At 51.0% G+C, this 221,950-nt stretch overlaps 10 protein-coding genes, 1 non-coding gene and 2 pseudogenes across 43 annotated transcripts; 7 read left to right on the top strand and 6 right to left on the bottom strand.

The window, feature by feature from the left end:
- Nucleotides 1-6,901: 6,901 nt before the first annotated feature.
- LOC101150585 (cytochrome P450 2G1-like) lies at nucleotides 6,902-19,559 on the bottom strand (annotated as a pseudogene).
- A 6,552-nt stretch (nucleotides 19,560-26,111) lies between these two features.
- LOC101146638 (cytochrome P450 2A6) lies at nucleotides 26,112-37,797 on the top strand. Its single transcript, XM_019015583.4, has 9 exons — nucleotides 26,112-26,312; nucleotides 26,579-26,741; nucleotides 27,781-27,930; nucleotides 28,165-28,325; nucleotides 29,489-29,665; nucleotides 30,445-30,586; nucleotides 31,061-31,248; nucleotides 31,771-31,912; nucleotides 32,565-37,797. Exons 1-9 carry the CDS (start codon nucleotides 26,133-26,135, stop codon nucleotides 32,744-32,746), a joined length of 1,485 nt encoding a protein of 494 aa, XP_018871128.2. The 5' UTR covers nucleotides 26,112-26,132; the 3' UTR covers nucleotides 32,747-37,797.
- An 11,906-nt stretch (nucleotides 37,798-49,703) lies between these two features.
- Nucleotides 49,704-55,549, top strand: LOC134757673 (cytochrome P450 2F5-like). The gene is made up of 6 exons (XM_063701191.1): nucleotides 49,704-49,722; nucleotides 49,838-49,998; nucleotides 50,289-50,513; nucleotides 51,677-51,818; nucleotides 54,535-54,722; nucleotides 55,310-55,549. The coding sequence occupies exons 1-6, from the start codon at nucleotides 49,704-49,706 to the stop codon at nucleotides 55,547-55,549; spliced, it is 975 nt and encodes a 324-aa protein (XP_063557261.1).
- A 9,861-nt stretch (nucleotides 55,550-65,410) lies between these two features.
- On the top strand, nucleotides 65,411-68,812 carry LOC101150224 (cytochrome P450 2F2-like; annotated as a pseudogene). Its single transcript, XR_008674077.1, has 4 exons — nucleotides 65,411-66,570; nucleotides 66,788-66,949; nucleotides 67,985-68,488; nucleotides 68,678-68,812. The product of XR_008674077.1 is annotated as a cytochrome P450 2F2-like (transcript).
- On the bottom strand, nucleotides 68,475-77,500 carry EGLN2 (egl-9 family hypoxia inducible factor 2). Of its 4 annotated transcripts, none has more exons than XM_031004531.3 (6): nucleotides 77,388-77,500; nucleotides 75,237-76,313; nucleotides 70,242-70,361; nucleotides 69,642-69,778; nucleotides 69,365-69,432; nucleotides 68,475-69,100 (listed from the first exon to the last, which is right to left on the bottom strand). In XM_031004531.3, exons 2-6 carry the CDS (start codon nucleotides 76,077-76,079, stop codon nucleotides 69,045-69,047), a joined length of 1,224 nt encoding a protein of 407 aa, XP_030860391.1. In that variant the 5' UTR covers nucleotides 76,080-76,313; nucleotides 77,388-77,500; the 3' UTR covers nucleotides 68,475-69,044. The 4 variants fall into 4 exon arrangements, with proteins under 4 accessions (XP_030860391.1, XP_030860393.1, XP_030860392.1 ...); XM_031004533.2 differs by lacking the exon at nucleotides 77,388-77,500 and adding an exon at nucleotides 77,012-77,192; XM_031004532.2 differs by lacking the exon at nucleotides 77,388-77,500 and adding an exon at nucleotides 76,944-77,181.
- A 2,189-nt stretch (nucleotides 77,501-79,689) lies between these two features.
- On the bottom strand, nucleotides 79,690-98,542 carry RAB4B (RAB4B, member RAS oncogene family). 4 transcript variants are annotated; one of them, XM_031004535.3, is made up of 8 exons: nucleotides 98,357-98,542; nucleotides 96,650-96,730; nucleotides 96,250-96,364; nucleotides 92,839-92,901; nucleotides 92,604-92,758; nucleotides 89,874-89,969; nucleotides 89,656-89,786; nucleotides 79,690-80,071 (listed from the first exon to the last, which is right to left on the bottom strand). In XM_031004535.3, exons 1-7 carry the CDS (start codon nucleotides 98,370-98,372, stop codon nucleotides 89,671-89,673), a joined length of 642 nt encoding a protein of 213 aa, XP_030860395.1. In that variant the 5' UTR covers nucleotides 98,373-98,542; the 3' UTR covers nucleotides 79,690-80,071; nucleotides 89,656-89,670. The 4 variants fall into 4 exon arrangements, with proteins under 4 accessions (XP_030860395.1, XP_030860396.1, XP_030860394.1 ...); XM_031004536.3 differs by lacking the exon at nucleotides 92,839-92,901 and having other exon boundaries at nucleotides 98,357-98,532; XM_031004534.3 differs by lacking the exon at nucleotides 98,357-98,542 and having other exon boundaries at nucleotides 96,650-97,687.
- A 642-nt stretch (nucleotides 98,543-99,184) lies between these two features.
- On the bottom strand, nucleotides 99,185-106,016 carry MIA (MIA SH3 domain containing). Of its 3 annotated transcripts, none has more exons than XM_019015581.4 (5): nucleotides 101,531-101,989; nucleotides 101,073-101,205; nucleotides 100,857-100,990; nucleotides 99,669-99,779; nucleotides 99,185-99,351 (listed from the first exon to the last, which is right to left on the bottom strand). In XM_019015581.4, exons 2-5 carry the CDS (start codon nucleotides 101,200-101,202, stop codon nucleotides 99,328-99,330), a joined length of 399 nt encoding a protein of 132 aa, XP_018871126.2. In that variant the 5' UTR covers nucleotides 101,203-101,205; nucleotides 101,531-101,989; the 3' UTR covers nucleotides 99,185-99,327. The 3 variants fall into 3 exon arrangements, with proteins under 3 accessions (XP_018871126.2, XP_055225467.1, XP_055225466.1); XM_055369492.2 differs by lacking the exon at nucleotides 101,531-101,989 and adding an exon at nucleotides 104,805-106,016 and having other exon boundaries at nucleotides 99,254-99,351; XM_055369491.2 differs by lacking the exon at nucleotides 101,531-101,989 and having other exon boundaries at nucleotides 99,254-99,351; nucleotides 101,073-101,513.
- Nucleotides 106,017-111,315: 5,299 nt separating this feature from the next.
- SNRPA (small nuclear ribonucleoprotein polypeptide A) lies at nucleotides 111,316-125,000 on the bottom strand. The gene is made up of 6 exons (XM_055369485.2): nucleotides 124,861-125,000; nucleotides 119,173-119,345; nucleotides 117,074-117,253; nucleotides 113,631-113,804; nucleotides 113,030-113,118; nucleotides 111,316-111,697 (listed from the first exon to the last, which is right to left on the bottom strand). Exons 1-6 carry the CDS (start codon nucleotides 124,931-124,933, stop codon nucleotides 111,538-111,540), a joined length of 849 nt encoding a protein of 282 aa, XP_055225460.1. The 5' UTR covers nucleotides 124,934-125,000; the 3' UTR covers nucleotides 111,316-111,537.
- Nucleotides 125,001-125,509: 509 nt separating this feature from the next.
- ACTMAP (actin maturation protease) lies at nucleotides 125,510-135,504 on the top strand. Of its 16 annotated transcripts, none has more exons than XM_063701355.1 (9): nucleotides 125,510-126,055; nucleotides 126,733-126,859; nucleotides 131,167-131,235; nucleotides 131,675-131,799; nucleotides 132,162-132,291; nucleotides 132,383-132,453; nucleotides 133,585-133,840; nucleotides 134,166-134,282; nucleotides 134,926-135,504. In XM_063701355.1, the coding sequence occupies exons 4-9, from the start codon at nucleotides 131,697-131,699 to the stop codon at nucleotides 135,143-135,145; spliced, it is 897 nt and encodes a 298-aa protein (XP_063557425.1). In that variant the 5' UTR covers nucleotides 125,510-126,055; nucleotides 126,733-126,859; nucleotides 131,167-131,235; nucleotides 131,675-131,696; the 3' UTR covers nucleotides 135,146-135,504. The 16 variants fall into 16 exon arrangements, 15 of the variants coding, with proteins under 15 accessions (XP_063557425.1, XP_063557420.1, XP_055225455.1 ...); XM_063701350.1 differs by having other exon boundaries at nucleotides 125,510-126,859; nucleotides 134,926-134,999; nucleotides 135,300-135,504; XR_010131971.1 differs by having other exon boundaries at nucleotides 125,510-126,859; nucleotides 133,585-133,778; nucleotides 134,926-134,999.
- Nucleotides 135,505-158,268, bottom strand: LOC129528533 (inositol-trisphosphate 3-kinase C). Its single transcript, XM_063701357.1, has 6 exons — nucleotides 158,135-158,268; nucleotides 147,031-147,244; nucleotides 143,046-143,250; nucleotides 139,320-139,421; nucleotides 138,637-138,708; nucleotides 135,505-137,005 (listed from the first exon to the last, which is right to left on the bottom strand). The coding sequence occupies exons 2-6, from the start codon at nucleotides 147,165-147,167 to the stop codon at nucleotides 136,802-136,804; spliced, it is 720 nt and encodes a 239-aa protein (XP_063557427.1). The 5' UTR covers nucleotides 147,168-147,244; nucleotides 158,135-158,268; the 3' UTR covers nucleotides 135,505-136,801.
- Nucleotides 158,269-158,767: 499 nt separating this feature from the next.
- On the top strand, nucleotides 158,768-184,847 carry COQ8B (coenzyme Q8B). Of its 9 annotated transcripts, XM_055369474.2 has the most exons (16): nucleotides 159,545-159,563; nucleotides 159,722-159,836; nucleotides 161,807-161,911; nucleotides 162,045-162,164; nucleotides 162,309-162,375; nucleotides 166,276-166,353; nucleotides 170,945-171,067; nucleotides 171,210-171,295; nucleotides 172,536-172,676; nucleotides 172,769-172,850; nucleotides 173,678-173,771; nucleotides 175,916-176,057; nucleotides 176,196-176,303; nucleotides 180,320-180,385; nucleotides 183,340-183,426; nucleotides 184,004-184,847. In XM_055369474.2, the coding sequence occupies exons 3-16, from the start codon at nucleotides 161,810-161,812 to the stop codon at nucleotides 184,340-184,342; spliced, it is 1,635 nt and encodes a 544-aa protein (XP_055225449.1). In that variant the 5' UTR covers nucleotides 159,545-159,563; nucleotides 159,722-159,836; nucleotides 161,807-161,809; the 3' UTR covers nucleotides 184,343-184,847. The 9 variants fall into 9 exon arrangements, with proteins under 9 accessions (XP_055225442.2, XP_055225448.1, XP_055225449.1 ...); XM_055369467.2 differs by lacking the exon at nucleotides 159,722-159,836 and having other exon boundaries at nucleotides 158,768-159,563; XM_055369473.2 differs by having other exon boundaries at nucleotides 159,533-159,836.
- Nucleotides 168,248-168,356, top strand: LOC115932947 (U6 spliceosomal RNA). The gene has a single exon (XR_004069036.1). It is a non-coding gene; the product is annotated as a U6 spliceosomal RNA (small nuclear RNA).
- Nucleotides 184,848-185,691: 844 nt separating the features above from the next.
- Nucleotides 185,692-211,286, top strand: NUMBL (NUMB like endocytic adaptor protein). The gene is made up of 10 exons (XM_019016081.4): nucleotides 185,692-185,937; nucleotides 189,421-189,505; nucleotides 191,891-192,030; nucleotides 193,466-193,540; nucleotides 193,632-193,706; nucleotides 195,376-195,516; nucleotides 198,997-199,186; nucleotides 204,335-204,640; nucleotides 207,964-208,086; nucleotides 209,830-211,286. Exons 1-10 carry the CDS (start codon nucleotides 185,914-185,916, stop codon nucleotides 210,507-210,509), a joined length of 1,839 nt encoding a protein of 612 aa, XP_018871626.3. The 5' UTR covers nucleotides 185,692-185,913; the 3' UTR covers nucleotides 210,510-211,286.
- The last annotated feature ends 10,664 nt before the right edge of the window (nucleotides 211,287-221,950 follow it).

Here is a 221,950-nt window from a genome sequence, read left to right as displayed (position 1 = left end):
TAAACTATGCTACAAAGAGTAGTAATAATAGCATCTCTTATTTCTTGAACAAGTACCTCCGTGTCAGCTCTGTTCAAAAACCGTTGCATGCTCACCTCACTTAATGCCCACAAACCTCTGCAAAGGGGAACAGCATTCATGCCCATTTTACACATGACAAAGCTGAGGCTCAGAAAGTTGTCTGTATCTGAGGTGTCACAGAATATAAGTGCCCAGCAAATCTTTGAACACAACCCTCTGGGCAGATTCTTAAAAAGCACCCCTTCCTCAAGTCAAACAGCTTAGTATAGCATCACACAGCCTGAACAGCCCTGTCCTGGGGTTTTCTCCAGAGACCTGGCCGGCGGTTGTCCTGGCTTCACTGCACACTTGCCCACTCTCACCTACTCAGCATACTTTGTGCACCAGGGTGTAGCCTGCACCCCCTACCAGGTAAGGCCACTGTCGTCCATTGAGAGTCAGTTCAGGGACACAATGAGACCGCTTAATGAAGAAATTGACAGAGAGAAACATTCTGAGAGAATGCTGGGAGAACTCTGGATCAGGACACACCATATGCATGTGTGTGATCATGTACAGTTGTGCATGTGAGCATATAACTGCATACTCTCCCCATGTATGCATGAAAAACATTCCACTATGGGTTTCTGAAGGCTGGGTTCTCTTGATGGATCTAGGGTCTGTTGTAAGACCCAGCTAAGAGTTTCACAATTACCTGCCCTCTCTCAAGTAAGTTAGTGTGTGTCCCCCTTAGAAGCTCCCTTACAGCTTTCACGAAAATTAACTCCAAGTTTATTGTAGACCTAAATAAAAAATGAGTATAAAACTTCTAGAAGATAACATAGGAGAAAATCTAGATGACCTTGTGTTTGCTGGTGACTTCTTAGACACAACACCAAAAGCACAATCCATGAAAGAAACAATTGATAAATTCTACATCATTAAAATTAAAAATTGCTCTGCAAAAGAATTGTCAAGAGAACGACAATACAAGCTACAGATGGAGAGAACATATTTACAGGGCACATACCTGATAAAGGACTTACATTCAAAATACACAAAGAACTGTTAAAACTCAACAATAGAAAGCAAACAACCCAATGAAAAGTGGGCAAAAGATCTGAACAGACACCTCACCAAAGAAAATATACACATAGCAAATAAGCATACGGAAAGATGCTCCACATCATATGTCACTAAAAATTTCAAATTAAAACAATAATGATATACCACTACCCACCTATTAGAATGGCTAAAATCCAAAACTGATCACCAAATGCTGGCAAGGAGGTGGCCCAACAGGAACTGTCATTCATTGATGGTGAGAATGCAAAATGGCGCAGCTAATTTGGAAGACAGATTTGCAGTTTCTTGCAAAGTTAAACAGATTCTTACCATGTGATACAGCCATCAGGCTCTTTGGTATTAACCCAAATGAGCTTTATATCCACACACAAAAACTTATATCCACACAAAATCTTACACAGAAATGTTTACAGCAGCTTTATTCATAATTGCAAGACTTGGAAGCAACCAAGATGTCCTTTAACAGGTGAATGAGGAAACAAAATGTGGTACATCCATACAATATTATTTAGCAATAAAAATAAATGAGCTATCAATCTATGAAAAGACTTGGAGGAACCTTAAATGTATATGGCTCAGTAAAAGAAGCCAGCCTGAAAAGGCTTCATACTGTGTGATTCCAACTATATAATATTCTGGAAAAAGTGAGACTGTGAAGACAGTACAAAGATCAGTAGTTGCCAGGAGTTTAGGGAGGAGGGATGAATAAGTGGAGAATATGGGATTTTTTCTTTCTTTCTTTCTTTCTTTTTTTTTTTTCTTTCGAGACGGAGTCTCACTCTGTCATCCAGGCTGGAGTGCAGTTGCAGATATCGGCTCAATGCAAGCTCCGCCTCACCTCCCAGGTTCACGCCATTCTCTCCTGCCTCAGCCTCCTGAGTAGCTGGGTCTACAGGCGCCCACCACCATGCCTGGCTAATTTTTTGTATTTTTTAGTAGAGATGGGGTTTCACTGTGTTAGCCAGGATGCTCTTGATCTCCTGACCTTGTGATCCGCCCCCCTCAGCCTCCCAAAGTGCTGGGATTACAGGTGTGAGCTGCTGTGCCCAGCCCATTTCTGTTGTTTTTTTAAGCCACTCAGTTTGTGGTACTTTGTTATAGGTACCTAGGTTCCTAGGCAGCCCTAGGAAGCTAATAAATCCATCCCTGGATAAACTGATAAATAAAAGGTGATATATCCATACAATGCAATTTCGTTCAGCCACAAAGGGGAATGAAGTAGAACTTCACGCTACAACTAGCATGAACCTTTAAAAAAGCATTAGTGAAAGAACCCAGTCAGAAAAGACCACATAATATATGACTCAATTTATATGCAAGTCAGGAATAGAGAATCTAGGCCAGGCATGGTGGCTCATGCCTGTAATCCCAACAGTTTGGGAGGCCAAGGCCGGAGGATCATTTGAGGTCAGGAGTTCAAAACCAGCCTGGCCAACATGGTGAAACCCCATCTTTACTAAAAATACAAAAATTAGCCTGGCATCGTGGTGGGCGCCTGTAATCCAAGCTGCTCAGGAAGCTGAGGCAAGAGAATCTCTTGAACCTGGGAGGCAGAGGTTGCAGTGAGCAGAGATTGCGCCATTGCGCTCCAGCCTAGGCAACAGAGCGAGGCTCCATCTCAAAAAAAAAAAAAAAAAGTGAATCTACAAAGAAAAGTAGATTCGTGGTTGCTTAGGGCAGGGAATTGACTGTGGGGGGAAAGGGGTAAGACCTAGAAGGTATGAGGTTTCTTTCTGAGGTGATGAAAATGTTCTAAAATTGACCATGCAGTATTGATTAATACACCCAAACCCATTTAATTGTACACTTTATGATCTGTAAGTTATATCAATAAAGCCTTTTTTAAAAAGAAAAGAAACAAATATAAAGAAAAAAAGCTCACAGTAAAGAAAATGTCCTCTCTGACTTATAGGTCTTGATTAGTTCTAGGAAGAAAATTGATTCACCTAGTTTCTGAGAAATGTTTGCTCTAATTAAATGAATTACTTCCAGGGAATAGCAGGAGTACCGATTCCCTCTAACCTGCCTCATACCTCCTGGTGTTACCTAATCCACCTGGGCTTCCTCCATCACAGTCCTCCACATTCTACTCCGTGCTCCCTTCATCAGAGCTATGTTGGGCTATGCTGGGCTGTCACGGTAAAGGACGGAGCACTCTTCCCTGCTGGGCTGTGAGCCCTCTGTGGTGAGTCACTGAGCTTTTCCTGGTCACCATTATGTCATTAGGTCCTTCCGTGGGCCCCTTGGAAGGACCCGATGTGTGTTGAATAATTACAATGTCTTATATTCTCAGAATTTCTAGGAACTTTTTTTTTTTTTTTTTAACGGAATCTCACTCTGTCGCCAGGCTGGAATGCAGTGGTTTGATCTCGGCTCACTGCCACCTCCGCCTCCTGGGTCCAAGTGATTCTCCTGCCTCAGCCTCACGAGTAGCTGGGACTACAGGCACGTGCCACCACACCCAGCTAATTTTAGTATTTTTAGTGGAGATGGGCTTTCACCATGTTGGCCAGATTGGTCTCAATCTCTTGACCTCGTGATCCGCCCACCTCGGCCTCCCAGAGTGCTGGGAATACAGGCGTGAGCCACCGCGCCGGCCTCTAGGAACTTTCTAAGTTATGCGGCCTCTAGGCTCGCATCATAAATAGAAATGAAGGCTATTTTGAGGACCTATAGCTCTCCTGTGCTTTACCTAAAGAGAGACCAACAATTCTCTCTCCTGCTTATTCTTTGTTTTTTTTTTTCCTTAAGACACAGTCTTGCTCTATCACCAGACTGGAGTGCAGTGGCGTGATCTCAGCTCACTGCAACCTCTGCCTCACAGGTTCAAGCAATTCTGCTGCCTCGGCCTCCCCAGTAGCTGGGACTACAGGCACGTGCCACCATGCCCGGCTAAATTTTGTATTTTCTTGGTAGAGACAGGGTTTCATCATGTTAGCCAGGCTGGTCACAGACTCCTGACCTCAGGTGATCCGCCCGCCTCAGCCTCCCAAAGCACTGGGATTACAGGCGTGAGCCACCGCGCCCGGCCTGCTTTATGTATTCTATTTGCACGTAAGATCATTTTAAAAAACGTTTCACAGCTAAAAATGTTTGATGCCCATTGTACTGTGTACTTGTGAGGTGTGTTTGTAGCTCTGAGATGCTGTATTTATAGAAGGGGTGCCAAGGCTTTAATGATGTGGGTTTGTATGTTGGTGTCTGTGGTGGGCATAGGGATGTGCTACTTGAATCTTCATTCATGGAGAACTTTCCAATCAGCTTCAATAAGGGCAGTGAGCTGAGAGTCTCCAGTTGCAGCACCATTAGGACACACCTCAGTGTGGAGCGGAACCCATGCTTTTCCACAGAAACCCCAAATAGTAATTAAGGACTCTGGGATCCAGGGCACAACCCTATCTGTCCAATATAAACCATCCCCAACAGCATTTTTCTCTGGATTATGGGTCTGTTATCTCTGCCTGGTGGTCTTGGCCTGTCCCTGTCCAATCCTCCTTCCTTCCTTCTTTTCTTTCACAAGTGTTGGATTTGCACCCTGTTCTGAAGACTTTTTCTGCTACCAGTATCATCTGCTTCCTTCCTTTTTGGTCTTTCACATGCATTACCCTCCTCCCTCCAATAAAATGATGGACCCCTAACTCCGTCTAAGTCTCAGCTTCCCGGAGGATCTAATTCCCATAATGTATATAATGGCATTTATTGTTTGTTTGTTTGTTTGTTTGTTTTGAGACAGTCTCACTCTGTTGCCCAGGCTGGAGTGCAGTGACACTATCACTGCAACCTCCACCTCCCAAGTTCAAGTGATTCTCATGCCTCAGCCTCCCGAGTAGCTGGGATTACAGGGATGCACCACCATGTCTGGCTAATTGTTTTTCTATTTTTAGTAGAGATGGGGTTTCACTGTGTTGGCCAGGCTGGTCTCGAACTCCTGGCCTCAAGTGATCTGCCCGCCTTGGCCTCCCAAAGTCCTAGGATTACAGGTGTGAGCCACCATGCCTGGCCGCATTTATTGTTTATTATACACACAGTCTCAAAACTCTTTTCTGATTTTCTGAGTACCTCCTATTGTGTGGCTCTTGATCAGAGACAAGGCTTTGCCTCCCACTACAACAGCTGAAGGAGGTATTCATTCTTCCTCACCTCACCTTGAACCCTAAGGTTTTAACATGTGGCTAGATGTCTGGAACTCTTAATCATGAGGATGTGAGACAAAAACACAGACACAATCAGGAAATCATCTATAGTGGCATCAGTGGGTCTAGAGTCCCATGGCAGTACCCAGGAGATGGGTCAGGTGTTCAGTACCCAGGAGATGGGTGGTGTGGCAGCAGGTCCTACCAGATAGCTTTGAACATTACCTTGGCTGTTGGTCCCCTACCACAGCCTCTTTTTCCTACTCATATTCTTACCCTATTTTTCCAGAATTGCTGTTAATTTTGTGAGCTAAACAATCACCTTCCAGTAGCTAACAGCCTTTCTATTTAAAATAACCAAAGTCACTTTATATTGCTTAAAAATAGGAACCCTGGCCAGGCGCAGTGGCTCAAGCCTGTAATCCCAGCACTTTGGGAGTCTGAGATGAGTGGATCACCTGAGGTCAGGAGATAGAGACCAGCCTGGCCAACATGGTGAAATCCAGTTTCTACTAAAAATACAAAAATTAGCCAGGCGTGGTTGTGCGTGCCTGTAATCCCAGCTACTTCAGGGAGCTGAGGCAGGAAAATCACTTGAAGCTAGGAGGCAGAGGTTTCAGTGAGCTGAGATCATGCCACTACACTCCAGCCTGGGTGAGAGAGTGAGACTCTGTCTAAAAAAAAAAAAAAAAAGGAACCCTGACTGTTATGGGTCCCAAGGTTCCCTGGAGGTGACAGGTTGAAGAAGAGGTGATCAAAGATGAGGTCCTATCCTTGGACTCCTGCCTGAACTCCCTCTTTCTCTCACACCCTATATCCAATACCGTAGCAAACCCCACCATCTCAGAGAGTGAAACAGATTTCAAACCTACCATATTCTGCCCAGCTTCACTGCTGCTGCTGGGTCTGAGTCAACATCACCAGTTGCAGTAGCCTGCTAATAGGTCTTGGCTTTTGTATCCATCATAGGATAGCTAGTGTGAGCCCTGTAAAATATGTCTGTACATGTCATCCTCTGCTCACCATCCCTCCAAATACCTCAATCACTCTCAGGGTAAAAGCCAAGACCTCACCTTGGCCCACAGGACCCCACACAGTCTGGCCCCCATCGCCTCCCTGGCCTTGTTTCCTTCACTCCTACTCTGTCTTCCTCCTCCATGCGAGCTACACCTGCTCCCTGTGGATTCCTGGATGCACACAGCCTCCTGCCTTAGGACTCTGCTGGTTTGTTTGTTGCTTTGTTTTTTGAGACAGAGTCTCACACTGTCACCTGGGCTGGAGTGTAATGACACAATCTCAGCTCACTGCAACCTCTGCTTCCCGGGTTCAAGCAATTCTCTGTCTCAGCCTCCCAAGTAGCTGGGATTACAGGCACCTGCAACCACGCCCAGCTAATTTTTGTATTTTTAGTAGAGACATACGTTTCACCATATTGGCCAGGCTGGTCTCAAACTCTTGACCTCAGGCAATCCGACCACCTCGGCCTCCCGAAGTGCCGGGATTACAGGCATGAGCCACCACGCCCGGCCACTGCTGTTGGTTAATCTTTCTGCCAGGAACACTCCCTTCCCAGATATCTTCATAGCTTGTTGCCCCATCACCTTGTGAAACCACCACTAACCATCCATTTAAATTCCAATCACAGAATGCATATCCCACTTACCAGCCTTGCTTTTCTAATGCAGTATGTCATTTGCATATTTATTTCATGTATGCTTTATTGTCCACCTTCCTTACTAGAATGTTAGCTCCCTGAAGGCAGGAGTTTTTGTCTGTTTTGCTTACTGATGGATCCCAAGTCCCTGAAGACTACGCTGGCACTTGTTGGGTATTCAGTAAATATTGGCTGAATAAATGAAAAAGAGGGAACATTTTTGTCAGTTAATGGAGTTTGGAAACGGAATGATAGAAGCTGGGGATAACTGAGCTATCCTCAAAAATGGAGTGGGGAGGCCGAGCACGTTGGCTCACGCCTGTAATCCCAGCACTTTGGGAGGCCAAGGTGGGCAGATCGCTTGAGGTCAGGATTTCAAGACCAGCCTGGGCAACATGGTGAAAACCCATCTCTACTAAAATTACAAAAATTAGCCAGGTGCAGTGGCACGTGCCTGTAATCTCAGCTACTCAGGAGGCTGAGGCATGAAAATCCCTTGAACCCAGGAGGCAGAGGTTGCAGTGAGCCTAGATGTTGCCACTGCACGCCAGCCTGAGCCACAGAGTGAGACTCCATCTCCAAACAAACAAACGGACTGGGGAGTATTTGGAATTGGGAGTGGTGCTGAGAGCAACCAGAAAGGAAGATTAGAAGAAGAGATGATGGCAGAGAAAGGTAATGAGTCAGCAAGATGGGTGAGGATGGGGCATTTTACCCAGGGGAAGTTACTGGAGAGGAGCTGGCAGAAACTATAACTAATAACAAGTCAAGAAAGACATTTCAAGCTGTTGGCTGTGCCCTACATCGCTGTCACACACCATACTCAATAAACTTGCTACGCTCAACAGACTTGAGGTCTTTGTTCACTTTTCGGGGGCTGGTGGGTAAAGATGAGAACCAAGGAGAAAGGATTTTAGACTACGTTTTGGTCAAAATCAGAGCACACCCAAAAAGGGGCAACATGAAGACACAGGGACTACAGTAAGAATCTGATGCAGCCAGAAACCTAAGCAATGGTGACCATGTGACCATGAAACCTGCAGGCAGAGGTGCAAATCTTGCACAGGGTGTTGCTCTTCTACGGGAGAGGAAGACACGCAGCTGTACATTCTCAGGTGACCCTGGCTGACTCTGTAATCATAGTGCCTCCTCTTAGGGATGCTTGAGGATTAGTAAGATGAGGAAGGCGGGTGCTCCTGAACACCAGAGGAGAGCTGCATTCTTCACCGCTTCCTCCTTGCCCCGCAGGAGGTGTAGCTCAGCGGGCCACAAGGCAGAGCTCATAGGTTGGGGGGATGTTGCCAAAGCCTGAGAGCTTGGGGGTGATATTGATGTCTGCAGGCGGCACCAGCGAGTGTAGAGAGAAGTTCTGAAGGGTGGAGGTGAAGTAGAGAAAGAGTTCCATGCGGGCCATGGCCTCACCCAAGCAGATGCGCTTTCCTGCAGGCACAGGGGAGGGCAGAAGGAAGAGTTGCACCTGCACAGGTCATGGGGGTGCCAGGGGTGTCTGGACTGACCACCCCACTGGGCCTCAGCTGCCTCATCCGCACATCAGGGCTCATGACTGTGACTGCTTTATAAAGGGGTGTTACACGGGCTTAGTGGGTATCTATAGTTAGTGCTCAGCTAGGACCTGCTACTTCTCTGATGGCTGGGATTCCATCCCGTTCCAAGAGGGAATGGTTCTATAGGATCCATGAGTTTCAAGGTTGTGTTCATTTCAGTTCCTCAAGGGTTTGTCAAATGCCTATTAGGTGCCAGACGCTGGTGAGGAAAAAAAGTGAAAACTCACCCTTAATAACACTTACTGTTTATAAGCCACTCTTCCAATTGTTTGGAGGGATTAGTCCCTGTTTCACAGATGGGGGCTGAAGTGACTCACCCAAGACCCCACCATTTCTAAATGATGGAGTGGAGTCCAGATTCCCAACCACTGTCCTGACTCCAGGTTCCAAATGACATACACTTTTTGTTGTTTTTTGTTTGTTTGAGACAGGGTCGTACTCTGTCACCCAGGCTGGAGTGCAGTGGCATAATCTCGGCTCACTGCAACCTACACCTCCCGGGTACAAGTGATTTTTGTGCCTCAGCCTCCTGGGTAGCTGGGATTACAGGCGCCCGTCACCACGCCTGGCTAATTTTTGTATTTTTAGTAGAGACAGGGTTTCACCATGTTGGCCAGGCTGGTCTCGAACACCTGGCCTCAAGTGATCCGCCTGCCTCGGCCTCCCAAAGTGCTGGGATTACAGGCGTGAGCCACTGTGCCCCACCAACATACACTTAAAATGTTGCTGCTTAAAGATTTTATGACACGAGTAGGCAAATGAGTGTCTGTTGGGCAAATTTGCCCTGCTGCTTGTGTTCATACAGCCTGCAAACTAGGATGCTTTTGGCATTTTAAAATGGTTGGGGAAAAAAGACTCTTGTGATACATGAAGATAGAACAAAATTCAAATTTCAGTGTCCGTAAACAGTTTTTCAGGCTCACACACATGCTTATTCATTTACATATTGTCTATGGCTCCTTTCATAGATCAATGGCAAAGGTTCAGAGACTATCTCGCTGGAACAATAGAAAATATGTCTTATTTTGTTCTTAACAGCCAGTTGTTTTATGCCCTGTTTAGTGCTATTACCATCCCAACTTTTTTTTCTAATTATCAGAGTCAATCGGCCTAATATTTACTAATTCTGGGATTCTAAAACTTTATGGTTCTATGATATAACCTTCAAATTCACACTGTGACTTGAACTTCAAATACAGACCAGTGGCTGGGGGGTGGATTTAGCACATGCCTGGAGGAAGTCAGACCAGAGACCAGAGAAACCTACCAGAGAAACCTACCAGAGGAAAGGCTTCATTCTTCTTGAAGCGGCCCTGCTCATCCAGAAAGTGCTGGGGATAGAAGGCATCTGGGTAGCGGAAGTTGGGGTCTTTGAGGACAGAGCCAAGTAGAGGAAATACGTCTGCGCCCTGGGGTGAAAATGGGGGCAGTTAGGAGAAATCAGTGTTGGGCTACAGAGGTAGGGAACCAGGGAGAGAGAGGAGTGCAGTGGAAGGGAGGCAATGAGGGTGCAACCCCACCTTGGGCAGAAGGTAACCTCGAAACTGAGTGTCCCGGATGATGTTGTTGGGGACACCCATGGGCACGATGTCTACCAGTCTCTGTATTTCATGGATGACGACATCTGTGCAGGGTCATCCACCCTTGGGAGCCGGTGTGGTCCAATCACCTGGTTAATCTCTTCGTGAATCTTAGCTGGAAGGGGCCAGAAAATATAGCGGAGAAGGGCACAAAACAAAACAAACAAAACAAAAACAGGTGTTTTTGTTAGGGAAGCCAGGGCAAATCATGCATTCCAAGCTCCAGCAGAAAGAGATCTCAAATGCAAGCCATGCATGTTTGCTCCCTTCTTTTTTTTTTTTTTTTTTTTTTTTTTGACAGCCTGTCACCCAGGCTGGAGTGCAATGGCACGATCTCGGCTCACTGCAACCTCCACCTCCCGGGTTCAAGTGATTCTCTTGCCTCAGCCTCCAGAGTAACTGGGATTACAGGCACCTGCCACCGGCCCAGTTAATTTTTGTATTTTTAATAGAAACAGGGTTTCACCATGTTGGTCAAGCTGATCTCAAACTCCTGACCTCGTGATCCACCCACCTCGGCCTCCCAAAGTGCTGGGATTATAGGCGTGAGCCACCATACCAGGCCTGTTTGGTCGCTTCTTTAACTTAACAACTGACACACTGGTGATGCTCAATTACTCATCAGACATCGGGAGACAGGCAGCTTGGAGTCTTGAACGCTGCCAGGACATTTGGTCTTTACTTAAAAGAACCAAAAAGCCATGGTCCCAGCTTGGCTCTCATACATGAGTTTTTTACAGAATGGGAAAGAGGCATGCTAGGTGACTAGGACAGGATTGACACAAATGACACGCGGTTATGTGACTGATTAAGATCATCACTGGTGGAGTTACTCCTCTGCGCTTTAGGGATGAGTGACTTCACCTTCTGAACTTGTTTCATCATCTTCAAAATGAGTGTGCTGTTTGGACAAGGTCATAGAGTTGTAAACATTACATAAAGTCTGGTATGCAAGGCAAGGAACTAGGACAGTGCTTGGCACATAGAAGCATCCAATAAATATTTGATTTTCTTTTCTTTTTCTTTTTCTTTTTTTTTTTTTGTTTTTTTGAGACGGAGTCTTTCTCTGTACCCCAGGCTGGAGTGCAGTGGTGCAATCTTGGCTCACTGCAACCTCTGCCTCCTGGGATCAAACGATTCTCATGCCTCAGTCCCCCAAGTAGCTGGGATTACAGGTGTGCACTACCATACCTGGCTAATTTTTGCATTTTTAGTAGAGAAAGGGTTTCACCATATTGGCCAGGCTGGTCTCGAAGTCCTGGCCTCAAGCGATTTGCCCATCTCTGCCCCCCAAAGTGTTGGGATTACAGGCGTGAGCCACTGCACCCGGCCTGATTATTTAGACCAGTGAAAGACAACTCAGACAATGGAGGTGACACTAGAAACATTTGAGTGGAAGTGTGTTAGCGTCTCTCATCTGCACCAGGAGAAATCCTTTGGCTTGTTTTGAATTGCAATATTAAGGAGAGGGGCCAAAACTGGGAATTTTCCTTAAGCAAGTAGTGAGTTCCTCATTACTAAAGTTACCCAAATGGACCAGATCAGAAGTGACTGGAGACGGATTCTATTTAACTTTGGCAGGGCGGTTGGCTCAATAATGGCCATCAAAGATAACCATCTCCAAGTCTCTAAAACCTAATGCCTGGAAGGCTGTGTATACAAGGGTAACAAAAACACAAGAGAGACTTTGAAAATGCCAGTAAATTAAGAATCTTGAGATGAAGAGATTAGCCTGGGTTGTCAAGATTGGCCTTCAATATAGTATTGTGTGTCTGTATAAAAGAGAGGCGGGAGAATCGGAGTTAGAAAAAAAAGATGTGAGGCTAGGCGCAGTGGCTCATACCTGTAATTCCAGCATTTTGGGAGGCCAAGGCGGGTGGATTACCTGAGGTCAGGAGTTTGAGACCAGCCTGGCCAACATGGTGAAACCCTGTCTCTACTAAAAATACAAAATTAGCTGGGTGTGGTGGCACATGCCTGTAATCCCAGCTACTCAGGAGGCTGAGGCAGGAGAATCGCTTGAACCCAGAAGGCAGAGGTTGCGTGAGCTGAGATCACGCCACTGCACCACAGCGTGGGCAAGAGAGGAAGACTCTGTCTCCAAAATAATGAAAAAGAATAAAAGATGTGATGCCAGAAGCAAATAGAGGCTTGAAGAAGCTACGCTGCTGGCTTTGAAGATGGAGGACAGAGTCGTGAACCCAGGATTACAAGGAGTACAGCTTTAACACCCAGAAAAGGCAGAGAATCAGATGGTCCATTGGTGTCAGCTAGTGAGAGCCTATTTGAACTTCTGAAATTCAGAACAGAAGGATAATACATTTGTGTTGTTTTAGACGACTAAGTTCCTGGTAATTTGTTACAACATCCCCAGGCCACAGACACCAAGTAGAAGATTAGGTTAAATGACCTCCCAAAGTCGGGGATTTTGTGTTTCCACATCCTGAAGTTCTAAAGGGTGAAGAGTCATGAGGATTCAGTATCATTATCCATATAAAATAATTAGCACAATGCCTGGCATACAGTAAGCACTCAAGAAAAGCTAGTTGAGCTTAATCATTATTTTTTATTATTATTACTTAAATGTGTTGATGTTAGAGACTCACATATTTGGAGAAAAGTGGGATAAGGGACACATTATAAAAGCTCCTGAATTCTGTCTAGCTCTACCGATAATTCCATTTAGGCAATTTAAAAAATCCTTCCGGGCTGGGCGCGGTGGCTCACACCTGTAATCTCAGCACTTTGGGAGGCCGAGGCAGGCAGATCATGAGGTCAGGAGTTGGAGACCAGCCTGGCCAACATGGCGAAACCCTGTCTCTACTAAAAATACAACAATTAGCTGGGCGTGGTGGCAGGTGCCTGTAATACCAGCTACTCAGGAGGCTGAGGCAGGAGAATCGCTTGAACCTGGGAGGTGGAGGTTGCTGTGAGCTGAGATCATGCCACTGCACTCCAGCCTGGGTGACAAGAGCAAGACTCTGTCTCAAAACAAAACAAAACAAAATCCTTCCCTTGCCCTCACCTACACCTTCCGTAAAACAAGATCAGTAGATCTGGGAACAATTTCTCTAGAATAATGCACATATTCACAAATACACAATTTTATGAATAATTTCTGGGGTACATGGGCATTTGAAGCTTTTATATAGACCTGTTAATCACCCATAGAGACCAGGCAAGGAGCCTCAGGTGTAGAGAAAATGTGTCTCTATTTCTACCTCTTATCTAATTTTCTCTGTTTGTTTGTTTGTTTGTTTTCAGCCTCTCTGTCTTTTCTCTATAGACCCCAGTGTTTCTAGACCTTATTTTTTGGTGGAACTGAACTCCTTTAAAAACACAATGAAATGAGTATAGAGTTTCACATTTGCAAGATAAAAAAGTTCAAAAGATTTTTTTCACAACATGAAAATACTTAACAATACTGAACTGGACACTTAAAATGGTGAATATGGTAAATTTTATGTTATGTATTTTTTTACCACAATACAGATATACAAATGTAATGAAATTTGAGACTCTCTTCAAGAAGAGTCACAAAGTCACATGTCACCAAAATCTGTGTAGGATATGAGAGCTCACAGACCCACCCTGAGATCCACTGATGAAAGTTTCTAGATAAGTGGTCTCTAAGGGTCTTCCATGTTAATTGTTTTGTTGTTGTTGTTGTTGTTTTAAGAGATAGAGTCTCACTGTGTCTCCCATACTGAAGTGCAGTGGCATGATCATAGCTCACTGCAGCCTTGAACTCCTGGGCTCAAGCAACCTCCAGCCTCAGCCCCACAAGCGGCTGACACTACAGGCACATGCCACCATGCCCAGCTCATGTAAACTCTTTTTTTTTTTTTGAGACGGAGTCTCGCTCTGTCACCCAGGCTGGAGTGCAGTGGTGCAATCTCCGCTCACTGCAAGCTTCACCTCCCAGGTTCACACCATTCTCCTGCCTCAGCCTCCCGAGTAGCTGGGACTACAGGTGCCCGCCACCACACCCGGCTAATTTTTTTGTATTTTTAGTAGAGACAGGGTTTCACCATGTTAGCCAGGATGGTCTTGATCTCCTGACCTCATGATCCGCCCGCCTTGGCCTCCCAAAGTGCTGAGATTACAGGCGTGATCATGTAAACTCTTAATATGGAAGCCGGTCAGAAATCTCAGTGGATTCTTAATATTTTCCCTCTTCTTCCATTCCAGAGCTTTCTCCCACCAAGGCCCTTCTTCTCATGACTGAGAGCTCCATAACCACCCAGTCACCTAGTGGTCCTCCCCCTTGTGGCCCCCATACCTTGGTCTTCCGGAACTCCTCCAGTAGGTAGCTGGCCTCCTCCTGAATTCGCTCCTCAATGCTCCGCTTTCCCATCCCGAAGTCAAGTCCCGAAGGATGGTCAGGGAGAAGCGTCGGAGAATCCTCCATCGTTCTCCATTGGCCAGAGCTACACCTGCCAAGATCTCAGTCTCAGGCTTCTGCCTCCCTCCCCTTGCTGTGTTCAACTCTGTGCTAGACAGTGATGGGGAAAGATTATGAAAGCTCTAGACTCTGCTGTCCAGGAAGCCATCCTCAACCTTCAAGACTCAATCAAGAGAGTAAGGTTCCCTCTCTGCAGGATCCTCAGGAAAGAAAAAAAAAAAAAGTCCAGACTCAGGTGGAGGAAAAGGGAATCAGTGCAGGAATGATAGGGGGAGATCAAAGAGTGTTTCTTACAGGAAGCAGAGGTGGAACTGGATAAATAAAAAAATAACTGAGTGAATAACAGTTGGAGAGTGGATAGAGAGATTGATAGATGTATGAATGATGAAAGCATTAATGAATGGAAGGAATGATGACTAGATGAATAAATAGAAAGTTAATTGACAGATGTATAGATAATAGAGTGAAAGATATTTTTATAGAAAGAATAATGAATGGATTTTCTGATGAATATGGATCAATGGACAGAAGAAAAAAGGTAATAGAAAGATAGATAGATGGACAGATAGATAGATAGATAGATAGATAGATAGATAGATAGATAGACAGAATGTGGTGAGCCTGCTTGGAATTGAAGGATGTGGGCAGTTAGAGATGGATGCATGAGAGAAAGAGGTCTACCTAAGTGAAGGAGGCAGAGACCTATGGGTTAGGTATGTGTATGAGTATAGGAAGATGAGAAATAATGTTAGCTATAAGGGGTACGAGGGTTGGCTATGGGTGCATAAAGAATATCACTAATCCCCCGGGCTCAGTGGCTCACACCTGTAATTCCAGCACTTTGGGAGGCTGAGGCAGGTGGATCACCTGAGGTTGGGAGTTCGAGACCAGCTTGACCAACATAGAGAAACCCCATCTCTACTTAAAATACAAAATTAGCCGGGCGTGGTGGCGCATGCCTGTAATCCCAGCTACTCAGGAGGCTGAGGCAGGAGAATGGCTTGAACCCAGGAGGCAGAGGTTGTGGTGAGCCAAGATCATGCCATTGCACTCCAGCCTGGGTAACAAGAGTGAAACTCTGTCTCAAAAAAAAAAAAAAAATATATATATATATATATATATATATATATATATATATATATATATCACTAATCCATTAAAAATAGGAGCAGAAATAACACAGAAAACAGTTTAGAGTCAGATGGCATAGGCTCAAAATAAAATTATCCTACCACTTACTGTGTGACATTATCTAACCTTTATCTTAGCTTTTTCTCTTTTTTTTGAGACAGAGTTTCACTCTTGTTGCCCAAGCTGGAGTACAATGGTGCAATCTCAGCTCACTATAACCTCCGCCTCCAGGGTTCAAGTGATTCTCCTGCCTCAGCCTCCTGAGCAGCTAGGATTACAGGTGCCCACCACTATGCCCAGCTAATTTTTTTTTTTAATTTTTAGTAGAAACGGGGTTTCACCATGTTGGCCAGGCTGGTATCAAACTCCTGACCTCAGGTGATCTGCCCGCCTCAACCTCCCAAAGTGCTGGGATTACAGGCATGAGCCACCATGCCTGGCCTATCTTAGCTTTTTCATTGACAACATTAGTATAATGCTAACAGCTCTCCTAAGGGAGTCAATGCAGTAAGTCATGTGGACTACTTACCAAAGAACCTGGCATATAGGGAGTGCATTGCAGTCATTTCTGGTTTTATTGTTTTTGTTGTTGTTGCTACCTACCATGACCTTAGAAGTTTTGCTCTATTGAAGCCAGTTCTCCATGGCCACTGAACTCATCCACTTGGTCTATCAAGGCTTCCTTCACTGCTTCATGTCCACATAAAACCACCACTGGCCGGGACCCATGTACACAGTGAACACAGGGCTGTATTTCTCCCTGAGCTTGGAGTGAAGGAAAACACAAGAGGAGGGGCTGACTGGAGTACCAAGTATAGGCCAGTTGAGGATTTTAGAGGATGGCGATTTTAGAGTGATATAAACATGGTACTAAGGAACCAAGGTAAATCTGGGCTTGGAAGGAATACTGGGAAAGAGGCATGGAAGTCTTGGCTTCTGTCATTCTCGGCAAAAGCTCATCCCTTCCCACAAGAGTTACTGTCTGCATCTCTAAAATAATGGACCTGGATTCGATAAATTCCAAGATTCATACTTCTCTCTCTGAAATGTTAAATTTCTAGAATCTTAAGACTTCATGATACCAAGTCTCAAAGTGCTAAGACAAGCTGAGTCAAAGAGTCCTTGTGTTTAAAAATATAATGTACTGTGATTCCAAAGTCCTGAGATCATGAAAATCTTATTTCAATGCACTGAGAATGTGTGTTTCCAACATTTTAGGATTCTGAAATTTCAGAATTCTAAGATTTGCAAAGTCTGTGTTTCTGAGAGTCTATCTTTTAGAAGTCATAAGGTTCTATGTGAATCTGGCTATAGGATTAGTTGCTTTTAGCCCTATTAAAGGAGACAGACAGACTCACCTTCATGAAAGACTGAAACTTAGCATCAGTTCAAACTTGCAGCAGGTTCCCCAGGAAAAGAATTGGTGTAGGACGTGGGGGCAGCTTTTCTGCCTTATCCATTCGTTTCCAGGCAATGAGGATGAGCAGGCAAGACAAGCAGAGTGCCAGAAAGATGGTGACAGCCCCTCCCAGCTCCATGGTGCCAGGTCAACAGGTTCTGTCCTGGGCACCAGATCCTGCCTAAGTAGGTCCTGGGAGATCAGCTTATACCGAAATCTGAACACCCTAGGATTCAAGTTTTCCGGGTTTGACTGTCATCAGGGAAGAGATTGCTTTATATTGGGGGTGGTTATATAACCTATAATCTCCCACCTGAATAAAGGTAAATTGAATTCACACAGGGAAATCCTCTGGGGCCATTCCCCTTTCTTCGTATTTCCAGTCTCCCTGTTCTTCTCTCTCAGCTCAACAGAATTGAACAGAATTTCTTGGTGGGGTGTAAGAGACAAATTATTATCTTTTTAGGCTATTGATTTTAGGATCCAGACAATCTGGGTACAAGTGGCAGCTCTGTCTTTTCTTCACTGGGAAAGTCACTTAACCTCTGGGACTTGTTTCCCCATCTATCAAATAGGGAAACCATGTTGTTTTATTTTATTTTTTTATTGTTTTATTTTTTGAGACAGATTCTCACTCTGTCACCCAGGCTGGAGTGTAGTGGTATAATCTCATTTCAACTTCTGCCCCCAGGGTTCAAGCGATTCTCATGCCTCAGCCTCCCAAGTAGCTAGGACTACAGGCGCACACCACCATGCCCAGCTAATTTTTGTATTTTTGTAGAGATGTGGTTTCACCGTGTTGGTCAGGCTGGCCTCGAACTCCTGGCCTCAAGTGATCCACCACCCCCCCTTAGCCTCCCAAAGTGCTGGAATTACAGGCGTGAGCCACTGCAGCTGGCAGACCATGTTGTTTTAGAAAGTCTTGATAGACAACAAGGAAAACTCTTTGTTCATTACTTAATTAAGGATAACCCTAATTAAACAGTTATTAAATTTTTTTAATTGACATAATAATTGTACATATTTGTGGGGTACAGTGTGATGTTTTTATACATGTATGCGATGTATAACAATCAAATTTGGGTAATTATTATATCCATTACTGAGACATTTATCATTTCTTTGTGGTAAGAACATTCAAAATCCTCTCTTCTAACTATTTTGAGATATGCAATGTATTATTGTTAACTACAGCTACCCTACTGTGTAATGGAACACTAGAATGTTAATAAGGAAAGTAAGCTGAAGATTTAGAAAACAAGAGAAATAAATCAATTGAAAGGGTTTTGTTCAAAAAGTTCTTGTTTTCTACTCAAGATGTTAAATAACAATAATCAAAGATTACTTGTGTTGGTGTATCAGAACTTTGCTGTATCAAATTAAAAAAAGAAAAAAAGAACTTTGCTGTAGTGTGTGTTGGTGTGTGTGTGTGTGTGTGTGTGTGTGTGTTTTAAAAGTCTAAGGTGTAGGGATCACCTCTGAACCCCAGTCTCTGGAGGAGAGCATCTCCTCCAGCGCAATTAGTGTTTGTGTTCCTTAATAATCTAAAAAGTGATTCACTGCCTTTTCCGCACCAAATATTTTCAAAGCCTTATTGGCCTGAAATGAACTTCCTGGATATTATATCCTACCCACATATACTATTTATCAAAATTCAATGTCCTTTTCACACGACTGTATTCTCAGACTTGGAAACTGAATCCCTCAAGGTATCTGTAAGTTTTGGGAATGGGGTTTGGCTGGCTGAGCTGAGGCATCCTGTGTCCAGAAGTGGTGGAAGTTCTACGAAACCTGAGTGACTCACACACAGTGCCACGTTCTGTCTCTTGGATCTGCTGCTAGAATGTCTTTCTTGGAGTAGAGACTCAGCTTAGCCCATCTCCTTTGACTCTCTTAGCTTTCACCCCCCCATCCCATTCTGATCCTCACACCCCAGCATTTAACACCCATTCAGGGTGGTGGCATGTGTGTGGTGATGGTGGTTGGTTGTGAGTCTGGTTTTCCTACTCAGACGGGAAGGGAGAGAGCAAATACTCTTAGAACAGCTCCCTTCACCATTCCACCTCCAGATAGGAAGCCAGGAGTGGAGGAACTTGAACTGAAAAGTAGAAGCAAGCTAAAGAGGAAAAATAATTGCAGAGGACTTGAGGCAGAGAAATTCAGAGCATGGCAGATTATGCCAGGTATTATGTGATGGAGACAGAAATCAAGATTGAGACAAAATAGAGGTGCATAGAAACAGAACCAGAGCGAGATCAAAATAGAGATGAGGACAGGCACAGTGACTCACACCTGTAATCCCAGCACTTTGGGAGGCCAAAGCAGGTGGATCACCTGAGGTCAAGAGTTCGAGATCAGCCTGGCCAACATGGTGAAATGCTGTCTCTACTAAAAATACATGCACACACACAAACACACACACACACACACACACACACACACACACACACACACAAAATTAGCCAGGCATGGTGGCGGGTGCCTGTAATCCCAGCTACTCAGGAGGCTGAGGCAGGAGAATTGCTTGAACCCGGGAGGTGGAGGTTGCAGTGAGCCAAGATCGCACCACTGCACTCCAGCCTGGGCAACAAGAGCGAGACTGTCTCAAAAACAAAACAAAGCAAACAAAACAAAATTGAGATGAGAGAGAGAGAGATTCAGTGAGTCAAAGATAAATGTCAAGGAGGACACAGAGACAAAAGACAATTCAAAGAAACAGAGAGAGGGAGATAGAAGCAGAAAGAATAAAAGACAGGAAAAAAGTTTCAGTGAGACAGAGACTGAGAAAGTGACATACGGCTGAGAAGAGAATCAAGAGGAACCCAAAGAGTGGACGCACCCATGACTCAGAGAGAAATCCAACTAGACAAAAAGTTGGAGATGGAGATGAACAAAGAGAAAGGCAATGAAACAAAGAGATACAGGGACAAGAGAGAAACCCAGGTCTAAGTGGGATAGAGAGAAGGAGATTTGTGCTCCAGAGGGTGTGTGCATGAAATGGAAGCTGGGTCATCTTTTGCCTAGTCACATGCCCCTCTTTCTGGGACTAAGAAATGTGATGCTGCCAGAATATATTTTTTTTTTGAGATGGAGTCTTGCTCTGTTGCCCAGGCTAGAGTGCACTGGTGTGATCTTGGCTCACTGCAACCTCCACCCCCCAGGTTCATACTTTGTTTTGTTTTTATTTTTAATGTTTTTGATTTAAAATCGGGGTTTGGTTTTTTTTTTCTGAGACGGAGTCTCGCTCTGTCGCCTAGGCTGGAATGCAGTGGCACGATCTCTGCTCACTGCAACCTCTGCCTCCCAGGTTCGAGTGGTTCTCCTGCCACAGCCTCCCCAGTAGCTGGGACTACAGGCGCACGCCCGGCTAATTTTTGTATTTTTAGTAGAGACAGGGTTTCACCGTGTTGGCCAGGATGGTCTCGAACTTCTGACATTATGATCCACCCACCTCAGCCTCCCAAAGTGCTGGGATTACAGGCGTGAACCACCGTTCCCGCCCGGCCTTAAAATCTGTTTCAACTGGTATAAGTTATAGCTACTACTCCTTGCTGTTGGTTTTTGTTTGCATGGAATATCTTTTTCCATCTATGTACTTTCAGTCTATATGCGTCTTTACAGGTAAAATGAGTTTCTTATAGGCAGCATATAGTTGCATCATGTTTGTTTGTTTTTGTTTGTCTTCTTTTTGAGACAGAGTCCCTACTAAAAATACAAAAAATTAGCCGGGTGTGGTGGTGGGCGCCTGTAGTCCCAGCTACTTCGGAGGCTGAGGCAGGAGAATGGCATGAACCCGGGAGGTGGAGCTTGCAGTGAGCCGAGATCGTAGCACTCCACTCCAGCCTGGGCAACAGAGCAAGACTCCATCTCAAAAAAAAAAAAAAAAAAAAAAAAGATTGCACCATTGCATTCCAGCCTGGGCAACAGAGCAAGACTCCACCTCAAAAGAAAAAAAAAAAAAAGCTGTTCATCCCTGTCATCTATCCAACTTCTTTCCCATCTCTGAACTCTAAGTCCTGCCATTTTCCTGGTAGGGAGGAACTTCATGGCCATGGATGTGAGTTATCCAAACACTCAGAAAAAAAGAATCTTGACTGTCTTCTCTTCTTTGACTTTCTTCACTCTATTTTCAGCCAACATTCCCACAGCCCCACCCCCCAAATCCTTGTCATCAATCTGAAATGTGAAACACAGACATTTCACTCTCTGGCCACAACAACTAGTACCCCAACTCCCCCACTGCTTCATTGCCAATGGCCTGAGGGGTATGCTGGCCAACTAGCTCTTTGGCTAAGTTTCCAAAAAGTGCAAACACTATAGAAGGTCAAGTCTCCCTCCTATTAAAAGACTTTTTTTTTAACATTTTGAAATCTTTTGTTACATGTTTACATGGAAGTATTTGAAGAAACACAAGAGAGTACAAGCAGTTTTTCTAATGTTTCATAAAGAAAAACATGTGGGGCCTGGCAGTCCAAAGTGGTGGTTAACAGCATGAAACTTACATTCACAGCCAGGCGTGGTAGCTCATGCCTGTAATCCCAGCAATTTGGGAGGCCAAAGTGGGCAGATCACCTGAGGTCAGGAGTTTGAAACCAGCCTGACAAACATGGTGAACCCCGTGTCTACTAAAAATACAAAAATGAGCTGCGTCTAGTGGCTATAATCCCAGCTACTTGGGAGGCTGAGGCTGGAGAATCACTTGAACCCAGGAGGCAGAGGTTGCAGTGAGCCAAGATCACGCCATTGCACTCGAGCCTGGGCAACAAGAGCAAAAGAGTGAAACTCCATCTCAAAAAAAAAAAAAAAAATTACCATCACACAGGACCATACTAAGACTCTACACTCATTAGCTGTGAAATGCAGAAGCAAGTCACTTATGACCGGCTTTGGGGGAACTTATCTAACTCATTTGCAAAATGGAGATGATAAAGCTAACCTCAGTCTTGCAATCAGGAGTTCGATTAAGATTATGCTCATAAAAAGATTCCTGCAGTTCTGGGGGTTTTTTCAAGCAGATAAATGGAGCTGGGATAGGACTGTTTTAGCCCAAACACAGATGAGCACAGGAAAATATCAGATGTTCACATGTATGCAACATGGCCCACAAGTCTGCACGCACACAACAGAATGAACACATGAAAACATCCACATACTGGCCGGGCACAGTGGCTCACACCTGTAATCCCAGCACTTTGGGAGTCCGAGGCGGGCGGATCACGAGGTCAGGAGATCGAGACCATCCTGGCTAACATGGTGAAACCCCATCTCTACTGAAAATACAAAAAATCAGCCAGGCATGGTGGCAGGCGCCTGTAGCCCCAGCCACTCAGGAGGCTGAGGCAGGAGAATGGTGTAAACCTGGGAGGCAGAGGTTCCAGCCGAGACCATGCCACTGCCCCCCAGCCTGGGGACAGAGCAAGACTCTGTCTCAAAAAAAAAAAAACAAAAAAAGAAAAAAACATCCACATACTTATATGTAGTCACCCAATTGTGAATGTATACACACAAACATGAATATGCAGCATTCATCTTGTTTTACACAGAAATGCACATCGTAGACACCGCTAAATCATGTGTGCACACATGCTGTATGCAGAGACAGACACAAAGATCGGCAAGCATTGAGAAACAGTGCCACACCCTGTCAGGCACACACACACATGTGCATGTGTAGACATAAGTTGGAATAGATACCCATTATCAAGCACAAACATACACCCCACAAAGCCTGGTGCACACATAAATTCATGTATCAACATGAACATACTGAAACATACATGCACGTAGACATTAAAAGCATGCACCCAGAATGACACACGCACAGTTGTATAAATGAGGATAAACATGGCAGAGGCATCCAGGAGAACCCACTGGACAAAACGGCACAAAATACAAAGATGCAGGAGCACACAGGGTGGTTGAGGGGAACATTGACTTGCAGGGAAGGAGAAAGAGAAAGATAAACGGGATCCAAGACAAGCATAGACAGACAGATGGGCAAAGTCCTGTGCAGGGCTCCAGGGCCAACCAGAATAACCTGAGAGTCTAATGCTGGCCTGTCCTTCCGCAGATACTGCCTAACTCAGCACCACACTCCAGGAGGCCATGAAGGGTTAATTTGCTATTCACAGCTCCATGGGGTAAAGCTTGGCTGTGCTGAGGAAGGGATAGGGAAAGAGGTTCCCAAAGACTCTGTCCCTTTCCTCCTTCCCAAAGGAAAAGATTTGTGAGCTTTAGACTAGAGAATGTAAAAGCAAGGAATGTGCTTAGGGAACATCTCATCCATCTGCTTCATCCTACAGATTAAAGAGAACAACTACCATTCATTGAGCACTTACTGCCATGTACCTCATCTGCATTAACACATATACTTCTCCCCTAAATAGCCAAAGAGGTAGGAGCTGTTCTTGGCTCCATAAGACTCAGAGAGATGAAGTCAGCTGTTCAAAGCCACACAACAAAGAAAGGATAAGGTTAGGATTCCAATCCAGGCCTTAATCATTGTACCATCCATTCAGAAAGGGAAACTGAGGCCCAGCAAAGGAAAGGGATCTTCCGGGGCTCACCACTAACTCACTCTGAAAGCCTGTTCCCAAGACACTGCCCACTGGGACAAGTCCCTCCCACGTGATTTCAGACACCATTCTCTCACTCCATGCTCCAGGGTAATCAACAAGTCCAAAATTCATTGACCTCTATCAACCTGTCTCTCCCCATCCCCTCCCTGGCCAGGACATGGCAACCTGCTGATCACTCAGTGCACTTCCTAGTGCCAACCCCACTGAGAAACAAACTCCCCAGATTTCTGTCTCCCACCTTTTTAAGAAACAAGAAGGAAAAGGAGGAGCCAGGCCCAGGTGCAGACTGGTGAACAGGATTAGAGCGATTGATATCTACCAAGCTGGTGCTAACCCTCCTTCCCAACTCTTCCCCTCCAAAATCAACAAACAACTTTCCTCTCTCTGCCTTGTTCTCTGACCTTTGTTCCCTCCACACAGGTCTCAGAGCTCAGCATCCTAGAACACTTTGAGCAAGATGTCAGTCCTGGGGGTGCCAACCTCACCGACCTCCACTTGTCCAAAGTTGGTGACCCAGAGGACAGGTGCAACCCTAAATGGTCCAACCACCAGAGCCTGTCCTGCGGCCATCTGGGGCCCCTCTCAGGGTCTGGCTGAGGCTCATCTCAGACCCACATAGGACCAATATTGCACCTGTCTCATGCTCATGTCAGAGCATGACATATAGGGTCTGAGGGACCAACCTCAGACCCTATATGGTGCCACCCTTATGCCCTCCTGAAGCAGGACACTCTTATGCCCTCAATGACACCTGAGACAACACACAGAGCCCTCTTGGCACCAAACATGACTTCAATATTCTCCTGGTGTCAAGTTCAGTGCCAACTTGTTTCCCATCCTCGCATACACCTGGGGGCAGTCCCAAAGCCAACACGATGCCTTTCCCTCCCTGGCCATACCTGATGCTGATATCAGAACCCGCCAATGTCATCAGTGTGTCCACTGCTGATGCCAGTCTCAGCACTCACCTCCTGCTAAGGCTGGCCCACACTTGACTCCCAGGGTGATCTAGGCCAGTCAATGAAGGGGGGCAAGGAGAAAGTTCACATCCCAGCTCCCTCACTTATTCCCTGTGTGACCTCACTCAAGAGGATTTATGGAGTCTAGATCTGCTCATCTTCAAAATGAGGATGATCATGATGAACCAACCTCACTGTTACAAAGATTCAACCAGATCGTACACACCTAGACTTAATCTTCCCATATACGACCGTGCTCACCAAAGGGTAACTGCCCTGTTTACTAAGGAAGAATTTCCCTGAGGGAAGGACAGGAGGGCTACTCATCCCTTCTCCACTCACACCCACCCCAGGATCTGCCTCTGTGCCTAATACTGGAGTTTACCCCAATCTCTTCTGCGATTGTTCCCTCTGCCTGCTAATAGTAGTAGCCCCTGACAAAGCAGGAATCGCCCTTAAAGGAGACTTAACTCACCCTCAAATGTGATCTTCTCTTCCCAAACACTCCCTTTCCACTGGCAGGAAAACCAAATCCAGAAAGTGGAACTAAGGACGCAGAGCAGGAGAGATGGGAGTTCAGGGCCACTCACACATGTCCCCTGCCCACTGTCTGTTTTCTGTCCTCTGTAGATCTTTATATAAAATGAGAAACATAAACAACAATCATAATATTAATAGGGATGATACAATCAATCTAGTGGGTTTCCCTGAGGATCTGGGTTGGAAACCAGTGGACAACCCTTGGGACACTTGAGGTTTTTCCACCATTTGGGGGTTGTTATTACTATTTCTCCAGACCTAGCCAATCCCTCTGCCAACTGCTAACTCCGGGTACTCTTCTCCAGGTGTGGGGAAAGTTCCCGTGAAATATGGCTCTGGTCTTCCTCCCCTTTCCCAATCAGAGATGGGCAGTGGAGGTTCTATGGCACCCATCCTGGCCTCACTCTGAGGTTCCAATGAGGATTCTGGGCATCAAGAGACAGCTCTGGGCAAAAGCAAAATCAAGTCAGCCCCTGGACCCAGTGCTGGGCTGCTGGGCTTTCTGGGATGACCTACTGGGCTTGCTACACACTCCTTCTCCCAGAAACTCCACACCCACAGCCCTGGGTCTTCCTAGCCCCAAGACTTTCAAGTCCATATGCCTGGAATCCCCCCTCCTGAGACCCTTAACCCTGCATCCTCCACAACAGAAGACCCCTAAATGCACAGCCACACTTTGTCTTACCCTAATAAAACCCAGACCTTTGGATTCCTCTCCTCTGGAACCCCCAGATCCACAACTTTGGGGTGCATTCTCACTCTCAGACCCCAAATCCAAAGCCCAAGTGTTCCCCTATGCAAATATTCCAAACTCCTCAGTTCTACAGCTTATCTGTTGCCCCCTCCTAAATCCACAGCCCTGCGGCACCCCTCCTGAAGTACCACAGATTTAGTCTGGAGGCCCCCTCTCTGTTCAGCTGCCCTGGGGTCCCTTTATCCTCCCTTGCTGGCTGTGTCCCAAGCTAGGCAGGATTCATGGTGGGGCATGTAGTTGAGAGGTGAAATGAGGTAATTATGTAATCAGCCAAAGTCCATCCCTCTTTTTCAGGCAGTATAAAGGCAAACCACCCCAGCCGTCACCATCTATCATCCCACTACCACCATGCTGGCCTCAGGGATGCTTCTGGTGGCCTTGCTGGCCTGCCTGACTGTGATGGTCTTGATGTCTGTCTGGCAGCAGAGGAAGAGCAGGGGGAAGCTGCCTCCGGGACCCACCCCATTGCCCTTCATTGGAAACTACCTGCAGCTGAACACAGAGCAGATGTACAATTCTCTCATGAAGGTGTCCCAAGGCAGGGAGATGGGTGGCATGGGGTGGGGGCTGCCTAGTTGGCTGGGGCTTTGTGGCAGGGGGTTGACCAGTGTGGACCAGAGTCTTAGGAAATGGAGTTTTGGAGTTTCAGCATCAGAAAGACAGGATCTTGGGATGTCCAGCTCCCTGGCTGTGAGAACCTGGGGGCGAAACATTCCAGCACATGACATCTCGGTGCTGGGCCCCATTCAGAGTGGGGGCTGCTCCCTCTAACCACTCCCACCCACCTCCATCAGATCAGTGAGCGCTATGGCCCCGTGTTCACCATTCACCTGGGGCCCCGGCGGGTCGTGGTGCTGTGCGGACATGATGCCGTCAGGGAGGCTCTGGTGGACCAGGCTGAGGAGTTCAGCGGGCGAGGCGAGCAGGCCACCTTCGACTGGGTCTTCAAAGGCTACGGTGAGGGGGTGCCCAAGAGGGGGAAGGTGGCCTGGTGGACGCAATGGTCTCAGTGTCCCCAGACTTCTCCCTGACTCTCCTGCCCACTGGAGGCTATGGCAGAGCCCCCTGTCTGGTCTTCTCTCCCCATCTCCCTTCATTGTGGCCTCTCCATGTGCGTCCCTCACCTGTCTCCAGCGTCCCTGTCCTGATTCCTCCCTGCCTCTCTCTGCCCCGTCTCCTTATTCTCTCTCACTGGAGTCTCCTCTTTCCCCTCTCTCTCCATCTCTGAGGACATCCTGGGTTTCTGTTTTCCAGCCCTGGTTCTCTGTCTTCATTTGTCTTTTTGTCCCTCTTAGCTTCTGTGCTTCTCTGTGTTTCTCATCTCTCCGCATCCCTTTCTCACTTCTTCCTCTGTCTTAGGATTTCAGGGTATTCCTACTTCCACATCTTCAGCCTCCATCTCCTGGTAACAGTCTCTCTTCCTTCCAGACCCTCTCTGTTTCTATCTCAATATTTTTCTCTCTTCTCCAGCTCAGCTTAAGAATCTTTCACCATTTTTATTTCCTCCTCCCAGATCTCCCCATATCTCACTTCCCCTCCCTCCATCCTCTTCCTCCATCACTCTCTTTCTCTCCCCACTTCCTTCCCTTCCTCCATGGAGTGTCCCCTTATCCCTCTGTTTCTCTGTGCATCTCTCTGTCTGGCCTTTCTGTTTCTTTTCTGATTGTCTTATTCTTTAAACCTGGTCTCTCTCTCTCTCTCTCTCTTCTCTTCTCTCTCTCTCCTCTCTCTCTCTCTCTCTCCCTCTCCTCTCTCTCTCTCTCTCTCTCTCTCTCTCTCCCTCTCCTCTCTCTCTCTCTCTCTCTCTCTCTCTCTCTCGACCTCGACATCGTGTTTCTCTGACTGAGTTTGCAGCTCTGCTGGGCAATGGCGCTGAATCCATCTCTCTTCCACCCTACTCCCTCTCTGCTCCACCCTTGGGGAGCCCCTTGGAGCTGGTCCGCTCCTGCCCCCGCCGCCCCCTGGCCTGTCTCCACTCCCGCGTTCACCTCCCCAGGCGTGGTGTTCAGCAACGGGGAGCGCGCCAAGCAGCTCCGGCGCTTCTCCATCGCCACCCTGCGGGACTTCGGCGTGGGCAAGCGAGGCATCGAGGAGCGCATCCAGGAGGAGGCAGGCTTCCTCATCGACGCCCTCCGGGGCACTGGCGGTGAGCAGGGGACCCCGAGTGCGGGGGCAGGAGAAGGAAAACGCCCAGGACGAGGAACCCGCGCGCGTTCTGCCTGGGGATGGGGACTAGGTGGGGAAAGGCGCCCGCACTTCCAGCCCTGGAGTCTGGCGATGGGAATTTGGCTCAACAAGGCCCTGCCTCCTGGAATTCTGACTCTCCTCAGACCTCTGAGTTGACTCTCTCCCCAACCCCCTTCTCCCTCCACACCCGCAGGCGCCAATATCGATCCCACCTTCTTCCTGAGCCGCACCGTCTCCAATGTCATCAGCTCCATTGTCTTTGGGGACCGCTTTGACTATGAGGACAAAGAGTTCCTGTCACTGCTGAGCATGATGCTGGGAATCTTCCAGTTCACGTCAACCTCCACGGGGCAGGTAACTGGCTGCAGCCCGGCCCGTGACGCCCCTACCACAACCTGCCAACTGCTCCCCTACCTGGAGACAGGTGCCCCAAACTCCCACCCCCCTCCAGACAGAGTCCCCTCAAAATCAGCCCCCGATATTGGACAACTGGAGAGTTGCACCAGAACCCAGGAGAGATGCCCAATACCCAGTCTCCAAGGACACGTGGATAGCTCAACAGATGCTCCCCAAAACAGAGCCTGCTGGCAGGATGCATACCCTCAGCTCAGCTCTCTCACCTGGGCACGTGTTCCCATCCCCAACTTACCCTAATTTGTAACAGGTGCTCCCTACCCAGTTCTTCTGAATATTTTAACACCTGGACAGGTGACTGCCTCAACCCGCCTCCTGCATACCTGAACACCTGGTGCTGCAAAATCCAGCCCATCATAATCATTTCACATCTACACAAATGTCCCAGATTAGCCCACTGGAATATCTGGCCAAGGGCCCTCTACTTCACCCACTTAAATACCTGAAAACATGGACAGCTGCCCTAACCAACACCTTAAACACATAAATATCTAGACAGATTGTTCCCTGACACACAAATAAGTGTTCCCCAACCCTTTCCAATCACACACCTTACAGAGGTGCTCCCAGTGCATCCCACTTGGATAGGTAAACACCTCAATAGGTATCCCCTTCTCTTCAACATCTTCACCAGCCCCACTTTAATACCTGAACACCTGAACAAAAGCCCCCAATCCAGACCCAGTAAGTATCTGGACAGCTGTCTCCAACCAAACCTACTTGAATGCCTAAATACCTAGACAGGTGCCACTCACCTCATACCAGCCCCACCTGAAGAGCTAAACGCCTGGACAGGTGTCTTCCAACTCAACTTCACTTGAATATCTGAACACCTAGATGTGTGCTCCAATCCAGCCTCGTTTAAATACCTGAAACCTGGATATATGTCTCAGTTCTTCTCACCTAAATTACTAGACCATGGCCCTGGTACCTAACCTTCCTGAAAACTTAGATATAAGTTCCTATCCAACCCCACTGAAATACCTAAACAACAGGACAGATGCCTTTAACTCAGTTCCTTCCTATGAAACAAATCCCATTCCCATCAGCTCCTGCCCCGTGACAGCTGTCCTTCCCTTCCCATCCTCTCTCTGCAACCCCAGCTCTATGAGATGTTCTCTTCGGTGATGAAACACCTGCCAGGACCACAGCAACAGGCCTTTAAGTTGCTGCAAGGGCTGGAGGACTTCATAGCCAAGAAGGTGGAGCACAACCAGCGCACGCTGGATCCCAATTCCCCACGGGACTTCATCGACTCCTTTCTCATCCGCATGCAGGAGGTACACCCCAGCAGCCAGTGCAGGGAGATGCAAAGCCAGGCAGAGGGAAATCAGTCTGTGAGTGGGGCAGGCAGACGACACAGGCCCATTCAAATTAACCCTCGTCATAATAATCCTCACAATTGGCTGGGCGCCGTGGCTAACAGCCTGTAATCCCAGCACTTTGGGAGGCCGAGGCAGGTGGATCACCTTAGGTCAGGAGTTCGAGACCAGCCTGGCCAACATGGTCAAACCCCGTCTCTACTAAAAATCCAAAAATTAGTTGGGCATGGTGGCGCCAAGGGGGGCAGAGGTTGCAATGAGCCAAGATCACAGCATTGCACTCCAGCCTGGGTGACAGAATGAGGCCCTGTGTCAAAAAAAATTAATTAATTGTTTAAAAAGTAAGTGAGCCTGCATGGTCATGCGCATGTGCAGTTCCAGCTACTCAGGAGGCTGAGGGTGGAGGATTGCTTGAGCCCAGGAGTTGGAGTCCAGCCTGTGCAACTTAGCAAGACCAAGTCAGTATAAGAAAAAAAAAAAAAAAAAAAAAAACTGACAGCTAAGTTTATAATTGAAGGACAGATGGTCAGCAAGGTAAAGAAGGTGAGAAGGAAGAGCATTTTGGGCAAAGCCAGCAGCCAGGGCAAGGGCTGGAACCTAGAGCGAGTCTGGTAGATCTAGGGTCCCTCTTTCCACCTTCAGTCTGGACCAAAGAGAGGTACATCCAAAGGAAAAGCCCTAGAAGGGCCCTGAGGGCAAGAGGAGTGAGGTTGGCCTAAAGCCCCCTCTCCCTGCAGGAGGAGAAGAACCCCAACACGGAGTTCTACTTGAAGAACCTGGTGATGACCACGTTGAACCTCTTCATTGGGGGCACCGAGACCGTCAGCACCACCCTGCGCTATGGCTTCCTGCTGCTCATGAAGCACCCAGAGGTGGAGGGTAAGGCTGGAGGGGGACGGAAGTGGAGGGCCCCAGACCCTCAAAACTCCCCTTAGACTGGTGCAATGTCCCCACCTGTCCCAGATCCCAGGACCCTGAGATGTGCCTTGTTGTCCAGAGACAGGGCAACATTCAGCTGGTAGGCATCAGCTGAGTCTCATCAGCTATTAAAATATTGAAAATGTCTGCACTGATTGGTCAGTCACTTCTGTCCCAAGCCCACTGAGTGCCCACTGCCCGTTCCCCCGGGTCATCCCCTAAGTTCCTCCCTGTGCCTCCCCTGTGATTCTGGCACAACCTGGTTAACAGGATCCTACTCCAACAATGCGAATGGCTGATGTCTGTTCTGTTATGAATGGTCTACTTCCGTCTCATAGGCGGAGCCATATCATCCACCCCGTTTTGCCTATTCGGACTATCATTTCCTGCTCTGAGACCCCTAGATACCTAAACACATTCCCCTTCCTCCCCCAGCCAAGGTCCATGAGGAGATTGACAGAGTGATTGGCAAGAACCGGCAGCCCAAGTTTGAGGACCGGGCCAAGATGCCCTACATGGAGGCAGTGATCCACGAGATCCAAAGATTTGGAGATGTGATCCCCATGAGTTTGGCCCGCAGAGTCAAAAAGGACACCAAGTTTCGGGATTTCTTCCTCCCTAAGGTGCTATCCGCCCCCACCCCCCAGACTACGGGGACTTCCAGCCCCTCTCTGTGTCCCCAGCATCCCGCCCACATTAGAAGCTTTCTAGACCCTGTCCCACTCCCTCAATCAGTCAAAAAAGACTTCCCCAACCACCACATCCGTTCCACCTTTCCACTTAGACACTCCTGAGTCCTGCATCTCTCCAGACTCTTTGTGTCAGGAGAATCAAACCCATGTTCCCAAACTTCCTATCTTAAGAAACAGAAGCCCCCTTTCCATTCGGCCTTTTGTCATAGGGACAGAAATCTCAGGTCCCCCAAACACCCTGCCTAGAAGGACATGGACCCCATGTCTCCCAAACTTCCTGTTTCAGAGATGTGAACCTTCTATCCCCCAAAGCTCCTCCTTCACAGGACCCCAAGTCCTCCATGCCTGCCACTTCCCCTCACCTGGGGCACACTAGTTCCCCCTCCAGCCCCTGTGTACTTTCACCAATCCCCCGACCCTCCTCATTACACACAACTTCCTCCTCCCTACCAGGGCACCGAAGTGTTCCCTATGCTGGGCTCTGTGCTGAGAGACCCCAGTTTCTTCTCCAACCCCCAGGACTTCAATCCCCAGCACTTCCTGAATGAGAAGGGGCAGTTTAAGAAGAGTGATGCTTTTGTGCCCTTTTCCATCGGTAAGAGACCACTGTTTGCTGCCAGGCCACGGCTCACACCAGCAGGGGCCTCCCTCACCCTCCTCCCCTCTCTGCGGTGTAGCCTGGTATTTCTCCAGCTTGGAAGTTCCTGTTAGAATCTACCCTTGAGCCACCAGCTGATACTTCCTTAACTACCAAGCACCCAGTACCTGCGCCCAGGAAAAATGAAAGGAAACATCTTTCCCCATAGATGTATTTCTCTAGGGTCACACAGCAGATTCCTCAGATCCCTAAAAAGGAGATGACGGCACAGCAGTCATATTTGCAAGTGTACCTGGCAGGAAAGGACATCTAAACCTCCCATTGCTACACCTGGCATGGATCACCTCATCTATGATGGATGTGTGACATTATGCCTTTTTCAAAACCCATAGAACTGTATAAACAGAGTAAACCCTAGTGTAAACTATGGACTTTGTTAGTAATAATCTATCAATATTGGTTCACCATTGTTATATCTCTTATAGAAAGAAACTGAGGCTCTGGGAGGATCAGAGCCTCCTCTAAAACTCTCTCAGGCCATAATATTCCACCCCTCCTCCCTGGGAGAGCCGCAGCTGGAGGTCGGTAGTGGGGCGAGGCTGCACTGAGAGTGGGTTTCACCTCCACCCCTCCCGCCTCTCCTCCTCAGGAAAGCGGAACTGTTTCGGAGAAGGCCTGGCCAGAATGGAGCTCTTTCTCTTCTTCACCACCGTCATGCAGAACTTCCGCCTCAAGTCCTCCCAGTCACCTAAGGACATTGACGTGTCCCCCAAACACGTGGGCTTTGCCACGATCCCACGAAACTACACCATGAACTTCCTGCCCCGCTGAGCGAGGGCTGTGCCGGTGCAGGTCTGGTGGGCGGGGCCAGGGAAAGGGCAGGGGCAGGGGCGGGGCTTGCGAGAGGCGCGCAGCTAAGACTGTAGGCAGGATGGCGGAAAGGAAGGGGCGTGGTGGCTAGAGGGAAGAGAAGAAACAGAAGGGGCTCAGTTCACCTTGATAAGGTGCTTCCGAGCTGGGATGAGAGGAAGGAAACCCTTACATTATGCTATGAAGAGTAGTAATAATAGCAGCTCTTATTTCCTGAGCTAGTACCCCCGTGTCACCTTTGTTCAAAAACCATTGCACGCTCACCTCACTTAATTGCCACAAACCTCTGCGAAGGGCGTTAATGCCCATTTTACACGTGACAAAACTGAGGCTTACAAAGTTGTCTCTGATGTCTCACAAAACATAAGTGCCCAGAAAATCTTTGAACACAGATCTGTGCCCATAGCCCTCTAGACACATTCTTAAAAACCACCCATTCCTCACGTAAAACAGCTTAGTATAGCATCACATGGCCTGAACATCCCTGTCCTGGGGAGTTTTCCAGAGACCTGGCGGGTGGCTGTCCTGCCTTCACTGCACACATGCCCACACTCTCACCTACTCAACATGCTTTGAATACCCGGGTGTAATCTGTGCTCGCTACCAGATAAGGCCACTGTAGCCCATTCAGAGTCAGTCCAGGGACACAACGAGACATGAATGGACATACAGAGTCAGTCCATTAACAATTTTTTGCAGAGCAGAAGTTTTTAATTTTAATGACATTCTGTCAATATATCCCTTAATGAAGAAGTTGAAGGAAAGAATCACTTACAGAGAATGAGAGAACTCTGGATCAGGACATAGCCATATTCATGTGTGTGATCATGTTCAGACATGCATGTGAGCATATGACTGCATATTCTCCTCCGTGTATGCATGAAACACATTCCACTATGGGTTTCTGAAGGCTGGGCTCTCCTGATGGATCTGGGGTCTGTTGTAAGACCCAGCTGAGAGTTTCACAATCACTGCCCACTCTCAAAGAAGTTAGTGTGTGTCCCCCTTAGAAGCTCCCTTACAGCTTTCACGAAAATTAACTCCAAGTTTATTGTAGACCTAAATGAATAGTGAGTACAAAACTTCTAGAAGATAACGTAGGAGAAAATCTAGATGACCTTAAGTTTGGTGATGGCTTATTAGATACAACACCAAAAGCACAATCCTTGAAAGAAGCAATTGATAAGTCCTGTGTCATTAAAATTAGAAGCTTCTGCTCTGCATAAGAATTGTCAAGAGAATGACAATACAAGCTACAGACTAGGAGAACATATTTGCAGGGGAAATACCTGATAAGGGACTTACATTCAAAATACACAAAGAACTGTTAAAACTCAATAGAAAACAACCCAATTAAAGAATGGGCAAACGATCTGAGCAGACACCTCACCAAAGAAAATATACACATAGCAAATAAGCATAAGGAAAGATGCTGCATATCATATGTCAGTAGCCATTTCAAATTGAAACAATAATGATGTACCACTACTCACCTATTAGAATGGCTAAAATCCAAAGCTGACAACATCAAATGCCGACAAGGAGGTGGCTCAACAGGAACTGTCATTCATTGATGGTGGGAATGCAAAATGGCACAGCTACTTTGGAAGACAAATTGGCAGTTTCTTGCAAAGCTAAACATATTCTTACCATGTGCTGCAGCAATCATGCTCTTTGGTATTAACCCAAATGAGTTGAAAACATATAGCAACACAAAAACTTCTGCACAGATGTTTATAGCAGCTTTATTCATAATTGCCAAATCTTGTAAGCAACCAAGATGTTCTTCAACAAGTGAATGGATAAATGAACTGTGATATGTTCATACAATGAAATATGGCAGGGCTTGATGGCTCATACTGTTAATTATAGCACTATGGGAGGCCGAGGTGGGCAGATCACTTGAGGTCAGGAATTCGAGACCAGCCTGGCCAACATGGTGAAACCCCATCTCTACTAAAAATACAAAAATTAGCCGGGCACGGTGGCATGCGCCTGCAGTTGCAGCTACTTGGGAGGCTGAGATGGGAGAATTGCCTGAATCCATAAGGCAGAGGTTGCAGCGAGCTGAGATGGAGCCACTGCACTCCAGCCTGGGCGACACAGTGAGATTAGAAGAAGCAATATTGTTAAAATGTTCATACTACTCAAAGCAATCTACAGATTCAATGCAATTCCTATCAAAATACCAATGACATTCTTCACAGAAATAGAAAAAACAATTCTAAAATTTAAACAGAACCACAAAAGATCTAGAGTAGCCAAAGCTATCCTAAGCAAAAAGAACAAAATTGGAGGAATCCCATTATCTGACTTCAAATCGTATTATAGAGCTATAGTAACCAAAACAACAAGGTACTAGCATAACAAGTTACGTAGACCGATGGAACATAATAAAGAGCCCAAAAACAACTTCATACATCTACAGTGAATTCAATTTCAACAAAGCTGCCAAGAACATTCATACACTGGGGAAATAACAGTCACTTCAATAAACGATGCCAAGAAAACTGGACATCTATATGCAGAAGAATGAAACTAGACCCCTATTTTTTGACATATGCAAAAATCAAATCAAAATGGATCATAGACTTAAATCTATGACCTCAAACATGAAACTACTAAAGAAAACACTGAGAAAGCTCTCCAGGACGTTGCACTGGGTAAAGATTTCTCGAGTAGTACCCAACAAGCACAGGCAACCAAAGCAAAAATGGACAAATGGGATCACATCAAGTTAAAACGCTTCTGCACAGCAAAGGAAACAATCAACAAAGTGAAGAGACAACCTACAGAGTGGAAGAAAATATGTGCAAGTTTTCCATCTGACAAAGAATAATTGACAAAAAAATATAAGGAGCTCAAACAACTCAATAGGAAAAAAATCTAATAATCCAATTTAAAATTAATAAAAGATTTGAATAGACATTTCTCAAAAGAAGACATACAAATGGCAAACAGGTCTATGAAAAGGTGCTTGTATTAATCCGTTCTCACACTGCTATAAAGAAATACCTGATGGCACGATGGCTCATGCCTGTAACCCCAGCACTGTGGGAGGCCAAAGCGGGCAGATCGCCTGAGGTCAGGAGTTCGAAACCAGCCTGGCCAACATGGTGAAACCCTGTCTCTACTAAAAATACAAAAAAAAGTTAGTCAGGCGTGGTGCTGGGCACCTGTAGTCCCAGCTACTTGGGAGGCTGAGGCATGAGAATTGCTTGAACCTGGGAGGCAGAGGTTGTAGTGAGCCAAGATCACACCACTGCACTCCAGCCTGGGTGACAGAGTGAGACTCTATCTCAAAAAAAAGAAAAGAAATACCTGAGACTTGTATTAATCCGTTCTCACGCTGCTATAAAGAAATACCTGAGACTGGGTAATTTATAAAGAAAAGAGTTTTAATTGGCTTACAGTTTTGTAGGCTGTACAGGAAGCACAGCAGCTTCTGCTTCTGGAGAGGCCTCAAGAAACTGCCAATCATGGCAGAAAGCAAAGAGGGAGTAAGGCATCTTAGATGGCGGGAGCAGGAGCAAGAGAGAGTGAGCGGGGAGGTGCTGTACACTTTTAAACAACCAAATCTCATGAGAACTCACTCACTATCACAAGAACAGCACCAAGAGGACAGTATGAAACCATTCATGAGAAATCCAACACCCTCCAGCAGACCCCACCTCCAACATTGGGAGCTACAATTCAACATGAGATTTGGTGGGGACACAGATCCAAACCATATCAGTGCTCAACATAATTATCATCAGAGAAATGCAAATCAAAACTACAATAAGATGTCATCTCACCCTAGTTCAAATGGCTTTTATCCAAAAGACAGGCAATAACAAATGCTGGCAAGAATGTGGAGAAAAGGGAACTCTCATACATATCTCTTGGTGGAAATCTAAATCAGTACAACCACTATGGAAAACAGTTTGGAGGTTCCCCAAAACACTAAAAATAAAATGACCCTATGATCCAGCAATCCCACTGTATATATCCAAAGAAAAGACATCAGTATATCCAAGATATATCCACACTCCTATGTTTACTGCAGCACTATTCACAGTAGCCAAGATTTGGAAATAACCTGACTGTCCATCAACAGATGAATGGATAAAGAAAATGTGGATAGAATGGATAAAGAAAATTCACAAAAAGGAGTACTATTCAGTCATAAAAATGAATGAGATCCTGCATTTACAACACAGTTGCAACTGGAGGACATTACGTTAAGTGAAACAAGCCAGGCACAGGAAGACAAAGGCCACATGTTCTCACTCCTATGGGACAGCTAAAAAAAATTGAACTCATGGAGGTAGAGGTATAATGATGGTTAGCAGAAGCTAAAAAGGGTAGTGGAGAAGGGAGGATAAAAAGGAGATGGTTAATGGATACAAAAATACAGTTACATGGAAAGAATAAGATCTAGTGTTTGGTAGCACAATAGGATGAATGTAGTTAACAATGATTATAGTATATTTCAAAATAACTGAGAGTGGAATTGGAATGTGCCTAATACAAAGAAATGATAAATGCCTGAAGTTATGGATATCCGAATTTCTTTGATTCGATTATTACACATTGTGTCTATGTGTCAAAACATCACATGTACTCCATAAATAGTACAACTTTCATGAAAGAAAAAGAAAAGATTGGCCAGGTGCGGTGGCTCACACCTGTAATCCCAGCACTCTGGGAGGCCAAGGCAGGCAGGACCGCTTGAGCTCAGGAGTTCAAGACCAGCCTTGGCAAAATGGTGAAACCCTGTCTTTACAAAAAATACAAAAATTGGCTGGGCATGGTGATGTGCACCTGTAGTCCCAGCTACTTGGGAGGCTGAGGTGGGAGGATGGCTTGAGCCTGGGAGGACAAGGCTGCAGTGAGCTGTGATCGTGCCACTGCACTCCAGCCTAAATGACAGAGGGAGACTCTGTCTTAAAAAAAAAAAAAAAGAGAGGGAGAAGGAAGGAAGGAAAATAAAAGGGAGGGAGGGAGGAAAGGAGGAAGGGATGGAGAAAGGAAGGAAAGAAAGAAAGGAAAGAAAGAAAAAGAAAGAAAGAAAGGAAGAAAAGAAAGAAAGAAAGAAAGAAGGAAAGAAAGAGAAAAGAGAAAAGAAAAGAAAGAAAAGAAAAGAAAGAGGGAGGGAGGAAGGAAGGAAGGGAAGGAAGGAAAAAATTCCTCAACATGATACAGCAATATTTAGCGGATTTTACTGTATAGGTCTTACACTAAATGTAAGCCAAATGTAATGCTAGGTATGCCATTTTTTGTGTTATTGCTTATGGCATTTTTATTTTAATTTCCAAATAAAGAAGTATGATCGATTTTTCCATTTTAAAAATCTTTGTCTACCCCAAGTTCACAAAGATTTTCTCCTATGCTTTCTTTTGAAGAATTCATAGTTATAGCTTTTACTTTTAAGTCTGAGTCATTATGAGTTAATTTTTAAATATAGCGTGAAATAAGAGCAAAAGCATATTTTTTCCTTAAGGAAATTCAGTTATTCCAACACTTTCGTTAAAAGACTTTCCTTTCTCCCATTGAATAGCTTTGGCACCTTAATCAAAAATCAGTTGATTATATAAGTGTCTGTTTCTAGACCTTCTTTTCTGTTTCATTGATCAGTATATGCCTACACTACTTCATTGTAAAATAAGGTGAGCCCTCTGAATTTGTTACTTTTTTTTTTTTTTTTTTTTTTTTGAGATGGAGTCTTGCTCTGTCGCCCAGGCTGGAGTGCAGTGGCACAATCTCCGCTCACTGCAAGCTCCGTCTCCCGGGTTCACGCCATTCTCCTGCCTCAGCCTCCCGAGTAGCTGGGACTACAGGCGCCCGCCATCACACCCAGCTAATTTTTTGTATTTTTAGTAGAGACGGGGTTTCACCATGTTAGCCAGGATGGTCTTGATCTCCTGACCTCATGATCCGCCCGCCTCGGCCTCCCTAAGTGCTGGGATTACCGGCGTCAGCCACCGCGCCCGGCCTGTTACTCTTTTATAATTACTTTGACTAATAGTTGTAAAAGATATACGTCCTAGAATTTTTTTTTTTTTTTTTTTTTTTTTTTTTTTTTTTTTTTGAGACAGAGTCTCACTCTGTCGCCCAGGCTGGAGTGCAGTGGCACAAACTCGGCTCACTGTAACCTCTGCCTCCCGGATTCAAGTGATTCTCCTGCCTCAGCCTCCCAAGTAGCTGGGATTACAGGTGCCCAACACCATGCCCAGCTAATTTTTGTACTTTTAGTAGAAACAGGGTTTTGCCATGTTGGCCAGGCTGGTCTCAAGCTCCTGACCTAAGGTGAACCGCCCGCCTCGGCCTCCCAAAGTGCTGGGATTACAGGCGTGAGATACCTTGCCCAGCCACAGCTTAGAATTTAAAAATCATGTTACTAATTTATACCAAAACAAAAACAGCCTGCTGAAATTTTTATTGGGATTACAAGTAATCTGTTGATCAATTTCAGAAGAACTGACATCTTAACAATATTAAGTCTTCTAATTCATGGCCATGATAAATCTCTTCATTTAGATACTTAATTTCTCTCATCAATGATTTGTAGTTATGCTATTGCACAACTTTTGTTAATTTTAAGTATTTTATGTTTCCAATGGTATTATAACAAAAGGCTTTCAATATATCTTAAAATCTTAAATCCTGGCTGTCTGCAGTGGCTCACACCTGTAATCCTGACACTTTGAGAGGCCAAGGTGGGTAGATTGCTTGAGCTCAGAAGTTCGAGACTAGCCTGGGCAACTTGGCAAAATATAAAAATACAAAAAGATAGCTGGGTGTGGTCGTGCGCACCTATGGTCCCAGCTCCTCAGGAGGATGAGGTGGGAGGATGAGGTGGGAGGATGAGGTGGGAGGATGAGGTGGGAGGATTGCTTCAGCCTGGGAGGCAGAGGCTGCAGTGAGCCGAGATCATGCCACCGCACTCCAGCCTGAGTGACAGAGAGAGACCATGTCTCAAAAAAAAAAATAAAAAATAACAAAATCTTAAATCCAGAGCCATACAGAATTTTGTAATAAGAGATACTTCTGTATTCACATTTAAGAACTACATTCCCCAGTGGCTGCAAATTTCTATTCTAAGAAGCTATCATTTCTTTTGATACCTATTGATCACGACGGGGAATGAAAATGGGTCCAGTGTGGTCTTGTCAATCCAGGAATTTTTCAGAGGAAGCGTTTAATATTGGTTGAATGCCCAAGAATCCAGCTTACATGGGAGGAACAAAGGGAGTGTGGGTTAATCATCATAATCCCAAAACTAGCACAGAAAGTGGGTATGGCCTCAGACATCACCCAAGGTGCTGAAAGGAATCGCCTCCCAGCCACAACACACCTGCTCTTTCCTCTCCAAACCACTAATGCCCATCCCAACTCCAGATTATGGAAAGGGTCAACTCCCACTTTTAAAAATCCTGTTTAAAAGATACTTCTGGCTGGGTGTGGTGGCTCACGCCTGTAATCCTAGCACTTTGGGAAGCCAAAGTGGGCGGATCACTTGAGGTCAGGAGTTCAAAACCAGCCTGGCCAACATGGTGAAACTTCATCTCTACTAAAAATACAAAAAATTAGCCAGGCATGGTGGTGCACATCTGTAATCCCACCTACTGGGGAGGCTGAGGCAGGAGAATCGCTTGAACCCAGGAGGCAGGGGTTGCAGTTAGCTGAGATGGAGCCACTGCACTCCAGCCTGGGTGACACAGCGAGACTGTCTCAAAATAAAATAAAATGTACTTCTGAGTGTGTTGTGAGTGTGTATCTGTGTCTGTGGGGAGGTGTGTGTGCATGTCTGTGTGTTTCTGGGATCCTTCTAATCTCATTAGTAGTAGCTTTTGTCTCCTTGGGATTTTATGTATCTGATAATATCAGCGATGAATAAAAGTTTTATTTCCTCCTTTTCAATTTGTACTGCATTTCTCTTTTGTACTTTACAGCAATGGCTATATTGTTTAATTTGAGTGGTGAGAGCTGACATCACTGTTTGTTGGGTATGGAGAACCAGTCAGCCAAGAAAATACCTGTTAAGTACAATACTTTACATAATTAAGAATACAAAGTATTGTTTTCATTTATTTAGCATCTTTTTGGTATGTTTGTCATTGAGGGAGTGGTAAGTGGGTATGAGAGCTAGTATAGAGGATTAAATGTGTAGGAAGTTATGACTGTTTTTATCCACTCATATATATATATGGGAGAGAAAAGGCTATATTTTATTATAGAGTAATGCATTTCTTATTTTCCATTGTTTGTTTTGCATAGAAAATTTCTAAAACTTAAAATAATACTCTCCATAAACCAATATTCTTCTGCGCTTTTTTTTTTTTTTTAATTGAGACAGAGTCTGCTGTGTTGCCCAGGCTGGAGTGCAGTGGTATGATCACGGCTCCCTGCAGCCTTGAACTCCTAGGCTCAAGTGATCCTCCCACCTCAGCCTTCTGAGTGGCTGACTATAGGCACATGCCACCACATCCAGCATCCAGCTAACTTTTTTTTTTTTTTGAGATGGAATTTCACTTTCGTCACCCAGGCTGGAGCGCAATGGCCGGATCATGGCTCACTGCAACCTCTGCCTCCCAGGTTCAAGTGATTCTCCTGCCTCAGCCTCCCAAGTCCTGAGATTACTGGTGCCCCACCACCATGCCCAGCTAATTTTTGTATTTTAGTAGAGACAGGGTTTCACTATGTTACCCAGGCTGGTCTCAAACCCCTGACCTCAGGCAATCCACCACCCGCCTCGGCCCCCCAAAGTACTGGGATTACAGGTGTGAGCCACCACGCCTGGCCTAATGTTGTTGGTTGTTTTGTTTTGTTTTGTTTTGGTAGAGACAAGGTCTCACTATTTCCCCAGGCTAGTCTCAAACTCCTGGCCTCAGCCGCCCGAATAGCTGGGGTTACAGGCATATGCCACCACACTCAGCTAATTTTTTTGTATTTTTAGTAAAAAAAGGGGTTTCACTGTGTTGGCCACGCTGGTCTCCAACCCCTGACCTCTGGTGATCCACCCCCGTCGGCCTCCCAAAGTGCTGGGAACCAGTGCGCCTGGCCTAAAATCTTAAAAATAATAAAACAAATGTTTAAATCCTATCTGTGACATTAATTGAAATCTGACCAGAGCCAAATAACAACAAAGTAATAATACTAATAACTAGCAACCCTCATGAGTACTTACGTAGCAGGTTTTGGAGTTCCAGCCTAGTTTTGCCAAAACTCCTTATTTAATCCTAGGCCCCTGTCTCAGCCTCTCGAGTAGCTGGGACTAGAGGTGCACACAACCACACCTGGCTAATTTTTGTATTTTTCAGTAGAGACAGGGTTTCACCACGTTTGACAGGCTGGTCTTGAACTCCTGACCTCAGGTGATCCACCAACCTCAGCCTCCCAAAGTGCTGGGATTACAGGCCTGGGCCATCATTCCCAGCCCAATTTTTTTTTTTTTTTTTTTGAGACAAGGTCTTGCTCTGTCACTCAGGCTGGAAGGCAGTGGTGTGATCATAGCTCACCATAGCCAGGACCTCTTGGGCTCAAGCAATCCTTCCACCTCAGCCTCCCGAGTAGCTGGGACCACAGGCACGTGCCACAATGCCTGGCTAATTTTTTAATCTTTTGCAGAGACAGGGTCTCACTATGTTGCCCAGGTTGGTCTCAGACTCCTGGGCTCAAGCAATTCTCCTGCCTTTGCAGTGAGATAATTTAGGAATCAGAGAGACTGAGGGGTTGAGGAGGATTTATTATTATTATTTAGGTGCACCGGCCCAGTCAGATCAACATCCAAAAAGACTGAGCCCCAGACAAAGAGTCCAGCTACCTTTTAAGCATTTTGTGGGGCGGGAGGAGATGTGTGCAAGGGGAAGCATACAACAGAAGCGAGAAACAAAGACACTTATTCAGTTGAGACATGCATTACATCATTTCTTACTTTTCAAGGAACAGCATATTTTACGACTTATCTGTCTAGTGACCTTGCAGCTGCACAGCTAGAGAAACAGTGTTCACAATGCCTGGCAAAGGGAGAGATAAGGCTCCCTAGCCACAGAAAAACAGGCAGTTAATTTTAAAGGACTCCAGCTCTTTCTCTTCCTAAAGGGGAATTGGGTTTTCTTACGTAAGAAACTGAGTTTTTGCTTACAAAAAGAGCTCCAAAGGGAAAGAGCTGCTTACAGTGGCCTCAAATCATTGGCTGAATACAGAGCTGCACAGGCTGAGGGAAAGACTCCACAAAGCTGAGGAGAAAACAGCTACTGAGAAAAGAACGACTACCGGCTGAGCAGCTGAGGGATGAACTTTTTTTTTTGAGACAGAGTCTCACTCTGTCACCCAGGCTGAGGTGCAGCCACGTGATCTCAGCTCACTGCAACCACTGCCTCCCAGGTTCAAGCGATTCTCCTGCCTCAGCTTCCCAAGAGCCTGGGACTACAGGTGCCCACCAACACAGCCAGCTAATTTTTGGCATTTTGAGATCACGCCACTGCACTCGAGCCTGGGTGACAGAGTGAGACTCCATCTCAAAAAAAAAGTAAATAAATAAAAATAAAGCTGAAGATTTCCTCATTACCAAGGTACCAAGGTAAGGTCCCAGAATCCTCCAATAGCCATGTTACATCTTCCTCCACAGCCTAGAATCTCCATGTTCATCCCAAACTTCCTCCCTCAGGACCTCCCAACAATACACATTTCCAAAGCCTCCTACAGTAGAGGCCGCCAAACTCCCATGTACACAAAATACCTATGTCCTGACCTCAAAACCCTTTCCTAATGGACCCAAATGGCCATGTTCCCCTACACAGTCTCCCTCAAGACAGAATTAGTGTGCAGGTGTCAGCCCCTTGTGATAGACAAGCAGAGGAAGAGCAGCAGTGGATCTAAGAACAGGTGAATGTCCACCACATGTCCTAATTGTGTGGGCTTGGCCTCCAGGATATCATCTTCTTCCTGCACCCTTGACTTTCAAGGAAGGAATAAATATGGAGGATCAAGGGGAGAGCCATAAGGAGGACAAGGAAGATCTTAGGGACCTAGAAATAGAAACAGCAGCTTCCAGGCGTCGAGCTTCCCTGTGCCTGATGCTGCGCTAAGGAGAACTTTTCATGGAGTGTGCGATGCAGTCTTCACAAATCCGTGATAAAGGTTCTATGATCGTCCACATTTTACATGTGAGCAAACAGAGTCAGAATCATTAAGATTCAACCACTGAAAGTACCTAGCACAGATGTAGTAGTCAGATCTGTTTGACTCTAGAGGCTATGCTTTTTTTTTTTTTTTTTTTTTGAGACAGTCTCACTCTGTCACCCAGGCTGGAATGCAGTGGCACAATCTCGGCTCACTGAAACCTCTGCCTCCCAGGTTCAAGTGACTCTCCTGCCTCAACCTCCCAAGTAGCTAGGATTATAGGCACCTACCACCACACCTGGCTAACTTTTGTATTTTTTAGTAGAGATGGGGGGGTTTCACCATGTTGACCAGGCTGGTCTTGAACTTGTGACCTCAAGCGATCCACCCACCTTGGCCTCCCAATGTGCTGGGATTACAGGCGTGAGCCACCACGCCCAGCTGAGGCTATGCTCTTAACTACACTTACTCCCCTTCCTGCCCTTTCCCCTCAATCTGCAGACAGGGTACTAAGAGCAACTGGGAAAAAATTCAAACTCCAGGGCATTGCGTGTTTCATAATAAATCGCAGATCTCAAGTTTCAAACATTTTACGATATGTGTTGGCAGCTTAGATGTCATTTGTTGACTCTTCTACCAAGGACGGGTGGGGGAAGGTAATAAGAAGCCCTAAAGCTGTGTCTGGTTTTGTAACAAGCACGTGAGTCCATAAAACCAAATGCCTGCATGAGATGTAATTGTCCACGTGCTCTCCCCCTTGGAAAGAGTCTGAAACTTTTGACTCAGTGATTCCTCAACATAAGGAATTCAGCAGATGTTAAAACCACAGTCTCTAATTCAAAATTTGAGCTATTAAGATCACTGGGTGTGAAATCATGGCCTCCTGTTTTGTTGGTTGTTTGGGGTGGGTTTTTTTGTCTTTTTGAGACAGTGTCTTGCTCTGTCACCCAGGCTGGAATGCAGTGTCACAATCATAATTCACTGCAGCCTTAACCCCCTGGCTCAGGCAATCCTCCCACCTCAGCCTCCCAAGCAGCTGGGACCACAGGTGCATTCTCCCACACCCTAGTAGTAGAACTTTTTTAAATGTTTTTGTATAGATGGTGTCTCGCTATAGGGCCCAGGCTGGTATCCACTACCACCTCAGCCTCCCAGAGCAATCCTTACTCTCAGTCACGGTTCTTGGAACTATAAATTGGTACAGCTTCAGAGGAGAGTAATGTGAATGCTTTTCTCTAAATTACAAAAGAACATACTCTCAGATTCAGTTAACTCCACTTCTAGTAATGTCTCCTATGATGTACATGAAAGTGTGCAAAATCACCTAGATTCATCAAAGAACTGTTTACATAATGAAAAACAGGAAACCAAAATGTGCACCAAGATATTGGTTAAACAAATTATGATGCATTCATTTGATAGACTTGGTCCATCAGAACCCCAGCAGAAAAATATGAGTGCTTAATGGAGGGACTTTTTTTTTTTTTGACTCGGAGTCTCGCTGTTTCGCCCAGGCTGGCGTGCAATTGCGCGATCTCAGCTCACTGCAAACTTCGCCTCCCGGGTTCAGGCCATTCTCCTGCCTCAGCCTCCCGAGTAGCTGGAACTACAGGCACCCGCCACCACGCCCGGCTAATTTTTTGTGTTTTTAGTAGAGACGGGGTTTCACCATGTTAGCCAGGAAGGTCTCGATCTCCTGACCTCGTCATCCGCCCGCCTCGGCCTCCAAAAGTGCTGGGATTACAGGTGTGAGCCGCCACACCTGGCCAATGGTGGGACTTTTTACAAAGTGGAGGGCAGTGTGAAAGAACCCTACAAGACGTTGAAGCACTCTATGGCTTACAATAAGGAGACGCCATCATCATCCCTAGGTGGAAAGGTGCAGTGAGAGCGAGTAGTTTCCGAAACCGAGACTGATTGTATAGGGGTAAAAGAGAGCCCCCAGCAGGAGGGCATGGTTTCTGGCAGAGGAATACAACCACTGCTATCACACAGCCAAGAAAAATAATCTGACATTGCTCCTCTCTCAAACTTCCATTGGCCAAACCCAAAAATTTTTTTAATGTATGGGTGAAGGGAGCATGGGTGGTACAGTTTATAGAGGCCACCCTTCTAAAAGACAGGTCATGGTGGAGAGTGGAGATGGTAGGGCAAATAGAATACCCAGCACAATGGCCAGGAGCTCACGCCTGTAATCCCAACACTTTGGGAGGCTGAGGTGGGCAGATCATGAGACCAGGAATTCAAGACCAGCTTGGCCAACGTGGCAAGACCCTGTCTCTACTAAAAATACAAAAAATAGCCAGGCGTGGTGGCACACACCTGTAATCTCAGCTACTCAGGAGGCTGAGGCCCGAGAATCACTTGAGCCCGGGAGGCAGAGGTCGCAGTGAGCCAAGATTGCCCTACTGCACTCCAGCCTGAAAGACAGAATGAGATGGTCTTAAAAGAAAAAGAAAAAAAATTCCAACCCAACCTGACAGATACAGTGGATATAGTAAGTTACTATTTGTGTATTTGTGTATGGAATACCCTGGAAACTGGTAACATTAGTATCAACTTGGGAAGGGAAACTGGTTGAAGAAATTTCACTTTCCATCATTTTGTATCTTTTGAATTTTGGATAGTGTCAACATATTACCTGATCAAGGAGAAAAGAAATTTAAAAATCAGGTGTAAAGGGAGTGTACCTCTGCTTCCAAATTTAAGCCAAGAGCCACTGTGAAAAGTAGTTTGGTGATTTCTAAAAAAACTTAAAATAGAACTACCATCCGACCCAGCAATCTCATTATTGAATATATACACAAAAGAATATCAATCGTTCTACCATGAAGACACGTGCACACCTTTGTTCACAGCAGCACTGTTCACAATAGCACAGATGTGGAATCAACCTAAATGCCCATCAGTGGTAGACTGGATAAAGAAAATGTGGGCTGGGCGTGGTGACTCACGCCTGTAATCCCAGCACTTTGGGAGGCCAAGGTGGGTGGATTACGTGAGGTCGGTAGTTCGAGACCAAGCCTGTCCAACATGGTGAAACCCCGTCTCTACTAAAAATACAAAAAAAAATCGCCAGGCATAGTAGCGGGCACCTGTATTCCCAGCTACTTGGGAGGCTCAGGCAGGAGAATTCACTTGAACCCAGGAGGCAGAAGTTGCAGTGAGACGAGATCACACCACTGCATTCCAGCCTGGGCAACAGAGCAAGACTCGAAAGAAAGAAAGAAAAAGAAAAAGAAAGAGAGAAAGAGAGAAAGAGAGAGAGAGAGAAGGAAGGAAGGAAGGAGAAAGACAGAAAATGTGGTATATATACACCATGGAATACTATACAGCCATAAAAGGAACAAGATAATGTCTTTTGCAGCAACATAGATGGAGCTGGAGGCCACTATCCTAAGTGAACTAATGCAGGGACAGAAAACCAGACACCACAGGTTCTCACTTATAGGTGGGAGCTGAACATTGACTGCACACTGACACAAAAAAGGGAACAACAAACAGCAGGGCCTACTTGAGGGTAAGATGGGAGGAGGGTGAGGACCGAAAAACTACGTGTCGGGTGCTATGCTTATTACCTGGGTGATGAAATAATGTGTACACCAAACCCTCACCATTGCTGAAGAGACTGGCGGCTAAATAGAGCAGTGGGTGAAATGGTCCCTGAGTGACATGTTAGGTCTTTGTACATAATTTAAAATAATGTGGCAATATTAATTTTAAAAAAAGAGGAGTGCAGGAAGAGTCAGAGAGAGACAATGTGAGGATGGAAGCAGAGACTGGAGTGATGTGCTTTGAAGATGGATGAAGGGGCTTCGCACAAAGGAATAAAGGGGCGACCAGAAGCTGAAAAGGCGAGGAAATGGATCCTCTTATCAAGGCTCCAGGAGGTACCAGCCCTGCTGACACCTTGACTTTATCCCAGTGAAGCTGATTTTGGAATTCTGGGCCCCAGAAGTAAAATAATAGTTTGGGGTCTGTTTATTTACTTGTTTGTTTGTTTGTTTGTTTGAAATGAAGCTTCACTCTTGTTGCCCAGGCTGGAGTGCAGTGGTATGGTCTTGGCTCACTGCAGCCTTGCCCTCCTGAGCTCAACTGATTCTCCCACCTTAGCTTCTCAAGTAGCTGGGATTACAGGCATGTGCCACCACATTCAACTCATTCTTTTAACTTTTTATAGAGAGGGAGTCTTGCTATGTTGCCCAGGCTAGTCTCAAACTCCTGTGCTCAAGCAATCCTCCTTCCTCAGCCTCCCAATATATTCTGGGATTACAGGTGTGACCCACCACACCCAGCCTACATTATCTTTTCTTACTCAGTCCCTCCTGCCTCCCTCTAAAAACGATCCCTGTGATTACATTAGGCCCAGCCAGACAGTCTAGAGTAAACTTCTCATCTCAAAATCCTCAACTTAATCCCACCTGCAAAGTCCTTTTTACCATGTAAGGTAACAAATTCACAGGTTGTAAGGATAAGGACCTGGACATCTTTTGGGGGGCATTACAACCTGCCACAACACCATGATCTGTAACAGCCTTGCAATGGGTCAGGCCCTTCACTGACTCCCAGTCACACACTCACTGACTTCTTATAGTAGCCCCATGATGAGAGGAGTGCCACCAGGCCCATTTTACAGATGAGAAGACTGAGGCTCGGAAAAAGGAAGTCAGTTTGCCCAAGTCACACCAAGACTAAGAGACCAACGAGGATTCAAACCGCGTCCATCTAACTCCAGATCTGGTTTTCTGGGCTGTGCTATTGTGTCCTGGGTGCTGTGTTGAAATATGTTGTTTTGGCTGGGCATGGTGGCTCACGCCTATAATCCTAGCACTTTGGGAGGCCAAGGTGGTGGATCACTTGAGCTCAGGAATTCGAAACCGGCCTGGGCGACATGGTGAAACCCTGTCTCTACAAAAAATACAAAAACTAGACCAGGCGCGGTGGCTCATGCCTGTAATCTTAGCACTTTGGGAAGCCAAGGTGGGCACATCACTTGAGGTCAGGAGTTCGAGACCAGTCTGGACAACATGGTGAAACCCCATCTCTACTAAAAATACAAAAAAATTAGCCGGGTGTGATCTCAGCTCATTGGGAGGCTGAGGCAGGAGAATCTCTTGAACCTGGGAGGCAGATGTTGCAGTGAACCGAGATCGTGCCACCGCACTCCAGCATGGGCGACGGAGCGAGATTTCATCTCGATAAAAGGAAAGAAAGAAATGTGTTGTTCAGTATTTACTATGGTCTGTTCAGCTGTTGGACGGCCAGATGCTACGTGTTGTGTTGAGATATTTCTGGGTGAGATTGTAGAGTTGTCAGGCACTGCATGTGGTTTTGCGTTGTGTCATCTGCTGGCTGCCAACGTTGTTGCATTGCTGCATAGCACGTCCTTTGTTCTGCTGCCTTGACTGTATGTGTTGTGATGTCACATCGTGTGTTCTGTGCTGTCTGCTGGGTTGCTGTGTACTAGCGTGTGTTGTGTGGCAGGATTATGTAGCAGTATGCTGGCATTATGTGTTGGTGTGTGGTTACCGTGTCTTGGGATGTTTCCGGGCTGGCTGTTGGGTCACTGCGTGTCATGTGTTGGCATGTACTGTGATCGTATTTGCTGGGTGTTCTGTTGCCCTGTGTTGTTGTGTTCCGTGATGCCTGATGATTGCCTTGTGCTATGTCGCGTGCTGTGTGTGTGTTGCCAACCTGTTCTGTGGTTGGGCGTTGTTGCTGTCGATGTGCTGCAGGAAGCTGTGGGTTCGGTGCTGTCTGTGGCATTGACAGATACTTCTGGGGTGTTGTTAAGCAGCATGTTGTGACCATGTCCCTGTGTTTGCACCGTAAGACACGTTGCCATGGTTGAGTCGGATGTTGTGCAAATTAATGGTGTTGCTGCATGAGGTCTGGTGTGCTGCACACAGCGTCTTCCCGACCCATTCCATTCTTCACCCTCAGGCGAGCCCTTTGACCCCACGTTTGTACTGAGTCGCTCACGGTCCAACATTATCTGTTCCGTGCTCTTCGGCAGCCGCTTCGACTACGATGATGAGCGTCTGCTCACCATTATCCGCCTTATCAATGACAACTTCCAAATCATGAGCAGCCCCTGGGGCGAGGTCAGCCAACTGAGTCCAGCAGGGACAGGCTGTCGGGTCCACAGGATCTAGGAATGCAGAGGAAACAGTGGGCGGGGAAAGGGCTGCGAAAGGCCCGCCCAGGGCCCGCCCCCTCCCATCTGACCCCACCCAGAGTTACACGGCCACGCCCACTCCCCTCCACTGAGCATTTATGGCCGCCACTGCCTCCTTCCCACTCCCCCTCAGCCCCAACCCCCACCCCGGACCTGGCTGCCCTTGGAGACCCTGTCCCTGCCTACCTAATCCACACTGACCCCATTCGCCCCTGAACACCCTTCGTCCTCCTCCAAAACCCTCCCACTCTGTCTGGTCCCCAGTTGTACGACATCTTCCCGAGCCTCCTGAACTGGGTGCCTGGGCCACACCAACGCATCTTCCAGAACTTCAAGTGCCTGAGAGACCTCATCGCCCACACCGTCCACGACCACCAGGCCTCGCTAGACCCCAGATCTCCCCGGGACTTCATCGACTGCTTCCTCACCAAGATGGCAGAGGTAATCCCTACCTGGAAATCCCACCTCTAGTCTGACCTGAAATTCTCCTGCTGCCCCTGCCTCAAACCCACAGGGACCCCAGATGGGGCAGGGTTGAGGGACCTTCTCCCTGGAGAAGCTGAAGCATCTGGCCCAGCTGGGCTGGAGCCAGGAGCCACTCGCAGCCACCGCCAACTTACAGCTTATTAAGAAGTCATCAAAGGAGGTGGGGCAGGGCAGAGGGGGCAGTTGCTCAGGCTTGTTATCCCAGCACTTTGGGAGGCCGAGGCAGGAGGATCGCTTGAGTCCAGGAGTTCGAGGCCAGCCTGGACAATATAGTAAGACCCAGTCTCTACAACACATACATACACACACACACATACACACATACATACAGACATACATACACACATACACACATGCATACATACACACACACATACATACACACACATACACACATACACACATACACACATACATACACACATACACACATACACACACATACATACACACATACATACATACACACATACAGACATGCATACACACATACACACAGACATACAGACATACATACATACATACACACATACATACACATACAGACATACATACACACATATACACATATACACACACACACATACACATACATACATACACACATACACACATACATACATACACACATACACACATACATACATACACACATACACACATACAGACATACACACATACACACATACATACATACACACATACACACATACATACAGACATACATACATACACACATACATACATACACATACACACATACATACATACACACACACATACATACAGACATACATACATACACACATACATACATACACACATACAGACATACATACGCACATACATACACACACATACATACATACACACATACATACATACATAAAATGTATTTTTTAAAAAAACAAGAAGTCATTCAAGCTCTATCCAAGAAGTTAATTGTAGGCCCTGCAGCTGAGATTTTCCCTGCCCTGCCCTTCTGCGTTCCCCAGCTCTCCCAGGGAAAGAAAGTTAAACCCAGCTGGGACTGAATGGGCCCCCAGCAGCAGTTGTACTGGTCTAGAGTGAAGGGGCCTCCATCCCTGGCTCACATCCCCACCCCTCTACCATGGCAGAAGAAGGAGGACCCGCTGAGCCACTTCCACATGGATACCCTGCTGATGACCACACATAACCTGCTCTTTGGCGGCACCGAGACGGTGGGCACCATGCTGCGTTACGCCTTCCTGGCACTCATGAAGTACCCGAAAGTTCAAGGTGAGGCCCACCCACACAGCAGCGTGGAGGTGCCCATGTGTTCCAGCCTCACCCCAGAGCAGGGAGCCACGACCCCGCCTCCAGTCCTGCCTCCCAGGTCTGATATAGCCTCCTGCTGGCACCAGGATTCCACAGCCAAACCACAAACCCACACGGAGGCCAATCCCACCACGTGGCCCACGAGGTCCACGCAGCCTGCCTGAATCCCGACCCAGATCCCACCTGCTTAATTGTTGTTTTTTTTGTTTTTGTTTTGTTTTTTGGAGACGGAGTCTCGCTCTGTCACCCAGGCTGGAGTGCAGCGGCATGATCTCGGTTGGCTCACTGCAACTTCTGCCCCCTGAGTCCAAGGCATTTCTCCCGCCTCAGCCTCCCAAGTAGCTGGGATTACAGGTGCACACCACCACATCCAGCTAATTTTTGTATTTTTAGTAGAGACAGGGTTTCACCAAGTTGGCCAGGCTGGTCTCGAACTCCTGGCCTCAAGTGATCCACCCACCTCGGCCTCCCAAAGTGCTGGGATTACAGGCGTGAGCCACTGCATCCAGCTCTGCTTAGTTTTTTGTTTGTTTTTGAGACAGAGTCACTCTGTCGCCCAGGTGTACAGAGGCACAATCACAGCTCACTGCAGCCCCGACCTCGGGCTCAAGCGATCTTCCCACCTCAGCCTTATCAATAGCTGAGAGTACAGATGTGCACCACCACACTCAATACACTCAGCTAATTTTTTATTTTTTGTACAGACAGAGCCTTGCTGTGTTGCCCTGGCTGGTCTCCAACTCCTGGGATCAAGCAATCCTCTCACCTCAGCCTCCCAAAGTGCTGGGGTTACAGGTGTGAGCCAACGCTCCCGCCTCCACCTGCTTAGTCTTGCTTTGTGCCCACCGTGTCCACCACCGCATGCTGGCTTCAGAGCCCAGCTAACAGTCCTCCCAGAACTCTGCCCCAGAGCCCCAGCCACCCACTTGCCAGGGAACCCTACCTTTCCCACACAGCCTGGCCCACACACGGAGCTCTGTCTGCTACTCCACCTCCCCAAGCTCCACCTCTGGGTATAACCCCTGCTCTGCCTCTGATCTCCAGCCCTCCCACACAGTCCACCCACTCGATCCACCGTCCAGCAAGTAGGGTCCCGAAACTGCTCCTGAAAGCCCATCAGGTCCTGGATTCCAGGCCTCCCTGAAGCCCCACCCACACAACCCAACGGCCAGGCCCTTGCGCAAGCCAACCTTTCGCCCTCACTGACCCACTTCCTCCCAGGCCCTGGCTAACTCTTTTTTTTTTTTTTCCTTTTTTTTTTTTTGAGATGGAGTCTCGCTCTGTCACCCAGGCTGGAGTGCAGTGGCCCAATCCCGGCTCACTGCAACCTCCGCCTCCCAGGTTCAAGCAATTCTCCTGCCTTAGCCTCCGGAGTAGCTGGGACCATAGGTGTGCGCCACCGCGCCCAGCTAATTTTTCTATTTTGTTTTAGAGACGGAGTTTCGCCATGTTGCCCAGGCTGGTCTCTGAAGGGGGCCAGCCCCTTCACACCTGTGGGTATTTCTCATCAGGTGGGACAAGAGACTGAGAAAAGAAATAAGGCACAGAGACAAAGTATAGAGAAAGAACAGTGGGCCCAGGGGACCAGTGCTCAGCATACGGAGGAACTGCACCAGCCCCAGTCTCTGAGTTCCCTCAGTATTTATTGATTACTATTTTCACTATCTCGGCTAGGGGAATGCGGCAGGAGAACAGGGTGATAGTGGGGAGAAGGTCAGCAGGAAAATATGTGAGCAAAGGAATCCGGGTTACAAATAAGTCCAAGGGAAGGTACTGTGCCCAGATGTGTAGGTAGGCCAGATTTATGCTTCTCTCCACCCAAATATCTCAGTGTAGCAAAGAGTAACAAAGCAGCATTGCCACCAGCATATCTCACCTCCAGCCACAGGGTGGTTTTCTCCTATCTCAGAACAGAAGGAATGTATGATCGGGTTTTACACTGAGACATTCCATTACCAGGGACATGCAAGGGATGGAGGCCTTCCTCTTATCTCAACCGCAAGCGGCCTTCCTCTTTTACTAATCCTCCTCAGCACACGCCATTTACGGGTGTGAGGCTGGGGGATGGTCAGGTCTTTCCCTTCCCACAAGGCCATATCTCAGGCTGCCTCAGTTGGAGGAAACCTTGGACAATACCCAGGCTTTCTTGGGCAGAGGTCCCTGCAGCTTTCCGCAGTGCATTGTGCCCGAGAATGGAGAATGGCGATGACATTTACCAAGCATACTGCCTGTAAACATATTGTTAACAAGGCACAACCTGCACAGCCCTAGATCCCTTAAACCTTGATTCCATACAGCACATGTTTCTGAGCACAGGGTTGGGGCTAAAGTTACAGATTAACAGCATCTCAAGGCAAAGTAATTTTCTTAGTACAGATCAAAATGGAGTTTCGTATGTCTTCCTTTTCTACATAGACACAGTAACAGTCTGATCTCTCTTTCTCTTCCCTACAGTCTCAAACTCCTGGGCTCAAGTGATCCATCCGCCTCATCCTCCCAAGTGCTGGGATTATAGGCATGAGCCACCGCGCCCGGCCAGCTCTAGCTAATTCTCACGTACGCCCCAGCAGCGGCGCCCAGCGCTGGGAGGCTTTGACTAGACCCCTCCCCACATACGGACACACCTCTTCCCAGCCTGGTTTGATACCCTCCACCCCGCTTCCCCCTTCCCCTCCAGCCCACGTGCAGGAGGAGATCGACCTTGTGGTGGGACACGTGCGGCTGCCAGCGCTGGAGGACCGCGCGGCCATGCCTTACACAGACGCGGTGATCCACGAGGTGCAGCGCTTTGCAGACATCATCCCCATGAGCTTGCCGCACCGCATCACTAGGGACACGGCCTTTCACGGCTTCCTGATACCCAAGGTGCGCTAGGCCTGGCAAACGATATCAGGCAACCTAAGAGGAGGCATCGCAGGCTCTTGCAGCTCGCAAGCAGTATCCCAGGCACTAGCAATCAACACCCCAGGCCTTAGCAACTGGCATCCCAAGCCCTAGCTACAGACATCTCAGACCCTTAAATCCAGAAGCTCAGGCCTTTGCCAGGACCCCATCTCATATCATACTGGACTAGACCCCTTCACCATGACAAATCCCCTTCCTAGAACCCCTCCCTGGAAGCCCTGGGGTCTGGAACTTCATCTGGAGGATCCCCTGGGCCTAAACGCTATTCTCAGGGACCCCTCCTTTTTCCCAGAAACCGCACATCTGCTCCCACAAAGGGTGGGGGTTTCCCACATCCCTGTCAAAGTCCCCAATAATACAGCATATAGCACTCATCACTTGGAACCCTAGACACCCACACATATTTCCTTGGCCCCCGATTGAGTCCTATACCCACCTATACCCACCCCTTATCAAGTCCCCAGGACACCCAGCCCAATACAATGGAAAGGAGTTTGGGAGCCTCCCAGCCCTCCTACACTGCTAAGTCCACCTCCTCACCCACACAGGGCACCGATATCATCACCCTCCTTAACACCGTCCACTACGACCCCAGCCAGTTCCTGACGCCCCAGGAGTTCAACCCCGAGCATTTTTTGGATGCCAATCAGTCCTTCAAGAAGAGTCCAGCCTTCATCCCCTTCTTAGCTGCTGAGGGCAGGAATCAGAGTCTTTCTGGCCCAATTTCTACCTACATTCCTCATCCTAATTCCACTTGCCAAATCCTCTCACTCCTTCCTTCCACCTAGTCTCAGTTTTGGATGTACAGAGACATTCATTCCTCCTCTCAACTTTGCTCCTATAGGCAAGTAGTGACTAAAATCCTCGTGAAGCAAGGTGGGGAGGTTGATTAATAATTTAACTTGGGACTGGGCCTGGTGGCTCACACCTGTAATCCCAGCACTTTGGGAGGCTGAGGGGGGTGGATCACCTGAGGTGAGGAGTTCGAGACCAGCCTGACCAATATGGTGAAACCCTGTCTCTACTTAAAATACAAAAATTAGCCGGGTGTGGTGGTGGGCGCCCATAGTCCCAGCTACTCCTGAGGAGAAACAAGAAAATCACTTGAACCCGGGAGCCGGAGGTTGCAGTGAGCCGAGATTGCACCATTGTACTCCAGCCTCAGCAACAAAGCGAGACTCTGTCTCAAAAAAAATAATGATAATAATTTAACAGCCAGGGGCGGTTACTCACGCCTGTAATCCCAGCACTTTGGGAGACCTAGGCGGGCAGGTCACCTGAGGTCAGGAGTCCAAGATTAGCCTGACCAACATGGTGAAACCCTGTCTCTACTAAAAATACAAAATTAGCCAGGAATGCACGCCTGTAATCCCAGCACTTTGGGAGGCCAAGGTGGGCAGATCAGAAGATCAGGAGATCGAGACTATCCTAGCTAACACAGTGAAACACCATCTCTACTAAAAATACAAAAAAATTAGCCGGGCGTGGTGGCGGGCTCCTGTAGTCCCAGCTACTCGGGAGGCTGAGGCAGGAGAACGGTGTGAACCTGGGAGGCGGACCTTGCAGTGAGCAGAGACCGCGCCACTGCACTGCAGCCTGGGTGACAGAGTGAGACTCCATCTCAAAAAAAAAAAAAAAAAGAAAAAAAATTAGCCAGGAAATGGTGGCACATGCCCGTAATCCCAGCTACTCTGGAGGCTGAGGCAGGAGAATCACTTGAATCCAGGAGATGGAGCTTGCAGTGGGCCGAGATCGCGCCATTGCACTCCAGCCTGGGCAACAAGAGCAAAACTCCGTCTCAAAAAAATAAATAAATAATAATTATAATAATTATTATTTAACTTGGGCCAGGTGCATCGGCTCATGCCTGTAATCCCAGCACTCTGGGAGGCTGAGGTGGGAGGATCGCTTGAGGCCAGGAGTTCAAGACCAGCCTGGACAACATGGCAAGACCCTTTCTCTACTGAAAATTTTTAAATTACCTGGATGTGGTGTGGTGTGCATCTGCGGTCCCAGCTACTTGGGAGGCTGAGGTGGGATGATCACTTGAGCTCAGGAGTTTGAGGTTACAGTGAGTATGATCATGCCACTGCACCCCAGTCTGGGCGACAGAGCGAGATCCTTTCTCTAAAATAAAAAATACTGACTAGCCAAAAATAAAAAATATATAAAATGTTTAAAAGAAAAAAAAAATAATTGAACTTGGGAGTGGTCATTGTCTACCTCTCCACTGGGTGGCGCAGTTGAGGTGGTTCTAGGGGTGGGTTTTTTTGTTTTGTTTTATTTTGTTTTTTGGCTTTCCTCTTTACCCTGCTGAAAAATACTTCCCTCTTTACTCAGTAGCAGGAAAAGAAAAAAAAACTGGCATAATAATAGGTAACTTACCATATTGCCTACTGTGCGTCAAGTGCTGCCTCTACAAGAGCCCAGCTAAGAGCTTATGTTTTCCGCTGGGAATGTGCAGCCCAGATTCCAGCAGGGTGTGCATCCCATCTGTCATCCCCTAGCTGTGTTGCCTTGGGTATGTTACTTCACTTCTCTGTACCTCAATGTCCACATCTATAAAATGGAGATAATACTAAGGCCTGCCTCTTGGAGTTGTTAGAATTAATTGTGATGTAATGCTTAGAGTAGTGCATGGCCCACGGTAAGCTACTTACAGCCTCACTGCTTTCCCTGTGTTTACCATTCACAGCAGCCTCATGAGGCACTATTACTATCCCTCCTTTTATTTTTCTTTCTGAGACAGGGTCTTGCTCTCACCCAGGCTGGAGGGCAGTGGCACGATCATGGCTCACTGCAGCCTTGATCTCTTGGGCTCAAGTGATCCCCTCGCCTCAGCCTCCCAAGCAGCTGGGACTGCAGGCATGTGCCACCTTGCACATTTTTTAAAAATTTTTTTATAGAGATGGGATCTTGCTGTGTTGCCCAGGCTGCTCTCAAACTCCTGGGCTCAAGAGATCCTCTTGCCTCGGCCTCCGAAAGTGCTGGGATTACAGGCCTAAGCCAGCACGCCCAGCCTTCATATCCCCATTTTAAATACCAGAAAGTGTGGTTTGTCCAGGATCACAAAACTGGTAGTGACAGCACCGGGATTCGAATCCAAGCAACCCAGGTCATTCCGCTCCACAGTTGAAAGCATCTTTCCCAGATCTTTACATGGGTGAATCTGTGACGTCCCCAGCTGCTGTCTTCCTTTCCTCTTATGTTTTCCTCTGGGAATGTGGGGTTGCAGCCTCTAACCTCATCTTATCTCACCGCTGCTCCCCATCCTGCCACCCCTGCAGGGCGCCGTCTGTGCCTGGGAGAGTCGCTGGCGCGCATGGAGCTCTTTCTGTACCTCACCGCCATCCTGCAGAGCTTTTCGCTGCAGCCGCTGGGTGCGCCCAAGGACATCGACCTGACCCCGCTCAGCTCAGGTCTCGGCAATTTGCCGCGGCCTTTCCAGCTGTGCCTGCGCCGGCGCTAACGCCCCGGCCCTTCCAGATTCGCCTGTGAGCGATGAGGCCCGCCCATGTGGGTTGCTACGTCCCCTTCTTGGTCCACGGTCTGCCCCCATCCCTCTGGCAGTCACGCTGTCTTCCCTGCATGCTGTGCCTGCCGCGTGCCCTTCCCCCATCCCTCCAATCTGTACCCCGTCTGCAGGGCAGAGGCAGATGTGGCATGTCTTTTTGTACCCACAGAGCTTGTTCTATGGCACGCCCTTTTCTGGGCTTTTTGTATCATTTCTTAGTACATTTGTAATAGATTCAAACCAGTCTTGGCTGAATTAAAAGGAGGATGAGAGTCATTTAGGATGGGGAGAAGGGAGCTGGCTGCAGAGATGGAGACACTGGCTAGTTCTGCCCTCACCTTTAGGGTGGCTAGGGTGGGAGAAATTGTATCCTGGAGACAGGCTTGAAGGCAAAGGCTTTGAGGACCTGAAGCCAGTGAGGCAGAGAAACCAAGACACAGAAAAAGATAGCAGGACCAGGCGAAGTGGCTCACACCTGTAATCCCAGCACTTTGGGAGGCCGAGGCGGGAGGATCGCTTGAACCCAGGAGTTTAAGACCAGCCTGGGCAACAGAGTGAGACCTGACTCTACAAAAAGTCAAAAAGTGGGGCAGGAGGATTTCTTGAGCCTGGGAGGTCGAGGCTGCAATGGACTATCATTGTGCCACTGCATTCCCGCCTGGGAGATGGGAGTGAGACCCAAAAAAAAAAAAAAAAAAGTAAGAAAGAAAAAGAAGACAGCAGAGAGATATCAGAGAGAATATGCAAGAGATGCAGGGCACTGCAGAGAGATGGGGAAAGCAGGGCAAAGTGAGGCTAAGATGGAACAAGCACTGACACTAAATGACACTCCCTATTTGCACACTGTTCTGAATGCCTCATTTAAGTCTCCCTACTTTGCTCTGGTTTGTTTTGGGGGCTTTTGTTTCTTTTTTTCTTTCCTCTTTTTTTTTTTTCTTTTTGAAACACAGTCTCGCTCTGTCACCCAGGCTGGAGTGCAGTGGCGCGATCTTGGCTCACTGCAACCTCCGCCTCCCTGGTTCAAGTGATTCTCCTGCCTCAGCCTCCTGAGTAGCTGGGACTACAGGCGTGCGCCACCACACCCGGCTAATTTTTTGTATTTTTAGTAGAAACAAGAATTTCACCCTGTTAGCCAGGATGGTCTCAATCTCCTGACCTTGTGATCCGCCCACCTCAGCCTCCCAAAGTGCTGGAATTAGAGGCGTGAGCCACCGGCGAACACACCTACCCTATTTGTTTCTTTTATAGCCAGGGTCTCCCTCTTGTTGCCCAGGCTGGAGTGCAATGGCACAATTCAAGGCTCACTGCAACCTTGAACTTCTGGGTTCAACTGATCCTCCTGCTTCTGCTTCAGACCACCAAATACCTGGGACTACAGTCACCGTGCCTGGCTAACTTTTCTTTTTTTAATCTTTAGTAGAGACAGGGTCTTGCAGTGTTGCCTAGGCTGGTCTTGAACTCCTGACCTGAAGCGATCCTCCCACCTCATCCCCCCAAAGCACTGGGATTACAGACATGAGCCACCACACCTGGCCACAAAGCAGTATTACCACATTTTTACAGATGAGCAAACTGAGGCTCAGAGAGGTGAAGTGAGTTGCCCAAGATCACACAGAAATAGGCAGAGCTGGGATCTAAATTCAGACTCTGAGGCTACAGACACTGCACTTCTTTTTCTTCTTCTTCCTCTTCTTTTTTTTTTTTTTTTTTTTTTCCTTTTTTTAGAGACAAGCTCTCACTCTGTCTCTCAGGCTGGGATGCAATGGCATAATCACATCTCACTGCAGTTTCAGCCTCCCAGGCTCAAGCGATCCTCCCACCTTAGCCTCCTGAGTAGCTGGGACTACAGGGTGCACCACAACCACACCTGGCTAATTTACTTTTATTTTTATTTTTTGAGACAGAGTCTTGCTCTGTCACCCAGGCTGGAGTGCAGTGGCTCAATCTCAGCTCACTGCAACCTCCACCTCCTGGGTTCAAGCAATTTTTGTGCCTCAGCCTCCCGAGCAGCTGGGATTACAGGCGCCCGCTACCATACCCAGCTAATTTTTTTTTTTTAGTAGAGACAGGGTTTCACCATGTTGGCCAGGCTGGTCTTGAACTCTTGGCCTCAGGTGATCTGCCTACCTCAGCTTCCCAAAGTGCTGGGATTACAGGCATAAGCCACTGCACTCAGCCGCTAATTTTTTTATTTTTATTTTTTGTAGAGGCAGTCTCACTATGTTGCCCAGGCTGGTCTCGAACTCCTGACCTCAAGTGATCCTCCAGCCTCAGCCTCCCAAAGTTCTGGACAACCTGTGCACACTACCATGCCCTACTCAGACACTGCACTTCTAACTACTACCTTTTAATTCACAAGTCAGAGACCCAGAAAGAAAGAGGCAGACACCCTTAAATACAGAGAAGAGCAGAGAAACACAGACACTAAGAAATGGGAGGCAGGGGGAATCGAGAGAGAGAATGGAAAGAAACAGAGAAATGACCAGAGAAAGACAGATGAGCAATGACAATGGGAGTTCTGAGGACTGAGGCTCTCTCCCTCAATCCCCAGCCCCTTTTCTTTTTCTTTCTTTTTTTTTCTTTTTTTTTTTTTTTTTTTGGAGGGTTAGGGGGACAGAGTCTCACTCTGTTGCCCAGGCTGGAGTGCAGTGGCATGATCTCAGCTCACTGCAACCTCCACCTCCAGGGCTCAAGTGATTCTCGTGCCTCAGCCTCCCTAGAGTAGCTGGGATTACAGGCATGCACCACCATGCCTGGCTAATTTTTGTATTTTTAGTAGAGATGGGGTTTCACCATGTTGGCCAGGCTTGTCTTGAACTACTGGCCTCAAGTGATCTGCCCACCTCAGCCTCCCAAAGTGCTGGGATTACAGGCATGAACCACTGCACTCGGCCCTCCCACCCTCTCACTGAAATTCTCTGAAATTCTCCCCTTTGGGATGAGGATGACAACCCCAGGCATGTACCCTCCCAACCTGGGACCCGACCTAATACCCTAACATCCTGCTGACAGTGGCTGTTCTCGCTGGGCAGGCATCCCAAAGCACATCAAGCCAGATTCAGGCAGAGTGGAACTGGCCCCTCAGCCATCAGTGGAGGTGGCCTGGGAGGCTCTACCATGAACGAGGTCTCCCCAGAGTGATGCAGAAACTGGGACATGCTCTGCTGAGCATGGGGCTTACTGGAGTGAGGCTTATAGGCAGTCCCCACATGGGGATTAAGGTGTCAGCTCTTTAATCCCCACACTGTTCCCATCACAGGCTGACCAGAGTCTGCCCCAGGACCCAGCCAGGGACACAGAGGTCAGGGGAGAGAGGGAGAGACAGAGAGACTCAGAGGTCCTGAGAAAGACAGGCAGAGAGAGATGATGGAGAAAAACACGTGAAGACACTGAGAAGAGATGGAGAGGAAAAGGAAGAGACAGATACGCAGGGATGGCAAAGAGATCCTGGAAAACAGAGACCGGGAGGAGAAAGACAGCCACTGAGAAAAGGGAAAGACAGCGATGTCCAGAGAGAGGAAAGACAAAGAGACCCTAAAGCAAAGATAAATAAAGAGAACAGAAATGAAGAGAGATAGAGAGACCTGAGAGAAAAAGAAAAAGGGAGGAAAAGAAAGAGAGAAACAGAGAAATCCAGTCTAATTACAAAGAGAGAGAAACACCAAGGCAGGAGGATCACTTGAGCCCAGGAGTTCGAGACCAGCCTGGGCGACATAGTGAGACCTGGTCTCTATAAATATTTTTAAAATTAGCTAGGCATGGTGGCACGCACCTCTAGTCCCAGCTACTTGGGAGGCTCAGGTGGGAGGATCACTTGAGCCCAGGCAGTCATGGCTGCAATGAGCTGTGATGGTGCCACTGCACTCCAGCCTGGGCAACAGAACAAGACTGACGGAAGGGAAGGGAAGAGAAGAAGAAAGGGAAAAGAGGGGAGGGGAGGGAAGAAAGAGGCTGGGCACGGTGGCTTATGCCTGTGATCCTAGCACTTTAGGAGGCTGAGGCAGAAGGACTGCTTGAGACCAAGAGTTGAAGACCAACCTGGCCAACCTAACAAGACCCTGTCTCTATAAAAAAAAAAAAAAAAAAACAAAGAGAAGTAGGGAGGAAGAAAAATTGGGTATTCATTCAACAAACATTTACTAAGTGCCTACTGCTGTGCTGAGCACTACTTTAAGTGCTGGGATACAGAAGTGAACAAGACAAAATCCCTGCTCTGGAAGAGCTGACATTCCAGAGGACAGCCCACCCGAGCAAAACGGAGGAAGAGTCGGAAGCTGGGGAGAAACCAGAAGCCATAATAAACAGGATCCATTAAAGCCTGTCAGAGAGGGTGGGTAGGGCTGGGGGAGGATGCGGCTTACTGTGCCCCACCACACTCCCGCTGTCAGTGGAGTCAGCAGCTCTGAGCAGGGGTCCTGCCCCACAACCCCTGTCAGTCACCAGGTTCCAGAAAGGCTGACAGGTAGGAAGACCCAGGATAGGGGAGGACAGAATATGGAGGTACAAGGGGGTAAACATGCGGAAAGGCACGCTGAAGAAATGAGAGGCACAGAAGTGCCAGGCTGAGACAAAGGGAAGCACAGACTGGGGGAGATACAGGGAGGGGAAGACACAGACATACTGAAAAGAGAGACAGAAAACAGACACAAACAGAGGCAGAGACTGAGAAAAAAGAGAGATGGGAAGAGACGGAAAGAGGAGAGAGAGAGATGAACACAGAAACACAGAGACTGGGAGTGAGGGAGGATGGGCGCGCTGGTTCACAACTATACTCCCAGCACTTTGGGAGACCAAGGCAGAAAGATTGCTTGAGCCCAGGAGTTGGAGACCAGCCTGGGCAACACAGTGACATCCTGTCTCCTTAAAAAATACAAAAATTGGCCGGACGTGGTGGTGTGGGACTATGGTCCCACCTACTTGGGAGGCCGAGGTGGGAGGCTTGTTTGATCCCAGGAGGTTGAGGCTGCAGTGAGCCATGATTGTACCACTGCACTCCAGCCTGGGGGACAGAAGCCAGACTCTGTCTCCAAAAAAAAAAAAAAGAAAAAAGGAAGGAAGGGAGGGAGGGAGGGAGGGACAGAGGGAGGGAGGGAGGGAGCAAGCAAGACTGAGAGATGAAACAAAGATACACAAGACCCTCCCAGAGACAATGCCAGTCCTAGGCTCTGCACAGTCGTCCCCCCCGCCCACCATCTCCCCAGGTCTGGGCCCTGTGCCAGGCACTTGGAGGAAGGCTGGATATGGCCAAGCAGGGACAGGCAGGAGGGTGGACCACATTCCTGAACAGTCTGTTTCAAATACAGCCCCAACCTCACTGCTGCCACCACCGCAGCCCTGGCCCATCCAGGCCAGAGTCTGCCCCCTCTAGCCCATGCCCTAGGATGGGGGTTGGGGGGGATAGATGAGAGAATGAGGGATAAGTTTGTCTGTCATCATGGCCTGGCCTCAGACAGGGACTTGGGGGACTGGATACCAGGGGGTTCAGCAGCATGGGCACAGAACATTTGGGGGCATCTGGGAGCCAGTGCCTTGGGGATAGAGATGGTAGATTCAGGGCAGGACATAATATGGAGGTACAAGGGGGTCAACATGCAGAAAGGCACCCTGAAGAAATAGAGGCACAGAAGTGCCAGGCTGATGGACACCCAGAAGCCAGGGAAATTGAAGGCAGATCTGGGGAACAAGCATAGTACACAGGGTCCTAAGAGTAATGGAAGTGACAAGGGCTCAGGTGTGAGCTCCTAGGAATCACAGGCACAGAGCACAGGAGTGCCAGGGGTGTCTTTAGAAGTGTATTTGAGCCAGGCGCAGTGGCCTGTAGTCTCAGCACCTCGGGAGGCCGAGGCAGGTGGATCACCTGAGGTCAGGAGCTTGAGATCTGCCTGGCCAACACGGTGAAACTCCGTCTCTACTAAAAATACAAAAATTAGCCAGGCCTAGTGGTGCATGCCTGTAATCCCAGCTACTCGGGAGGCTGAAACAGGAGAATCTTGAACCTGGGAGGTGGAGGTTGCAGTGAGCCGAGATCCCACTGCTGCACTCCAGCCTGGGCAACAAGAGCGAAACTCTAAGAAGAAGGAAAAAAAAAAACAAAAAAACCCAGAAGTGGTGTATTTGAGAGTCGGTGTGTATTTAGGAATCAGAGGTACAGGGTACAGCGTTCAGGGGACCCAGAGGTGTCCCGGAGATTGAGGAATACACACCTACAGGCTAAGTAAATTGGACTCAAAGGTGCTAGGGGCTCAGGAGGGTGCACCTGTTGTCCAGGTGTGTTGCCATGAAAATGCTGGTGCACGAAAGTTGCTAAGTAAGACAGGCTGAGGCAGACACACAAAAAAAGCCAGGAGGAGCCAGGGCACAGTTCCACTAGGGCTGGGGGCGGGCTGGAGACGTCGGGTTGGGGAATCCATGGAATGAGCAGCCCTGAGATGCCCACTCCTCCCACATCGGGTCTCTGCCCCTGCTCCACCCAAGACCCCTTGGAAATCAAATAGAGGTGCAGGCGTGGAGAATTGCAGCCATGATGATCGCGGGTATCGCTGCGCTGCTGTTGTGGCTTCTGGTGCTGGTGCTGGCCGTGGTGGGGGTAAGGTGGGTGCCGCGCTCAGATGCGGGGGTCCCTACCTCCCTGGCCCAGGCCGCTCCCATTGCTGGGGAACTTGCAGCTGCAGTCCGGAGGCCTGGACCGCGCGCTCCATTCCCGACAGGAATGGGGGAACGGAATTCTGGATTCGTGGAGGTGGGGCTGGGGACTAGAACTCCTCCTGAATGAAGACAGCTGAGGGCTTGTACTCTATGATCTTGAGGAAGGACCGGAAGGATGAGTGCTCCGGCCTGCTGAGTACTAGGAGAGGAGAATAGGGAGTGGAGAGCCTGGGGCCGGGACACTGGGTCGTAAGGAAGGAGCCCAGAGCAGGAAATCAGGTTGTGGAAAGAGGGGAGCAGGGGTTCTCTGTTCTCCTGGTTCAGGGTGGGCAGGCTGAGTACTGAGGGCCCAGGGGACGACTCTGAGGGTGCCGGAGGCTGGGAAGCTTGACTTCTAGGTCCCAAGGGAAGAAGGAAGTGGGGGCCTGGACTCCCGCATCTCAGGGAGGAAGGAGCTGGGGATCTGAATTCCTGGGCCTGAGGAATGAGGGTCTGAGACGAGGACTCCCGGGTCTGAAGGAAGAGGGAGCTGGGGGCAATGGCTCCGATGAGGAACCCTATGGGCACCCGCTGAGCACCGGCTACCCGTAGCTCTCCGGCCGCTGGGGCCGGGTGTTCACAGTGCGGCTGGGCCCGCGCCCTGCGGTGGTGCTGTGCGGCTACGCAGCGCTGCGGGACGCGTTAGTGCTGCAGGCGGATGCGGTCTCCGGCCGCGGGTCCATGGCAGTCTTCGAACGCTTCACACGCGGAAACAGTGAGGCCCCGGCGCTGGACTTGCCGGCCCGGACGCTCCAGGCTGGGCGGGTAAATAAATGGTAGAGGTGGGCAAATGGGGGCGGGGCCTAATAGAGACTCCAGCTAATGAGGTGCAAACGGCCGAGAGAGGGCGGGGCGGCGCTAAAGCGTAAGGTTAGAATGGAGGTTCATCCTGCAGCCAACAGGAGAGAAGAGCCTAAAAGTCAAAGCCCGAGAGCCAGCCTAGGTCAGGGATCGAGCCCAGCAAAGGCGGGGCCAATGTGTGGATAGGGCACTTGGAGGTCTGGTAAAGAAGCAAAGCGAACAAAGCCGGCCGCAGGAGTCGGAGGCCCCTAAAAGGATGTAGCCAGTGACCCGGCGCTTCCTGGATAGGGCGTGGCCGGCTCCCGGGCCCGCCTCCTTTCCCGTCCCCACCACAGGAATCTTGTTTTCTAACCGGCCGTGCTGGGTGGACACTGCGCAATTTTGCACTTGGAGCGCTTAAGAAGTTCGGGTTGGGTACGCGGACCGTCGAGGCGCGCGTCCTGGAGGAGGCGGCTTGTCTGCTAGACGAATTTCAAGCCACCATTGCTTCGGCCTGGCCGGGAGAGCGGAAGGGCCTGGTGTGGGAGAGTCCCTTGCACTGCCAAGACGGGGCCACGGGAAGGTATTTAGGTGGAAGAAAGCCAGTAAGCCCATGGGGCTGGCTGGGGGCAGGACCACGCGTTATGACCACCGTCCTGTTCCTACCCCCAGGAGCCCCGTTTGACCCCGTGCGGCTACTGGATAATGCTGTATCCAATGTTATCTGTTCTTGTCTTCGGGAACCGCTATCGCTACGGGGACCCGGAGTTCCTGAGGCTCCTGAACCTCTTCAGTGACAACTTCTGCATCATTAGTTCCAGATGGGGCGAGGTGAGAGGGCCGGCCACAATCTTCACTTGGTGCGTCCAGCCTTATGCCAAATCCCGAGTACACAGACCTACCTACAATGGATCATTAGAATGGGACAGATTCCTGGAAGAGTTCTAGAACATCCAGTATCAAAGTCCTAGTCCAATCTCCCTGTAGGGAAACTAAGGCCTAGTGGCCTTGTGCAGGGCCCATGTTGAGACAGACCCTGTCTCTCCAGATGTACATTTGCCCGTCTCTCACGGACTGGCTCCCGGGCCCGCACCACCGAATCTTCCGAAACTTTTCGGAGCTGCGGGTCATCTCTGAGCAAATCCAACGACACTGGCAGATGCGGCAGCCAGCGGAGCCCCGCGATTTCATTGATTGCTTGACCAGATGGGTAAGGCGTGGGTCCCAGCTCTCTCAACTCTATCCATGCCGCCCACCAACAGGTGACTGGCACGCGGCAGCACATCTCCTATGCCCACAGTAACAGCAGGACCCGGAAAGCCATTTCCAGGAGTAGACGTCAGTAATGACGACGCATTTTTTTTTTTTGGCGTCACCGAAACCACGAGCACCACCCTGTGCTATGGGCTCCTCATTCTGCTTAAGTACCCAGAGGTGGCAGGTGTGCAACCCGGAGAGACCCAGAATTGGAGGCTGCAGTTTGGGGATGGCTGGAGGGTCCTGGAAGTGCGCAGCTCACAGCCTCCCCCGGCCTGAGCCAAGGTGCAGGAGCTGGATCCTGTGGTAGGGTGGAGGCCCGCCCCAAGCCTGGACTATCGCGTGTGCCTGCCCTACACCAACGCAGTGCTGCTCGAGATCCAGTGCTTCATCAGCGTGGTGCCCCTGGGGCTGCCGCGCACCCTCACCCTCGACACCCACCTGCACAGCCACTGTCTGCCCAAAGGTGCCTACTGAGTCTGGGGATCCCATGCGCGACCCGGGTGCATGAGATCAGCCAGAATCAGCAGGTGTGTGCTGTGCAGACCAAAACACGATCAGTTACCCCTGGAGCAGGAAGGCAGCTCTGCCTTCCCTTAGGCTTTTTGTTGTTGTTGTTTGAGACGGAGTCTGGCTCTGTCACTCAGGCTAGAATGCAGTGGCATGATCTTGGCTCACTGCAACCTCCACCTCCTGGGTTCAAGCGATTCTCCTGCCTCAGCCTCTTGAGTACCTGGTATTACAGGCACCCACCACCACGCCTGGCTAATTTTTGTATTTTTAGTAGAGACAGGCTTCGCCATGTTGGCCAGGCTGGTCTCGAACTTCTGACCTCAAGTGATCTGTCCTCGGCCTCCCAGAGTGCTGGAATTACAGGCGTGAGCTACTTGCCCGGCCTATTCCCTTGGGCTTTTAAAAAGCGTCTTGGATGGAGGTGGTGCAGGTGCTCACCAAGCCCGCAGGTAACCCAAGTTGCATGTATCCCCAGGGCACTTTTGTGATTCCCCTGCTTGTGACTGCGCACCGGGACCCCACTCAATTCAAGGACCCAGACTGCTTCAACCCTACCAACTTCCTGGACAAGGGCAAGTTCCAGGGCAATGATGTTTTCATGCCCTTTGCCTCAGGCGCAGGCAGAGGAGGAAGGGGACCAGCCTGGACTGGCTCTGGGGTGCCTGGTGCTCACTATGCACCTGTGTACCCGGCAAAGCGGATGTGCCTGGGCATAGGCCTGGCCCACTCGGGTATCTTCCTATTCCTTACGGCCACTTTACAGAGGTTCTGCCTGCTCCGTGTGGTACACCCTGGCACCATCAACCTCACCTGCAGTGCACTGTCCTGGGCAGTGTCCCCCCAGACTTCCAGCTCCAGCCAGTGGCCTGCTGAGGTCAGGCTCCACTATGGTGGGCTCACTGGCCCTCAAACCTCCATACCCTCCTCGGTCAATAAAGGCCCTAAATTGCAGATGGAGTCAGATGTGTGCAGCTCTGAGGTAAACTTTTATTTCTTGGCTGACAGGACTTCTACACCCATGCTCCTCCTGGCACCTTTTACTCTGCCCAAGCAGTGGCAGCCCAGTCCAAAAGGTGCCTGCCATGGCCAAAGGGGTTGGGGAGTCACTTCACATTCCAGGCTGGAGGAGTGAGAGGACTTGGGGGTACTCCTCCCACCCCATTGCCAGCAAGAGGCCATGACTCACCTCAACCCCAAGTCCTGCATCCTGGTGGGAAGTGACAATGCCTCCTCCCAGCTCTCCACACCTAATGGGGTCATGACCAGACAGGGTAGGACCCAGGCCCCCAGCTTCAGTTGGTAACGGTGGCCTCCAAGGCTGCCCCCTGTCCAGGTGACAACCCCAGCCCCCATCATGGGGCAGCAAAGGTCTCTTCTCCTCCTTGGTCCTCAGCAACAGACAGAGCCCTCCACGCCAGGCAGGACAGAGGCAAAGTCAGAAGCAGCAGCGGTGGCAGGGAAGGAGCAGCCAGCACAGGCCCAGGGCTCTCCTGAAGTCATTTAAGCTGTCTGCCATGCGGCTCTGGGACTGGCCACTAGGTGGGCGTAGGCGGCTGTGATACAGGTACTTGGACACCTTTCTGTCCTGATGCTGGGGGTGAGAAGGGACAGGAGACAGTGAGTCATCAGGAGAAGGACAAAGAAGCCAAGGGAAACCTGGGGAGATGGGGAGAGGACCAGGAAGAAATGGGGCTCCTGTTGGGGTACCAGGAGAGTGGGCTGTCTAAGGAAGGTGGGCAGAGATGAAGAAAAATGAGTGGTGGGATTTAACAAGAGGCTGATGAGGGGGATGGGGTGGCATCAGGCCCAAGAGGGCCCACAGAATAGGAAGGACTGAAGGGAGGGAAGCAGGTACCTAGCTGATACTTGTCTTTGGCTGCTGCCCGCTCCTTGGCATCAAAATACCAGACAGTGATGGCGTACCTGGGGACCAGGGTGGTTGGACATTAGTTTTCTGCAATTCCAGCTACCATATCCACACACACTAGGCGGCCATCCTTTCGAGCCACCCGGTTCTGCTCCCACCTAGGCCCCCTCTCAATACTTCGTCGCTCCCTAGTCACTCTGAGGCTCTGACAGGACATTGTCACAGGGGGAGCACCTGGGTGCGTCTCCAGAAGTACAGGTCATACCTGGTGGCATAGGCTGGCTTCACCTCGTGGGGGTTCCGCCGGTCAGACCAGAAAATGAGCAACCGGTCAAAGAGTGGCTCGATGTTGGCTACCACGGGCCGGCCCTCAGGGAAGATCTGCAGCAGGCCGCCATGCACCTGGGGGCAGGCCAAAGGATGAGGCTAGCTGGTACGGCCAGGAGCCGCTGCCTCCCATGGTGCCCCGGGAGCCCACTAGGGGGCGCAGCGTCTGCCTGCATCACTCCCTCCCACCCCTCGGGCTCTCAAAATGAATGACAACCCAGAGACTGCATCACCATGGAGATGGGCAGGAAGCTACTAAAGACAGGAAAAGGGGGAAAGTGTTCATTACAAGGGCGGGTGGGGCTGGGCAGATAGCACCATTCCCGGAAAGAGGGGAGTTCCCACCACACAGTCCGCTAGAGAGGAGGAGGTGCCATTTCCCAGGAAGAGCCGGCAGATCGCACTGCCCGCTGTGTGTTGAGAAGAGAAACAGGAGAATGCCAGAATCTGGGCTGAGAGTGGAAAATGGAGTGGACGCATGCCAACCCCGCCCCAGCCCTAGCCCCAGCGCCACCCTCACCCTCACCCTCACCCCTACCTTAACGTCCCAGTTCTGATTCAGGTAATAGATACAGGTGATGCAGCGCCCATCGCCGTGGGGATTGTCAACGTGCCTTACGTACCCGAGCCCGTTGCCTGGGTAACACGCCACCATGGCCTGGCAGGGATGGAGGGAGGTAGGTTTACTGGGGCTAGGCAGGCACATCTTAGAGAAGCAGCCATGAATTACCTATTTTCCCACCCCTTCTTGCCCCATCTTCCCCTTGACTCCTTGGGTCAAGGGTTCCAAGCTCCTGCCCCAAAAGACTTTCTTTTTCAGCCAAAATCCCATCCCCAAGTCCATCAGAAACCTCAGCTCCTGGGCCTCAAGAGCCCACTCCCTCCCAACACACATACCTGGGGCCCGGCACCCAGCTAGGGCTCAATTAGTAAGAGAGTTTGATTTGTTTCAAGATACCCCAAACCCCACCTCAGCCATTTCAGTAGAATAATACCAATTTAAACATTTTCAGGTGTGCAAGGAGGTGGCCTCACAGCCCTAGACCAGGAATTCTTACCCTTGGCTGTGGAGTGGAGCCCCCTGGGGAGCTCTGAGGTTCTGAAGTACCTGGCCTAAGGAACGGCCTGAAACTGGTAAAGCTTCCCAGGTAATTCTACCATGCAGCAATGTTAAGAACTGCTGCCCTGGACTACAAAGAATCCCCACTAAATTATCTGTCCCATAGACATCCGAACAGGAGCCAAAACCTACAGTCTGAATAGAAAGACCTAATTCCAACTCCAAGGATAATTTGCTGGGTAACCCTAGCCAGTTCCAACACCTGAATGGGCCTCAACTGCCTGATGTGTACAGCAGGGGTAATAAACACTGCTGTTTACAGCGGTAGTAATTAATCTCTCTGAGAACATAACTTGGGAGGTTCTGGACCCCCAACCCCCGGAGATCTAACAGGACTCATTGCAGGGCTTGGTTTCTCTGTCTACAGGGTTCTTTCCTCTGCCTGACAGTTGCCACTCCCCTGACCCAGCCCTACCATGCTGTAGCCAGGGCCCCGGGATGTTTGTCATCAGGGAGCTGGCAGAAACGTGGCTGAGAGGTAAACGAAATGGCCCAGCCACTTCTGCAGACACAATTCCCTGGTTCAAGTCTCAGTGCTGCCACATGAGCTGTGGCATCAGGCAGGTGACTTCCTGGTCTCAGGTTCCTCATCCATGGATCCAATGGAGCTCACAGCTATTTCACAGGTTGTTGTGGAACAAGTGAACAAGATAACAAGTGTCTGGGAAGACAGCCAGCACAGTGCCTGCCACATGGAGAACTGGAGCACAGGCTGAAATGCCATTAAAATTTAAAAATTTTAAAAGGTCCCTGTCCCACCCTCTGCCCAAAGTCACTGCAGTGGCAAGATGAGGTAGCAGACAAAAAGGGGAGGACTGGCACAAGGACCCTTCAACTTCTCCCCAGCCTGGACCATCTGTCTTGACCTCTCTGCCCTGGTACAACTCTGCTGGCGTCCATTCCCCACAAATGCTCAGCTACACCTATGGGCCCGGCCCAGCAAGACAGTCCCAAGATAAACATTCACGATCAAACATCAGTGGCCACTGCCACAACAGGATGCTTGCCAAGCACGCACACCACGGCAGGCTGGGCTGCTTCAATCCTCACCCTCCCCAGGACGCCTCCCAACACATTATCCCAGGGCTCACCCTCTGTGGTGGATGTTAAGCTGCTCTGCATTAACCATGTGCACCTCATCCACCAGACCTTGCCGTGGAAAGAGAGGGCTGCCACCGTCTACTGCCACCTAGCAGTGGGAAGCTGACAACCTTCTCTCTGGCAGCACCAGAGTACAATTAGTGAGAAGGCCCCCAGGGAAAACCCTAACCGCTACACTTCAAGGTTCAGGAAGGGGCACCTTCTTTGCACTGCTCACTCCCTATGGAAGGGTTGGCACTCTGAGCAACCACCTCACTGGGAGAAGAATTTGGCCATGGCCCAGGAGGCTTAGAAACAGTGAGTTACTGACTAGAGATGGGCAAGGCCTCCCCAATTAGGAATCCAATCAGAGATTACACTGATGATGCACGTGGATGGGTGGCAGGGAAGGGGTCCAGTGCTGCACCCTCTTCCCACAATTCATCCCCACACAGCAGCCAGAGCCCCTCGTCTCCAGGTCTTCACTCCATCCCAAGAAAATACAAATTCCCAACCACAGCCTCAAAGGCCCCCAACCTCATGTGCCTCTCCCATCACTCTGCTCCACGCCTCAACAGGCTGAGCTCATCGCCACCACAAGGCCTCAGCACTGGCCTGGGACACTTTTCCTTCTGACCCTCTTTGTTATTCAGGATTCAGAGACCAAGGGTCACCTTGAGTACTCCGGCTGATTGTCCGTTCCACTCCTAGCAACATGGCATCAACACAGGCACCTGTTTACCTAGTACTGACCTGGAAGGCAGCCACAGGGAAGCCCCTGGGGCCAGGTTGGTCTCCCCAGTGCCCAGTGCAGTACCTGCAGACTGAGTGCACTGCTCTGGGCCTCCTCTGCACCCCAGCCCTGCTATGTTCCCTCCTGCTCTGTACATTCTCACACAGCACCTCCCACCAAGCACACGGGACTCACACAGAAACAGGAACCTGCTCTTTAGGGCCCCACCCTTCCCCCACATATACACACCTTGGGGGTGAAAGCATCCTCTGGCCCCAAGGAAAGTATCTACTTCCTGCCCTCACAGGGGAAGGCCTCAGGAAACTTGCTCTCCACCCCTCCCACCTAGGGGAGGGACAGGTGGGACCAGGGCCAGGAGACCAAAGACTTAAAGGCTATTGGTGACAATCTGCCTGCCAAGAGCCCCACCCCCACTACACACACACCCCAGTCAGAAGCCTGTGACTGTCCCACCTCCAAGCTGCTCTTCAAGGAGCAAACCAAGCAAGCTGGACTCTCCCTGGGGTCCCCTCTGGTAGCCCTTGCTGCCAGTGGGAGTCAACTCTCTCCCACTTACAGGTCAACCGAGCACCTGTCCCCAACCAGGGAGTTGGGGGAAGGAAGGATGACACAGGAGCTCCACTCAGAACGACTAAGAAGCGCGTTCCCACTGGCTCTAGCCACACTGGTGATCCATGTCCCCACGGCAACTGCTGCAGCCCACCTGAGCACCCCACACCCTTACTCTGGAGTACAGGAGAGAGTCCAGATGGGGCCCGTCTAAAAGCGGGAAAGCCTGGAGTTGCTGTCTCACTGGGGAGGGGAGGGCTCCTCCCCTATGTTCTCAGTCCAGCCTGGCCTGTCCTTACTTCCCTAGGACAATCAAGGTCACCTAGGGCTAAAAAAGTCCAAACACTCCCCTTCCCCAATCCTCGCTGGGGCCCTGTCCCCAACCACATAGAAGGTGGGCACCAGAGGCACCAAAACACAAGAGATCTTCTCCTACTCTCCCCTCCCCAAACTGCCAGACTTGCTGGGGATGTAACCTGGTTTTCGTATTCCGTGGATCAGCAAATTGAGGCTCAGAGCAGTGTCCCATCTGGGCCACTCAGCCCTTCTGGTCTCCCCCTGACGAGGACGACAGCCAACCTGGGGTGAAGATGCTGAGCCAGGGAGGCCACTGATCCCGCCCGCACAGGAGCCAAGCCCAGGGAGGGGCCGGCTCTGGCTCAGCTATCAAGTAACGGGAGGGAGAGGGAAGTAGAACAAGTTCCAGCTGGGGTGGGGAGGAAACAGGCCTTGGCCCCGGGGGAGCCCTGGTCCCTGAGCCAGCTCCAGCCTGAGAGGAAAGCCACACAGAGGCAGAACCCAAGATGGGATCTGCAGGAGGAGGCAGAGGACATCAGGAGCTCAGCCTCACGCCTGCAGGGCACAACACTGCCCGTGCCATCAGCCAGCCAGGCATCACTGTGTTGAGCAGTGGGCACTCCCCACAGGGCTTGTCCAAAGGACACCAAGCCTTGGACTCAAGGCCAGGCCCCCACACCACCCATGAAGACAATGATCCTGTCAGCAGCCCGGAAAGGCCCTGTGGACCACTGTCCTGTGCTGGGCTCCTGACCCCAGGTTCCTGAACAGGCAGCTGGAGGCCATGAGGCCTTGACAACTGCCCGGAAACTCCAAGCAAATGAGCATTTGTCTTAAGAGAGGATCTGTGGCCTCTGACAGATTCTCAAAAAGACCCAGGCTCCAAAATACCATTAAGAACTACTGTTCTAAAGCAAAAAGAAAAAGGGACTAAGAACAAACACATAAAGGCAGAGGGAAGAGACAGACATGGGTAGGGAGGAAGTGACACACAGGACAGGGGGAATGGAGGGCAGGGACTGCGACAGGGAAGGGTGGGAGACATGGGGATGAGCTCCACCTGGGCCAACAGGCAGCCACCCAGTACCACCCCCAGGAGACTGTCCTCGATGCAGATGCCACAGTGGGGACCCAGGGCACAATGCAGTCCAGGGCCAAGCACTCGGCCCAGCGGGCGGCACCCCTTTCCTTCCCTCAGCCCAGGGCTCACTCATCACAGCCACCCTCCCCCTTCTGCTTCTCCTGCCTTGGAGACAGGATGGATGGACTAGAAACACGCGCCAGCAAACAGGGATGGACGACAGAAGCACAGGGAAGGATGTGGACAGGGACAGACAGCAACAGAGAATGGCCAGGTGAACTGTGTGCCTATCTACATCCCCGTGCTTGGTCTGGGGCCACAAACTGACACCAGGAGGCCATGAACCCCACCAAGGTGCACGCTGTGAATGTCAGCAGCTCTCATGAGTTTCTTAAGAGGGTTCCTGGCAAAGTCAAGAACCACTGTGGCTCCAGGACAAACTCCTAGCTTATCAGGTGCACACATTAAGGCCCATAGGGAGGATAAAGACCCCCCCAAGTCCCCACAAGTGAGCATACCCACTCCACTGAACTGCCTAAACCTTCTGTGACCTCCCAGAAGCCTGTCTCCCAACCCACTGTGCTCATAGCACTGAATGCTGCAAACCACAGTGCTGCAAAGCCCCTCCAAAGAGGCCCCCACCTAGCCTTACCTTGGTGCGCCCGTTGATGACATAGCTGCCCAGCCGCCCTGCGCAGTGGCGGATGACGGCGTCCACGTGGGCCATGAGGGCACCAATGCTTCGACAGCCTGGTTCATGGCCTTCCACCCAGGCAATCTGGTCCCCACGGATGCTGCGCGGCGGGATCGCCCTCTGGCTCACTAGCTGCCCGTCTCGCAGGCGCCCACCCCGTTTGAGGGCCTCCACCTCGGCCAGCACGCGACCGCCCAGTGCTGCCCCCAGGAAGCTGTCCTTGACGCAGATGCCGTAGTACCGCATGCAGGGCACGATATAGTCCAGGGCCAGGCGCTCGGGCGCAGAGGGCAGCGCCTCCTCCACCAGCCCAGCACTGGCCTCACCACTGCCACTGCTGCAGCTGCAGCTCATGCCACCCTCCCGCTCTGCCTCCTGGTTCTCTTGCCTGGCCCAGGGCCGTTTGCTGGGTGAAGGGGCATCCCCACCATCCTCGGCCCATTTCCGTTTGGGGGCCTCAGGCCGTGCGCCCTGGGCTGCCAATCGCTGGCACCCCTTGGTGACCAGCGCTGCAGCGCCTTCACTCTGCAGCGGCCGCAGCTCACCACCACCCTGCCCGCCAAAACCGTCCCGAAGAGGGCTGGCAGTGGTAGAGGTGGCTGTGGCTCTGGGGGTCCCACTCCCTGCCGAGGCCTCACTAGGCACTCCTGGACAGTGGTAGGAGGGGAGCAGGGGACAGGGCAGGTAACTCTCCACTCCCATCCTGGCCCGGCCAGGCTCAGGCTCCAAGGGCTCTGACGAAGACCCTGGTAACTGAGGGAGAGCCTGACTTAGGGGCTGCGGCTGGCACGGGCTGTCCATGGCAGCAGTGTCTTCATCCCCCGGGCATGGAGGGCACCGCCCGGGCCCATGGTGCCACCCTCCTCCGCCTCCTCCTCCGCCTCCACTTGATGCAGCTGGGGGCCACCGGGCCTGGCGTGGGGCAGGGTGAGGCAGGGCAGACAGCAAGAGCTCTTCTCGTGCCCTGGGGGTTGCTTGCTGGTCCCCAAGTCCTCTGCCGTCCCTAAGGGCTTGGGAAGGGACCCTTCAGGGTGGCTAGAGAAAGAAAAAAAAAAGGGATGTGAGAGAAACTATAGACAGGCAGGCACGGGAAAGCCGGGATGGTATGGGCAGGAGTGGGGAAGACGACCAGGACAGACTTGACTATAGAGGCCCCCCAAAACCTGAGGCCAAGTCGGGGAGAGGACCCTGAGAATCTGGAGGTGCGGGAGTCCGCTGACAGATAAGAGGCAGTGATAGGGAGAGGCTGGAGGCCAGGGGCTGGGTAGATGACGCTAAGACAGAGGACTGTGGTGCAGGTTGTGGGACGCGGTAACCAAAGACAGAAGAAGGAGGGCTGGAGTAGAAAAGGGTGGTGTGGAGGGGTGGGAAAGGAGGGGGTTTGGAAAATAGGAGGGACCTGCCTCGGCGTTCCAGAAAGACACAGAGAAATGTGGGGGTTCCAGGGAGAGTCAGGGTGGGGGCGGGGGGGTCAAAAGACAGAGGAAACTGGGGAGTCCAAAGACAAAGAGAACGAGGGGCCCAGAGACAGAAAAACAGACCGGAGGGAAGCTGGGAGGGAGGACCCGGGGCGGAGCGGGGCGGTGGGGTCGACCCGAGTCCGACGGGAGGAAGCCGGCCGGGGGCGGACACACGCCCAGACGGAAGGGAGGTCCCGACACTGACCGACGGGAGGGGCCCTCGGGGAGAGGGTCCGCGGCGACAGAGGGAAGGACGGAGGAGGGTGCACGCACCCGGAGACAGGACGAGAGATAAAGGTGCCCCCATCTAGGGCACCCCAACGCCCCCAACCCGGGGCAGGCCCTGAGGCCCCTTCTGAGCGCAGTAGGCGACAGGGGCAGGGCCTAAGGGTCGCTCGGACCCCCTCCCCTCCCCCTCCACTCGGCCTCCACCCGGCGCGCGCTCCCCGCCCCCACCCCAACCCCCCCAACGGCCGGCACCCAACGTAACCGGCGCGCGTCCCCTCCCCCGCGCCGCACCCACATCGCCCTTCCCGGGGTCGCCCCGGCAGGCCCCGGCGCGCGCCCCCACACCCCGCCCGGTTCGCGCCGGCGCCCCGGCTCCGGCCTAGTCTCCTCCCGCTCCCTTCTCGCCCCGCGACCTCCTCACCGAGCTTTTTCCTCCGGCCCCGGCGCCGCCGTTTGTGCCAGCCGCCCTGCGCCGCACAGCGCGCCATACCCCGCCCCCACCGCGCGCGACGCCCCGCCCCGCCTCGCCCGGTGGGCACGTGACCGCGCCCCGCGGAGTGGACGGCGCCTGCGCAGGCCCGAGCCGCGCGGGGCGGGGCGGAGCGGGGCGAGGAAGTTCGGGACAACCCCCCTACCAAGGAGAAAGGAAACAGCAGTCCGTGGCCGACACGAGGGCCATTTGCATCCTCCGCCCCGCCCCCTTTGCGCGGGAGGGGGAACGCAGTGTGAGGGGCCGGGTCTGGGAGGGGGCGTTTCTTGCATTTTGGAATCAAGTGGCGTCGGCGGGGCGGGGCACGCAAATGATGTGATTTACATGGACAGGCCTACCCGCCCCCCGCCCAGCGCGGGGCACCGAGTTCGGCAGCGCGGTGCGCGTGACTTCATTTACATGGTCAGCTCCTCCTCCTTCTCGCCGTCCAGGAACGGGGGTGAGAGACGGAGAAATGGCTACGCAGTTAGTTGAGAAATGTATGTAAATTCGCACGTCAGTAAGTAATTTACATAAGTATCTTTTATAACGGAGGCAAAAAAGTGCGGGATGCCCTTCAGAAAAGGGAACGCGGACTAGAAGGGATGTGCAAATGTGTATTTTCAAGACCCGCTCCGGCCTGCCCCCTCGGGACGATTGTGGGAATCAGAATAAAGAACCAGGGAAAGTCTGGGCAACAGAGTGAGACCTTATCTTTACACAAAATTAAAAAATGAAACAAAAAAAAAATCCACGGAACGCTACGCAGAGAAGACATTTGAATGGCCAGCTGGGAACACTTTAGGAGACTAAGGAGATAAGGTCATTTTGAATGCCCCGCCCGCTCCACCATTGCTCTGGAGAGCTGGGACTCAAGGCTCCCGCCGGGTCGGTGAAGGCCGACGTGGAGATGGGAGGGCGACGAGCAACTGGGAGTGTCCTCAGGGGGCTGCACCAGTCCCCTGCAGGCCACCTGAGGGCGTAGGGCGGTTCGCGTGAGCACAAGGGCATGCATACTGGTATCCACACATGTGTGAGGATTGCACAAAAGCCCGCAGTCCTCAGGGCACACACAGGGTTCATGGCCACACAAGGGTGTTTCTAGTTTAGTTTTGTTTTTGAGATGGGGTCTTACCCTTTTGCCCAGGCTGAAGTGCTGTGGCATGATCATAGTTCACTGCAGGCCCAACCTCCCAACTAAAGTGATCCTCACACCTCAGCCTCCGGAATAGCTGGGACTTCAGGTGTGTACCACGACACGTGGCTAACTTTTTCTGTTTTTTATTTTTGTAGATAGGGTCTCTCTGTGTTGCCCAGGCTATAGTCTCCAACTCCTGGGCTCAAGTGATCCATCTGCCTTGGATTACAGGCATGAGCCACCACGCCTGGCCACACATGGGTGTTTAAAAGGAGCCAAATTCACACCAAAACACACACAGACCTCGGGGTACACATGCACAGGCACACACGCAGTAGTGAGTCACTGCCTCTGACTCTCAGGCATCAGACATGCACACACCGGAGGCCCACCTATAGGTCCAAATTCCCATCCCCTGGCCTTGATGTCCCAAACAATACCAGCCTCACCAATACAATGACCAAGGCCACAGAGCAGTTACGGCTGTCAGCATCACACACAACCAGCACACATTCCTATAGACATCATCCCATATGCAGGTACTGGAAACATGTACACGTCACAAACACAGGGACATCAGCGTGTTTACACACGTGAGCTTAGAACACAGATTGTCACAAACTGTCCACACAGTAACAAACTCCCTCCCTCCGCAACAGGCACCTGAGTCATCATGCTTGGTATACCCCACACCATGTCCAATCAGGAAACAAGGCCCCCAAGGCCAGGCCCGGCGGCTCACACCTGTAATTCCAGCACTTTGGGAGGCCAGCGCCGGCGAATCACCTGAGGTTGGGAGTTCGAGACCAACCTGCCCAACATGGAGAAACTCCATCTCTACTAAAAATACAAAATTAGCCAAGTGTGGTGGCATATGCCTGTAATCCCAGCTACTCGGGAGGCTGAGGCAGGAGAATAGCTTGAACCCGGGAGGTGGAGGTTGTGGTGAGCCAAGATCACGCCATTGCACTCCAGCCTGGGCAACAAGAAGGAAACTCCATCTCAACAACAACAACAAAAAAACAGAACCAAGGCCCCCAAACACCGTGACACATGATTCTTCCATCAGGGACTTCTTCCATCTCCCTGCCATCTCAGAATAATGGAGGCCAAGACACAGGTGTAAACAATGCTTTATGGGGGTAGGGTGGGTGCTGGACAGGCCTCCAGGTAATAAATAACAGGTACTAGCAACAGCAGGGCCAGATGGGGAGTTGGGGACAAATGACCCTGGTCTCAGGCTTTGGGAGCTCTTGGGGTATGGTTAGGGGTTCAGGGGGACAGACATTAGCCAAGACAGAGGAAGCAGCAGCAGGTACGGGATCCCCCTTCCCCCGTGGCTCAGTCTTGCCCCAAAGCCAGGCCCCACCAGGCCAGGGAAGGGGGACAGGTGGCAACGTAGCTTCTCCGGGGCCAGGGCAGGTTAGGACACGGCCTCTCGGAGCCTGGGCCTGGGCCCCAGCTGGAAGGGCAGGGCTGGTCCTGGAGAACAGGTGAGCTGAAAGAGAAGGGTGTGGTGACCTGCAGGGTCCCCAGGGTCTGTCCAGCCGGTCTCTATCTCATTTCCAGGTATTTCCTTCCCCTTCTATCTGCATCGGTCTGTCCATACCTTTCTTCTCCCGGTTTCTACATTGTCTGATTTTCCGCCTCTCCCCTGCAGGTAATTTGGGGCTTGTGCTGAGGGTACCTGCATCTCCCTCTTTGTTTGCCTCAGAGAGCTGTCTGAGTCTGTAAAGCCACATTTCAACATCTAAATATCATGAATCTGGATGGACGCAGTGGCTCACGCCTGTAATCCCAGCACTGTGGGAAGCCAAGGCAGGAGGAATGCTTGAGCCCAGGAGTTTGAGACCAGCTTAGGCAACACCACGAAACCCCGTCTCTACAAAAACATACAAACATTAGCCAGGCGTAGTGGCATGCACCAGTAGTCCCAGCTACCTGGGGGGCTGAGGTGGGAACATCGCTTGAGCCTGAGAGGTGGAGATTGCAGTGAGCCAAGATTGTGCCACTGCACTCCAGCCTAGGCAACAGAGTGAGACTGTCTCAAAAAAATAAATAGGCCGGGCGCAGTGGCTCATGCCTGTAATCCCAGCACTTTGGGAGGCCGAGGCGGGCAGATCACCTGAAGTCGGGAGTTCCAGACCAGCCTGACCAACATGGAGAAACCTCATCTCCACTAAAAATACAAAATTAGCCAGGTGTAGTGGCACATGCCTGTAATCCCAGCTACTCAGTAGGCTGAGGCAGGAGAATCGCTTAAACCCAGGAGGCAGAAGTTACGGTGGGCTGACATCGCACTATTGCACTCCAACCTGGGCAACAAGAGCGAAACTCCATCTCAAAATAAATAAATAAATAAATAAATAAATAAATAAATAAATAAATAAATAAATAAATCGGCCAGGCACGGTGGCTCACGCCTGTAATCCCAGCACTTTGGGAGGCCAAGACAGGCAGATCACAAGGTCAGGAGTTCAAGACCACCCTGGCCAATGGTGAAACCCCGTCTCTACTAAAAATACAAAAATTAGCCAGGCGTGGTGGCAGGTGCCTGTAGTCCCAGCTACTTGGGAGGCTGAGGCAGGACAATCACTTGAACCCAGGAGGCGGAGGTTGCAGTGAGCCAAGATCACACCACTGCACTCCAGCCCAGGCGACAGAGGGACATTCCATCTCAAAAAAATTAAATAAATAAATAAATAAATAAATAAAATGAACCTGCCTTTGTATCTTTCTGTGTCCCTCTATGTTCCTGGATCACCCTGGCTCTAAGTCTCATTTCACTGTTCCCCAAGCTGGGGAGACAACGTTAGGTTAGTGGTTCTCACTTTGGTTGTATATAGCATTACCTAGGAGCTTCCAGAAATCCTGAAACTGGCTGGCTCACATCTTTTTTTTTTTTTGGAGATGGAGCCTCGCTCTATTGCCTGGGCTGGAGTGCAGTGGCGCGATCTAGGCTCACTGCAAGCTCCGCCTCCTGGGTTCACGCCATTCTCCTGCCTCAGCCTCCTGAGTAGCTGGGACTACGGGCACTTGCCACCACGCCTGGCTAATTTTTTTTTTTTTTTTGTATTTTTAGTAGAGACGGGGTTTCACTTGATCTACAGATCAAGCCAGGATGGTCTTCATCTCCTGACCTTGTGATCCGCCCGCCTCAGCCCCCCAAAGTGCTGGGATCACAGGCGTGAGCCACCATGCCCGGCCTGGCACACATCTTTAATCCCAGCACTTTGGGAGGCCAAGGCGTGAGAAATCGTTTGAGGCCAGGAGTTTGAGACCAGCCTGGGCAATACAGTGAGACCTCATCTCTATTTATCTTTTAATTAAGAAAAAGTCCTGAAACCACTTCAGAGTCTCTAGAGTGAGGCCTAGGCATCAGTATCTTTTAAAATTCTCCAGGTCATTCTAATGTGTGTCACTGCCTTGGTGGGGAAATCAGTTTGGTGGGCCTTGACCAATTTTTAAATTCAAACAGAATAGCACAGAACGGCAAATACCAGAGTGCATCATATATAATAAGAATATTCTACTGGTTGGGCGGGCACAGTGGCTCACGCCTATAATCCTAGGACTTTGGGAGGCAAGGGCAAGAGAGGATCACTTGGGCCCAGGAGTTCAAGACCAGCCTGGGCAACATAGACACCGTCTCTACAAAATTAAAACATTATTTAAAAAAAAAAATTTTGTAAATAGGCCAGGCGCAGTGGCTCATGCCTATAATCCCAACACTTTGGGAGGCTGATGCAGGCGGATCACCTGAGGTCAGGAGTTTGAGACCAGCCTGGCCAACATATTGAAACCCCGTCTCTACTAAAAATACAAAGAAATTAGCTGGGCGTGGTGGTGGGCGCCTGTAATCCCAGCTACTAGGGAGGCTGAGGCAAGAGAATCGCTTGAACTTGAGAGGCGGAGATTTCAGTGAGCCGAGATCACGCCATTGCACTCCAGCTTGGGCAACATGAGCGAAACTCCATCTCAAAAAATGATAATAATAATTTAAAAAGATATATTATATTGGTTGGCTGGGCTCGGTGGCTCATGCCTGTAATCTTAGCACTTTGGGAGGCTGAAGTAGAGGATTGCTTGAGGCCAGGAGTTTTTTTGTTTTGTTTTGGTTTGGTTTTGTTTGTTTTTGTTTTTGTGAGACGGAGTCTAGCTCTGTCGCCCAGGCTGGAGTGCAGTGGTGCGATCTCGGCTCACTAAAACCTCCGATTCCAGGGATCAAGCTATTCCTCTGCCTCAGCCCCCTGAGTAGCTGGGATTACAGGAGCACACCACCACGCCTGGCTAATTTTTGTATTTTTAGTAGAGGTGGGGTTTTACCATGTTGGTCACCCTGGTCTCAAACTCCTGACCTCGTGATCTGCCCGCCTCAGCCTCCCAAAGTGGTGGGATTACAGGCGTGAGCCACTGCACCCGGCAAGGCCAGGAGTTTAAGACCAACCCGGCTAACATAGTGAGACCATATCTAAAAAAAAAAAAACAGAAAAAAGAAAAGAAAAGAAAAAAGGAAAAGAGGCCAGGCATGGTGGCTTCCACCTGTAATTCCAGCACTTTGGGAGGCTGAGGTGGGTGGATCACTTGAGCTCAGGAGTTCGAGACCAGCCTGAGCAACATGGTGAAACCCCATCTCTTCAAAAAATAAAAATATAAAAATTAGCTGGGCGTGGTGGTGCACACCAGTAGTCCCAGTTACTTGGGGGGCTGAGGTGGGAGAAACACTTGAGCCCAGGAGGTCAAGGCTGCAGTGAGCTGAGATGGTGCCACTGCACTCCAGCCTGGGTGACAAAGTGAGACCCTTCTCAAAAAAAAAAAGGAAAAGGAGAAGAATATTATATTGGCCAAAAGAGACAGAAAACAAATTGGTGGTTGCTAGGGGTTGGGGGAAATGGAGAGTGACTGCTTAATAAATATGGGTACAAAGGTATAAGGTACAAAGCAGTATAAGTATGGTACCTCTTAGAGTAATGAAAACGTTCTGAGGCTGGGCGCGGTGGCTCACGCCTGTAATCCCAGCACTTTGGGAGACCGAGGTGGGTGGATCACCTGAGGTCAGGAGTTCAAGCCAGCCTGGTCACGGTCAAAGGTCAAATGCCGTTTCCACTAAAAATACGAAAATTAGCAGGGTGTGGTGGTGCATGCCTGTAATTCCAGCTACTCCAGAGGTTGAGGCAGGAGAATTGCTTGAACCCTGGAAGTGGAGCTTGCAATGAGCCAAGATCGCACCACTGCACTCCAGCCTGGGTAACAGAGCGAGACTCTGTCTCCAAAAAAAAGAAAAGAAAAAAAAAGAAAACATTCTGGAACAACACAGAAGTGGTGATTGCACAACCCTGTGAATGTACTGAATGCCACTGAATTGTACACTTTGAAAAGTCACGTAAATGTATGTTATGTGACTTTCATTTTAGTGCCAAGAAACGAAAGAATACTGGTGGTAGGAAAATGTGTGTTTGAGTTTTATATGTGGGTGGGATCTGCTACAGTCAGTCCTTGATTAACACATAAAATATATTTCCTCCTGTAGATTGCAGTCAGCAAAGTGTGAAAAAGCCTTGCCTTGCCTTGTTACATTTCACCTACTGAGGACAAACTCTCTAGGACAGAGTCTCTGCTAAGCCCTGAGGTGAAGAAGACACACCCATTCATTTGAGCTCAGCCCAAAGATGAATAAGAAGAAAACTTTAAAAACAGCCCTCATCGATCAAGTCTTGACCATCAGGCCCCATTCTGAGCACTTTCATGAATTAATGTATTTCTTCTTCTCAACACCTATAGAAGCAGGTGCTATTATTAGCCTCATTTTACAGATGAGCAAACTTAGGCTCAGGCACAGCAGGTGCAAAGTCCTGGAAAGACAAGAGAGCACTGTCCGAAGACATCATCCTTGATTCCTCTCCCTCTTTCAGATTACACATCCATTCCATCAGGAAATCATGTTGGCTCTGCCTTCCAAGTAGATCCAAGGTCTAACCACTTGTTCCCCACCTGTCCCGCCCTGGAGCTGCCAAGGGCTGGGAGGGGATTTAGCATGAAGTACAGAAGGGAGAACTGGCAAGACACACACATCCCCCAGAGAAGGAGGGACGGGACCAAATCCTGCAGGGTTTTGAAAGCCTGTCAAGAAGTCTGGGGCCGGGTGCAGTGGCTCATGCCTATAATTCCAGCACTTTGGATGCTGAGGTGGGTGGATCACTTGAGGCCAGGAGTTTGTGAGCAGCTGGCCAACATGGTGAAACCCTGTCTCTACTAAAAATATAAAAACTTTGCCAGGCGTTGGTGGCCCATGCCCATAGTCCCAGCTACTCAGGAGGCTGGGGCACCAGAACTGCTTGAACCTGGAAGCGGAGGTTGCGGTGAGCCGAAATCGCGCCACTGCACTCCAGCCTGAGTGACAGAGTGAGACTCTATCTCAAAAAAAACAAAAGTTTGGACCAAGCCTGGAGGAACAAGTAGTGCTGCCTGGAGGAAGGAAGGAGGTTGCCAGGGAAAAGACGGTAGGAATGTTCCAAGCAGAGGCCCAGCATGAGCAAGGGCCCAGAGGAATGGGAAGAACTTCAGTGTGGCTGGAGTGGCCTGAGAGGTAGGGAGACCGACAAGTGGCTGAGGCTGGTGAGGCTGGGCTGGCAGGGGCCAGTCCCTGCAGAGGGTCAAACACCAGGCTGAGGAGTTCAGCTGTGTCCTGGGGCCCTGAGAGGCATGGATGGTTTTGAAAAAGGGAGCGACAGGAGCAGATATGTGTGTTAGAAAGACCCAGTGGCTGCATCAAAAGGAGACAGGATTGGCCGGGCACAGTGGCTCAGGCCTGTAATCCCAGCACTTTGGGAGGCCAAGGCAGGTGAATCACCTGAAGTCAGGAGTTCGAGACCAGCCTCACGAGCATGGCAAAACCCTGTCTGTATTAAAAATACAAAAATTGGCCGGGCGCAATGTCTCATGCCTGTAATCCCAGCACTTTGGGAGGCCGAGGCAGGTGGATCACGAGGTCAGGAGATCGAGACCATCCTGGCTAACATGGTGAAACCCCGTCTCTACTAAAAATACAAAAAATTAGCCAGACGTGGTGGCACGCACCTGTAGTCCCAGCTACTCGGGAGGCTGAGGCAGAAGAATCACTTGAACCCAGGAGGCGGAGGTTGCAGTGAGCCGAGACTGGACCACTGCACTCCAGCCTGGGCAACAGAGCGAGACTCCATCTCCAAAAAAAAAAAAAAAATACAAAAATTAGCTGGTTGTGGCGGTACATGCCTGTAATCCCAGCTACTTGGGAGGCTGAGGCAGGAGAATCACTTGAACCCGGGAGGAGGAGGTCGCAGTGAGCCAAGATGGCGCCACTGCACTCTAGCCTGGGTGACAGAGTGACCAGAGTGAGATTCTCTCTAAAATAAAAAAATAAAAAAAAAAAAAGGCTCACGCCTGTAATCCCAGCACTTTGGGAGGCCAAGGTGGGAGGATCACAAGGTCAGGAGATCGAGCCCATTCTGGCTAACACCGTGAAACCCCGTCTCTACTAAAAAAAATACAAAAAATTAGCCGGGCGTGGTGACGGGTGCCTGTAGTCCCAGCTACTCAGGAGGCTGAGGCAGGAGAATGGCGTGAACCCAGGAGGCGGAGCTTGCAGTGAGCCGAGATCGCGCCACTGCACTCCAGCCTGGGTGACAGAGCGAGAGACTCTGTCTCAAAATAAAAAGACAGGAACCAAAAAAAAAAAAAAAGAGAGAGGCCAAGACTGGAAGACAGAGAGTCTAAGGAGGACATGAACCCTATTCCCTTCTCAGCCACTCCTCTTCCCGCCCCCTTGTCCTGTCCTCCACCATCTCCCCTGGACTTTGCAGCAGCTTCCTCTCTGGTGTCCTGGTGACCTCCTCTGTCCCTCACAGCCCCTTCCCTTTATGCAGCCAGAGGAACTCTCTGCACCCCTGAATCTGATCCTGTCCTTCCTCTGTTCAGAAGCCTCCTGTGGCTCCCACACAGGGTATAAGCCAGAGGCCTCCCCAGGGCCCACAGGCCCTACCTGATCTGCTTCCTCCAACCCCTGACCCCATCTCATGCTGTACCCACAAAACACACACAGGTCCTCCATGATGCCCACACTGGCTGCTTCGGTCACCCTCACCGACACCAGGCATACCCCTCGCTAGAAGCATTGCTGTGCTCTCCGGCAGTGCTCTTGCCCCAGATCCCCACAGGCCTCCCTATCTCCCTTCCTTCACTCAAATGTCATCTTCTCAGCGAGGCTTCCCTCATCATCTTGTTTAAATGTACACTCTTGGCCAGGTGCGGTGGCTGATGCCTGTAATCCCAGCACTTTGGGAGGCTGAGGTGGGCGGATCACGAGGTCAAGAGATCGAGACCAACCTGGCCAACATGGTGAAACGTCTCTACTAAAAATACAAAAATTAGCTGGGCATGGTGGCACGCACCTATAGTCCCAGCTACTCGGGAGACTGAGGCAGAAGAATTGCTTGAATCCAGGAGGCAGAGGTTGCAGTGAGCTGAGATCATGCCACTGCACTCTAGCATGGCGACAGAGTGAGACTCTGTCTCAAAAAAAAAAAAAGGGCTGGGCGCGGTGGCTCCCGCCTGTAATCCCAGCACTTTGGGAGGCCGAGGCAGGCAGATCACCTGAGGTAGGGAGTTCCAGACCAGCCTGACCAACACGGAGAAACCCCGTCTCTACTAAAAATACAAAATTAGCTGGGCATGGTGGCACATGCCTGTAATCCCAGCTACTCAGGAGAATGAGGCAGGAGAATTGCTTGAACCCGGGAGGCAGAGGTTGCGGTGAGCCGAGATCGCGCCATTGCACTCCAGCCTCGGCAACAAGAGTGAAACTCCATCTCAGAAAAAAAAAAAGTACATTCTTGGCTGGGCGCAGTGGCTCACGCCTGTAATCTCAACATTTTAGTAGGCTGAGAGTGGGTGGATCACTTGAGGTCAGGAGTTTGAGACCAGCCTGGCCAACATGATGAAACCCTGTCTCGGCCAGGTGCAGTGGCTCACACTGTAATCCCAGCACTTTGAGAGGCCGAGGCGGGCAGATCACAAGGTCAAGAGATCGAGACCAGCCTGGCCAATATGGTGAAACCCCATCTCTACTAAATACATAAAAATTAGCCAGGCGTGATGGCGGGCGCCTGTAGTTCCAGCTACTCAGGAGGCTGAGGCAACTTGAACTCAGGAGGCAGAAGTTGCAGTGAACCAAGATCGTGCCACTGCACTCTAGCCTGGGCAACAGAGCAAGACTCCGTCTCAAAAAAAAAAAAAAGAAAAAAGAAAAAAAGAAACCCTGTCTCTATAAAAATTTAAAAAATTAGCCAGGCATGGTGGTAGTCACCTGTAATCTCAGCTACTCGGGAGGCTGAGGCAGGAGAATCACTTGAACCCAGGAGGCGGAGGTTTCAGTGAGCCGAGATCACGCCACAGCACTCCATCCTGGGTGACAGAGCAATACCCCGTCTCAAAGAAAAAAAAAAGTACACTCCTCCACCCTATCCACCCATCTGTGCCTGTTTTATTTTTCCCCATAGTTCTTACCTCCCTCACTACTACATACTTTACTTTTTTTTTTTTTTTTTTTTTAGAGTCTCGCTCTGTCACCCAGGCTGGAGTGCAGTGACGCATGGTCACAGCTCACTGCAGCCTCGAACACCTGGGCTCAAGCCATCCTCCCACCTCAGCCTCCCAAGTAGCTGGGACTCCAGGTGCACACCACCACGCCTCGCTAATTTTAAAAAACTTTTTGTGGAGATAAGGTCGCTTTGTTGCCCAGCCTGGTCTCAAAGTGATCTTCCCATCTCACCCTGCCAAAGTGCTGGGATTACAGGTGTGAGCCACTATGCCCAGCCGACTTACGTCTCTTGTTTATCACCTGTCTCCCCCAAAGAGAATGTCAGCACCATGAGGATGGGAGTCTGTTGTACTCCCTGCCATATCCCCAGTGCCTTGAGCAGGGCCTGGCACACAGCAGGCGCTCAATAAATCGCTGGAGAACTATGAATGGGAGGGTCAAGGTCTAGGGCAGGAAGCTGGCCTGGGGCTGCAGGTGGATTCCCTGTGGACCGGCAGATGTCTCCTTTTTTTTTTTTTTTTTTGAGACAGAGTCTTGCTCTGTCGCCCAGGCTGGAATGCAGTGGCTCAATCTTGGCTCACTGCACCCTCAGCTTCCTGGGTTCAAGTGATTCTCCTGCCTCAGTCTCCCAAGTAGCTGGGACTATAGGCATGTACCACCATGCCTGGCTAATTTTTGTATTTTTAGTAGAGGAGGGGTTTCACCGCATTGGCCAGGCTGGTCTAGAACTCCTGACCTTATGTATACCCCCCATCACATGCAACCCCTCTGCCTGTGTCCCCTCATCCCACCCTGACCCCTCTGCCTCTGCCTGCCCTATCCCACCCCGATCCCTCTGCCTGTGCCCCGACCCTGGCCCTGACCCCCCTGGGCCTCTCCCCTGCTGGCTCTGACCCCTCTCCCCCAGTGCTTCCCCATCTGGTCCTGACCTTTCTTTCTTTTTTTTTTTTTGAGACAAAGTCTTGCTCTTGTCACCCAGGCTGGAGAGCAATGGTGTGATCTCAGCTCACTGCAACCTCCACCTCCCAGGTTCAAGTGATTTTCCTGCCTCAACTTCCCGAGTAGCTGGGATTACAGGCACCTGCCACCATGCCTGGCTAATTTTTGTATGTTTAGTAGAGAGGGGGCTTCACCACGTTGGCCAGGCTGGTCTCGAACTCCTGACCTCAGGTGATCCGCCCGCCTCGGCCTTCCAAAGTACAGGGATTACAGGCATGAGCCACCGAGCCCGGCCTGGCCCTGACCTTTCTGAGCTGTCACTGTCTGGAAGTGGGTCTGTCTCCCCACCCCCACCCAATGAACTGCCTCCGCCTGCCTCGGACTCCCAAAGTGCTGAGATTACAGGCGTGAGCCACTGCGCCCAGCCAGATGCCTCCTTTAGCTTGTGTGTTTTTGCATCTTTCTCTCACTCTGTTTCTCTTGTCATCACATGTTCAGTGTCTATCTCCCACACCATCTCCCCCATTCCCAAGAGACCACCCTGCCTCCCTGAGCCCCCAGTGTCCCACCTGGCTCCACAGAGCTCAGCAGCCACACGGCTGAGGGGCCACAGCCTGGGCGCTCCGAGGCTGCCGAAGCTGGCGGAGGGACGCATCCCCGTACTGAATGCCAGAGCCCATCCTCTCCGGGTCTAGCTCGCCTGTGGGGAAGGGGAGAGGTCAGCACTGGTTGCCTGGAGACCCCCGGGCCTGCCCTTCGCTCCCACTCGGGCCGGTCGGGGCCTCACCTGAGTCAATCTTGTTGAGGATAGTGCGGGCACACTTGAGGAACGCCTCCTCCACGTTCTCGCCTGTGAGAGCGCTGGTCTCCAGGAACATCAGCTCTGCAGGGGCACACACTCTGAGGTCAGGGCCCCAGTTAGTCCCCACCCTCCACTGAGCTCTCACCCGCTGACTCTCATCCTGTTCCTCCAATGTTCCATCACCCCTTACCCTCACCTCAGGCCTCTGCGCATGCCATTTCCCTGCCACTAATGTCCGCTTCCCGATATGCCCACCCAGCTCTTCCTTCAGAGCTCAGCTCACACAGCTCCTCCTCCAAGAAGTCCTCCCTCACTTCCTGGGCTGAGTCAGGTACCGACTTAGGGCTCCCACAGCTTCTTGTGGCCCCCTATCCTGGCCCTGACCCCTCTGCTTGTGCTTCCTCATCCTGGCCCCAACCCTCTGCCTGGGTCCCCATCCCACCCCTGACCCTTCTGCCTGGGCCTGCGCCATTCCATTCCTGACCCTTCTGCCTGGACCTGCCCCATTCCACCCCTGACCCTTCTGCCTAGGCCTGCCCCATTCCACCCGAGCCCTCTGCCCATGCTCCCCCATCCCATGTAACCGCTCTGCCTGTGCCTCCCAAACTTGGCCTTGACCCCTCTACCTGGGCCCCCCATCCCACCCCAACCCCTCTGCCCATGCCCCCCATCCCATGTAACTCCTCTGCCTGTGTCCCCTCATCCCAACTGACCCCTCTGCCTCTGCCTGCCCTATCCCAGCCCTGACCCCTCTGCCTGTGTTCTCCATCCCACCCCGATCCCTCTGCCTGCCCCCCCAGTACTGGCCCTCACCCCTCTGGGGCTCTCCCCTGCTGGCTCTGACCCGTCTCCTGGTGCTTCGCCATCAAGCCCTGACCTTTCTGAGGTGTCACTGTCTGGAAGTGGGTCTGTCCTTCCACCCTCACCCACTGAACTGTGAGCTCCATGAAGGTTGGGCCTAGGGCTGTCTCCAACACTGTGTCTCTAGCACAATCTAGGACAGGAACAGGCCAACCAGAGTCTACCCATCAGCAGCATGACAAGGCCCCACAGTCAGAAAATCAGAGCTGAATTCACACCCACACCTCTCTGATGGCAAAACCTCCTTTAAACCTGGAGGTTGCAAAACAGGGGAACACAGGCAGATCTCCAGCCACCAGATGTGGGTGGTTTGGCCAACACAATGTTTTCAAATGAGTTTATACTTGCAAACCTTTTTTCTTTGTTTTTTTCTTTGAGACAAAGTCTCTCTCTGTCCCCTAGGCTGGAGTGCAGTGGTGTGATTGCAGATCACTGCAGCCTCGAACTTCTGGGCACAAGTGATCCTCCTGCCTCAACCTCCTGAGTACCCCAGACCACAGGCACATACCACCACACCCAGGGTTTTTTTTTTTTTTTTTTTTTTGTAGAGGCAGGGTCTCACTCTGTTACACAGGCTGGTCTAAAACTCCTGATCTCAAGTGATGCTCCTACCTTGGCCTCCCAAAATGCTGGGATTACAGGTGTGAGCCATTGTGGTTGGCCCTTGCAAACCTTTTGGTGTGGGTTGTCAGTATGCTGCACTCCCCTTAACACCAGTACCTGTTACTCAAGGATCTACCCCATCCCATCTCCTGTATTCAAAAATGTGCCTTTCGCCGGGCGCAGAGTCTCACGCCTGTAATCCCAGTACTTTGGGAGGCCGAGGCAGTCGGATCACAAGGTCAGGAGTTCGAGATCAGCCTGGCCAATATGGTGAAACCCCGTCTCTACTAAAAATATAAAAATCAGCCAGGCATTGTGGTGCGCACCTGTAGTCCCAGCTACTCGAGAGGCTGAGGCAGAAGAATCACTTGAACCGGGGAGGCAGAAGTTGCAGTGAGCCGAGATTGCGCCACTCTACTCCAGCCTGGGCAACAGAACAAGACTCCGTCTCAGAAAAAAAAAAAAAAAATGCCTTTCACCTAGGGCCATCTGGGGTTGCAATCTCTACATTAAACCAATACCCGGGAAGGTGCAGTAGGAGGAAAAAATAAATAAAATAATTAATTTAAAAAACCAATACCCTGTGCGGCCTCCCGACGGTAGGCAAAACTTTAGCGGCCAACATTAATCTAGCACCCCCTCTGTGGCGGGTGCTAAGGACTTTCCACAGACAATCTCCCTTAATCATCACAGCACACTGTGGGGCAGAAACACTGTGATCCCACTTTCCAGATGAAGAAACTGAGAACCAGTGTAATCACATAGCTCACTGACGGCAACACTTAGTTTTGTTGTTGTTTTGTTGTTGTTGTTGTTGTTGTTGTTGTTGCTTTTGGAGACAGTGTCTTGCTCTGTCTCCCAGACTGGAGTACAATGGCGTGATCACAGCTCACTGCAGTCTTAAACTCTCAGGCTCAGGTGATCCTCCTGCCTCAGCCTCCACTGTAGCTGGGACTACAGCCATGAGCCACCACACCCAGCTAATTTTTAAAATTTTTTGTAGAGATAGGATCTCACTATGTTGTCCAGGCTGGTCTCAAACTCCTGGGCTCAAGCAGTCCTCCCACCCTGGCCTCCCAAACTGCTGGGATTACAGGTGTGAGCCACTGCACCCAGCCAACACTCAAATTTGAACCCAGACTTCTGAACCTCCACGTTCCCCTGCTGGGTACAGCCACTGAGAGCCAGTAAACCCATGGTCCCTGTGGACTGTCCACCCCACCACCACCTGGTCCACGACACAGCCCTCACCATTCTCCTGGGCAAAGCGGGAGGCCTCCAGGAAAGTGACCTCCCGCTCAGGGTCCAGGTCCTTCTTGTTGCCACAGAGGATGACCACGATGTTAGGGCTGGCTAGGGTGCGAGCATCCGTCAGCCAGGCAGCCAGTGAGTTGTATGTCTCCCGGCTGTGGAGAAGGGAGAAGGGAGGGAGGCAGTGCGGGAGAGGAACCACCCATGCCCTACCCCACCCACCCCGGGCACCCACCTGGTGATGTCGTACACCAGCAGGGCTCCAGCCGCCCCTCGGTAATAACTCCGCGTCACTGACCTGTGGGGCCAGGGGGACCCAGTCACCCCCAAGGCTGGGGTCTGCCCCGAGAATGCCCCCCTCTACAGAGAGAGACTGGTGGTTCGGAGGCCCCCCCTTCACTGCTGGCCCATCCCCCAAAACCTGGCCTTGGTCGGGTCACCATGCAATTCCTCTCTCTTCTTGTATCCTTGCAGTCCCTCTCTCTTCGCCTCTCTCAGCTTCTATCTCACTTAGCTGGCCAGCTGTCTCTATTTATGAATCTCCGTTTTTGTCTCTCCCTGTGTCCCTATCTTTCCATTCGTCTGTTTTTCTCTCTGTGTCTCTTTCACGTGTGTCTTATTTTTTATTTTTTTGACGGTCTTGCTCTGTAGCCCAGGCTGGAGTGCAGTGGTACGATCTTGGCTCACTGCATCCTCGACCTCCTAGGCTCAGTATCCCAAGGGAGAGATCCTCCCACCTCAGCCTATGGAGTATCTGGGACTACAAGTGTGCACCACCACACCTGGCTAATTTCTTAATATTTTTTGTAAAGATGGGGCTTTGCTAGGTTGCCGAGGCTGGTCTCCAACTCCTGGGCTCAAGTGATTCTCCTGCCTTAACCTATGTGTCTTTTTCCTTTTTCTTTTCTTTTTTTTTTTTTTTGAGTAGAAGTCTCACTCTTGTCTCCCAGGCTGGGGTGCAGTGGCATGATCTCGGCTCACTGCAACCACTGCAACCTCCACCTCCCGGGTTCAAGTGATTCTCCCACCTCAGCCTCTCAAGTAGCCAGGATTACAGATGCACGCCACCACATCAGGCTAATTTTTGTATTTTTAGTAGAGATGGGGTTGGCCATGTTGGCCAGTCTCATCTCGAACCCCTGACCTCAAGTGATCCGCCCACCTTGGCCTCCCAAAGTGTTGGGATTACAGGCGTGAGCCACTGTGCCCGGCCCTACATGTCTTTTATTGATTGATTGATTGACTGATTGATTGAGATGGAGTTTTGCTCTGTCGCCCAGGCTGAAGTGCAGTAGCGTGATCTTGGCTCACTGCAACCTCTGCCCCCCGGATTCAAGTGATTCTCCTGCCTCAGCCTCCCAAGTAGCTGGGATTACAGGCGTGCACCACCACGCCTGGCTAATTTTTGTATTTTTAGTAGAGATGGGGTTTTGCCATGTTGGCCAGTGTGGTATTGAACTCCTGACCTCAAGTGATCTGCCCGCCTAGGCCTCCCAAAGTGCTGGGATTACAGGCGTGAGCCACCGTGCCTGGCCCTATTTAATTCCCTATTTCTCACTGTCTTTTTTATTTGTTTGTTTCATCTCTGTGGCTCTCTCATGCTTACCTTTGCCTTCCCATGCATTTGTGCATTCATTCATTCAACATTTTCTGAGCAAATCTCCCCTTTGCCTGGCCCTGCCCAAGCACTATACAACATCTGCTTATCCTTCTCCTGCTGTGTCAGGTGGAGGCTCCTTCCCAGTGTAGCCAACTCTGCATTCTCTGTCTCACCAGTCTGGGTCCTTCTGGAACTCATGCAATCATTGCACAGCATTTACTAAGCACTCACCGTAAACCTAGCCCATGCTACACACCTGTCTATCCTTCAGCCCCTCTGCCTTTGGGCTCTGTGCACCTCAGGCAGTTAATCCATACGCAAGTATTAACTCAGCAGCTACTAGGTGCTGCCATAGATCACACTTTTCCATGGACTGAATTCCCTCTATTTCTCTCCCTGCTCTCTGTTTCTCCGACTCTCCTAAGGTTTTTTTTTTTTTTTTTTTTTTTGAAACGGAGCCTCGCTCGGTCGCCCAGGCGCGATCTGGCTTACTGCAAGCTCCGCCTTCCGGGTTCATGCCATTCTCTTGCCTCAGCCTCCCAAGTAGCTGGGACTTCCAGCGTCTGCCACCACGCCCAGCTAATTTTTTGTATTTTTAGTAGAGACGGGGTTTCACCGTGTTAGCCAGGATGGTCTCGATCTCCTGACCTCGTGATCCGCCCGCCTCGGCCTCCCGAAGTGCTGGGATTACAGGCATGAGCCACCACGCCCGGCCTCTCCTAAGGTTTCTATGTGTCTATCAACTTTTCTGCTCTGCAGGCATTTCCTGAAGACCTACAGTGTGTTGAGCCCTACGCATTTCTCTCTCTCTCTCCCACAACACGTCCATTTCTCCATCTCTCTTTTGGAAAGATGGGATTTCACAATGTTGCCCAGGCTGGTCTCAAACTCCTGGACTCAAGCAGTTCTCCTGCCTTGGCGTGTGTGTCTTCAGTTCCCTATTTCTCACTGTCTCTCTTTCTGTTCCATCTCTGTGGCTCTCATGCTCACCCTTGCCTTCCCATAAATTCGTGCATTAATTCATTCACCGTCCAACTACACCTGTCTGACTCACCCTGTCTCCCTCTCTGCCTCTGACCTCTGTTTCTCTGTGTCTCCTCACCTCCCTTTACTTATTTATTTATTCATTCATTCATTCATTCATTCATTTATTTATTTATTCATTCAGAGACAGAGTCTCGCTCTGTCACCCCGGCTGGGGTGCAGTGGTGCGATCTTGACTCACTACAACTTCTGCCTCCATTTATTTATTTATTCATTCAGAGACAGAGTCTTGCTCTGTCACCCCGGCTGGGGTGCAGTGGTGCGATCTTGACTCACTACAACTTCTGCCTCCCAGGTTCAAGCAATTCTCCTGCCTCAGCCTCCCGAGTAGCTAGCATCTACCACCACAGCCTGGCTAAATTTTTTTTGATTTTTTTTTTTTTTTTTTTTTTTAGTAGAGACACGGTTTCACCATGTTGGCAGGCTGGTCTTGAACTCCTGACTTCAAGTGATCCACCTGCCTCAGCCTCCCACAGTGCTGGGATTATAGGTGTAAGCCACCGTGCCAGGCCTCCTTACCTCCCTTATCATTCTCTTCAACTCTCTTAGTCTCTGTCTCTCTTGCTCTTTTCCTGAGTGTGCGTCTCTCAAGTTTCCCCTTCTCTTTCTGTTTCAGTGTCTCTCAGTCTCCATCCCTTTCCCCACCCCCAAGCCACTTTTCTCTATCTCTTTTTCTTTCTTTGAGATGGGGTCTCAATATGTTCCCCAGGCTGGTCTCAAACTCCTGGGCTCAGGCAATCTTCCCACCTTGGCCTCCCAAAGCACGGGGACTACCGGCATGAGCCATTGCGCCTGGCCCCTACCTCTTTTTCTTCCACCATCTCTTTCTCTCTCCAGTACTCCCTCTCTCCTTGGCTATATATACCTGCTAACTACGGTGTCTCATCTCTCTCTGTCTGCCTTGTCTGCCCTCTCAGTGTCTCCAAGTGACTCTACACACACATCTCTCTCTTTCCTTCTCACTCTCTCTCCCCATCACCCTTGGGAGCCCAGCCCACCTACCGAAACCGCTCCTGGCCAGCCGTGTCCCAAATCTGTAGCTTCACAGTCTTCCCACCCACGTTGACCACCCGGGATCCAAACTCCACGCCGATTGTGTGGTTGGAGTCCTGTTTGACTGGGAGTAGGAGGAACAGAAGGGGCAGTACAGGGAGAGAGGAGACAGCTCAGAGGATCCCCCATCCTCCAAGGCCCTCTCAGTCTCTACAAACCCATTCTCATTGCTGGAGTGACTTGAGGTCAAGGAGAACCTAGTAAAGGACATACGACAAAGCAAGGACCAAAAAGCCAGCACTGGACTTGTACCTATGGCCAGCCCTGCCCTCCCCACCCGCTGCCCACCAGCCCACACCCTGCGCATAAACACAGCTCAGGGTTCCCAGGACCACTGCGGGAAACTCACACTTATTCTCAATGAACTGATGAAGGAGACATGATTTGCCAGTTCCTGCACTGCCAATCACCAGGAATTTGAAGAGGAAGTCTGACCAGATGGAGCCAAAATCAGGGATACCCACAGGGAGAGAAAGATACAGGGAAAAAAGATGGATTCCAATCCAATCTCTCTCTCTAACCATCACAGTTAGAGGGAGAGAAACAGACATAGGCAGAAACAAACTAATAGGTAACAGTAACAGATAACTCTTATGTAGTACTTGCCATGTGCCAGGCACATTCTATATATTTTTTTTCAACTTTTATTTTAAATTCAGGGGGTACATGTGCAGGGGTTTTTTTGTCGTTGTTTTTGTTTTTTTGAGACAGAGTTTCACTTTTCGTTGCCCAGGCTGGAGTGCAATGGCGCGATCTCGGCTCACCGCAACCTCCACCTCCCAGGTTCAAGCAATTCTCCTGCCTCAGCCTCCTGAGTAGCTGGGATTACAGGCATGCGCCACCACACTCAGCTAATTTTGTATTTTAAGTAGAGATGGGGTTTCTCCATGTTGGTCAGGCTGGTCTCAAACTCCCGACTTCAGGTGATCCGCCCGCCTCAGCCTCCCAAAGTGCTGGGATTACAGGCATGAGCCACCGCGCCCAGCCCACATGTGCAGGTTTGTTACATGGGTCAATTGTGTGTTGTTGTGGGCCAGGAACAGTTCTAAAGGTCTTTACTCACATCAACAGCTCACATCATCCTCAGGAAAACTCTATGAGGGAGGTAGACTAAAAATTATTCCCATTTTCCGGATGAGGAAACAGGCCAGAAAGGTTAACTGACTTGCCCAAAGTGACACAGCTGGGCAGAAGTGAGATTCAAACCTAGGCCAAGGGCTCCAGAGTCCCAGATCTTAGCTATTTCGTCGCTAAAGTCTCTTGAAAGCTATTTAAACAAGGACTACGATATAGCCCTTGTTCCTCTTCACCTCCTACCACCCTCTGACTCATTCACTCCACTATAGCTCCTGACCTTCAGTCTATTCCCTGAAAATGACAAGCTGGTTCTCACCTCAGGATCTTTGCACTCTTCTCCCTTCTCTTCTATATTTGTTGAATGAATGCGGCTCCCTCTGACTCCTAAACCTGCACTTCCCCTGCCTCCAATCACCACCTCCTATGGTGCATCCCTACTGATTTTCCACTTCCCGACTTCTCCTTCCCTCCCTCTGCCCAGAACCCGGCTCCATTCTCATGCGTAAGTCCCACCCTTTGCCACTAAGTCCTGCCCCTAACTCAAGGACAGCCCATCCCCAAACCCATTCCAGAGCTCTCTCCAGCCAGATGAGCCCCAGGGTCCCGAGCTTCCATTCAGTGTTCCCTCTAGCCCATAAGCCCGACTCCTGCCATTCATGCAGTCAGCCCCGCCCCTTCACTAGGCTCCGCCCAGATCCATTAAGGCCCACCTCTTCCCTCAGGGCCTCCCTGAACCCCTCAGGACCAGCTCCCTCAAATCCCGCCCCAGATCTATTTAACCCACGCACCAGACCCTCAGGCTCCACCTAAATCGATTAAGCTCAGCCTCAGACCCACTAAACCCCTCCCAGCATCCACTTAGTTCCTGCCTCCATCACACCAGACCCCGCCCCCTGATCTACAAAGCCCCGCCCATTCCCACAGGCCGCATCCTCCCTGGGCCCAGACCCAGGACCCCAGCTTCGTCCACCACCCTCACCGTAGGTCTCAGCCATGACTCGGTCGCGGCCGCTGAGGGCCGCAATATGGCGCCGCGGCCGCGCCTGCTCCTCGGCTGGCAGCCGCTCCACTCCGGCTACAGCCCCGGCTCCTTCCTACTCCCCGGGCCCGGCACCGCCACTTCCGCCTCCGCCCCCCTCCGGCGCGACCCGCTCCAGCAGCTGGATACCAGGCGACGCTTTCCGAAGGGCGGGATTGGCGGACTCGCGAGCAGGGGGCGGGACAAGAGGCGCGGATTGGTGGCGTGAGAAGGACCAAACCCAAAGGGGCGGGGCCGAGCCCAGCGATTGGCTCAGCAAGTGGGAAGGGACGTGCAGAGCTGCTTAGCTGAGCCGAGGAACGGATTTAGTCTGGAGTACGGGGGGCAGAGTCGAGTCTCCGGATTGGATCGGAGCGGACTTGGGGGAGGGGATACAAATGCAAAGAAGGGGGCACGGGCAGGATTGACAGAAAGAGGCTGGAAGAGGAGCTGATCTTGAGCTGGCGGGAGCGATTACTGTTCTCAAAGGCGAAAAGGAGGAAAACTGGGCAGATAGGCACAGGTTACTTCCCACCTCCCTTTCCAGATAATCTTCCAAGAAAACCTTTGCTGTGCGATTTATATCCTCCGCGTAGTCCGATTGGCTCCCTCCCACTGGTCTAGAGAGGACACTACAATCCCCTAGTTGGGCTGCTTAGGTTTTCCTTTGCTTGTGTCCGAAACCTAAGCTTAGGAGCGCTCCTACTGCACAGGGCTTTCATCAGTGAAACTCTGCCTAGCAACCACTGACGTTACCACAGGCAGCGAGTTAATTGGTTAGATTCAGCAACCTAGAGAAACATTTTATTTGTACAGTCCCCACCCTACCCTACCCCACCCCAAAGACCACAGAGACGAGCCGTTTGCACTGGGCTGATTGTATTTGCATAAAGCCAAGGAGGGGAAACGGCAGGGCCAGCGGTAGGCTGAGCTCACTGGCAGTAGAAATCCCATTTCTGAAAAAGAGAAAGGGGAAACAGTGGAAAGAAAACCAGCGGTCACACCACAAAGGATCTAGTGGTTTTAGCAAAGGCTGCAGCTGCAGGGCCCAGGTCTGGCCACACAAGTGCTATGCAAATTAGCCTAGAGCCCTCTAATCTTTGCACCTCCCAACTGGACCCATTTTACTGGTGAGAAAATTGAGGCAGGGAAAGAATTTCTCCCAGCGCACATACCTAGGCTGCCAGGGAGCCTAGTGTGGGAGCATTTTTGCCCATCCCCACAACCTAAGGGTCCTCCCCCCACATTTCTTGCCAGCCCCCATGACACTCACGTCTGTCTTCACATCGACTTTGCCAGGTTTCAGGGTCTGGTCCTCTCGGACAATGCTACTGGGGAAATAGCCCAGGCGAGCAGCCAGATCTCCATAGTAATCTCCCTGAACCTGGGGAAGAGGAGTTAAAAGCTAGGGTCTGGGAAGATGGCAAGCTTGTGCCTGCTGAAGGCCTTTGCATTCTCCCTTCTCCCTGATCTCCACATAACTGGTTCCATCCTTGTCATATGAATCTCAGCTTAAATGCCACCTGTTCAGAGGCCCTTCCTGAACACCCAAGTAAGTCTCTGTTAATTCTCACAGCAGCACATATTTGCTTTTATTATTATTTTGGAAACAGGGTCTCACTGTGTCGCCCAGGTTGGGGTGCAGTAGCATGATCACGGCTCACTGCAGCCTCAACTTCTGGGATCAAGCAATCCTCCCACCTCAGCCTCCCGAGTAGCCAGGACCACAGACACATGCCATGATGCCCAGTTAATTTTAAATTTTTTTTTTAGAGATGGGGGTCTTGCTATGTTGCCCAGGCTGGTCTTGAACTCCTGGGCTCAAGCTATCCTCCCAACTTGGCCTTACTTGGGATTACAGGTGTGAGCTACTGTGCCTGGCTGCTGCTATTTTTTATGCCTTGCTTTTTGTTCATTTCCCTCCATTAGAATAAAAAGGATCGTTTGTTGTTGTATCTTGGTGTCTAGAACAGAACGTGGGACCATAGCAGGTGCCCTAAAATTGGTAAATAAAGTGAAAATAGGCTGGGGGGCAGTGGCTCACACCTGTAATCCCAGCACTCCGGGAGGCCAAGGCGGGCAGATCATGAGGTCAGGAGTTCAAGACCAGCCTGGTCAATATGGTAAAACCCTCTCTACTAAAAATACAAAAATTAGTCAGGTGTGGTGGTGCATGCCTGTAATCTCAGGTACTTGGGAGGCTGAGGCAGGAGAATCGCTTAAACCCAAGAGGTGGAGGTTACAGTGAGCCGAGATCGCGCCATTGCACTCCAGCCTGGGTGACAGAGCAAGACTGTGTCTCGGAAAAAATTAAAAAATAATAAGCAAATAAAATAAAGTAAGTAACAATATCCCCCCACAATGTCTATTTCAGTTCACCCCCCTCAAATCTTCCCTTCATGGGGATAATGAGTCTACCCCAGCTCTGTACCCTTCCCTCTTTCACTCTCCCAAGACTCACGCTGCCTCCCCAGAAGAGCCGCCCACGGCCCTTCAGCTTGGAGAAGACATACACCACTTGGCCCCGGTGAATGGTCAGGAATCGGCAGTCGGGGGCCATGTAGTCCTGAAGGGCCACAGCCATGGAGATAGGGTCTAGGGAAGGAATAGAAGGGAATGCAGCACCCTCCACACAGGCTAACGCCCAAGCCCCCAATTCTCCCCTCCCCATTCTTACGGCTGCACTCTTGGTCCGCACACAGCTTCCGGTCAGCCAGCTTGGGCATAGGGCCACCCCTGACACCAGGTCCGGAGAAGGCAGACAGCAAGATGATGACACCAAGGCACACCAGGGACCAGGCCATCATGGACTGTGAGCAAGAGAGTGAGCAAGGGGGTGCTGGGGTCTCCAATTTCCTCCCCTCCCTCTCTCCCGTAGTACAAGGAAACTTGTGTTCTTGGTCTTGTCCCCGCCCTAAACCAGTCCCAAACTTCGCCCACACCACCTAGAAGTTGCTATACAACCAGAACCATTTCAAGGATAGGGTAAAGGCTGTAAGCCCAGGGAAATTCCCAGATAAGGTCCAAAGCAGCTCACAACTTTCCCAGTGACAGCCCCCTCCTCAACAATCACGGAGGCCTAGACAAGGTGGTTGAAATATTCAATTCCATCTTCTCTTGAGTCGGCTTAGGTACCTGGGCTCCTCCGCTGTCCCCTCTGGCCACAGAAGCGGAGGAGCCTGTAAAGAAAACCACCTTGGAATTTCCTGTGCTGTGGGGCAGGAGAACAAGGCAGCCCTTTGATTACCAGAAACAGCCCAGCCCTTGAGTACTGACTGAATATTGTATGCTGAACCTTAGGCTAGGCACAGTCCCACCATAATCACTATTCCTCTGCACCAGACGCTTCCCACTGGATGACCTGGGCTAAGCTATTTCTCCTCACAAAGCCTCAGCTTCCTTATATGTAAAATGGGGACAATGAAAAAGCCAATAGTTATAGAGCATTCACCAAGTACATATTTATGTTATGAACTCAAATGGATACTCTGTATCATGTTAGGAGGAGTGATTATAACCCCTCCCTTTTTTTTCTTTTTTGAGACAGGGTCTCACCCTGTTGCCCAGGTGGAGTGCAATGGTGCCATCCCGGCTCACTGCAGCCTCAACCTCCTAGACTCAGGCAATCCTCCTACCTCAGCCTCCTGAGTAACTGGGACTACAGGCACAAGCCACCTATGCCCGATTAATCCATTTTTTTAAATAATTATTTTGAGGTAGAGTCTTGCTCTGTTGCCCAGGTTGGAGTGCAGTGGCATGATCCTGGTTCACTGTAGCCCCTATTTCCTGGGCTCAAGCATTCCTCCCACCTCAGCCTACCGAGTAGCTGGGACCATAGACATGTACCATTATGCCCAGTTAATTTTTTGTATTTTTTGGTAGAGCCGGGGTTTCGTCATGTTGCCCAGCCTCGTCTCAAACTCCTGGGCTCAAGCAATCTGCCCACCATGGCCTTCCAAAGTGCTGGGATTACAGGCATGAGCCACCAAACCCAGCCTAATTTAATTTTTTGAGACAGGATCTTGCTGTTGCTCAGGCTGAAGTACAGTGATGTGATCATAGCTCACTGCATCCTCAAACTCCTGGGATCAAGAAATCCTCCCCTCTCAGCCTCTCGAGTAGAATAGTAGGCAAGTCACCATTCTTGGATGATTTCTTTTATTTTTATTTTTCTAGAGCCAATGTCTTACTGTGCTGCCTGGGCTGGTCTTGAACTCATGTCCCCAAGTGATCCTCCCGCCTTGGCCTCCCAAAGCACTGGGATTACAGGCATGAGCCACCAATGCCTGGCCTATAACCCCTTGTTACATGGAAATGGAAGTGTGGAGTTAAGGAACTTGTCTAAGGCTTACAGAGCCAGGAAGTGGAGAAGTGGAGAGGCTAAGACTTGTATCCAGGCCCACAGCCATTGCTATGCTATCTTTTTTTTTTTTCTTTTTTTTCTTTGAGATGGAGTCTCATATTGCAGTGGTACAATCTCGGCTCACTGCAACCTCCGCCTCCCGGGTTCAAGCAATTCTCCTGCCTCAGCCTCCCGAGTAGCTGGGATTACAGGCATGCGCCACCATGCCCGGCTATTTTTGTATTTTTAGTAGAGACAGGGTTTGTCCATGTTGGCCAGGCTGGTCTCGAACTCCCCATCTCAGGTGATCCACCCGCCTCGGCGTCCCAAAGTGCTGGGATTACAGGCGTGAGTCACCGCACCTGGCCTGAAAGATTTTTTTTTTTTTACAGACAGGGTCTCACTCTGTCGCCCAGACTAGATTGCAGTGCCACAATCACAGCTCACTCAGCCTTGAACGACTGGGCTCAAGCTATCCTCCCACCACAGCCTCCTAAGTAGCTGTGACTATAAGTGTGAGCCACTGCACCTGGCTTTTAAATGCAATTTCTTTTTTTTTTTTTTTTTTTTGAGACATTGTTTCGCTCTTGTCACCCAGGCTGGAATGCAATGGCACGATTTAGCTCACTGTGACCTCCCCCTCCCGGGTTCAAGTGATTCTCCTGCCTCAGCCTCCTGAGTAGCTGGGATTACAGGCATGCGCCACCATGCCCAGCTAATTTTGTATTTTTAGTAGAGATAGGGTTTCACCATGTTGGTCAGGCTGGTGTCAAACTCCTGAACTCAAGTGACCCACCCGCCTTGGCCTCCAAAAGTGTGGGGATTACAGGTGTGAGCCACCGCACCCGGTCCCTCTTTAAAAAATTATTTCTTCATTCAGGCCAGACATGGTGGCTCACTCTTGTAATCCCAGCACTTTGGGAGGCTGAGGCAGGCGGATCACTTGAGGTCAGGAGTTTTGAGACCAGCCTGGCCAACATGGTGAAAATACAAAAATTAGACAGGCATGGTGGCACACACCTGTAGTCCCAGCTACTTGGGAGGCTGAACCAGAATCACTTGAAACTGGGAGGTGGAGGCTGCAGTGAGCCAAGAGCGTGCCACTGCACTCCAGCCTGAACGAGAGAGTGAGACCCTGTCTCAAAAAAAAAAAAAAAAAAAAAAAATCCGCCGGATGCAGTGGCTCACACCTGTAATCCCAGCACTTTGGGAGGCCGAGGCGGGCAGATCACAAGGTCAGGAGTTCAAGACCAGCCTGGCCAATATGGTGAAACCCTGTCTCTACTAAAAAATACAAAAATGAGCCAGGCATGGTGGCGCACGCCTGTAGTCCCAGCTACTCAGGAGGCTGAGGCAGGAGAATTGCTTGAACCTGGGAGGTGGAGGTTGCAATGAGCCAAGATCATTCCACTGCACTCCAGCCTGGGTGACAGAGTGAGACTCTGTCTCAAAAAAAAAAAAATCATTTCTTCATTCATTAAAGATTTCATGAGTACATAAAGTATCCTAGGCCTTGATCAAGACCCTGGAGATTCATCAAGGAATGAAAATTAAAGGGGAGATAATCAATGAACAAAGTTCAGATATATGATAGTGTGTAAAGTATTAAGGATACTCAGAAAGAACACTCAAGAATCAGCTGTGGGAACCGTGCCCCCTGCCCCATATTACTGATGAAGCCACAAAGAAATAGAAGTGACTTCAATTCCCAAAGCACAATGCATGTATCTCCTGCTGCATAATTAGCCTAAGACCAACATTGCCCCAGTGAGGTGGCTCATGCCTGTAATCCCAGCACTTTGGGAGGCTGAGACAGGAGGATTGCTAGAGCCTAAGAATTTGAGACCAGCCTAAGTAACACACGGAGACCCTTGTACCTACGAAAAGAAGAAAAAAAGAGAAAAACTAGCTGTGCATGGTGGTACAAACCTGTAGTCCCAGCCACTCAGGAGGTTGAGGTGGGAGGACCACTTGAACCCAGGAGGTAGAGGCCGCAGTGAGCCATGATCGTGCCACTGCACTCTAGAGCAAGAACCTGTTTAGAAAAAAAAAGACCAAAATTATCACCTTTTCTGTGGGTCAAATGTCTCAGGCTCAAGGTCTGCTATAAGGCTTCAATCAGCCTGTCAGCCAGGGGCACAGTTTCATCTGAAGGCTGAACGGTGGGAGGACTGCTTCCAAACTCATTCAGGCAGCTGTTGGGGAGATTCAGTTGCTTGTGGGAACTGGACTGAGGGCCTCTGTCCTCAGTTTTCTTGACACGTGGACCTCTACAGACAGCTTGAGAGGTGAAGATGCCTGGGCCTCTGGGCCGGTGAGGACTTGGAGAACTTTTCTGTCTAGCTAAAGGATTGTAAATGCACCAATCAGCACTCTGTGACTAGCTAAAGGTTTGTAAACACACCAATCAGTGCTCTGTGTCTACCTAATCAGGTAGGGGACTTGGAGAACTTTTCTGTCTAGCTAAAGGATTGTAAATGCACCAATCAGCGCTCTGTGTCTAGCTAAAGGATTGTAAGCACACCAATCAGCGCTCTGTGTCTAGGTAAAGATTTGTAAACGCACCAATCAGCTCTCTGTAAAAACAGACCAATCAGCACTCTGTAAAACGGACCAATCAGCACTCTGTAAAATGGACCAATCAGCTATCTGTAAAATGGATCAATCAACAGGATGTGGGTGGGACCAAATAAGGAAATAAAAGCAGGCCACCCTAGCCAGCAGCTGCAACTGGCTCAGGGCGCCTTCTTTGTTCTTTTGCTGTTTGCAATAAATTTTGCTGTTGCACACTCTATAGGTCCACATTACCTTTATGAGCTGTAACACTCACTGCGAAGGTCTGCGGCTTCACTCCTGAACTCAGCATAGACTACAAACCCACCAGAAGGAAGAAACTCCAGATACATCTGAACATCTGAAGGAACAAACTCCAGGCACACCATCTTTAAGAACTGTGACACTCACTGCGAGGGTGCATGGCTTCATTCTTGAAGTCAACGAGGCCAAGAACCCACCAGAAGGAACCAATTCCAGACACAAGCTCACAACGTGGCAGCTGGATTTCCCAACAGCAAGACAGAGGCCAGTCTTTGTACCCACCCTTTGTACTCTCCCTCCATATTGCAGCCACAGGAGCAGGGCCACTGAGAAGCACAATTTTTTTTTTTTTTTTTTTTTAAATTTTGAGACAGAATCTCACTCTGTCGCCCAGGCTGGAGTGCAGTGGCGTGATCTCGGCTTACTGCAACCTCCGCCTCCCGGGTTCAAGCAATTCTGCTTCAGCCTCCAAGTAGCTGAGACTACAGGCACGTGCCACCATGCCTGGCTAATTTTTGTGTATTTAGTAGTGACGGGTTTCACCATATTCACCACGCTGGTGTCAATCTCCTGACCTCAAGTGATCTGCCCACCTCAGCATCCCAAAGTGCTGGGATTACAGAGGTGAGCCACTGTGCCCAGCCTCTTTTTTTTCATCTCTCACCTCCAAAGTGTGCTTCAGAGATCCACAGGCTAAGCGTCCTTCTCCAGAGGGTCCACGTTGCTCCCAGGGACCCTCACCTCTAGACTGGCAAGTCCAAGCTTTTTTTAGAAGAGGATGGACACACACAGGCTTGGGGCCAGGGAAGAGTTTGTCAGGGATGAAGACTAGGTCTGTGCCATGTCTACAAACCCAACACCAAGCACCATGAGCTCAGCTCAAATGCACCTTCTCAGAAGGGTTTTCTGGACCACTCATTACTGTTCCCAACCCCATCACCCACTTCACATCAGGATTTTTTTTTTTTTTTTTGGAGTCTTGCTCTGTCACCCAGGCTGGAGTGTGCAGTGCCACTGCACCTCCATCTCACTGCAACCTCCACCTCCAGGTTCAAGTGATTTTCCTGCCTCAGCCTCCCAAGTAGCTGGGATTACAAGCACGTACCACCACGTCTAATTTTGTTGTTGTTGTTGTTGTTGTTTGTTTTTTTGATACAGAGTCTTGCTCTGTCGCCCAGGCTGGATTTTGGAGTGCGGTGGCGCGATCTCGGCTCACAGCAAGCTCCACCTCCCGAATGGCTCACGCCATTCTCCTGCCTCAGCCTCCCAAGTAGCTGGGGCTACAGGCGCCCGCCACCACACCCGGCTAATTTTTTTGTATTTTTAGTAGAGACGGGGTTTCACCGGGTTAGTCAGGATGGTCTCGATCTCCTGACCTCGTGATCCGCCCCACCTCGGTTTCCCAAAGTGCTGGGATTACAGGCATGAGCCACTGCGCCCGGCTGTTGTTGTATTTTTAGTAGAGAGAGTGTTTCACCATGTTGGCCAGGATGGTCTCGTACTCTTGATCTGAAGTGTTCCACCCACCTCAGCTTCCCAAAGCACTGGGATTACAGGTGTGAGCCCCTGTGCCCGGCCCAGCCTAGGTTGTTTTTTGTTTGGAGATGGGGTCTCACTCTGTCACCCAGGCTGGAGTGCAGTGGCACCATCATAGCTCCCTGCAGCCTTGAACTGGGCTCCAGTGAACCCCCTGGGTCAGGCTCCCAACTAGCATGCCACCACTCATGGCTAATTTTTAATTTTTTTTTTTTTTTGTAGAGATGAGGTCTCGCTTTGTTGCCCAGGTTGGTCTCCTTGCCTCAAGCGACCCTCCCACCTCGGCCTCTCAGTATGCTGGCCCCACCACATCAGTTTTGTTTTCATCACAACACAATACTGGAAATTGTCTATTTTATTAATCACTGCATACCTTATCCCTACAAAAGTATGTAGCACACAATAGGTACCCAGCAAATATTTGCTGAACTTATTGAGTGCTTGCTAAGTGACTGAAAGGGAGAGAGTGTGTGCTGGGGGATGGGTAATGAGTACAAACATCATCATGGTATTAATATAGAGGGACTACTCTTTACACAGGAAGTAAACAAAACTCAGACTGGGGACATCAACTGCCCATGGGCTAACAGCTAGGAAGTCCCCAGAAAGCAGAAACCAGGACCAGCTGACCACGGAACCCACATACTTAATAGCCAGTAGGCCTGTGGTTGCCAGTATGGTGGGCGAGATGTTTCCCCTTGCCTGTCAGCAATAAACGTCATTTACTGCAGACAGCAATTCCTCTCGTTCCCATCTTTCCCATCACAAGTGGAGGAGGTCTGCATGGGGTGCCCTGTATCTTCACTGCTTCTAATACTGACATTCCTCGTGAACAGGGAGAGCAGGGCATGAGCAGGATTGGGCTTAGAGCCTTGGCAGGAAAATAAGAATTTAGTATGTTTAGCCAGGCACAATGGCTCACGCCTGTAATCCCAGCACTTTGGGAGGCCGAGGTGGGTGAATCATTTGAGGTCAGGAGTTTGAGACCAGCCTGGCCAACTTGGTGAAACCGTGTCTCTAATAAAAATGCAAAAATTAACCGGGCATGGTGGCGGGTGCCTGTAGTCCCAGCTATTCAGGAGGCTGAGGCAGGAGAATTGCTTGAACCCAGGAGGCGGAGGTTGCAGTGTGCCGAGATCACGCCATCGCACTCCAGTCTGGGTGACAGAGTGAGGCTCTGTCCCAAAAGAGAAAAAAAAAAAAGCCTGGGCACGGTGGCTCACACCTGTAATCCCAGCACTTTTGGAGGCCAAGGCAGGCAGATCACCAGGTCAGGAGTTCGAGACCAGCCTGGCCAATATGGTGAAACCCTGTCTCTACTAAAAATACAAAAATTAGCCAGGTGTGGTGGCATGCACTTGTAATCCCAGCTACTCAGGAGGCTGAGGCAGGAGAATCGGGAGGCAGAGATTGCAGTGAGCAGAAATCGCGCCACTACACTCCAGCCTGGGTGACGAGCAAAACTCCGCCTCAAAAAAAAAAAAAAAAAAAAAAATTAGCAGGCATGGTGACGGGTGCCTGGAGTCCCAGCTACTCAGGAGGCTGAGGCAGGAGAATCGCGTGAACCCAGGAGGCGGAGGTTGCAGTGAGCTGAGATCATGCCACTGCACTCCAGCCTGGGCAACAGAGCAAGACTCCATCTCAAAAAACAAGGAAAAATTTAGTATGTTTTACTGTATTTATGTATGTATGTATTTATTTTGACACTTTATTTATTTTGAGTCTCGCTGTCACCAGGCTGGCTGATTGCAGTGGTGCAGTCCCGGCTCACTGCAACCTCCGCCTCCCATGTTCAAGCGATTCTCATGCCTCAGCCTCCCAAGTAGCTGGGATTACAGGCACGCGCCTCCACACCCAACTAATTTTTGTATTTTTAGTAGAGACAGGGTTTCACCATGTTGGCCAGGATGGTCTCAATCTCCTGACCTCGTCATCTGCCCACCTTGGCTCCCAGAGTGGTGGGATTACAGGCGTGAGCCACCGCACCTGGCCTACTGTATTTAGTGGTAGATCTACTTTTTGCCAAAAGATTGCCTTTTTCCATGTACCTGGTGCGAGAAAGGGTCTTAAGTAATATGCGCATGCGCATACACACACACACACACACACACACACACACACACACATTTTTTTTTTTTTTTTTTTTGAGATGGAGTCTCACTCTTTTTGTCGTCCAGGCTGGAGTGCAGTGGTGCAATCTCGGCTCACTGCAACCTCTGCCTCCCAAGTTCAAGCAATTCTTATGCCTCAGCCTCCCAAGTAGCTGGGACAAGTGGGTACCACCATGCCCAGCTAATTTTTTTTTTGAGATAGATTCTTGCTGTTGCCCAGGCCAGAGTGCAATGGCGTGATCTTGGCTCACTGCAATCTCCACCTCCCGGGTTCAAGCGATTCTCCCTCCTCAGCCTCACGAGTAGCTGGGATTGGCACCCGCCACCTGTGCCTGGTTGATTTTTGTATTTTTGTAGAAACGGGGTTTCACCATGTTGGCCAGGCTGGTCTTAAACTCCTGACCTCAGGTGAGCCACCCACCTCGGCCTCCCAAAGTGCTGGGATTACAGGAATGAACTACACCTGGCCAATTTATTGTATTTTTAATAGAGATGGGGTTTCACCATGTTGCCCAGGCTGGTCTTGAACTCCTGAGCTGAGACAACCTGTCCACCTCGGCCTCCCAAAGTGCTAGGATAATAAGCGTGAGTCACAGCACCGGGCCATGTGCATATTATTTTTGGTCAATTTAAAATTCCCCAGGACACGGGTGTGACAAACTCCTAAGGATGGTCCCCCCAACCAATCTCCCTTCATTTTTGAGACGGAGTCTCGCTGTCACCCAGGCTGGAGTGCAATGGCACGATCTTGACTCACTGCAACCTCCGCCTCCTGAGTTCAGATGATTCTTCTGCCTCAGCCTCCTAAGTAGCTGAGATTACAGGAGCATGCCACCACGCCTGGCTAATTTTGTATTTTTAGTAGAGACGGGGTTTCTCCATGTTGGCCAGACTTGTCTTGAACTCCTGGCCGCTGGTGATGCACCCGCCTCGGCCTCCGAAAGTGCTGGGATTACAGGTGTGAGACACCACGCCTGACTCAATCTTTTTTTTTTTTTTTGAGTCTTGCTCTGTGGCCCAGGCTGGAGTGGAGTGGCTCAATCTTGGCTCACTGTAGCCTCCCCCTCCTAGGATCAAGCAATTCTCCTGTCTCAGCCTCCTGAGTAGTTGGGATTACAGGCACGCACCCCTATGCCCGGCTAATTTTTTTGTATTTTTAATAGAGACGGGGTTTCATCATGTTGGTCAGGCTGGTTTGGAATTCCTGACCTCGCCATCCCACCTCGGCCTCCCAAGGTGCTGGGATTATAGGCGTGAGCCGTCCTGCCCAATCTCCCTTTCTAATCCAGAGCTGCAGCTGGGTTTGTGGCTGTACAGCCAGAAGTCATATATCCTAGACTTCCCTGCAGCTAGACACTGCAGGGGAATTGGGGTCAGGCACCTGCCTGAAGCTCCTGGCTGGCCACTGGCCAGGAAAGTAGATCACCTGTGTGTGAGGCGGCCACACCCCTCATACCAAGCATCAAGTCAGTAGCTTCCCAGGGGTGACCAAATGAGTCCAGGCACTGCCGGAAGCCAGAGTGGCATCCCGCTGAACTCTAGCTAGGAGCTCATTTAGGGGCTGCAAACTCGAACTCAAGAATCTCAAACCCAGACCGCCACTCCTGCCACCCACACTCCCCATGATTTCAGCAGCACCAAGTTTCCTGTATTAAATTCCTTTCTGTTTGAACTACCTACGGTGGTTTCTCTGGGGCCATTGCTACAACAGGCTGCACTTTTGTGAAGAGTAAAAAAAGGTGAAGAAACACCTCTTCCTGAACACTCTTGTCATCTGTTAGAAAGTGGTGGCATAAACATGTAAGCCTACAAAGTGAATGATGTGCCCTTAAAAGGTGCCATTCTTGTGCAGTACCCAACCTGCCTAACTGTACGTGGCAGCCCTGACTTTCCATTTCCTGACCCAGGATTCCATTTCCTGCTGTGAATTGGGACAACATACAAAACTGCCAAAGTAGTCATTGTAACCTGAGTTTGAACAATATTACTACACTATCCTATGTTTCCCCAAGGTTGCAAACCTCAAAATGCCAAGAGGTCCAAAAACCCAGGATGTGCTGCTGAGGTGGAGGGAAAGGAACCATGAAGAGCAAGAAAATCAGACAGACAAATGATTGTGAAAAACCAAACCTCAAAAAACCACTTTAATTCCGGCCTAACAGCGCCAGGTGCAATGTCTGGGGACAGACTCTGGGTACAATGCTGTGTGGCGACCACTCACTCACACACGGCTCCAAGAAGGCCCCCAAGGGGGGACTTACCTTCAGGGGGCTGAGCCAAGGGAGAAAGGGGTGGCCCCAGAACGGGGGAAGGGGCAGGCATGGGGGGAAAAGGTGCTACTTCTTGGCAAAGGAGATCTTCATGGCGTTGTTCTGCGTGATCTTAAAGCCCTGCAGGGCATCGCGGGCTGCCCCTGCCTGTACCTCATTGTCAAACTCCACGAAGGCGATGTCATGCCGCCCGGGGACCAGACGGACCTCCTTGAAGCCAGGGAACCTGAAAGAGAACGACAGACCTCAGGGACTCAGCATTTCCCCCTAACATAACGGCATCAAGTGGACAGAGGCCAGAAATGATGCCAAATAGCCTCCAATGCACAGGGCAGGGTCCCATTACTCAGAATTATCCAGCCCAAAATGCAGATAGTACTAAGTTGAAAAACTCTAATGTAAACATAGCATTTAACGAAAAATTTAAACACAAACACCCATGCAACTGCAACCTAAATCAAGAAACAGTACACCGCAGACCCCTGGGCCCTTCCTAAATCATAACCCACCCGCCACACCAAAAAAATAACCAATACCCTCACTTTTTCCATTTTTATTCTTATATTTTTAGGAGAGAAGGGGTTTCACCAAGTTGCCCACATTGGCCTCGAACTCCTGACCTCAAGTGATCCACCTGCCTCAGCCTCCCAACATACTGGGATTTTAGGCGTGAGCCACTGCACCCGGCCTTACCCTCACTTTTCTGATATGCTGTTTCTCTAATTTCCCTCTTCTCATTCCATACTTCTTTCTCTATTAAGCAGCCATCCTCATGTTTACTAGGTATCCTTTTTTCCATCGGCATTCTCACAAAATATACAGCTTTGTGGACAGGCTGCACATATGGTATTGTTTTTCTGTATTTTTCAGGTTCTCACAATCTTCTCTCAGCACTATTATAAAGTTGCGCTTTCTGTTCTTCTAAGTGCCACGCAGTGCAGCATGGTGAGATGCTGCATGTAGCCATCCCTTCTCCCGGACAGCCTCCAACTCCCCACCACAAACACTGACGAATGCCCCACTCACAGCCCCTGAAACAGAACCACCAGATGAACTCACCCACACCCACGACTTCACTCAACAATGGTGAACAGCCCCTCTACACATCGGCTGCACCGGACTCCACCCTGACGCCAGGCACAAGAGTTTCACACATCCCCATTTCCCACACTTGCTGTTTTTGAGCACGCTGACTTCTGCCAGTCTTAGCCAATGTTCAAGGACATTTCAATGCAGTTTTACACATACCTTGCCTTGCATGCCCCCATTTTAGGGGCTGGGAAAATGAGGCCCAGAGCCTGGACTCCCTCAGCCCTCAAACAAGGCTGAAAAAAGCCGGCAAGCCCTGGCCATGGAGACCTTTCCAGCCTCATCCCCACGTCCCCCACAGGCCGTGGGCCCAGCCACAGCCTCCTCCTTTCACATCTTTGGTCGCTGTCCCTTCTGCAAAGCCTTACTTGGCTCAGAGCTCTGCTGGCAGAGTTCCGAGGCCTGTTTCCATGGAGATGCCTCCTGGCCATCACGCTCCAGGGACCACCCAGCCACAGGCCCCACTTACTGATTGAAAAGCATGGACAGCATGAGCTCGTTGGTCTCCTCTGGCAGGTTGGTGAGGAACAAGATGTGATTCGGTGGATTCTCAGAAAGCTGTGGGGGTGTAGGGGAGTCGGTGAGCACAAGAGCCCTAAGTCCAGTGGGAGACCCATAGTACTGCCCCTTCCTCCATCCCTCACCCTGCTTGAATTCACTCTGGTACTTCCACCCAACATACCACATATTGTTGTCTGTTGCCTGTCTGCCTCCCACCTCTTTGCCCCTACAGACTATAGGCCACAGGACAGCAGAGGTTTCTATCTCAGTCCCTGCTGCAGCCCTACAGTGCAGAACGGGGCCTGGCACATAAGGAGGCGCTCAATAGCTCATGGAGTCAATCTAGGTGCTGGCACCACTCCAGCCTACCCTAACCTTCCGTACCCTCCAACCAGCATGCCAATTCCTCTGCCCAGGGCCCACCCCCACTGCTACTTCCTCATTCAGTACCACCTCCTCAGGGGGCCTGCCCAGACCACCCAACCTACAACAGCCCCCCAACTGGTCCCTTTCTAGTCCTGTATTCTCACTATTTATATAAGACCTGGTGGGTGGGACTAGATACTCACAGGCTGGGCAGGGGGCATCTGTCCTGGCATAAGCTGCTGCGGGGGCATGGCCCCTGGTGGGATCTGGCCAGGTGCAAGGCCTGGCGGGGGGATCATACCAGGGGGCGGCATGTAGGGCGGCTGGCCCGGCAAGTGGTGCATAATGCGGGGCGCCTGAGTCATTGGCGGCATGCCCTGTGGAGAGAGGGAGGAGAGTGCGTGGTTACAGCAGCCCCAGGAGGCAGAGAAAAGGCCATGAGAGGAAACCTAGCGGGTGAGAGATGTAAGGAAAAACACCCAGAAAGAGGCGCAAAAGGCACCCAAAGAGGGCCTGACAGAGCAAAACAAACCCAGGGTCTAGTGGGACATTAAATCAGAAAGAGTTAAATGCTATTTGTGAGGCTGAGGTAGGAGGATCACTTGAGCACAGGAGGTCAAGACTGCATGCAGTGAGCTCTGATTGTGCCACAGCACTCCAGCCTGGGAGGCAGAGCAAGACCCTGTCTCTTAAACAAAATCAAAGGAGGGGAAGAGATGGAAAGGGACAGTCAGGGCAGGTGCAGAAAGAAATGTGTGGTAGGCCGGGCACAGTGGCTCACGCCTATAATCCTAACATTTTGGGAGGCCGAGGCAGGCGGATCGCCTGAGGTTAGGAGTTTGAGACCAGCCTGGGCAACATGGTGAAACCCCGTCCCTACCAAAAATACAAATATTAGCCAGGCGTGGTGGTGGGCACCTGTAATCCCGGCTACTAGAGTGGCTGAGGCAGGAGAATCACTTGAACCTGGCAAGAGAAAGTTGGATTGAGCCGAGATCACACCACTGCACTCCAGCCTGGGCAACAGAGTAAGTCTCTGTCTCAAAAAACAAAAACAAAAACAAAGGAGGGCAGTGATGGAAAGGGACACTCGGGGCAGGTGCAGAACAAAACACATGGCAGCAAGGGGAAGAGGGAAGACAACAGATGGCAGGCAGCACACTCAGGGGCTGGAATCACAATCTGAAGTCAAAAGTGGACAGAAAACTAGGTGCAGTGAAGATGAGAGAGGTTAACAGGAGCCCACAGTAATCCAGACACCATCACCAACTTGGAGAAAGTGTGAGTGGCACCAAATAGAGCATGACCCAGTCAGGGCCATGAGACTCATGAAAGCCAGAGAGACACGGAGGCTCAGAGACCTAAGGAGTGGGCCTGGTTCATCCATCTTTTCTTTTGTACTCGGTGCTTTTTGTATCCTGTTTGGAAAACAGGATGTTTCCACTTTTCATGCCCTCACCAAGGTCATTTAGACATTTTCCTGTTTTCTTCTAGAAACTTTATTGTGTGAGGGCCAGGTGCAGTGGCTCACGCTTGTAATCCCAGCACTTCGGGAGGGTGAGGAGGGCAGATCACTTGAGGTCAGGAGTTCGAGACCAGCCTGGCCAACATGGTGAAACCCCATCTCTACTAAAAATACAAAAATTAGCTGGGTGTGGTGGCACATGGCTGTAGTCCCAGATACTCGGGAGGCAGGGGCAGGAGACTCGCTTGAACCCAGGAAGCACAGGCTGCAGAGAGCTGAGATCACACCACTGCACTCCAGCCTGGACTACAGAGCAAGACTCTGTCTCAAAAAAAAAAGAAAAAGAAAAGAAAAAAGAAACTATATTTTGTGAGTTGTCACATTTGGATCTGCAATTCACTTCAAGTTATATTTTGCATATAGTATGAGGTAGGGCTAATTTTTTCCCCTTGCAGATACCCAACTGCCCCGCATCATGAACTAGGGGAAAAAAAGTCCTTTCCTCAGTGAAGTGCAGCGGTACCTCGATCACACATCAAGTAACTATACAAGTGTGGCTGTGCCTAGACTCTTCATCCTGTCCCCTTGGTCTGTCTTCCTACCCTTCTGCCAACTGTATATCATCCTGGTTCGTTGCTGCAGTTTTTTTTGTTTTTTTTTGTTTTTTTTTTGCACATGGACGTGGTGGCATGTGCTTGTGATCCAGCTACTTGGGAGGCTGAGGCAGAAGATCACTTGAACTTGAGAGGCAGAGGTTGCAGTGAGCCAAGATTGCACCACTGCATTCCAGCCTGGGGAGACAGATTGACTGAGACTCCCTCTCAAAAAAAAAACAAAAGAAAACAAAAAACAAAAAAGAGACAAGGTCTCACTCTGTTACCCAGGCTGGAGTGCAGTGACAAAACCACTGTTCACTGCAGCCTTGACCTCCAGTTCTCAAGCAATCCTCCCACCTCAGCCTCCTGAGCAGCTGGGACTACAGGAATGAGTCACCACGCCCAGTTTTCTATTTTATTTTTTGTAGAGATGAGGTCTTGCTATTTTATAGAGGCTGGTCTTGAACTCCTGACCTAAAGCAATCCTCCTATCTTGGCCTCCCAAAGTGCTGGGATTACAGGCATGAGCCATTGGGCCTGGCCTGGTTGCTGGAGCTTCCCCTGGTCATGCAGGTCCCGGTGCTTTATTCTCCTCGCCTGGCTTGGCCTTGTCTTTCCACACATTTAGAAAGAGCCAATCAGTGTCCAGTGTTTACCGAAATTCCTGGTGGGATTTTGATTGCAATCACGTTGAATCTCCAGTTAATTTGGATGGAACTGACCTCTTGACAATACTGAGTCTTCCTATCCATTGCTGAGTCTCTGATTTCTCCCGGCTACATTCTGTGATTTCAGTGTAGTCGTTCTGCAAACCTTTTGTTGGATTTACCCCTCGGTGCTACTTTTCAATGTGAAGTCTACTGGTCTGTTACTGGCATATAAAAATAAAACTGGGGGCCAGCCATGGTGGCTCATGCATGTAATCCTAGCACTTTGGGAGGCTGAGACAGTGAGTTTGAGACTAGCCTGGGTGATATGGCTAAGCCCCGTCTCTACAAAAAATGCAAAAGTTAGCTGGGTGGAGTGGCACGGACTGGCAGTTCCAGCTGCTAGGGAGGCTGAGGCGTATCACTTGAGCCTGGGAGGCGGAGGTTGTAGTGAGCTGTGATGGCACCACTGCACTCCAACCTGGGTGACAGTGAGACCCTGTCTCAAAACATAATATGAATAAATAAATAAAACTAATTTTTTCCATACTGCCTTTATATCCAGCGTTCTTTCTAAATTTAAGTTCACTTATTAATCCTAACAGTTGCTGAGTAGACACTTGGATTTTCTACATGCACAATGAGTTACAAGACACAGGCGACAAAATCAAGGCCACGGAGAGAGCGAAACCAAGTCACAGCCATGAAGACAGACCTTGAGAAACAGTCACAAGGAGGGAATAGGAGTTTCGAAAGGAGATAGCATCATCTAGGTGCTCAATACCCCCAAAAGAGACAGAAACACATCTCTATAAAGAAATGGAAAGGAGGGGTCTGAAGCTCCAAGGGGAGAACTCTCCCCACCCTGTCCCAAAGCCAGTCCATGTGGCTGAGGAAGGTCTGGCAGTGGGAGGGTTGGTCTCCAGGACCTGGCTTACCGGGACAGGCCCCTGGACGGCCCCCACCACAGGGGCGGCTCCCCCGCCTTGCACAGCCTTCTTGGTGGCCGGGGTCTCCTGGCTCTTGGGCTTCCTCTTCTCCCGCTTGCGGTCCCGCTCCACGAAGGTGCCTTTCATCTTGGCAATGATATCTGAGTCGGTCTTGGCATACTGGATACGCTACCAAACAGAGAGCAGAATGGGTTAAGAGCGTGGATTCAGAGCCCAATTGCCAAGACTCAAAATTGGACCTTTATCAGGGGCCAGGTGCTGCGGCTCATGCCTGTAATCCCAGCCCTTTGGGAGGCTAAAGCGAGCAGATCACTTGAGGCCAGGAGGTGGAGACCAGCTTGGCCAACATGGCAAAACCCCATTTCTTTGTTTCTTTTCTTTTCTTTTTTTTTTTTTTGAGACATTGTCTTGCTCTGTCACCCAGGCTAGAGTGCAGTGATGAGATCTCAGCTGACTGCAACCTCTGCCTCCCGGGTTCAAGCAATTCTGCCTCAGCCTCCCTACTAGCTGGGATTACAGGTGCCCACCACCACGCCCGGCTAATTTTTGTGCTTTTAGTAGAGACAGGGTTTCACCATGTTGGCCAGGCTGGTCTCAAACTCCTGACCTCAGGTGATCCACCCACCTCGGCCTCCGAAAGTGCTGGGATTACAGGCACGAGCCACTGCGCCTGGCCAGGAAACCCCATTTCTACCAAAAATACAAAAATTAGCTGGGCATGGTGGTGCGCACCTGTAGTCCCAGCTGCTCAAGAGGCTGAGGCAGAAGAATCGCTTGAACCCAGGAGGCGAAGGTTGCAGTGAGCTGAGATGGCACCACTGCACTCCAGCCCAGGCAACAGAGCAAAAAACAAAAAACAAAAAACAAACAACAAAAAAAAAATTCAGACCTTATCAGGAGCTTACTGAGAAACACAGAAATATCTTGGCCTTAACTTCCTTGTCTGAAAAATGGGGATTGATACTTCCCACTTCAAAGGACTGTTGTGAGGACTAAATGAGTTAAAGTGCTTGGAACAGTACCTGACACACAATAAGCAAGTGTTCAGTAGAAAGGCTGTTGGTATTTTTAAGGGAAGCTGGAACAGCAATAAACATCAGGCCAAAGGACCGAGGAGACAATGCTAGGAGAGGAGTGCAGTGCAGGGGGATTTCCTGTCACACAAGAATACTTCAGTCTTCCAGGTTCAATCTCATTCACTTAGCTGTTTAAGGAGAACCTGCCAGATGCCAGGCGCCATTCGAGGCTCTGGGAATAAAGCAATGAACAAAATAGACAAAAACTCCTCTTTCATGGTGCTTATTCAGTAGGGGAAGGTATGTTAAAGATTCTTAGTGTGGCACAGTAGCTCACGCCTGTAATCCTAGCACTTTGGGAGGCTGAGGCAGGCAGATCACTCGAGCTCAGGAGTTTGAGACCAGCCTGGGCAACATGGCGAAACCCCGTCTCTACTAAAAATACAAAAGTCAGCCGGGTATGGTGGCACGTGCCTGTAATCCCAGCTACTCAGGAGGCTGAGGCAGGAGAATTACTTGAACCCGGGAGGTGGAGGTTGCAGTGAGCCAAGATTGCACCACTGCACTCCAGCCTGGGCAACAAAGCAAGATTCTGTCTCAAAATTATTTATTTATTTATTTATTTATTTTTTCTGAGACAGAGTCTCACTCTGTTGCCTAGGCTGGAGTGCAGTGGCAGGATCTCGGCTCACTGCAACCTCCGCCTCCCGGGTTCAAGCAATTCTCCTTCCTCAGCCACAGGAGTAGCTGGGACTACAGGTGCATGCTGCCACACCGAGCTAATTTTTGTATTTTAGTAGAGACAGGGTTTCACGGTGTTGCCCAGGCTGGCTGCAAACTCCTGAGCTCAGGTAATCCACCTGCCTCGGCCTCCAAAAGTGCCAGGATTACAGACGTGAACCACCGCGCTCGGCCAAAGAAAAGATTTTTAAATGAGGCAAGGTGCAGTGGGAGCCTGGTCCAGCCTCACCTTGGCGAATAAACCGTAATATCCCCTCCTCTAATCCAGGCCCACCCAGTCTCCTATAACATTTTACACACCCACACAGCCTCCGTACCCACAATGCTCACCATAGGCTTGTCATAGAAAGGGAAACCCTGCATGGAGCGCAGGGCATTGGTGGCGCTGCTGACCTCCTTGAAGATGACAAAGGCCTGGCCCCTCATCTTCAGGCTCCGTGATACCAGGATATCCAGGATCTGGCCAAACTGGGAGAAGATGGCGTACAGGGACTTTTTTAGCTCTGCAGTGGGGGAAAAAAAGACCTTTGAGCTCCCCTTTTTAGAAGAAGCGCAGCCCAGATAGAAGACCATCAGCCAATTGACGGGGTACCCAGAATGCCTCGGGTCCATAATCTCTCAAGACCTAACAATCACAGAAGCAGCCAGGAACCACTCAAGTGGCCAAGTACACTCTTCTGTAAGATGTGCTTACAGAGAGCTGCTATATAATGAACATGTGCACATACATGCAAAGTGCTCAGGACAGCATCCGGCACATAGTAAACACTCGATAAATGAGTGATTCTTTTCATTGCCACCAGCACCCTGACGTGGGCCTGCATGACGTGGCCCTGGCAGATTTCCCCCACCTCATCCCTGCCCACATTCCACCGCCCTCCTGAGTTCCCAACCACACTGGCCCCCAGGTCTGACACACCAATTTTGCCCCAGGGCCTTTGAACTGGCTGCTCTCTTTACCTGGAACATCCCTCCCCTGAGGTTTACATGGTGGCCTCCTTCTAGTCACCCAGTCTCAGAGGAAATGTTGCCACCTCTGACCACCACGTCTAAATTTCTTCCCATGTCATTCTTACTCTACTTCCTTTTCCTTCATGACTATTTCCCATCTCCTGTCATGGTACGTTAACTTGTCTATCTTGCCTGAGGAGCTATAAGCCTGTCCCATTTGTTTACTGCAGTATCCCCAAGCCTAGCACAGACTCCACCACAATTTATTTATTTATTTTTTTTTTTGGTGACAAGGTCTCACTTTGTCACCCAGGCTGGAGTGCAGTGGCATGATCATGGCTCACCGTAGCCTCAACCTCCCGGACTCAAGCGGTCCTCCCACTTCAGCCTATGGAGTAGCTGGGACCACAGGTGTATGCCACCATGCCCAGCTAATTTCTGGATTTTGTGCAGAGACAGGGTCTTGCTATGTTGCCCAGGCTGGTCTTGAACTCCTGAGCTTCAGCAATTAGCCTACCTTGGCCTCCCAAAGTGCTGGGATTACAGGAGTGTGCCACCACACCTGGCTACAAGCATTTGACTACAGATACCATCAAGTGCCTTTTTTCTTTTTTTTTTAAAGACAGGGTCTCCTTCTACTGCTCAGGGTGGAGTTCAGTGGCATGATGGTAGCTTACTACAGGCCTGACCTCCCAGGCTCAAGCAATCTTCCCACCACAGTCTCCCAAAGAGCTGGGACTATAGGCACGCAGCACGACGCACGGCTAATTTTTTATTTTTTGTAGACACAGTCTCCTATGTTGGCCAGGTTGGTCTTGAACTCCTGGGCTCCAGTGATCCTCCTGCCTTGGCTTCCCCAAAGTGCTGGGATTACAGGCATGAGTCATCGCACCCCCATCAAATGCTTTATGGAGGTAACTTCACTTCCTCACAACAACCCCATTAGGTAGCAACTATGACTGTCCCAATTTTACTGGAAACGGGTTCTCAGAGGATTCCTCACTGGCCCAGGGCATCAATCTGGAGGGCACAAGGAAGCGTATGGCAGAGCCCAGTCCACGTATTCCATCTGAACCCGGTACCACCACATCTCACCAACAAAGGGCATCACTTGACAGCAAGTGAGATTCAAGCTCAACAAAGATGGACTCCCTCTTACCACCCAGGTCTGCAAAGGGCACCAATGTCTTATGCAAAGAAGATGGCTGAGATGGCCAAGCATGGTGGCTCACACCTGTAATCCCAGCACTCTGGGAGGCCGAGGTGGGCAGATCCTTTGCACTCAAGAGTTCAAGACCAGTCTGGGCAATAGGGTGAAACCCTGTCTCTACAAAAGATACAAAAATTAGCCAGGCATAGTGGTGCATGCCTTGTGGTCATAGCTACTTGGGAGGCTGAAGTGGGAGGATCACTCTAGCCTGGGAGGCAGAGGTTGCAGTGAGCCATGACCCCACCACTGGACTCCAACCTTCATAAAAACTGGCCAGGCATGGTGGCTCATGCCTATAATTCCAGCACTTTGGGAGGCTGAGGCAGATCACGTGAGGTCAGGAGTTCAAGACCAGCCTGGCCAAGACGGTGAAACCCTGTCTTGACTAAAAATGCCAAAAAAAAAAAAAAAAAAAGAAAGAAAAGAAAAAAAATTAGCTAGGCATGGTGGAGGGCGCTTGTAATCCCAGTTACCGGGGAGGCTGAGGCATGAGAATAGCTTGAACCAGAGAGGCAAAAGTTACAGTGAGCAGAGATTGCGCCACTGCACTCCAGCCTGGGCGACAAATCGAAACTCCGTCTCAAAAAAAAAAAAAAAAAAAAAAATGCTAAGCTGAAGCAGAAGCCACTTGTAAAATAGATACTAGGCTAGGAAAGAAGCAAGAAAATGTGTGTAGGCTGGGTGGGGGCAGGGACAGCAGTCAAGGTTGTTTTTAAGCAATTAGTCAAAAATTCTCGTGGTGGTGACATTTCTGGTTTTCCTCTCCATACTCCATCCCCATGAATCTTGCTCAGACTTCACTCATTCCACGGGACTCTGCGCCTCTCTCTACTCTCCAGCCTCCCCTCTCCCATTCGCATTTACCCTCCACAGCTGGGAGGATATTCCACCAGGGAGACAGCCAGGACAGGGAAGCAGTCTGGCTCCCCAACACCCTCAGGGCAAAGTCCAACACCTCACAGCCACGAGCCACCAGTGCACAGCTCACTGGAAGTTTCCCCATGATTTACAAGCCTCAAAACTACTTGTAATACTCATAATACGCCAGGCTCTTTTGCCCCTAAACATCTGAACAAGCTGGACCAAGTTAAGAACGCTCTTCTCCCTCAGTGTAACATAAATACTGCTTACTCTACCTGGCAGGCTCTCCAAAATGTCTCCTTCTCCAGGAAGCTGAATGGATCTCTCTGTCTTTCTAAGTTCCCAATCCCAGCCCTCAACACTCTGCCTAAGCTTCCTGCCTGATGGCCCTGACTACTCTGGGCTGCCACTGTCCTAAAGAACCAGGTTTCTGGCCAGGTGCGGTGGTTCACACCTGTAATCCCAGCACTTTGGGAGGCCGAGGCCGGTGGATCACAGTTCAGTTCAAGATCAGCATAGCCAAGATGGTGAAACCCCGTCTCTACTAAAAATACAAAAATTAGCCAAGCGTGGTAGCAGGTGCCTGGAATCCCAGCTACTCAGGAGGCTGAGGCAGAGAACCGCTTGAATTCAGGAGGCGGAGGCTGCAGTGAGCTGAGATCGCACCACTGCATTCCAGCCTGGGCAACAGAGCGACACTCCGTCTCATCTCAAAAAAAAAAAAAAAAACGCCGGGCGCCGTGGCTCACGCCTGTAATCCCAGCACTTTTGGAGGCCGAGGTGGGCAGATCACGAGGTCAGGAAATCAAGACCATCCTGGCTAACATGGTAAAACCCCTCCTCTACTAAATATACAAAAAATTAGCCGGGCGTGCTGGTGGGAGCCTGTAGTCCCGAGAATGGCGTGAACCCAGGAGACAAGGCAGAGCTTGCAGTGAGCAGAGATGGTGCCACTGCACTCCAGCCTGGGCGACAGAGGAAGACTCCGTCTCAAAAATAAATAAATAAATAAAATAAGATTTAAAAACAAAAAACCAGGGTTCTATGTCACCAATGTGTTCCCAGCACTGCCCAATAATGGTTGGGCACCACACTCTAAAAACATATGCAAAATTTACACTCCTGATTTTTTTTTTTTTTGAGACAGTCTCTATCACCCAGGCTGGAGTACAGTGGTGCGGTCTCAGCTCACTGCGACCTCTGCTTCCCAGGGTTCAAGTGATTCTCCTGCTCAGCCTCCCGAGTAGCTGGGACTATAGGTGCGCACCACCACATCCAGCTGATTTTTGTATTTTCAGTAGAGACGGGGTTTCACCATCTTGGCCAGGCTGGTCTTGAACTCCTGACCTCAAATGATCTGCCCACCTCAGCCTCTCAATGTGTTGGGATTACAGGCGTGAGCCAGTGCCCAGCTGCTGGTTTTGCTTTCTTCAACAGCAACTTCACTGGTAACCTCAAACTGAATCCCAGCAAGCTCCTTCGGTTCTCCCGATAATTTTCTTGAAGTGATAAGAGCTAACATTTATCCAGCCCTTTACTAGCTGCCAGTTACCATAAAAAAGAAATACTGCAAGGTTTAGCTAATTTAATCTCCCCCAACATCCATGCAAAAAAGGTATTATGATTTTGCTCAGTTTTTAGATCTGGAAAATGAGGTTCTATAAAAGTGATAATTTACTTGAGAACGTGAGAGAGTCTTTCCGATTTCAATAATTGAGTTTTTTTTTTTCCTTTTTTCAGATAGGTTCTTGCTCAGCCCAGGCAGCAGTGCAGTGGTGCAATCATAGCTCACTGCAGCCTCAACCTCTCTAGCTCAAGCGATCCTCCCACCTCAGCCTCCCAAGTAGCTGGGACCACAGACGCACCCCACCCACGCCCAGCCTTTTTTTTTTTTTTTTTTGTAGAGACAAGGTCTGGCTTTGTCGCCTAGGCTGATCTTGAACTCCTGTGTTTCAGTGATCCTCCTGCCTCAGCCTCCCAAAGTGTTGGGCTTACAGGCCTGAGCCACCACGCCCGGCCAAAAATTGGGTTCTTAAGCAGAATTCTATATGGGTGGCCTCAACCACTTTACTTGCTATGTGACCCTGGGCAAGTCACATCACCCCTGTCTGTTTCTTTTTCTTTTCTTTCTTTTTTTTTTTGAGACGGAGTTTCGCTCTTGTTGCCCAGGCTGTAGTTCAATGGCGCACTCTCGGCTCACTGCAACCTCTGTCTCCTGGGTTCAAGCAATTCTCCTGCCTCAGCCTCCCGAGTAGCTGGGATTATAGGCATGCGCCACCATGCCCGGCTAATTTTGTATTTTCAGTAGAGAAACGGTTTCTCCATGTCGGTCAGGCTGGTCTCGAACTCCCGACCTCAGGTGATCCGCCCGCCTCGGCCTCCCAAAGTGCTGGGATTGATTACAGGGGTGAGCCACCGCGCCCGGCCCCAGATTCTTAGTTGACGAATGGGAATAACAATAGCCTTCTTCCTACAAGATTGTTGTGAGAATTAAATGTAATCAAGATTTATACGAAAGCACACAGACCAGCCCATGATACAGAGCGTTAGCCACCATTATGGTACATTTTCATTGTGGGCTGATCACTGAAAAAGCCGGTGACCAAGAAAGCCCCAGTCCTTGCCCTCACGGAGCTCAAAGGCCACTGGGAGGAGAGAGAGCCCCACGACAGCTCAGAGGAATCAGGGCTTGATGGGAGATGGTCTCAGCGTACGGGAAGTCAGCGGCAGCCACGTGAAGGGAGAGGGCAAGGCTTCCTGGAGGAAGGGTCCTGTGACCTCAAACCTTGTAAGAGAGCAGCAGTGACCACGTCAAAGGGCGGAGTGTAAGATGAACTAATGGAGTGTTTTAGACAGGAAGTAGTTTGTGTAAAGGCCAAGGGGTTAACTCGAAGTTTGGCTGGACAAACACTTAAAAAGAGAGGCGGGGGCAGGGGATGGAAAAGGCGCCAGCCCGTGCGGGACAGTCTGGACTCCGGACTATCCCGAAAACTCACCATCCTTCTTGATCTTCTCATTGAGGTTGTTGATATAAATAGTGTGGTTAGGGCGGGTCTCGGGAACTGCCATGGAGTGAAGTGTTGAGGGAAGTCTTAAAGGAGGAAAAACGTGACTTTAGCCCTGGGTTTCTCCAAATCCTTTGTCCCAACGTCGGCTGCTCAAGGATCTTCCTCCGAAAAGGAAGTCAGGTAAGGCTGGAGTAGGGGGAAGCACGGAGGCAAAGCGCGACAACAAAGCGTGCGTAGGACCCGCTTCTCCAGCCCGCGTGCGGAGGGAACTCTCGAGAGATTTACTACGACTTCCAGGATGCTCTACGCCACCCGGTGGGCGGAGCACCCTAAATGGCGATTCCCATTGGCCCAAGCATCCGAAGGGCCGTCCCGGAGAAAAAACCCGGATGTGGGAGCCAGTATAGAAAAAAGGGACAGGTCCTAGGCAGCCTGGCCTCGAGCAGCAAGTTTCCTCAGACGGGCCCAGGAAGGCCCGGACGCCAAGCGTACCGCTCGCCTGCCGCCGATGGTCGTTCGCACCGGAGGTTACCTTCCGACAGGGCCGTAGTTCTCTCAACCGGCGCCTGCTACTTCCCTGAGCCTAAACCACAAAGCTTTCTCTCCTGGCCCCGCCTCTGCGTTTCTGCCAGCCAATCGCCGCGCGGAAACGCAGTAGCTTGACCAATCAGAGCAAGTCTCGTTTCTGGGCTCAGCTGTTGCCAATCAAAACGATATTTGGGTTCCCGCCTAGGTAGAAAAACCCCGCCCCACTCCCTGAAAGCCCACCTCCTTCCGTGGCGCCCGGGTCTACGGACCAATGAGTGAAGGTCACGAGTCTACGCGGCTCGCGCTGCGGTGTCTTCCGGAGGCAATCCTTTTTGAAGTCCCGCCTCTTACCCCCGCCAGAGCTGCGTTTTCTGTCACGTGATCGCAAAGTGGGCGGGAACTGTTGCGTGTAATACCACGTGATATGGGAAAGGCAGTGTGCGGGGGCCGCCATTTTCCGGGAGTGGGAGGTGCACTTTACTTCCTGACTCCTTTCCCTTTTCCACTGGTTATCGCGGCGCCCACCGGCCTCTGATCTCTGAGTCTTCTCCAACCCACAGACGTTTTTTGTTGCTCTGGTTCCAGGACCTTCTCCACAACTAGGCCATTTTCCCTGCCAGGTGTCCTTTTTGACCTCTTGACCTCTGACTCAAAGGTCAGCTCAAAGGTTCCAAACTCGGGCCTGGGATGTGAGGGGGGACTGAACTTAAGTTCTCCGAATCTTTAGCCCTGGGTCCCTAAGTCGCACCCTTAAGGCACCTCACTCTAGATCTGAGCCTTCATATCCCAAACTCACTCATGAGTTTCCACATCCAGCCCCAAAGAATGAGTTAACTCCTACTAACTCTCCACCTAAGACTCCCGAGGTAACCCAACCGGTACCACAGATCCGGTTCCGGATTTAAGGACCCCACCCTGTTAACCGTCAGGTGCCTTATGACTTGAGTCAGCCTCGCAATTCCTGCTCCCATGGTTTCAAATATTAGCCCTGGTCCTTTCACACCCACTGCTCAGTCCCCAGATTCTGGAACTCAGCTCTTAAACCTTTAAAATCTCCATCCCTGAGACCGTTCTCCGTTGGAGGATCCTTCCCTCCCCGCTTTCTGAACCTCTCAACACCTCCTGTAGACCCCAAAATGACTTCTCCATGCTCTCCTCCCCTAAAACCACCAATTTCTCCTCCAAAAACCCCTGTACCCCAAGCCAGCAGCATTCCATCTCCTCCTCTACCCCCAAGTCCCCTGGACTTTTTAGCGTTACCATCCCCTCCCTGGAGTCAGCAGACCCCTGTTCCCCCAGCGCCCCCACTGCCTCCTCCACCCGCTGCCACAGGGCCTGCTCCCCCTCATGTCTTCGGCCTGGAGAAGAGCCAGCTCCTGAAGGAGGCCTTTGAGAAGGCTGGCCCGGTCCCCAAGGGCAGAGAAGATGTGAAGAGGCTTCTGAAACTACACAAGGACCGGTAGGGTCTCCATGCCCTACCCAGCACCCAGGCTCTGCCCTAGACACTTCACAGATCTCTTGGGGGGGGGGGGGGTTCCCGTGTCCTCAAGATCAAACAGCCTACTTAGGTCCCCCACCTAGATCTCTTCCATGGTGGTGTGCCTCCAGCAATGAAGAAAGCTGTCCTCACAAGTGCCCAGTCCAGTCCGGGTGCTTTGGCTCATGCATGTAATCCCAGCACTTTGGGAGGCCGAGGCGGGTGGATCACCTGAGGTCAGGAGTTGGAGACCTGCCTGACCAATATGGTGAAACCGCATCTCTATTAAAAATACAAAAATTAGCGGGGTGTGGTGGCATGCAACTGTAGTCCCAGCTACTCGGGAGGCTGAGGCGGGAGAATCGCTTGCACCCTGGAGGCAGAGGTTGCAGTGAGCCAAAATTGCGCCACTGCACTCCAGCCTGGAAGACAGAGCAAGACTCTGTCTCAAAAAAAAAAAAAAAAAAAAAAGAGCAAATGCCCAGTCTAGTGGGAGAGACAGATCCCTCCACCTTTCCAGACAGTGACAACCCAGAGTGGTCAGGGCTGTCATGACAAAGCCCAGAGGGGTGTCTGACCCAGGCTGGGGAGTCAGGGGGAGCTTCTTGGAGAAGGGGAACCCTGAGTGCTGTTGAGCAAGTCGTGCAAATGCTGTGTGATGAGAGTATACAGCTTGTGCAGGGGCCTGGAGTGAAATGAGGACATGTTCTATTCAAGGAACTGCAAGTAAGTCCTTAACTTGCCGGGGGAAGTGGCAAACATGGGGCTGTGAAAGCGGCAGAGCCAGCCCACGCAGGACAGAGCGGGTCGTGCAAAGGGACTGGGACTTTCCTGAGGGCACGGGGGAGCCCTGGAGAGGCTCTGTGCAGAGAAGGAGGCTTCCTGTGGAAGTGGTACTTAGGAGCCTTGAGGAAACTGGGACATCCAGGGACCCAGGTGGGAGGGGAAAGGAGAGTGCCAGACCTAGGCTGGGGCCCTGAGGCTGAGGTTTAGTGATTGCCTGGCTGAAGAAAAGAGGGAGAAGCGACTTGCCAGGACTCACATTGAAACTCCAAGCTTTCCAGACACTTTTTTTTTTTTAATGGAGTTTCTCTCTTTCATCCAGGCTGGAGTGAACTGGCGCCCACCATCACGCCCAGCTAATTTTTGTAATTTTAGTAGAGACAGGGTTTGTCATGTTGGCCAGGCTGGTCTCGAACTCCCAACCTCAGGTGATCCACCTGCCTCAGCCTCCCAAAGTGGTGGGATTACAGGCGTGAGCCACTGCACCCGGCCTCCGGACACATTTATAACCTTCCCTAAATGCCCCCACTGAGATGAGGTAAATTTAATGCAAAAACAGCCACCTTTTACTGAATGCCTTACCCTATGTCAGGCGCTGTTGTGTTTAAATATTAATTTACTGAATCCTCTCAACAACCCCATGAGGTAGAAACTTTTATTGTCTCATTTTCCTGGTGAGAAAACTGAGGCTCATAGAAGTGAAGCCCCTTAGCTATAATGCCCCTTAGCTATAGTGCAGAAAGAGGAAGAGTCCAATTTGAACTCTGGCGGCAGGGCTCCAAGCTGTTTGTTTGTTTGTTTGTTTTTGGGACAGGGTCTTGCTCTGTTGCCCAGGATGGAATGCAGTAGCTGGATCACAGCTCACTGCAGCCTCAACCTCCCAGGCTCAAGTGATCCTCCCATCTCAGCCTCCAAAATAGCTGGGACCACAGATGTGCGCCATCATGCCCGGCTAATTTTTTGTACATATATATTTTTTTGTAGATATAGGGTCTTGCTGTGTTGCCCAGGCTGGGTCTTGAATTCTTGGGCCCAAGCGATCTTCTTGTCTTGACCTCCCAAAGTGCTGGAATTACAGGTGTTAGCCACCGCACCCAGCCTGGCTCCATGCTTTTTTATTTATTTATTTATTTAGAGATGGAGTTTCGCTCTTATTGCCCAGACTGGAGTGCAGTGGCGTGATCTCAGCTCACTGCAACCTCTGCCTCCCGGGTTCAAGTGATTCTTCTGCCTCGGCCTCCTGAGTAGCTGGGATTACAGGTGCCCACCACCACGCCTGGCTAATTTTTTGTATTTTTAGTAGAGACGGGGTGTCGTCTTGTTGGCCAGGCTGGTCTCGAACTCCTGACCTCCGGTGATCCACCTGCTTCAGCCTCCCAAAGTGCTGGGATTACAGGTGTGAGCTGCCGCACCCAGCCTCCATGCTTTTAATCATACTTATGTGGTATCATCTTTCATCAGGAGGGTACCCTAAACTAGGAACCAGGAGCTCTGAGTCCGCACCCCCACAACACCCAAACCGAACCTTGCCTTCTTACCAGCCTTGGAATAGGAATAAGCATGGGCCGGGCACGGTGGCTTACACCTGTAATCCCAGCACTTTGGGAGGCCAAGGCAGGCAGATCACCTGAGGCCAGGAGTTCGAGACTAGCCTGGCCAACATGGCAAAACCCTGTCTCTACCAAAAATACAAAAATTAGCCGGAAATGGTGGCATACACCTGTAATCCTAGCTACTCGGGAGGCTGAAGCAGGAGAATTGCTTGAACCCAGGAGGTGGAGGTGGCAGTGAGCCAAGATCACGCCACTGTACTCCAGCCCGGGCGACAGAGCAAGACTCCATCTCAAAAAAAAAAAGGAGGCCAGGCATGGTGGCTCACACCTGTAATCCCAGCACTTTTCAGAGGCTGAGGCGGGTGGATCACCTGAGGTCAGCAGTTCGAGACCAGCCTGACCAACATGGAGAAACCCCGTATCTACTAAAAATACAAAAAAGGGCCGGGCGCGGTGGCTCACGCCTGTAATCCCAGCACTTTGGGAGGCTGAGGCGGGCAAATCACGAAGTCAGGAGATCGAGACCATCCTGGCTAACAGGGTGAAACCCCGTTGCTACTAAAAATACAAAAAATTAGCCAGGCATGGTGGCGGGAGCCTGCAGTCCCAGCTATTCGGGAGGCTGAGGCAGGAGAATGGCGTGAACCCAGGAGGCAGAGCTTGCAGTGAGCCAAGATCGGGCCACTGCACTCCAGCTGTCTCAAAAAAAAAACAAAACAAAACAAAACAAAAATTAGCCAGGCATGGTGGCGCATGCCTATAATCCCAGCTACTCAGGAGGCTGAGGCAGGAGAATCGCTTGAACCCAGGAGGCGGAGGTTGTAGTGAGCCGAGATCGCACCATTGCACTTCAGCCGGAGCAACAAGAGGGAAACTCTGTCCCAAAAAAAAAAAAAAAAAAGGAATGAATCCCTCAGGGCCAAACCAGCTGAGTGGCCTCCCCCAGGGTACAAAGATTCACTATCAAGGTGATGTTTTAGGCCTTAAGCATGTTACCTGGTTTTATTCAAAGTTCAGTTAAGGGATTTTCATTGTTGAACAGCCCAAGAAACAGACTTGAAGCGAAAAACAAATCACAGAGTTTGGAGCCTGGGCAACATAGCATGATCTCATCTCTACTAAAAAAAAAAAGAGTCGGGCATGGTGGCTCACGCCTATAATCCCAGCACTTTGGGAGGCCAAGGTGTGTGGATAATCTGAGGTCAGGAATTCGAGACCAGCCTGGCCAACATGGTGAAACCCCGTTTCTACTAAAAATACAAAATTAGCTGGGCGTGGTGGCGCATGCCTGTAATCCCAGCTACTCGGGAGGCTGAGGCAGGAGACCCACTTGAACCCGGGAGGTAGGGGTTGCAGTGAGCTGAGATCGCGCTGTTGCACTCCAGTCTGGGCAAAATGAGCAAAACTCTGTCTCAAAATAAAATAAAATAAAAAGAACTAGCTGGACATGGTGGTACATGCCTATACTCCCAGCTACTCAGGAGGCCGAGGCAGGAGGAATAACTTGACCCTGGGAGGTCGAGGCTGCAGTGAGCTTTGATTGCATCATTGCATTCCATCCTGGGCAACAGAGCAAGAAAAAGAGAGTTGGAGATAGAGATACCACTTTGAGAAATTTCCTCAGATAAACCTGGTTGCAAAGTGCCATCCTTTGCTCCTCACCCTTCAATAACTGAGAGAGCGAGCAGGGAGCAGGCAGGCAGAAGGACCATTCCCACAAACCAGATGAGGAAACTGAAGCTTGGGGAGGGGAAGTCAGTGACTGAACCAGGAGCCACCTTCAGCCTTAGGACAGCCAGGCCCATATTCCCTTCATCGTCCCTGGATACGCCCACTCCCAGCCAGACCCATATTCCCTTCATCGTCCCTGGATACGCCCACTCCCAGCCAGACCTCAGGGTAGGGGGTGCTTCAGAGCTGGCTCCCTGGTGACTGAGCACGGCTCTGCTTCAGGTTCCGAGGTGACCTGCGGTGGATCCTCTTCTGTGCAGACCTGCCGTCCCTCATCCAAGAAGGCCCTCAGTATGTGCCCTGATGCGGGAACCCCAGCCCATCTGCTGCCTTTACTCTGCCCTTGCTGGGCTTCTTAAGGACTGATCTGAAGAAGAGGAGAGGATTGTTCCTGCTGGGAGGAGGAGGGAAGGAAAGGGGGAACTTTCCACTCAGGCTTCTGAGTGCCTGCATAGTAAACATAGTTGGGACATGCGAGGAATGAACGAATGAGCCTGGTCCATCTCTCTCCTTGGTTCCTCCTCCCAGGAAGCTCAGGTGACCTCTCCCCCGCCTTCCACCCCCAGCCCTCCAGCCCTGGGCTCTCCCCTGAAGGGGAGTCAGGTCTCCCTCGCTGGCCTGGGAGAGGGGAGGGGGACTCCTCCAGGGCAGCAAACCTGTTCCCCAACTCCAGCTTCCAGGTAAGGGGGCTGTGACATAGGATTGACGGGCTGGGCCTCTCTGTACCCAGATGCGGGCTGGTGGCCTTGTGGATGGCAGGTACTCTCCTGTCGCCCCCCAGTGGCGTCCCCCTGGAGAGACTCATGCGGGTGGCCACGGAAAGAGGCTACACGGCCCAGGGAGAGATGTTCTCAGGTGAGCTGGGTGACTGCGTGCTCCATCATCTTTTCATGAGGCTGGGACCAGAGAGGCTGGGTGGGATGCTGGCAGCCGTGTGTCAGGGTGTCTCATTCCATTTTTTGGGCCCTTCCCACTGCCCAGTAGAGCAGAGAGGTTACAAGATGGACTTGAGCTGGCTGCCTAGGTTGCAAACCCAGCTCTGCCACCTCTTCGCTGGGGCCATGGACAAGCCACTGACGCTCTTTGTGCCTCATTTTCTGCATTTGTACCAAGGGGTGGAAGGTCATGGTGAGGGTTGGAAGCATCGCCCACTGTGAGCCCTCAGCACAGTGCTGGGCACATGCAGCAAGCCCCCTCTGTGTGCTCTCACCCTGCAGTGGCCGATATGGGCAGGCTGGCCCAGGAGGTGCTGGGCTGCCAGGCCAAGCTGCTCTCTGGTGGCCTGGGCGGTCCCAACAGAGACCTCGTCCTGCAGCACCTGGTCACTGGACATCCCCTGCTCATCCCGTATCCCAGGGCCTGGGAGAGAGGAGGGCAGGGGTGGCAAAGGGTGGGTCCCAGGGCCACATCATCGTTTTTACCTTAATGCCAGCACCAGCTACGACGAGGACTTCAACCATGAGCCGTGTCAGAGGAAGGGCCACAAGGCACACTGGGCGGTGAGTGCAGGTGGGTTCCCCCTCCTTTGTCTGCACCCCTCAACCTGGGTCTCCCCGGCCTCCATTAATCCTCCTGACATTCTCACCCCTTGTGCTGGTGCCTCCCCAGCCAGGCTGGGCACTTAGCATTAGCACCGGGCAGGCTGGGCCCCAGGTGTCTGCCAGTTGGAGCTTCTACAAACAGAAGCTCAGAGCACAGATCTCAGGATCAGACCGTCTGGGCTCCAGGCCTGGCACAGCCTCTTCTAGGCTCTGTGACTCTGGGCAGGTATCATCACCTCTCTGGACAGCTTCTTTCCCCATCTGGAAATCGGGGGTAACAGTACCCACCTCATAAGGCTGCCTTGTAGGCAGAGCACTCAGCACTCTTAGAACAAGGCTTGGCCAGGCGCAGCGGCTCACGCCTGTAATCCCAGCACTTCGGGAGGCCAAGGTGGATGGATCGCTTGAGGTCAGGAGTTTGAGACCAGCCTGGCCAACATGGTGATACCCTGTCTCTACTAAAAATACAAAAATTAGCCGGGCGTGGTGGTGTATGCCTGAAATCCTAGCTACTTGGGAGGCTGAAGCAGGAAAATTGCTTGGACCTGGGAGGCGGAGGTTGCAGTGAGCTGAGATAGTGCCACTGCACTCCAACCTGGGTGCCAGAGCAAGACTCCATCTCAAAAAAAAAAAAAAAATAGAACAGGGCTTGGCGTGTGACATGTCTCTGTAAGTATTACCAGCACCGTTTTCATCATTCCCCCTGCCTGAAAGAAAGGCCAGGTTGGTCCGCGTCAGGAGGTCCGGGGGAGGCTCCGCTCAGCTTCTTCATGGCTATGTGGTCTTGACAGCTCCTCCTGGAGCCTCTTCCCTAAACAGCTGAGGATGACCGGGTGACGGCATTTGCTTCATCTCATGCTGCCTCCCCACCTCCCCTGTGCTCAGGCCAGATGAGGCAAGACTTAAAACACCTACAGCTTTGAAGCCGGGTGCCACGGTGGGTCCAAATCCCAACCCACTGGCCACCACTAACATCACCGTAACCTAGGAATGGCAGCTGCACCCACCCTGGAGGGCCGGGAGAGGGCGGAACTTAGTGAGCCCCAGCACCTGGTCCTGGCTCAGTCACTGCCACTCACCACCTTCTCCTCTCCCCCAGGGGTCCTGCTGGGTGTTCGGGCTGTGCCCAGTCTCGGCTACACTGAGGACCCTGAGCTGCCGGGCCTGTTCCACCCAGTGCTGGGCACGCCCTGCCAACCACCATCCCTGCCAGAGGAGGGCTCCCCGGGAGCTGTCTACCTGCTGTCCAAGCAGGGCAAGAGTTGGCACTATCAGCTGTGGGACTACGACCAGGTCCGGGAGAGCAACCTGCAGCTGACGGACTTCTCGCCCTCACGGGCCACTGATGGCCGGGTGTACGTGGTGCCCGTGGGTGGGGTACGGGCTGGCCTCTGTGGCCAGGCCCTGCTCCTCACACCACAGGACTGCAGCCATTAGCTGGGGCTGCGGTCTCGGGCTGCAGCCTAGCTCGGTCACCATTTGAAGTGTGCCTACACTTCTCCCACTGTGTGATGGCGACAAGATTGAAGCTAGGTCTCAGGGGCCTCCAGTCCTCCTTCATCAGGGCCACCCCCTGCAGTATTGAGCACCAGCTGGTCCCTCTAGGGAGAGATTGACAACAGCCCAGACCCTGCAGCCTGCCTATCCCATCTGAATGTCGCATCGTCTGTTTCTCACTAGGGGCCGCCTCTGTCACCTCACTAGACATCTAAGGAACCTCCTGCCTGGGCCCTCTGCTGCTCACAGGACGGGGACACTGAACTGCATCAGCCTCAGCTCTCCCCTCCTTAGCCCAAGGTCTTCCTCACGCTTGCCACCTACTAGTCATACTGGCCTTTTAGATCCCTGAAGTGTTGTTCAAATCCCCGGATCATTGAGTCCCACCCCCAGCCCTCTGCTGCGGATCACTCCTTAACTTCTCTATTGGGGCTCAGGTATCACTACCTCAGGGAAGAGTCCTGCAGCCCCAGTCAAGACACCCCTCCCCCACCTCATGTCTTCACAGTTTTAAAGCCCATCTGGGAGCAGTTACCTGTGCCAGCCCCTCTACCTGTGTTAGCAGATCTGGCAACCCTGTAAGGGGGGGTGCTAGATGGACCCGATTTGACAGATGGCAAGACTGAGGCCTGGAGAAGTGGAATCGCTGGCCTGAGGTCACATGACTAGCACGTGGCAGGGTCAGGATTCAAGCTAGGTAGTCAGTATCTCAGCCAGGCTGTCTCCTGGCTCCCTGAACATTATGGTGCTGACCACAAACTTTCCTATCCACCCATACAAACTTCTAGTGAGTGTGTGTGATTACTAGCTTCATGAATACCTGACCCCTCCACTCTGAAGGAGGAGGAACAGGCCTGTCTGGATCACTTCTCTGTCCCTAACTGAGCCCGTCTCATTTAGGGAAACTAGAGAGCACTGTTGCTTTTTTTTTTTTTTTTTTTAGATGGAGTCTCGTTCTGTCGTCCAGGCTGGAGTGCGGCGGCGTGATCTCAGCTCACTCCAGCCTCCACTTCCCAGGTTCAAGTGATTCTCCTGCCTCAGCCCCCCACGTAGCTGGGATTACAGGCATGCGCCACCATGCCTGGCTAATTTTTTGTATTTTTAGTGGAGACGGGGCTTTGCCATGTTGGCCAGGCTGGTCTCGAACTCCTGACCTCAAGTAATCCACCCGCCTCGGCCTCCCAAAGTGCTGGGATTACAGGTGTGAGCCACTGAGCCCGGCCACAGTGCAGTATTTTTAACCAGTGATCAGGGTAAAGAGGATGCGTGTCCACCATACCAGCCCTGATCAGCCTGTCTGTGCATCCCCCATCCCAGCCAGGGCTTGGAGCAGCCTTGCTCACCACCGTGTCCCCTGCATTGTAACACATCCAGGCACAAGAATAGCCGCCCAGTGACTGCCAAGTGAGTGAACCAGCCTGCTCGGAGCCTGCCTCTTTCCCAAACTGCTCATTATCCTGTTACCCCACCCAGCCCACGTGTCCAAATACACTCCAGATGCAAAGTAAAAAGCTCTACGACATTGGCTCTGAATGTTCTGTTTATTGGGGTGTTGTCATGGGTAGGAGGCTCAGCAGAGCCATTCTGCCTCCTGCTTCCCAGTACTACCCCGTCCAGCAACTGCCTCTCGTATAAATAAGTATCAAGATGGTCAGTAGAAAAGGAGAGCATCTCCTCAGCCCTGGAAGACAGTGTGGGAGCTTCAGCTTAAGGAAGAGGTAGGTGCCTGTCCGCCAGCCCAGCCTCAAGGGCCAGGAAGACCTGGCTATGGGTGCTGGAGGTTAGCCACACCCCAGGGTTCTACAGTCTTTGGTTTGGATCAGGCTGCAGGCCAGGGTCCTGGCTGGCAGCCCCACCCACCCTGCGCCTCTGACACACACCCAGCGCTTTTCCCTGCAGGGGCCCGGAATTGGATGGGGCCCTCCTGAGTGCAGCAGCTCTGAGTTGCAAGGGGAGGCCCACTTTCCCAGCCTCTGAACCTCCTTTCTGCCACTGCAGTTTGCTGGGAGAAAGGAGAGAGAAGCCTGGCGGTCAGGCAGGAGGTGTAAGTCCTGAGGCCAGATCTGGTGCACAGAGGAGCGAGGTACTGTCACAGTGCTGGCACAGAAGCTGGGATGTGGCTGTGGTTTGGGTCTGCAGGAGGTCAGCAGAGTCCGCTGAGGAACACGGAGGATCCCACAGGGCCACGGCAGGGCAGGATACCGCCCAGCGGTATCAGCCCTCAGGCCGCATCCAGTCCCATGGGGTCATGCCCTCTGAGCCTCTTCTCGCTCAGCACTCAAATGGCTCCCTGGTGAAGACATGGACTACCACTCTCCCCAGATGATCCAGCAGCGCCTGCATCTGTTCACCAACGATGCCTGACCCTCTGAGGCGCCACAGATGAGCCTGACCCAGTCCCCGGCCTCAGCCAGCTGGCAGCCTGGAGGCTGACAGGGAGGCAGGTTAGAAGTGATTTCGTGTGTCCACAGGCACCCTGTCACACCATACCCTGTGACATGTGAACTGAATGCTCTCAGGGCAGCCCCTCAGAAGCCTTCCCGGCAGATCGGGGGACCCCGTTCTGGTTTTTCTGACTCACTGCCTCATCACCTTCCTTCCAGGTCCCCAAAACCCCTGCATCATGATGGGGCCAGGTGCTACCTGGTCTCCCAAGGCCCTTCAGACTTTTCCACGTTGGTCTCGTGTGGCACATGACACAATCTCTCCCGTCCCTGGAGGCCAGCTCCCCCATGGCCAACCTCAGGCCTCCCATGGCATCTCAGGGCTCCTCCAGCCAGACTGGCGCCATCCAATTAACCTGATGGTGGCTGAGCAGCTCAGCTCTGTGCCAGCCCCTGCAGGAGGCAGATCATGTTGTCCAGGCCCCAGAGGTAGCCATCCTCACGGTTGCCCTCAGCCCAGGGCAGCCTGTGGCTGAGCGTCTGGTGGTCGGGCAAGGCCACCGTCTTGCCGAAGTCTATCATCCAGACCTTGGCCAGGCCGGTGTGGTCGTGCACGAAGAGGAGGGAGCTGCCTACCACCTGCCGGGGGAGAGACGGGAGGTTAAGGGAGGAGCAGGCACTGGCCAAGGTCCCTTCCTGACAGGCAGCAGAGCAGGGTGATTGACAGCATGAACCCTGGAGCCTGGCTGCCTGATTGATATCCTGGCTGTGCCACCTCCTGTCTGTGCAGCCTTAGGCAGGTGTCTTAACCTCTCTGTGGTTCTGCGTCCTCATATACAAAGTGAGAGTAATACAGTTAGTCTCCCCAGTCCGTGGTTTCATTTTCTTTGGTTTTAGTTACTCTCAGTCAACTGCGATCCAAAAATATTAAGTGGAAAATTCCAGAAATAAACAATGCGTAAGTTTTAAGTTGCACACTGTTCTAAGTACTGTGATGAAATCTCGTGCCATCCTGCTTCGTCCCACCTGGGATGCGAATCATCCCTTTGTTCAGCGAGTCCATGCTGTATCTGCAACCCACCCACTAGTCACCTAGGAGCCATCTTGGTTATCAGATCGAGAAAATACAGTCTATAGTTCAGTACTATCCACAGTTTCCGGCATCCACTGGGGGTTTGGAGGAGATCACCTGAGGATAAGGGGTCGACTGTAGGATAAGGAGTAGGATCCTGTAGGATAAGACTGTAGGATAAGGAGATCACCTGAGGATAAGGGGTCGACCTCAGAGGCTGCTGGCATATTATATGTAGGAATTAATCTACATTAAGTGCTTAAGACAGTGCTTGGTACATAGCAAATACACAGCAAATGTTCAGTATGAGGCATAATCAAAATGCACTGCAGCCTTGACCTCCTGGACTCAAGCCCTCCTCCTGCCTCAGCCTCCTGAGTAGCTGAGACTACAGGTGTGCACCACCATGCCTAGCTTTGCTTTTTTTTTTGAGACAGAGTCTCACTCTGTTGCCCAGGCTGGAGTGCAGTGACACAATCTCAGCTCACTGCAACCTCTGCCTACTGGGTTCAAGCAATTTCTGGCTAATTTTGTTGTTGTTGTTGAGACAGAGTCTCGCTCTGTCGCCCAGGCTGGAGTGCAGCCAGCGGCACAATCTCGGCTCACTGCAAGCTCCACCTCCCGGGTTCATGCCATTCTCCTGCCTCAGCCTCCCAAGTAGCTGGGACTACAGGCGCCCGCCACCACGCCCGGCTAATTTTTTGTATTTTTTAGTATAGACGGGGTTTCACTGTGTTAGCCAGGATGGTCTCGATCTCCTGACCTCATGATCTGCTCACCTCGGCCTCCCAAAGTGCTGGGATTACAGGCATGAGCCACCGCGCCCAGCCAATTTTTGTATTTTTAATAGAGACGGGTTTTCGCCATGTTGGCCAGGCTGGCCTCGAACTCCCGACCTCAAGTGATCCGCCTGCCTCAGCCTCCCAAAGTGCTGGGATTACAGGCATGAGCCACTGCACCCGGCCTTTTTTTTTTTCAAATAGAGACGGGGTCTTGCTATGCTTCCCACGCTGGTCTTGGCACTCCTGGTCTCCAGCAATCCTCCCACCTCAGCCTCCCAAAGTGCTCGTATTACAGGTGCGGGCCACAACGCCCAGCCCCTTTTTATATCTTTGACCTGTAACTCATCAATGGTTTCCCCTCCATGCACCTGGACCCCGACACCCATACATCCACCCATGGAAGCCAGGGCTCGCACCTCGTGGGTCTTGAAGAAGGGGGAGATCTCCAGAGCTTCACGAAGTTCTTCTAGGCGTGCCACGTACTTTTGCTGTGTGACAGGGAGGGTTCTTTGGTTAGCATGGGGACTTTGTGGGGCCTTGCCCACCTTGAGCTCTGACCTCACCCCATTCCCCCAAAGGAGCAGGCAGGCTCTAGCCAGGATGGAATAGGGGAGCCATGGGGAAGACAGGGCAGAGGAGTGAGGGCTTGGATTCATCAAGGTGGCATGGAGAAGAGTGGTGGATTCCATGAATTTCCACTCCCATCCGGAGTCGGAGTCTGTCTCCAGACCCCTCGATCCAGGCTGGGTCACATGACTTGCCGAACGGCAGAAATGATGGTGGCCATTCTGAGCCCAGGCATCAAGAGGCCTTGCATTTTTACTTGTTCTCTTGGCGCCCTGCCTCCACTGTGAGAACAAGCCCAGGCCATCCTGCTATCGAGAGACGTGCGGCCAAGTCATGAGCCAACCGGCAGAGCTGGGAGCAGGGCCACCCTGGACCAGCCAGCCTTGCCAAGCCACCAGCTGACCTCAGACTGAGCAAAGCCAGCCAGTATCAGTCCAGCCCCACCCAAAGCAGAAGACCACTGACTCTGGAGCAAGAATAAATGGTGGCTGTCTTAAGCTGCTACATTCTGGGACATGGGTGTCCCACTCACCAGGATGACGTGGTCTCCATCCACGAAGTCCTCCAGCACTTTTGTCACCTGCTCCAGTGCCTGCGTCTTCTTGAAGTTGGTGTTACAGGTCCCATCTGCCTTCTATAGGGCAGAGTGTGGAGGGGCAGGGTCATGGCCTTTTCCTTCCCGCGCCCAATACCCAGCAACCTCAAATACCTCCCAGGAGGCCGGGCGCAGTGGCCAAGACCAGCCTGGGCAACACAGCAAGACCCCATCTCTATTTAAAAAAAAAAAAAATTCTGATGTGGTAGTATGCACCTGTGGTCCCAGGTGTGGGATCATGCCTGTAATCCCAGTGCTTTGGGAGGCCGAAGCGGGAGGATCACTTGAGGTCAGGAGTTCACAACCAGCCTGGCCAACATGGTGAAACCCTGTCTCTACTGAAAATACAAAAAATTATCCAAGTGTGGTGGCGGGCGCCTGTAATCCCAGCTACTCGGGAGGCTGAGGCAGGAAAATCGCTTAAACCCGGGAGGCAGAGGTTGCAGTGAGCATTGATTGCACCACCACATTTGAGCCTGGGTGACAGAACAAGACTCTGTCTCAAAAAAAACAACTTCCCAGGGCCACCCACCTGCCTGCACACTTGCTGCCAGAGGAGGAAGCCAGCTTACCTGCCCAGCCCAGCTCAACCCAGCCCCAGGTCACATGCCTGAGCCCCAGTCCTTCCACACCCTTCCAACCTTGAACCTCCTGGTTGAACCCATCTAGGAAAGTGGGCTTTGGAGCAGGGTGGAGCTGGCTGTGAATCGTGACTCTGCTCTTTTCTTTTTTTTTTTGACAGAGTCTCACTCTGTCACCCAGGCTGGAGTGCAGTGGTGCAATCTGGGCTCACTGCAAGCTCCGCCCCCCGGGTTCATGCCATTCTCCTGCCTCAGCCTCCTGATAGCTGGGACTACAGGCTCCCGCCACCATGCCTGGCTAATTTTTTGTATTTTTAGTAGCAACGGGGTTTCACCATGTTAGCCAGGATGGTCTTGATCTACTGACCTCATGATCCGCCCGCCTCGGCCTCCCAAAGTGCTGGGATTACAGGCGTGAGCCACTGCACCTGGCCGTGACTCTGCTCTTTTCTAGCTGGGCGGTCTTAAGTCATTTCAGCTGCCTCAGCCTCAGTTTCCTCATCTGGAAAACGGGAATTGTGTTGGTGTCTACTTGCTAAGGCTGGTGTAAGGATTAGAGGAAACCAGGTGTGTAGGATGCACAGCACAGTGCCTGGCATATAGTTATTTGAGACTAATGAGACTAATGTTATCTGTTATGTTTCAGTAGGGCTCAGAGAACCCACCTAAGTCATCTGCCACACTGTGCCAGGTGCTATGTGGGCACTTGGCAATAGGGAGTAACACGACAGACACAGTCAGATGAGGGGGCAGACACTGATCAAGATGATCAGAAAGGAAGATAAGAATAATGAAAGAGTATAAGGAGCTATGAGGAGGTGAAGAGGGGACCCTGATCAGTAGAACAGAAATCAGGGAGGGCTTCCCTGAGGAAGCAAAATTTGAAAGGAGACAGAAAAATGACTGAGAATCAACCAGACCAGGGGGCACAGACGGAAGAGACCAAGGTGTGGTGGCACGCACCTGTGTCCCAGCTACTCAGAAGACTGAGGTGGGGGGATCACTTGAGTTTAGGAGATTGAGGCTGCAGTGAGCTGTGATCGCGCCACTGTACTCCAGCCTGGGGGACGACAGAGTGAGACCCTGTCTCAAAAAAAAAAAAAAAAAAATAGAAGAGCATTCCTGGCAGAGGGGTGCAGAGGCCTTGTGGCAGGAAAAAGCAAGCCTATTTCAAGTAAATGCAAGTGCTTCACTGTGCCTGAAGGTACACAAAAAGAATGAGAGGAATGAGAGGTTGGGCGTGGTGGCTCACGCCTATAATCCCTGCACTTTGGGAGGCTAAGGCAGGCAGATCACTTGAGGCCAGGAGTTCAAGATCAGCCTGGTCAACATAGTGAAACCCCGCCTCTCTTAAAAATACAAACATTAGGCCGGGCACAGTGGCTCATGCCTGTAATCATCCCAGCACTTTGTGAGGCCGAGGTGGGCGGATCACAAGGTCAGGAGTTCAGGACCAGCCTGGTCAATATGGGGAAACCCTGTCTCTACTAAAAATACAAAAATTAGCCAGGAGCGGTGGCGCACACCTGTAATCCCAGCTACTTGGGAGGCTGAGGCAGAAGAATCGCTTGAACCCGGGAGGCAGAGGTTTGCAGTGAGCTAAGGCTGTACTACTGCACTCTAGCCTGGGCAACAGAGCAAGACTCTGTCTCAAAAAAAAAAAAAAACCAACAATTAGCCAGGCATGGTAGTGCATGCCAGTAATCACGTCAAGTCAGGAAGCTGAGGTGGGAGAATCGCTTGAACCCAAGAGGTGGAGGTTGCAGTCAGTTGAGACTGTGCCATGGCACTCTAGCCTGGGTGACAGAGCGAGACTCTTTCTCAAAAAAAAGAAAAGAGAAGAATGAGAGAGATGAGGCTAGATCCTAGAGGGCCCTACAGGCTATGGAACTTCGCTTCAAGGTACTAGGGAGCCACAGAAGGGTTTCGAACAGGAGAATGGCATGGTCAGATCTGCAACAGGCATTCTCATATATTGCTGATGGGATGTGCAGTGGCATAACACCAAGAGCGGAAGTTTGGTCATCTCTCGCAAATCTCCCATGCCTTTAAGCTTTGACCCAGGAGTCCTGCTTCTGGAAATCTACAGCTCAATCTGCATACTTACAAAATGTCTTATATACAAAGTGATTCTTTGAGGCCTGCTAATGGCAAAAAATGGAAACAACCCAGGTGTCTGTCTATAGGGGACCAGGCACAGTCACAAAAACAGTGGTACATAGCTGTGGGGGGGAAAAAACAGAAAGAGGAAGCTTTCTATGGAATAATGTGGAAAACTCTCCAGGGTGTTACTATTAAGTGAAAATAGCAAAGTACCAATCAGTATGCGTACTGAGGAACATTTCGGATCTACAACTCCATTTACTGGCACTAACAGGAAGAAATACAAGAAACTGACAAAGTGGTTCCCCATGAGCAGGTAGAGGGATAGAGGGACAGAATGGGAAGGACAGCAGCAGAGTTGGGAGAGAAATTTCTCCACATTTACCCTTTTATAATATTATTTTGACTTTTGAACTGTGTGACTAGCTATTCAAACAACTTTTTTTTCTTCTAGAAACAGAAGCTCCCTATGTTGGCCAGCTTAGTCCTGAACTACTCCTGGCCTCAAGCAATCCTCCTGCCTTGGCCTCCCAAAGTGCTGGGATTACAGGCATGAGCCACCATGCCTGGCCTATTCATATAATTATATTTAATTTGACAAAGAAAAAGGAATGCAAGAAAGAAAAAGAGAAACCTTCTCCATAGCTGGGGGAAAGGGATCCCTCCAGCTCTTGTGCTGCAGGGAGACCAGGGCCAGGATGCCCAGGGAGACAGAGGCAGGAGAAGATGGGGCTGGACTAGGACATGACCATGGAGAAGGAGAGGAGGAAAAGATGGACTCAGGAGATGCTCAGGCAGACGGATAAACAGAACCTGGGCTCTGATGGGTATGGAGGTAAGAAAGAGGCTGGGCTTCCCCAGCCCCAGCCTTTCATCCCACGCCGTCTCCTGCACTCTCTCGTGGCTTTCCCCAAGAAGCCCTGCCTGGGATCTGGCTATAGGCCTTCCCGGGACAGGCCAGGCGGTTCCTGGTCCTCACCTTGATGCCCTCGATCCGGAAGCCCAGGGTAGAGGTGGAGCTCATGGTTTCCCTCCACTGCATGTAGCGGGGCTTGGTGACCGCACCCTGGGCATGCTCCTCAGGGGTAGGGGCCCCAGGGTCCACAGCCACCATCTTCTCATACATGTCCTTCCGGGGACGGGGACGTTCCCGTGCCTTCACTAGCTCCTCTTCCAGATAGGTCCTGAGCACACAGAGGATGTGACAAAGGAAATTATGTAGAACAGACTGGAGGGCTTACCCTTCCTGATATTAAGACATAAAGCCACAGTGTGGCACAAGAATGGGCAAATCAACGCACAGAATACAACAGAGTCCACAAAGACACACACGTAGAGTTGTGCAGTTATGACAAGGCACTGCAATTCAGTGGGGAAAGGGAAGTCTTTTCAATAAACAGTGCTGGGTCAACAGAATATCCATATGGAAAAAAATGAACCTGATCCCTACCTCCCACACACAGAAACATTAATTCTATCTGGAATGTAGGTCTAAATGTGAAAGCTAAAACAATAAAGCTTGTAGAAGAAAACATAATATTTGCATGATCTTGGAGTAGGAAAAGATTTCTTAAACACAATGAAAAAAACTGACAAACTGGACTAAATTAAAGATAGGGCCAGGTGCAGTGTTCATGTCTGTAATCCCAACACTTTGGGAGGCCAAGGCAGGAGGTTCACTTGAGCCCAGAAAGTCAAGATCAGCCTCGGCAACATAGCGAGACCCGGTGTTAGTTACAATGTATATTGGTTTCCCTCTATGGTTCCTGGCTGGTAACTCTCATAGCCCTTGTTACAATCTTTTTTTTTTTTTTTTTTTTTTTTTTGACGCCCACCCGAGCTAGAGTGCAATGGAATGGTGGTGATCTCGGCTCACTGCAACCTCTGCCTCCTGGATTCAAGCGATTCTCCTGCCTCAGCCTCCTGAGTAGCTGGGATTACAGGTGCCCGCCACCACACCCGGATAATTTTTTGTATTTTTAGTAGAGATGGGGTTTCACGATGTTGGCCAGGCTGGTCTCGAACTCCTGACCTCGTGATCGGCCTGCCTCTGCCTCCCATTTACAAGTGTGAGCCACTATGCCCAGCCTTTTTTTTTTTTTTTTTTTTGAGATGGAGTCTTGCTCTGTCACCAAGGCTGGAGTACAGTGGCGTGATCTTGGCTCACTGCAACTTCTAGAACCTCCCGGGTTCAAGTGATCCTCCCACCTCAGCCTCCTGAGTAGCTGGAATTACAAGAGTATACCACCACACCTGGCACATTTTTGTATTTTTTTAGTAGAGTCAGAGTTTCACCATGTTGCCCAGGCTTGTCTTGAACTCCTGGCCTCAAGTGATCTGCCTGCCTTGGCCTCCCAAAGTGCTGGGATTACAGGCATGAGCCACTGCGCCCGGCCACAATCTTTTGTTATAATTTTGGGTGTGTTAGATCTCAGAAGCTGGCTCAAGAAACCAGAATCTCTGACCTCCTCCTGAACCTCCTTTCACCTGCCCCAAGGCAGGACTCTAATCTTTCCCCACCTTCCTGACTGTGGGTCTTAGGACCCTCCCCAGAGAGGATCCCACCCTATACCCTGGGGGAAGGAATGCTGGTGTCTTAAAGCCTCCATAAAAACCCAAGGATTAGGCTGGGCATGGTGGCTCACACCTGTAATCCCAGCACTTTGGGAGGCCAAGGAGGGCGGATCAGGCCACTGCATTCCAACCTGGGACACAGAGCGAGACTCCCTCTCAAAAAAATAAAAAATAAAAAACCCAAGGATTGGGCTGAGGAGCTTCCAGATAGCTGACCCTGTGGAGGTTCCTGGAGCGTGGTGTGCCCAGGGAGGGCATGGAAGCTCTGTACCCCTTCCCCCATACCTTGCCCTACACACTACCTTGCCCTACACTTCTCTTCATCTTTTGCAGTATCCTTTGTAGCAGCACCCAACCAGGGACTGGTTTTGTAGAAGACAATTTTTCCCACAGACTGTGAGGGGGATGGTTTCTGGATGAAACTCTTCTACCTCAGGTCATCAAGTATCAATTAGATTCTCATAGGCGCATACAATCTAGATCCCTTGCAGGCACAGTTCACAATAGGGTTCGCCCTCCAGAGAATCTCCTGCCCGCTAGTCTGACAGGAGGTGGAGTTCAAGCGGTAATGCTTGCTGGCCTCCTATGGTGGGGCCCCGTTCCTAAGAGGCCATGGACCGGTACTGGTCTGCGGCCCAGGGGTTGGGGACCCCTGCTTTATATCAAACCAGTAAAGGTAAGTAAGTGTCCACCTGAGTTATTTGAACCACTCCAGCAAATTATTTGAACCCAAAGAGGAGGACATGGGAACTCCAACTTGGAGCCAATCAGTCAGAAGTTTCGAAGGCCTGAACTTATGACTGGTGTCTGTAACTGGGGGGCAGTCTTGGGGACTGAGTCCCCAACCTGTGGGATCTGACACTATTTCCAGGTAGATGGTTTTAGAACTGAATTGGAGGACATCCAGCTGGTGTCCATTGCTTGGTGTGTGGGGTTAAAAAACCTAAACATTTGGTCACAGAAGTCTTCTGTGCTGTCATTGTTGTGGCAGTGGTGTGAGAACGGAAAAGCATGGATTCAGAGCTTTTCCTAAATAGCCTGTCTCTACAAAAAATTGAAAATTAGCTAGGTGTGATAGTATGCACCTACAGTCCCAGCTACTCAGGGGGCAGAAGAAGGAGGATCACTTGAGCTCAGGGGTTCAAGACTAGCCTGGGCAGTACAGGGAGACCATGTCTCTATAAAAAATAAAATATAGCCAAGCCTGGTGGGACATACCTATAGTCCCAGCTACTCTGGAGGCTAAAGTGAAAGGACCGCCTGAGCCCAGGAGTTCAAGGCTACTGTGAGCTATAATCATGCTCCTTCACTTCAGCTGGGGCAACAGAATGAGATTCTGTCTCAAAAAAGAGTAATAATACAAATACTATTTTGTTTATAAAAATATGTTTATCAAAAGACTACTAAAAGAATGAAATGGGAGAGTTGAAGACTATGTGTGTGTCTGTGTGTGTGTGTCTGTGTGTGTGTGTGTATATACAGCCTCCCAGAGCGTTGGGATTATAGGTGAGAGCCACTGAGCCCAGCTGGAGAAAGCAATTAGAGTTCACTTCTTCAGACTGCGCGTGGTGGCTCACGCCTGTAATCCCAGCATTCTGGGAGGCCGTGGTGGGTGGATCATCTGAGGTCAGGAGTTCCAGACCAGCCTGGCCAACATGGTGAAACCCCCATCTCAACTAATAATACAAAAATTAGCCAGGTGTGGTGGCGGGCGCTTGTAATCCTAGCTACTTGGTTTACACAGGAGAATCACTTAAACCCAGGAGGTGGAGATTGCAGTGAGCCGAGATCATGCCACTGCACTCCAGCCTGGGCGATAGAGTAAGACTCTGTCTCAAAGAGGAAAAAAAGAGATCCTATTCCAAACCCATCAGAATGGTTTAAGTTAATAAAACAGACAGTACCAAGCACCGGTGAGAATCTGGGATGACTGTAACACTCATACATGGTGGTGGGAAGGTACACTGGTACAACCACTTTGAAAATGGACTTGGCGCTATTTTCTTTTCTTTTCTTTTCTTTTCTTTTCTTTTTTTTTGAGACAGGGTTTCACTCTTGTTGCCCAGGCTGGAGTGCAATGGCTCAATCTCAGCTCACCGCAACCTCCACCTCCCAGGTTCAGGCAATTCTCCTGCCTCAGCCTCCTGAGTAGCTGGGATTACAGGCATGCGCCACCACGCCTGGCTAATTTTTTGTATTTTTAGTAGAGACAGGGCTTCACCACGTTGGCCAGGCTGGTTTGGAACTCCCAACCTCAGGTGATCCACCAGCCTCGGCCTCCCAAAGTGCTGGGATTACAGGCGTGAGCCACCGCGCCCGGCCAGGCCAATATTTTCAATAATGCCCACCCCCTGCCCTCCATCCCTGCCCCAGGGCTGCCCCAGCCCCACCTGCTGCCCATCTTGCAGTCCATAATGGAGGGGCCCTCAAAGTCAGCCAGGAGGTCTTCCATCTGGTTGAAGGTCTGGCCATCCTGCAGCACCATGCCATAGTAGGCAGGCACGAAAGGTCGCAGCGGGTCTTTCATCAGCTGCTCCAGGCTGCGCTGCTCACACTGACAGAAACGTTTCAGAATCCGACCATCCTCTCCTGCCTGGAAGTTCCCTAAAGGTGGTAGAATAAATGAGAGGATCAGGAACTGGATCAGAAAGAGAACCTCCCCCCAGCTGCCTGTTTGCATCAGATCCTGGCCACCATTATCTTGCCCGACCCTCCTGCAATGCTTTCTCTCCCTGCAACTTTTTTTTTTAATGATTTTAAGATTTTATTTTATTTTTTTGAGATGGAGTCCCACTCTGTTGCCCAGGCTGGAGTGCAATGGTGCGATCTCGGCTCACTGCAACCTCCGCCTCCCGGGTTCAAGCAATTCTCCTGCTTCAGCCTCCCAAGTAGCTGGGATTACAGGTGCACACCACCAAGCCCAGCTAATTTTTGTATTTTTAGTAGAGACAGGGTTTCACCTTGTTGGTCAGGCTGGTCTCGAACTCCTGACCTCCGATGACCCACCCGCCTTGGCCTCCCAAAGTGCTGGGATTACAAGCGTGAGCCACTGTGCCCAGCCTGCAACTCTTAAAAGTCTTGCCCAGGGGTTGGTAAGGAAAGGGCGAATTTCTGTTCTCTGTTGCTTAAACCAAGTCCTGTTCCCAGCACAGGATATCCTCATTTGTTTTGTAATTTTTGATTGTACACATGTGATCATCTGTGGGAATTCTGTGAGATCTAAGTCCAGAGCGTCACTCTCCAGAGTGGATTTGCTTTTGCTGCTGCCTGGAATCCCAAGGTGCTAACAACCAGGGCCTATTTAAGTTAATTTATAGATCAAGCATTTCCTGGACCATGCAGAGTGTATAGATTATAATAATTCTAATTTCTTCTTGTGGCCAGCTGTATTTTCAGTTTATATTTTCTTTTTCTTTTTTTATTTGAGAGGATCTCACTCTGTCACCCAGGCTGAAACGCAGTGGCGCAATCATAGCTCACTGCAGCCTCAAGCTCCTAGATTCAGGTGATCCTCCCACCTCAACCACCAGAGTAGCTAGGACTACAGGTGTGCACCCCCACCACTCCCAGCTAATCTAAAAAAAAAAAAAAAGTGTAATGTCGGGTTGGGGTAGTGTTGCTATGATGCCCAGGCTGGTCTCGAACTCCTGGCCTCAAATGATCCTCCCATCTCAGCCTCCCAAAGTGCTGTGATTATGTCCAGCCTGGATTACATTTTCCAAAGTTGGCTACAACAGTATCTCCTGATCACAGTGGGTCTCAGACCCATTCCTGATCCTGCTCTTATAGAATTTTCCCATCAAGGAGTATACTCTTAATTGCTCTCCCAAGCTGGGTGCAGTGGCTCATGCCTATAATCCCAACACTCTGGGAGGTTGAGGCAGGAGGATCCTTTAAGGCCAGGAGTTCAAGGCTGCAATGAGCTATGATTGCACCACTGCACTCCAGCCTGGGCAACAGTGAGATCCTATCTCAAAATTAAATGAATAAATAAAAAATAGATTGCTCTCCCATTAAATATGGGAGGGTTTATGGCAGAAGTGCTACTGCATGACTTCTGTTGGCAGAGACACTTACCTTCAAGGAAGTCCTGAGCTGTCTTGTTAGAAATCTGAGTACTCTGAGGCCACCATACTGTGAGGAAGCTCAAGGAGCTACATGGCAAAGCCACGTGGCAGCCCCATCTGAGACCCCAGCCAATAGCCAGCATCAATCACCAGGCATGCAAGTGAATGAACCTCCAAAAGTTTTCAGCTTGTAGCCTCCAGGTGTCCCTAGCTGAGTTCCCAGATATTGTGGAGCAGTGAAAAGCCATCCCTGCCATCCTGTCTGAATTGCTGACCCAAAACTTCTGAGGTCAATAAAATGACTGTTTTATTCTACTAAGTTTTTTTTTTTAACCATCACTAAGTCTTGGGGTTTTTGGGTTTTGTTTTGTATTTATTTTATTTTATTTTATTTTATTTTATTTATTTATTTATTTTTGAGACACAGTCTCGCTCTGTCACCCAGGCTGGTGTGCAGTGGTGCTATCTCGGCTCACTGCAACCTCCGCCTCCCGGGTTCACGCCATTCTCCTGCCTCAGCCTCCCGAGTAGCTGGGATTACAGGCGCCCGCCACCATGCCCAGCTAATTTTTTGTATTTTTAGTAGAGACGGGGTTTCACTTTGTTAGCCAGGATGGTCTCGATCTCCTGACCTCGTGATCCGCCTGCCTTGGCCTCCCAAAGTGCTGGGATTACAGGCGTGAGCCACCGCCCCCGGCGTATTTATTTTTGAGACAGGGTCTCACTCGGTCATCTAGGCTAGAGTACTGTGGTGCGATCAAGGCTCACTGCATCCCAGACCTCCTGGACTCAAGTGATCTTCCCACCCTCAGCTCCCAAGTACCTGGGACCACAGGTGCATGCCACCATGCTCAGTTAATTTCTTTATTTTTTGTAGAGACAAGGTCTCACTATGTCACCCAGGCTGGTCTCAAACTCCTGGGCTCAAGTGATCCTCCCACCTCAGCCTCCCAAAGTGCTAGAACTACAGCCATGAGCCGCTGTGCTCTGCTGAGTTTTTTGTTTTTTTAATAAACTCAGCAATAGTAACCAGAACACATATAGATGGCAAACTTGTGTTGACACAGTTTTAGGGGGCCTTGCCTTATTTCCAGGTCAGATCTAAAGACAAACAAGGCAGACAAATTCTCTTACTGTCTCCGTTTGCCAATGGGCACACTTTTCTAGTCCAGCCTGCTGCTGGTTTTTGCAAATAAAGTTTTATTGGAACACAGACACACTTATGTTTACATAGTGTCTATGGCAGCTTTCCTGCTGTAACAGCAGAGCTGAGTAGCTGCAACAGAGACCATAAGGCCCACAAAACCTAAGATATTTATGGCCTAGCCTTTCAAAAGAGCACTATATGCCACCATTATGCTACTCTGTGCTGCAGGCATTTGCAAGGTCCTGGGGGGGCAAAATGTTACAGCTGCTACTTACTGAAGGCCTACTATGCTCTGAACACGCGGAGAAGGCAAGGAGTGATCATTTCCATTCATAAGAGTCCTGTGCCTCAATCTTTTTTTTTTTTTTTTTTTGAGACGAAGTTTCGCTCTTGTCACTCAGGCTGCAGTGCAATGCTGCGATCTTGGCTCACTGCAACCTTCACATCCCGGGTTCAAGTGATTCTCCTGCCTCAGCCTCCTGAGTAGCTGGGATTACAGGCACCCGCCACCATGCCTGGCTAATTTTTTTATTTTTAGTAGAGAAGGGATTTCACCACATTGGCCAGGCTGGTCTTAAACTCCTGACCTCAGGTGATCCACCCACCTCAGCCTCCCAAAGGCCTGGGATTACAGGCATGAGCCACTGTGCCCAGCCAATCTTTTTTTTTTTTTAATTGAAACGGGGTCTCACTATATTGCCTAGGTTGGTCTTAAACTCCTGGGCTCAAGCAATCCTCCTGTTTTGGCCTGCCAAAGTGCTAGGATTACAGATGTAAGCCACCGTGCCTGGCCTCAATCTTTATATACATTTTGATTTTAACTCTTCGGTTAATCCTGCAAGGGAGGTAAGCTTATCTCCACATTAACAGATGGGGCAGCTGAGGCCCAGTAAAGGAAAGTAACTTGCCCAAGGTCACCCATGAATACAGAGCAGAACTAGGGTTTGAGCTCAGCTCCCTCTCTCCACCAGAATAACAAGGAATAGCCCTCTGCCCTGACATACGAAGGGCCAGGCCCAGGCCTAAGCACTGCCCATAACAGTCCCATAAGGTGGGGACTGTCACCAAGCCCATCACTAGGTAGGGGAACTAAACTACACAGAACATCCCTTTCCCTGGCCCAGGAGACTCTGCCCAGCTCTGTCCACCACCACCCCACTTACCAGCATGTCCAGAAAGCTGGACCCAAGGGTAGTGTTTTCGGAAGGAGACCACAAAGGGTGAATACTTCAGAACTGTCTTCAGCGTCTTCCAGGGTTTGCTCTGTAGGGAGCAGAGCAGGGTGGGGTCAGGGCCAAGGCCAGGGAAGGCAGGGACTAGAGGTGCTGCCATGAGAGGGAATGAAAGGGGACCTGCAGTCTTTCCAGGGCTGGGGCTTCCTGGGATCACTGTTCCCAGGCTTGTTGGGGTGAGTGAGCCCCACTTAGTTCAGCAATCACATGATCGCCCAAAGGCCTCAGCAAGATAGGGGAAATTCTTTGTCCATTTCTCCCCTCTGTCATCACTTTCTTTGTATCTATGTCTCTCTGTCCTTCTCTTATGAGTAAGGACAGGCTAGGTTTTGTTGTGGTTTAACAAACAACCCTTACATCTTCCACTGCACATACACAGTTCCAAATCTTTTTTTTTTTTTTTTTAATTGAGACAGGGTCTCTGTCACTTAGTCCAGAGTGCATTGGTATGATCTTGGCTCACTGCAACCTCTGCCTCCGAGGTTCAAGTGATCCTCCTGCCTCACCCTCCGAGTAGATGGGACTACAGCTGCATGCCACCATGTCTGGCTAATTTTTGTATTTTTAGTAGAGACGGGGTTTCACCATGTTGCCCAAGCTGGTCTTGAACTCCTGACCTCAAGCAGTCCACCTGCCTCAGTCTCCCAAAGTGTTGGGGTTTCAGGCATAAGCCATTATGTAGGGACCAGTGTCAAATCTTGGAAGCCCCATCTCTGTCCCTAAACCAGGTCAGACCTTTTGGGGAAAATTATAGAGGCAGGAGTTGATGGATGGAGATGGACCACAGAGAGAGACAGAAACAGAGAGACAGATAACATAGTAATGACAGAGAGACAGAGACAGCGACAGAGACCGTGGCAGTCATGACAGCTGTTCACCACATAGCTCCAGCTATTAGTTCAGGGACGTCCCTGCCCTCCTGAACTGGGGATTGTTGTTTTTTGTTTGTTTTGTTTTGTTTTAGAGACCGGGTCTCACTCCATCAGCCAGACTGCAGTACAATGGGACCATCATAGCTCACTGCAACCTCCAACTCCTGGACTCAAGCAATCCTCCCATCCCAGCCTCCTGAGTAGTCAGGACTACAGGCGTGTGCCACCATGCCCAGCTATTTTATGGCATCTTGCTATGTTGCCCAGGCTGGTCTTGAACTCCTGGCCTCATGCAATCCTCCCATCTTGGTCTCCAAAGTGCTGGGATTATAGGTGTGAGCCACCACACCTGGCCTTGCTTTGGCCAATTAACTGGGAGCAGAAGTGTCACTTTCGGGTAGGAGCCTTAAGAGCCAGTTTATGACTCACCACATTTGTTCCCCTGTGGGTGAGGGAGTAAGAAAAGAAATGGAAGCTCCCTCAGCCTGGGACCCTGAGTGAAGACAGCATGAAGCAGAGCCCCTGACCCACTACTGACCTGTGACCAATGTGTAGTATAAAGCAAAATAATCCTTTGTTGTTCTAAGTCACTAAGATTTGGGGGCTCTTTGTTACTGCAGAAAATCCTGACCTACCCTGACTAATACAGAGACAGGTATAGAATTGCTAAAAGATAAAGAAATAGGCCGGGTGTGGTGGCTCTCACCTGTAATCCCAGCATTTCGGGAGGGTGAGGTGGGCAGATCACCTGAGGTCAGGAGTTTGAGACCAGCCTGGCCAACATGGTGAAAACCCACCTCTACTAAAAATACAAAAATTAGCCGGGCGTGGTGGTACACACCTGTAGTCCCAGCTACTCAGGAGGCTGAGGCATGAGAGTAGTTTGAACCCGAGAGGCAGAGGTTGCGGTGAGCCAAGAACACGCCACTGCACTCCAGCCTGGGCGACAGAGCAAGACTGTCTCAAAAACAAAACAAATATAGGAAGACTAAAAGAGAGAGATACAAAGTAATGATGAAAAGAAAAAGATGAACAGAAGTAGAGAAAGAGAGAGAGAACAAAGGAAACCATAAAAGCAGCGGGTACGATGGCTTACGCCTGTAATCTCAACACTGGGAAACCAAGGTGGGAGGACCACTGAGCCCAGGAGATTGAGGCCAGCCTGGGCAATATAGCAAGACCCCATCTCTACAAAATGTTTAAAAATTAGGCCAGGCGCAGTGGCTCATGCCTGTAATCCCAGCACTTTGGGAGGCTGAGGCAGGCGGATCATGATGTCAGGAGATTGAGACCATCCTGGCTAACACAGTGAAACCCCATCTCTACTAAAAATACAAAAAATTAGCTGGGCATGGTGGCAGGCACCTGCAGTCCCAGCTACTCGGGAGGCTGAGGCAGGAGAATGGTGTGAACCTGAGAGGCAGAGGTTGCAGTGAGCCGAGATCGTGCCACTGCACTCCAGCCTGGGCGAGAAAGCGAGACTCCATCTCAAAAAAAAAAAAAAAAAAAAAAAAAAATTAAGAATCAGCTAGGCGTGGTGGCGTGCACCTGTAGTCCCAGCTACTCAGGAGGCTGAGGTGGGAGGATCACTTGAGCCCTGGAGGGTGAGGCTGCACTGAGCAGTGATTGTGCCACTGCACTCCAGCCTGGGTGACCCAGTGAGACCCTGACTCAAAAAAATAAGAAAGAAAGAAAGAAAACCAGAGAAGCAAATAGAAAACAGGGTTTTCGTTGTATCATGCCGACTAAACTATGAGCTTTTTGAGACAGGGTTAGTGTCTGATTCATGAACACATACACACACAGGAATACATTCTGCACCCCACAAGCATGTCAAGTCCCTTAGCAAGTACTGGAAGAGTGGGTCACCTCCAAAGAAGGAAACTGTATGGCTCATCCCTCTCCTACCCCAGGATCAGGGACGTGTTCATCTCTCCCGCCCCCTCAGAGCCCAGCTACCTCACAGACATCTCTTTGACAGTGGGAAGGTTAAGAGGGAGTCACGGTTCAGGAAGGGCTAGTCCCTCCCCAGTCCAGCTGCGGGCCCTGGGGAAGAGATGATTAATAAAGGTTCCTGTTTACTAAGTACCTGGAACATTCCAGGCACAATGACAAAGACTCAGTGTGCCACAACCTACTTAATTTCTAAAAACACAACCCCAGGGAGATTATCGTCTTGGTGTTACAGAGGAGGAAACAGAGGGTCTGAGAGGTGAAGCCACTTACCTAACATCACCCCACACAGCGCTGGGGTTCTAGCTCTGGTTGGATCCCAGTGCCTTGGGGCTTATCCCCTACACACTTGCTGGACTACAAGCTCATGATGGCAGAGACTGGGGTTGTCATGGTTATGATTATGTCCCCAGTACATGGCCTGGCACACGACAGATCCTCCAGAAACATTCTTTGATGCTTGGACTGAAGAATGTTAGTTGAGATTTTTTTAATAGTAATTTTTTTTTTTTTTTTGAGACAGGATCTCACTCTGTTGCCCAGGCTAGAGTGCAGAGGTGTGATCTTGGCTCACTGCAACCTCTGCCTCCCAGGCTCAAGCAATCCTCCTGCTTTAGCCTCCCGAATAGCTGGAAAACAGGCATATACCACCACATCTAGCTAATTCTTTTTTCCTTTTAGTAGAGATGAGGTCTCACTATGTTGCCCAGGGTGGTCTCAAATTTCTGGGCTCAGGCAATCCTCCCACCTCAGCCTCCCAAAGTGCTGGGATTATAGGCATGAGCCACCACACCTGGCCCCTTAATCATAAACATAATATCTTCTCTCTTTGTTCTATGTTAGATCCGGGCCGGGCACAGTGGCTCATGCTTGTAATCCCAGCACTTTGGGAGGCTGAGGTGGGTGGATCACCTGAGGTCAGGAGCTCAGAACCAGCCTGGCCAACACAGTGAAACCCACTCTCTACTAAAAAAAACATTAGCCGGGCGTGGTGGCGTGCGCTTGTAGTCCCAGCTACTTGGGAGGCCGAGGCAGGAGAATCACTTGAACCTGGGAGGCTGAGGTTGCAGTGAGCTGAGATCTCACCACTGCACTTCAGCCTAGGCAACAGAGTGAAACTCCGCACTGCGCCCCCTCCAAAATAAAAAAAAAAAGTTAGATCCAATGGTTTATCTGGGCTTTCTCGGATTTTTTTCACAATGGTCTCAGCTTATATGCCCCTTCCTCCAGGAAGCCCTCTCTGATACCCTGTGTCTGGCCAGTGACCTCCTTCTGGGCTCACACATCCTCCTGACCACTCTGAACTGTGACTGTCGGCTGATTGGTTGTCTCTTTCATGGGCCTGGGAGCTCCATGAGTGTCTTGGTCACTGCTGTTTCCCCAGCAAAGCTAACATAGGACCAAATACATGGTAGGGGCTTAGGGAGTGATTTTTGTCTCATTAGAAGAATAGGATAGCACACCTGTAATCCCAGCACTTTGGGAGGCTGAGGCAGGAGGATCACTTGAGCCCAGGAGTTCAAGACCAGCCTAGGCAAGATAGCAAGACCCCATCCCTACCAAGAAAAGAAAAAGAAAGAGAACACAATTTTAAAAAAAGAAGGACAGGATGGTGAGAAGGAAGGAAGGAAGAAAGGGAGAAAGGAAGCTGAGCCTTTACGGTCAGAGAGGATTTCAAAATTAAGGGAGAAGGAAGCAAGGGTATGCTGGGCAGTGGGAACGGCTTGAGCAATGCGTGGAGGCAGGACAACAGAAGAGTGTTCAAGGAACAGTGTGTACTCAGGCCTAGTTACAGCAGAGGGGGTCAGGAGGAGGGAAGGAAGTCGATTCTGGGAAGGCGCCTGGAGATCGGAGGCTCCAAACGCAGCACTGAGCCCCTGACTGCTCTCAGAGAGGGCACCTGAGCAGACACAGCTGGACCATGGAGGCAGATGCTGGAAGGATGAGAAAAAAACTGGAGATAGGGAGGCCTGGGAGGGAGACAAGTTAGGAACAGATCTACACACTGCAGGGTTTAAACGATGGGTTTGAAACTCAGCCAGAACTGAGTTAGAATCCTGGCTCTGACTTGACGTGGCCAACCCTAAGCAAAGAATCTCACCTCTCTATGCCTCAGCTTCCCCATCTGTTGTTTTTTTTTTTTTTTTTTTTTTTTGAGACCGAGTCTTGCTCTGTCACCCAGGCTGGAGTGCAGTGGTGCAATCTCGGCTCACTGCAACCTCCGCCTCCCACATTCAAGCGATTCTCCTGCCTCAGCCTCCCAAGTAGCTGGGATTACAGGTGCCCACCATCACACGCCTGGCTAATTTTTGTATTTTAGTAGAGACAGGGTTTCACCATGTTGGCCAGGCTGGTCTTGAACTCCTGACCTTAGGTGATCCCCCTGCCTCGGCCTCCCAAAGTGCTGGGATTACAGGCTTGGGCCACTGAGCCTGGCCCCCATCTGTTGAATGGAGACAATCTCAGTGCTGTCGTAAGGACTCAGAGTTAACACATACAAAGCCCTTAATTAAGATAGATGCTATTTTAAGATAAAAAATGACAGAAAAAAAATTGACAAAAAAGACCAAAAAAAAAAAAGAAGAAAAAACTTAAAACAGTGTCTGGTGTGCAGTAAGGATTAGAATTATTCGATCTGCATCTTGCAAGGTGTATATCCTTGGACAAGTGACTTGAATTCTCTGTGCCTCAGTTTCCTCATCTGTAAAAGGGGATAATAATAGTATCTACCTCAGCCGGGTGCAGTGGCTCATGCTGGTAATTCCAGCACTTCGGGAGGCTGAGGCGGGTGGATCACTTGAGGTCAGGAGTCTTGAGGTCAGCCTGGCCAACATGATGAAACCCCGTCTCTACTCAAAATACAGAAATGAGCCAGGTGTGGTGGCCGGCACCTGGTGTCTCAGCTACTCAGGAGGCTGAGGCAGGACAATCACTTGAACCCGGGAAGTGAAGGCTGCAGTGAGCCGAGATGGCACCACTACACTCCAGCCTGGGCAACAGAGCGAGACTGTCTCAGAAAAAAAAAAAAGTATCTACCTCATTAGGGTTGCTGCGAGGACTGAGTGAGTTCATGAAAGCACAGCACTTAGCACAGGGCTAAACATGAGTGAGTGCTAATTGTTGTTGTTGTTATTATTATTATTATTATTATTATTATTATTCACCCACTTCCAGCTCAGCTGTTCTGAGATGCCAAGGAAGTGAGAGGGCAGGCAGAGAGAAAAAAGCAATGGGGCCCAGGAGGGTCAGCCCCTGCACACAGGCACAGGCACGTCAAGGCAGGTCTGTCTCTCACAGCTAGGGCCACATGTGTGAACACGTCCCCAAGGAAGGCATGTGGGGTGAAGGAGGGCTCAGAGCAGACTCCAGCCAGGGGCCCCAGAGCAAAGAGAGGCCTCAGCAGGCAAGCTGGCAAGCTGACGGACTCCGGACTCGGCTCCCAGCCCCATGTGAGGCTCTCCAGTTTCACACCGGCCTCTGCTCTGTCCCGCCCTCCCTGAACCTGCCCGGCCAGTCCTCCTGATTCACCAGGGGAGAGCCACACCCAAGCTGGGGGTGACAGTGGACAAAGTAAACAAGAGTGTGCAGGGGGCTCCTTGGGGATGTAGGGGTCACAGGGGAGACCAGGTGGGCTCCCGGCTAGGCCAAGGATCCTTTGGCGTTTGGGGTCAGACAGCCCTTTTGTGAATCTGATGCAAGCTGGGGGAATCGCTTTGCTCCCTAGAAAAATGTACATACAAATAGGCTAAGGGGTGGTGAAGGTTTGTGACCCTTTAAGACAGCCACAGGCCCCAGATTAAGAAATGTGGGGTAGAAAGTGCACCCTGCCTGTCTCCCTATCCCAGTGTTCTTCAGATTCCAGAGGATTAGACAGATGTCAGACCGTCGCTGCAACAATGTATGTGAACACGCACGGCAGGCTCCTTAGTCCTACAATTTCAGGGGTTCCTGGGCCCCATAAAGTCGGTCAGTGGCCCTCCATTGTAGACCCCCAGGAGTGGAGACAGTGCAGGAAGGGGAAAGGCGAGAATTAAGAAGGGGTGCCTGGAGTGAATTAGTAACCTGGCTGTCAGAGGGAGGAGGTCAGTGGATGGAAGAGGTTCCTGGAGATGAAATTGCTGGTGGGCAACTAAGAGTAAATGGGTAGAGAACTTCCTAAGCAAAGGCGGAGGAATAAGGAGTTTTGCGTGATGTGGCTCAAGGGCAGGATGGGTCCCACTCACCCCAGACCTGTCCTCGGGATCGCTGGCACCTCCGCCCCCGGCCACCACGTCATCCTCAGACTCGTCGAAAGAAGAGGCAGAGGAGAAGCCGCCGCTGCCCCCCTCAACCCGGGAGGGGGGTCCCACTGGCTGGGCCTCAGGCTCAGGGGTCTCAGGGGTGATGATGAGGCGGGGCACAGGGCACAGGGGGCTACACTTCAGGTGAGAGTACAGGTGAGTCACCAATTCCCCAGGCTCTGGTTCCTCTAATGGGCCATCCTCAGGCTCTCCCAAGAGGCAGTCTGTCCCAGGTGCTGTCTGGGAACCGTCAGTGCTAGGTTGTGTCCAGGAGCCATCAGTATCCTGTTGTATTTGGAAACCACCAGTGCCAGGCTGTTTCCTGGCTGCTTCAGTATCCTGTTTTTTCTGGGAGCCATCAGTATATGGCTCTGTCCAGGGACCTTCAATATCCTGTTGTGTCCTGGAGCCATCGGTATACAATTCTTTCCAGGAGCCATCAGCACTTGGCTCTTTTGAGGGACAGGCTCCTTCTGGGTGAGTCTGGAGGTTGGAACTGTTCTGGTGGGTCCAGAGGTTATCAGCCCAGGACTTGACCCTCTCTGGCTGAGTCTGTGACCCATTTGTTTCCAGCTCTGTCCAGGGCCCATCAACCCCTGGCTGTGTCCAGGGGCTGGCCTCCTCGGGCTGAAACTGGAGGTCGGACCTGTGCGGATCAGTCCAAAGGCCATCTGTCCCGGTCTCCGTCCAAAGACAAGTCGTCTCCAGCTCTGACCAGCTCCTTTCTGGATGCGTCCGGAGGCTGGACCTGTCTGGCTCCGTCTTTTGCTTGGGCCTCTCGGTCTCTACTCCAAGGCCAGCTGCCGCGGGCTCAGTCTGTCCGTCTGTCCAGAATTCTGCCTGCGGACTCTCTGTCCCCGGCGCAGGCCCGCGGCAGGCCCTCTCAGGCTCGCTGTGGAGGCTGGACCCCTCTGTCCGGGCCCAGGGCCCGCCCCCCTCCGGCCGCCCCGCCGGGGCCCCTGCGCCGGGCCCAGGTCGCTGCTGTCCCGGCTGCCGCCGCCGCCCTCCTCGCGGCGCCTCCAGTCCCATGCGGGCCGCCGCGGGCAGAGCCCCGGCCTCCGCCTCGCTCAGGCTCCCACGGCACGGGCAGCGCCTCATGCCCGCTCCTTCGCTTCGGGCTTCGGCCGACCCGGCCCCTCCTATCCCTTTAAATCCCGCGAGGGGTGTGGCTGGGGAGCCCCGACTCCCGGGTTCCGGCCCGCGGAGCTCCAGCCCGCCCCGCCGCGCAAGGGTTAACCGATACTCCCCTCAAAGGGGAAAGCCCCGAAGCCCCGCCCCACCGGACGTGACGGAACGGAACGAGACGGAGCCTCGTCCGACTCCGCCTCCCAAGGGGAGGGGGTTTGCCTCTGAGCATCCGAAGCGCGGCCAGGTATGCATCTAGGGCACTGGGGTCCTGGTGGCGCGCCAGTGGGCCCCCTCCCTCCACCCCTGTGACTAAACCACCCTCCCTACACGGTTGAATGACAAGTTCAACCTTCCCTAAAACCCCCGGTGACGAGTCCAGCCGCGCGCCCATTCTTCACGCAGGGGCGGGATGGACTTTCAGACTTGGAGTTCCCACGGGTGTGGGTTCGAGACCTTCCTCTGCCAGTTCCCAGCTCCGCTACCCTGAGCAAATGACTTACGCTCCATTGGATTTTCCGTAAGAAATCTCTCTCATGTATAGAGTACTTGTTCTGTATCAGACCCTGACACGATTTCAGTTCATTCTCCAAGGCTGAACAATAGGGATGCCAGGGCTCCATTTTACACATGAGAACAGAGGCTTAGAGATCTGCCGGCCTCTACCCTTTGCTTGCAGCTACGGGGCTATCTGACATGATCTCATGTATGTGAAGCATGTGGCCCCGGGCCTGGCACTGTCAGTTGTAGCCCAGTAGGATTATTTATTGTCCTAGGTGATTTTGATATATTTTGCCCCCAAGGCTGAGCTGCCACCCAGCTCCTGAGTCAGCCGTTCACGTCTGAAGGGGGAGAGGAGGTAGTTTGTCTTGAAATTGAGTCAACTGGGGGAGACATTGGGCACAGGTCCAAGGCTCTAAAATGAGTCACCTTTTCACAGACCAATGAGAGAAATCGAAGGCAGGAGCCCACCTAGTACCTCATACAGGTTGGGAAGGAGAAGTCCAGAGAGGGATGAGGGCTTTTCTGAGGTCACACAGTACGGGAATAGAGACAAAGAGGCCTGATTCCCGACAAGAGGGGTTGGGGCAGCGGGGTTCTGTGGGGGAAGCATCGGCATCCCTCCCTCTCCCAGTGGTGGGAAAGATGCCCCAACCAGATGCTTCTATTCCAGACTGTGAAAAGTGGGTGAGTCAGCCTGTTGTGGGGAGAGCAGGCTTTCCAACGCGCGCGCGCGCACACACACACACACACACACACACACACACACAGAGAGAGAGAGAAAGAAAGATAGGATGGGAGGTGGTTTTCTGGGATGCCAAGGTTCCTGACTCAGCACTGGGAATCTTGGCTGAGTGTGTTCTGGGAAATGTCAGGCCTACAGGAAGCAGAGGGCTCCCAGTCGCACCATTCCGCAGGTGGGCGGGGAGCGGAGAGAACAGGGTGTGTGAGGGAACAGAGACTCAGTGTGCAAGTGGGGGGGAGGGTATGTACACGAGAGAGTTGAAGGCGTGAGCGGGAAACAGTTGGCAAGCAAGGCAAGGGATTTATATGCGCAAGGAAGGAGGTTGGGTGCCAGAATGTGGGTGTTTGTGCAAAGTGGAGGGGCTCCATGTGCAAGGGAAATGTTTGCTGGGAAGAATGTGTATTCAAAGGAATTGTGTTGAGCCTGCCAGGGGTAAAAATAAGAAGGGGGGTTGGCAAGATATTCGTGCAGAAGAGAGGCGTCAGGTTTGTAAGGGAGACTTTGCAAGAAAGTGTAGGGAACAGAAGGGTCTGTCGCGTACAAGGCACTTTGAGGTGAGTGGAAGGGCAGACAGGGCACGCTTGCGCTCCCGCGATGCCTCAGCAATCCCCCCAGATGGGCCCGCGATGCCCACCTTAATTCCCGGCTCCATCGCTCGGGCCTCTCTCCTGGCCCCTTCCCCCGCGCACAGATGGAGAAACTCCGTGCCAGTCAGCGAGTTGCTGCCGCGCCATTGGTTGGCTGGCCGAAGGGGGCGGGCATACAGAGGCTCCCGGAAGCACAGGAGGGCCCCAGCAGGTTGCGGACTCAGAGGCTGAGAGCAGTGGGTGCTTAGCAACGGGGGGAGGTGCCCAGTAACGGGGTGGGGATCAGGCGGGGGGACACCGGAGGAATTGCGGGTGCCTACAGGGCCAACAGAGGGGAAGGCGGTGCATAGCAACGAGGGGGGTTTCAGAGAAGTGGAGAGGTAGCCCCTGAGGAACTGTGGGTGTCTAGTAACGGGGGCGGACCCTAGCAACGGCGAGGGTTGGGAGAGGGGGGAAAGTGGGTTTTGGGAGGCGTGCAGGAAGAGCTAAGGGTTCCTAGCAACCAGGGGAGAACCAGGAGAAACTGTGGGAATCTATTAATAGTGGAGGAAGTATTTAGTGAGTGGGAATGAGAGAGGGTGGACACAGAGGAACATGGGGGCCTGGCCAAGAAGCCAGGCAACTCCCACCTGAATAATCCCTCCTCTTCTCCTCCAGGCAATGTGGCTGAAGGTGGGGGGCCTACTTCGGGGGACCGGTGGACAGCTGGGCCAGACTGTTGGTCAGCCTTGTGGGGCCCTGGGGCCTGGGCCCCACCGCTGGGTAAGAGGCTAGGGAGCAGGTCCCCAAGGGGAAGAGGCTGAGGGAGACTTCAGAGGGTAAAAGGACAGGAGGGGTCCAGAAGGGCCAGGTGATCCCATGTCCTCCCTCCCTTATCAAAGTATATCTCTTGCAGGGACCATGTGGAGGTTCTTGGGCCCAAAAGTTTTACCAGGATGGGCCTGGGAGAGGCCTGGGTGAGGAGGACATTCGCAGGGCTCGGGAGGCCCGTCCCAGGAAGACACCCCGGCCCCAGGTATCATTACCCCCACCCACCCAGCAACACCCCACGAATACTGCTGGCCCCCTGAGCTTGGGGAAGGGTGTGGTGGCAGAGTGGCTGCACTCTCTGGCCATGATGCCCACTTTCCCACCCTCAGACCTTGTCCCCATTTCCCAGCTGAGTGACCGCTCTCGAGAACGAAAGGTGCCTGCCTCCCGCATCAGCCGCTTGGCCAACTTTGGGGGTAGGTGTGACTTTGGGGGATCTTGGTGTGACCTCAATTAGAAAGGGCAACATTTACAGATTGAAGCAAGGGAGAGGATGAATCAGAGACAGGAAAGAGAGAGAGAGACAAAAAAAGAGAGACAAAGGCAAGGGCCTGCAAAGCCAAGAGAAATCGAGAGGAACATAAATGATAATTTTTTTTTGTTTGTTTTTTTGAGACAGAGTCTCACTTTGTCACCCAGGCTGGAGTGCAGTGGCACGATCACTGCAGCCTCAAACTTCTGGGCTCAAGCAATTCTCTCGCCTCAGCCTCCTGAGTAGCTGGGACTACAGTTGTGCACCATCCACCCGGGTAATTTTTTTTTTTTTTTCCTTTGAGACAGAGTCTCACTCTGTTGCCCAGGCTGGAGTGCAGTGGCACCGTCTTGGCTCATTGCAACCTCTGCCTCCTACATTCAAGCAATTCTCCTGCCACAGCCTCCTGAGTAGCTGGGATTACAGGTGCCTGCCACCATGCCTGGCTATTTTTTTTTTTTTTTTTGAGACGGAGTCTCCCTCTGTCACCCAGGCTGGAGTGCAGTGGCGCCATCTTGGCTCACTGCAACCTCCACCTCCCGGGTTCAAGCCGATTCTCCTGCCTCAGCCTCCCAAGTAGCTGGGATTACAGGCATGCATCCACCACACCCGGCTAATTTTTGTATTTTTAGTAGTGACGGGGTTTCACCATGTTCGTCAGGCAGTGGTAGAGCTTTGGCACCAGGCTGCCCAGGGTTCAAGGGATGACTCTGCTATGTCCTCGCTTTGTGATCCGCCTGCCTCGGCCTTCCCAAGTGCTGGGATTACAGGCGTGAGCCACCACACCTGGCCGCCTGGCTAATTTTTGTACTTTTAGTAGAGACAGAATTTCACCATGTTGGCCAGGCTGGTCTTGAACTCCTGACCTCAAGTGATCCACCCACCTCGGCCTCCCAAAGTGTTGGGATTTACAGATGTGAGCCATGGTGCCCGGGAAGCCACTGTGCCTGGCCTGGGTAATTTAAAAAATATTTTTTTGTAGAGATAGGGTCTCCCTGTGTTGCCCAAGTTGGTCTCAAGCGATCCTCCTGCCTCGGCCTCCCGAAGTGCTGGGGTTCTATGCATGAGCCACTGCTCCTGGCCATAATAACATTTACTGAGAACCTGTAATGTGCAGTGTCCCATATACACACATGCTGCACTGAATCAATGAGTGTTCTATTCCGTACATGAGGACATTGAGGCTAACAAAGGGGAGGTAACTTGACTTTGGGTTACACAGCCGGATGTCGTGCAAGTCACATGAAATAATTTAGTGGCTTGCAACCAGCATTTAAAAAGAAGAATAGGACAGAAAATATGCATGCACCTGTAGAGCAAGGGAAAGTCTTGTTTCATGAAACATATACCTTGGTCTGCACTGGTTATAACGTAAATGTCTTCTTATTGCTGATCATGGTTCAAGTTTTTTTTTTTTTTTTTTTTTTTGAGATGGAGTCTTGCTCTGTCACCCAGACTGGAGTGCAGTAGCATGATCTCAGCTCACTGCAACCTCCACCTCCCAGGTTCAAGCAATTCTCCTGCCTCAGCCTCCTGAGTAGCGGGGGTTACAGGTGCACGCCAGCATGTCCAACTTTTTTTTTTTCTTAGGGAGACAGGGTTTCACCATGTTGGCCAGGATGGTCTTGATCTCCTGACCTCGTGATCCACCTGCCTTGGCCTCCTAAAGTGCCAGGATTACAGACGTGAGCCACTGTGCCTGACCGCTAATTTCTGTATTTTTAGTAGAGATGGGGTTCCACCATGTTGGTCAAGCTGATCTCGAACTCCGCACCTCGTGATCCACCTGCCTCAGCCTCCCAAAGTGCTGGGATTATAGGCGTGAGCTACCATGCCCCGCCTGGTTCAAGTTTTAAAAATACAGATTCACTCGCTTGTACCCAGGAGTTAGAGATTGCAGTGAACCGAGATCGCACCATTGCACTCCAGCCTGGGCAGCAAGAGTGAAACTCTGTCTCAAAAAAAAAATCTATATATATATACATAGATAGATTCACAGTCTGCAGAGGCAGTCAAAGGCACTGGTTAGAGCTTTGGCACCAGGCTGCCCAGAGATTAAGGGATGACTCTTCTGTGTCCTCGCTTTGTGACGTGACTCTGGGCAAATTACTTCACTTCTCTGAACCTCAATTTCCTTTTCTGTAAAATGGAAGTTTTCTGTAAAATACATTTTATGAAGGTGGAGACCTCATGTAAGGACAAAAATTAGAAGGCACTGGGAACAGCCCCTGACATGTAGAAAGGACACAGAAAATGCCAGATATGGTAATTGACAGAGATGGTGACAACAAAAGAAGGAGAGACACCCGAGACGTCTTTAGGGACAAGAGGAGAGGTAGCAGAGGAAATCAGAGATGGAGAGATAACATCAAAGGGAGGAAAAGAGAGAAAGAGATCTAGATAGATAGGACAAATGGGGAGAAGGCAAGAGATGCAGAAATAACTGGCTTAGAAAAGGAGAGGTCAAGCCTGGTAGCCCACACCTGTAATCCCAGCACTTTGGGAGGCCGAGGCAGGAGGATCACGTGAGTTCTGGAGTTCCAGACCAGCCTGGGCAACATAGTGAGACCCTGTCTCAATAAAAAATTAGGTGAGCATGGTGGTATGCACGTGCGGTCTCAGCTACTCAGGAGGCTGAGGGAAGAGGATCACTTGAGCCCAGGAATTTGAGGCTGCAGTGAGTTATGATGGTGCCATTGCACTCCAGCCTGGGCGACAGAGTGAGACCCTGTCTCTAAAAAGAAAAAGAGATAAGCATAAAGAAGAGGAGGTGTGGACAGAGAAAGAAGAGTCACCAGAAGACAGAGGGACCTGGGACAATTGTTTCGGGGCCTTCTTTTTTTTTTTTTTGAGACGGAGTTTCTCTCTTGTTTCCCAGGCTGGAGTGCAGTGGTGTGATCTCGGCTCACCGCAACCTCTGTCTCCCAGGTTCAAGCGATTCTCCTGCCTCAGCCTCTTGAGTAGCTGGGGTTACAGGCATGCGCCACCACGCCCGGCTGATTTTGTATTTTTAGTAGAGACAGGGTTTCTCCACGTTGGCCAGGCTGGTCTCAAACTCCTGACTTCAGATGATCTGCCCACCTCGGCCTCCCAAAGTGCTGGGATCACAGGCATGAGCCACTGTGCCCGGCCGAGGGGCCTTCTTAACCTTGATCGCACATTAGAATTATCTGAGGTGCTTTTTAACAAAACACAAATTCCCATGTCTCAGGCCAATTTAATCAGAATTTTGGGAGTGGAGTCTGGGCATTATATTTACCGGAGCTCCTCTGGTAACTGGAATGTGCAGCCAGGGCTGAGAACTGCTGGGAGGGAGACAGAGACATGGAGAAAGGGTTAAAGAAAGAGGAAGCTGCACCTTAAAGGGAGCCCCATGCAGGAACAGAGTCAGAGACTGCTTTGGAAACAGATACAAAGAATTGGGAGACAAGACCGAGTGCGGTGTCTCATGCCTATAATCCCAGCACTTTGGGAGGCCAAGGCGGGAGGATCACCTGAGGTCAGGAGTTCGAGACCAGCCTGGCCAACACGGTGAAACCCCGTCTCCACTAAAAATACAAAAAAAAATTTAGCCAGGCGTGGTGGGCGTGTGCCTGTAATCCCAGCTACTCGGGAGGCTGAGGCAGGAGAATCGCTTGAACCCGGGAGGTGGAGGTTGCAGTGAACCAAGATTGTGCCACCACACTCCAGCCTGGGCAACAGAGCAAGACTCCGTCTCAAACAAAATAAAAAATAAAAAGAGTTGGGAGACAAGCATTCTTGGAGAAAAACTGAGAAAGGAGAGTGGGTTAGGCTGGGGGCACCCCAGGCAAACAGGCACTCATGTTCTTCTCTTGCACTCCAGGACTGGCTGTGGGCTTGGGGCTAGGAGTACTGGCCGAGATGGCTAAGAAGTCCATGCCAGGAGGTCGTCTGCAGTCAGGTGAGTGAGCCACACTGCCTGGGTTCAGATCCTGGCTTTGCTGTGTGACCTGGGGCAAGTGACTTCACCCCTCTGAGCTCCAGTTTCCTCATCTGGAAGATGGAGGTGGTGATAATTTACCCACCTCTTAGAGTCATTGTGAAGTGCTTTGAACAGGCCTAAACCACTATCAGGGTCATGATTAAGAGAAGCATATTAGATTTTTTTTTTTTTTAATTTGAGATGGAGTCTCACTCTGTCGCTCAGGCTGGAGAACAATGGCGCAGTCTTGGCTCACTGCAACCTCCACCTCCCCGGTTTAAGCAATTCTCCTGCCTCAGCCTCCCAAGTAGCTGGGATTATAGGCGCATGCCACCACGCTTGGTTAATTTTTGTATTTTTAGTAGAGACGGTTTCACCATATTGGCCAGGCTGGTCTTCAACTCCTGACCTCGTGATCCACCCGCCTTGGCCTCCCAAAGTGCTGGGATTATAGCATGAGCCACTGTGCCCAGCCACATATTAGATTATCTGAGAAAACATTTAAGCCATTGGGAGTTCCTAACTTGGAGCAGGAGCAGAAAGCTGAAAATAGAAGTGCCAGCGAGGGTCTGTGTACATCAGAGATGGAATTAGATGTGTAGCATTTGCCGTTATAAAAAATAAAATAAAAAGTTGAGGGTAGGTGGAGGTTCCCTCAACAAGTCAATGTCTTGAAACAAGTGGGGGTGGATATTCCAGATTAAAAACAGTTGAAAGAGACATTATTTGACAAATGGAGCATCTGAACCATGATTGCATATCAGTTTGGAAAAAACAGCCATGAAAGACTTTTTGGAGACAAATGGAAAATCTGAATATGGACTGGATGGCAGATGTTAAGGAATCGGTGTTAATTTTCTTACATGTGATTATGGTACTGTGATTGTGTAGGGGAATATCCTTATTCTTAGCAAAGCTTAAGTGCAACTACATGCAAGTGGGTCAGCAAAAAATAATAATAGCAAGTGTGTGGGTACACGCACAGATAAAGCAGACGAAGCAGAATGGTACCATGTTGAATCGAGGTGGAGGGTGTGCGGGTGTGCAGGTGCTCACGATATTATGCATGCAACTTTTCTGTTTGGATTTTTTTCTGTCTTTTTTTTTGGAGACAGGGTCTTGCTGTGTCACCCAGGCTGGAATGCAGTGGTACGATCATGGCTCACTGCAGCCTTGACTTCCCGGGCTCAGGTGATCCTCCCACCTCAGCCTCCTGCGTAGCTGGGATTATAGACACCTGCCACCACGCCCGGCTAATTTTTTGTATTTTTTGTAGAGAGAAGGTTTTGCCATGTTGCCCAGGCCGGTCTGGAACTCCTAGCCTCAAGTGATCCTCCCTGCTCAGCCTCCCAAAGTGCTGGGATTACAGGCATGAGCCACCACACCCAGCCTGGATATTTTTTTCAAAATAAAAAGTTGAGGGTAGGTGGAGGATTAGGGTTTGGGTAGGACCAGCCTGAGTCTACACCCCACTCTGCCACTTCCATGCTATGTGACCCAGGGATAGGTGCTGCACCTCTTTGAGTCTCTTGCTTTCTCACCTTGAAAATTAAAGGATTGCTAATTCTACTTCCTGGTGTGATTGTGGGCATTCAGCCAGAGAATCCACAAAGACACTTAGGATTCTGCCTGGAACAGCTCAATAATGAGCTCAATAAAATTTTATTTTATTTTAAATTTTATTTTAAGAGATAGAGTCTTGCTGTCACCCAGGCTGGAGTACAGTGGTGCAATCATGGCTCACTGCAGCTTTGAACTTCTGGGCTCAAGAGATCCTCTTACCCTGGCCTCCTAAAGTGCTGGGATTACAGCTGTGAGCCACCACAACTGGCCTTCAAAATTAATAAAGGCTTAAGAATTGCTTTGTTGTGCTGTGCTTGCTTCAGCATCACATATAAATAAAAATTGGAATGAGACAGAGAAAATTAGCACGGCCTCTGTGCAAAGATGACACATAAATTAATAAAGTGTTCATATTAAAAAAAGAAAAATAAATGCTTTGCCAAAGCTGAAATGTAATTTGCATATAAACCCAGGTACACATACCTGTAAGTGTATGGCTTGGTGCATTTTCACAAAGTACATTTGTCCGTACCCAGAGTAAGAAACCCTAGAATAGCTGCTCTCAAACTTCTTGGTCTCAGGATCGCTGCACACCCTTAAAACTGATGAATGGATGAATAAAATGTGATAGGCATACGATGGAATATTATCCAGCCATAAAAAGGAATGAACGGCTGACACATGCTGCAATGTAGATGAATCTTGAAAACACTAAGTGAGGCCGGTTGCGGTGGCTCACGCCTGTAATCCCAGCACTTTGGCAGGCCAAGGCAGGTGGATCACCTGAGGTGAGGAGTTCAAGACCAGCCTGTCCAATATGGCGAAATCCTGATTCTACTAAAAATACAAAAAATTAGCTGGATGTGGTGGTGGGTGCCTGTAACCCCAGCTACTTGGGTGGGGGGCTAAGGCAGGAGAATTGCTTGAACCAGGGAGGCGGAGGTTGCAGTGAACCAAGATCATGCCATTGTACTCCAGCCTTGGAGACAGAGCGAGATACTGTTTCAAAAAAAAAAAAAACACTAAGTGAAAGCAACCACACACAGAAAAACCACATATTGAATGATTCCAATAATATGAAATGTACAAAATAGGAAAATCTGTAGGGACATAAAGTAGATTAGTGGTTGTCAAGGCCTGGGGAGATTGGGGGAAATGAAGAGTGACTGCTAATGGGTATAGGGTTTCTTTTTTTTTTTCTTTTTTTGAGACAAGGTCTCACTCTGTCACCCAGGCTGGAGTGCAGTGGCGGGATCACGGCTCACTGTAACCTCTACCTCCTGGGTCCAAGTGATCTTCCTGCCTCAGCCTCCTGAGTAGCTGGGACTATAGGCGTGCACCACCATGCCCGGCTAATTTTTGTATTTTTTGTAGAAACAGGGTTTTACCATATTGTCCAGGCTGGTCTCAAACTCATGAACTCAAGTGATCCCGCCCCGACGTTCCAAAGTGCTGGGATTACAGGCATGAGCCAGCACTCCCGGCCTGGTTTCTTTTTTGAGTGGTGTAACTGTCCTAAAATTGATTCTGGTGATGCTTGCACAACTCTGTGAATATACTAATAATCATTGAATTATATAACTTAAATGGTGAATTATAACAGTATGTGAATTATTTCTCAATAAAACTGTTAGAATGAGCCCCCAAAGAGCTTATTTATGTGGATTATAGTTATCAATGTCTACCATATTAGAAATTAAAACTGAGAAATTTTTAGGCCAGGTGCGGTGGCTTACGCCTGTAATCCCAACACTTTGGGAAGCTGGGGCGGGAGGATCCCTTGAGGTCAGGAATTTGAGACCAGTCTGAGTGACATAGCGAGGCCCCATTTTTACAGAAAGTAAAAATATTAGCCAAGCATGGTGGTGCATACCTGTAGTCCCAGCTACTCAGGAGGTTAAGGCAGGAGGATCACTTGGGCCCAGGAGGTTGCAGTGAGTCATGATTGCGCCGCTGCACTCCAGCCTGGGTGATAGAGTGAGACACTGTCTCAAAAACACAACAAAAATACGGAGATATTTTTAAAACACAAGAGTACACACGTACACATTCCATCAGCTGTCAGTCTGATGGTGTCTTCACATGTCCTGGAGCCTCTGGAGAACTCCAGTGAATGTTCTTAGACGCATGAGAGCAGAAAAGGGAAAATAACATCTTAATGTTATGATAAAAATAGTTTGATCTCTCAGACCCCTCTGAATGGTCTCAGGGACCCTCAGGGGTCCCTGGCCCACATTTCGAGAATCGTTGCCCTTCTCATGTCCCCACCTGGTCACTCCCCTCACCAAGGGTGACCTCTGTCTTGGCTCCTGGACTCTGGATTTGTTTGGCCTTGTTTTGCTCTTTATATCAGTATAACTGGGTGATGATTTCATGCACCCGGCTGCTTTCACTCAGCATTACATTTTTGAGACCCACCTGGGCTGTTGTGTGTAGTGATAGCTCATCTATTCAATACTGTAGTAGTTACTCTTTGACTCTCCTGCAATTTGTTTTAACTTATGTTTATTTCTCTTTCTTTCTTTTCTTTTTTTTTTTTTTTGAGACAGGGTATTGCTTGGTTGCCCAGGCTGGAGTGCAATGGTGCAATCACAGCTCATTGCAGCCTCAACCTCCAGGGCTCAAGCAATCCTCCTGCCTCAGCCTCCTGAGTAGCTGGGACTACAGGCACATGCCACCATACACCCAGCTAATTAAAGACAGGGTCTTGCTTTGTTATCCAGGCTGGTCTGGAACTCCTTGATTCAAGCCATCCTCCTGCATTGACCTCCCAAAGTGTTGGGATTATAGGCGCGAGCCAACAAGCCTGGCCTCCGTATTTCGTTTTAGCCATTCCTATATTTTTTTTAATAGAGAAAGGATGTCACTGTTGCGCAGACTGGTCTCAGACTCCTGTGTTCATCCCACCTGGGTCTCCCAAAGTGCTGGGATTACAGGCGTGGGCCGCCGGGCCTGGCCGCAGTGATGATATTTGTGGTTATAATTCTAATGGTTGTTCTCTCCCCAGAGGGTGGTTCTGGGCTGGACTCCAGCCCCTTCCTGTCGGAGGCCAATGCCGAGCGGATTGTGCAGACCTTATGTACAGTTCGAGGGGCCGCCCTCAAGGTTGGCCAGATGCTCAGCATCCAGGGTACAGCATGACCCTCGACTCCTGACCCCTGACCTCCCTTCCACCCCAGCCCTACCCACAACAGGCCCCAACTTCAGATACTCACACGGGGTCCCTCCTCACCTCTTCGCTTACTTCCCCCCTCGTTCCACTGTCTCCCAAGACAACAGCTTCATCAGCCCTCAGCTGCAGCGCATCTTTGAGCGGGTCCGCCAGAGCGCCGACTTCATGCCCCGCTGGCAGATGCTGGTGAGTGCCCAGTGGGGGAGGGCGGTGAGGGAGGCAGGCTCCATCTCCTCTGACCTGCCTGACCCTCCTGGCCTCACTGCCCCACTCCCTGCCTCTGAGCCTCACTTTCCCCATCTGTAAAATGGGGATCACCAGAGTACACACCTCCTAGCATTGCTGTGGTGATTAAAAGAGGGAACAGCAGCCTGACCTCTCTGTGCTTCAGTTCCCTTCCCTGGGAAATGACGATAGTGACAGCCACACCCACATCATAGGGTCACATAAATCAGTATACACTGAGCACTGAGAACGGCCCCTGATTCACCATGAGCAACATGCAGGTGTTAGCTGTGATTATTACTGTTTTTTTAATTAAAGGAGATCGTGTCTGTAATAGGTTGGCAAGGCGCCTGGCGCCAAGTAAGTGCCCAGGACATGAGCTGTTCTAATAACTGGGTAAGGCATGGAATCCAGGATTCCGCCACCCACCTGCTCTCCCATCCCTGTTCTGCTTATTCGCCATGCGGCCCCAGGCAGGTACTGCCTCTCTCTGGGCCACTCTGAATAGGACCTGGCCCGCAGGAAGCCCATTGTAAATTTTAGCTCTTCTTGATCACATTAACTGTGAGTTAATAATAACATATAAGAGCATAATAAAGGATGGTTGGCCACGTGTAATGGCTCATGCCTGTAATCCCAGCACTTTGGGAGGCTGAGGCGGGAGGATCGTTTGAGCTCAGGACTTCCAGACCACCCTGGGCAACATAGTGAGACCTTGTCTCTACTAAATATAATAACAGTAATAATTAGCTGGGCACAGTGGCACGTATCTGTAGTCCCAGCTATTCAGGAGGCAGGAGGATGGCTTGAGCTCGGGAGGTTGATGCTGCAGTGAGCCGTGAGGGTGCCACTACACTCCAGCCTGGGCTACAGAATAAGACCCTGTCTCAAAAAAAAAAAAAAAAAAAGGATTGTTATGAGTCTTAACTATAAATAATAGCAATCCCCACAACAGCCCAGGAAGTCCAGGTTCAGGGGACACAGGCTAGGCTGAGCCTCACAGTCTGCCAGTGCCTGGCTAGTCACTTGCACAAGGGAGCTCTCTCTGAGCCTCAGTTTCCTCATCTGCAAAGGGGGTGGCAGCCAAGAACTTAGCCCAGGGCCCTGCCTGTGGTGAGTGCTGGGGTTATCAACACGTAAAGCACTCAGCCTGGGGAATGAACTCTGCCACAATGATGATGGCTGTGACTACTCCCCGCAGAGAGTTCTTGAAGAGGAGCTCGGCAGGGACTGGCAGGCCAAGGTGGCCTCCTTGGAGGAGGTGCCCTTTGCCGCTGCCTCAATTGGGCAGGTGCACCAGGGCCTGCTGAGGGACGGGACGGAGGTGGCCGTGAAGATCCAGGTGAGAGGGGAGGCTGGGCAGGGTAGGGGCGGGCACCCTGCTAGCCCAGAGAAGTGACTCCCACCTTCTCTCCCTCCGTTCTCCCTTTACAGTACCCCGGCATAGCCCAGAGCATTCAGAGCGATGTCCAGAACCTGCTGGTGGTACTCAAGATGAGCGCGGCCCTGCCCGCGGGTGAGGCGCCCACCCACTCCTCTGCTGACCTCCCAAAGGGGCTATGCCCAGAGAGAGAAAGCAGGAGGGGGAGCCCAGAGGAGAGCACGGGCAGGGTGTGCTGGCATTGTGAGCGGGAATGTCAGAGACAGAAAGGACACCAAGGCGGGGAGAGCCCAGGGAGCATGAGCAGGTGTGGGAAAAGCCTTACGGATTTTAACAGAGCCTTAGAGAGACGGGAGCCCAGGGCCAAGATACAGCAGCAGACTCTCAGAGGGTGTGCATGCAGGGAGCGGGATTGTAGGTGCGGCAGAGCAGAAAAGGACAGTCCTGGGGATGGCACGTGAGGAGGCGCCTAGAGAAAGGAGGGTGGGTTGTGTTTGTGTAAGAGACGGAGAGGGAGAGGGAAAGCCAGGCCCAGAAGTGAGATTCAGAGGCAGTGAGCAACATGAGAGTCAGTATGAAAAGGAGACAGAATAGGGGCGAGCGTGACTGGGGTGCAGGCACGCGCAAGAGACAGAGCCTAGAAAAGGCTTCGGAAGACCCCGGGGAACCCTGCGGTGCTATGAAGGACGAGGGAAATGTGTAGACAGATGATACGATGCAGGTCAGAGGCCTGGAGCAGGAGCTGCAAGGGGCAGCGGGGGAGACAGGAGAGGGACAGATGCAGGTCAGAGGCGCGGAGCAGGAGCTGCGTGGGAGACAGGAGAGGGACAGATGTGGGTCACAGGCCTAGAGTAGGAGCTGCGAGGGACAGCGCGGGAGACAGGAGAGGGAGGGTTGGCAGGAGAAGGCATCCACCAGTGGGCGCTCGGGGCCCTTCCCTTGCTGACACACCTCCCCCGCAGGCCTGTTTGCCGAGCAGAGCCTGCAGGCCTTGCAGCAGGAGCTGGCTTGGGAGTGTGACTACCGTCGTGAGGCGGCTTGTGCCCAGAATTTCAGGTGAGCTGAGTGCCCTGAGCTTCCCTCCTTCCCTCCCTCCCAGGCTGGGTGGGAAGTAGCTGCCCCCTCAGCTTCTGGCAGCTGGAGCTGTGGGGTAGGGCAAACTCTCTCTTTCTTTCAATCATTGTTCATCCATCCGTCCACTCATCCATCACTTCGCTTACCCCCTTTGTCCTCTGTGAGCTTGGGCAGGTCACTTCCCAAGCGGCAGTCTTCTCCTGTGTCAGATGGGCCGCATATCCACTGTGGTCCGACACAGGCACTTAATTACACAATGACACACTCTTACCTCTGCTGGACTGACGGAGAGCAAGGAGCCCACAGCACTGGGAGGTAGAGAGAGTGGGCTCCACAGCATCCCTTCTGCACTGCGGGTTGTGGGAGAAGGTGGTAGAAGCATTTTGAGAACAGGTTGGCATCATCACATAAGCCCTTATATTCAAGAACTCTGCAAGCCAACGATTGCCCTCCCTGCTGAACACTCTAGGGACCCTTTTGCCAGTATCCACCATCAGACTATTCTAGAACGCTTGTCTGCAACAGCCCCAAACTGGAAACAACCCATATCCATCAAGTTTATCCAGCAGGGTGGACAAATAAGCAACGGTATATTCATCTGTGGAATATTACGTAGCAGTGAAAATGCATGAACTATGGCTACGTGGAACAATGTGGTTATATCTTGGAAGCATCCTGATGTGTAGCAATTAATGGCACCTCAGTGGGGTCCTTCACAGTGTGGCTCACACATTTATTGACAGCCTAAAACGTGCCAAGCTCTGTAGACAGAGAGTGAAAGCTCAGTAGAAGGCAGTGGTTAGAGGCACACACCCTAGACTCAGATGCAGGATGAAATCCTGGGTCAGCCCTTAACAGGTTGCGTGGCCTGCATCCATACAATCTGTACAGTGGCCTCCAGAGAGCATCCCCTCACTGTGGAGTGAGGATGAAAGGGGAGTGTGCCGATTAAATGCCCCACATGGCTCCGGTTCATGAGGAGCAGTTCAAACATCAGAGATTTTTATCAACAAGGACAAAAATACAAACCCCAAAGCAGGAGCTCAAGGAAGAGAGTGTGAAGTGGGGTGATGGGCCAGAGACCCCCCGTCCCCCACAGGATTCCCGGGTGCCCTTAGGATAAAGCCCCACACCACCCTCCTGTTCTCCCTCACTCTCCTCCAGCCATCCCACGGATCCTCAACCAGAGACCTTGCTCATATTCTCTGCCTCCCAAATCTTACATAGACATACTTCTTTTATTTTTTTGAGACAGGGTCTCGCTCTGTTTTCCAGGCTGGAATACAGTGGTGAGATCACAGCTCACTCCAGCCTCGACCTCCTAGGCTCAAGTGATTTTCCCACCTCAGCCTCCTGAGTAGCTGGGACCATAGGCGCAGGCCACCACACCCAGCTAATTTTTGTAGTTTTTCGTAAAGACGAGGTTTCACCATGTTGCCCAGGCTGGTCTTGAACTCCTGGGCTCAAGCGATTCTCCCACCTCGGTGTCTGAAACTGCTGAGATTACAGGTGTAAGCCACTGCACCCAGCCAACACACTTACCTCAATCTATAATCCGTCTGTTTGTGAGAGTGTGGTCTCGGGGTTGGGGGTCAGGTCCAGGGACTGGTTCATTCACTGCTCTGTCCCCAGCATCATTTAGCACAAGGATGGACACAGAAGATTCTTTCCCGCTATTTACCTGTGTTCAGAGTAGTGATTGCAAGGACTGACCCATGGGTATCACTATAGACTTCACAGATTTTGATACCAGTGACTACTTTTGGGATGAATGAATTAATAAATTAATGAAAAAAGTAGTGCAAAGGCTGAAATACACCTGAACTCATCCTTCTGGGGCAACCAGAAGTGATAGAAGGGTTTCAGGTAGGGAAGTGGTGACTGGGTTTCCAGCAGCACCCAGTTGAGAGGCAGGTGCAGAGTAGGCACCTTGGAGGTACTTGTTAAATCTCAGTCCAGCCAGGTGTTGGTCATCACCCAGGGCAGACAGCAGCAAGAGATGGGCAGGAGGGAGGGCATGGCGCAGACTGTTCATGGAGGACTTCTGAGAGCACAAGGAGGAGGTCTCAAGCTGGGTCACAAGCCTGAAGCACGAAGTCCCCTTCCTCCCTTTCCTTCTGCCCCAGGCAGCTGCTGGCAAATGACCCCTTCTTCCGGGTCCCAGCCGTGGTTAAGGAGCTGTGCACGACACGGGTGCTGGGCATGGAGCTGGCTGGAGGGGTCCCCCTGGACCAGTGCCGGGGCCTGAGCCAGGACCTGCGGAACCAGGTATGCCGTCTGGTGGCACAGTGGGAAGGGCATGGCCCCAGGGCGGGTGGGCCAGGCTCATGGTCCCTCTCCAGGCCAGAAGTGGCACCACAAGGGAGATCACACTGAGATGCCTGTTAATTCTTCTCCCCACCCCAGATTTGCTTCCAGCTCCTGAAGCTGTGTCTGCGGGAGCTGTTTGAGTTCCGATTCATGCAGACTGACCCCAACTGGGCCAACTTCCTGTATGACGCCTCCAGCCACCAGGTTGGTTCCTAGTGATGTGTGTCTGGGTGCATTTGCTGTTGTAACAAATATTCCTTGATATTTCGGTAGCTCAACAAAATAGCAGTTGATTACCCCCACAATAGGCAGGGGTGGCCCTTTTCCAAGTGGTGATTCAGGGACCCAGCTCCTTCCCTTTTGTGGTTTTGCCATCCCTGGGGCCTTGCAACGCTCTGCTTCCCAAGGAAAGGGTAAGAGAGGTTGAGGGTAGCCCCCTGCCTAACTGCTTTGGCCAGAAGTGGAAAAAGTAATGCCCAGGCTAAATACACTAAGCTCATCCTGGGGCAATGGACATAGCACTTCCGTTGCCATTCCATCAGTGAGAGCTAGTGACATAGCCTGCCTAGGTGCAAGGCATGCTGGAAAATGGAGTCCCTGGCTAGGCAGTGGTTCCTGGTGGCAATGTGACAGCACAGAGGGGAAGTACAGCTTTTGGAAGACAGTTAGCCATCACTACCACACTCGTCATCCATACAGAACACACCATCACCTGCCCCTGCCTCTTGACAGCAATAAAAAGACATCCCTGACCCTTGCATTCTCAGAGTGCCCAGTCCAGTGGGGGGACCTGGCACCACACAGCGATGACCTAGAGTGGTTCGTACCAACCACAATGAGGAGCACAGGCCAGATGGGTCAGGACCGGGATGGGGGAGGCACAGGCAGAGGGGTGGGGGCTGGAGTTGGGGGAGGCACAGGAAGTTATGGGATCCCAGGGAAAGTGCCTGACTCACTGTGGGGTGAGCAGGGATTAAGGGAGGCTTCTTAAAGCAAGTGCCATTAAAGCTGGGACCACTGAGAGGCTGAGGTGGGAGGAATGCTTGAGCCCAGGAGGTCGAGGCTGCAGTGAACCAAGATCATGCCACTGCACTCCAACCTGGGTGACAGGGCGAGACTCTGTCTCACCAAAGGAAAAAAAAAAAAAGCTGAGACCAGAGGCTGAGCATGGTGGCTCATGCCTGTAATTCCAGCACTTTGGGATGCTGAGGCAGGAGGACCCCTTGAGGCCAGGAATTTAAAACCAGCCTGGGCTCTATTTAAAAAAAAAAAAAAAAAGGCTGAGATGGGACAGGGGAAAAGGAGACAACCACCCAGAGAGCAGAGTGTTCCCAGCAGAGGGCAGGGGGTGTACAAAGACCTGTAGTGAAGGTTTGGACCTGCAGACTTGAGTGTTGGTGGATACATCATTACCTTTATCAGGGGTTGCCAACTGTTTTCCAAAGTGGTCTATCCCCATTTTGTCCCCAGAGGGGTCTTTCTAAAGCACAAATCTGGTCAAGATATCCCTCCTACAGCTTCACAGCCCCCTCAGAATCAAGTCTGAACCCTTTGCTGAGCATCCTGTGGCCCCACGGAGTCTCCAGCCCTAGTCCCTTGCCCCTTCTTTCTCCACAATGTGCATACACCCTGTGTCCCCTCCTAGGTTCATACCCCAGGGATATGTTTACCCAACGCCAAGTGATAGGAGTCCTGACATCAATTTATTGGTTTCCAACAGGACTTTTTTTTTTTTTGAGACAGAGTTTTGCTCTTGTTGCCCAGGCTGGAGTGCAATGGCACGATCTCAGCTCACTGAAGCCTCTGCCTCTGGGGTTCAAGAAATTCTCCCACCTCAGCCTCCCAAGTAGCTGGGATTACAGGTGCCCGCCACCACGCTTGGCTAATTTTTTGTATCTTTAGTAGAGATGAGGTTTCACCATTTTGGCCAGGCTAGTCTTGAACTCCTGACCTCATGATCCACCAGCACTTTTTTTTTTTTATGGAATAGATGGTGTCAGTATGTCACAGATTGGAGGGATCCATATTATTTTGGGACACTTTTTTTTTTTTTTTTCCGAGATGAAGTCTCGCTCTTATCACCCAGGCTGGAGTGCAGTGGTGTGATCTCAGCTCACTGCAACCTCCGCCTCCCAGGTTCAAGCAATTCTCCTGCCTCAGCCTCCCAAGTAGCTGGGATTACAGGTGCCTGCCACCACGCCCAGCTAATTTTTGTATTTTTAGTAGAGATGGGGTTTCACCATGTTGGCCAGGCTGGTCTCGAACTCCTGACCTCAGGTGATCCGCCTGCCTTGGCCTCCCGAAGTGTTGGGATTACAGCCATGAGCCATTGCGCCTGGCCTTGGGACACTTTTGTTTGACGTTTATGTGTGCATTTGCATGAACGCCCAGTAGAAACTCTCTCTCTCTCTCTCTCTCTCTCTCTCTCTGTGTGTATATATATATATAATTTTATTTATTTATTTGTTTAGAGATAGAGTTTTGCTCTTGTTGAGAATGGAGGCTGGAGTGCAGTGGCACAATCTCGACTCACTGCAACCTCCACCTCCTGGGTTCAAGTGATTCTCCTGCCTCAGCCTCCCAACTAGCTGGGACTACAGGCGTGCGCCACCACACCCAGCTAATTTTGTATTTTTAGTATAGGTGGGGTTTCACCATGTTGGCCAGGCTGATCTTGAACTCCTGACCTCAGGTGATCCGCCCGCCTCAGCCTCCCAAAATGCTGGGATTACAGGTGTGAGCCATCACGCCCAGCCACCAGTAGAAACAATTTCTTACTGTGGGTTGTGGTCAGTTCAAACTCTACTGCCCTAGAAACATTCTTACAGGTGTTCATTGAGCACAAAAATTAGAAACAGGCCAGGTGAGATGACTCACTAATGTAATCTCTGCATTTTGGGAGGCTGAGGCGGGAGGATCACTGGAGCCCAGTAGTTCGAGACCAGTTTGGGCAACATAGTGAAACCCTATCTCTACAAAAAATGTTTCAAACTTAGCCAGGTGTGGTGGGGTGCACCTGTGGTCCCAGCTACCCAGGAGGCTGAGGCAGGAGGATCACTTGAGCGTGGGAGTTTGAGGCTGTAGTAAGCCATGGTCGTGCCACTGCACTCCAGCGTGGGCAACAGATCAAGACCCTGTCTCAAAAAAAAAAAAAAATGTCAGAACAGAGTTTACAACTAATAAACATATTTAAAAAGAAGGAAAAAAAATCAGAAACAACCACAGTATTCCTCAGCCAGATAAATGCACTGTGATAGATTCACACAACGAAGTCCTTACACAGCAGTGTGAAATGAGTGACTGAGGTGGAGCGACACATGGCAACAGGGATAAATCACAAAACCATGCTGGGCAAAAAGCACAAGTTGCAGGAGAACGATAGTAAATACCACTTCTGTGAAGTTTGAAAATATGCACACCATTACTCTAGATTGTTTACAGCTGTACACATACATAGAAAATACAGAAATGCATAAATGAGAATTTCAGGAAATAATTTAATAATGATTGTAGGAAAGAGGTGACCCTGGGGACCTGGGGGAGGTGTGATCAGGGCGGGATACACAGGAGGCTCCACGTGGATGGGGAGTATTTTTTTTTTTTTTTTGAGACGGAGTCTCACTCTGTTGCCCAGGCTGGAGTACAATAGCACAATCTCGGCTCACTGCAACCTCCACCTCCCAGGTTCAAGCCATTCTCCTTCCTCAGCCTCCCGAGTAGCTGGGATTACAGGCACGCACCACCGCACCTGGCTAATTTTTGTATTTTTAGTAGAGACGGGATTTCACCATGATGGCCAGGCTGGTCTCAAACTCCTGACCTCATGATCCACCCACCTTGGCCTCCTAAAGTGCTAGGGTTACAGGTGTGAGCCACCACGCGTGGCCGGATGGGGAGTATTTTATATTTTAGGCTGGGTGGCGGGATTTGTGAGTATTCATTTTACTTTTCTATATCTTTTATTATTCTCTGGATTTTTTTTCTGGGTCTAAAATTTGTTATTGCATAAACAATTAGAACTAAAAAAAAAAAAAAAGCCTTCAGCTAGGGGGTTGGTTGGAAATGTGGAGATGAGGCCAGGAGCCCAGTGAGGCAGCCAGGCAGGGACTCTGGCAGGAGCGGGCAGGGTGGTGGGGAGGGAGACAGATCCTGGCTGCCCCAATAGACAGTGAGGGTGTGAATGGGATCCCAGCATTCCTTTCACCATTCCTTGCTTCCAGGTGACCCTGCTGGACTTTGGTGCAAGCCGGGAGTTTGGGACAGAGTTCACAGACCATTACATCGAGGTGAGTCTCCCCCAGACCCCAGGGCCTCTGAAAGGCTGAGGCTCAAGGCATATACTGAGGCAGAGGAGTAAGAAGGAGAAATGCAGTTTCTGGAATTAAGAAATAATAAATAATAGTAATACTCGTAGCAACTAGCACACACCAAGCACTTAATATGTCAGGCTCCATCTTTAGTGCTTACGTATAGTAACCGATATAAACCACACAGCAACACAATGTGAAAAGGACCGTTTTTAGGCCCGTTTTAGGCCAGATGAAGTAACTGGGTCCTGGAGGGGTTAAGTCACCTGCCCAAGATCACAGCAGACTTGGGATTCAAATTCAGGTGGTCCAGGTCCAGAGCCCAAGCTTCCAACCACTGCCCAGCTCCCTCCTAAGAGAAAGGCCCACAGTGACCATCTTGTCACCTCTCCAGACCCCATGCTGTCCAGGGCCCTGGTGTCCAGCCCAGGTGTGTGTCCCTGGGGGCAACTCTGTCTACAGGAGGTGTTTCCTCACGTACTTGGCTCGTCTCTCCCACCCAGTGGGGTCAGTTTGTCTTAGAGGCTGCAGAGAACACCATTTCATTCGTTGTTGAGATTGGACATTTGCCCTGGGTCCTCTAATCATGTAGCCATCAATCTAAACGTTTTCTTTTCCTTTTTTTTCTTTTCTTTTCTTTTTTTTTTTAATTGAGACAGAGTCTTGCTCTGTCGCCCAGGCTGGAGTGCAGTGGCGCGATCTTGGCTCCCCACAACCTCCACCTCCTGGGTTCAAGCCATTCTCCTGCCTCAGCTTCTCGAGTAGCTGGGATTACAGGCACGTGCCACCACGCCCGGCTAATTTTTGTATTTTTAGTAGAGATGGGGTTTCACCATGTTGCCCAGGCTGGTCTCAAACTCCTGACCTCAGGTGATCCTCCTGCCTTGGCCTCCCAAAGTGCTGGGATTACAGGCATGAGCCCTCCTGCCCAGCCAATCTAAACGTTTTCTGACCCCTCCTCTGTGCCCAGCTCTATTCTAGGCAAAGCTGGAGACACAGCAGTGACCTGGGCCCAGCCTAGGCCCCTCCTCACAGAACTCATAGTCAGTGAGGCGACAGTGAGGACCTAGCATGGACAGGGCTGGGATGGGGGAAGCGCAGGGGACTGTGAGCCCAGAGGAGGAGCCTGAGCCAGCCTGGGGAGCCAAGGAGGGCTTCCCGGAGGAGGGAGTGTCAGTGTTGAGACCTGAGGGATGAGGGGGGCCAACTGGGAAAAGGCTCGGAGGGTATTTCAGATAGACAACATGTGCCAAGGCGAGGCAGTGATAAGGGACATTCCCATTAGAGCAGCATTTCTCAGACTTGGATGTGCATGTGAAGCCTGGCGATCCTGTGCAGGTGCAGATTCTGGTCTGGAGGTGGGCGTAAGATGCTATGTTCTGACACGCACCCATGTGAGGCCAGGGCTACCCGTATGGGGACCACACTGGTAGTAGTAAGGCCCTAGAGGACCCAAAGGAAGCTCCCATTCTGACTGGGAGGGCAGGTCGGGGGGCAGCACAGTGACGAGGCTGCAGCAAATCACTGTGGATTTTAGAGGCTGCGCTCTACAGCTCGTACTGTATCCAGGTGCCCTGCGGAGCCGTGGAAAAGATTTGAGCAGGGAAGGGATGCAGTCAGAATTTGAAAACTCCCTCTGAATAAGAAGTGGTCTCTAAGCCTGGGGGTGGGAGCCCAGGGCAGCTGTGGAGACGGGCAGAGGGGTGGCTGGGAGATGCCCAGCTGGCAGTCCGTGGGAGCAGATGGGCTAGAAGTTGGGGACAGAGGTGTCTAGCGATCTGGTCTGGGGACTGGTGGGGCCACCTCTGAGACAGGAACAGGAAGAGGAGGTGATAACCCCTTACACACAGGCCCCTTGGGGCCCTCTCTGCCGGCCACTGAGGCACAAAGCTGAGGCCCTTCTGCTCCCCACTGACACCCTCCCCTCCCACCCAGGCCTGCAGCCTTTGCCACTTTATAAAAGCCCTGGCTTCTGAGGACCACAGGCCTGACAGATGGCCAGACAGGCTCGGGCAGGGGGAGCAGAGAGGGAATGGAATTAATCCCGAATCCCCCTCCTCACAAAAAAGGGCAACCCAGTAGTGAGTGGTGTGACCCAGGTTCCACTCCCTACTCCAGGTCTGCTTCCCCTTCTGTGAAATAGGGACCCCCGTGCCCACCTCTTAATAATGGTAGATTATAGTATTTACGGTGCTTCCTGCATGAGACACAGCACCAGGCACGCCACAGGCATCACCTTCTTTATCCTCCCAACAGCCCCATGAGGAAGGCACTTTTGGCATCCCCACTTCACAGATGAGAAAGTGGAGGCCCAACAGGCCGGCAGGTGGCACAGCTGGGACGGAAGCCTAGCCAGCTGGCCCCAGCTGGGCATCTCTCCATGCCCACAACTCCTGCCCTGTGTGTGTGAGCTCATGGCTGGAGAGCTGCTCTGCTCCACACGCTCATTTGCTAAAGCAAGGTTCACCCAGGGCCTCCTGAGCACCAGACCCTGTGCCCCGTGCGACTAAACCCAACTGGGATCCTTGCTCTCACGGGGCTCAAAGTCCAGTGTGGGAGACAGAGAGATGGCCCCTGGCAACTTTGGATGCAGTTCTGGGTCACGTTCATACCTGTCCAGTTGAGTGTTTGGACTCACCAGCAGCCCTGACACTTGTTCCTTGCACTGTTTCACTGTGGCAGTTCCCGGGCAGGCCCCACATTGCCGGCTAGGTGGGCAGGATCCCTAACCACCTCCACTCCCAGGCTCTGGAACAGTCTTTAAGGGAGTCACAGACAGGCAAAGTTGGGAGCAGGAAGCTTCCAGGTGAGGGAGGGCCCAGGCAGATGAGAATGGAGGTGGGTACATGGGAGGCCCAGGCTTCCAGCTCCTCTTCTCCAGAGCCCCCTTGAGCCCCGGCCTTTGTCCCTCTAACTCCCACCCGTCTCCCCAGGTGGTGAAGGCTGCAGCTGATGGAGACAGAGACTGTGTCCTGCAGAAGTCCAGGGACCTCAAATTCCTCACAGGCTTTGAAACCAAGGTGGGGAGACACTGGGGGAGAAAGGGGCTGGTGTCTGTTGGTGGGGTGCAGTGGGGGGCTGCTTATCTCCACTGAGGAACTCAAGTAGGTGATGGGGCATGTCGATACCCGGGGACTGGGGGACTCTAGGAGGGGCTTGTCTCCACTAGGGAGAATGGAGGCTGTGTGTCTATACCTGGGGAGTGGGGGACTCTAGGAGGGATGCTTATCCATGCTGGGGACTTTGGGGAGGAGTGGGGGGAGGCGGCTGCCTGACTTCTCAGGAACCCTGGGAACATGGGCACCGTGGATCTGTTCAGGAGGGGCGAAGGCCGCTTCTCTGTTGTAGAGAGAGTAGAGGGCTACTTGTCTGTTGGAGGCTCTGCAGGGAAGTGAGGGGTGCTTACTCGGGGAATAGGCAACTGCTTGTCTAGTCCAGGCTCTGGAAGGAGCGGAAGCTGCTCACTCTTGGGAGAGTCGGGGCTTGTGTTGATGGTGGAGACTGGAGGGAGTGGAGGCTACATGTTGTTTCTGGGTTACGCAGAGGGCTCTATGTCCACACTGGCTGCCTTTGCTCTCCCCCCACCCCCACTCCCAGGCATTCTCCGACGCCCACGTGGAGGCAGTGATGATCCTGGGGGAGCCTTTCGCCACCCAGGGCCCTTATGACTTTGGGTCGGGGGAAACGGCCCGCCGCATACAGGACCTCATCCCGGTGCTGCTGCGGCACCGGCTCTGTCCCCCACCCGAGGAGACCTATGCCCTGCACCGCAAGCTGGCAGGGGCTTTCCTGGCCTGTGCCCACCTCCGAGCCCACATCGCCTGCAGGGACCTCTTCCAGGACACCTACCACCGCTACTGGGCCAGTCGCCAGCCAGACGCAGCCACTGCCGGCAGCCTCCCCACCAAAGGGGACTCCTGGGTGGATCCCTCATGACAGCCTCCATGGGGGATTCAGTCCCCAGAGCAGGCCATACCCTGCTGTAGTGCCTCTTATCCCTTCCCCGTCTGCCCTGGGTCAGAGGAGCCCCCTTGGGCTTCCCAGTCTTGCCTGGCTCTCCTCCTTGGCCCAGGAGCTCAGGATCCCTGGGGCTGGGGAACTCCCAACTTCGTGCCCTAGATCCTGCACCTCCCCACTCGAAAGTGGGTATCCGAAAACTAAGCCAGGGAAGCGGTTAACTTATCTTTGCCAACATTTGAGGGAGCCTTGGGCCGCTGCATGTCGTTATGCAGATCGGACTCATCAGGGGGAGCCCTCACCTCTGCCTCAAGCCTCCCGTGGAAGGCGAGATGGTCCTGGAGGCAGTCCTCACCTCTGCCTCCCTCGCTCCTCCAACAGCTGCCTTCTCCCGGGTTCCAGCCTCTCAGTGTGTTGGAGAGGTAGGGGTGCGGGGTGGGGGGGAGCTGAATCTTCAATCGGAATAAAAGCAGCCCTCCCCTTCCCCCAGCTCTTTTCTCTGCGCGAGGGTTGGGGGGAGAGGGGGAGGAGCTCGCCAGCGGCCTCCAGGTGCAGATGGCCAGCCCCCCTACACCCCCTTGTCTGAAAGCCTCAGCCCTGCCTGTGCCATCTGTTGCCGGGAACCTCCTTCTCGCTTTCCCCACCCCCCCACGTGCTGACCACCTGCTCTAAGGGCTTTGGCAGCTGAGGCCTCCCACACACACAGTGCCTCTTGGCTGCGGGCTCCCTCCCCTCACTCCTGGCAACCTCGCCTTTACTAATGGGCTCTAACGTCCCTGCCAGCTGCTTTGCCAAACCCACAGGATTGGCGTAGGGGGCGGCAGGGGCGCCGTAGCGGCCAGAACCGCGCCCTGGTCCCACCCCGGCGCCCCAGTTCCCAAAGCCGAACCGATCGCGCATCAGGACGCCTTGGTCTGTTCACACCCCCTCCCCTTCCTTGCAAAAAGTGCCTCGTCACCGCTCCTGCCCGCCCCCGCCGGGCTGGGGAACCATGGGGTTAGCGGGAAGATTTGGGGGTGTGGGGCGGCAAGGCGCCTCTAGAAGCAACTCTTTCGGACGCGGAGCTGGAGGGGATCTGAGGTCAGGTGTCACGGAGGGAAAGGGAGCCCAGGCCAGGACGGACCGGGGGAAAGGACTCGGCGATGTTCATAGGCATGCTCAGCTCGGGACTGGCCAATGGGCGTGGCGGGGCGGTGGCCGCGCCGGGGAAGGCGGGGTGGTGTCTGCGTGTGGGCGGGGTCTTCAGGCCAAGGGGCGGGACGGGGCCGGCGAGGCGCCGGGGCGGGGCGGGGCCTTTCTGCATATACGGCAGGCGGCGGGCCAATGGGCGGGGCCGGGGCGGGGAGCCGAGGCCGAGGGACGCTCCCCCGCCCCCGGAACGGAATCCTCCCGGGAGCCGAGGAGGCTCGCGCGCGTGCATCCCGCACCATCCCCCGGCCCCGGGCCCTGGCCGGCGTCAGACCGAGCTGCCGCCGCCACCACCGCAGCAGCAGCAGTCGGGGAGCCAGGCCCAGCCAGGGCCGCGGGAGGCGGGGGCGCCCGGGCCCTGGATGTCCCGCAGCGCGGCGGCCAGCGTGAGAAGGGCGGGAGAGGGGGGCTCGGGTCGGGGGCGGCGCCGCTGCTGATGTGGCGGAGGGTGGGAGGCGGCCGCGGCGCCCGGATGGAGAGAGGGTGCCAAGGCTGGAGAGGGTGGTCCTGGGTGGGGGTCCAGGAACAGGCCCAACAAGCCAAAGCCCAGGAGACCAGGGTCTTGGGCACAGACCCCTGGGCCATCTCTTGCCAAGGCCCTGGAAATAGGGATCCTGGACACAGACCCCCCACAAAACCAAGGACAGGGGTACAGAGATTCTAGGTACAACTCCTAGAACTAGATGGGGATGGAGATGGGGTCGGGGACACAGCCCCCGTATCAAACCAAGGCCTCCAGGAGGCGATTCCAGACACAATCCCTACCTCTCCCTGCCTAAGGGGGTCTCAGCACAACAACTCCCTAGGTACAGTCTCGAGGATGGGGTCACTGGGTACAGCGTTCCCACCACGCCAAGGCCTGGGGGGACTCCAAGCACAGCCTGCCCCCAGGTCTCAGAGGCATCCTGGGCACAGCATCCCCCCAATCCTTGGGCGGTGTCCCAGGCACAGCCACTTCTCAAAACAAGGTCCCTGTGCCTGGAACTCCACCCCACCCCAGCCTGAATAAAATAAGGATAATTTCAGGCAACCCCCAATCCCTCCACCCCCTGGCTTGGTCATGGGTCCCAGGGCACAGGATCCCTAGGCCACCCCCTTTGTCCCCAGGGCTGCCCAGCTGTCCAAGAGTGGCCCCACCCGCAGACAATGCACCGCTTCCCCCTCCCGGACCTGGCCCTCAGGCTCCAGGATACAGGCTGGGCTGGGGGCGGCTCCCCAGGGACCGGGTGCAGCCCTGTCTGTCTGCAGCGTCTGCGGTGACGGTGACGGCGGCTTTGTGTGTGGTACCTGGGGGGAAGGGGGGAAGCAAGCGATGGGGAGGTGGCTAGGAGTGTGCCCTGTGTGTGTGTGACTGTGGCTGTGTGTGTGTGTGTGTGCACGCGTACGCTGCAGCTGGTGACTGAGGAATCCTGTGTGGTGTGTGTGTGCTTGTGGTGGTGTCTATGATTGTGTCTGTGACCCTAGTATTTGTGTGACTGTGTATCTGTGTGTGACAGCTGCTCACTGTGCAGAATCCTGTACTTTTTAGTCTGTCTGTGTTTGGAGGTGTGCATGGTTGTGACTGTGGTTGTCTGTGATTGTGTCTTTTGTGACCCTGTGTTTGTATGCCTCGGTAACTATAACTGGGTATGTGACAGTATATGTTGAGTCTGGGGGTGGGCATGCGTGTGACTGACAGGACGTGGGTGGAGTTGTGACTGTGTGTGAGTGGAGTTGTCTTTGGCTCCATGTGCATGTGTGACCCTCCCAGTGACTGACAATGTTTATAGTTGTGTCTCTACCTGATTTTATATATGTGAGTGACACACACCTGTCTGTGCAACTCTGCCTGTGTGACTGCCATTGTGTCTGAAGTCACATTGTGTCTGTGTGACTGGGGTTGTGTGACAGTATTGTGTATGACAGTGGTTGCGTATGCAGAACCATGTCTGAGTGTGTGACTGAGGTTGTATTAATATAAATGACTGTATCTAGCAGTGTGTGTGATAATGAGTGATTGTGTGTATTTCTAGCCTTGCATGTGTGATTTGGGTTATGTATTTGACTTGGTGTCTGAAACCCTGGCTATTTAGAGGGATTATTTGTGTGTGACTAAAGCTGTGGATGTGTCTCCGTGCTGGTGCCAGGAAATTATGTTTGTAGGGGTGTGTATATGATTATGGCTTCCATATTATTGTGTGTGACCTGCATGTCTGACCCTGGGTGACTATAGATGTCTGTGTCTATGTCATCATCTGTGAGAGTGTGGGGTCTGTAGCTGTGTGCCTGTTTTTGTCTCTGTGTGTATGTGCTGGACTCCTGTGTTTGAATGTGTGATTTGGTGATGAGATTGGCCCCTGACTGTGCACATGGCTCCGTCAGGACCTGTGTCTTCTGTGTAAACCCAGCTATAAATGCCACATCCTGGTCACTGCATTTCTGTGCATACACTGGACTGTGTACTTGTGACATGGGAAACTAAAACTGTGTGCTTATGTCTCTATGTGTGAGATATGTGTGTAGGTGGGGCTTGTGACTTTGTGCACCTGTCCCCACGGGGCTGTGATTCTATATGGCCACATACTTGTCTGTGTGACTTGTGTGCCTGCATGAAGAAAGGCTATATGTTTCGCTGCATTGGAGTGACATGGTACAGCTGTGTATGGACACTGGGTGACGGGATTATGACCATGATAGGTGGCTGGGTCACATGGACATTGATGCTGTGGCCATGCTTATAGGACCACCATGGCTGTGTCTTGAGGGAGGCCATCCTTGGGGACAGTTGTTTGTGGGGGGTTGCATGCTGTGGCCATCAGTACCTCTGTGTGTGGTTGTGTATAGAGGACTGTCCCTATGAGTGTGGCTGTCACAGTAGACTGTGTGAGTGATGCTGTGACCAGATTTGAGCACCTATGACTGGGTATGTGTGACCACGTGACAGTGTGTGGCCAAAAACAGTGTGTTGGTGTGACTGGTCTGGTTGAGGCTGCATGTCCACATGCAGCTGTTCCTGCATGTGGTCTCCGTGGGACCAAATGTGTGTCTGTCCGTGTGCATCTGTGACCAGATGTCACTGTGCAGCAGTGGAGATACGTGTAACAAGTGTGTATAGCTGCGATTGTGTCGTGTGGGACTGGGTCACCAAATGGGTGAACTCTGGGTGTGATTCTATCTGGGTGGGCCTGTGACGTCAGTATCTTGGGCGGGTGCCTGAGGAAACATAGCTGTCATTGGGTGTGGCCACGCCTGTGCGGCTGTAGTGGGTTGTCTGGGCCCCGTTCTTTGTATGTGGCTGAGAATGTGGAAGTGACCAAATTTCAGTGGGTGGTGTGACCAAGTATCTGTGGTGGGAACTGAGTGGGCCAGGACATGCTGCATGTATGTGGACAAATGTCTGTAGTAGAGACTGTGTGTGTCCGAACATGAATATGCGGCCAGATGTTTACAGTGGCAGCTCTCTGGGTTTGGGACTGTTTCTGTGTATCTGCGATCTGAGGTGTGTAGCTGTGATTGCGTCTATGTGTGACCAAGTCTGTAAAGCTGTGGCCAGATGCTAGGGACACCTGTAGATATGAGTTGGCTGCGTATGTGTGTAGCCCTGCACATGCATCTGGAGGGCAAGGCCACTCTCACAGCATCCCCTTGGGCAGTGAGGCTCTCCTGAGGCCAGCACATCCCCAACATATGCCCCCCAAACATACCTACTCCTTCCTGGGCCCTTGGAACCAGGTGGCTGATCTCCCTGGTAACAGTTGCTAGGACAACAAGGACTCTCATCAGGGAGCCCAAGATGGAGGGGGCTGGCTGAAGTCCAAAGTGGGGGTAAAGTATCGGACTGAGCCCCAACCCAGACAAACTTCTCACCTTCTCCTCCCCTACTCGGGCAGGGCGGACCCCGGAGGCCTGAGCGGCACCTGCCCCCAGCCCCCTGTGGGGCCCCGGGGCCCCCAGAAACCTGCAGGACGGAGCCAGGTGAGCGACCAGCCTGGGACAGGGCAGGGCTCAATGGGTATGTGGTCTTGCCTAACACGACCAGAGGATCTGTCCCTGCGGTCACACAGGCTTAATCACACTCATGAGTGGACACCCTCAGGCATCTTCCTCAGCGACTGCCAGAGTCCCACTCATGCACAGACCCACACCCTGACACCCTTACAGCCTCAAGTGCAGGGTCACACTCAAACACTCACATCTGTAGATATACGGTTAGAGACACACACACACACACAATCTCTTTTCTTTCAGATCACACACACTTGCTAATGCAGTGACACACTTGAACACATGCTGAAGTAGATGTTCATCACACTAATGTACACACAAACATATGTACACACAAACATATATACACACACACACACACATTCCTAGACAACACCCAGATTCACAGGTGACCACAGACGCTCGCTGGATACAGACTCTGAGATACACACTCTCAAGAGACACACTCTTGGCCGGGCGTGGTGGCTCAATGCCTATAATCCCAGCACTTTGGGAGGCTGAGGCGGGCGGATCACCTGAGGTCAGGAGGTCGGGAGTTCGAGACCAGCCTGACCAACATGGAGAAACTCTGTCTGTACTAAAAATACAAAATTAGCCAGGGGTGGTGGCACATGCCTGTAATCCCAGCTACTTGGGAGGCTGAGGCAGGAGAATTGCTTGAACCTGGGAGGCAGAGGTTGCTGTGAGCCGAGATCATGCCATTGCACTCCAGCCTCCATTCGCAACAAGAACGAAATTTCGTCTCAAAAAAAAAAAAGAGACACACTCTTGCACAGTCTGACAACACACACAGACCCACATTTCTACAGACGACAGCCACACTTTCACAGACAGCACCCGCGGGCCCAGGCTCTCACAGGGAGCTACGGTTGTGTACAAACATGCACACAGTCTCACAAAGAACACCCAGCACTCTCTCAGGCAACAGTCACACCCTTACAAATAACCCTCATGAACACACTCTCAAAGACAACCTCATGTTCTCACACACCCTAACGGATGCACCACTGCACACAGATACACCCTCTTTGCAATACCCACACACCCACACTCTAAGGCAACAGCCACAGTCACACAGGCTCACCGCCAACAGCTGCACTCTTGGACACAGACAGTCTTGTAGGTCCCTCAGATGCACTCTCCGAGGCAATGTCATCACAGACAATAGCCACACCTTCACACAGAGACATAGCTACATGGATAACAGCCATGGACACACCCTTTGAAAGACGACAGCCTCGTCTCAAACACAGACACACCCTCACAGGCAACAGGCACTGAGCCACAAGTTCTCATAGACAACAACGGCACTCTCGGATATAGACAGCAGACACACACTCACAACCACTCTCAGACATCGATGCCCTTCAGCAACAACCTTCAGGGCCTTAGACTCACAGACAACAACCACACTTTTGGATGCATCCCTCACGGACAGCATTCACAGATGCACACTATCCTACACCATTCTCAGACATGCATTCTTCCAGACAGCCTTCAGAAACACACTCACAGACATTACTTGCATGCTCAGATATAGATCCCCTCATAGACAGCGTTCCAGAACATACCATTGCACACTTGCTTACACACACACACACACACACATCCCCCTCTGCTGTTGGTGCTCCCAGTCCTGGGGCTGTCAGGATGGCTGATCAGTGAAGACTGTCCTAGTGGCTGGCCACCTCCACACCCACTCCACACACCCACAGCCCTGCCTCTGATAGTCATCAGTGCAAGGCCCCAGAAGCCTTGCCTGGGGACTAGACACAGTTGTCACAGAATGACTGTGTCTCAGAGTTCCAGAGACAAGCCACCATCCCCCATACCCCCATGCACCTGACTCCTGCACCCCTGACCCATGCAATTCCCAACTCCTCTGCTGCCCTCTGATCACCCCACTGCCTGACTCTCATACCCCTAAAACCCCTGACCGTGTGGCCCCTGACTTCTATGCCCTCTAGCCCCCATGCCCTCCTATGTCTGATTTCCCACCCTTTGTGTCCTCACGGCCCTGGGAATGAGGAAGCATCCACCACATGGACAAGAAGCCCTCCAATGCCGTGAAACCTGTGCCCCATACCCCCTACCCCAGACCTCCAGCCCCTTAGCCCCATGGTTCTGAATCCCCAGTGCCCAACTTTTGCACTCCCCTGGTTTCTGTTGGCTCCTTTCCTCACTGTCCCCTGACTTGAGCTGCTGATCCCATGTGCACTGCCAACTGACCCTGTAACCCCGCTTCCAGTTATCTTGTTATCTGACCCCATGCTCCCTGAGCACTGGTCCCTCCCCGTTGAGCTCCATACCTTCTGACCCCCACCCTTGACCCACATCACTGTCCTGTGTCACCAGACGGGGCGGGCACCATGAACAAGTTACGGCAGAGCCTGCGGCGGAGGAAGCCAGCCTACGTGCCCGAGGCGTCGCGCCCACACCAGTGGCAGTCAGACGAGGACGCGGTGCGGAAGGGCACGTGCAGCTTCCCGGTCAGGGTGAGTGGGCGCGGCGGGACGAGGGGGACGGGGGCCGCTGTGCTGTGCGGGTGCGCGGCCTGGCTGGGACACCAGCCCAGGTCGTTTGAAGTTGGTGTTAAAAAGCGTGAGGCCGGCAGTCCTGGCTATCACGGTGAAACCCTGGCTCTGCTAGAAATACAACAAATTAGCCTGGCGTGGTGGCGGGCGCCTGTAGTCCCAGCAACTGGGGAGGCTGAGACAGGAGAATCGCTTGAACCCGGGAGGCGGAGATTGCAGTGAGCCGAGATAGCGCCACTGCACTCCAGCCTGGGCGACAGAGCAGACTCTGTTTCAAAAAAAAAAAAAAAAAACTTGAAGCGTAGTGGTGGCTCACACCTGTAATTCCAGCACACTGGGAGGCTGTGGTGGGAGGATTGCTTGAGTCAAGGAGTTCAAGACCAGCCTGGGCAAACACAGGGAGACCCTGTCTCTACAAAAAATAGGCACAGTGGCACGCACCTGTAGTTCCAGCTACTCGCAAGGCTGAGGTAGGAGGCTCACTTGAGTCCAGGAAGGTCGAGGCTGCAGTGAGCCTTAATTGTGCCATTGCACTCCAGCCTAGGCAACAGAGTGATACCCAATCTTGAAAACAAACAAAAAACCAAAACACATTTTTTTGTACCAGCAAACTATTACCTGGAAGCCGTCATGTGGTGTAGCATTTGCAAAGCGCTCTACCGATAAGGACGTTCTGGTTTAGCCATACCCTACACTTTTACATTCCTATGAGGGGGAGAGCAGGATTCGCGGCGTGGACTGTGGAGCTCAGCCCCTTCCTGGCTGGGTGATGACTGACCATGGTCACAGCCCCTCCACCACCTTACGTTCCCTTCCCCGGAAGCAGACTTTGAATGTGAGGGCTTCATTTGGGAGGTGCAGGAAATGGTGTTGGAAGTGAGGAAAGTAAGGCAGCAAGTAAAGGGTGTGTTATTAAAACTGCAGCAGTGTGCAGCTGAGCTTTCCCCTGGGAAACTCGAGGCAACAGTCATCCCACCTGCAGATGAGGGAGCTGGGGCTCAGGTACCCTAACTCCCGTCAGTTATTGGGGGGACTGGCCCAGGCTCTTTCTAGCTGCTTTAGGGTAGGCAAAGCAGCTTTGCATGTCCTGTGGCCAGTCCTCATGCACAGAGATGCAAATACTAGCTCTCGGGAGGACCACGGTGCCGGGTTAGGGCCCAGGGATATAGCTAGACCGGAATCACTGCTACGTGCTGTGCTTCAGTTTCCCCATCTGCATGTCTAGACCAGGAATGGGGTCTCTACCTTGTAGAGTTGAGATGCAGAATAAATGATTGCATACACATCATGTGCTTAAAATATTGTCTACTGCATGGCAGATGCTCAGTGGACACTGAGAATGAGTGATTACTGTGCTGTTTCATGTGCCCCCCCCCCCCATTCTCTCCAACCCAAGTACCTGGGTCACGTGGAGGTAGAGGAGTCCCGGGGAATGCACGTGTGTGAAGATGCGGTGAAGAAGCTGAAGGCGGTGAGTGAGGGGGCTGCCATGAGGGAGGGGGCAAGGTCAGACAGGGAGAGGCACCCTGACCCGGCTCCTTTGTCCCCTTGCCTCCCTCCAGATGGGCCGAAAGTCCGTGAAGTCTGTCCTGTGGGTGTCAGCCGATGGACTCCGAGTGGTGGACGACAAAACCAAGGTAGGAGGCCTGTGGGGGTGGACGCCAGGGGGCCTGTCTGCTCACCCTGCTGGAATCAGGGCGGAGGACACCTTCCCACCTCCTCTGCACATCCCTCCCTCAGGGACCTTCTAGACGATGCCGTGTGCTCCCTCTGTCGTCATAACTCAGGAATAAATGCTGTGATTATTTGGGAACTGGCATAGGCTGTGGGTGAGAGAGACTGGAGCAGCTGCCTCAGCTCCGATCCCAGCTTAGGGACCCTGGGCATGAGATTTAACCTCTGTGGGTCTCAGTTGTGTCATCTGAAAAATGCAGATTATAGGCCGGGAGCGGTGGCTCACGCCTGTAATCCCAGTACTTTGGGAGGCCAAGGAGGGTAGATTACCTGAGGTCAGGAGTTCGAGACCAGCCTGGCAATATGGTGAAACCTCATCTCACTAAAAATACAAAAATTAGCTGGACATGGTGGTGCGTACCTGTAATCCTAGCTACTTGGGAGGCTGAAGCAGGAGAATCTCTTGAACCCGAGACTTGGAGGTTGCAGTGAGCAGAGATCATGCCATTGCACTCCAGCCTGGGCAACAAGAGCTAAACTCCATCTCAAAAAAACAGGGATTATAATAGACCCTACCATTAAGTGAGAAAGCATATGCAAGTTATTTGAAATGATGCCTGGCTGGGAGGGCCCCTTGAAGCCAGGAGTTCAAGATCAGCCTGTGAAACATAGCAAGGCTCCATCTATACAAAATAATTTTTTAAAAAATTTAAATGTGGGCTGGGCACGGTGGCTCACGCCTGTAATACCAGCACTTTGGGAGGCCAGGGCAGGTGGATCACCTGAGGTCACAAGTTCGAGACTAGTCTGGCCAAGATGGTGAAACCCCACCTCTACTAAAAATACAAAAATTAGCCAGACGTGGTGGTGTGTGCCTGTAATCCCAGCTACTTGGGAGGCTTAGGTAGGAGAATCACTTGAACCCAGGAGGCAGAGGTTTCAGTAAGCCAAGATCATGCCACTGCACTCTAGCCTGGGTGACAGAGCAAGACTCCTTCTGGGAGAAAAAATATATATATATTTAAATGGGGTCTGGTACATCGTAACTGCTCAGATCAATGAATGTTAGCCATTAAGTGTTTATTGTCACCCTGCCCAGCCAGAAGGAAGCACTATGAGGCCACAATCTAGGTATCTGTTTGCTCACCTTGAATCCGCTGCCCCCAGCCCAGAGACTGCCCTAGGAGGTGCCCAGGACATGCTGAGAGTTGGGTTAATAACAGAACAAGATCACCACCTTTGCAAGGCAGTTCCCTCAGCCCAAAATACTGTTCCTTGACTTTTTTTCTTAGTTAGTACCTGCTCCAGGAAGCCTTGCCTGACTGACCCCAAGCTGGCTTCTGCCATGCTGGCCCTGACGCCTCTGCCTGTGCCTCCATGGTCCTGGCCCTGACCCCTCTGCCTGGGCCTCCTTCATCACATCCTGGCTATGACTCTGGGCTGCCCATCTCGTGATGGGTCTGATCTTCCCGCCAACCTGGGAGCCCTCTGCAGGCAAGGCACAAGGTGTCTCAGTGACTGCTGGGTCCCCACCCTCTTCAGGACTGGATTTCAGCAGACACAGAGAGAATGTTGAGTGAACACTTGAGAGAGAGTTCACACTCTTCTCCTGGCCTCCCCGGCCCCTCCTAGGATCTTCTGGTCGACCAGACCATCGAAAAGGTCTCCTTTTGTGCTCCTGACCGCAACCTGGATAAGGCTTTCTCCTATATCTGCCGTGACGGGACTACCCGCCGCTGGATCTGCCACTGTTTTCTGGCACTGAAGGACTCCGTGAGTATTGCCACAGCTAGCCAACTCTTCCCTCCCATGCCCTGGCATCCCAGCCCCACCCTGACAAGCTTCCTGCATTCAGGCACATCACTCACCTCTGTGTGCCCAGTTTCCTCATCTGGAGAAGAAAGTATACTCACGGTTCCCAGTTTAGAGTATTCACGTGAGGGCCGGGTGCGGTGGCTCACACCTGTAATCCCAGCACTTTGGGATGCTGGGGCAGGCGGATTGCCTGAGCTCAGGAGTTCAAGACCACCCTGGACAACATGGTAAAACCCCATCTCTACTGAAATACAAAAAATTAGCTAGATGTGGTGGTGCACACCTGTAGTCCCAGCTACTCGGGAGGCTGAGGCAGGAGAATCACTTGAGCCCGGGAGGTGGAGGTTGCAGTGAGCCAAAATTGCACCACTGCACTCCAGCTTGGGAGACAGAGTGAGACTCCATCTCAAAAAAAAAGAGTATTGGCCAGGCGTGGTGGCTCACGCCTGTAATCCCAACACTTTGGGAGGCCAAGGCAGGCAGATCACCTGAGGTCAGGAATTCGAGACCAGCCTGGCCAACACGGTAAAACCCCATCTCTACTAAAAATACAAAAAAGTAGACAGGCATGGTGGCAGGCGTCTGTGATCCCAGCTACTCCAGAGGCTGAGACAGGAGAATCACATGAACCCTGGAGACGGAGGTTGCAGTGAGCCAAGACTGCGCCACTGCACTCCAGCCTGGGTGACAGAGCGAGACTCTGTCTCAAAAAAAAAAACAACAAAAAAAACTATTTGGGGATGAGAATGAAAGCCAGAAAAGAGCAGGACCATCTCCTGTGGGTAAAGAGTGTGATGTTGGATGAATTCCTTCCTACTTCTGAGGAAGTAGGAAGTTTTAACCATTAAGCAGTAGAATTCCCCAAGTTCAACTTTTTTTTTTCTTGAGGTGAAATTCACATAAAATTAATCATTTAAAAGTGTACAATTCAGTGTACAATACATTTTCAGTGTTGTTTAACCATTGACTCTAGCAGTCCTGAAATATTTTCATCACCGCTAAAGGAGACCCCATCTCCATTCATCAATTCACCCCCTGTCTCCCCACTACCCCAGCCCCCTGGCAACCACTAATCTGCTTTGTCTCCCTGTGGATTTACCTATTCTGGATATTTCATTTAATGGAATCATATAATATGTGTCTGGCTTCTTTACTTAGTGTAATGTTGTGTTTTTGTTTGTTTTTGAAACAGAGTTTTGCTCTTGTTACCCAGGCTGGAGTGCAATGGAGCAATCTCAGCTCACAGCAACCTCTGCCTCCCGGGTTCAAGCAATTCTCCTGTCTCAGCCTCCCAAGTAGCTGGGATTACAGACATGCACCATCACGGCTGGCTAATTTTGTATTTTTAGTAGAGATGGGGTTTCTCCATGCAGGTCAGGTTGGTCTTGAACTCCTGACCTCAGGTGATCTGCCTGCCTCTGCCTCCCAAAGTGCTGAGATTATAGGTGTGAGCCACCCCGCCCGGCAATGTTTTTAATTAATTTATTTAATGAGACAGCATCTCTCTCTGTCATCAAGGCTGGTGTGCATTGGTGCAATCTCGCCTCACTGCAACCTGGGTTCAAGCGATTCTCCCACCTCAGCTTCCTGAGTAGCTAGGACTACAGGCACACGCCACCATGCTTGGCTAATTTTTTGTAGAGATGGGATTTCGCCATGTTGCCCAGGCTGGTCTCAAACTCCTGGACTCAAGCGATCCAGTCACCTTGGCCTCCCAAAGTGCTCGGATTACAGGTGTGAGCTGCTAGTATCAGTGGCTCATTCCTTTTTTTGAGACGGAGTCTCACTCAGTTGCCCCAGGCTGGAGTACAGTGGCACGATCTTGGCTCACTGAAACCTCTGCCTCCAACCTTCAAGTGATTCTCCTGCCGCAGCCTCCCTAGTAGCTGGGATTACAGGTGCGCGCCACCACACCTGGCAAATTTTTGTATTTTTAGTGGAGATGGGGTTTCACCATGTTGGCCAGGCTGGTCTCGAACTCCTGGCCTCAAGTGATTTGCCTGCCTCGGCCTCCTGAAGTGCTGGGATTACAGGTGTGAGCAACTGCAGTCACACCGTCTGATTCTTTTTGTATGTCAAATTTCTAGGCATCGGACTACTTCAGCATGCACACCATTAAGTAGAATTCATATTCGTTTCCAGATTTTTTTTCTTCAAAGCGAAAGATATGATTGTCTTAGTTCAGGCTGCTATAACCAGATAGTGTAGACTGTGTGGCTTAAATGACAAACATTTGTTTCCCGCAGTTCTAGAGGCTGGATACCTGAGGTCAGGGTGTCAAGTGGCTCATTTCTTGGTGAGGGCTCTTTTCCTGGTTTGCAGATGGATGCCTGCTTTCTGTATCTTCACCTCGCAAGGTGGAGGGGAGATCTCTTGTCTCTTTGTCCTTTTTAAGGGCATTAATCCCGGCCGGGCATGGTGGCTCACGCCTGTAATCCCAACACTTTGGGAGGCCCAGGTGGGCAGATCACTCGAGGTCAGGAGTTCGAGTCCAGCCTCGCCAACATCGTGAAATCCCATCTCTACTAAAAATACACAAATTAGCCAGGTGTGGTGGCGCATGCCTGTAATCCCAGCTACTTGAGAGGCTGAGGCAGGAGAATCGCTTGAAGCCGGGAGGTGGAGGTTGCAGTGAGCTGAGGTCGTGCCGCTGCACTCCAGCATAGCATCAGAGTAAGACCCCGTCCCAGAAAAAAAATAAATAAATAAGGGCATTAATTCCATCATGAGGACCCCACCTCATGATCTAACATAACTTTTATTGTCTCTCAAAGGCCCACCTCCAAATACCAGCACATTGTGGATGAGGGCTTCGGCGTTTGAACTGAGAGAGACACACACGTTTAGTCTATAGCAATGCACAAGCCTTCGGTGTACAGTCAACGAATTTCGACAACTGCATACACCCATGTAACGAAACCCCTATCAATATCTGGAACATTGCCACCACCCAGTCATCCCCTCATACACTTTCCAGTCATTCCCCACCCCATAGGAAACTACCACTATTCTGACTTTTTTTTAGACGGAATCTCACTCTGTCACCCAAGCTGGAGTGCAGTTGCCCCATCATAGTTGCTTGCAGCCTTGACCTCCTGGGCTCAAGGGAACCTCCCACCTCAGCCTCCCAAAGTGCTAGGATTACAGGCGAGAGCCACCACTCCTGGCCTGTTCTGACTTTTTTTCACCATAGATTAGTTTTGCCTCTTCTGGAATTTCCAGTAAGTGGAGCCACACGACAGGCTCATTGGTTTCTGGCTTCTCTCACTTGGAGCTGTCATTTCCAGCCCTTCCTTGTGGTGCAGATGAGCACTGAGGCCCAGAGAAGTGCAGGGACTCATCCGGGGCAACCCAGTACCTAGCGGCTGTAACCCAGCGCCCCTGGCCCCTGTCCGCACTGCCCAGTGCCTCTAACCCCCGCCCATCCTCTCCCCATAGGGCGAGAGGCTGAGCCACGCTGTGGGCTGTGCTTTTGCCGCCTGCCTGGAGCGAAAACAGCGACGGGAGAAGGAATGTGGGGTCACGGCCGCCTTCGATGCCAGTCGCACCAGCTTCGCCCGCGAGGGCTCCTTCCGCCTGTCTGGGGGTGGGCGGCCTGTTGAGCGAGAGGCCCCGGACAAGAAGAAAGGTGAGTGTTGCCCCGAGCGCCAGCAGAGCACAGAGTGGGCACAGGGTACCCAGTATCAGGCGGCAGGGGGCTGCAGAGGTGCAGAGACTCAACAGTTTACAAAGTAGGGGATGCTTCAGGCCAAGCGCCATGGTTCACACCTGTAATCCCAGCACTTTGAGAGGCCAAGATGGGCGGATCGCTTGAGGTCAGAAGTTTTTTTTTGTTTGTTTTTGTTTTTACCACTTTTTTTCTCAGATGTATTGTTTTTTTGTTTGTTTTTGTTTTTTGTTTTTTTTTATTTTTATTTTTTATTGATCATTCTTGGGTGTTTCTCGCAGAGGGGGATTTGGCAGGGTCACAGGACAATAGTGGAGGGAAGGTCAGCAGATAAACAAGTGAACAAAGTTCTCTGGTTTTCCTAGGCAGAGGGCCCTGCGGCCTTCCGCAGTGTTTGTGTCCCTGGGTACTTGAGATTAGGGAGTGGTGATGGCTCTTAACGAGCATGCTGCCTTCAAGCATCTGTTTAACAAAGCACATCTTGCACCGCCCTTAATCCATTCAACCCTGAGTGGATACAGCGCATGTTTCAGAGAGCACAGGGTTGGGGGTAAGGTCACAGATCAACAGGATCCCAAGGCAGAAGAATTTTTCTTAGTACAGAACAAAATGAAAAGTCTCCCATGTCTACCTCTTTCTACACAGACACAGCAACCATCCAATTTCTCAATCTTTTCCCCACCTTTCCCGCCTTTCTATTCCACAAAACCGCCATTGTCATCATGGCCCGCTCTCAATGAGCTGTTGGGTACACCTCCCAGACAGGGTGGTGGCCGGGCAGAGGGGCTCCTCACTTCCCAGTAGGGGCGGCCGGGCAGAGGCGCCCCTCACCTCCTGGACGGGGCGGCTGGCCAGGCGGGGGGCTGACCCCCCCACCTCCCTCCCGGACGGGGCGGCTGGCCGGGTGGGGGGCTGACCCCCCCACCTCCCTCCCGGACGGAGCGGCTGGCCGGGCAGAGGGGCTCCTCACTTCCCAGTAGGGGCGGCCGGGCAGAGGGTCTCCTCACTTCTCAGACGGGGCGGCCGGGCAGAGACGCTCCTCACATCCCGGACGGGGCGGCAGGGCAGAGGTGCTCCCCACATCTCAGACGATGGGCGGCCAGGCAGAGACGCTCCTCACTTCCAGGATGTGATGGCGGCCGGGAAGAGGCGCTCCTCACTTCCTAGATGGGATGGCGGCCGGGCAGAGACGCTCTTCACTTTCCAGACTGGGCAGCCAGGCAGAGGGGCTCCTCACATCCCAGACGATGGGCGGCCAGGCAGAGACGCTCCTCACTTCCCAGACGGGGCCGCGGCCGGGCAGAGGCTGCAATCTCGGCACTCCGGGAGGCCAAGGCAGGCGGCTGGGAGGTGGTTGTAGCGGCCGAGATCACGCCACTGCACCCCAGCCCGGGCGCCACCGAGCACTGAGTTAACGAGACTCTGTCTGCAATCCCGGCACCTCGGGAGGCCGAGGCTGGCAGATCACTCGCGGTTAGGAGCTGGAGACCAGCCCGGCCAACACAGCGAAACCCCGTCTCCACCAAAAAAATACGAAAACCAGTCAGGCGTGGCGGCGCGCGCCTGCAATCGCAGGCACTCGGCAGGCTGAGGCAGGAGAATCAGGCGGGGAGGTTGCAGTGAGCTGAGATGGCAGCAGTACCGTCCAGCTTCGGCTTGGCATCAGAGGGAGACCGTGGAAAGAGAGGAAGAGGGAGACCGTGGGGAGAGGGAGAGGGAGAGGGAGAGGGGGGTGTCAGAAGTTTGAGACCAGCATGCGCGACATGGTGAAACCTCGTCTCTACTAAAAATACAAAAATTAACCGGGCATGGTGGCCTACGCCTGTAATCCCAACTACTTGGGAGGCTGAGGCAGGAGGATCGCTGGAACCCTGGAGGCAGAGGTTGCAGTGAGCCGAGATCACGCCACTGCACTCCAGCCTGGGCAATAGAGTGAGACTCTGTCTCAAAAAATAAATAAATAAATAAAGCAACTTCCATGGAAAGAGTTCTCTGGGCATTATTCTAAGGGCGCACCAAGTGGTTTACTATCCACCAATTCAGGGCTTTTCGGGCTTTTCTTTTTTTGTTTTTTTTTTTTTTGAGACGGAGTCTTGCTCTGTCAACCAGGCTGGAGTGCAATGGTGTGATCTAGGCTCACTGCAACCTCCACCTCCCAGGTTCAAGCAATTCTGCCTCAGCCTCCCGAGTAGTTAGGATTACAGGCATGGCTAATTTTTGTATTTTTAGTAGAGATGGGGTTTCACCATGTTGGCCAGGCTGGTCTCGAACTCCTGACCTCAGGTGAGCCACTGCACCTGGCCTTCTCAGGGCTTTTCAACCTGTGTATTAAGACCTGGGAAGCCAATTTGCTGTACTGTGGCTGGCATTTTTTGTTTTCTTTTGTTGTCTGAGTTGAGGTCTAATTCTGTTGCCCAGGCTGGAGTGCAGTGGTGCAATCACAGCTCCCTGCAGCCTCAAACTGCTGGGCTCAAGTAATCCTCCTGCCTCAGCCTCCATGTAGTTGGGAATATAGGCACAAGCCACAGCATCTGGCTAATTTTATTTGTATTTTTTGTAGAACTGGGATCTTGCTGTGTTTCCCAGGCTGGTCTCAAACTCCTGGCCTCAAACGATCCTCCCACCTCAGCCTCCCAAAGCACTGGTATTATAGGTGTGGACAACTGGGCCCAGCCCATGTGGCTGACATTTAAAAAAATGAAATCAACCTGGGCAACATAGGGAAACCCTGTCTCTACAAATCATTAAAAAATTAGCCAGGCATGGTGGTGCAACCTGTGGTCCCAGCTCCTCAGGAGGCTGAGGCAGGAGGATCACCTGGGCCCAGGAGGTAGAGGTGGAGAGAGCTGCGATTGCACCACCACACTCCAACCTGGGTGACAGACAGAGTGAGACCCTGTCTCAAAAAAAAAAAAATTAATTTAAAAACAATGAAATAGAGAATCATAGAAAATATCAGAGTATATTGAATGGATAAGGGTTAAATATAATTTAATGATACTTTTATTTGAGTGAGAGTGTGTGTGTGTGTGTGCACGTGCGTGTGTAAGAGGCTACCATATAAAAGATATCTCTTAACTCTGGATTGCCATCAAGAAAGTTTGAAACATACTTGGTAAAACTAACTTTCTAGGTAAATGGTTAAATACTTTGTAAGTTCTAAAACTCTGTGTGTGTGTGTGTGTGTTTAAAATATAATTGTATGTATGTCCTGAGTCACCATATAATTCATTTATTTATTTATTTATTTATTTATTTTACTGTGAATTTAAGTTCTTTGGGAAAACACTACTTAGAATTTACAAAGAATTTACCATTGGGAACTGATCCTGATTAAGGGAGACTAATGAGATTTGACAGGTATTAATAGATGCGAGATGTGATCCTGAATTAGATCCTGGATTGTAAGGGGAAAAAAAAGAACATATTTTTTTTGAGACAGAGTCTCTCTCCATCACCCAGGCTGGAATGCAGTAGTGCCATCTCAGCTCACTGCAACCTCTGCCTCCTGGTTTCAAGACATTTATGTGCCTCAGCCTCCTGAGTAGCTGGGATTACAGGTGCCCGCCACCACGCCCAGCTAAGTTTTTTTTTTTTTTTTTTTTTTTTTTTTCGGAGACAGAGTCTTGCTCTATTGCCCAGGCTGGAGTGCAATGGTGCGATCTCGGCTCACTGAAACCTCTGCCTCCCGGGTTCAAGCGATTCTCCTGCCTCAGCCTCCAGAGTAGCTGGAATCCCAGGCGTGTGCCACCACACCCAGCTAATCTTTTTTTGTATTTTTAGTAGAGATGGTGTTTCACCATGTTGGCAAGGCTGGTCTTGAACTCCTGGCCTCAACTGATCCCCCCACCTCGGCCTCTCAAAGTGCTGGGATTACAGGTGTGAACCACTGTGTCCAGGCATGCTTTTGTTGGATTCCAAAACATTTAACATTCACTACCTAAACTGACCCTCTCGGAGGCTTGGGAGGTAGCATTGAGATGTTTATCCCAGGTTTCTAGTTGGCAAACTGGAGCCCAGAGAGGGGAGGGGACTTCCTGAGGTCACACAGTGAGTGGAGGCAGAGGAGGTTTCCGGGTTCCAACCTGTCCTGGGCTGTTTCCACTGCCTTGGGCCAGGCCTGCATGGGTGCCCCATTGTGTCACGATGGGAGAAGCAGCACTAGGCGACATCCTTATGGGAGGGTCTCTCTGGGCCTGAGTTTAATCTCCATGGCATTCAGGCCGCAGCTCGGGGAGGCCCTGGTAGGAGGGTAGGTGTGTGTTTGTGGTTTGGCAGGGGTGAGGGCAGCCCTGCCCTTGAAGAGCCTGCCTCTCCTGCTGAGTGGGGAGGTCAGGTTTCCTCCCAGAGTACAGAGAACAGTCTCAGAGTGGAGGGAGCCAGGCTGAGAGCCTGGAACAATCTGGATAGCTTCTCAGAGGATGAAGCATCCAAGCCATGTCTAGAATGACTGGAGGAAGGGAGGAGCTACTTGAGGTGGGAAGAAGGCTGGGAGGTGGGAGACAGAGAGGAACAGACAGTGACAGAGAAAGACAACATGATATGGAGAGACAGGTCAGAGGGAGACAGGGCGGGCAGTCATTTGGAGCATGGGGTCCAGAGTCAGCCTGCCCCTTCCTAGCAGTAGGACTTGGGCACATCACACTGGGCCTTTGCTGGGTCTCAGTTTCCACATCTGTAAAATGAGAATCATATCAACCCCATGGGTAGTCGCGTGGATTGAATGAGTGAATACTTGCAAAGCATCTGGAACAATGCCTGATAACGTTGTTCCAGCACCAAATCAGTGTTTGTTAAGTGATCAAAAAGGGAGATAGAGGGTCTTAGAGGGAAGAATGGTGAGAGCAGCAGGGCAAGACAGAAAGGGGCAGGAAGCTGGAGAGACACAGAGGGTGAGCCTGGGGGACTGTTTTCCAAGAGCCTCCTGGGGAAGGGGATTGTGACTTGGGTGGGGGTGAGGGATATCTCAGGGCTTTGACTAGCTTGTCTTAAGGGCAGGACTCACTGGGCAAGGAAGGCAGCCTTGGAGAATGATCAAGAGAACCAGGTGGGAGAGGCCTTGCATGCCATGGTGAGATATCTAACCATCCATCTCCCCCATGTCTCCAGCAGAGGCAGCAGCTGCCCCCACTGTGGCTCCTGGCCCTGCCCAGCCTGGGCACGTGTCCCCAACACCAGCCACCACATCCCCTGGTGAGAAGGGTGAGGCAGGCACCCCTGTGGCTGCAGGCACCACTGCGGCCGCCATCCCCCGGCGCCATGCACCCCTGGAGCAGCTGGTTCGCCAGGGCTCCTTCCGTGGGTTCCCAGCACTCAGCCAGAAGAACTCACCTTTCAAACGGCAGCTGAGCCTACGGCTGAATGAGCTGCCATCCACGCTGCAGCGCCGCACTGACTTCCAGGTGAAGGGCACAGGTGAGCCCTGGGCCCAGTGGGAAACGGCGTTGGAATCAATTGGCACTATCTGATGTGGGCAAGGGATAGAGGCGAGATGGTTCACACTGTGATTGATTTGCACTGTCTGCCATGGGCAAAGGAGAGAGAGTTGGAACATGTCATGATCGATTAGCAGTGGGCAAGGGAGAGGAAAGAGATAGCACAAATCAGGATTGATAAGCCGTGTCTGCTCTGAGTAAGGGATAGTAGAAAGGCATCACAAGTTATGATCAGTTAGCAATGTCTGGTGTGGTTAAGGAAAAGGAGAAAGATGACACACATCATGATTAGTTAGCAAAGTCGGCTATGGACAAAGAAGTCGGGCATGGATAAGGAAGTTTGCCATGGGCCAGGGAAAGAAGAGAAGCAACACCATTGGCCTGTTTTTGCTCAGGAGTAGACTGAAGCACTACAGGTTAATGCTCCCTCCCTCCAAGCATTCACCTATGAGATCTGGCTAGGTGAAGGATACAGGTATTCCTCAGGCTCTGAGGAAAGGAGGATTGTGATGGATTAGAAATGTCTGCCTAGGGCAGGGAGCATCAAGGGATGGCAAAAAAGGCATCACAAGTCATGATCAATTAGCAATGTCTGCTGTGGTTAAGGGAAACGAGAAAGATGGCACACATCATGATTGGTTAGCAGTCATGATCTCCATACAGTGTGTGTCATGGGCAAGGGAGAAGAGAGAGTAGCAAGAGTGTTATGTTTTTACCCAAAGGGGAGACTCCCAGAATTTGGTCAGTAGAAACATGACATGCAGGGCACCAGTGAGCTCAGAGATCCCAGGGGTCAGGGGCATAGTGATGGATCAGGAACATTTGTTGTGGGCACAGAGTTGAGCAGAGGCAGTACCCATCACGAAAAGGAGCAGCACATCATAATTGATTGGCATTGTCTGCCATGGCTGGTGGTAAGAGAGAGGAGATATAAAGGTCCTGTTTTACTTGGAGGGAAGATGGAGTTACAAGGATCTGTTTCTTCTAGCACTTGGCCAGGGGAGCCATGAGGTCTGGACAGGTGACAGGTAAGGTGAGCAAAGAGCTCCGTGGGGGAAAAAAGCATCGTGTTTGATTACTAATGTCTGCCATGGACCAGGGAAAGGAGACAGGTGGTGTACATCATGATCTAAAAGTGATGTCTAGCCAAGTGCAGTGGCTCATGCCTGTAGTCTCAGCACTTTGGGAGGCCAAGGCAGGCAGATCACTTGAGCCCAAGAGGGGCTCAAGGATCCCTTGAGGCAGATCACTTGGCTAAACCCTGTCTCTACAAAAAAATACAAAAACTAGCCTGGTGTGGTGGCGCATGCCTGTAGTCTCAGCTACTCAGGAGGCTGAGGAAGGAGAATTGCTTCAGCCCAGCTGCAGTGAGCTAAGATTGCGCCACTTCACTCCAGCCTGGGCAACAGAGTGAGAACCTGTCTCAAAAAAAAAAAATTAAGAGCAATCTCTGCCATAGGGAAGGAAGATAGAGGTGGCACGCTACTGAGTTTTTGCCTGAGGGAGGCAGGCAGAAGGGCTGTCTTCCCCACCAGCAGCCAGTGAACCCATGTGGTCTGGCCCACTCTCTTGCTCCTGGATGCCAAATCTGCATCGCCTGCCCGTTATGGCCTCGGGGATTGATGTGGGAGGGTGTTGAGCTGTATCCAGGAGGCTGGGCTGCTCCAAAAGGTAACCGGTGAGGAGATGCCAACCCTTGTTGAGAGTGACGCACGCTCCCTCCATGCCTGCAGCATTCCTGGGCCATCACACACCCTCACATTTGCTGTCCTTACGCAGCCTGACATCAGGCACACTCCCCAGGCTGTCACACGCGCCCCTGAGAGGTGGCAGGAGCTCCAGGCTTTATTTGGAAGCCTCACACTCCTGTGGCCAGCTGCACGCTTATTTGGATGTGACTTGCCACACAGAAATTTCACATACTCACATAGACATTGCACCCCCCACACACACATGTCACACATGCTCAGAAGTCACAAACTCACAGTCAGGTATACTCTCAAGTCACACACACTCCAAAATCACGGAGTCAGAAGTCACACATGGCCAGACGTGGTGGCTTACACCTATAATCCCAGCACTTTGGGAGGCTGAGGCAGGAGGATCACTTGAGCTCAGGAGTTTGAGACCAGCCTGGGCAACACAGCAAGATCTCATCTCCACAAAAAAATTTTAAAAATTAACCTTTATTGTTAACCAGGTGCAGTGGCATGCACCTGTAGTCCCAGCTACTCAGGAAGATTGCTTGAGCCTGGGAGGCGGAGGTTGCAGTGAACTAAGATTGTGCCACTACACTCCAGCCTGGGCAACAGAGCGAGACCCTGTGTCAAAAATAAATAAATAAATAAATATTTTTAAAAAAGAAACACACTCAGATTTACACACCTTCACAGACCACACACCCAGATTTATGCAAACTCCAAAGCCACATGTGCAGATCCATGCACACCTGCAAACACACTCATACATCACACGGCAGATGCACTCACACCTGGGAGTCACGCATCAGGACGCCACACACCCGGACCCCAGTCACACTCTCAGAAGCTGCATTCCTGTTTGGACGAACATGCACAATCATTGTCGACATTGGCTGTCCCACCCGGGCGCCCCTGCAGCACACCTGCAGACTCCTACGGCCAGTTCTGATGTTCACTGGAGCATCTACATGGTCCCTTGGAGACAGCCATTGGCTAAAACATCACAGACATGTGTCACACACCACACATGGCAGTCCTTAATTGTTTATTTGGATGGTACCTTTGCTCATCACAAGCCCTCACGGGGCCGCCATGCCTGCTCAGTGTCTCCTGCCTTGCTGGCACAGGCGTATCTCTGCTCTCATGATGTTTGCCATAGATCAGCCTGGGTGGGGTGGACAGGGCCCCACTTCTCTGCCCAAAGCTGGACAAATGATCCCCAGCCAGTGAGCGGCCATGCCACAATCCATTCAGACTGGGCCCATGTCCTTGCCATGCACGTGGTTGGGCATATTTTTAAACTAATATATGTTGCTAAATGTTTTAGACAACTCTTCTGGTTTGTGGCCACACACAAATCTTGAGGTCCTTGGTTTGGGGTCCCTGTTACTGTCAGCCGTCAAATGTCACACACTAACTTGGTCGTTCTGCCGCTCAGATGTGACACACACATATGCACCGTTATTTGGCGGTCATGGCCACTTAGTTACTACAGTGGGAAAGGATCCAGGTCAGAAGAGAGGGCCACCGAGGGCAGGGGGTAGAGGGGGCTGCGGCAGGGCCTGGGCCTGTTTGCTGACCTCCGTCCTGCCTTGCTTCCCAGTGCCTGAGGTGGAGCCTCCCGGTGCCGGCGACAGTGACAGCATCAACGCTCTGTGCACACAGATCAGTTCATCTTTTGCCAGTGCTGGAGCGCCAGCACCAGGGCCACCACCTGCCACAACAGGTAAAGCCAGGCTTTCTGCTGGGCAGACACCCTGCATGTCCCTCCTGTATCCCCTCCTCTATCCAGGGCTACCCAGACACTCCAGGGGTCTTGGGATCCTACAGGCTTAGAACCATGGATCACCTCAGAGCCAGGGGATCATCCTACAACCATGGATCATCTTAGAGCCATGGGATTACCTGAGAATCATGCGATTACTTTAGAACCATGGATCATCTTAGAGCCAGGGGATCATCCTAGATCCGTGGATCATCTTAGAGCCAAGGGATTACCTGAGAATCATGCAATCACCTTAAAAGCAGGGATCATCTTAGAGCCAGGGGATCAGCCTAGAACCATGGGATTATCTGAGAATCGTGTGATCATCTTAGAGCCAGGGGATCATCCTAGATCCCTGGTTCATCTTAGAGCCATGGGATTACCTAAGAATCATGTGATCACCTTAGACCCAGGGATCATCTTAGAGCCAGGGGATTATCCTAGAACCAGGGATCATCTTAGAGCCATGGAATTATCTGAGAATCATGTGATCACCTTAGAGCCATGGATCATCTCAGAGCCCTTGATCATTTTAGAGCCACGGGATCCCCTTAGAACCATGGGATCATCCTAGAACTATGGATCATCTTAGAGCCATAGGATCACCTTAGAAACACAGATCATCTTAGAGCCAGAGGATCATCCTAGAACCAAGGATCATCTTAGAGCCGTGGGATTACCTGAGAATCAAGGGATCACTTTAGAACCATGAATTATCTTAGAGATACGGGATCATTGTAGAGCCACGGGGTCATCTCAGAGGCATGCGCTCATGCTAGAATCTTGGGATCACCTTAGAGCCCAGAGATCGTTTCAGAACCATGGAATCCTTGAGAACCATGTATCATCTTAGAGCCATGGGCTTATCCTAGAACCACAGGTGCACCTTAGAATCTCAAACACTGTAAATGTAGAACTCAAGAATCTTAGAAAGCCCAACCCTAAACTGTCAAACCTTACTATGTTAGGATACTATTATACATGTGGAGAAAGATCCATGCAATCTTAGAATCTTAACTCCTAAAACAATACATTCTGAAGGTATTAGAAAATCAAGGGTGATACTCAAAATAGTGAATACCAGCTGGGTGTGGTGGCTCATGCCTGTAATCCTAGTACTTTGGGAGGCCGAGGCAGGGGGATTACTTGAGGTAGGAGTTCGAGTCCAGCCTGGGCAACATGTTGAAACCTTGCCTCTACTAAAAATACAAAAAATCAGCCGGGTGTGATGTTGCGCGCCTGTAATCCCAGCTACTCGGGAGGCTGAGGCACGAGAATTGCTTGAACCTGGGAGGCAGAGGTTGCAGTGAGCCCAGATAGGGCATCCCTGGGCAACAGAGTGAGACTCTGCCAAAACAAACAGACAACAAACAAAACAAAATAGTGAATCCTAGGCTTGGCACTGACCAGTCAGAAGGGCAGTGGGGCTAGGAGGATGTCAGTCCTACTTAGACTTTCTCATCATAGGGCCTTAGAAGCTCAGAATTGTATGTTCTTAGGACTCCAGAACCATTACGTGGTCCAGAATGGTGAAGTCACTTGCCTGAAGTCAGCAAGCTCGGGAGGTGCAGAGCTGGGATTCAGAGGCAGGCGGTCTGGCTCCAGAGTCCGTGCTCTGATCCCCACACCATGCCAGTTCCCAGCCTGGGGTTCTTCTGCTGAAGCCGTTGCCCCATCCCTCACCTGTCCCTCTCCTCTCCCCAGGGACTTCTGCCTGGGGTGAGCCCTCCGTGCCCCCTGCAGCTGCCTTCCAGCCTGGGCACAAGCGGACACCTTCAGAGGCTGAGCGATGGTTGGAGGAGGTGTCGCAGGTGGCCAAGGCCCAGCAGCAGCAGCAACAGCAGCAACAGCAGCAGCAGCAGCAGCAGCAGCAGCAGCAGCAGCAGCAGCAAGCAGCCTCAGTGGCCCCAGTGCCCACCATGCCTCCTGCCCTGCAGCCTTTCCCCGCCCCCGTGGGGCCTTTTGACGCTGCACCTGCCCAAGTGGCCGTGTTCCTGCCACCCCCACACATGCAGCCCCCTTTTGTGCCCGCCTACCCGGGCTTGGGCTACCCACCGATGCCCCGGGTGCCCGTGGTGGGCATCACACCCTCACAGATGGTGGCCAACGCCTTCTGCTCAGCCGCCCAGCTCCAGCCTCAGCCTGCCACCCTGCTTGGGAAAGCTGGGGCCTTACCGCCCCCTGCCATACCCAGTGCCCCTGGGAGCCAGGCCCGCCCTCGCCCCAATGGGGCCCCCTGGCCCCCTGAGCCAGCGCCTGCCCCAGCTCCAGAGTTGGACCCCTTTGAGGCCCAGTGGGCGGCATTAGAAGGCAAACCCACTGTAGAGAAACCCTCCAACCCCTTTTCTGGCGACCTGCAAAAGACATTCGAGATTGAACTGTAGCCCGAGCCGCCCCACCCACTCCATCATCTCCAGGTGCCCCACGCCTGGGGGTGGAGGCACAACCTCTCCCCTAACCCTGCTCCCTGGGGCTGTGCCCCTCAACACCCTCTCAACACCCCCCTCCCTCAACCACCCCGACAACCACTACAGAACCAACATTGTGACGCCCAGGTTGCAACAGGATGGAATTCAGGGACGGACCCAGCCTGGCTAAGGGAACCATTTCACTGCCAGACTTAGGCTGGCAATGCCCCCTTCCCCAACCCCAGACACAGGGGTTGGCCACAATCCCACTGAATGCCCTTGGTTCACACTCCATTTCCCAGTTTCTGTTGACCCCCACCTTCCAGTGTTGGACAGGATGGAGGGGGGACACTTGCTTAGGGGCTCTCCTGGGCCCCACACCAGTGCCCACCCCAAATCTGGTCATCTCCTCCCCCCATGCACAGCACAAGCTAAGGGCTGCCCTCTGCCCACACGCTGCGTTCACTGCCAATGCTGTACTCACCCCCATCACCCTCCAACTTTGGGGCCCATGTCTTCCTTGGGCCAAGGTCTCATGGGGGCTAGGGCCAAGTTGGGGGCCCAGGAGGCGGGGAGGGGGGAGGAGGAGAAGATGCGCAGTTACCTCATGTCGGTGCCCGCTGGGGAGGGGTCCGGGAAGAAGGGGAAGGGGTGCCTGGCGGGTACTTTTCTATCTTTTATTTCCAGATTTTTTTTGTATCTAAACTTGAAGATTTGTATTATACAAGGACAGCCAATAAAGGAAGAATATAATGGTGCCCCTCGGGAAACGAGGGTGTGTGTAGGGCGCTGGTGAGGCCCCAGAACCTTTCCTCCTGAGTCATGGACTGAAACAGAGTCAGAAGGATGTCCCTGAGTGATAACCTCTGAGTCATCGCGTGGTAACAGGTACCACTGACTCAGCACCTGCCAGGCGGGTATTAAAGGAGCCAAAATTAATCACCCCATTTCTATTCCTTACAGAGTTAGAACCAAGGAATAAAAAACAAATATTATAAACTGCTGGCTGGGCACGGTGGCTCACACCTGTAATCCCAGCACTTTGGGAGGTCAAGGCAGGCAGATCACTTGAGGTCAGGAGTTTGAGACCAGCCTGGCCGCCATGGAGAAACCCAGTCTCTACCAAAAATTCAAAAATTAGCCGGGCGTGGTGGCAGGCGCCTGTAATTCCAGGAGGCTGAGGCACAAGAATCTCTTGAACCTGGGCAGCGGAGGTTGCAGTGACCTGAGGTCACACCATTGCACTCCTGCCTGGGCAACAGAGTGAGACTCTGTCTCAAAAAAAAAAAACAAAAACAAAAACAAAAAACTACTTCTAATTAGTTCAATATTAATATTTTAACAAGTTGGGTTGGTAACAGTATATCTTTGCCCATGCTGGCAAATTCTTGTTTTGTCAGCATTTTCCATAACTCTGGCCAAAGTGTCACCTGATGTGGCAACGTTTTGCAGTCTTGCTATTGTTTCTTGAGTCCTTTAATCTATAAGATGTATTTTTAAAAATATATAATATATAAATTTTGTTTCGTTATAGCTCTTTAAAATGAGGTGGTTGATTTTGTCCAATATTCTATTCCCACTGGATAGATGGGGAAGTTGAGTCAGTGGCCCACGGTGATACATTTGATTAGTGTGGGCCAAAGTCAAAGGCAGTCGTGAAACCATCAGGCTGAGGCCGGGCACTGAGGTGGCTCTCGCCTGTAAGCCCAGCACTTCGGGAGGCCAAGGTGGGAGGATCGCTTGAGCCCAGGAGTTCGAGGCCAGCCTGGGCAACATAATGAGACCCTGTCTCTACAAAATAATTTTAAAATTAGGTGGGCGTGGTGGCATACGCCTGTAGTCCCAGCTTCTGGAGAGGTTGAGGTGGGAGGATTGCTTGAGCCTGGGAGGTCCAGGCTGCAGTGATCCGTGATGCAGTCACTGCACTCCAGCCTGTGAGGGTGACAGTGTGAGACCCTGTCTAAAAAAGCGAACAAAACAAAAGGCTGGGCGTGGTGGCTCATGCCTTTAGTCCCAGCACTTTGGGAAGCCGAGGCAAGTGGATTACCTGAGGTTGGGAGTTCGAGACTAGCCTGGCCAACATGGTGAAACTCCGTCTCTACTAAAAATACAAAACTTAGCCAGGCGTGGTCGTGGGTGCCTGTAATCTCAGCTACTTGGGAAGCTGAGGCAGGACAATCGCTTGAACCTGGGAGGCCAAGGTCGCAGTGAGCCAAGATCACGCCACTGCACTCCAGCCTGGGCAACAGAGCGAGACTCTGTCTCAAAAACAAAAAAGCATCAGGCTGTGAGGGAACAAGCCTAGGGGTCTGCCCTCTATAGCGTTTCCATTACATCCCATTAACCTGCTTGTGGCCTCCAGGACTAGGAGACCTAAGACAGCTCTGTCAGGGTATGATGTTGGGGGAATGTCCCAGGCAGGGAGCAGAGGACCCTGCCAGAGATGAGCCACACTCTCACCTCCAAGCTTTTGCATTTGTCATTCCTTCTGCCTAGAACACCCTTTCCTTCATGGTGACACAGCACTTCCCAGAAGAATGCTACTCATTCTTTAGGACTCCGTTCAAACACCTTTTGTTAGAAGGTGACCCTCTTTCAAGGCCCTGAGCCCCATCCTATCCTTTCATTAGGATTTATTTATTTTTTGAGACAGAATCTCACTCTGTCGCCCAGGCTGGAGTGCAGTGGTGTGATCTCATTGCAGCCTCCACCTCCTGGGCTCAAGCGATTCTCCTGCCTCAGCCTCCCAAGTAGCTGGAACTACAGATGCCTGCCACCACACCTAGCTAATTTTTGTATTTTTAGTAGAGACTGGGTTTCACCATGTTGGCCAGGCTGGTCTGGAAATCCTGACCTCAGCCATTTGCCCGCCTCGGCTTCCCAAAGTGTTAGGATTACAGGTGTGAGCCACTGCACCCAGCCCAGTATTGTTGCTATTATTATTTTAGAGGCAGGGGTCTCACTCTATCACCCGGGCTGGAGTGCAGTGGGGCAATCATAGCTCATTGCAGCCTTGAATTCCTGGGCTCAACCAATCTTCCCACCTCAGCCTCCTGAGTAGCTGGGACTATAGGCATACACCACTATGCCCAGCTGATTTTTAAATTATTTTGTAGAGATGGGGGTCTCGCTATGTTGTCCAATCTGGTCTGGAACTCCTGGCCTCAAGCGATCCTCTTGTCTCTGCCTCCCAGAGTGCTGGGATAACAGGCGCCCGGCCCCATCCTACCTTTTTGGTCTAAGTTTAGACAGCTCTTCAACCCCCCCAGACTGAGTCAGCAGCACCCACTCTCCCCTTGGATCCTACAGGCCCCTGTCCTCCCCTATCCCAGCCCTGACCCATCTGCCTGTGCCTCCCCCGTCCTCTCAATGACTCGTTCTGGGCTGTCACTATCTGGTGGCAGGTCTATCTGCCTCACTGGACTGTGAGGGAGAAGGGGGTCTGGGGCGTCTCAGTCACTTCCCCGTGCCAACACAGGGCCAGGCACAGAAGAGGCAGCCTCAGTGGTTCCCCTCTGCAAACCACTAGGAAGTGAGAGGGGCAGAAACGGCCTAGGACTGGGACAGAGAGGATTTCAGCAACTGGAAGGATGGGGAACTGAGGTCAGAAGCACGCAGCAAATCTGGGACACAGTCAAGGCACCCCCACCCCGTCCCTGACTGATCTCTTCGTTCAACCACCCTTCCTTGCGCCCAGAGCAGCCTTTCTCAGAGCTGCCCCCACAACGGTTCCCGCGGATGCAGATGGAAGGGGGCCGTCCCGGGGAGGACCTCCCACAGGCTCCTCTTGGCCCATTTCCCATCTTCCCTCCCACGCCCAGGATGGAGACTCTGGCTCTCCACGGAGCTTTTCGCTCCAAAGAGGCCCTGGAACCCGGATCAACCGCCCACTCCCACTTCTCCAGGTTTCAGCTCGCTAAGAATAGACCAGGGACACCGCACTGGAAAGCCCCGCCCTACCCGGGAACCCCATCCCACACAAACGCCTATCGAGGTCATTTTGGGGGAACAGGAGGACGTCCCCCTGGGGCCGGTTCTGCACTCCTCTCTCCCGTTCTTTGGGAAGCTCCGCCCTCCGCTGCAGCCCCGCCCCTCGCGGCCGCCCCCTTTCCCGGAACCGCCCCCGGCCGCGCAGGCTATTTTGATGCATTCCACGGGTGACAGAGCCGGGCGCCCCCACCCAATTTCCTGTTGGGTGATTTTGTTTTGTTTTGTTTTGTTTTTTAAAGCTCCACCCCCAGGAGGCCACAGTTTCTCCGGGAGCCGGCCGCGCAGGACCGGGGACAGCCCTGGCCCCTCGCTGCACAGCGCTGGGACCGCCCCACGGAGCGCGGCGTCTCATGCTCCCTGGGGCCCGCTGCTTCCACTGCCCTGCGCAGGGCCACGCGCCACCCCGGGCTGCCTGGCTGTAACCGACCCCATCCACCCTCCAGGCGCGCTCGCCGACCTCCCGCACCTGTGGGGCCACGTGGTTGCCGGGAGCGCTCCTCCAGCGTGGTGGAGCAGCGCCCCCTCGTGGTCTTGCGCTCGCGGCGCCTGGGCGGCCGCCCCTCCAAGACTTTGCTAAGGCAGGAAAAGTGTTTAAGAAAAATTAAAATTGGGCTGGGCGCGGTGGCTCACGCCTGTAATCCCAGCACTTTGGGAGGCCGAGGCAGGTGCATCACCTGAGGTCAGGGGTTCAAGACCAGCCTGGCCAAAATGGCGAAACCCCGTCTCGACTAAAAATGCAAACATTAGCTGGGCGTGGTGGCGGGCGCCTGTAGTCCCAGCTACCCGGGAGGCTGAGGCAGGAGAATCGCTTGAACCCGGTAGGTGGAGGTTGTAGTGAGCCGAGATCGAGCCACTGCACTCCAGTGATAGAGGGAGACTCGGTCTCAAAAAAAAAAAAAAATTGCTATCGCATTCATGAACATTATACTTCAGGCCCTGGCTCAGCCATTCACCCCTCTGGGAAGTCCTCCCTGACTGGTCGGGCGCCTCCTTTGGGCTCCTATGGTTCCTTATGCTCCTCAACTGGGCCTGTACCTCCCCGCCCTGGCCCGGATCCGTCTGCCTGTACCTCTCCCATCTGGACCTCGACCCCTTTGCCCTCTGCCTGCACCTCACCAGTCCCCGCCCCGCCCCCTCTGCCTGTGCCCCCCATTCCAGCCCAACCTCTCTGCCCGGGCTTCCCCCATCCTGGCCTCCCACCCCTCTGCTTGTCCCCTCCCCACCATCCCGCCGTGATGGCTCTAGGCTGTCACTGTCTATAATGGGTCGGCGTCCCCGCCCTGCACAGAAAACCTCATGAGGGCAGGGAAGAGAGCTGTCTTGATAACTACTGAGTCCTCAGTATTACCAAGGTAACATTTATTTCCTCCCTCAACACTGGTTTTGTTTTAACAGCTTTACTGAGGTATAATCTACCTGTCATAAAATTCACCTATTATAAGTGATTTACTGATTTTGGGTGATTTTACAGTTCTGCAGCCATCACAGCCAATTCAAGAACATTTCCATCACTCTGAAAAGATCCCTTCTGCCCATTTGCAGTCGCTCCCTATTCCCTGTCCCAGCCCCAGGCAACCACTGGTCTACTTTCTGTCCCATACATATTCTCTTCTTCATTTTACAAGCATTTTCTGAATACTTATTTTTATCAGCTATTGAGGGCTGAGGGTACACAACGAAACTCACAGGCCCTGCCTTCAGGGAACTCAGAGTCTGGTTATTGTAATAGCTGATGGGAAAATATGTCCATGCACTAATTTCTTCATTCATTCAAAAAACATTTATTGGCCAGGCACTGTGGCTTGTGCCTGTAATCCCAGCACTTTGGGAGGCTGATTGGGGAGGGTCACTTGAGGCCAGGAGTTCAAGACCAGCCTGGAAAATATAGTGAGACACCCCCCCCCACCCCGATCTCTACAAAAAAAAAATTTTTTTTTAATTATCAAGGTGTGGTGGTGCACACCTATAGTCCCAGTAACAGGAAGCTGAGGTGGGAGGATTGCTTGAGCCCAGGAGGTCGAGGCTGCAGTGAGCCATGATTGTGCCACTGCACTCCAGCCTGGGTGACAGAACAAGACCATCTCTACAGAAAAAAAAAAAAAGAGAGAGAAAAAGAAGGGTCTTCCAAAAATTCATGGAAAATGTGTATTACGAAAAAACTATGCATGGAGTTCAATTTTTTTTTGCACCAAAATAAATTCATACTAACTTGTTATAACTTGTCTGAACAGGACCTAGTTTGAGACACTAAAATAAAACATCAGATTGAAAAGAGCCCCTATCAGAGCAACACGAATTCTAAAATTGAAGCAAGAACAAGCATCAAATTGATGGTGAAGCTTGGGTGGAAGAATGATGAAATCATTGATGTTTTCCAAAAACTTGACAGTGCCCCAAAGAAATCAGCCATTTACAAATGGATAACTCGTTTTAAGAAGGGACAAGTTCGGGCGTGGTGGTTCACGCCTGTAATCCCAATACTTTGGGAGGCTGAGGCCAGCGGATCATTGGAGCTCAGGAATTCGAGACCAGCCTGGGCAACATGGTGAAACCCCATCTGTACAAAAAATATATAAATTAGCTGGGCGTGGTGGTGCACACTTGTAGTCCCAGCTACTCAGGAGGCTGAGGTGGGAGGATCACTTGAGTCTGGGAGGTAGAGGCTGCAGTGAGCTGTGATTCTGCCACTGCACTCCAGCCTGGGTCATGCTGAAGATGAAGCCCACCGTGGCATACAATCCACATCAATTTTTGCAGAAAAAAATTAAATTTGTTCATGCCTTAATTAAAGAGGACTTACAGTTAACAGCAGAAACAATAGCCAACACCATAGACATCTCAATTGGTACAGCTTACACAATTCTTTTTTCTTTTCTTTTTTTTTTTTTTTTTTTTTTTTGAGACAGGGTTCTCACACTGTCGCCCAGGCTGAGTACAGTGTTGAGATTGTGGCTCACTGCAGCCTCGACCTCCTGGGCTCAAGCGATCCTTCCACCTCAGCCTCTGGAGTAGTTGGAACTACAGGTGCGTGCCAGCACGCTCAGCTAAGTGTCACACGTGTCCCTGTGAAGAGACCACCAAACAGGCTTTGTGTGAGCAACAAGGCTGTTTATTTCACCTGGGTGCAGGCAGGCTGAGTTCAAAAAGAGAGTCAGCAAAGGGTGGTGGGATTATCATGAATTCTTATAGGTTTTGGGATAGGCGGTGGAGTTTGGAGCAATGTTTTGCGAGCAGGCGGCAGATCTCACAAAGTACATTCTCAAGGATGGGGAGAATTACAAAGAACCTTCTTAAGGGTGAGGGAGATTACAAAGTACATTGATCAGTTAGGGTGGGGCAGAAACAAATCACAATGGTGGAATGTCATCAGTTAAGGCTATTTTCACTTCTTTTGTGGCTCTTCAGTTGCTTCAGGCCATCTGGATGTATACGTGCAGGTCACAGGGGATATGATGTCTTAGCTTGGGCTCAGAGGCCTGACACTAAGTTTTTGTATTTTTTGTAGAGATGGGGTCTCATTAGGTTTCCCAGGCTGGTCTTGAACTCCTAGACACAAGTGATCCTCCTGCCTCATTCTCCCGAAGTGCTGGGATTACAGGCTTGAGCCACCTCGCCCGGCCTCAGCTTACACAATTCTGACTGAAATTAAAGCTAAACAAACTTTCCACTCGATGGGTGCCAGAACGGTCGCACCCAGATCAGCTGCAGAGAAGAGCAGAGCTTTCCATGGACATGCTAAACAAGTGAGATCAAGATCCTAATGCATTTCCTTGAAGGATTGTAACGGGAAATGATACACGGTTTCACGGGTGCAATCCTAAAGACAAATCGTAATCAGAGAATGATTGCCAAGAGCGGGGAAATGATCCAGTCAAGGCAAAAGCACACTGGTCAAGAGCAAAGGTCATAGCAACAGTTTTTGGGGATGCTCAAGGCATTTTGCTTGTTGACTTTCTGTAGGGTCAAAGAATAATAAGATCTGCTTATTATGAGAGTGTTTTGAGAAAGTTAGCCAAAGCTTTAGCAGAAATAAGCCTGGGAAGCTTCACCAGAGAGTTCTTCTCTAGCATGACTATGCTTCTGCTCATTCTGCTCATCAAACAAGCAATTTTACAAGTTTTGATGGGAAATTATTAGGCATCCACTTAGCAGTCCCAATTTGGCTCCTTCTGACTTTTTGTTTCCTAATCTTAAAATCTTTGAAGGGCACCCATTTTTCTTCAGTTAAGAATGTAAAAAGCCTGGGCTGGGCGGAGTGGCTCACGCCTGTAATCCTAGCATTTTGGGAGGCCAAGGAGGGCGGATCACCTGAGGTTGGGAGTTCAAGACCAGCCTGACCAACATGGCAAAACCCTGTCTCTACTAAAAAAAAAAATACAAAAATTAGCCAGGCGTGGTGGCTCATGACTGTAATCCCAGCTAGTCTGGAGGCTGAGGCAGGAGAATCACTTGAACCCAGGAGGTGGAGGTTGCAGTGAGCCGAGATCATGCCACTGCACTCCAGCCTGGGCAACAAGAACAAAAAAAAAAGGCCTGGCACGGTGACTCACAACTGTAATGCCAGCACTTTGGGAGGCCGAGGCAGGCAGATCACCTGAACTTAGGAGTTTGAGACCAGCCCGGCCAACTTGGCAAAACCTCGTCTCTACTAAAAAAAAAAAAATTAGCCAGGTGTGGTGGTGCATGCCTGTAGTCCCAGCTACTCAGGAGGCTGAGGCAGGAGAATGGCTTGAACCTGGGAGGCGGAGGTTGTAGTGAGCCGAAATCATACCACTGCACTCCAGCCTGAGCAACAGAGTGAGATTCCATCAAAAAAAAAAAAAAAGAAAGAAAGAGAAAATGTAAAAAGGCTGCACTGACATGATTAAATTCCTGGGACCCTCAGTTATTTAGGGATAGACTAAATGGCTGGTATAATGGTTTACAAAACTGTCTTGACTTTGACCTTGATGGAGTTTATGGTGAGAAATAAAGTTTTTTTTAAATTTTTATCTCTTAATTCCATTCTCCATCAACTTTTTGAATTCCCCTCATAACACAATAGCAATTTGTAGCTCATACCTATAAGCTTAGGTAGCATATAGTAGCTCATACTTATAAGCTTAAGTAGACATTTACATAACTTTTAGATATCTATAGTACGTAGATAGCTACAGATCAATGTAGATGTCAAAAGAGAAAGAGCGAGACCAGGCCAGGTGGTTCATGCCTGTAACCCCACTGCTTTGGAAGGCTGAAGCAAGGGGATCGCCTGAGGCTGGAGGTTCCAGAGCAGCCTAGACAACATAGCAAGAACTCATGTCTACAAAAAAATTCTTTTCATTAGCTAGGTATAGTGGCACATACCTGTAGTCTGGGTTACTCGGGAGGCTGATGCAGGAGGATCTCCCATGCCTAGGAGTTTGAGGCTGCAGTGAGCTATGATCGAATCATCATACTCCACCTGGGCAACAGAGAAAGACCCTGCCTCTTAAAACACAAAGAAATAGGCCCAGCACAGTGGCTCATGTTTGTAATCCCAGCACTTTGGGAGGCCAAGGTGGGGGGAATCACTTGAGCCCAGGAGTTTGAGACCAGCCTGGGCAACATGGTGAAAACCCATCTCTACAAAAAATACAAAAATTAGCTGGGTGTGGTGGTGGGCACCTGCAGTCTCAGCTACTCAAGAGGCTTAGATGGGAGGATTGCTTGAGCCTAGCAGGTTGAGGCTGTAGTGAGCTGTGATCACACCACTGCACTCCAGCCTGGGCAACAGAGTGAAACCCCGTCTCAAAAAAAACAAACACACACACACACAAACCAAAACAAAAACACAAAAGGCCAGGTGTGATGGTTCACTCCTGTAATCCAGCATTTTGGGAGGTCAAGGCAGGCGGATCACCTGAGGTCAGGAGGTCAAGACCAGCTGGCCAACATAACAAAACCCTATCTCTACTGAAAAATACAAAAATTAGCTGGGCATGGTGGTGGGTGCCTGTAATCCCAGCTACTTGGGAGGCTGAAGCAGGGAGAATTGCTTGAACCTGGGAGGCAGAGGTTGCACTGAGATTGCACCATTGCACTCCAGCCTGGGTGACAGAGCAAGACTCCGTCTCAAAACAAAAACAAACAAAAAACTGCAAAAACCTAGTGAATCCATATCCACAGTATATTATTATATCTTCTACTTTTCTTGCAATTCTTTTGCACGTTTAGAAATTTTCTAAATAGAAGGGTGGGGGTAGGCGTGCGGTAAGCATCTGCCTTAGAGGAAAGCAGGAATTGTCCATGAGTGGCATATGTGGAATGAGGAGAGGAAGTGCCTCCATATTGCCTGGGTTTCTGGCTTGAGGTCCCAGGTAGAGACATTTTTGAGACTGGGAAGACTGTGATCGTGGAGGGGAACAGGTGTGAAGGGGAAAAATCAACGGTTTAAGAATGACCACCAAGTGTTGGTCAGAGGCTTGTCAAGAAAAAAGAAACCATATGAAGTATTTCAACAAGAAAATTGAATATAAGGATCTACCTTTCAAAGCAGGTGAGTCTTGAAGGCACTGGAATGTGTGGCTGGAGCTCTGAGGAGGGGGTGGGCTGGGGCCAGGCACAGAAGATACCAGGGATGTATTTATTGCAACACAGGGAGGGTGGATGGACAGCTGAGTAAAGACAAGACCCCTCTCTGGGTACAGCTGTGTAACTGAAGGCAGAGGCATGTGGTGAATGGGTTGTCTTAAGAGTGGGTCAGCCTGGGGCACACATTTCCTTTTCTGAGCAGTGGCCCAGCAGGCTCTAGAATGGGGTTGAGGCATAGTTTCCAGAGGTTTTTTCTTTTTAGAAGTCACCTGTTTATTATTTTTTGCTTTATGCACTCATAGGAGAGTGAAGATGAAAAAGATTATGAAAGAGAGAAATTGATTCACTTTTGAGGGTCCCCAGGGTTTTGGAACAATCTTTGAAAACCCCTTCAGTCACAATATTTTGTGGCTCTCTCTTAACTTGTGTAGTTAATCCATAATGGTTGGGGTTTCAGCAGGTTTGCCATTATGACAAGTGCTGTGGTAGACATCCTTGTTGCTAAATTCTTCTATACACATAAAATCATTTTTTTTAATTTTAAAATTTCTTTTCTTCCTTTATTTTTTATTTTCTTTCCTTAAATACTCTCCTATTAAAGAATAAAACCATCTTTTTTTTTTTTTTCTCAAGATGGAGTCTTGCTCTGTCGCCCAGGCTGGAGTGCAATGGCACGATCTTGGCTCACTGCAATCTCTGCCTTCTGGGTTCAAGAGATTCTCTTGCCTCAGCCTCCCGAGTAGCTGGGATTACAGGCCTGTGCCACCGCGCATTACAGACGTAAGCCACCACGCCAGGCCGAATAAAACCATTTTTAATTGACTTATTTATCCTCCCCACCCCTTTTCAATGACTTGGAAATTAGGATGTGTCTT

This window comes from Gorilla gorilla, chromosome 20, assembly GCF_029281585.2.
Source record: "Gorilla gorilla gorilla isolate KB3781 chromosome 20, NHGRI_mGorGor1-v2.1_pri, whole genome shotgun sequence".
Classification (NCBI taxonomy): domain Eukaryota; kingdom Metazoa; phylum Chordata; class Mammalia; order Primates; family Hominidae; genus Gorilla; species Gorilla gorilla.
The sequence above is the reverse complement of the archived record's forward strand: the minus strand, read 5'-3'. Positions and strand labels throughout refer to the sequence as shown.

What these genes read in the sequence shown, in the direction of transcription:
- LOC101146638 (XM_019015583.4), top strand. Translation starts at nt 26,133, where the DNA reads ATGCTGGCCTCAGGGATGCTTCTGGTGGCCTTGCTGGCCTGCCTGACT. An exon ending in CGCCCTCCGGGGCACTGGCG is followed by an intron (nt 27,931 to 28,164) that starts GTGAGCAGGGGA and finishes CCACACCCGCAG; the next exon opens with GCGCCAATATCGATCCCACC. An exon ending in TTCTCATCCGCATGCAGGAG is followed by an intron (nt 29,666 to 30,444) that starts GTACACCCCAGC and finishes CTCTCCCTGCAG; the next exon opens with GAGGAGAAGAACCCCAACAC.
- LOC134757673 (XM_063701191.1), top strand. An exon ending in TCCTCACCAAGATGGCAGAG is followed by an intron (nt 50,514 to 51,676) that starts GTAATCCCTACC and finishes CTACCATGGCAG; the next exon opens with AAGAAGGAGGACCCGCTGAG. An exon ending in GAAGTACCCGAAAGTTCAAG is followed by an intron (nt 51,819 to 54,534) that starts GTGAGGCCCACC and finishes CTTCCCCTCCAG; the next exon opens with CCCACGTGCAGGAGGAGATC.
- EGLN2 (XM_031004531.3), bottom strand. Translation starts at nt 76,079, where the DNA reads ATGGACAGCCCGTGCCAGCCGCAGCCCCTAAGTCAGGCTCTCCCTCAG. An exon ending in TCATCAACGGGCGCACCAAG is followed by an intron (nt 70,362 to 75,236) that starts GTAAGGCTAGGT and finishes CATCCCTGCCAG; the next exon opens with GCCATGGTGGCGTGTTACCC. An exon ending in AAGCCAGCCTATGCCACCAG is followed by an intron (nt 69,433 to 69,641) that starts GTATGACCTGTA and finishes CCTGGTCCCCAG; the next exon opens with GTACGCCATCACTGTCTGGT.
- RAB4B (XM_031004534.3), bottom strand. Translation starts at nt 96,851, where the DNA reads ATGTCTGTTTCTCTCCCTCTAACTGTGATGGTTAGAGAGAGAGATTGG. An exon ending in CTGGTGTACGACATCACCAG is followed by an intron (nt 92,759 to 92,838) that starts GTGGGTGCCCGG and finishes CCTTCTCCACAG; the next exon opens with CCGGGAGACATACAACTCAC. An exon ending in CCTCAACAAGATTGACTCAG is followed by an intron (nt 89,787 to 89,873) that starts GTGAGGCCCCGA and finishes CCTTCCCCACAG; the next exon opens with GCGAGCTAGACCCGGAGAGG.
- MIA (XM_055369492.2), bottom strand. Translation starts at nt 101,202, where the DNA reads ATGATGGCCTGGTCCCTGGTGTGCCTTGGTGTCATCATCTTGCTGTCT. An exon ending in TGCGGACCAAGAGTGCAGCC is followed by an intron (nt 100,991 to 101,072) that starts GTAAGAATGGGG and finishes TTCCTTCCCTAG; the next exon opens with ACCCTATCTCCATGGCTGTG. An exon ending in AAGTCGATGTGAAGACAGAC is followed by an intron (nt 99,352 to 99,668) that starts GTGAGTGTCATG and finishes TCTCTTTTTCAG; the next exon opens with AAATGGGATTTCTACTGCCA.
- SNRPA (XM_055369485.2), bottom strand. Translation starts at nt 124,933, where the DNA reads ATGGCAGTTCCCGAGACCCGCCCTAACCACACTATTTATATCAACAAC. An exon ending in CCGTCCAGGGGCCTGTCCCG is followed by an intron (nt 113,805 to 117,073) that starts GTAAGCCAGGTC and finishes CTCTCTCCACAG; the next exon opens with GGCATGCCGCCAATGACTCA. An exon ending in AGATGCCCCCTGCCCAGCCT is followed by an intron (nt 113,119 to 113,630) that starts GTGAGTATCTAG and finishes ACACCCCCACAG; the next exon opens with CTTTCTGAGAATCCACCGAA.
- ACTMAP (XM_063701349.1), top strand. Translation starts at nt 126,537, where the DNA reads ATGACTTCTCCATGCTCTCCTCCCCTAAAACCACCAATTTCTCCTCCA. An exon ending in CTGAAACTACACAAGGACCG is followed by an intron (nt 126,860 to 131,166) that starts GTAGGGTCTCCA and finishes GCTCTGCTTCAG; the next exon opens with GTTCCGAGGTGACCTGCGGT. An exon ending in CTCATCCAAGAAGGCCCTCA is followed by an intron (nt 131,236 to 131,674) that starts GTATGTGCCCTG and finishes CTCTGTACCCAG; the next exon opens with ATGCGGGCTGGTGGCCTTGT.
- LOC129528533 (XM_063701357.1), bottom strand. Translation starts at nt 147,167, where the DNA reads ATGAAAGACCCGCTGCGACCTTTCGTGCCTGCCTACTATGGCATGGTG. An exon ending in GACTGCAAGATGGGCAGCAG is followed by an intron (nt 143,251 to 147,030) that starts GTGGGGCTGGGG and finishes CTGTGTGCTCAG; the next exon opens with GACCTATCTGGAAGAGGAGC. An exon ending in CCTTCTTCAAGACCCACGAG is followed by an intron (nt 137,006 to 138,636) that starts GTGCGAGCCCTG and finishes CTCCCCCGGCAG; the next exon opens with GTGGTAGGCAGCTCCCTCCT.
- COQ8B (XM_055369467.2), top strand. Translation starts at nt 159,219, where the DNA reads ATGCGGGCCGCCGCGGGCAGAGCCCCGGCCTCCGCCTCGCTCAGGCTC. An exon ending in ATGACGCCTCCAGCCACCAG is followed by an intron (nt 176,304 to 180,319) that starts GTTGGTTCCTAG and finishes CCTTGCTTCCAG; the next exon opens with GTGACCCTGCTGGACTTTGG. An exon ending in TCACAGACCATTACATCGAG is followed by an intron (nt 180,386 to 183,339) that starts GTGAGTCTCCCC and finishes CCGTCTCCCCAG; the next exon opens with GTGGTGAAGGCTGCAGCTGA.
- NUMBL (XM_019016081.4), top strand. Translation starts at nt 185,914, where the DNA reads ATGTCCCGCAGCGCGGCGGCCAGC. An exon ending in CGTGCAGCTTCCCGGTCAGG is followed by an intron (nt 192,031 to 193,465) that starts GTGAGTGGGCGC and finishes CTCCAACCCAAG; the next exon opens with TACCTGGGTCACGTGGAGGT. An exon ending in GCCACCACCTGCCACAACAG is followed by an intron (nt 208,087 to 209,829) that starts GTAAAGCCAGGC and finishes TCCTCTCCCCAG; the next exon opens with GGACTTCTGCCTGGGGTGAG.